General features: G+C 43.7%; 1 protein-coding gene across 4 annotated transcripts; it reads right to left on the bottom strand.

Annotated features, from left to right (window-relative positions):
• Nucleotides 1–37,913: 37,913 nt before the first annotated feature.
• SLC17A5 (solute carrier family 17 member 5) lies at nt 37,914–236,852 on the bottom strand. 4 transcript variants are annotated; one of them, XR_012243890.1, is made up of 12 exons: nt 162,285–162,637; nt 139,542–139,738; nt 117,366–117,599; nt 107,596–107,683; nt 74,997–75,083; nt 74,772–74,890; nt 65,468–65,626; nt 62,514–62,646; nt 48,672–48,819; nt 48,368–48,458; nt 40,541–42,656; nt 37,914–40,479 (listed from the first exon to the last, which is right to left on the bottom strand). XR_012243890.1 is itself a non-coding variant. In XM_073626804.1 (11 exons), coding segments are annotated over exons 1-11 (1,395 nt in total). In that variant the 5' UTR covers nt 236,708–236,852; the 3' UTR covers nt 37,914–42,518. The 4 variants fall into 4 exon arrangements, 3 of the variants coding, with proteins under 3 accessions (XP_073482905.1, XP_073482904.1, XP_073482906.1); XM_073626804.1 differs by lacking the exon at nt 162,285–162,637 and adding an exon at nt 236,707–236,852 and having other exon boundaries at nt 37,914–42,656; XM_073626803.1 differs by having other exon boundaries at nt 37,914–42,656.
• Between the last annotated feature and the right edge of the window lie 9,369 nt (nt 236,853–246,221).

Raw genomic sequence — 246,221 nt, forward strand, 5'->3', positions numbered from 1 at the left:
ATGGGTAGTGAGATACATCACCTCTTCTCCTACACTCCTTTATGGAATCATTGTTATTCAGTACAGATAATATTTTGACTAAAATTTTGAATTGTTATTATCTATCCATGTGTTACTATTGTAATGATTTTGTATCTTTTTAAATTCTGATTTGTATCATTAAATTGATTTTTTAATTTTCAATCTATATTTCATTGCCTTAAAAATCCCCTTAGAGGTTTCAAAAATTTCAAAAAATTCTTATATGGGATGACGGCAATGACACTTCCATACCACCGAGGTCATATGTATATACAATGGCTTTCTTCTTGCCACTTTTCCATAAAGGCCAGAGTTACCATGGGCCTCTTGGCTGCCTCTCTGAATAATGCTCTCCTTGCCTGGCCTGTCAGTTTAGGTGGACGGCCATGTCTTGGTAGGTTTGCAGATGTGCCATATGCTTTCCATTTTCGGATGATGGATTGAACAGTGCTCCGTAAAATGTTCAAAGCTTGGAATATTTTTGTATAACCTAATCCTGCTTTAAACTTCTCCACAACTTTATCCCTGACCTGTCTGGTGTGTTCCTTGGCCTTCATGATGCTGTTTGTTCACTAAGGTTCTCTAACAAACCTCTGATAGCTTCACAGAACAGCTGTATTTATACTGAGATTAAATTACACACAATTAGGTGACTTCTGAAGGCAATTGGTTCCACTAGATTTTAGTTACGAGTATCAGAGTAAAGGGGGCTGTGTACAAATGCACTTCACACTTTTCACATATTTGTAAAAAAAATTTGAAAACCATTTATTTTCCTTCCGCTTGACAATTATGTGCCACTTTGTGTTGGTCTGACTATCACATAAAATCCCAATAAAATACATTGTTGTTATTGGTTGTAACATGACAAAATGTAAAAAATTTTAAGGGGTATGAATACTTCTTTGTAGGTTCTGGAGGTTTGAATTTGTATGCAAGTTGGAACAGGTACATTTTTTAAGTGCAACTCCAGCCAAAAAAATAATTATGTCTTTTGGATAGCATAGGGAAGGGTGAACACCCCTGTAACATTTCTTTTCCTGTCTGTGCCCCTGGTCAGAAGATTTCACCTCACCTTCTGTCCCCGTGACAACTGAATTTTGAAAATTTTGTTGTGTACCTTTTTCCCATGATAACTCTTATGCCCTGTACACACGGTCGGACTTTGTTCGGACATTCCGACAACAAAGTCCATGGATTTTTTCCGACGGATGTTGGCTCAAACTTGTCTTGCATACACACGGTCACACAAAGTTGTCGGAAAATCCAATCGTTCTGAACGCGGTGACGTAAAACATGTACATCGAGACTATTAACGGGGCAGTAGCAAATAGCTTTCGTCTCTTAATTTATTCTGAGCATGCGTAGTACTTTGTGCGTCGGATTTGTGTACACACGATCGGAATTTAACCGATCGAATTTTGTTGTTGGAAAATTTTATAGCCTGCTCTCAAACTTTGTGTGTCAGAAATTCCGATGGAAAAAGTCCGATGGAGCCCACACACGTTCGGAATTTCCGACAACACAATCCGATCGCACTTTTTCCGGCGGGAAATCCGACCGTTGTGTACAGGACATTATGCCGCGTACACACGATCAGAAATTCCGTCAGAAAAAAACTTGGATGGTTTTTCTGACAGAATTCCACTCAAACTTGCCTTTCATACACACGGTCACACAAAAGTTTCGACCGTCAAGAACACGGTGACGTACAACACTACGACGAGCCGAGAAAATTAAGTTCATTGCTTCCAAGCATGTGTCGAATTTTTTCCGAGCATGCGTGATTTTTTGCACGTCCGAATTGCATACAGACGAATGCATTTTCAGGTAGCAACTTTTTCCGACAGAAAAATAGAGAACCTGCTCCCAATCTTTTGCTGGCTGGAATTCCGCCAGCAAAAGTATGATGGAGCATACACACGGTCGGAATTTCTGACCAAAAGCTCATATCCGACTTTTGCTGGCAGAATTTCTGATCGTGTGTATGGGGCATTAGAGAAGTGAATTTCCCTTCCTAGGGGTAGATTTCCTCTCACTTCTTGTTGTCTCCCTTTGTAAGTAGGAGTCGTATGTAAGTCAGATTTTTGTAACTCAGGGACTGCCTGTAAATATTTTAAAGAGCTACACATGCAAAAGGGGCCAGCCTGAAGTGATCTAGCAGGAATTTTCTGACTAAAGTTCCACTTTCATTTCTGTATTTGGCTACTTACTAGGAGCACTGAGAGATGGAGAGAAGGGAGCACCGGTTAACCGTTTGGCAATGAAAGCCGGCAGGTGACATCATGGCTCCCAGAATTCAACCCTGTTGTCGAGGGCTCCGTCACACAGGGGAGGAGGAGCTTTTGATTGCACCGGAGCAGACTGAAAAATGGTATTGATACATTTTTTTTAAACCAGCAGTATACAGCATAGGTAGGAGGAATGAGACAAGCAGAGTTTTTAGGCAGACTTGTATGTAGTCTTTCCTTCCACTTTAAAGCTGAACTCCAGCATCAGGAAATATTGTCTAAATACAAGAGTCCTGTGTATTCTTTCTTGAATTTAGGTGTGTTTTGTGCAATTCTTCCTGATCTGGGCAGTAATCCAGTGAGGAACTTTCCTCTATGTAGGAGCTTCATGTAATAAAGACCAGTCACTGCTGCTTTCAATCCTTCTGCAGAGTGACTGGTCTTGTCTCTGCCTCTCCTTGTATTTTTCTGCAAGGAGCGTCTATTGGATGGAGCCTGCTGGACTCCTCCCATAGCTCAACTCCCTGCACAGGTTATGTACAGCACAGTGATGAACGCACTGCTACTTTTACAAGGTGATATCTGGGTTTGCAAGGACATTTGGTGCACACAAAGTGGATTTATATCCTAAGTGGCAATTGAGGAATATATGTAAATGAAAATTCTTCTGCCTGGAGTTCAGCTCTAAGGCTTTTTCTCTTGGGATTGAATGTTAGGGAATGTTACATTCACCCGGCAAAAGGCAACAAATAGAAACTGACATAATCGCACACATTACAAATGTGGGTATTATTTGTGATTGATGGTCAGCTAGAACATGTTTCACAAAATATGCGTTGATGGAATTCCAACAGTATATAGTGTATGAGTTGCTAATTTTCAGGTACAGTAGCACCCTAGTGGCCTATCTGTTTTTTGCCTCTCTGCCTATGCCGACATTATAAGTAAGTTGTGAGTAGACTAATATATAACTTAAAGAACATTATTGAGTGCTTATAATCATGTGTTGCTATAGTAATTGTTCTTATTGCTTAGCAACTGTGAGGTGAGCATCAATGACTTGATCTTGTTTCTACAGTAGGTAAATATCTCAACTCTCTAAAAAAAAACTGCGGGACAGATGTAGACTATTGTAAGAAAATCTGATTACATTGGATGACATGTATTTGAAAGTGTATCAATCAAAAAATCCAGTACCTGTGTGTTATATTATTTCATCTGGATGATCTAGGCTCCTGGTGCCAAACCAGTGGCCACGGCTGCATGTGGCCCTTTCACACTTATTGTGTGGCCCTCATGGCCCCTGTAGACAGTAGTATGTGTTTTCTATATCGTACATCATGGGACACAGAGCCTAAGTAATAACTTAATGGGTATTTAGGCACCTTCAGGTGATGGACACTGGTATACCCAAGCCAGGAAGTTCACTCCCTATATAACCCCTCCTCCTATCATGAGTACCTACGTTTTTTTGCCAGTGTCTAAGGTGTTGGTCACGAGTGAAGATGTGCTTTGAGGAGCTCCAGGAGGGATCCATGCTGGATTTAAATAGCCTCCATAGACCGGATCCATCCAAAGTGCCTCTGAGCCAAAGTGAATGGTACCTGGGCCTTGTATACGAAGCACTAGGTTTTGCCTGTAATGCCTCTCTTTGAGAGCTGGACCCCCGGGACCCAGGGCTTTGGTCATGCTACATTACCTAAAAGCTTTTCCTGGCGGGGTGTTTTTACAGGTCCAAGGGAGTGGAACCCCGATAAAAAGGGACCCGGTCCTTGAAGGTTTGCTAAACGCAGCCCACCATGATGGGTGAAGGTTGGATTGACTGTTAATTCAGCAAATCCTGCGGCGGGGATAAGGTAAGGGAAGAAACTTAAGAACTAAAAAGTCCACTTATGCTTTCTTCTTTAAGGGAAAAAATGTTTTCATGCCTTAAATCTCCACTGAAGGGAGTGTATGCACATACCTTAATCTGTTGTCTTCACTTCAGCTCAGTGTCAGTCTGTGTGTGGCCGCAGCAACCTGTGCAGGGGATTCCTCTCAAGGTAAGAGATTTGCCAAATGCTTTTCTCCCCCCCTGAAGGGACCAGAAGGAATAAGGAAACAGCAGTGGTTGTAACCCCCTTGTAATACGGTGTGGAAGTCCCATTTTTCTGCCTCAAAAGTGGTTTTCCTCTGCCTGCTGTGTCATGGGCTCTTCCTTTCCCCCCCTCGTGTGGGGTCTGAGGACCTGAAAGCCGCCCGTGCGTGAGTGTGGGAATAATTTTCAAATGAAAAGGAGGGGGCGGGTTTACGAAGGTGGCAGAGCCTAGGCGCTGTGCCGTGCAAGTCCACGAGGACGCACGGAGGCTCAAGGATCAGCTGGAGCAGTCTCTCCTCGGCTGATAGCGAGGAGGAAGCAAGCAGCCTACACTGGGACACAGGAGCGGAGGGGCACGTAAGGGCTGCAACTGGCATTCCTGATACAGGTAGGACATTTTTCCCAGCACTAGGCTGAACTTAATAGTGCCATCATTCTGTCATAACTATGTTCAGCAATTAGTGCAATTTATTAGTACCTCTGCTTTTGTGCTTCGGTCTATGCGTACCAAAAAAGACACCACAAAGTCCAGAAAGGTACCAAAGGTTTCAACCCCAGGTGCTAGGAAATCCAGTCGTACCTCCACACTGTCATACTCGCCTGAAATACCAATTATGGCAAGCCAAGGTGAGCCATTGGAACAAATTGGTGGTGCTGCTGCTTCTCACATCCCAACCCCTGTATACGTGACTGAAGATGTTTTTTCCTCCACCCTGCAGGGTCTGGAAGGAATATTAGCGGCTTTAATCGCATCCTCCATCCAACAGGATAGGAAGCGTGTCAGCCCCCCCTCCCCCTACCTTAGACCCTTTATCAAGGGAACAGTGGGTACAGGATGAGGTATTACCCTCAGGCGATCAGGAGGAAAGACAAACCGATGATTCCTCTACGGAGGACACAGCGGTAGATGAACCTTTTTCAGCCTCTCAATCTGAGAAGTTGCTGATACAAACTCATACAGAGATGGTTCGCTCTACTTTCATGCTACCTCTAACGGACTCTGCTGAAAGTTCGATTTCTTCCTTGGGTTCCTTAAAACCCTCACAGCCTTTGCATGCGTTTCCTGTCCATGCATTACTAGAAAAGCTTATCTATGCTGATTGGGATCACCCGGATAAGCATTTTCTCCCTCCTAAGGGATTCTCAGTTCTCTATCCCATGGAGGAGAAATTCACCAAAAAATGGAAAGTACCAGCAGTTGACGCTGTGATTTCCAGTGTGAACAAAAGTCTAACTTGCCCAGTAGACAATGCACAACTGCTTAAGGATCCAACAGATAAAAGGTTGGAATCCCTGTTAAAGTCCTCTTTTCTTTGGCAGGTGCTGTTACTCAGCCTGCAGTTGCTGCAATAGGTATCTGTCACTCCCTAAAGGACCAATTTAGACAGGTCCTTAAAGAGGTTTCAGCACAACAAGCCTGGGATTTGGCGGAGCTACCAAAAGGATTATGTTTTGCCATAGACGCCATTAAAGATTCTATTCACCAGGCGTCTCGCCTTGCAATTATGCTAGTACACATGCGTAGAGTCCTGTGGTTGAAAAGTTGGTCAGCCGAAACACCTTGCAAAAAACTCCTGACTGGGTTCCCTTTTCATAGGGATCAACTATTTGGGGTTGATTTGGACAAATACATCCAAACAATTTCCAGTGAGAAAAGTACTCTTTTGCCAGTCACAACAAAATATAAACGCCATTCATTGAGGCTAGGTTCACACTGCTGCGAATTTTATTGCGAATTTGAGCCGCTGCGATCACTCAAATTCGCAAGTCATTTTAATAACATTGTTTTCCATGAGTGCTGTTCACATCAATGCGTTGCGAATTTAACCTGCGTAAAAAAAGGGTCCTGTCCGAGTTTGATCCGTGTGCAATGCGAATTCAGCTCCATAGATTGCAAAATTTGCAGTAGAATCGCAAGAACACACAAAGAATTCGCAATGCAAATTTGCAACGCAATCGGATCAAAATCGCGCTAAATTCGCACTGCAGCAGTGTGAACCTAGCCTTAAACAGGCTCTTTCTCCTACACCAGGGGCATCTGCCTCTAGGCAGTGGCGACGGCCTCCACCGTCAGACTATAGAGGAAAACCTCAGGGTCAGGCCCAGGCTCAAAAGACCTTCAAAACAGAATTCTAAGGCCTCATTATGAAGAGGCGGCGCCCCACCCCCCCTTGCTTTTGCAGTTCTCAGAAGTCTGGAAAGAGGAAATTCAGGACAGATGGGTCATCTCCATGGTAACTCTAGGGTACAAACCGGAATTTCGGAACTTTCCACCGTCTCGTTTTCTGAGATCAAACATTGCAAAAGATCCAGAGAAAAGACAATCTCTGTTTTGGGCGCAAGACCGATTAATATCTCAAGGGGTGATCATACAGATTCCCACAGAAGAGCAAGGTTTGGGGTTTTATTCAAACCTCTTTATGGTACCAAAACCAAATGGAGATGTCAGACCCATACTAGATCTAAAAAATCTAAATCAGTTCCTAAAGATCCACTCCTTTCGCATGGAGTCGATCAGGTTAGTGGTTTCTAGCCTACAGGGAGAAGAACTTCTGACATCTATCGACATCAGGGATGCTTATCTGTATGTCCCTATATTTCCTGCTCACCAAAGGTTTCTGCGGTTCGAGGTAGAACAGCAGCATTTCCAGTTCGTAGCACTGCCCTTCAGGCTAGCTACAGCACCCCGAGTGTTTACAAAAGTCCTGACCCCACCTCTAGCCAGGTTAAGGGCACAGGGCATAACGTCTTGGCGTACCTAGAGGATCTATTGCTAATAGACCAGTCAAAGTGTATGCATGGAGCAAAGTGTATGCATTACAACGGCTTACCTGAAAAGTCTAGGCTGGATTCTCAGCCTAGAGAAGTCTTCCTTAAAACCGCTAAAACAGCTGGAATACTTGGGTCAAGCATTAGACTTGCCAATGCGGCTGTCCCTAAGGGTGTCCCAAAGCCTCAGTTGGTGGTTACTAACCCAGAATCTGCTAAAAGGAAAATCCTTCAGACCAGTTATCTGGAAGGTGGTAACGACAGACGCCAGCCTTTCAGGCTGGGGAGCAGTACTAGAGAAGACAACTGTCCAAGGATAGTGGTCAAGAACCGAGAAAGCCTTGCCCATCAACATCCTAGAGATTTGGGCAGTGCGTCTGGCTCTAAGGGCCTGGACTTTCAGGCTATTAGATTTTCCTATCAGGATTCAATTCGACAATGCCACAGCTGTGGCCAATATCAATCACCAAGGGGGCACCAAGAGTCTCGCAGCGCAGACAGAGGTGAACCATATTCTAACTTGGGCAGAAAGGAATGTTCCATGCCTATCGGCAGTCTTCAATCCGGGAGTAGAAAATTGGCAGGCGGACTACCGAGTCGCCAGCAGTTATTCCCAGGGGAATGGTCTCTTCACCCCATTTTTTTGCGCTATTTACCAAAGATGGGGGACCCCAGACGTAGATCTTCTAGCGTCCAGATTCAACATGAAGTTAGTCAACTTTGTGTCCAGGACATGGGATCCACTCGCATGCGGATAAGATGCGTTGGTGACCCCCTGGGATCAGTTCTCACTGATTTATGCATTCCCCCCTATTCAGTTGCTGCCACTACTTCTTTTCAGGATCAAGCTGGAAAGAAATCCGATAATTCTGGTAGCGCCAGCAAGGCCCAGAAGGTCATGGTATGCACAAATCTTAAGGAATCCAGTGGAGGATCCATGGTCCCTTCTACTACGGCCAGACCTACTTTCACAGGGGCTGATATTCCTTCCTACCTTACAATCTCTAAATTTAACAGCTTGGCTATTGAAACCCACATTCTGAAGAAACGTGGGCTTTCCGGGTCAGTTATCTCTACCTTGATTAATGCAAGGAAGCCAGCTTCCAGAACTATATATTATAGGTTCTGGAGGGCTTATCTTTCCTGGTGTGAATCCAAGGGTTGGCACCCTCGGAGGTATATCATAGGCAGAATTCTTGCCTTCCTACAATTAGGGGTGATGCGGCTTAACCACTTCAGCCCCGGAAGGATTTACCCCCTTCCTGACCAGAGCACTTTTTACAATTTGGCACTGCGTCGCTTTAACTGCTAATTGCGCGGTCATGCAATGCTGTACCCAAACGAAATTTGCGTCCTTTTCTTCATACAAATAGAGCTTTATTTTGATGGTATTTGATCACCTCTGCCGTTTTTATTTTTTGCGCTATAAACGGAAAAAGACCGAAAATTTTGAAAAAAAATGATATTTTCTACTTTTTGTTATAAAAAAAATCCAATAAACTCAATTTTAGTCATACATTTAGGCCAAAATGTATTCGGCCACATGTCTTTGGTAAAAAAAAGTCAATAAGCGTATATTTATTGGTTTGCGTAAAAGTTATAGCGTCTACAAGCTAGGGTACATTTTCTGGAATTTACACAGCTTTTAGTTTATGACTGCCTATGTCATTTCTTGGGGTGCTAAAATGGCAGGGCAGTACAAAACCCCCCCAAATGACCCCATTTTGGAAAGTAGACACCCCAAGGAAATTGCTGAGAGGCATGTTGAGCCCATTGAATATTCATTTTTTTTGTCCCAAGTGATTGAATAATGACAAAAAAAAAAAAAAATTACAAAAAGTTGTTACTAAATGATGTATTGCTCACACAGGCCATGGGCATATGTGGAATTGCACCCTAAAATACATTCAGCTGCTTCTCCTGAGTACGGGGATACCACATGTGTGGGACTTTTTTGGGAGCCTAGCCGCATACAGGGCCCCGAAAACCAATCACCTCCTTCAGGATTTCTAAGGGCGTAAATTTTTGATTTCATTCCTCACTACCTATGACAGTTTTGAAGGCCATAAAATGCCCAGATGGCACAAACCCCCCCAAATGACCCCATTTTGGAAAGTAGACACCCCAAGCTATTTGCTGAGAGGCATGTTGAGTCCATGGAATATTTTATATTTTGACACAAGTTGCGGGAAAGTGACAAATTTTTTTTTTTTTGCACAAAGTTGTCACTAAATAATATATTGCTCACACAGGCCATGGGCATATGTGGAATTGCACCCCAAAATACATTTAGCTGTTTCTCCTGAGTATGGGGATACCACATGTGTGGGACTTTTTGGGAGCCTAGCCGCATACGGGGCCCCGAAAACCAATCACCGCCTTCAGGATTTCTAAGGGTGTAAATTTTTGATTTCACTCTTCACTGCCTTTCACAGTTTCGGAGGCCATGGAATGCCCAGGTGGCACAACCCCCCCCCCCCCAAATGACCCCATTTTGGAAAGTAGACACCCCAAGATATTTGCTGAGAGGCATGGTGAGTATTTTGCAGCTCTCATTTGTTTTTGAAAATGAAGAAAGACAAGAAAAAACATTTTTTTTTCTATTTTCAAAACTTTGACAAAAAGTGAGGTCTGCAAAATACTCACTATACCTCTCAGCAAATAGCTTGGGGTGTCTACTTTCCAAAATAGGGTAATTTGGGGGGGGGTTTGTGCCACCTGGGCATTCCATGGCCTCCGAAACTGTCATAGGCAGTGAAGAGTGAAATCAAAAATTTACGCCCTTAGAAAGCCTGAAGGCGGTGCTTGGTTTTCGGGGTCCCGTACGTGGCTAGGCTCCCAAAAAGTCTCACACATGTGGTATCCCTGTACTCAGGAGAAGCAACAGAATGTATTTTGGGGTGTAATTTCACATATTTCCATGGCATGTTTGAGCAATATATCATTTAGTGACAACTTTGTGCAAAAAAAAAAAAAAAAAAAATTTGTCTCTTTCCCGCAACTTGTGTCACAATATAAAATATTCCATGGACTCGACATGCCTCTCAGCAAATAGCTTGGGGTGTCTACTTTCCAAAATGGGTCATTTGGGGGGGGGGGTTTGAACTGTCCTGGCATTTTATGCACAACATTTAGAAGCTTATGTCACACATCACCCATTCTTCTAACCACTTGAAGACAAAGCCCTTTCTGACACTTTTTGTTTACATGAAAAAATTATTTTTTTTTGCAAGAAAATTACTTTGAATCCCCAAACATTATATATTTTTTTAAAGCAAATGCCCTACAGATTAAAATGGTGGGTGTTTCATTTTTTTTTTCACACAGTATTTGCGCAGCGATTTTTCAAACGCATTTTTGGGGGAAAAAACACACTTTTTAAAATTGTAATGCACTAAAACACACTATATTGCCCAAATGTTTGATGAAATAAAAAAGATGATCTTAGGCCGAGTACATGGATACCAAACATGACATGCTTTAAAATTGCGCACAAACGTGCAGTGGCAACAAAATAAATACATTTTTAAAAGCCTTTACAGGTTACCACTTTAGATTTACAGAGGAGGTCTACTGCTAAAATTACTGCCCTTGATCTGACCTTCACGGTGATACCCTACATGCATGGTGCAATTGCTGTTTACATTTGACGCCAGACCGACGCTTGCGTTCGCCTTAGCGCGAGAGCAGGGGGGACAGGGGTGCTTTTTTTTTTTCTTTATTATTTTTTTGCTTTTTTTATCTTATTTTTAAACTGTTCCTTTCATTTTTTTTTTTTTTTTAATCATTTTTATTGTTATCTCAGGGAATGTAAATATCCCCTATGATAGCAATAGGTAGTGACAGGTACTCTTTTTTTAAAAAATTGGGGTCTATTAGACCCTAGATCTCTCTTCTGCCCTCAAAGCATCTGACCACACCAAGATCGGTGTGATAAAATGCTTTCCCAATGGCGCTGTTTACATCCGGCGAAATCTAAGTCATGAAATGCTCGTACCTTCCGGTTTCTTAGGCCATAGAGATGTTTGGAGCCACTCTGGTCTCTGATCAGCTCTATGGTCAGCTGGCTGAATCACCGGTTGCATTCTCAGGTTCCCTGTTGAGACAGGAGAGCCAGAGAAAAACACGGAAGACGGTGGTGGGGGGGGGATTCCCTCCCACTGCTTGTAAAAGCAGTCTAGAGGCTAATTAGCTGCTAGGATTGCTTTTACATGAAAGCCGACCGCTGGCTGAAAAGAATGATACCAAGATGATACCTAAACCTGCAGGCATCATTCTGGTATAACCACTCAAAGTCGTGAATGGCGTACCTGAAGACAAAAAAAATGGTTAACAAAAAAACACAGTAAACAGTAAAGTATAAAAAATTGCGTACCTGAAAAGCAAACATGATAAAACATAATAACAATAAAACATTGCAGAATAGAGTACAGTAAAAAAAGAGCAGAACAATAGAGAGAGAATAGAGAGAGAGAGAGAACAATAAAACGACAACTATTTTTTTTTATTTTTTATATATATATATATATATATATATATATTTTTTTTTTTTTACACTTTTTTTTGTAACTAACTTTTAAAACTGTAATCGGTTCCAGGTTCGGGTCTCTCAAAATGCGATGGCATCTTGGGAGACCCTGTGAAAGTGTGCCTAGTCTATGCAATGCTGTACCCTACGCTGATACTCAACTAGTGAATGGTAGCGTTCAAAACATTCACCAATGCAAAGACCAGGATTGTCAGGACAGGAGGGAAAATAATAGCGGGTGTCACGCCTATATCCGCGCTTGCTGCAAACACAACATCTTTTTTGAGGGGGTTCGTTGGGTAGGGGTACTCGGTATGACATAAAGAAAATGCCTCTCATGCAGCCGACTGCATTTGGTTGGGGATGTGAATGGGGGAAGTACGGGTACTGCAGAAGTGGTGGGTTCCCAATTAGGATTGGCGAATGCAGCAGGAAGGGCATTATGGGCACGACGGGCCTGTGTTTGTCTTCTTCTTGGTGGCAGCGGGACACTACTTGTGCTTGCCGCCTCACCAGCTTGAACTGCACTTATGGGACTCGCCACGTCACCAAGTGTTACTGTAGTGCTGGTCGAATCGGGGGGTGTATTGTGTGCCTGGCATGTTCTACTGTGATGTGTTGTTGGTGCATTCACATTGCAGTCTTCTCTCCTCGGCGCCGGAACGGAAAATACAGAGCCGAGGAGAGATGACACAATTTCCTATGCCTCTGTGTACTATACAGAGGCAGGGGAATGATCTGATTGGCTGGGAGCGATCGCGAGGGGGGGGGGCACGAATGGATGGCCTCCCCCTCACCTCCGATCACTGGGGGAGATATGCCGACCGCCTCCGATAGGACCCCCCGCCCGCGGGAGGCAGATCACGTACAGGTACGTGATTCTGCCTGCCCGTGCCATTCTGCCGACGTACATCGTCGTGAGGCAGTCGGCAAGTGGTTAATCCGCCAGTCAAACCTCCTTTGAACCCTTGGGACTTGAACTTAGTTTTGTCAGTGTTACAAAAACAGCCATTTGAACCGATACAATATATTCCCTTAGTCCTTCTGACAAGGAAGTTGGTATTTTTGGTTGCTATGTCCTCAGCAAGGAGGGTTTTGGGAATTGGCTGCTCTTTCTTGTAAAGAGCCATATTTGATTATTCACGAGGACAGAGTGGCGTTACACCCTCGTCCAGATTTTTTGCCAAAAGTGGTCTCAGGTTTTCACCTGAACCAAGATATTTTCCTGCCATCGTTTTTTCCAAAACCATGTTCCAGGGAAGAAAAGTCACTACATTGTCTTGATGTGGTGAGAGCAGTGAAAGTCTATTTAAAGAAAACTGCTCAGATTCAGAAGACAGACGTCTTATTTATTCTACCAGAGGGTCCTAAGAAAAGACAGGCAGCGTTGAAATCCACTGTCGCTAAGTAGATTCGGCAAGTTATAATTCAGACTTATAATTAAAGGGGTAAGGTTCCCCCTTTCCAAGTCAAAGCACACTCTACCAGGGCGGTGCGTCAACAGGCCTCCATGGCTCAGATCTGTAAGGCCGCAACTTGGTCTTCAGTACATACATTCACCAAGTTTTATCAAGTGGATGTAAGGAGGTATGAGGATATCGCCTTTGGGCGCAGTGTGCTGCAGGCAGCAGTATAGGTCCTCAAGTCTGTGGGTACCCTGCGGGTTGTGTCTCCCTCCCCTCAAATAGCATTGCTATGGGACGTCCCATTAAGTTATTACTTAGGTTCTGTGTCCCATGATGTACGATAAAGAAAATAGGATTTTTATAACAGCTTACCTGTAAAATCCTTTTCTTGGAGTACATCATGGGACACAGAGGTCCCTCCTCTCTTTTGGGGTTTAAGTATATTGCTTTGATACAAAAACTGAGGTACTCCTGATAGGAGGAGGGGTTATATAGAGAGTGAACTTCCTGGATTGGGTATACCAGTGTCCATCACCTGAACGTGCCTATATATCCATTAAGTTATTACTTAGGCTCTGTGTCCCATGATGTACTCCAAGAAAAGGATTTTTACAGGTAAGCGGTTATAAAAATCCTATTTTTGTGCTTACTATGGAACTGTGATATATGGGGGGCTTTGATGTGAGAAGGGGGAGTTGTGATATGGGGGGGATGTAATCTAAGAGGGGGAGCTGTGATGTGAGAAAGGAAAGCTGTGATATGGGGGGCTGTGATGTGAGAAGAGGGAGCTGTGATATGGGGGGCTGTGATGTGAGAAGAGGGAGCTGTGATATGGGGGGCTGTGATGTGAGAAGGTGGAGCTGTGGTGTGAGAGGGAGAAGCTGTGATATGGGGGGGGGGCGCTGTGATATGCTGAGAAGGGGGAACTGTGATATGGGGGGCTGTGATGTGTAAAGGGTGAACTGTGATACGGGGGCCTTGACTTGAGAAGAGGGAGCTGTGATATGGGGGGCCGTGATGTGAGAAGGGGGAGCTGTGGTGTGAGAGGGAGACGCTGTGATATGGGGAGCCATGATGTGTGATGGAGTGAACTGTGATGTGAGAAGGGGGAGCTATGATATAGGGGCCTGTGATGTGAGAATGGGGGCTGTGATTTAAAAGAGGGGACTGAGGACACTGATGTAAAGAGTTATAGAACAAAAATGAGATTCAGACCTCTGTAGGAAGAAAATGTTACCAATAGGACCTCCATGAATTTTTTATTCAGTAGCCCTGCCATAAATGACTTGATTTTGTTTCCTTCCACCTTGTGTTCTGATGGTGGGGGAGCCTTGCCTATCGGCAGAAAACGATTACAGTTACTGGATATAGCCGCCGGCAGTAATAGCATGGAATCCGATGGGCTGGTTGTGAGTGGTTGACTGACTTGGGTACATTCAGCCTGCCCATATATCGATTGAATCTCAGCCGGTCCCTGCTGAATAATGAAATTTTGATCCATGTATTGCCAACTTTAGACCTAGCGCTCTCAGTAATTAGCACTCAGGAGGAGGCCTGGGCAGACACACCTCGCCTCCTCTCTTTCTGTGCAATACAAGTCTGTGGGATGTGATTGTTACTCAGCTCTTCCAGTATAAAGTACTGCAGTGTGAGAGCAGAAGGATTTTTCATGAAAACATCAGTTGCAAATCACGTGGGGTATTGAATTTTAAAGAGGTTAAACGGTATGAGACTTCAAATGGGCTTTAAGGGCTCATTCACACTTTGTCGGGGGGCGGTAAGGATGGGCAGTTAAGCTGCATTTTTACTGCCTCCTGACCATCCCCCTTAAGCCTTGTACACGGTACGATTGTTGGCCAACCAAGCGTCTGATTTTTGTCAAAAGGGCGTGTGCCAGGATCTTGTCTTGCAAGGGTACACGAACGTAGTGACATACTACGAGGAATTTCAGCTCTTGAGCGCCACCCTTTGGGTCCCCTTCTGATAATTGATTTCGAGCATGCGTGCTTGTACTTTCGACTTTTGTGTGACGGATTTGTGTACTGACCATACGAAAATCTGACGTCAAACCATTGTCCACCGAAATTTACTAGCCTGTCATCCAACATTAGTTGGCCAAAAGTTGGACAACAATTGGCAAAAGGAGCGTGCTGACGGTAAGATTTTAGGACAACAGTCTGTCAACAGACAACCCCCTGCCAAAATCATACCGTGTGTACGAGGCTTTAAGCTGCAACGGCAGCAAGACAGAGTTGTACACATGTCACAGCAAAAATGATACCCCATGTCATATATAGCGGGCAGTGTTGACACTAAACATGACCCATTAAATGAAGGGGGCCGTGCTGTAACTGCCATACAAATGCATGTAATGCATGCAGTTGTAGCAAGGCACGGTATTTACAGGGTTAGAACAGGGTGTCAAACGTCTCTGAAAAGTGATTGCTTTTCAGAGGGGCGGCAAGGGCTGCTGCACGTCTTAATTTGGCCTTAGATACTTTGAACCTGTATTTTACCTGTTAAAAGCTAAAATCTTTGGAGAACTAGCAATATCAGTTCAGGAAAACTGGAAGACTAATATACTGCAGCACAAAAGTTGATTTACGTAGAATGAAAGTACTTTAAGCAGACAGCTTGATCTCATTTATCTGTTGTAGTTGGTAAAACTGCTCTGTGGGCCTTCATTGTTCCAAAGCATGCAACAGCTCAGCACAGTGTATTCAGACATCCTAAATTGCTTTTGTTTCTCTGAGCTGTGGACAGCTGTTCTGATCCTGTCAGGGCTGCAATTTCTGTTCATCATTCAGAAATCTCCCATTTAAAAGGCAATGTAACCTTAACACAAGCCTGCCTTATGAAAGATATTGATATAAACATATTGATAATTTCAGAATTGAACACACTTTCAGCAAGTTTATTTTGCCATGTTATCTGTAGCCAGCTGCTATCTTTTCTTTGAAAAAAACAGACATTACACCAGTGGAGAAGCTGAGTGCAGGGTGGAAAAATGGCTTCTTCTTGAGTGGAAAATAGTGTATAATATGCATTTTTACAATATAAAATGACCAATTTATACTCTAAAACCTAAGTTCAAGGCAACTGAAGCTGAACTGAATCCGGTGTAAGCAACTAACAGTACACTAAATTGGCCAATCATCTGACTATCCTTTGCCAGTAATAAATGTCAGTATAAGAACGAGCAGCTGATTCATACAGTTTGGCTGCCAGAAAACATCATTTATCTTGTCACCTTTCAAATGTGCATTTTGATGGTTTATAAGAGGGCATAATACTTGAACTGCTGACAGGATTAGCAAGTGTTTATGTGGAAAGTCTTTAAAGAACATGTGCTATCACTAACTAATTTCATTATCCATCAGGGCCAATTTAACTTGGTGGCTATTGGAGCTGCAGATCCAGGCCCCTACCTTAATATAGGCCCAGCTGCCCAAAAAGAACAGACCGTGCACAGAAAGCAATGGGCCGACAGGGAGAGATTTTCCCTGACCAGCCCTGCATTTTGCACACACCGCCTGGTGCAGTGTTTTTCAACTAGGGGGCTGCGGCAACAATCCTGTGATAGAGGAGGGAGAGAGCATTGTTAACTCTTGCGTAAAGAGAAGGAAGAGGGTTCAGCCCTCACCTCCCCCTCGGCTCTCTCCTCCTCTTAATATTGTCAACAAAACAGAAAGCTGTGTGGGCCATCCGATGAGAGAAAGAGCTGGGTGCACAACGCTCAAAGCCACCTGTGAGGATCTGATGAGCTGCTGGAGAGATCCAGGTGCCTGCCTGGTCCGCAGCCAGAGAAATCCAGTGGAAACAAAGAAGAATGGCGGCACATCCGAAAGTAAAATCAAAAGAATTTATTGGAAGTCCATAAAATCAAGAGAACGTGACAAACATCAATCCAAAAAAGTGCTCAGTGGATGCGTTTCACGCAAACGTGCTTACTCATCACCTTTTTTGGGTTGATGTTTGTCATGTTCTCTTGATTTTACGGACTTCCTGGATGCGCCGCCATTCTTCTTTGTTGTGTGGGCCATCCGCCTGTGTCCTACCAACTGATGATGACATTGGTTGCTAAGGACATGTCGTGCGGCCTGCACAGATTTCTGTTGTGCCGGTAATAGTACAGAGAGGAGGAGATGGGGGCTGAGCTATCTGCCTCCTCTGTACACAGGACTTAACAGTGCTCTGTCCCTCCTCTATCACAGGAGTTAACATAGGTTCGCTCAACTCAAAATGTACAGGAGGAGGAGGGGGTAAGAGGAAGAGCACAGCCCACACCTTCTGGCTCCCTCCTCTTCTCTGCTGTTGTCATTACTCCTGTAGGAACAGAATTTGTGCTGGAAGGAAGGGGGGTTGTGGTGCTAGGAGGGTCAAAAAATGTAAAAAAATTAATTTTTAAAAAAAAAATTTTTTTTTTAAAATATTTTGTTATAAAAAATTTAAAACAGTTAATTTTTCTCCTTCAATGATGTACGCTGATGAGGCGGCAGTGATGGGCACTGATAGGTGGCAGTGATGGGCGGCAGTGATGGGCAGCACTGCCAGGTGGCACCGATTGGCACTACAGGTGGGCATTGATAGGCGGCACTTGTTGGCATTGATAGGTGGCACTTGTTGGCACTGATGAGGCAGATGTGCCTCTTCCACTTGGGGACCGATGTCCCTCACATCCGAGCCGGTGATCGGCTTTTTTTTCTACTCACGCTGTCAGCGTGAGTAAAAAAAAAAAACGATTACCGATCTTTTGTTTACATCATGTGATCAGCTGTCATTGGCTGACAGCTGATCACATGGTAAGGGGCCGGCCCCTTACTCGGATCGGTGATCAGCCGAGTCTCCGTGACTCGGTGATGACAGCGTGCTCGGTGCGCGCCCTGCAGGGCGTGCGCAGGGAGCGTGCACAGCGGAGGCCGTCATATGACGGCCTCCCAGGAATTCAGGTCCGCGCTGTGGCCGTCATTCGGCCATAGCGCGGATGTGTAGTGGTTAAAAATCATGCTGACACTTTTTTGCATGTTTTACACGCATAGAGCAGCTCATTAAAAAAAATGCAAAAAAATGCAACTTGCGGGGGTGTGCACGAGCCCTCCGACTGGAGTGTCTTGTGATTGTGAGCAATTCTAAAGGGTGACTTGACTTAAAAAGTTTGAAAAACACTGGCCTGCTGATTGATGATGAAGAGGTAGAAGGTTTGCTTGGCAGCACAGTGACACCCCAGCCACACACTTCTCCCCATCACACCACTGTATCAATGCAGCCCCAGGAGGGGGTGATCAGGTATTTTTAAAAAGATTTTTAATGGCTGTTAAAGTGATTATCATCACTGTAACAGCAATGCTTTGAACGGTCATGAATGGGTTTAAATCATAACAGCTGTTACTATTGTGATCTGTGATTGACTACAGCTAATTACATTGTACAGGGTGCTAGGATTGCCGCAAGTACCATGTGATAGCTGTGGGCCAATTACAGCACCCGCCAAGCGCCCCACAATCCACTGCACAGTGCATTCTAGGGCCCTAACTGGATGAAGCAACGTACCTGACTGCTGGTCAGGTGCAAGGCTTTGCCCAATCAGGGCACAGAGCACTGTCAGAGCCCTGACTGGATGAAATTATGATGACTTTGCCCAATCATGGCTCAGTGCTCACCCCATAGTATAAAAGGTTCCTTCCCACAGGAACCTTTTGCAGTGTGTTGTTGAAGTGGAGATAGAGCAGGACTCAGGTACCTACTAGCTAGTTAGCGTGTTATTGTGACTCACTGTAAAATGAGTATAGTGTAGAGTGGTAGTGTAGTGTGTGAGTATAGTATGTCAGTGTATTGGGGGAGTATAGTGTAGTGCAGTGTTTAACAGCATTACATTACATTTAAGGCTGTATACACATTCTTCTTTTGATTGCTGCGTCTTTTTTGGTCCCGTCTGCCCCCTTTTTTTTTAAAATTGTCAGCTGCAGTTTTTCTCACTGCGATGCTGGTGTTCCCCTTTTAAAAAAAAAAAAAAAAAAAAAAAAAATTATATATATATATATATATATATATATATATATATATATATATATATATATATAATATTTTTTTTTATAGTTTTTTCATTTTTGTCAGCGGCAGTCCTCCATTTAAAGTGCACCAAACACCACTTTTCACTCAAAGTGCATCCAATCACCCATTTCCTAGTATCTATTAAATTTGGGTAATAAGCCCCCAATCATGTGTCGGAGGCAAACAAAGAGAGGCAGACGTTCCCATGCCAGCATGACCACTATGAGGGGGCCAACAGCATACGTGTCCACAGGCAAAGGTGGACGTGATCCGTCCTCAGGCAGGGAACGGATGTCTCTGTTTAATGTTGCCTGTGCCATCCAGCCACAGCATGCAGAGGGTGGTGAACTGGCTTACTAAATCATCCTCAATCACTCAAGCTGACACTAGTTTGCAGTCCACTGCAGCTGCCATAGTGGCCTATTCTGCCTCCTTGTCCACAGCTACTCCTGCCATAGCCCACCATCACCGAGGAGTCAGCTGAATTATTTGAACACAGCGTTAGCCACTTGCTTCTTGAGGATGCACAGGCATTACTTGATACTAATGTTGTTCTGAGGTTGAGGAAGGGAGTAACATGAGCCTACAGAGAGGGGAGAACACGGATAATCAACAAATTGGCAGTCATGTCCCCCCCCCCCAGCCACAGTGTATTGCCAAGTTGGCTCCAGTGATGATGAGGATGGAGGGGACAAGGATGATGAGGTCACTGCCTCGACTTGGGTGCCTGACAAAGCAGAAGAGGAAAGTGAGAGGGAGGGGTCATGAAACAGAAGGAAGCAGGCATCCTATTCCATCAGATTGCAGAGCTCTTATCTCCTGGCCCACTTCCCACAGCTCAGCTGTGTGGGCCTTTAGCACATGTGCAGCCGATCGCACTGTTGCAATTTGCAATCTCTGCTGCAAGCAGATCAAGCGTGGCAAAAACACCAGGCATTTGGGTACCACATGCTTGCAAAGGCATTTAACTTCCCACCACTCAGCTCGTTGGCAAGAGCATCTGAAAGCCACACACTTGTTCTCCTCACCTTTCATCTCTACCCCCGCTATATCTCATGATCATGACCTCTCAGCAACCTCCACTGACAGGGATGATGGTATAAGAAAGGGTGTCACAGGTCCTTGCAACAAGTCTGCCAGCAGCACACCACCAGCTGTAGAGTATAGCAGGCAAATTTCTCTGCCCCAGCTGCTGCAGCGAAAATACACTCCCTGACACCCACATGCCCAGTGTCTAAATTCCAGCTTGACCAAATTGCTGGTTTTACAACTCCTGCCTTTTTGTCTGGTGGATTCTGTCCCTTCCATGAATTTGTAGAAAGTGCTGTACCACAATGGCAGGTTCCCAGTCGCCATTTCTTTGCATGTAAGGCCATTCCAGCTCTGTACCATCACGTGGAAGGCAATGTTTTGGTATCATTGGGCAAGGCAGTCAGCAGCAAGGTCCACATTACTGCTAACACGTTGTCCAGCAAGCATGGTCAGACACAATATAGTTAGTTCACAGCACACTGTGTAACTCTGCTTCCAACTAGGAAGGATGCATTACAGGGCTCAGTGCTGGAGCTTGTTTTGCTGCCACATCTCCATACAGCTGGTGGTGATGATGTGAGATCTGTCAGCTCCACCAATCCCTCCTCCTCAACGCCCTCATCTGCTGAATTGTCCTGAACCACCAGTACCCCCTAAGCCTTGAAGGGGCTATAAAACAAGTCAGGGTAAAGGATGCCATGCAGTGCTTCAGCTGGTCTGTCTAGGAAACAGGAGCCACACGGGAGCAGAGATTCTTTCAGCTCTGCAGTGGCAGGCCCAGAGGTGGTTCATGCCACACCAGCTTAAGCCAGGAATGGTGGTGTGTGATAATGGCAACTCCTGTCCGCCCTTCAAGAGGGAAAGTTGACACATGTGCCATGCCTGGCACATGTCCTCAATTTGGTGGTGCAGAAGTTTTTTAAACAAGTACCCAGGGTTGCAAGATCTTCTAAGAAGTGTCTGTAACCATTTCAGGCAGTCAAACGCAATCAGTATTCGGTTGGCTAAAATTCTGCAGGAACTCCACCTGCCTGTAAACAGCCTGATTTGTGACATGTCCACCAGGTGGAACTCAACTTTGGCAATGCTGCAGCAGCTGCATATACAGCAGGGGGCCATCAACGAGTACCTGTGTGAGTATCGCACAAGGACAGGCTCAGGGGGGCTCGGCTTTTTCCCCCACACCAATGGCTGCTGATAAAGGATGCATGCACTGTACTGTCACCATTTGAGGAGGCGACGAGGATGATGAGCTGTGACAATGCATGCATCAGTGACACTACCCCTTTTATGTTTCTGCAGGAGCATACTCTGCGTGGCATTATGGACAGGGCACTCGAGGCAGGGCAGCAGAAAGAAGAGGAGGACTTACTTTCCTCTCAAGGCCTGCTTTATGCAGACACCATTCTTGCGACGCCACAGAACACACAAGAGGAGAGGGCGGAGGATTCTGGCAGTTTTGGAGGCATTGAAATAGAGGGTGACATACATCAATCTTTAAGAAATGGTTTTAAGTCCCCAGAAACTTTGGGAGGAGTACATAACTGGGAGAAGGCAGTTCCGTTTTTTTTTTTTTTAATCCTCCGTGACCCAGAGGATTCTGCTTCTCATGCCTCTGCAAACTTGCGGTGCATGGGCTCCCTTATTCTTCAAAGCCTGCAAAAGGACCTGGGAATTCTTGGAATCAAGAAGGATCATTATTGGTTGGCAAATCTCCTTGACAACCACTACAATGGGAAAGGCTTGGAACTGATCCTGCCCTCGCAGAGGGAGTACAGGATGAAATATCTTGAGGACACCTTAAAGAGAAGTTTTTGTAACACCTTTCCAGACTCTGGTAGATTACAGTCTCAAGAAAAACGTATTTATTTTTGAGGCTTCTATTCGAAGGGGGTCGATCCCAACATTGTCAGAATCCCTGCAGAGCCTGGACCAGCCCTGTGATGTCAGCTAACAGCAGGCTTTAGCCCACTGTTGGCTGAATCTGGGTCATGGGAGTGTGGAACTAAGCCCCCACTCACATTGGTGGGACTTGTCATGCAATTTGACAGTTTTAAATCACATGACCTATCACACCCTATTGTCCACATTGGAAGTGGTCAAATTGGTGCGACTCAGGTGGAATCGCACCGATTTTGAAAGTAGTTCCTGCATTACTTTTTGCAAGTTCAGGTGCGACTTACATAGACATCTGTGCATGAAGTCGCACAGATGTCTTCAAAGTCGCACCTGAAGTAGCACTGAAATGCTTATTTGAAATCGTGCTACATCTGGTGAAGTAGCACGATTTCAATGTCGCGATCGGTGTGACCAGGGTGTAAGTAAACTGTGGCCCACAGGAGAAGTATGTCCAATAGAGCTTTGGCCGTCCTCCTGTAATACTGAAATAATTACCAATGACCGCACAATAACTGGACCAGCTGAATCTACCATGTTTCCACAGTCCAATACAGCAATAAAGACTAAGGCTAGGTTCACACTTGTGCGTTTCTATTTTTCTGATGTATTTGCTCCCAAGGAAAGGCTTACATCCTTTTCCATATTGCAAGCTCATTGCACAGGTGTAAACAGGCCCTATAGACAATAACTGGGTTCCTCTAGTTGTTCATTGTCATGCAAAGGCTGAAGAATGACAAGTCACACAGGTGTGAATGGGGATTAAATCATTTGGCAGTCGCCATGCAGTAAAGACAAAAGAACCTTGCTGTACTGCTTTTAACCCTAAATGCATTTAACACTGAAACATAGGCCTAGCGTTGGATGGCAAAACAAAAAAGATTGATATATTTTTGTAAAAAATGCTCACAGAAAATAAGCATTTCAAATTGTTTCTAATATTTTTAACCTGCGTATCTGTGACTTTATTTAACTACTCATGTACTGTAGTAAATAAATAAGGAAACCAAATAAGCCCTTATTATTTCAGAAAAGGAGTCTCTACATACAAGTCCCTACAAATCACCCCCTGCACATTATATTCACCATCATCTCCTGGAGTGGTGTGTTACAAAGAAGCCTAGTATTCACAAGCAGCAGGCTGGTGGTTTCTGAAGGGGGCTCTATTTTCAGGTTCTTTTTAGAGCACCCACTTGCTGTGCAGTAGTAGTATTATAACAGGGACAAATAATACCTGCTCATAGCCCAAGGCTCCATCCTGAATTCAGGGTGTGCTGGGATCTTGGGTGGTAGATGTATTTACACAAGCTGTGTCATAAATAAGCTGCTCATATATTTTTGCTAGCCGTTTAGATAAAATAGTGTTTAGCAGAGATAAGAATTTTGACATAAAGCATGAATTTACAGCTTATTACTGAAAAACCTTGTTCACCAAAACCCAAACTACATACTAGTCTCTCTGTTAGATGTAAACTAGGCAGTGAGGTCTTGTACATCCACTGCTCCTTTTTTTTAAAATACATGTAGAACTATACACACACCCATCTAAGAAACCCCCGGAGCCCAGTGGAATGTCATCAGGTTAATGGTGCACTGTGCATACACCATTACATACAAAACACTGCTGTCACTGTACTATGCACATGCAACAGGATGTAAGTGTACAGTGCTCAGCCCAGATTTTTGGTTTACACAGTAAAACATTTTTTCCACAATATATGGTCTAGTTAATTCCTGTGTTATCACATACATATCTCTACAGTTTCTAATGACCATATGTAATAAAAACGATGACAACAGAGAAATTTGATACCTATTCTTTTGTTGAATTGTCAGTTCCGAGATCCACAGCTGGGATAACAGATCACAGCTTGTGGTTCTCACTGGTTATAAAACTTTTTATATGGATTGTTTTGTGATGTATAACTGTTGTCTATTACCTTGGGCATGGCTCAAAATTTTTGGTCCTGAGTAAGGATGAGCTCCGGTGTGTTCGCATGCTGAACGTGCCGAGCCTGCCAGGAAGTCGGCACGGCGCAGCGCTAATCACAGGTAGGGAGACATTTCCCAATCTCTGCAGCCGCACATCGGGAAATGTCTCACTGATTGTGATTAGCGCTGCGCCGTGCCGACTTCCTGGCGGGCTTGGCACGTTCAGCATGCGAACACACCGGAGCTCATCCTTAGTCATGAGCTACTAGTAAGGCCTTAAGAGTTACTCGCCACCAGTCGCCCCACCCAACCCCTACCCTGCCCCGCCTCTAAACACACCCTTTTTAATGACACTTAAATGTTTTATGCAGAATTAATTTGTAACAATAAACATGAACAACAACTTTAACCACTTCAATACAGGGCACTTTTACCCCCTTTCTGCCCAGACCAATTTTTAGCTTTCAGTGCTCTTTGAATGACAATTACTCAGTCTCTACCCAAACAACATTTTCAAATAGAGCTTTCGTTTGGTGGTATTTAATCACCACTGGGGTTTTTTATTTTTTGCAATATAAGTGAAAAAAGGAAAAAAAAAAAAAAAAAAGTATAATTATATATTATTACATATTTATAATTTTGCAAATAAGTACCGTATTTAATCGGCATATAACACACTTTTCTCCCTGAAAATAGAGGGCAAATCATGTGTGTGTTATACGGCGATATTTTACCTGGACTGCCTCAGAGGGGAAGGGTGGTGAGAGCCGCCAGATTGCACAGGGCGGGGATCTCCCGTTTACTCAGCGGCTGCTGTAATACGAAGTCCTGCCTCCTGGACCGGCTCCTATGATAGACGTCACATGTCCTGCATTAGACCAGTGTTCTGTCTATCATAGGAGCCAGGACTTCATATTACAGTGGCTGCTGAGTAAACGGGAGATCCCCGCTTTGTGTAATCTGGTGTTTCTAATTTCCATGCACTGATCAGGCTGCAATGGTGAGGCTGCAGATGGGCACTGATCAGTCTGGATTGATGGGCAATGGTGGGGGCTGCAGATGGGCACTGATCAGTCTGCATTGATGGGCAATGGTGGGGGCTGCAGATGGGCACTGATCAGTCTGCATTGATGGGCAATGGTGGGGGCTGCAGATGGGCACTGATCAGGCTGCATTGATGGGCAATGGTGAGGCTGCACAGGGGCACTGATTAGTCCTCATTGATGGGCACTGATCAGGCTGCATTGATGGGCACTGACCCTTATTTTGCTTCAAAGTACTTTATTTAAAGTTTTTTCCCCTGAAACTTCCCTCTTAAAATTAAGGTGCGTGTTATACGCCGATAAATACAGTAACTTTTCTTCATAAATTTGGGACAAAATTTATACCGCTACATACAGAGCCATGAGAAGGAGAGGACGCTGGCGCTGTTTGTTCGCCGCTTCTCCAGCTCTTCACACACACATGCACAGGAGCCTGGAGAGACGAGAGGCGCCACACATAGGAGCAAGTTCCTGCCTGTGAGAGAGGTCAGGAGGTGGGCTCTCTGTGTGTGCACGGACGGAGCCAGCGTTAACGTCAGCCGTGGAAGCTGTCCCCCTCGCTCCCCCCCCCCTCCTACCTGTGAGAGAAGTCTGGGAGAAGGTAAGGAGGTGGCTGAGCTTGTTAATCCACCAGCGGAGGGCGGCAATTGGTGGTCAGAGCTACGGTGCCGGCCGGGAGACGGGACTAGGAGACGTAGTGAGGCAGTCAGCCCTACGGTAAACCCCCTGGAAGTTTGAAAGACCCACTGGAGATTCCCAGAGAAATTGAAGATAGCCCACGGACATTCCTAGCAGTGCAGACAGGACGATCGAAGACCGGGTAGGCACAAACTAAATAAAGTCTGTTTTAAAGTAAAGTGAATATTGAACAAAGAGTTTATTGGTTTTATCAGTTTTAAAGTGCCCTGGGACAGATTGGTGAACTTTTTGTTTGGATGCAGCAGTGGGACAATCTGTAAGGATTTGCATGAAAGAAATCGGCTCAGCAAGGGAGATAAATGGATGAAACAGCTTAAAGAGGAAGGTGTGATTTTACTGTTTAGTATCTTCAACTGATGCTTTATTCCACATTTTATCTCTGCTGACAAGATTGCTTTGTGGACTGTTCTTTAAAAACTTACATAACAATACAGAGTTGAGACATTTGGATGCAGTAGTTAGATGTTTAATAAGAACGTTTAGTTTAAAGCTATTATAAAAGCTGTTATTACTACTGCCTGTTTTGCTTTATCTTGCCCTCACCTGTCTGCAAAGTTTTGTTCTATGGATTAAATTCTATAGTCAATATAGACTTTTGCATACACATTAATACTGAGAGGACGCTGGCGCTGTTTGCTCGCTGCTTTCTCTAGCCAAGCTAAAACAACGATTAGTGCACTTTTTAATGCCATTGTCGGCATCACTACTATGTTGAGTTACTCCGTTAACCAGCTGATAAATCTCAGCAGTTTTGTCACTCCACCGTGCATTGCAATGATTAAACAACTAGGACTTTTCCGCCATCTACGCGACATCCATAGAAGTTCCCGCAGAAAGTTTGTCTGTTCACAGACAGGCCATACTATCCTGGTTCTCTGGTCAGCAACGCGAACTGTCGATACACACACGCGTCAGAGGGCTGTCTCCTATCGGGTATGTAGTTTGGACGTCTCCATGGTAACACCTCCCAGTGAGCCGAATGGGAAATGTGGAGTGAATTATAGTCTGCTACGGCCAGTGCAAAGATTTGTTGCATCATCTAGCAGCAAAATTGAACTTTAAATGCAGTGTCTATTACTAACAAATCCTGCCTCATTCATGACCATATTCTGGATAAAGGTTTGGACTATATGTGCATTACAGAGACCTGGCACCAACCAAATACCTTTTCTTCTTTAAATGAGAGTCTTCCCCAAGGATATAGCTACCTCCAAAAAGCTTGCAGCACAGGGCACGGTGGGGGCCTGTTAGTCATCTATCGTAGTGATCTGGAGCTATCTTTGAAGCCATTACCTGAACTGTCTTCTTTGAATGCCTTGTATTTAAATGTAAGTCCCTTTCCCCTGTGCTTTTTGTCCTTATTTAATTGACCACCAAAACTAAACCCATCATTTATCATTGAGATGTCAAATCTTCTTACAACTTTTTGTACATTCTTTGCCGATGTTATAATTTTGGGCGATATGAACATCCACGTTGACACCCCCTCTTGCCGTTTTGCAGCTGAATTTCTTCAACTACTGGATTGATTTATTCTAAAACAACTTGTTTATGTCCCCACACACACCAGGGGGCATACCTTGGATCTGGCCATTACAAACTCTGCTCTTCCTACCAACTTGCAGGTGAATGACTTAGGTGTGTCTGATCATAAGGCTATTTCCATGGATTTGCCATCCTCATCTAACCTTTGCAAGCCTAAGCGGAACATCAGTTTCAAGCATTTAAAAAACATAAATCAGGAACTCTTGGCAGTAGAATTTCAGCATCTTTCCACAATTTTTTCATCAGCTGACAAAGCAGTGGATTAATACAATAGTCAACTTTGCAGCCTTTTGAACCTTCATGCCCCTGTTAAATCTAGAACAGTCACCTTCACCCGCTCAGCTCTCTGGTTTACAGATGAGCTTCGTAAGATGAAGGCAGCAGGGAGGGTACTTGAGCGGCGCTTTAAAGCATCTGGCCTTACTGTCCATAAACAAATTTACTGGGAGCAACAACAAAAATATGCACAGTCCCTCAAAGAGGCAAGGTCACAGTTTTACACCAATGCCATCAGAAGTAGCCCAGGAAATTCTAAGCAGCTTTTTTCCACTTTAAACCACCTTCTTAAACCAAAATCCCCTCCACTTACTGCCCCTACAGAAAAGCAGTGCAATAAATTTATGGATTTTTTTACATCAAAAATTGCACATATTCGCTCTTCCCTTTCTGGCCCCCCACCGAAATTGACCCCCCAACAGATATCGTCTTCAAACCCTTAAACTGCCTTCCTGAGGTGTCATTAGAAGAGGTGCAGATCATCAGGAAGATGAAACCCTCTACCTGTCCCCTGGATCCTCTCCCAACCTCCCTGGTAAAAACTCATATCACTGTCCTAAGTCCCCTGGTCACCGCTGTCATAAATCATTCCCTTCAAATTAGTCACGTTCCTTCTGTTTTGAAAAATGCCATCATCAGACCATCGCTCGAAAAACCCACTCTTGATCCGGAAGTCCTGCTTAATTATAGGCCTATTTCCAATCTCCCCTTCATATCAAAAGTACTTGAGAAAGCCTTTGCCTTTCATCTTCAGGATCACCTCAAACATAACAACCTTTTTGAAAAATTCCAGTCAGGTTTCCGCTTTGCTCATAGTACAGGGACTGCCCTCGTCAGAGTTACAAACAATCTCCTTATATCATCTGATACTGGCTTTCCTTCCCATCTTATTCTCCTGGATCTTTCGGCTGAATTCGATACTGTTGATCATGGCATTCTTTTAAACTGGCTCTATTGCACCGTTGGACTCAATGACACAGCCCCCACAGTTGGTTCAAATCATACCTCACAAACAGGACAGAATACATCTCCCTGGGCCACTCCAAATCAAATCCGCATACAGTTACCTGCGGTGTCCCCCAGGGCTCAGTTCTTGGCCCCATTCTTTTTATCCTCTACCTTACTCCCCTTGGCCAAATTATTAGCCGCCACAAAATTAATTTCACTGTTATGCCGATGACACACAGCTATATGTAAATGCAACAGCTGAAACCCCATCTTCACAGTCAACCCTATCAGTACTCACCACCTGCCTGGAGGAGATAAAGGTATGGATGGAGCCAGGGGCGGATCCAGAGCCTAGTCTTGGGAGGGGCACTGCCAGAAAATATATTTTTTTTTGGAGTGAATCTATCGGGGAAATGGCTGGTGTTGGCGCTTCAATCATCACGGCACCATAGTTGTTATGGTGTCAGGATGATTGAAGTGCATTATTTCTATTATTACATTGTTATAACATTACATTGTTATAAAAAATTAAATAGTTTAACTCACCATAATGCATTATCAGTGGAGCCCTGAGTGTGTCACTTGCCACGTCACCTGTCACCAGATGCAGATTGTCACTTGCCACGTCACCTGCCACACGTTGCGGATTGTCACTTGCCACGTCGCCTGTCACCAGATGCAGATTGTCACTTGCCACGTCACTTGCCACGTCGCCTGTCAACAGATGCAGATTGTCACTTGCCACGTCACCTGCCACATGTTGCGGATTGTCACTTGCCACATCGCCTGCCACCAAATGCGGATTGTCACTTGCCACGTCGCCTGTCACCAGATGCGGATTGTCACTTGCCACGTCGCCTGCCACCAAATGCGGATTGTCACTTGCCACGTCACTTGCCACACCGCCTGTCACCAGATGCAGATTGTCACTTGCCACGTCGCCTGCCACCAAATGTGGATTGTCACTTGCCACGTCACTTGCCACACCGCCTGTCACCAGATGCAGATTGTCACTTGCCACGTCGCCTGCCACCAAATGCGGATTGTCACTTGCCATGTCGCCTGTCACCAGATGCAGATTGTCACTTGCCACGTCGCCTGTCACCAGATGCAGATTGTCACTTGCCACGTCGCCTGTCACCAGATGCAGATTGTCACTTGCCACATTGCCTGTCACCAGATGCAGATTGTCACGTCACCTGCCACACATTGCGGATTGACAGTCAACTGCTCTGTCACTTTCCTGCTAAGGTGGTCTCTTGTGTCCCAGAGTCAGGCAGCAGAATACCTCTCAGGCAGCAGAGAGATGATGTAATCTCTCTGCTGCCGTTGCTGCCTGCACAGTGTGGGGGGAACTGCAGGGATGCAGGGCAGGCGCCGGGCGGTGAGAGATGATGTCATCTCTCTGCTCCCCCACCCGCCGGCTCCCTGATTGGCCAGCAGCGCGCTCACACATCGAGCCGCACAGCTGCTCATCCGCGCTCACCTCTCATCGACCAGCCCGCTGTCTCTCTCACGCGAAGCCGCCCGGTGGCTCTCTCATCTGTGGAGCCACCCGCCGGCTCTCTCACCTACGGAGCCGCCCGCTGGCTCTCTCATCACCCTCATTCTCGGAGGGGGCAATTGCCGCGTTGCCCCCCCCTGGATCCGCCCCTGGATGGAGCACAACTTTCCTCAATTAACCACTTACCGACCGCCGCACGACGATGTACGTCCAAACTTTGAACTGGGATATCGTTGTTATGGCAGCAGCTAGCTGCCATAAACCCCGGTATCCCCGTTTTCGTGTGGTGGCCGGCTTTCAGATAAAAGTGGTCCCTGCAGCGGATTCGCCGCGAGATCACTTTTATCGGTGGCGGGAGAGGGGCTTCCCCCTCCCACCGCGATCCGGTGCCCTCCGCTGCTTACCGGAGCCGTCGGTAGCGGCGGAGGCGATCGCATCCGTCTCCGTCCTGTGCCTGGAGACGAGTGAGGCTAAGATGGCGCCCACTTGTCTCCATGACACTGCTGGACGCCTCTTAAAAGGCACATTTTTTCAAATGTCATTTTTTTAGATGACTTTTTTTTTTTTTATTGCATTTTAGTGTAAATATGAGATCTGAGGTCTTTTTGACCCCAGATCTCATATTTAAGAGGTCCTGTCATGCTTTTTTCTATCACAAGGGATGTTTACATTCCTTGTAATAGGAATAAAAGTAACACTTTTTTTTTTTTGTTTAAAAAACAGTGTAAAAATAAATAATGTAAAATAAATAATAAAAATAATTAAAAAAAAAAAAAAAAAAACCCCGTCCCGACGAGCTCGCACGCAGAAGCGAACGCATACGCGAGTTGCGCCCGCATATGAAAACGGTGGTCAAACCACACATGTGCGGTATCGCCGCGACCAGTAGAGCGAGGCAATAATCCTAGCCCTAGACCTCCTCTGTACCGCAAAATATGCAACCTGTAGAATTTTTTAAACGTCGCCTATGGAGATTTTTGAGGGTAAAAGTTTGACGCCATTCCACGAGCAGGCGCAATTTTGAAGTGTGACATGTTGGGTATCAATTTACTTGGCGTAACATTATATTTCACAATCTAAAAAAAATTGGGCTAAATTTACTGTTGTCTTATTTTTTTATTCAAAAAAGTGAATTTTTTCCAAAAAAAGTGCGCTTTTAAGACCACTGCACAAATACGGTGCAAAAAAAAGTATTGCAACGACCGCCATTTTATTCTCTAGGGTGTTAGAAGAAAAACCATATATAATGTTTGGGGGTTCTAAGTAATTTTCTAGCAAAAAAACTGTTTTAAACATGTAAACACCTAAAATCCAAAACGAGGCTGGTCCTTAAGTGGTTAAATAGTTCCAAAACTGAAGTTATCATGATTGGCACTCCAAATCATCATTCATTACCAGCATTACTTTTTCTGGTTCTAATATCCCTCTTTCATCAACAGTTACAAATCTAGGTGTAAAAATGGACTCCCAACTCACTTTTGAAGCCCATATAAATCATATAAGACCTCTTTTTACCACCTTCGTAATATTTCTAAACTCCGTCCCATTCTTTCCTTCACAGATGCTGAAAGCCTGGTTCATGCCTTTGTCTCTTCCAGACTGGACTACTGTAAAGCACTTCTCCTCGGGATTCCTAGAAAGAGTCTGCAGAGGCTTCAGTACATCCAAAACTCTGCAGCAAGGATCCTGATGGGAGTGCGGAAACATGAGCACGTTACTCCTATTCTCCATTCACGCCAATGTATACATGGACATGCCCCTTCTTACCTCAAAGAACTTCTTAAACCACAAAACTCATCACGTTCCCTCTGCTCCGTGCACTCGAACCTTCTTCAAACACCTTGAACTAGACTTAGGACAATGGGAGACAGGGCTTCCCCACGCATGTGGAATGCTCTACCTGACACTTTGAGGGCTCCTCAATCCATTGACTGTTTTAAAAAAAGGTCTTAAGACATTTCTTTTTAGCAAAGTTTTTTGCTCTTCTTAGATGTTTGTTTCTTTGTATAAATTGCTTTTTTTTAACCTGTAGCGCTTTGAGATCTTTTGATGTAAAGCGCATTATAAATAAAATGTATTATTATTACATACAGTAAATGACACATCTAATTTCCTGACTACCTATCACAGTTTTGAAGGCCATGTAGCACCAGGACAATGGAAACACCCACAAAATGACTCCATTTTGTAAAGCAAACACTCCAACATATATTCTATGAGGCACGATGAGTCTTTTGAACATTTTTTTCCACAAGTTTTTGGAAAATGTGGAAAAAAAATGAATTCTCTTTTTTTTTTTTTTTCACAAAATTGTCAATTTAGATGATATTACTAACACATAGCATGTACATAGCAACAATTACACCCCAAAATACATTCTGCTACTCCTCCTGAGTATGGTTTTACCACATGTGCAAGACTTTTACACAGCCTGGCCACTTACAGAGGCCCAACATCCAAGTAGCCACCTTCAGGCATTCTAGGAGCATAAATTACACATTTAATTTTCTAACTACCTATCACACTTTTGAAGGCCCTTCATATTTCTAACACATAGCATGTACATACCAATTACACCCCAAAATACATTCTGCTGAGCAAAGGGTAAACAAAAGATTACCTATGGTATTAGTAGTGCAGTGGTCCACAAAGGAGAGCATTGGTCCAGGCAGCAGGCAGTAGGGGTGCAACGGATCATTACCTATCCATGATCCGAATGGTTCAACCTGTTCAGATCGGCACACACGCGATCCGCGGAGTGCTCCACTGTTCCGGCCATCTTGGTACACCCGGCGGCGGCGGTGAGCTGCGCGCTGATGTCATCACCCCTCAACTCGTGGATCTGATCTGGCCGGCTTGGCGGCTTCTATTCTGTAAGGTAAGACTAAACAACACCAGTCTTCCTAACCTATACTCATAGTACTGTATACAGTGGGGAGTCTGTGGATATTACAGCAGTGGGGAGATTGTGGATATTACAGTGGGGGGGAGATTATGAATATATTACAGTGGGGGAGATTGTGGATATTACAGTGGGGGTTACGTTTATTTGTCTTTTTTTTTTTTTTTTGCTGATCCGAAAAATGATCCGATCCGTGACTCTGATCCGAAAAATGATCCGATCCGTGACTCTGATCCGAACCATGAGTTTTTTGATCCATTGCACCCCTAGCAGGCAGGGATGTGGTCAACCACAGCAAAAGGAATCGTCCAGGCAGCAATACTGTCTATAGCCAGTAGAGGCAGCAGGCAGAGATGACAGATCATCGATGGGCTGTGTGACAGATCCGCTGATGGCGGGACTGATGGGCTGTGTGACAGATCCGCTAATGGCGGGACTGATGGGCTGTGTGACAGATCTCTGTTGACAGGTTCTCTTTATTTTGGGGGGGGCATGTGGTGCACAGTAATGTGTAATAATAAAGTACAATGGCAATAACTAACTGTTCCCAAACTCTTCTCCTCACATGATTGGTGTGTGAGAAGCTGAGAACAGCTCGTAACCGCTCGTGTTTACAGTTGTGACCGGCTGTGATTAAACACAGCTGATCACATGGTAAACAGCCAATGTCATTGTCTATTTACCTTGATCGGGGTCCGAGGGCCACGCCTCATCCTCATCCACGATCGACGCGCTGCACCCCCCCCCTCCGATGCGCACACTAGTGGCACATCCTGAAGGATATCATGATGCCCGATCAGGATAACAGATGCACCACCCAGCCATTAATCTGCTATAGGTCGGCCGGGATCTGGTTAACAAAATAACATAAAGCATATTTCATTAATATGACTGTGATAAATAAAATATGATTGGCTACTATGGGAACGGTTTGCAGGATTGGGTATTATAGGGCGGTATAGTGGCAGGTTAGGGCTGTATGCTGTGACAATGTGCTCAGTCACTTACAGAATTGCTGGATACGGACACTCCCAGGGCTGCTGTGGTCTCTCCTCCTCAGCTTGAGTGAACAAGTCTTTGGGAGGAGTGTAGGAGGCATCCCCCGGCTCCACCCACCAACTCCAGCTACCTTGGAAGATATTGAAGATCCCAGAGGGACAGCCTAACTTGATTGGATGACAGGGGAGTGTTAAGGCCCGTACACACGATCTGACTTTTTGACAACAAACATGCAAATTAGCTGTTTTGGAGCAACACCCGACCGTGTGTACGCTCCATCGGACAACAAAAGTCCAAGGGAGCAAAGTCTGATCGTGTGTACAAAAAAGCATTGGACTTTTGTACAAACTACAGTACGCGGCCGCGAGAATGTTTCCAGCGCGAACCCATCGCGCTGGTTCTCGGCGACAGGGTACTGTGCATCTCGCACTGGCTGCAATAGGAAAAACAAATTTTCCTATTGCGGCGTTCGTGAGAGGGAATTCCCCTCTGGAGGCATACCAGGCCCTTAGATCTGGTATGGATTTTAAGGGGAACCCCCTACGCTGAAAAAACGGCATGGGGTCCCCCAAAATCCATACCAGACCCTTATCCGAGCGTGCAGCCCGGCCAGTTAGGAAAGGGGGTGGGGACGAGCGAGCGCCCCCCCCCCTCCTGAGCCGTACCAGGCTGCATGCCCTCAACATGGGGGGTGGGTGCTTTGGGGGAGGGAGCACCCTGCGCCCCCCCACCCCAAAGCACCTTGTCCCCATGTTGAAGAGGACAAGGGCCTCTTCCCAACAACCCTGGCCGTTGGTTGTCGGGCTCTGCGGGTGGGGGGGGAGCTTATCGGAATCTGGGAGCTCCCTTTAATAAGGGGGCCCCCAGATCCCGGCCCCCCCCACCCGATGTGAATGAGTATGGGGTACATCCTACCCCTATCCATGCACCTGGGGAAAAAAGTGTCAATAAAAAAAACTACACAGGTTTTAAAAGTAATTTATTAGGCAGCTGCGGGGGTCTTCTTCCGACTTCGGGGCTCTCTCAGGCCTATTCTCCCTCTCTCCGGTGTCGTCTCCGCGCTCTCTGGTTCTTCTCCGGTGCCTTCTTCCTTCTGCCGGGCTCCTCCGCTATCTTCTGCTCTTTTGCTAGCGGAGGAGCCCAGTCTTCAGAGACGTCTTCTTCCCTCTTCTCTTCCAGAGATGTTGACACGACGCTCTCTCCGACTGTAATGCTGTCTGGGCACTCTGCTATGACTTATATAGGCGGTGACCCCGCCCCTATGACATCACAGTCCTGGGGCATGCTGGGACTGTGAGGTCATAAGGGGGCGTGGTCATAGGAAAACTTTCAATCTGCATAAGTGTGACCCCAGCCTTAATCCTATGGAGCTCTTCACACCACTGCGCTGCGGGTGCAATGTGTTTGAAAAGTCCTGCAGGCTGCACCTTTTGGTGTGGTTTTGAAAACCGCAACAAATCTCATTTAAAATGGTCTGTTGCAAAGTGGAACACAGTTCTGTGGTCAGACAAATTGAAATTTAACATTCTTTTTGGCAACCATGGGTGTCGCATCCTCTGTACTAGAGAGAAAAGAGGGACCTTCCGGCTTATCAGCACTCTGATTGTACAGGGGCACATCAGTGCGTATGAAATTGGCAGCTTACACATCTGGCAGCGGTTCATCAATGCTAAAGATGAACCCAGGTTTTAGAGCAATGCTCAATTAAGAATAGAACAACATTCCTTTCCCAAAACTTCAGCAACTGGCTTCCTCAGTTCCCAGATGTTTACAAAGTATTGTTAAAAAAAAGGGAGGATGCTATACTGTGGTAAACATGGCCGTGTTCCAACTTTTTTTGGAATTGGGGCTGTACTTTGCCAGATTTTTGTTGCCCTGTCCCAACTTTTTCAAGGCATGTTGTTGCCATCAATTTCAACAACCTTAAATTTTTTTTTATAGTACATCATTTCTCAGTTTAAACATTTGATATGTTTTCTATTGTGAATAAAGTATGGGTTTATGAGATTTGCAAATCATTGTATTCTGTTTTTACACACCATCCCAACTTTTTTGTAATTTGGGTTGTAGCTGTCTTATATAAAAATACTTCAGGACCTTGTGGTAGCCACATATGTGACAGACACCTAAGCATTTAATCATGTGAACTCTGCTGAAGGCAAGATCAGAGTTCAGATTGCGCAATACTCTTGCACTAATGATTACATGACCAAATGCCTAAGGATTTTTTTTTCTTGACAAGGGCTTCCTTGTCTAGACCACACCAAATAAACTAGTATATACCAAATAAACCAAAGAAAGCCCTTGTCTAGAAAAAAAATCCTGGAAACACAACTTTTATTTTTCTGTTTTAGGTAAATTTTAAAACCATGCTACTGCCAGACTGAAAGCATTTAGGTAACTCATACGGACTTACCACTATTATCTTAACTAGGTGAACGACTTCACATTTGTGCTTACTGAAAACAATGCAATAAATGATGTAATTATAACAGGCTTGGATATTGGAACCAAGTTACACAGGTTACGTTTCCATACATGAGCAACATGAATAAAAAAAAAAAAAATGACCTGTAAGTTGAGAATCTTTAATACCCAAATCATGTGCAGATGAAATAAAGCAGAAATGTGCATCGCACATGACTGGATAATTGGATCATTGATGGACAGTTCATTATTCTCATGGTTCATGCCCTTTTCTATGCCCACAACTTTTTTTTTGTTTTAGATACAGTAGGAAAGCCTGTCAGGGTTTTTTTTTTTTTTTTTGCACCTACTGTGTAACTGGCCATACATGGCTCAGTTTTTTTTTTTGTTCAGCCAGCGGGCTGAAAAAAACGTAACCGATTCCCCCATCCACACATACAATACTGCACTATTGCATTCTGACAGCAGGAAGACTCTTCTGTCAGAATACACAGATAAGCACCACAGCTGCTGATCGAACGGCTTTTTATCAGTGCAACAGAAGCTGATTGATCAATCACATGGATTGAAATCGGCCCGACGGCCCCTGCTGAACGAAAATTTTGATCCGTACTTGGTCATCGTTCCAGAGATTTTGGCTCACTTTCTGTTCTGGGGTAACAATAAAAAATGGTGACAAGTGTTCTAGCATTCCCCCAACTTAACCAAAAAAATAAAAAATCAAAACATCCCTTCACTTTCTGCCTGGTAAAAACTGACAGGAGTTCTACCCCACTCTAAGCAAAAAAATAACGTTGGCTACACTTGAAAGCCCATGTCCAGGACACAAATAAACACCCTGCACTGGAGGGTAAACTCTGGAGGATGAAGAATAAGGTGTAACCTTACTCCTTGCTCTGGCAGGCTCCAGTGCTCTCCTTTGGCTTGTAGAGGGGCCCATTGGCGTACAATGCAGGGCTACTGGCCCTGTACTGTATTTGATGATACAATTGTGTAACCAAGGCCCAGAGTGCCTTATAGATAAGGCTTTGGGGTAAAGGTCACACAGGTAGAGGGAGCCTGCTATAGTGGGCAGTAAGGTTAGTATTACATTCTTTTCCTAATCCCCAGGTTTTTTTTTTGTAATTCCCGCAGTGGGGCTTCACAAATCTCTCAGGTGGTTTAAGCCTAAAGCTGGGTACACATGGATTGAAAATCTAATGGTCAAATTCCAATCTGTGTGTAGCCCTCCCATATTGACAGGTCCTGCGGAGAGGTCCTGATAAAAAAACCTTCTTTGATCAGCAGCTTGCAGCCAATCGACTACAGTGCCGATTAGTGTTATTCTGGCTTGAAGTACTCGCTGTCAGAATATAATAGCACAGCAGGGAGGATTCACGTGTCCACTTTGCTTGTGTGGATGCATAATATTGAGTTTTTTTTTTTCTTTTAGACCACTGCTTGAAAAACAAAAAAAACACACACATTGTGTACCCAGCATTACTGCTGTAAGAAACCTTGTGGTAATGTGTAGAAATACTACACTATACATTATTATTAAATCACTGTCTTTTTTGCCAGGTTTCTTAGCGATTGGTTCCAATTATTTTCAAATTCTTTTAAAACCCCATTAAAAATGAGTCAACCATTTATCTTAGAAATGTTTATTACATTTTAGTGTCATTCTGCATCTTTCTGCAAACATTCAAACAAAAACAATTTGCAACTGTACAAAATGAATCTGGAGATTTTTCGTGACCACAATTACACCATTATGGAGCATAACAGAAAGGTACACTAATCTACTGTATGATTACACTGCCACCTTGTGGCAGAATTGCAGACTATGGCTTGGGTACAATAATCAATCTATAGATAATTTAGCACTTGCCCATATTACTCCACTGAACAAGGCGCAAGCCCACAGTAAGTATTTAGTATTAGTTTAGTCAGAAAGGTATTATGCAGATAAATGTCATTTGACACACAGTAAAATGTACACTTTGGTTCACTCCTACAATAAAAATAGCATATTGTATTTTTAAACACATTGCACAAAATGCTAAATTTTTACTGGTGCATTATATTTTGTTCCATGTTATGGTATTAGTGTATGTTACCAAAGATTATATTTATATGATTAATTGCTATAAGCCAACAAATACTAAGACATTCTTCCGACGTGCCTTCACACAACAAATGTCAGTGGGAGCGACACATTCATGTGCCTGTTGTAGACTGGTGGACGAATCCGAGGTGGCATACACTATGTGCGGAGGGGCATTGGGACTGGAGTGTCCATACGGACACTCCAGGCCATGGGCAACTGCACTTTCTTCCCACTGCTGCAGCTGTCACGCGTAGAGTGCAGAGGCAGGGAGTTTTGTATCTGGAGGGGTGGAATGGGGACTCAGGAACACTAGTTCCCCATAAGGTCTGCTCATCCTGTGATTTACAGCAATCAGTGGGTGGATTCTTAGCCAATAAACAGCCTACTATTGGCTACATAATCCACCCATTGCCTGCCATCAATTACAAGGAGTGAAGAGCTGTGATGGGGATCTAGTGTCTCGGCTTCCCTGTCAGGCTCTGTCTACTGTAGCATTACTGGCTGTCTGATGTGAAGCTGAAAGAGTCCTAAACATATAAGTGCACCATATCAGGTTCCTGCAGACTGTCTGTGTCGTTGTCTACCCATACATTGAATGGGCAGGCAGTTACTGAATGGCAGGATGATTTAATGAACTACCTAGAGCGCCCATCAGCGCCCTGGTAGTTTACTAAGAACTACAAGCTGTCAGCCGCAATGACAGTTGTAGTTCTCCCATTCACAGAACAATTTTAAAATTGTGACAGTGGGTGGGGGAGAAGATCCCAGGCACCCTGTCACAACAGGGGCTTAGGGGTGAGAGGAGGCTGGTCTGTTAGTAACATGTTACATCCCAACTATGGGTGTAACATGTTATGAAAGGTGAACTTATTATTCAGTAACAGGGAGGGGGTAGCGACGGCATGTAATGTGTACAGGGACAGGCACTCTGCCAGTCTGTGAACACCTTCGTTTTTTATTATTTACAAACTGGAGGCAATTATGTTTGAATTTGATACATTAATAGCACAACTTTGTAAAAGTGACATAAGGAGCTACCGGAATCTGCCATGCCTCAGTAAAGTTACAGAAAAGGATTTTAATCTGGTGCAGGCCATTTTAAAGAGCTATTGAGCTAGAAAAGTGTTGGTAGGGATTTACTGAATTCTGTTGAATATATGGTTACAGCTAGCCTCCACCTCCTAAATAGAAAAAAAAAAAAAAAAAAAAAAGACACATTTAAAGCTAAAAACAAAAACAAAAACTTTACACCTGGCTTTCAGCATATGCTCGCCTAGGCAAGGGTGATGTCGTTAGGTATGTTTCTAGAAAGGCTGGGAATGCAACATCTGCCCATCATAGAAGTGCATGTACACAGTATTTGGGTTCCTCAGCCTTCTAAGTATCCCAGGAAAAAAAACAGTGATGTCCCCCTCACCTAGGAAAACATGCCAGACCAGGATGAGAGGTATTTTTTCCCCATTTTGTTTGCAAATAAAGCACCAAATAAATTTGACATCTTCACCAAGACTGAACACAACCCAAAAGGAGGGTCTGTTATTTTAGAGGTACTTCATATGCCTAACAGGGTATTTTCCCATAACCGTCATCGTCTGTTGTATGTATGATTAAAAAAGTGCGTTTCAAGTAATGTACATATAGTCTGTAAGGAAAAAAAAAATGATATCTGATATTATGTCCTGAAAGAAAACCATATAAAAATATTTGCAATGCTAGCTAGCATATAAATATATGGATGTAAACCAATGTGTGCATTTCCTCCTTACTTTGCCAATAACTTTTAGTCGCACACAATTATACAGCATGTGAAAAAGATAAAATCCTGTTTTAGCCATAGTTTGTCATGGTTGCTTTTATTGACACACAACAATGTCCACAAATGTGTGCAGATTATAAATAAAGTTTCAGCACATGAACTGTTGTGATATCAGGTTGCTTTTTATAGATGGTCATGGACTTTAACTACACAACTACAGATAACACATTCCCTTTACTCCACATTATAATGAATAATTCTAGAAGTCAGTCATACTGGATGGATTGCACTATGAAAAAAAGTCTCTAAAGGCACTTAAAGGGGTTGTAAACCCTTGTGTTTTTTCACCTTAATGCATCCTATGCATTAAGGTGAAAAAACACCTGGCAGTCACCGGCCCCCGTTTCACTTACCTGAGCCCCTTAATCTCCTCGACGGGGATGCGCTTTCCCTTCTCCATGGGGTCCTGGCTCTTGATTGGCTAGATTGATAGCAGCACAGCCATTGGCTCCCGCTGCTGTCAATCAAATCCAATGACGCGAGCTCCGGGTGGCGGGGCCGAGTCCAGCATTCGTGTCTGTGGATGTAAATGCTGGGCTCGGGAGCGTGCCCGCAAGGCAACTCCCTCGGGAGAGTGCTTCTCCTAGGGGATTATCTGATGTGGGGAGGAGCTGCGAGAGCCACCGGGGGACCCCAGAAGAGGATGTTTGGGGCCACTCTGTGCAAAATGAGCTGCACAGTGGAGGTAAGTATGATATGTTTGTTATTTTTTAAAAATAAAACAGTGATCCTTTACAAATCACAATAAGCAAGCATGGCATATTTGGAACTGCTGTGCTTTGTAACAGGAAACTGCACATTAACTTCCTGTACACATAAATATAAATGAAAATGCTGAGGAGGTCACAAAACACTAGAGCGGAATGCTGAAGTCCAACAGAAATAACACATATTCCCTTATCATAAGTGTTTCCACACCTTTCACTGAAACCTGGTCTTCCTGAGACAGTTGCATTGCACGTAGATTTATTAAAGGGAATGTATAGTAATTTCAAGGTTTTCCTAGATAAACATGTAGATTCTGATTATCATTGACTGGTAATTATGAATCAATCTACATTGTGAAAAGAGTAACTAAAGGCAAAACGTTTTTTTTTTTTTTTTTGATAGAGTGGAGAGTGATTAGAACACCTGTCAGTTTTTATTAATGTCTGTGTCCCCATTAAGGAGATTCACCTTCTATTTGTCCTGTTTACCATTATCAGTGACAGTAAAAGAAAATCCCACATTTTGGGTTGTCCCCAGAACAGAAAGAGAGGGGAAATCTTCCACTGGGGACACTAGTTCCGGTGACCTGGGGGGGGCCAGTGAATTCCCTTAATGTGCAGGGATTTCCTTTCACTTCCTGTGTGGCTATAGGACAGGAAGTGAAGGGAAACCTCCACAAATATATCCAAAATAGAAAAAAAAAGTTCTGCCTATAGTTCTACTTTAAGATTTATGTTTCTTTACATTATATAATTATATGTACATGAGACAGCCATATTTGCTTATGACATATACAGGTCCTGCTTTGCAGTGCTATATAATGGTTTCGCTTTACTGCTCCTTCTCATAAAGCAAAATATACGAGCCAATGCACTCATTGAAAATGCATTTTCTAGGGGGCCAACATCTTATCTCAAAAATTATAAAATCTATTACAGGTCTCTACATGTAATCCAGTAACCTGAATATACAAAAGCAACACCAAAGTCATAATGAAAAATTACTTTAAAGTGACACTAAAACATATCCTTATTTTTCAAAAAGAATCCATAAACATTCATGTAATCTATTTTTCATGAAATAGTTTCATACTGTGGTTTTTCTGTCTCCTTGTAACTTTCTCCATGAGCTCCTAAACCACTCCTTTTCCCTCCTTAACTTCCGTATGTTTGAAAGGAGCAGTGCACATTAGTTGCGGACATGTGCACTGCGCTATGCACACTATAAATCATATAGTTCAAGGTCCCTAGTCCATCTTGGGACAGAGAGGGTGGCTATGCTCTTACTTACAGTGGGAACATGGCCAGGAAGTCAGGTCACAGCAGCAAACAAAAGGCATTTGGAAGAGACAGAGCAACAGCAAGTAGCTTTTGGAATTAAGAATACATACTTGAACAGGATATACTTTTTTTTTTTTTTTTTTAAACCAGAGATTCAGATTTTAGTGTCACTGAAAGGTAAAACATGAGCTCACTGAAAATACACTATACCTTCCCTTTAACTCCATAAGGTTGCATCCTGAATTTCAAATGTAATACAAATTTTGAAAATAAAGTACTAATGTCTATATGAATGACATTTCAAGGCATCTTGTGTATGTAAAGTGTCAGTGCTTGTTTTCAGCTTCCCTGGGCTTTATTAGTCCTCACAGCCCAATCTTGTACCGTACCGCTGGCAAATGCTGCAAAGAACACGGCTCCAAATAGATCAATGGCAGCAGCAATGTAGAAGACGAGCTGCCACTGTTCCACAGTGTTCTGTAGAAGAAAGGGAAATGAGTGATTACATTCAAATAATACTACTAATGCTGACAACACACGCCCACACAACAGGTTACAGGCAATTTCAAGCAGCTTTAAATCACAAAAACCAAATGGGTCAAGGCGACCTGCCACAACTTTTTCAATGTGTTGATAGACTATTGGTAGTAGGTTGCATTTCTTCAGTTGTATAGAGTAGGTTTGGAAATGTAAATAACCACATCACGCTATGGTTTTTGGCCCCTTTCATGTCCTGTATCGTGTTTGCAGAAGGGATGATGCTGCATTGCACGTTACCTCCTACGTAATGCATGTAGAGATGCTGAGACTACATTTCCCAGCACTCCTTCCTCTCACCATATGCGGTATTTGCATAAAAGGGCATAAATGCAGGACAGCATTGCTATAGTCCGTGCAATAGAAATGAGATATAACTGTGCTCATATCCCAACAGATCTACATGCATATAATCCATCAGGTGCACACTGATATATACCCTTTCATGCAAACTTTGCAAAAAAAAAAAAAAAAAAGAAGAGGATTTTTGGTTCACCTACATCGCAATACATATTGAGGCTGGTAAAGTAATCCCTCAAAGGCCAGTCCATTTTTTGCAAAATCCAAATGCTCCATTTGATTAGGGGCCAATATGGGGCAGATAGACACAAGTTGTAGGAGAGCTACAAGGTTCAGGTCTGGCCACTGACCTTCAATGAAATAGAAAGATACACCTGTTCTCAAATCCCAATAGCTTAAACATGTATTACCATATATGTGAACCAAACGTCCTGTTTTTTTTTTTTTTTTTTTTTACAAAGTTTGCTAGAAAGGGTGTATAGCAGTGTGCAGAGGGTTCATCCAGAATCTCTAGTGATAACATGTGGTTACACCTTTTTAGCACCTGGTGGATTATATACATGTAGAAGCTATTGGGATTTGCAGATCATTTATAGATCTTCTATTAGAAGTAAAAACATGGGTAATAGAACTGTACATGTATGTCATGCCACCTTTTTGTGTGGCATATGTGCTTTAAACAGGCTATCCAGCTATTCACTTGTTTTGGCACTAACTGCAGGCTCCAGAAAGGAACTGTAAAGCTGCTTGTATAATATATAAGAGAATAGGTTTTAATTTGAGCACTGTTTGTGTTTTTTAATTATACATTTATTTGTGATTATGCAGACATAAAATGTCAGTTGCTATCTAAAGATAATTTATTATGAAAGGAGTGGCGTGGAATGATATTTATAGTCTCAATATAGTCCGATATAGTATAAGAAGCTATAGAGCGTTTATTCCAAAGTGCAACTGTACATGTATTGAAGATTTGATCTTATTATACAACCTAGAGATACTTGCCGTATATACTCGAGTATAGGTCGACCCGAATATAAGCCGAGGCACCTAATTTTATCACAAAAAACTGGGAAAACTTATTGACTCGAGTATAAGCCTAGGGTGAGAAATGCGCAGCTACTGTAAGTGGAAAAGAGGGTCAACAATGCCCATTTGCAGCCTCACTGTGCCCATTTGCAGCCATAGGTCCCCCGAACTTCAAACTCGGTAGTTAAGGGTTCCTAGATGCCCCCGAGCTGCAGCCAAAATTTGGGGTCTCTGGACCCAAAGGGTCCCGAAATGACATTGCTGCAGATGGACACAGTTGACCGACTTTGGGGCCTCGTATCTCGGGGCCACTTAGTGCTAGGAACACCAAATTTGGTGTACAAGCTGGGGTTCCTAGCACCAAGTGGCCCCAAGATACAGGGCCCCAAAAATCGGTTCAGAAAATGTCAAGCACTTTTCTGCAGCAGAGAATGACATTTTCCGAACAGATTTTGGGGCCCCATATCTCGGGGCCACTTAGTGCTAGGAACACCAGCTTTGGATATGTTATGGTACTAGGTCCACTGGGTTTGCACACCAAATTTGGGGTTTCTAGCACCAAGTGGCCCCGACATATGGGGCCTCAAAATCGGTTCAGAAAATGACATTTCTTGCTGCAGAAAAGTGCTTGACTCGAGTATAAGTTGAGGGGGGCACTTTCAGCACAAAAAATGTGCTGAAAAACTCGGCTTATACTAGAGTATATACGGTACCTCTGAAGTTTAATCTGCTTATATTTTGCCTTCACTGGTTCCTTTTTCAATACATCTCTGCTTTTCTATGCAATACAGGCAGATGTATGTACCATGGCTGATGGAGAGGGACCAGCTCTACCAGCTTCCTGAAAATATCACAGCACCCTACCTCAGTACTCCTCAAGAGCCCTTAGCCCTGATAAAGGCAGTGGACTGGTGCTTGGGAGGTGTTATTCAAATATTCCTTGAGAGGTGGATGTCAGTCTGGGCATTCCTAGGTAGAATACATTTGCATAGATGGCCTAGTAATGCTGAGACCCATTAGTGAAAGAAATGAAATTCAGTAAAAGTGATAGTACGAGGAGGCTGGGGAAGTAATGCCTAGATGATGCTAAATATTCCTTGAGAATGTGCAGTGTGTAGTGACATTAGAGTAAGCAATTTTAGTACAGGAGTGACAACACTGACACTTTGCTACAATGTAAAGTAGTGAGTGTACAGCTTGTATAACGGTGTAAATTTGCTGTCCCCTCAAAATAACTTACACAGCCATTAATGTCTAAACTGCTGGCAACAAAAGTGAGTACACCCCTAAGTGAAAATTTCCAAATTGGGCCCAATTAGCCATTTTCCCTCCCTGGTGTCATGTGACTCAGTGTTACAAGGTCTCAGGTGTAAATGGGGAGCAGGTGTGTTAAATTTGGTGTTATCGCTCTCATTCTCTCATACTGGTCACTGGAAGTTCAACATGGCACCTCATGGCAAAGAACTCTCTGAGGATCTGAAAAAAGAATTGTTGCTCTACATAAAGACGGCCTAGGCTATAAGAAGATTGCCAAGACCCTAAAACTGAGCTGCAGCATGGTGGCCAAGAACATACAGCGGTTTAAAAGGACGGGTTCCACTCAGAACAGGCCTCGCCATGGTTGAATAAAAGAAGTTGCTTGCACGTGCTCATCGTCATATCCAGAGGTTGTCTTTGGGAAATAGACGTATGAGTGCTGCCAGGTTGAAGGTCAGCACTCAGACCATACGCCGCATCAATTTGGTCTGCATGGCTATTGTCCCAGAAGGAAGCCTCTTCTAAAGATGATGTAGAAGAAAGCCCGCAAAACAGTTTGCTGAAGACAGACAGACTAAGGATGTGAATTACTGGAACCGTGTCCTGTGGTCTGATGAGACCAAGATAACTTATTTGGTTCAGATGTGTCAATCGTGTGTGGCAGCAACCAGGTGAGGAGTACAAAGACAAGTGTGTCTTGCCTGCAGTCAAGCATGGTGGTGGGAGTGTCATGGTCTGGGGCTGCATTAGTGTTGCCGGTACTGGGGAGCTACAGTTCATTGAGGGAACCATGAATGCCAAAATGTACTGTGACATACTGAAGCAGAGTATGATCCCCTCCCTTTGGAGACTGGGCCGCAGGGCAGTATTCCAACATGTTAATGACCCCAAACACACCTCCAAGACGACCACTGTCCTGCTAAAGATGCGGAGGGTAAAGGTGATGGACTGGCCAAGCATGCTTCCAGACCTAAACCCTATTGAGCATCTGTGGGGCATTCTCAAACAGAAGGTGGAGGAGCGCAAGGTCTTTAACATCCACCAGCTCCGTGATGTCATCATGGAGGAGTGGAAGAGGACCCCAGTGGCAACCTGTGAAGCTCTGGTGAACTCCATGCCCAAGAGGGTTAAGGCAGTGCTGGAAAATAATGTTGGCCATACAAAATATTGAGACTTTGGGCCCAATTTGGACATTTTCACTTAGGGGTGTACTCCCTTTTGTTGCCAGCGGTTTAGACATTAATGGATGTGTGTTGAGTTATTTTGAGGGGACAGCAAATTTACACTGTTATACAAGCTGTACACTCACTACTTTACATTGTAGCAAAGTGTAATTTCCTCAGTGTCGTCACATGAAAAGATATAATAAAATATTTACAAAAATGTGAGGGGTGTACTTTTGTGAGATTATATATATATATATATATATATATATTCTATTAGAATTGCATTATAAATAGTCTATATACAAGATCCTGCAAAGTCCTCCAACCCTGATTAAAACAGATGATTGCCTGTAAATATTGTTTATATGCTGCATAGTTTTTTTTTTTTTTAACTGGATTTGGCCAAAGTGTTTTTTTAACGAGAGAGATGACACAGTAACAGTAGAACATCTCACAAATGTGCTCTGGGAAAAGACTGAAGTCTCTACTGGCCATAGCAGAGATGTCTGTTCCAATACTGTAATGTAGTGTCTGTTGTAACTTGCATCGATGTGTCAGCAGGCTGTATTTAAATCCCCAGGCTTCTCTAGGCACATCTGAATAAAGACACCCTTTTATATAAGCTGTCTAAACAAGTGTCATTTCCTTATTATAGTGACAGCTAAAGCTAGAATGCACTATTGGCCGTTTGTTTCATATGAAGAGCTAACTTTCAAGAAGAGAAAGAATAATAGAAATTCCTTACTCATTCAGAGCTAGGTTCTTTTGCAGGATTTACCCATAAATATCCGCTTCAGCCCCGGAAGATTTTACCCCCTTCCTGACCAGAGCGTTTTTTGCGATTCGGCACGGCGTCGCTTTAACTGACAATTGCGCGGTCATGCGACGTGGCTCCCAAACAAAATTGGCGTCCTTTTTTTCCCACAAATAGAGCTTTCTTTTGGTGGTATTTGATCGCCTCTACAATTTTTATTTTTTGCGCTATAAACAAAATAAGAGCGACAATTTTGAAAAAAAAACGCATTATTTTTTACATTTTGCTATAATAAATATCCCCCAAAAATATATAAAAAAACATTTTTTTCCTCAGTTTAGGCCGCTCGTATTCTTCTACATATTTTTGGTAAAAAAAAAAAAAATCGCAATAAGCGTTTATTGATTGGTTTGCACAAAGGTTATAGCGTTTACTAAATAGGGGATAGTTTTATGGCATTTTTATTAATCTTTTTTTTTTACTAGTAATGGCGGAGATCAGCGATTTTTATTGTGACTGCGGCGTTATGGCGGACATGTCGCAGTTTTCCTACATAGAAAACTGGCGCAGATTCCTGCCAGGTATGTCCTGGCATACGGGATGTGTGCGGTTATCAGTCAGCTTGCAACCATCTATGCCTGTGCAATAATTACACTATATAAGCAGAGCCCGCAGGGACAATAACCCTGCTCTTTCCTCCCACTCTGAGCTGAAGTAGAGGGGGACAAGCAGACAGGGAAATCAGACCATGCAGCTACGGCTCTTCTGTTACATAGTTAGTCTGGTTAAAAAAAAAAAAAAAAAAAAAGGATAGACATAAGTCCATCTAGTTCAACCAGAATAAGGGAAAAAATACACAATCCTATACCCACAGTTGATCCAGAGGACTGCAAAAAACAAAACAAAAAAACAACCCAAGCCTGGGTTGAACCCTGAGAAACGCGGTGCTAAATCTGTCTTAGACACAGCAGAACAGAGAACCGATTGCCCCGAATTAACAAAGGGGCTTGTGCCCCTTTTGTTAATTAGGAGCGGGATCTGCTCCATTTTCCATGTTTAAAAGAGTGGTGCAAGCATTATGGTCGCACCACTCTTTGGTAACCCCCCCCCCTATTATCTACACAATATTTCCCAATGACACTTACTTCATGTGTTAAAATTTTGGCAACGACTGGCCCAACCATGCCAGGAATTGTGGCAAATGTGTTTGTGATTCCAAGTAGCAGTCCTGCAAATCTGTAACACAGGACATACATTAGGTCAAATAGATTCAGCTGAATAGATATTACATAACTGCATAAATTACCAATTAATATATCATAGTGCAAGCCATACAAGAGACGCCAAGGCAGCATCCATGGCTGTCCATATTCTGTAAAGTACTCATACTCGGCAGCAAGTTACGAAAGGAAATACATGCTTACAATAACATCAATTTCATATACTTACGAAGGTGCAATATCCAAATGATTTATATTGTATCCTGCAATACTCAGTCCCCCAAGTGTGGTTGATAGTGTAAGGAATACCACTGCCAGAGTGTAATTACACCCAGTGTAACCAGCTGCTAATAAAAAGCCTGCAGGTCCAATCATTCCTGGGAAACGAGAACAAATATATATATGTTATACACATATAAATGCATGTCTATACAGTAAATACAACCAAAAAGCTTATCCAAGAAGAAACTGTAAAAAAAAAAAAAATAGGGCGTAGGTGGGCAGAAGCCTAAGGGCTCATGCACACTGGGACTTCTGTCCCAAACTCAGAAGGTCCACGCTTGTGGCATCTGCCCCATACACATGCATCTCTGTACTCCTTGGAACACAGAGTATTTTGGCCTATCATTGATTTTATCGGGCTGCTTTGCACTGAATGCATACATAAATACACATGCAAAAGTTGTAAAAGTACAAAAAGATTCAACCACAATATCCGCACTAATGTGCACACCAAAAACGTTTACATATAGTACAAATGTAGACCAATAAATAAAGTCTCTAGAATAACACATAAATATACTGAAGTGCTTGTGTGAGACTCTCTGAGAGTGGACCAATTCATCTTCGATCACTGTCTCTTAAAATAAAATGTGCCACATGTGTAACTTCACTAATCAACTTGCTGTGAATTTCAACAACAGAAGTGAGACTTATCTAGGTGCCAAATCCTCCACCACCTCTGGATTTGAATCAAAGGCTTATCGGAGGGATGAGGCCCAGAGTATAGAAGTCAATATGCGCCCGAGTTTTTTCAGAATTCCCTTGTATTTGTGGCGTGTGAGATGACTTTGGCTTCCAGAAGCTCCTCACTCCAGAGAATGCTAGACACAAGAACCATCACAATTGAGGGAGTCCCCGTTCCTTCTGGTTGCAGACAAGGTTTGTATAAGCAGATTGGGGGTGTGAAGGGGTACCTTAGCAGAGACATTGTCTTTCTGCTTACGCAGGTCAAAGTGTCAATGTCTCTTTTAGGGCTTGTTTAGGCTTTTGGCTGGGGGTCGTTAACATGCAGTTGAGCTGCGTTTTTAGCACAGGCAGCGAATAGGGTGATCACATGTCACGGTTACAAGGCTTTGTTTCGTGCCCTCAGCAAAAATGATCACTACTGTTGCATTCTGTGGGCAGTACTACTGCTGAATGCAACCCTTTTAAGCAAATAAAGATGCGCCACAAACACCCAGCAACCGCGTGCATTGCAAGTGGATGCGGTGCATTGTTATGGCATTTATGGAGTAAAAATAGGTGGTAAGGAGACATCCTATCACCTACTCATCGCCTCTCAAACACAATCTGAACGTGTATCGCTTTTCAGAGGCACAACCCTTTAGGCGCAAGTCTAAACTTAGCCCCAAGGCAAATTTTTATAGGTAAACAAAAAAAGTAAACTACCGTGCTATATCTAAAAATAATAAAGGGGACAGCTGCTGCTAGAAATGAGATACACCAAATACAGAAAAAAGAAAACAATAGCAGCGCTAAGATTGAATTAAACTGAAAATCCCAAATAATAGGATTTTTTTTATAACAGCTTACCTGTAAAATCCTTTTCTTTCGATGGACATCATCGGACACAGAGCCTCAGTAATTACTGATGGGTTATATAGGTATCAATAGGCGATTGGACACTGGTCACACCCTAAGCAGGAAGTTCAACCCCCTATATAATCCCTCCCCTTGCAGGGATACCTCAGTTTTCAAGCCAGGCAATATAAGTGTATTGGAAGAGGGGCGGGACCTCTGTGTCCAGTGATGTCCATCGAAAGAAAAGGATTTTACAGGTAAGCGGTTATAAAAAATCCTATTTTCTTTCTCGAACATCACGGGACACAGAGCCTCAGTAATTACTGATGGGATATCCTCATGCCTACTCACATCCACCTGATAAAGTCTGGTGAATGTATGAACTGAAGACCAGGTTGCGGTCTTGCAGATTTGGGCCATAGAGGCCCAGTGATGCACTGTCCAAGAAGCACCCATAGCTCCTCTGGAATGTGCTTTGATCTGAAACGGAGTAATCTTCTGTTTCAAACCGTAAGCTTGAATAATCAATTGTCGAATCCATTTAGAAATGGTAGATCTTGACGCTGCCTGTCCTCTATTGGGACCCTCTGGTAGCACGAACAAAACATCCATTTTGCGAATTTGAGCAGTTGCTTCCAGATAGGCCTTGACTGCTCTTACTACTTCCAAAGGAATGTAGTGACCTTTCTTCCGAAGAACAGGGATCTGGAAAAAAGGAAGGCAGAACAATGTCTTGGTTTAGATGAAAATCTGAAACCGCCTTTGGTAAAAAACTATAGGATGAGGGCGCAGTACCACTCTATCCTTGTGCATAAACATAAACAAGTAAGGCTCTTTACAGAAAAGAGCTGCTAATTCTGATACTCTTCCAGCAGAAGAGATGGCTACCAGAAAAAATTAACTTCCTTGTCAGCAAGACCAAAGGAATCGGACGTATTGGTTCAAAAGGCTGTTTCTGTAAAACAGACAGAACCAAGTTCAAGTCCCAGGGGTTTAGGGGCGCCTTAACTGGAGGATTAAGACGCGTCACCCCCTGCATAAAGTTTCAGACCAAAGAATGCGAAGCAAGTGGCCGTTGAAACCATACTGATAAGGCCGAGACCTGGCCCATAGCCTCCCTGGCGGTATTCCCGAGTGTGGCTCGGGGTTAAAATTCAGTACCATTAGCGGTAACCCCGAGCCACACTCGGGATCGCATTGCAGGATCCTGGGGCAGCGTTACTTACCTTGTCCCCGGGATCCTGCGATGTCCCCCGCAGTGTCCGAGGGCTCCGTCCTCCTCCGAAGCCTCTCCGTGCCAGGCTCCGTTCCCTGCGAGCGGCGCGACGCACGGGGGCGGAGCCTGGCGGCAAATTCAAAAAAATGTCAAAATCATAACACATACAGTACTGTAATCTTACAGATTACAGTACTGTATGAAATGATTTCACATCCCTTTTGTCCCCAGTGCTCTGGCCCATGCCCTGCATGCAGTTTTACATGATATACACTGTTCTTTCTGCCTGGAAACTGGAGATTGTCCATAGCAACCAAAAAGTGTCCCTTTACGTCAAAAGTGGCTTTAGACCAGCTAGAAAACAGCGATAGTAAATTAGAACACTTGCAGAATTGAGCGATAGTGAATTGTGGGGAAATTTATTTTATTACTATTTTTTTTAATTTTTTTTAATTGTACTCGGAGTCAATCTGTGATAGTGTAACAAGGAACAAAGAGCAACAAGAACATAGACCTGAGTTGTGCCCTGGTCAAATGGTCAGTATGCCTGAAAGGGGGCATACCCAAGTATGAATTGAAATAAAATAAAAATAGAAAAGAAAAAGGGAATGGGTGGGTGGGACACGAGATCCTACGACCACAAGCAAGGAGAAGAAGGAGGGCAGGCTTTATGCAGCCTGACTCCTCCTACAATAACAGGCTGACCTGCGGTCAGCCTTACACTTGTACTCGGAGTCAATCTGTGATAGTGTAACAAGGAACAAAGAGCAACAAGAACATAGACCTGAGTTGTGCCCTGGTCAAATGGTCAGTATGCCTGAAAGGGGGCAAAAATGACCAGTAGGATGAATATGATGCCAAATTATAGCCTACTGAAAATTACGTATAAATTATCAAATAACAAACGCTTATGGTATCTCAAAAATGGCTCTGGGCCAAACCCAGAGAAACAAGACAACCTCCACCTACCCAACGGGCTGGGGTCCCTGGCACAAATACACCGAACCTGCTCCTATCACTTATGACCCAAACCCGGTATAAGCCTGCCCTGAGCACCTAGCTGGTACCCAACATGAAGGAGACCATGAGAATGTGATAGATACCACACGGAAAAATTTGACCCATGGTGAGAAGTCCGCTGATCACAGCAGGAGGGCTACTCTTCAAGAACCCTGAGGATTGCTAATAGAACGCGCAGCAAATAAAGAAAGTCTGTCGGGGTCTCCAACAACATGAAAAAGCTGAGCCCAACCAGAAACGCCCTGACAATGCCATGCCGATACGTGATAAAAGGGCCAAAAACCGAACCAAGTAGGAAGCCTACTGATCCTGACCTAGAGACTTGAGAAAATTCGGAATCCACTAACCCCCTGAGCCTGTAAAAGCTCCTGGAGCTGCCATGCTGACTTACCATAGTTCCATGCTTCCACCAATCCTAGCCAAAAGTAACTAGGAAATAAAAGGTCGTGTGCATACCAGAGGGAAAACCCAGTCCCCTGAGTAACCTACTCCGCGTAAGTGACATGCCACTGGGACAGCAACATGAACTACGAAAGAACGTGAGCATGCTGAGAACCTGTGTCGGGAGCGTAGCTGCATGAAAGAACGAAACACATGTATTATGCGAGCTACAAACCGTAAGCAGCCTAAGCACCGAAGCTGCAAGAAACCGCAAACTACATGAAAAAACCCCGGTAGCACGAGAACGTGAATTGATGAACAGCGTGAGAAACATGAGAACAAGAGTAACCTTGGGAAAACATGAGAAAACCTAGAAGAACGAGAGAAACATGAGTGAGATTATGATAGAAACAACAAATTGCAAAAAACACGTAAATAGCATGAGACACGTAGACTGCATGAGACACGTAGACTGCATGAGACACGTAGACTGCATGAGACACGTAAATTACATGACACACGTAAATTACATGACACACGTAAATTGCATAACACACGTAAATTGCATAACACACGTAAATTGCATGACACACGTAAATTGCATGACACACGTAAATTGCATGACACACGTAAATTGCATGACACACGTAAATTGCATAAGAGACGTGAGTTTGTATGAAATACATAAACAGCGTAAGAACAGATGAGGAGACTTGCCACCGAACAAGCCAATTAAAAACGATCACCTCAATCTGTCAACCCATAGACGTGATGGGTAATCTGCAGTGGTAGAACATGAACAACCCAGCTGTTTGACAGCAACCAAATAACATACATACAAGCAGCCCCAAGACATAATACCCCTGGTACCTGACAATGATGATGTGGGTGCAGGAATGGCAAGACCAATAGCGCAAGAATGTGAACCTAATGATGACACCCCCCTACTGTATGCAGTGAGTGAGCCCGAGCAACCTGCAGCGCCTGGACAGGAAATTTAAAAACGAACACTCAAGGCTAAGATACCCACAGACCGTGGTGGGTAAAAGTAAAAGTGTAATGGTGAACGTGCACGTATGACGTATGGAAACAGGCGAGAAGATTGTGGGACAACAATCAATTGAAAACGAAACCTCAGCCTGTACAGATCTGTAGACGTGACAGACCCTGAATGTGAGCACTAGCTAACAGAAATGCAGCGAACGAAAAACTGTGACAAACATATGACATGACATATGACATAAACATGAAATACATGGGAAACCGAGGGAAGCATGGAAAGCGAGAGAAGCCTGGGAAAACGAGAGAAGCCTGGGAAAACGAGAGAAGCCTGGGAAAACGAGAGAAGCCTGGGAAAACAAGAGAAGCCTGAGAAAACGAGAGAAGCCTGGGAAAACGAGAGAAGCCTGGGAAAACGAGAGAAGCCTGGGAAAACGAGAGAAGCCTGGGAAACGAGAGAAGCATGAGAAACGAGAGAAGCATGGGAAAACGAGAGAAGCATGGGAAAACGAGAGAAGCATGGGAAAACGAGAGAAGCATGGGAAAACGAGAGAAGCATGGGAAACGAGAGAAGCATTGGAAAACGAGAGAAACATGGGAAAACGAGAAGCATGGGAAACGAGAGAAGCATGGAAAACGAGAAAAGCATGGGAAAACGAGAATCAAAAGGAAAACGTGAGAATCAAGGAAACACGAGAGAAACAAACGTGAGCACCAAGGGAAAAACGTGAAAACATACGAAAAGTAAAACATGATAAATGTAAGAAACATGAAAAGGCATAAGAAGTGACACATAGCACGAGAAACCGTAAATGCATGAAAACACTGTAAAAATTGCATGAAACACTGTAAAAAATTGCATGAAAATATTGTAACAATTGCATGAAAACACTGTAAACTGCATGAAAACACCCGAAAGCAACATGGGAAAACAAGAGAATATGGGAAAACGTGAGAAACATGGGAAGACGTGAGAAACATGGGAAGACGTGAGAAACATGGGAAGACGTGAGAAACATGGGAAGACGTGAGAAACATGGGAAGACGTGAGAAACATGGGAAGACGTGAGAAACATGGGAAGACGTGAGAAACATGGGAAGACGTGAGAAACATGGGAAGACGTGAGAAACATGGGAAGACGTAAGCATGAACAAATGTGCGAGGCATGGAAAACGTGGGAAGCGTAAGAAACATGGAAAACGTGCGAACCAAGAAAACACGTGAGAACCATGTAAGGCGTGAGTAACATGGGAAACATGAGAAATGTAAGAAACATGAATAGGCAAGAGAAATGACAAATTGCATAAGAAAACGAACATTGCATGAGAACACCGTAAATTACATGAGAACGTAAATTACATGAGAAACGTAAATTGCATGATGAGAATCGTAAATAACATGAGAAACATAAATTGCATAAGAAAATGTAAATTGACCATAACAAAGCATGAGAGATTGAAAAATATGCATAAGAAACCATTATTTATAAACCGTGAAATGCCTTAAAACGTGTAAAATGCATGAGAAACCGTAAAATGCATAAAAACCGTAAAAACCTGAGAAACCGTAAAAAGCACAAGAAACCGTAAATTTTACTGAAACCGTAAAAAGCATGAAAACTGTAAAATGCATGAGAACCCATAAATTATATGAGAAACCATAACCCGCATAAGAAACCGTAAAATGCACGATAACCGTAAAATGCATGAGAATCGTAATTGTATGCGAAACTAAACATGCATGTGAATCGTAAATAGCATGGAACCGTAGAAATGAATAAGAAATCGTAAATCGCATGTAAATCGATAAATGCATGAGAAATCGTGCCTAAAAGAGAAATCGTAAATCGCATGAAACCATAAAATACATGAGAAACCGTAAATATAAATCGTAAAATGCATGAGAAACCCATGAGAACTGTGAATCGCATGAGAAACCAAAATTACATGAGAAATTGTAAATTACATACCCCAAAGGACCCTCACAGAAAATAATGAGAGGACAGGCAACGAGCAAGTGTCCTGCCAACCCCCCAGCCTGAATTATCCCCTGAACCCTGTGCTTACACATGCGTTACCGTAAATTCTCATGAAACCGTCCTGCATGAAACCATGAAAAAACATGAGAAACCGTAAATTGTATGAGAACCGTAAAATGCGTGAGAAACCGTAAAATACATGAGGAAACCGAAAAACGCATGGGAAAACCGCAAAATTCATGAGAAAACCGCAAAATGCATGAGCAAACCCGCAAAATGCACGAGAACCAAAAAAAAAAACACCTGCAAAACTGCAACATGCATAAGAAACCGCAAATTGAAAGAAAGCGCAAAAATGAAAGGGAAATCGCAAATAGCAAGAAACCATGAAATGCATACGAAACCGCAACCGATCAGTAGGAGGCATGATTCCACACTCCGCACCATCACCAGAACAAGGGTGAATGGGGAGCGCCAGCCCATGCAACCACCAGTGACCCCCTGCCGCAGACAGGAAGTGAAGAGAATCCCGTAGTAGGGGACACAAATGGTCAACAACAATCAAAGTTAGCTGGAGGTGATGATCTGGGGGGGGAGGGGAGGACGATCACGCGCCTGGACGACAGCGATGTGCAGCACACAGCACACACTGGCAGCCCCCCCCCCAGGAGGAACTGCAAAGCGAGGAACCCCAGACACCACCGACACAGAGCAGAGGAGGGGGCGAGGCCAGAGGCAGCCCCAGCAACAGGTCCCCGGCGAGGAGGAAGGGAGAGAGAGAGAGAGCGCCCCGAGAGCGACCAAGAGCCTCCCGCAGCGTACATACCGCCTCTCACCAGCCAGAGACAAGCCGCGCGAGGAGGACAGAGGCGAGCGTGCACGTGCGGACACCAGCACGGCCGCCCACGATGGAGGCCGGAACCCAGAGGGCTGCCCGCGCCGCTCCGAGTCTGCAGCGCCGCATGAGGGAGAGTGGTCACAGCGAGCGGTGGCCCCCTTCCCCAAACCTGTAACTCCGCCGCTGAAATAGGGAGATTCGCTCCTTGCAGCCGCACATCTTCCTGTTAAAACTGAAACCCGGAAGTGACGTCAGACGCACACGAGATCCTACGACCACAAGCAAGGAGAAGAAGGAGGGCAGGCTTTATGCAGCCTGACTCCTCCTACAATAACAGGCTGACCTGCGGTCAGCCTTACACTTATTTATTTTTATTTATTATATTATAATTTATGTTTTTGTGTTTCAAACTTTATCATACCCGGGATATCTACTAGACTCTGGTTTGGACAGATTTAAGTGTGTTATTGTTAAGATTTACAGACCTACAATATAAAACGCCAAATTTCCATGCAAAATAATTGTACCGCTTTCAGCACCTAAAATCCGAAAGAATCATACCGCCAGGGAGGTTAATGGTACTCAAGGCCAGCTTCATTTCTATTCCCAATTGTAGAAACCAAGAATTCTGAAGAATTACGCGGAGGCGTACGAAACGTCAACGCAGCCCCTGCAGGGCTTGTCAGCAGGCCTTCAACATGCTTCCTTTTCCAGCAATGTAAAAGGGTTTCCCTGTGATTTGCATACAGCACCATACTTCACAAGCTAATTCCGCATCAGCAATTGAATGCAAAGTTCCTGGTTCCTGGTCTCTTCCTAACCATGTGACCGGTCATGTGATCACACAGTCTGCAGTGTCTACTATTGAGGAGAATGGTGTGCTGTGACTACACACTGAATGTTGCTCTGAACTGACTGTGAGCCGCTCCATGCCAAACAGCAAGACAGCAGAGTCTGAGGACATCCCCAGTACTTGAAAGAGGTGAGAGCCCAATGGGCAGTTTCTCTTTCCCTCCTTACCTGCTTATCAATAGTCTTTGCATCTGTTTGCCATTCACCCTCCTGCATGGATTGACACACTTGAAACTGATGAACTGTGAAAATATCATCCTGGTCTAGATTGGAAAAGAGACTAAGCCCTTTCTTTGGAGTGGTTTGTCCTTTGCTCCTTTTATGCTGCATTGAGGAAATAGTGTTTGTGCACTGGACATACCTAGTAACAGGAACGCTGGTCTTTCCATTTCCAAAACAACTGGTGTAAACACACATTTAGTGCACTGAGGTTGGAAGCTGCTTGTGGAGGATTTCCTTCTAATAGAGGTTTTTTTTAAAAAACCCCACCTAATTCAGCTATGTAAGGTCCTGTCTATGTGGATATATGTGGGTTTTTTTTTTGTTTTTTTTTTTGTTTTTTTTTTTGTTTTTTTTCTCAGTACTGCTCAATCTGATGCACAGTTAATACTAGACCACATAAGACTTGATATCCCATCAGTAGCTTACTCCATGTAATGTTTGGTGCAATACTTTTTTCTTTGGATTCAAATGGACACTGCATGCGTTTTTGGCCTGCAGGCACGCTCTGCAGTTTTATTCATCAATGTTGCAGCATGGTTTTTAATTTTGGTTTAGTGTAGTGAGACGGACTGTGTTATTTAGATACATTGTTTATCCTACATATATTTGGAATTTTTTGTATATGTAAATACCCCCACCCCCCCTACCCTTAATAAAGCCTTTTTGCATTTTTGTACCATAAGCCGTAGTTGACCATTCCCCTTTTTTGCTTTCTGGGGACTCCCTTGTCTCCTCTTTCTGTTGTTGATATAGTGCCATTGCTTTTAGGGCAGGTATCCCGTCACATATTGACGAATCGGCTGGTACTCCATTTGCTGTTTGCTACTTTGGTGAGTGTGGATTCAAGGACTTTTTACCCCCCATTTTTTGCTAAACCAAGAATTCTACCTCATATTTTCTGGGATGCCAACCCCTGGATTCACACCAGGATACATAAGCTTTCCAGACTCTATGATAAATTACTCTGGAAGCTGGCTTCCTTGCATTGATCAAGGTAGATATCACCGGACTTCAGAACCTGGGTTTCCAATAGCCACACCGTCAATTTTAACGTTTGTAAAGCAGGATGGAATCCTGGGCCAAGCGGGGGCTACTAGAAGTACAGGCCTTCCTGCCTGATCCTGCGAAGGAATTGTGGCAGTAGTAGAATATGCGGGAATGCAGAAAACAGTGAGAACCGATGCCACAGAATCACCACCGCATCTGTCCCGTATACAAGAGGATCTTTGTCCCTGCCACAAATTTGATATAAGCCACTGCTGTGGCATTGTCGGACTGGATCCTGACTGGGCAACCCTGTAAGGTTTGAAACAGCAAAGTCTGGATGCCGCACACCGGATAAAGTTGAAAAATCTTCTTTATTGTAAAACTTGGATCATCAAAAATACAAAGACACTCAGGCAGATGGTACAGACGCAGCCGACGCGTTTCGCACTCTAATTTGAGTGCTTACTTAGCTATGAGTAAGCACTCAAATTAGAGTGTGAAACGCGTCAGATGCGTCTGTACCATCTGCCTGAGTGTCTTTGTATTTTTGATGATCCAAGTTTTACAATAAAGAAGATTTTTCAACTTTATCCGGTGTGCGGCATCCAGACTTTCCTGTTTCAAACCTTGCTTCAATTTGCATTTAGCCAGCACCTGGGACTCCCCTCCCCTGAAGGATTTACTAACACACACCTGGAAGCAGGTCTACCTGAGCGGTGAATCACTTTCCCTGTTTAGTCTGCATCAATGGGCAACCCTGTAGCCTGAGAGTCCAGGCCTTTAGGGCTAGATATGCCACACGGATCCTCATAAAGAGGCCTTAGAGTCCTGTCTAGCAGGCTTCTCCCCCCAGGACTTCTTTGTCTCTGGGGTTTGACTCTTGTTTCTTGACCCAGACGGAGAAGGCTGTCGCGACTGCCTAGAGGCTGATGTCCCTGGCACTGGGGGGAAAAGAGTCCGTTTGAAAGAGGGACGCATACTTCTCTTCTTAACAGGTAAGAGAGTGCTCTCCCACTAGAGAACCTTTGAATATAATTATCCAAGTCTTCTCCAAACAACCTTGCACCATGAAATGGAAATCCACAGGATCCCTGAGCCTCTGAGCATTGTCTACAGGACAAGTCAGACTAGAGAGGAAATGGCGGCAACAACGGCCGGTATCCCTCACATCTTTATAAACATTTCTTCCATAGGATAAGGTGTTGAAAACCCTTTTCCAGGCGGAAAAAACGTTTATCTGGGTGATCCCACTCAGAATAAATGAGCTTTTTCAAGTAAATTATGAACAGGAAAAGCATGTGCTGTTTGAGGAGGCTTCAGTGACCCCAAAGAAATAGAGGGTTCTTTAACTGATTCAGATACTTTAAATGTGGAGCGGACCAATCCAGCAAGGATCTGTACTCAGACTTTCTCATCCTGAGAAGCTGCAGAGGGCCCTTCTCCACTTGATTCCTCAGAGAAGGAATCATCCGTCCCATCCCGATCCTCTGAAAGGGATTCTTCTCCCCTATCCCAGAGCTCCTTCTCCTGAGGGTCCCGGGTAACAGGGGAAGACCTAGTGCGTTTTCTTCCACTGAGTGAAGATGCAATTACGGCCCTTAATCTTTCCTCTAAATCCTTAATGGTTTGAGGAAAAAAACCTCCTTAGTAATGTATACAAGGGCTGAAGTGCCAGGAGCAAGTGTAGCCCCTGACCCCAACTGCTCTCCCTGGCTATCCGTCCCTGGCCCCTAAGGGGGGGAAGGTGCCGCAGAAAGGGAGTCCTCAGAACCTGAACGAGATCCCCTAGAGTCTCTGGTTCTTGGGGTATTTGAACCTCTTCTACCCATAGTGCAAAGCAACAAGGTGGAGGTATCACAAAATGAACACTGACTGCTGAGCGATGTAGTCCGGCTAAAAGCCCTGCTACCAAATGCCCAGTCTGGTGTTTCTTTAGTAAATGCTGCCCAGGGGAATGCCTGTGTCCCACCTTACATGCGACTGTCATCTCTGTGTCCCCCCCAAGGCTTAGTGCACCTGTAAAGTGTGCCTTTACCAGCCATGCAGCCGGCCTGTGTGGGCGTCTGAGGACGCTGTGCTGACGCCCCGCCCCCCCTCTACCGCCCCCCCCCCTTCGTTTTTTGAAAAACGCGCGCTTCCAACGCTAGCGGTGCATAACCGCCTCACAGACCCCCTGCGGCCTCCCCCTAGTCTGGGGGGAGATATCCCTAAGGCGAGCCTCCCATCCCATCCTACCTAAGCCGGCCGGAGGAGCTTGTGCAGCATGGAAACACTGAGACCGACATCAGCCTGAGAAGGTATGTGCTCTTGGCAGCCCCCGGTGGCGACAATAGACATAGCATGCAATTACTTTAAAGGAGAAAACCTACTAGAATTAAAAAATTCTGTGGAATCTCCTCTTACCTTATCCAGCCGCAGGGTTCTGTTATACAGACCCAATCTTCACCTCTCACGGTGGGCTCCGTTTGAAAAAACCTTCAGAGACCGGGGCCCCCTACGAATAGGGGGATCCACAGTTCTGGCCTGTAAAGCACCCGGCCAGAAATAAGGATAGAAAACCATTTTCTGATATGCGGGGTCCAGCTCTCTAAAAAGAGAAGCGGTACAGGTAAAACCTCGTTTCTTTGGACACGAGGCCTGGGTACCATCCAATTCGGCCTAGAAATGGATCCGGTTCGCTTGGCTTGCCCAATATAGGATATAGGATAATCCCTTTGGAGCTCAGTACAGGACATCTTTACACGTCCATCACCTAAGACACTGGTGTAAGAACTGAGGTATCCCTGCAAGGGGAGGGATTATATAGGGGGTTGAACTTCCTGTTTAGGGTGTGACCAGTGTCCAATACCTAGTGATACCTATATAACCCATCAGTAATTACTGAGGCTCTGTGTTCCGTGATGTTCGAGAAAGAAATTGATGTTATATCATTACCATCACCATTAGACATTAATAAATACATCACTTCATCAAAATTAAACAAAAAACCTTGATTGTGAAAATATATACTGATAAAAAATTAGATAAAAAATACTGATAAAAAATATATAAATATATATTGAACAAGAAAGACTTAAAAAAAAAATATATAAATATCTACCAAATATTGAATAAAGTGTTCAATAAAAACTAATATTGTGGTTCAAAGATTATAAGTCAATAAATGGTCAAAAAATGTTGATAAATTGTGTAAGTTCATAAATATATTGAAATGATTCCTTGACAGACCACCGCCGTATCCAAAAAGTGACCACCATAAGAAGTGCAAGCTTCTATTTAATAGAAAATATAAAATATATTGCACTTACAATGAATTAAAAACAAAACAGCAATAGAAGCCGGACGGCTATGCAGGACGCCCGTCCAATAGAGACGCTAGTACGCGGTGACATGCAATATATTTTATATTTTCTATTAAATCTCTTTGATGGTATAACACTATGGCGAGTTTTTTCTATCTGGGTTTTTTTATGACTGCCTGTCGGAGGTCCTTGGCTCAGGAGAGTCTGGCGATTATCTGTCATCTGGTGAATGTTAAACTCCCCTGGGATACCTGCTCTGTCCTTATCACCAGCATTGGATTCAGAGCCATTTGCCTGTTTTTGGAATAGAGGCCCGGGCCGGGTTTGAGGTCACAAGCCTATCTTGCTTGCTGTTTGGTAAGCTTGCACTTAGTAACACAGTAAACAAGAAATTATATGAGGTGTGCTGTTAGATTAGTTTTTTCACCTCAAAAGGTTTAATAACACTTAAAAAAAAAAAAGTTCCTTTTACCTAATGTATTAAAAGTTTTTCGCACTGCTACAGTTGAAAAGTTCAACCTCTCTCTCATGAAGTCTGCAATATAACCGGTAAGGACCATACAAAGCCAACATCCAAAGTAAGGAAGTGCAGAGAGGAATCCATTCTGAAAATAGACATGTGTGTCATGGTTAGTGATAGCAATGTTGGGGTCATTTACATAGCAAGCACAACCAGAAAAATCCATGCATTGTATGTGTCACATTATATATTCTTGTGTGGGAGCAAAACTTCCTATACCTGATTATACATGCAAGTAACACTATTTACTATTCCCTTTAGTGTTTCATTGTAAATAAGTTAGGGGAGCTGCTTCAGCAATGCTTTTATGCTCATCTCATTACTGTGTTTCTACAGTATATATTGTAAGCCCCAAAGGGTAAAACGATCCTCAACACATACAGGTACAGCCACATTAAAAGCAAAGGGCCAGTAAAGCTGGGTACTCACACTTTTTTTTTTCATTCAATCCAGCAGGCTGAACGAAAAATAACAGACAGATGACCGTACCAACACAAGCGATGTTGGTGTGCCGATCTCCCCCACTGTGCTATTGTATTCTAACGGGGGGCACCAACCCCCCCCCCCCCGGAGAAGACACTGATCAGTGTTCAATGCCAGTAGCTGTAAATGTGGATTGGCTGCTGGCCGGATGCTGGTTTTCCAGCAAGACCGTTGGACAGAAGCTGGCTGTGAGACTGGCTTCTGTTGGACAGGCAGCTGTACACACTGTCTGAATGTCGGCCGATTCTTGCTGAACTGGTCAATATTTGGATTGTGCGTACTGACAGTGTATTAGACCTTCAAACCAGGACTTTACACAAAATGTACTCATCGGCCCTCATTATAAGTAAATCGGTAGATTTGGATGGAGACATCATTTAAAGCAGGGGTAGGCAACCTTAAAGAGGTGGAGATCTACCTAAACATGACGGGAGAAGTTAAAGATCATAGGGCACAGTGTCGCCTTCTCACATCTGATTTAATCCTCTAAAAGCAGCACTACTGTGTCGCAAATGCGTGCATTGCACGGCAATAATGGGTTTAATTCAGGTGGCAAGAAAGCAACATATCGCCTCCTCACCACCTATCAGCACACACTCAGATTGCTTTTTAGAGGAGCAGCATTTGTGCTGCAATTGTGAAAGAGCCCTTGCTTTCAGCAGCCGCACCCTTAGGGCTCATTCACACGTAAAGTTGGGGGGTGGTAAAACAGCAGGATATAATAGAAGTCTATTGCTAAGCATAGCAAACCCGCAGGACAGCTGCAGGTACACTACACTGCACCCTCAGTGTGGGTAAACCACAGCACATCAGTGTGAAAGCAGCCCTATACTAATATGCCCAGTGTATTGCTTCACACTGACCTGAAGATCTCTTCTTCCTGCTGCTGGCACCACTCTGGAGACCAATAGCCAGGATAAGAGGTGGAGTACAGCTGGTATCACTCCGCATGGGACAGGAGTCAGCACTACAGAGGAGGCATTGGCTAATGCGGCTCTTGCTTCCTTCAACAGCTCTAACTTTACAAGTAGTCCCTCTGTATTGCACTCTGTTTGATGCTCTGGAATGGCAGGCCAGCAAGCCCAGACCGCAATCTACCAGTCACCTGTCCACGATCTACTGGTAGATCGCGATCTAAAGGTTGCTGACCTCTGATTTAAAGCAACCTCTGTGCGATGAAATTCTAGAGAGTTAAAAACCCATATCTAGTAAAATTACCATTTCTGTTCATGCACCAACTCTTTTTCTTTCACTGTTTTTCTGCTTCCTTTGGGAAATATGCATGATAGTTCATGCAACACCATTTTTTTCTTTGTCTTATACTTCGATATCTTTGGAGTTATTCCTACTACTATTCAGTACATATGAATCTCTCTAGCCTTTGGAGACATTTTGTGTGAGTCTGTTCCGCATGCGGGTTTCACTACCTTAGCTCAGACAGACAATTCTAGCGGCCCCTGTGCTGCAATACCATGTCATTGAATTCTAGCCCCATACATGTTGATGTATCTGCTCCTAAGGAAGTGGATTTTAACCAATAAATGCGTAGAGAATTATAGGATGCAGCCATGTTTTTAATACATTATTGTTCGTACAGATTATTCCACAGATTTACCCATTATCCTTAACTCCATAACACAGAGCATTTAATATCCTACATTATCGTTAACTGGAATGTGCTGCTTCATCATCTATGTGTATATATATATATATATATATATATATATGAATATGAAATGTATTCATGCTGTGTGTGTGTGTGTGTGTGTGTGTGTGTATGTATGTGTGTATATATGTGTATGTGTATGTGTATATATATATATTTGAAATTTTTATTTTACATGTACCTACTGCAATGTGCTATGTTAACCGTTTATGACAATAAACACATTTATACATTTTTTACCCAATTGTCTGTCACTTGCCTCATATAAAGTCCCAAACTTCCCCACTTCAATTTCCTGATACAGAGATGGAGGCATGTCATTACATATGCTTCATTTAAAGTCCCACTTACCTTTTCCTTTTTTATACCTAGTAAAATAAGCCTCAAAATAATAAAAAAAAAAAAGATATTCTCTACGCTTTCTGCCCTCGCTACATTGTTAATAACCCCATTTCAAAATCAGACCCACAAACCTCTTACATAAACCAAATGAAATTATGCATAGGTAAAACAGCTGCTGAACTGACCTGAATAATCATTAATAAAAGTGTATTTGCGAAACACAACAACCATGCAGATTAGAATTGAAATCTGATGCCTAATAAAACTTTGTATACTTGGAAGCATTGCATATGAACAACACTGAATAGTGTTTGGCCATTTAGTATTCTGAGAACATTGGTTTATAAATAATAATGACTTTCAAATACATATTCTAAAAAGTTAAAGGTTATGTTGTAATAAAATATTCACTTACTTCCTGTGTATTAAAACGCAGAATCTCCTTCATATATGTAGGTAATAAAGTAAGCAAAGTGTAAAATGTCCAGTTATAAGAAAAATGAGCAACAATAATAGCCCACAGAGGTAATGATTTTAGCATTGCACAGACAGGAACATCTTTGTTCTTGGAAAGCTGGAAGGAAAACAAAAACCAGACGAGATTAATACAAGCAAAAACTGTGCATGTATGTGCACAGAAATTACTATGCCACTTTTCAAACTGACAGTATGCTCTGAAGTTAAGAATTCAGCAATAAGGGTGGTTTTAAATGTTCAGATGTCTCCCCAAAAGAAACAGGTGGTAAGACATATGCAAACAACCAAATAATCAAACACACAAATAAAAAGGAGCAAACTCGCAGAGAGATGTTTCAAGATGTTCTGATTTCTAAAATTACTCATCATCACAGCCTTTAGGATATGGTTCACCTCTCTGTGAGCTGAGAGACTCTTGGTGCTTCCTTAGTGATTGATATAGGCCAAAGCCATGGCATTGTCGGATTGAATCCGGACTGGACAATTCTTTAACCTGGAGGTCCAGGTTTTCAGAGCCAGATGCACGAATCTCTAGGATGTTGCTGGGCAGGGCTCTTTCGGGTTTTGACCACTGTCCCTGGACAGTTGTCTCCTCTAGTACCGCTCCCCAGCCTGAGAGGCTGGCATCTGTCGTTACTACTTTCCAGATTATTGGTCTGAAGGATTTCCCCTTCAGCAAATTCTGGCTTCGTAACCACCAACTGAGGCTTTGAGACACTCTTGGGGACTGCCGCATTGGCAAGTCCAAAGCTTGGATCGTCTTGTTCCAAGCAGAGAGGATTCTGTTTCGCAACAGTCTTGGATGGAACTGGGCATAGGGGACTGCTTCGAATGAAGCTACCATCTTTCCTAACAACCTCATGCAAAGGCGATTTGAAGGATTTGCTTTTGACCTGATCATCCGTACCAGCTCTTGTATGGAGCTGATCTTTGCTGGAGGCAAGAACACCCTTTTCTGGGCTGTATCTATGATCAGGCCTAAGTAATCCAGCCTTCTTACTGGTTTTAAGGAAGACTTCTCTAGGTTGAGGATCTAACCGAGACTTTCCAGGTAACTGGTTGTAATGCGTACGCTTTGCCTTAAGCGAGTCACTGACTGGTCTATTAACAATAGATCATCTAGGTACTCAAACACCTTTATCCCCTGTGCCCTCAACCTGGCTAGAGATGGGGCCAGTATTTTCGTGACTGTGGCTAGCCCGAAGGGTAAGGCTGCGAACTAAAAGTGCCGTTGTTCCACTTCGAATCGCAAAAACCTTTGGTGTGCGGGAAATATAGGGACATGCAGATATGCCTCCCTGATGTCGATGGACGCCAGAAGTTCTCCGCCTTGTAGGATGGAGACCACTGACCTGATCGACTCCATTCGAAATGAGCAAATTGTTTAGGAACCGATTTAGATTTTTTAGATCCAGAATGGGCCTGACATCTCCATTCGGTTTTGGTACCGTAAACAGGTTTGAATAGAAACCTAAACCTTGTTCTTTCTGTGGGGATCTGTAGGATTACCCCTTGAGTCAATAATCGGTCTAATGCTTGAAACAGGAATTGTCTTTTCCCTGGAACCTTGGGAACATTTGATCTCAGAAAGTGAGATGGTGGAAACTCCCGAAACTCTTTTTTTTAGTTTACATAATCTTTATTTATTTTCTTCATACTTATACAAAATACATTTTTATAAATATATATCACACAAACTATAATAAGACAATTTACTCAAAATTTACCGTTATCTCCTTTAACGCCTCAGTTAATTTTCTACTTTATCCCTCCCCCCTCCCACTCCCATACTTTATCCTAGTATGTTTTACATCACACTCACTTTGAGGATGGTAATTTCAATAGGGCCTTCCTCATTGCTCCTCTCTCTTTCCTTCCCCCTCCTTCTCTTCCTTTCGTACTTTACATGGGGTATCCCATCTTCTCCAGCCAAGGTTTCCACATTTTTTCGAATTCCTTAAGATTTCCTCTCCTTGTATACACTACCTTTTCCTTCCACACTGTTTCTGTCACTATTCTAGCCCAGTCACTCACCGAGGGAGGTTTCTCTGCTTGCCATCTCTGCGCTATTAATTTTCTTGCTTGAAATAGAAACCTCATCACTAACTTTAGTTATACTAGTCGCGCCACCTATTCCCTCCCCTGGCCTAAGATCTAAGATACATAGTCTAGGGTCCATTTCCAGCTTTATGGCGAATGTCATATTTATGGTATCTAGGATCCCTGACCAGTATCGGAACAGTTTTGGGCACTTCCAGATCATATGTACCAAATGTGTATCTGTGTGTATATGTGTATATGTATCCTGACATCTAGGGCACCTTGGCATCTACTCTCCACCCGAACTCAGTCTCTTAGGTGTATAATATATGTCCTATGTACCAACATCAAAAATGAGACCTGTGTGGATGAGACTGATATCAGATGTCCTCTCTCTAATATCCTCTTCCACTGCTCATCCGATATTGTGCCAAGATCCTCCTCCCATTTTCCCCTACTTTTAAGCCGGTCCAGGCCCTCAATACTTCCTCCACATATATGTGGGTAAATTTCTGCTATAAATCCTCCAGTCCTACCCAGACTACCTATTCTTTGGTAAATAGGTGAATTACTCCAAACCGGGCCCTGTTTCTCAAATTGAGTATTTAAAGTGTGTCTTATTTGTAAATACTTATAAAATGAGTGTTTAGGTATATCGTATTTCTCTCTCAGTGCTGTAAATGTTTTTAAAATACTTCCCTCGTACAGCTGGGCCAACCTGTCTATCCCCTTTATTTCCCATTCCTTTATCTTCCCTATCGTTTCCAGCTCCTGCAGGTTCCTGTTATTCCAGAGGGGGGTATATTTTGTCACACCACCCAGTCCACTTAGTGCCTTTACTGCCTTCCAAACCTTTAGGGCTAATCTTACTGTGGGGGTTCTATTAATGAAAGAATTTGCCTCCAATACCTCCACTACTGTTTTATGTGGTGCCCCTACTATTATTAATCCCCCACTTATACCTCCTCTTATGTTTTTACTCATTCCTAGATGCTGCAGTTGGGCTGCCAGGAAATAACTCCGTGGATGCGGCACCACAAGCCCCCCCTCCCTTGTTGGTAACTGTAGGGTTTGTAAACCTATCCTGGGCTGGCCTCCTTTCCATATAAGATCTCTAAACAATATATCAGTTTTTTAAACCATTTCTTATGTACCTATATCAGAGAGTTGTGCAACAAATAAAATAATTGGGCATCCACAACATTTTAATCAAGTTGCATCTCCCTGCAACCGATAATGGAAGACGCCTCCATAGTTCAAATTTTACTTTTGAATTTAGCTAAAAAGGGGAACTATGTTATTATTTATGTATTTATTTGGGTCTTTTGTTATGTATATACCTAGGTATTTAATTATCTCAACTGTTTCCAGCTGGGGAATCTCTGATAGTATTTGCTTCCCAATAGGGTCTACTGGCAAAAGAGCTGAATTCTCCCAATTTAGTCGGTCCCGAGAGTCTTCCAAATTCTGTGAAAATGTTCATCACCTGCCTGAGGGATTGCCCTGTATCCCCCAGGAATAGGAGATCATCATCTGCATATAATGCGATTCTCTCCTCACCAGTCCCTCTCCGGAACCCTTCCATATTTATATTTGATCTTATTGCAATGGCCAATGGCTCCATTGCAAGTGCAAAGAGCCGGGGTGACAGTGGACACCCCTGTCTTGTCCCCCTTTCTGGTTGGATCCTGCCCGAGTAATCATTGTTAACTCTAATTTTTGCACCCGGACCATTATACAATATTTTAATCCAGCTAATAAATGAGGGACCAAATCCGAATTCTCCCAACACTCGCCAGATATACCCCCACTCCAATCTATCGAAAGCTTTAACCACATCTAGGGACATAACAGCCCTTGTACCCATATTCTCCATTGGTGTCTGCACATTGAGAAATACCCTCCTAAATGTTCATACTGGTTGATCTGCTAGGGATGAAACCTGTTTGGTCTGGATGTACAAGTCTGGAAATAATTTTATTTAGCCTAGCTGCCAATATTTTTTACCAAGATTTTAGCATCTGAACAAAGTAGGGAAATGGGTCTGTAAGACTTAGCTTCCAATGGGTCTTTCCCCTCTTTATGCAGAACTATTATCGTTGCCTCGGTCATTGATGTAGGTAGTTTCCCCTCCTCTTTCGCCCAGTTAAAGAAGCTCTGGGAGCAGTACTTTCCCATAATATTTATAGGTTTCTACTGGGAGACCATCTGGTCCTGGGGATTTCTGAGTGGCCACTCCCAAAACTCGTTTGTATCCTAGAGTCACTGTGGAGAAAGCCCATCTGTCCTGAGTTTCCCTCTGCCAGACTTCTGCGAAATGCAGAAGTCTTCCCCCAACCTTGGTGAGGGGAGACGCCTCTTCATGAAGAGGTTTTAGTATTCTGCTTTGTAGTCTTGCGGCTCCAGGTCTTCCTTTGAGCCTGACCCTGTGATTTTCCTCTGGAAGCTGACGGTGGAAGCCGTCGCCACTGCTTAGACGCGGATGCGCTTGGCGCAGGAGAGAGAGTCCGTTTAAATGAAGGACGTTTATACTTTCTTTTGACTGGCAAAAGAGTACTTTTTCCACTGGAAATTATCTGGATATATTTATCCAAATCATCGCCAAATAGTCACTCCCCATGAAATGGGAAACTATGGTGAATAGAATCCATCTATGGCAAAACATAATGCTTTTGGCAAAATCGCCCAACTCACTGGCCTGTTATGCAGGGAGCTTGTTAGGGCCTCTGTGAACTGGTCTTTTAAGGACTGACAGATGCCTATAGCTGCAATTGCAGGCTGAGCAACAGTACCTGCTAAAGAAAAAGAGGATTTTAACAGGAATTCCAACTTTTTATCTGTTGGATCCTTTAGCATTTGTGCATTGTCCACTGGACAAGTTAAACTTTTATTCACACTGGAAATTGCAGCATCTACTGCTGGAACTTTCCTTTTTTTGGTGAATTTTTGCTCCATAGGCTAGAGAACTGAGAATCTCTTTGGAGGGAAAAAATGCTTATCCGGATGATCCCATTCGGCATAAATAAGCTTCTCTGGTAATGTGTGGACTGGAATCGCATGCACTGGTTGTGAAGGTTTCAAGGAACCCAAAGAAGAAACCAGACTTTCAGCTGACTCTGTTAGGGGTAGCATGAAAGTGGAGCGAACCATGTCCGTAAGGATTTGTACCTCAGATTGTGAAGCTGAAACTTCAACTGTTGTTTTCTCCGCAGAGGACTAATCGGTTTGTTTTTCCCGATCGTTTGAGGGCAATACCTCATCCTGTCCCCACTGTTACCCTGGTAAGGGGTTTGGAGTGGGAGAGAGGGATCTAGCCAGCTTCTTATCCCCTTTAATGGAGGATGTGATTAAAGCCGCTAATCTTAATTCTAAGCCCTGCAGGGCAGAGAAAAATGCATCTTCAGTCACATATACAGGGGCTGAAGTGTGAAAAGCAGTTGCACCACCAATTGCTTCCAATGACTCACCCTGGCTTGCCATGTCAGGTATCTCCAGAGAGGATGACAATGTGGAGGCATGTCTGGAGTTCCCAGCGCCTGGGGGTGGTTTTGGTGCCTTAGTAGTAAGCCTTGAAGCCATAGTGCAAAGCACAAAAATCAAAAGGTACTCTAAGAACTGTTCTATTTACTTGAACAATAGTAGGAAAAACAGTGGTGGCATAGAATGATCTAATGCTAAACAATACATTTTTTCCTGTACTGCAAATGCCTGTGTAAACCCCTCACGTGCACCAGCGCTTCTGTGTCCTGTGGCAGCCTTGCTTCAGCTACTCTGATAGACACTGTCTGTTTCATAGAGTATCAGCTTTAAGCTTTTTCAGGTGTGAGCCTGATTGTCTATGCGCCACACCCTTTCCTGTGCTTTAGCAAGAGTCACCTCAGAGGGGAGGCAGGGGAAGGGGATTTACACAGCCTTTTTATCAGCTTTTCAGATTTATGCTTGTTAAACATAACATGTATCCCTATCCACTCAGTTTCCCCATTTAAGGGGAGAGGAGACCCCCCTCCCTCCAGCTGCTGAGACACACGCTGTATTAGCAAAGATTTAAACAGGGTCTATACACTATTACTCCCTCTAGAGGAGGCATTTTACAATATAATTGAAAGAAAAAAGTCATAGGTGGACTTTGCAGTTCCTATGCTTTCCTCTTACCTTTTCCTTGCTGCAGGATACTGCTGTAAACAGACAGATCCAAACTTCACCCATCACGGCGGGCAGCGTGTTTAAACCTTTAGCCCGGGTTCACACTACAATGGGCTGCAGATCGCACAGGAGCGCTGTGCGTCCCTGTTCCCCTTTTCAGGGACGAATCAAGGCCGATTCTATGCCTGAATTCGGCCCTGAAACGGAGCCAAATACGCACAGCGTTTTTGTGCAGTGAGCTCCGCAGCCGCCCCGGAGATTTTTTTGAACCGGCTGCATAGGGAGCCGGTCACATTCTCCTGCTATGCGAATTAGATGTGCGGAAACGCACATCTAATTCGCATTGGTGTGAACCCGGGCTTAAAGACTGGGGCCATTTTAATAGGGGTTCCACTCCTTTGGACCATGTATAGCACCCCTCAGGACAGCTTTAGGTAATGTAGCAAGACCAAAAAGAGTCCTGGTTCCTAGGGTCCAGCCCTCAAAGAGGAGCGTTACAGGCAAAACCTTGTTCTTATATGTGGGGCCCGGGTACCATCCTGGAGCCGTAGTGGCGGGATGGATCCGGTTGTAGAGGCTTTTTAAATCCAGCATGGATCCCTCCTGGAGCTCCGCAGAGCACATCTTCAATCGTGCCAACACCTTTAGACACTGGCAAAAAAACTGAGGTACTCCTGGAAGGAGGAGTGGTTATATAGGGGACTCAACTTCCTGTATTGGGTGTGCCAGTGTCAACACCTGAAGGTAGCTATAACCCACTAAGTAAATACTTAAGGCTCTGTGTCCTATGATGTACGATAAAGAAAGATTAGAATTGTGTAGATGTCCCAATATTTATGGACCTGACTATATGGGTGAAATGGATTTCTCTTTACAATCCACAAAAACTGGATAGAAGAACAACTCTTTATTATATTTATTCCCCATTTCTGTTTTTGCTTGCATTGACCTGACCTGCATATAGAACATCTGCTTGCATTATGTTTAAATAGTGTCACATCTCTTGCCTGGTAGCATTAATACGACACTGGACCGAGTTTGTCAATTTCACTGTAAGCACTGGTAATAAAAGTTGTGTACGAGCTTGCCTTCTAAATTCAATGTACATTTCCATTTAGAATAAGGCTTCCTGTTCCCTAAAACAGGAAGTCCTGAGTTTATAATGTATTGACAGTCAAAGCAAGACCCTCAGAAATCTGAGAGCAAACACTGCTGACATTTCAGAAATGTTCACCTTTTCTGACAGGCGTGATAACAAAGTTTCTATAGTTGAGAGTGAAACTAAATTAAGCTTAGGTTCCAAAAACAGAGTTTTCCTAAATTACTCATTGTCTCCACTTTCAAGGAGTGAGTGACCTTGACAGGTAATCCTGTTAAAAAAAAGGGTTCCTGTACCATTTAGTTTTATACCCTTAATGAGCATGCTACATCTCCCCCTATGCTCTCCTCAGATTTCCACTCACCCCTATTTTCTCCTTTATAGAAGATCATCTCCTATCACCTGTTAGCACTACTAATCTCAGGACTCATGCATAACCTAACTTTTTTGCACCCCCTTAAACCCCTTCCTCTCCATCAGTAAATATGGGGAAGCTCGGGTGGCAGGAGGGGATAGCAGCACAACAAAATATTTAGCACTGGTGCCATTTAGAGAAGCTGGAAAACACATTCAAAATGCCTATTATAACAGTTTATTAAATTGTGGTAGTTCGTGCATTAGTGGAGGATAGCTTGCAGCATTTTTTGGCTAAAAAATGTTGTATTATGAGGATGGAACCACATTTAAAGTAAGTGGATAATAATACATTCTGATTCAACACATGGGGCGGGTGGGAGGTCTGGGAGTGTCTAACAATTTTAAACCTTTGCGCTTACACCTACTGAAGGTTTTGTTATGAGGTTCTTTGCTCTTCCTCTTCACCGTTTACTATAATGTGTTTTCTTAGCTTACCATGGCCCCCCCCCTACATTGTCAGGCCTGATAACAGGTATTACCTCAGAGAGGGACCCGCGGATCCCATGTGATCTGTTTTTGTCGTTATTTGTGTTTTCTTTGTATAATTTTTGGTTACTCAGGACAAACTGTTAGTGCTGTATGGTTTTCCATGATATGGAGCTCTATATGTCTATGATCATCTTTGTTTTGTATAAAATTATGTTTAAATAAAAGATTATAGAAAAAAAAAATGCAATGTGTCCTGTGGGCCGTGCTATGAAAAGAAATAGCCTGCACCATGTCCTTTTGTGTCGCAGAGCATTTTTTTGAATGGGCTTCATAACACAGCACTCATCAACGCATGTGTGCACTGCAGTGCAATTTATTCTGGAGTGAATGGGCCTGCAGTTAATCAATCCCACTGTCTTAACAGTATATGTACCATTCCACAAAAAGTGAAGGGTAAATATTTGAAACATGTTCAATTATGAATGGAGAAAGTACAAATTTAATTTACTTCTAAAGTGGTTGTAAAGTCAGAAGGTTTTTATATCTTAATGCATTCTATGCATTAAGATAAAAGCCATCTGTGTCCAGCAGCCCCCTAATAATTATCAGAGTCCCATCTCTAACCAGCGATGTCCACGAGACTCGGCGGTCCGGGACTCTCCCTCATGATTGGCTGAGACACAGCAGCAGTGCCATGGGCTCCCGCTGCTATCAAACTCAGTTAGCCAATCAGGGAAGAGAAGGGGCAGGGCCAAACCGTGGCTCCGTGTCCGAGTGGATAAACGGTGCTGCAGCTTGGCTCAGATGCCCCTATAGCAAGCTGCTTGCTGTGGGGGCACTTAACTGGAAGGAGGGGCCAGGAGCTCTAGCCAGGGAATCGAGAAGAAGAGGAACAGGGCTGCTCTGTGCAAAACCACTACACAGAGCAGGTAAGTATAGCATGTTTGTTATTGTAATAGAAAAAAAAAAAAAAACACGAGACTTTACAAAATCGCTTTAAGACGTTTAGTAGACATGTGAAGACGTTTTAATAAGAGTAAAATTCTATCTGTAATTCCCATGCACGCTATTACATAAAGGTTACGATTGTTGAATACACATATGTTATACATACTTCATTTTTGAGTGAAGAAAGGATATACTCCTTCTCGGGATCTGAGATCGAGCGATGTGTTTGTGGGTTATTGCTAACGAAAAGGTACCACAATATAAACCAAAAAACACCAAGTGTCCCTGCATGAAAAAAGTACCAAGCATAAACAAAAGCTTAAAAATCGTAGCAGAAATTGTCACTTTTAAAATTCAAATTTCCAACATATACAAAACACACAATACCTACCAAAAATATAGAACACATAAATCCAATCCAGATAGTAACAGATTAACCCAGAGAGGGGAAGAGAAACAACTGTCCCAAGCTGTGCCCCTGAAAGACAAATGCATCAAATATAATAAAAAACACCAGTACTGTGCATTATGATAATGCAGTTTAGAATGATAGGACGAGTCAACAAACATACTCTAGTCTAGATGTTCACAGGCATGACTGCTACAAACTTGGCAGCCGTTCTTCTACATATTTTTGGTAAAAAAAAAAAAACGTAATAAGCGATTATTGATCGGTTTGCGCAAAAGTTATAGCGTTTACAAAATAGGGGATAGTTTTATGGCATTTTTATTAATAGTTTTAATTTTTTTTTTAAATGGCGGCGATCAGCAATTTTTATTGTGACTGCGACATTATGGCGGACACATCGGACATTTTTGGGACCACTGTCATTTATACAGCAATCAGTGCTATACAAATGCACGGATTCCTGTGTAAATGACACTGGCAGTGTCTGAAGGGCCTGGGATGTCTGTGGGTGGTTGAGCGCCACAGGTAATGCTCAGTGCTCCTGTAGACTGGACGGTGATGAAAGGGGGCGGGAAGGATTAAATGACATTTCCCACCTGCAGTGATTGTAGGCAAGTATGTGTATGTGTGTGTGTGTATGGCTGTATTGGATTGTGAATGCAACTTTACTGTTTACAGCACTATGACTTATTGAAGTTGGACCCTGTGCGGTCCACGTTTCTCAACCTGCTATACTTCTAGTACATGTTTTCTCCTCCGTTGAGGAATTGGGATCCACTGACACCCGGTTGTTACTAATAAGCCCTGCTCGGCTAATGTTACGGAAGAACGTGACATAGGTACGAGATGTAGCCGTCTATATATTTCTGTTATGTACTATAACTTGTTTTTTCATGAACAAAATCAATAAATAAAAATGTTAAAAAAAAAATAAGATTGATGCAATTTGTGATGAGATCTAAACTGTACAGATATCTCCCCCACCTAACATTCCATGTCCACTTGAACACTCATACTTCCCTCTTTTAACCCTGTTACCATAGAGGTGGCTGCAAATTTTTTTCTCAATAACAATAATGGAAAATGTTTCTTGATCAGCCGATGGTCAGCGAGTATTGTTAGGGCCCTTTCACACTGGGGCGGTCTGCAGGTGCTATTGCGCTAATAATAGCCCCTGCAAACCGACCCGAAAGTGCCGCTGCTTTGTCTCCAGTGTGAAAGCCCCGAGGCAGGATGGGAAAAAAAGTCCTGCCAGCAGCATCTTTGGAGCGGGGAAGGAGTGGTGTATTCACCGCTCCTGCCCATTGAAATCAATGGGACAGCGCGGCTATCCCGCTGGCAAATCGCCTCTGCAGAGCTTTGCGGTGGTTTTTAACCCTTTCTTGGCTGCTAGCGGGGGGTAAAACCCCCCGCTAGCGGCCGAATACTGACGGTAAAGCGCCGCTAACAATAGCGGCGCTTTACCACCGACGCCGCCCCAGTGTGAAAGGGGCCTTACAGCGGAGATTCCTCTGTCAGAATACAATGCCTCAGCAGAGGGAATTCCTCCATCCACCTTGCTTGTGAGGATGGAGGAATCTTTTGCTGGCTGAAGGAAAAAAAAAAAAAAATTAACATTTTTAGGAGCCCCGTGGGGGGCTTTGGTGAAATATCAGGGGTATAAAAAGGCCGCTGATGTTTCACTTTTGAGACAGAGAAAGGAGATTGAAGACACAGCCTCAGCTGCACAGAATTAATTGACAGGCAAGCTCTGTACAGAGCTTGAAGCACAGTACACACAGTTTACTATGTTTCCATAATGAATAGACCACTGACTCCATTCAGAAAAGGCTTCATCCTGACAGGTTCCCTGCGGCAGCTGGCGGGAGAGGGGAAAATCCTGCAGAGCTGTGGGGACAAGGGGGGGGGGGGGGGGGGGTTGGGGCAGCAGAAAGAAGCTGGATAGGGGGCGGCTGCATATAAAAAGGAACTAATCTCTCCATTTCCCCCTGCTTCTCCTCCTCTCCCTCCCACAGGCATTTAGCGACTGCAGGAGGAAAATTCAAGTTAGACTTACCAGTAACTTGTTTTCCAGGAATCTTTCAGGACAGCACTTGAGAGAGTGACTCCTCCCCTTGCAAACAGGAAACACCTCTTCCACCAAACTTTAAAAGGAGGCTCCTTTCCACACATTGTCAGTAGTAGTAGAGAACCTACGGCCCCAAACTGGAACACATAATCGAGATATGATTAGTCACAGTGTGTATAATATATATATATATATATATATATATATATATATATATATATATATATATATATATATATATATATATATATATATACACATACACATACATACATACATACATACATACACATATATATATATATATATATATATATATATATACACACATACACACACACACAATAGGGCGGGATGCTGCTGGCCTGAAAGACTCCTGGAAAACAAGTTACCGGTAAGTCTAACTTGAATTTTCCCTAAACGTCTTTCAGGACAGCACTTGAGAGGATAACAGAGACTTACCCCCCTAGGGAGGGACCACAGCCTGCAGAACCTTTCTGCCAAAAGCCTGATCCCCTGCTGACAGGAGATTCAGTCTGTAATGACGGACAAACGTTAAGTAGCTTGACCACGTAGCCGCCTTACAAATCTGATCTGGGGTGGCACCAGCTCTTTCTGCCCATGTAGTGGCCTGGACTCTCGTTGAATGAGCCCTAATTCCCAGCGGGGAAGATAAACCCATTAGAGAATAGGCTACAGAAATAGCTGTCTTAAGCCATCTAGCCAATGATCCTTTTGATGCTTGTTGGCCTTTTTTGTTTCCAGAAAAAAGAACAAATAATGAATCTGAAGCTCTAAACCCTCCTGTTACTTCCAAATAATGTAATAGCATACGTCTTATGTTCAAGTTGTGAAACTGCTCTTCCTTTTCACCCGAAGGGTTAGCACAAAAGGTTGGTAGAGTAATCTCCTTAGACCTGTTACTAAAGCTTGCCACTTTTGGCAAAAACCCTGGATCTACTTTAAGGACAACTATCAGGAAAAACTGACAAAAAAGGCTCTTTTACTGATAGGGCATGCAGTTGGCTGATCCTTCTTGCTGAAGTAATTGCGACCAGAAAAATAGTTTTCAAAGTTAAATTCTTTAGGGATATAGCCTGTAAAGGCTCAAATGGTTCTTTTGCGAGAGCTTGCAGAACCACCGAGAGATCCCAATTTGGGAAATGCCTCACCGGGACCGGTCTAGGCCTGGAAAGTGCTTTGAAAAATCTCATGATCAGAGTTTCTGAAGATAAGGATCTCTCCAGATAAACTCCCAAAGCGGCCACCTGCACGTTAAGAGTCCTGACCGCAAGATTCTTGTCTGCACCTTTTTGCAAAAACTCCAGCACTGAAACTAGGTCTTTAACCTCCCTATGTTCTGAATGAGAGAAAGAAACAGACTTTCCATACTTTGGCGTAAATATCCCTGGTTACCTTTTTCCTTCTGGAAAGCAACGTAGTAGTTAAATGTTCTGAAAAGCCTTTGCTTTTCATTAATTGCTCCTCAGATACCAGGCAGTGAGTTTTAATCTGCCTACAACTAGATGATGCACTGGCCCCTGAATCAACAGATCCTGACTGAGTGGAAGATGCCAACATGGTTTGATTGCCAACTGAAGAATCATGGAAAACCAAGCTCTCTTTGGCCAATATGTAGTAATCAAAATTATTGATACTCTCTCCTTCAGTATTTTTCTCAACACTAATGGGATTAACCGGAATGGAGGAAAAGCGTACCCTAGTTGAAAATCCCACAGATGTGCCAGAGCATCTATCCCCTGAGAGCAATTGTCTCTCTGAAGGGAGAAAAAATTCGGGAGCTGCGTGTTTTGTTTTGAAGCAAACAGGTCTACCTGCGGAAGGCCCCAAGTACTGGTGATTAATGCAAATACCTCCCTGTTCAGACTCCACTCTGATTCCTGAACTTTCTGTCGGCTCAGATAATCCGCCACTTTGTTTAATGTGCCTTTGAGATGGACTGCGGATAGAGATAGTAAGTGGTTCTCCGCCCACTCCAGAATCTCTACTGACAGTAAGTGAAGAGCCCTGCTTCTTGTGCCTCCCTGTTTGTTCAGGTAGGCTATGGTAGTGGCATTGTCCGACAAAATCTGGACATGGCAACCTATGAGGTCTTGAGAGAAGAAAGCTAAAGCTAGGGCAACCGCTTTTAGCTCTCTCCAATTTGAGGATTTTTGGGCCTCGAACTGGGACCATGTTCCCTGTGCTAAGGCTTGACCCATGTGGGCCCCCTATCCTCGCAAACTGGCGTCTGTTGTGACCACTTTTCCGATTGGAAAAGACCAAAGAAGACCTCTTTGCAGTACCACCTGACTCTTCCACCACCAAAGTGAACGTTTGACTCTGGTGGGGATCTTTATTTTCGTATCCAAACTCTCTGTCCTGTGGTTCCATGTTCTTAGAAGGAACCTCTGGACAGCCCTGAAATGCAGCCTTGCATATTGGATGGCTGGCATAGAAGAGGTTAATGTCCCCAGAGCCGACATAACCTTTCGGACTGAAATCAGTTGATTTGTTTGTAGTGCCGTTATTACCCTCTGAACCTTGATCTTTTTCTCCTCTGGGAGAAAAATCTTTTGCTCCACCGAATTTATCAAGTAACCCAGAAACAGTACTTGCTGAGCTGGAATGAAATTCGATTTTTAAACATTCACTATCCACCCTAGTGACTCCAAATGACTGCGTGTTCAGATCCTCCTGAAACTTTTCCCTGGATGGGGCAAAAAAAAAGGAGGTTGTCCAGATATGGAATTACCGCAATCCCCCGGAGTCGAAGAGGGGCGAGAGCTTCCGCCATTATTTTCGTAAAAATACAAGGGGCGGGCGACAGTCCGAAGATAAGAATCCCTCAGATTGATTGATGCCATGAAACAATCTTTTGTCAGAATGTTCCTGACTGTGAAAATTGAGTCCATGCAAAACTTTCTGTATAGGACTGACTTGTTCAGGGGTTTTAGGTTGAGGATAAGACGGAAGTTTCCGGATGGTTTTCTTATCAGAAATGTGTGTGAATAGAAGCCCTGACCCTGTTCTTCTGGGGATACTGGTATCACTACCTTCTGGTGCCTCAGATCCTTTAAAAGGTTTTTCATGGCCAGGGCCTTTGTTAGATCCCTTGGTAAGTTTGTTACAAAGAATCTTTCTGGCGGGCGATCCGAAAACTATCCTGTAACCTTGGGACAGCATGTCTAAAATATATTGACTTTCTGTCATGCTGGCCCAAAGGGGGAGGAAACTTAGAAGCCTTCCCCCCCACTGGTATGCACAAGTCATTGCATTTTACTGGAGGCTGCAGGAGGATGGAAAAGGACATTTCCTTTTCCCTTTCCCTTCTGTGATGCCCAATTTTTTCTTTTCTCCTGGGGTTTGGTTTGTTCTTGAGCCCTTTGGGAACGAAAAAAAACGTTTAACTGGCTGTTTTTTTCTTTTTGATAGGGAAAGACTTCTTTTTATCAGCTGTTCTATCCAGAACTGCATCTAAGTCAGGACCAAAAAGCAAGTCTCCCAGAAACGGTATCCCACACAGCTTGTTTTTGGATGCCGTGTCCCCCGGCCAAGTTTTCAACCAAAGAGCCCTTCTGGCCAAGTTAGCTAAGGCAGCAGATCTAGCTGTCATTTTAATTGATTCTGCTGATGCATCAGAAATATATGCAACAGCGGCAGACAGAGTCGAGAATTGCTGAGACATGGGCCTTAAGTTGATCTAACCAGACCTCCATATTCCTGGATATCACCGTAGTTGCCAAAGCAGGTTTAAGATTTCCCATGATGGATTGCCATGCCCTTTTTAGTAGCTGGTCCATCCTTTTATCCATGGGATCTCTTAACACCCCCATTTCCTCGAAAGCCAAATCTGTTGACCTCAAGACTTGGGAAAACGCGGCATCTAGTTTGGGGCTTTTGTTCCAAACCGCCGCTGGATCTTCATCAAAAGGAAAACGCCTTTTTAAGGCTTTGGGAAAGAAAGGTTTTCTCTCTGGCTCTGTCCACTCTTTCTTAATAGTCTCAGAAATAACTGAGTGTACTGGGAAATTGCGATTTTTGTGCTCGCTGAGCCCTGCATACATTTTATCATGCAGAGATAACTCCTTTCTTTCCTCTTCCAGACCCAGTGTGGTATAGATTTCTTTTAACAGGCCATCTACCTGTCCTAAAGACAAAATTTAAATTTTGAAGGTAAATTTTCTCCTTCCTCCCCCTTCCTCCACCGTCGGGACTATAAGTGAGCCTTGAGAGGACTGTGAGCTGGTAGGCTGACTCAGGGATGGGTTTGCTAGCGAAGAGCGAAATGATTGGATAGTCGCATCAAGTTCTTTTTTAAGAGATGCAATCAAGTCGCTGCAAGCGGAAGAAGCTTCTTCTTTAACTAGCAAATCAATACAAGCTTGACATAACGTCTTCTTCCATCCTTCAGGTAGTTTGGATTTACATGAAGGGCATTTCCTTTTTGCCACTGGATCAGAGCTCTTGGCCTGCCATAAGACAAAAAAAAAAAAAAAAAAAAAAACCATCCCAGTGAGACAACCTGTCCTTTTTCTTGAAAGGATGCTCACCACAGGTGCACAGTAAAAACTAAACTGCCTCATGTGCCCAGACAGGCCCCTGCCACTGAGGGGGGGAGAGAGAGAGAGAGCCCACAGTACAAGGAGGAGGAGGACAGTATAACAACTGCCCCTTACCTGGGCCTTGCTGGTGCCTGTGCCTGTCCCACTCGCTGCCGCCATAACGATTCCATCGAGGAGCGCTTGCTGTGTTGTGTGGCTAAAAACGCTGGTTCCGGACTCCAATAGCGACAGTGTGCCGGACCGGAACCGCTAAATAAGCACCAGCCCCGTTCCTCCCCTTTCCCTCTGTGATTTCCGGCGGAAATGACGCCGTACGCCTGTTCCGTGGGCGCCGCCCCCTTCCCGGATGCCTCACTTCCGGCGGATGGAGCCCCGTTGCCATCCCCAAGATGGCGGCAGTGAAATAACCAACAGGCAGTGGACCAGAGAAAAAACCACAATAAACAGCCACCGCCTGCCTTACCGCCGCCTAGGATTGATGCCCACGACAGTCAGACTCAATTCCAATTTTGGTGGAAGAGGTGTTTCCTGTTTGCAAGGGGAGGAGTCACTCTGTCAAGTGCTGTCCTGAAAGACGTTTAGGGAAAATAGAGAGGTTGGTTCCTCTATGCCAGTGTTTCTCAATCTTTTTCCAGTCAGTGCACCCTTGAAGTATACCTCTAGGTGCATGGGGCTGCACTGCAACCACGCCGCAACTGTGTGCATTGCACGCAGTTGGAGCATAGTGATGATGCATTTAGGGGGTTAAAACAAGCGCTGAGGAGGCAACATATTGCCTCTTTACCGCCTGTCAAATGCCTCTGAAAAGCGATCTGAGCATGAATCGCTTTTCAGAGGAACCACATTTTCTTGCTGGTACTTTGAACAAGCGGTAAAAAAAGATCAGTTCTAATTGTACACATATGGGCGGTCACGATTAAAATGTGCATAAACGCATGTAAAGACACATACAGTACATAGATAGCCTTCTAAGAAGGCTATCTATGTACTGTGTACTTCCAATACCATTTATTTACTGACAATGCTGACAACACCCAAATCTATATTTCTTCCCCTCAACCCACCCCATCTCCTTGTGTATTACTAATTTACTAACTGACATATCAGTCTGGGCGTCACACCACTTCCTCAAACTCAATCTTTCCAAAACTGAGCTCATAATATTTCATCCCCCACGTGCCCCTTCCCCAGACTTTTCCATCAAAATAACTGGCACAACTATCAGTCCCTCCCCGCATGCCAGGGTGCTAGGTGTAATCCTGGATTCTGAGCTCCTTCTGCCCCACATTCATTCACTCTCTAAATCTTGCTGCCTTAACCTTGGTAACCACTCAAAAATACTGTATGACTCTTAGCCGTAGAGAAATACAGTGCGACCCTTACTGGATAAATACTCTAATATTTAATAAAATTTAAAGGATAAGTTCACCTTTTTGGGCAGAATTTCACTTTTCATAATAAATAGAAGCCTTTTGTAATATCATTTCTGGCCCAGCAATCCCAATGTTCTTATCTCTCACTTACCTCATCCAAAAAAGGGTTTAAAATGTAATGTTTCTGTTTGGAGTTTTAAAACATTCTTTCTGGTTGCATCACTTCCCGTAGATCATCTCCCATCATTCTCTGTGTTTTTGCATCACAGAAAAGGGTGTAAACGGGCATGTATCACCAGTCTGGACCACACCTCCCTCATTACAATACCACCACCTACTTCTTCCCTTAACTACTTCAGATCCGCGCTATAAGCCGAATGACGGCTACAGCGTGGATCTGCTTTGCCGGGAGGGAGTCTATTGACGTCCTCCCCTTTGTAGGCTCGCAGCTCACGCTGTGATCACCCAAGTCTCATTGACTCGGGTGATCACAGATCTGAGTAAGGGGCCGATCCCTGCCCTTTACCACATGATCTGCTGTCAGCCAATGACAGCTGATCACGTGATGTAAAACAGAAGATCGGTAATAGTTTTCTTTTTCATCTCATGCTGACAGCGAGGACAAAAAAAAGCCAATCACCGGCTTCTGTTTGAAGGGACATTGGTCCCGAAGAGGAAGAGCCTCGTATGTATCCACCAGTATTGCCTGCCAGTACCACGAATCAGTGCCCACAGTAAGTGCCAGCAGTCAGTGCCACCTAACAATGACCACCAGTGGTGCCAATCAGTGCCTCATCAGTGCCACCTAGAAGTGCTGCCTATCAGTGTCACCTACCAGTACCGATCAGTGCCCATCACTGCCAACCATCAGTGCCACCTATCAGTTCCCTTCAGTGCCCCCTATCAATGCCCTTCAGTGCCACCTCTCAGTGCCCACCAATGCCACCTCATCAGTGCCACCTTATCAGTGCCCATCAGTGCAGCCTCATCAGCGTACATCAATGAAGGAGAAAAATTACCTGTTTGCAAAATGTATTAACAAAATATAAAAACGGTTTTGTTAAAAAAAAAAAAAAAAAGTACAAAAAAAAATAAAAACGGTCTTTTTTAATTTTTTTTAAAAAACAATAAAAAAAAAAAAAAAAAAACGCAGAGGTGATCAAATACCACCAAAAGAAAGCTCTATTTGTGGGAAAAAGAAATTATAAAAATTTGGGTACAGTGTTGTATGATCGCGCAATTGTCATTCAAATAATGACAGTGCTAAAAGCTGAAAATTGGTCTGGGCAGGAGGGGGGTTTAGGTGCCCAGTCACATTACAATCTGATTGTGAAGTGTCCTTTAGATCACCCATCAGAGATGTAGTGCAAGGGCCTGCCTGATTTGATACAAATTGATAGATTGTTCAGGTGGGTCCTTCTGTTCCATAGTTCTAGTAAATCTAAAGGAAATTGTACAGTGCTTGTACAATCAGAATGCATAGTGTATGGCCATCTTTAACTACTTACAGACCGGAAGATTTGCCTGCTTAATGACCAGGCCATTTTTTGTGATACGGCACTGCTTCGCTATAACTGACAATTGCGCGGTCGTGCAACGTTGTACCTAAACAAAATTGAAGTCCTTTTTTTTCCCCACAAATAGAGCTTTCTTTTGGTGGCATTTGATCACCTCTGCAGTTTTTATTTTGTGCGCTATATACAAAAAAATTGTGACCATTTTGAAATAAAATCACAATAAGCGTATATTGATTGGTTTTTGCAAAAGTTATAGTGTCTACAAACTATGGGATAGATTTATGGCACTTTTATTATTTTTTTTTTTACTAGTAATGGCGGTGATCAGCGATTTTTAGCGGTACAGCGATATTGCAGCGGACAGTTCGGTCACTTTTGACACATTTTTGGGACCACTGACATTTATACAGCGATTACTGTATAAATGTCACTGGCAGGGAAGAGGTTAACACTAGGGGGCGATCAAGGGGTTAAAGGTATACAGAAAAAACAGCGCTGGCAACTGGCACAATATAAATATGAATGTAGCTACAAGTGGATAATATCACTATATATATATATATATATATATATATATATATATATATATATATATATATATATATATATATATATATATATATATATATATATAGACAAATTGCATTTAGTGAAAAAACAAATATGTGGTGAAAAATATTAAAAATAAAAAAAATGTAGTGTTTCTGTTTGGAAACAGAAACCATGAGCAATCAAAAAAAAAAAAAAAAAAAAATTATTATATATATATATATATATATATATATATATATATATATATATATATAACAATGTGAATAAGCATATTATAGGAAACCAATGTGAATAAATATTGAAATAAGTTCCGGATGAATATAAACGTTCCTTTAGACAAAAACCCAATAAGCAATGATGGCAGACTTCTAGCTCCTCATCCAAGGGATTGCATACAGTCATTTAAGAAAAGATCTATTCCTAGGGTAGTCTATAGAGTAGACGCTCCCGGGATAGAATAGACAGCTACTTGTGGTCAGTGGTCAGAAAGGGCACTGTACACAGTTATGTAAAAAAGTTTTGTATCAAATTTTATTATGGTGATATTCACCTAAATCATTAAATTTAAAAACATTATGTTGCTTCCCGTTGAGATAAATTGATTCAAGTCCTCTGACAACATGTCATAAAAAAGTGATACCTTAAATGTATAATCATACAGACAAGGTATCAATGTTACAAATGTCTAACATTCAGACAAACAATACTCACATATAACATTTAACAAATAACACATAATGCAGGCGCCTGAAGTGATCCATCCCTGTCTGGCAGTCCCGGTGGCTAAATGCCTCTGTATTAATGTTAGTGATATGTAATAATATCATAAATCAAACCTGATTAGGTGATCAATATCGGGAGTGCCAGGCAGAGGTGGTCCCCGGGGATATTGTTATTAAATATTAGCAATATCAATGGAGTCTAATTAAGGAGCGGGGGGCGGTAATTCGGGCAGTAAATGAGAAAAAAATGAATGAAGCTAAAGTGCCTAAGTTTGTGGGAAGTCCTCAGAGGTTAGTTGGAAAAGTCCTCTTTAAGCTTGTTCCGTTCTTAGTGGTGTGATACAGATATTTAAGTATAGGAATTTACATTGGATTCAAATCGCACATTTAGAATTGGATCAACCTGATAACCAATAAGGGCGCTAGCGTGCTTGTGAATGTTCCATGGTAGTGTTCAGTGATAGTATGGACACTATATCAGTATTCTCTTATTCCTCTGAACATTTGAAATGTTTTAAATAGCCCATGGATGGTGCAGGGTCTTTCTATGCATATCATTCAAGTCAGTGGAAGCGGGATACTGTGCATTAGATAAGACAATTATTGGTTATTACGTCACCGGCTTCCTTTCTTGTATGCGGTCTGGTAAAGTGAGTTCCTTGCCTTTCCCGGGTGTTAGCGTTTGAATTGTGAAGCGGCTGCTGGTAAGTGTTCAATCACCATGGTGAGACCAACGCTCATCCCGCTGCGCTGCACAACCAAGTGTCCACGATTAGATTGGATGATACTCCGGCATTTAATCGCTCATCTGTCACTCCTAGAGGCAGGATACTTCTGTCCTAGCACATACCTTTAGTGCAGCAACTGTTACCAGCTGTTGAGTCCCTGCAGCCAAATTACAACTAGCACCGCCGCGCTACACTGCCGATCACACACAAGATCGGGGGATCACCCGGCAGCTAGTCGCTCCTGATTTCCATAATACTTCCATTCTGTGTTAGTTCATACTAGGCTTGCTGTCAGCTCCACTCTCTGTCTAATGATACTTCGGGGATCACTTCACATAGGCAGCTCTGCATGTAGTTAACGTTGACGCGTTTCGCAACGAATAAGTTACGTAGCTTCAACTGGACGTTCAGGGGGCTGATCCCCACCTCTCCTTTGTAGTTAAACCAGATGTGATCGCTCCTCCTTCTCTTATTTTCTTTCAGAAATAATTAAGGACAAACTTAGGTGACAGCTTGGGTAATTGTCTTTCATTCATCTGTAACATTTCCATGTTTATTTTATATTTAATTAACATTATAGAATTTCTCCTTATTTATTTTTAATTGGCAACTCTTTTTTACTTTTTTGAACTCCATACATTTGCGATCTAGAGAACATTGGGATTTTTCTAAATCTTAGTTTCACTATTCATATACGTATTAGGGATTTGATGGAGAAACTTATGCAGATAGTGCTTTTTAAGTTATGGGAGACCATACGAACAAACAAAACAGTACATACAAAGAGACAACATAAAGAAAAATAGACCTTAGGATTGATCTAATCCCTTGATTTCAATTGTTATCATTTATTTATTTTGTTTTTATTTATATTTGGAGGGGGGAACTGATGGTAATCTATATAGACCCAGAGTTGATCTGGGGGTCCCTAGAAGGTGACCCTTCGCCAGAGTCGAATAGGCGGCTGAAAATATAAGTCATATATATTGTCTGAAAATATTATTTTGGTTTTATGCTACTTCATTGGTTTAAAAATGGCTGTAGATTTAACTCAGTGTTCATACCGAGGGGTGCTAAAGATTTTAAAGTATAGATCCACCATTTTTCTTTTTGTAAAAGAATACTGTCAAAATCCCCTCTTCTTTCAGGTAACTTCAAGACATATATACCTTTTACTTTCAGACCTTCTATTTCCCCATGGTGGTGTGCGAAGTGTTTGGCTACTGGACGTTCTTTTTTCTCCTTTGGTCCCCCCTTCAACATTCTTTCCCTTTCCTTTTTGATATCTCTCAGGTGTTCTCCTATTCTAACCTTGAGGGGCCTCTTGGTCTTCCCTATATATATTTTAGGGCACGGACAAGTGATCATGTATACCACTTTAGAGGTGGAACAGTTTATTAGCTCCCTAATTTCAAATTCTTTTTCACCTTTTGCATCTCTGAAGGTGTCTGTTCTTTCCACATATGGGCATATCTGACACTTTGTACATGGAAACATACCCCTACTACGTGGAAATTTGGATAACCATGTAGGGTTGTAGTGTTTAGTGAATTCTGAATGTATAAGTATGTCCCCTATACTTTTTGATCTCCGGGCTACCATCTTGGGTCTCTCCCCTACTATTTTTGCTATATTTTTGTTTTTTAGCAGGATATTCCAGTTTTTTTCCAATATTTTACTTACGGAGCCCCATTGTGCTCCATAAGTAGTGATGAGTCTAACAGGGCTGGATTCTGTTGTTTTTGATGGTATACGTTTTTGATTTATTGTTAATAGGCTTTCCCTAGTTTGTGTTGCCGCTTTTTGTTTTGCTCTACGGATCTGACGGTGGGAATACCCCCTTTCCCGGAATCTCTTATACAATTCTTTTGACTCCCTAATTAGATCTTTGGTGTCTGAACCGTTTCGCTTTATTCTTATGAACTGTCCTGTAGGGATTCCATTTTTAAGCCAGGGGGGGTGATGGCTGTCTGCTCTAAGTAGTGTGTTTGCTGCTGTCTGTTTACGGTAGGTGCAGGTGCTCACCCTACCTTCCTCAAGTCTGATGGTTAGGTCTAGAAAAGACAGTTTGTGCCGGTCGTAGGCGTAGATCAGCCGTATGTTACGCTGGTTGACATTGAGTTCTGCAACAAATTTATGCAGCGAGTCAATGTCCCCCACCCACACGACCAGCACATCATCAATTTACCTCAACCACGTATGCACGTGGTCGAGGTACAATGGATGGCCATACACCTCCTCTTCCTCCCAGTGTCCCAAGTGGAGGCAAGCGTAGGCTGGTGCCCACGCTGCCCCCATTGAGGTGCCTTTAATCTGTTGATAAAATTTTTTTGAGAATTGAAAAAAATTATGGTGTAGCGCGAATTCCAAGAGTTCAATAAGGAATTCATTTTGAGGCCCGAATTCTGGGAAACTTTTTTCCAAAAATCCTTTAACTGCTGCTATTCCCCAGTTGTGTGGTATCGATGTATATAATGACTCTACATCGATGCTTACCAACCATGCTTCCTCTGTAGTTCTTAGGTCTGCGACTTTGGCCAGTACGTGGCGTGTGTCCTGTACGAACGATTTTAATTAGTTTACCATAGTTTTTAATAATGAGTCTAGGTATTTTCCTACTCTATCTAGGGGTCCCCGAATGGCAGACACAATTGGTCTCCTTGGGGGTTTTTCCAGGGATTTATGAACTTTGGGGATGCAATAGAAGGTGGGGATATTATAATCATCTACTGTAAGATATTCACACTCTTTTTTCGTTAATAGACCCACCTCCCTTGCATCATCCAATTTACTGTTCAATTCTCGTACCACCCCTGGAAAAGGGTCGTGATCTAATTTTTGGTAGGTATTCAAGTCTCCCAAGAGACGCTTGGCTTCTCTTTCATAATCTTCGTCGTCCATAAGGACGATGTTACCGCCCTTATCACTCCTTTTTATTATGACTTGTTTTGCCTCTTTAAGTTCCTTTAATGCCTGCCGTTCTACTGGAGTGAGGTTATCCTGACCTATCTGTTTCCAAGGGATTTCTTCTAGATCTGCCTGGACCATTTCTAGGAACATGCTCAACCACTTATTTTTTCCAAGCGATGGCATTTTTGTGGATCTTATATTTAGGTTTGCTGATCTCCTAGTTGGGGAATTTGTTGTTTGTGGGTTTTCATTTTCCTCTAGTAAAGAGTTGAGGATGTCAATCGCATTTTGATCATCCTCGTCAAGATCACCATTGTTAAGCTCGATGGGTCCGTCTTGTTCATATAGTGATCTGAAGAATACCTTTCTCAGATATAGTACTACATCTTTATAGACGGTAAATTAGTCCATAGAGCTTACTGGTGAAAATGACATTCCATGTTGTAATAGCTGCATGTGTCTCTCAGCTAGAGGAAATGAGGATAGGTTAATGACAGTCCTGTCTTCTCCTGATATTCCATCATTAGGTATAGTTTTTAGCGGTTTTGGCTCCTTGTTCGTGAGCCGCCCCTTTGTTGCTTTGTGTTGTTCTCTCGCTGTTTTTTGCTTTCGTTTTGTTTCTTTTGGGATGAGTTGTTCATTGAGGGGGTGTTTATTACTTTTTCTCCCACCCCCTCCTCCTCTAAAAAAGTCACTGTTTTGTTATTACCATTTTCTTCAATTGTGGATGGAGATCCATCTCGTCTATTACGTGACTGAGATCTAGATCCCCTTCGGATTGAACCACTTCTCCTTCTTCTAATCGTTAAATCAAAGGCCTGATCTCTTTCAAAATCCTGGGTGTCTCTTTTATATTTTGATTGTTTAGTTGCCTTCAAATTTTGTTGTGCTTTTTCTATTTCTTTTTTTAATAAGTCATTTTGTTTTGAGAATTCCTCCTCTTCTTTAAATAGGTCTAACCCTTTGGCACTTTCTTCTATTTTATTTTTGAGTTCTGTCATTTGGATTTTTTCTTCTTCCACTATTAAGGTCATAACTGCTATACCATGATTGATACATAGTTCCTTCCATTTCGGAAGGAATCTATCATTATGTAAATGCTCAGCTGGGATGGTCTTGTCTTAGTCCTCGCGGGACTATTTTGTGTTAAATGTATGTTTCTAAAAATGAGACGTCCCATTTCCTATTCAGGTGCTTTATCAAAAGTTTTTTATGTTCCTTAAATCCTTCCCTAATTTCCTCAATGTTATTCGTGGGCTGTAATGTGTCCCTCTCAAAGGTTTCCTTTATTTCTCTATCAATATCGTCTCCCAAAACAAAAGCCATTTCTCAAATAAATTCTCTAGTTCTTGATATAGAGTTGATTGAAATTATTTAAACATAGATAAAATATGAGATGTGTCAAAGGTACACTTTACCTAGAGGTGAAAGATGGTCCGATTGGATCAACTAGGATCCCAAGGTAAACATTAACTAGAAACTGCAAAGCTGCTACGATGACCATGAAATCATTCACTCTCAATTAGTAGTTAGGTAACATAACAATTAGATTTCTGCCTCTCCTCCAATTTTGAGGTTCTGGCCGTAGCCTATTACATATATATTTAAGAAAAGATCTATTCCTAGGGTAGTCTATAGAGTAGACGCTCCCGGGATAGAATAGACAGCTACTTGTGGTCAGAAAGGGCACTGTACACAGTTATGTAAAAAAGTTTTGTATCAAATTTTATTATGGTGATATTCACCTAAATCATTAAATTTAAAAACATTATGTTGCTTCCCGTTGAGATAAATTGATTCAAGTCCTCTGACAACATGTCATAAAAAAGTGATACCTTAAATGTATAATCATACAGACAAGGTATCAATGTTACAAATGTCTAACATTCAGACAAACAATACTCACATATAACATTTAACAAATAACACATAATGCAGGCGCCTGAAGTGATCCATCCCTGTCTGGCAGTCCCGGTGGCTAAATGCCTCTGTATTAATGTTAGTGATATGTAATAATATCATAAATCAAACCTGATTAGGTGATCAATATCGGGAGTGCCAGGCAGAGGTGGTCCCCGGGGATATTGTTATTAAATATTAGCAATATCAATGGAGTCTAAGGAGCAGGGGGCGGCAATTCGGGCGGTAAATGAGAAAAAAAATGAATGAAGCTAAAGTGCCTAAGTTTGTGGGAAGTCCTCAGAGGTTAGTTGGAAAAGTCCTCTTTAAGCTTGTTCCGTTCTTTTTTTTTTTTTTTTTTTTTTTTCTTGCTACTTCAGTTTTTACAAAGAGAGGGTTTAAATCACCATATTTAGGTCATTTCTTCCCATTATAACATCACATCATGGTAGCAGATATAGTATTCTTGTTTTCCTTTTAAAAAAAAAACTTTATTTTGACATTCCAATATTATATGGGTGAACCCCAGCTATTCCTTAACCCAAATAGTATCTTAATACCCCTATCCCTCCTCCCCCCCACCCCCCGAATTCACCCCCCCGATTCTCCGCACCCTGGTCCCTCAGAAATACCTACTCTAATATGTGCGTCCTCATATGAACTTCTCCGCATACGTCCATGTTTTTTTAAAGGCTAACCATTTCGCCCATTTTGTTCCCTCCCGGACTTCCTCTGTCTCTACCGAAAGGTCTTCAACGTCACCGGCCTCTAAGATATAGATTCCATTGACCCTGATTAACCATTCACGAATACTTGGGCCTGCTTTCTCTTGCCATTTTTTTGGTATTAAGCTTTTGGCCACATTTAAAAGAGTGGGCGTCAAAGAGGCGTTGTACTTGCCCGTCCGACCCTCCGTCCCGTGAAACAGGCATACCCAAGGGTCTTCTCTGATCACGGTCCCCGTTATCTCTTGTATTGTCTTGAGTACTTCTTGCCAGAACCTTTTGATTATTGGACACTCCCACCAGAGGTGGGCCATTGATCCCCTGGCGGAACATCCCCTCCAGCAATTACCAGGGGATTCTCCTTGCATCTTGTTTACCCTGTCTGGCGTCATGTACCATCTGGCTAGGCATTTAAAATTTGATTCTATTGTACTCGCATCTACTGCCGACTTATGTGTTGCGTTAAAGATATTCTGCCATGTTACATCGCTTGGTAATGTACCTAGCTCAGACTCCCATTTATTGCAATATAACGGCTTTATGCCTACCCCCTCTTCCCGCACTATTTTATATAGTTCTTTTGTTTTCTTTGTGATTTTGTTTTTCAGAAACAATTTCTCCATAGGTCTAAGATTCTCCTTATCTCTAATTGGACCTGGTAAACTTTTAATAAAAGATGCCAACTGATTATACCTCCATATATCTATGTTCATTAGGTCATTGGGCAGTGACAACTCCTGAAAAGAAATAATTTTGCCGTTTCTTGTAATATCCAATAATTGTGTTTCGTGCTTCCTTATCCAATTCCCTCCCACTTCTCTTAACCCTGGTGGAAAAAACTTGTTATCCTTTAAATATATAAGTGGTGAATTGAATTCCCATGCCTTTTGTCTGTGTAATTGATCCCAAGTCCTTAAAGTGTGGCGTGTCATTATGTGTGTATTTGGACTTAATTCCCTAAAATGTGGTGGATTCCAAATTAATTGGCATATATTTGCCGTGCTCAGATCTCTTTCTAATTTCACCCATCTATTCCCTATTGATTCTTTACCCCATTCCAACATTCGTGAAAGTACTATTGCTCTATAATAATTCTTAAAATCTGGGAGGGCCAAACCACCCTGTGTTTTGTCCCTGCTCAAGACCCCAAAGGCGATCCGTGGCTTCTTGTTTTTCCAAACGAATTTGGAAATAATGTTGTTCAGGGCTCTGAAAAAAGACTGTGCTAACGGAATTGGCAGTAACTGCATTTTATATAGAATCTTCGGAGCTAGAGTCATTTTAACAATATTGACTCGACCAAGCCAAGAAATAGGGGAATACATGCTTTTCTTTGTTTCCTGCTTAATCTCCTCAAGGAGGGGTATAAAGTTTAACTGGTATAATTTCTTAAGGGATTTTGTTAGTACTATTCCTAGGTAATCTATTTTTTTCCGCCATGGAAATTGAAAATATTCGTTAAGTTTGGTTACCTCTTGTTTCTCAATGTTGATATTTAGGGCTGCTGATTTACCAAGGTTCACCTTATAGTTTGAAAGTTCCCCGTATCTCCTCAGCGTAGCCAGGAGGTTCGGGAGTGAGATCCTTGGATTCGCTATGTAGAACAATACGTCATCGGCGAACGTCGAGAGCTTGTGTTCGTCGCCTTCCACTATGCATCCGCGTATATCTGAGTTTTTCCTGATTACCGCCAGTAAGGGCTCTAAAGTCAGGGCAAACAGAAGAGGGGACAGGGGACATCCCTGTCTAGTTCCGTTTTCCATCCTGACTTCTCTCGAAAATACACCGTTTACTTTGACTAGTGCGGATGGGGCCTTATATAGTGCCTTGATCCAGTTTAACATAGTGTCGCCCAATCCGATTGCCCTCAGTGTCTTTATCATGAACCCCCAGTCCACTCTGTCGAAGGCTTTCTCTGCGTCCAATGACAGTAGTAGACTGGGGGCCCCCCTCACTATCATCGCCTTTATAACCAATAGTGACCTCACACCGTTATCCCTCCCCTCTCTGCCTGGGATAAAGCCCGTCTGATCAGGGTGTATCCAGTATGTCATTTTGTCCTTCAGCCTATTGGCTAATACCTTGGCGTATAATTTTGTATCGGTATTGAGTAAAGCGATCGGCCTATAGCTCGAACACAGTGAGCTATCTTTCGCCGCCTTAGGTATTAAGGCAATTGATGCCATCAAAGCTCCTTCACAGAATTCCTCCTGGCTCCCTATCTTGTTCCATATCTGACAGAGCTTGGGGGTCAGAATATTTTTAAATTTTTTATAGAAGTAGGTGGTGAAGCCATCTGGCCCTGGACTTTTTCCAGAGGGAGATGTCTTCAAAGCCCGCTCAATTTCTTCCACCGTAATGGGTTCTTCTAATTCTTTTGCCTCGTTGTCCGAGAGACTTGGTAAGCCTGCCTCTCTTAAAAATTCATCTATCGTTTCTTCCTTTCCCAGAGTATTAGCCCCACCTTGTTTGACTTTATATAAAGCTGTAAAATATTTTTGAAACTCTTCGGCTATATCGCTAGAAGTATATTTAAATATCCCATTTTTATTTTGGATCCTCTCTATGAAGTTCGTATCCCTTTTCTTTTTAACGACTGATGCCAGGTGTTTCCCTATTTTGTTACTCCACCTAAATCTGTCTTTTGCGTTTTTATACAGTATGCGTTTAGATTCCAGTTCCATTAGATCTTTTAGTTCTTCTCTTTTATGGATTAACTGCACTAGAAATAAGTTGTGGCCCCCATTGGCTGATTTATGTATTTGTTCCAACTGATATATTTCTTCAATTAGCTCTGCCTTTCTTTTTTTCCCCTCTTTTTTCTCTTTGGCTTCCAAAGAAATCAATATGCCCCTTAAATATGCTTTCATCGCCTCCCATAAGACTGAACCTGAGACCTCTCCGGTATCGTTTATCTTGAGGAAGCCCTCTATTTCCTCCTGTATCTTACTATAGATGATTGGGTTGTCTATTAATTTTTCGTCTAACTGCCATGAAAATGGTGATCTCCGGAATCCCGGCATCGCCACCCTCATCAAAACCGGCGCATGGTCGGATAGAGTGGCAACGCCTATTTCCGTTTCCTTGACACAATCAAGTAACCTATGGTCTACCAAAAAATAATCAAGACGAGAATAGGACCCATGTACCGAGGAAAAAAAAGTATAATCTTTACTTTTTGCGTGTTGTACCCTCCAAGCGTCTATCAAATGGCAGTTGTGCAATTTCTGGCCAACTTTTTTTTAATAGTCTCCCACTCATTCTCTGGTTACCAACTGTGCTATCCATCGCTGGGTCCAAGCAGAAATTCAGGTCACCTGCCACTATCACCTGTCCTGCCCTAAAATCTGCTAGCTTATTTAGGATGTGTAGCAAAAATTGTGCTGGGTTGTTGTTTGGACAGTAGATGTTCACCAGGGTAAAAACCCTTTCTCCCATTCTAATCTTCAAAAAAAGATAGCGACCGTCCCTATCCTCACATCTTTCTAATAGCGCAAACCTAGTCCTTCTTGAGAGCCCAATTGCGACCCCCTTAGCTCTCTTGATAGGTGAGTCGCTGTAGAACCAGTTGGGGAAGCACTTAGAGAATAATCTAATGTGTGAATCCTGTGAAAGGTGGGTCTCTTGAAGAAACACTACATCTGCCTTAAGTTGTTCTAATTCTCGCAAGATTTTGTGACGTTTAAGGGGGGAGTTCAGCCCTTAAGGCTCTGTTTCCACTAGTGCGACTTTTCATGCGACTTGGGACTGAAAAGTCGCATGACAAATTGTTTCCCATGATTTCCAATGAGTACCGTTCATATCTGTGCGACTTCAAGTCGCAGCGACTTCAAAGTAGTCCCTGCACTACTTTGGTCCCACTTTGATGCGACTTGAGGTCTATAGATACAGGCATTGCTTCAAATCGCGGTAAAAAGTCGCGGTAAAATCGCGGTAAAAAATCGCGGCAAAATCGCGCGACTTTGGGGACGCACTAGTGGAAACCTAGCCTTAACGTTGTAAGTAAAACATGAAAACTCTGTCATTTAGCTTTTGCATATTGCTGCTCGCTAGATTCACATCTTATGTTTTGCACTCTTTCCTTTGATACCTGCCGGACCTTTTCCACTCTCCTCCCCTCCCAGACCTCCCTCCACCCCAAACCCCACTCCCCCACCCTCCCCCCTTTCCCTACCTGCCTAGACCTGGCAGTATGTCCGCCGCCAAGAGGTATTGCTTCTCTCGGCATGCGACCGGCCAGACCAATGGGGTGTGACTCTAATGACGGATCGCCTCGGTCGCCATGCTCCCCCCCCCTAAATAGAAAAGGGGGGGAGGAACATCGCGAGCGGGCACCCATAAGGCCGCCTGTCCCCACACCGGGCGCCCCCCCCCTCCCACGCACCCCCCCCGCCCCCACCCCCCCCCCCCAAGGTTTCCAGGTGTCTGAACATCAACCGGGCTTTCCACCAATTATTTAAATACGGCTGGGACAGGGATGTCCAAATCATTACAAAAGTCTTGCATATTATCTATATATTTCAATCTGCATGTTCTGCCCGCTTTCACTACAATCAGTGAGGTTGGAAATCCCCAACTATATTTCATATTTGCCTTTCTCAGTTCTTCCAGGAGGGGTCGCAACTGCCTTCTCCAGGCCAGAGTCTCTGCCGAAATATCGGTAAAAAACTGGATTTCAACCCCCTCAAATTTTACTGGTTGAGCTTTCCTGAGGTTACTCCAGGCTCTTGCTTTATCTTCATAATGGTGGAACCTAATAATTATATCCCTGGGTTTATCCTCGCTGACATTTGGGGATTTCCTTAATCTATGAACCCTGTCAATCTTCAGTTCATCGTTTGGGTTTCGGTCTAGGATCGGGTTGAAGATGGCTTTCATTTTAGCATACAGATCTTCACCTCGTTGTTCTGGCAGGGCGCGCAGCCTCAAATTTTGTCTGCGACTCTGGTTTTCTTGCGCTTCTAATTTATAAAAGATGTCCCGTTGGGCTAGTTGTATGTCTTTTACCTGTTGTTTTAAGGTGACTATTTCTCTGCTCTGTTTATCTGAGGCCTCCTCTGCTGATTCTACTCGCTTCAGTAAGTGGCCCATGTCGGTTCTAACATTATGAATTTCTGTTTTAATTACCAGTTCCAGTTTGGCGAACATCTCTAGCAGCTCTATTTTGGTTAATGGTATTTCCATGCTGGTGTCTTCCATCATACTTGGGGTTCCGCCTTCTCCCCTAGTTGATCCCCCGTTAGCCCCTTGGCTCTTCACTATTTCTTTCTTCTTTTCTTTCCCACTTTGCTGTTTATTATCTTGAGCTGGGTTTTTTGGGCTTCCCTGGTTTGTCTCCTTCAGGTACTTCTGAATAGAGCTAGTGTTCAAGCTCTCTCTAGGTTGCTTCGCCTCCGCTCCCCTTTGAGGGCGCCCTCGCATGTTTATTATCTTCTATCTCCGCCTTGCCCTCCCCCCGCCTGCCTCCTCTAGTCCCTCTCTGTCCGCCCCCTCCTCTATGCTCTGTATCACCCCCCCGGCCTGGTCTTGATCTTACCAGACCTAGTGACTACCGTTGTATTTGGTCAGGGATAGGGCAGAGTGCTTGAACCCAAGCACTATCGTTACATTCTTAGCTGCTTAGCCACTTAACTATCCGATCTTATGCCTATTAGTTTCCTTGTACTCCTTCACTGTACACCTGCAGCAGGAGGGGCAAAGGGAGACGGAGGGTGAAACCGTCCCAAAGGGAAAGGAAATGGCCGGCCAGACAAGACCACCATAGACGGTAGTGCCGCCCGCCTGTCTGCTCCCTCCCCTTTCCCTTTTTTTTTTTTTTTTTTTTCCAGTCTTTTTAATTTTAAAACAGCAGTGGTCTACAGTTTATACAGTCTCTCCTGGGTTAGTACCTTTCTGCTGGTTTTAAACCTTTATTTACACCGGAGCCCATCAGACACTGTTATTGTATATGGTTCCACCATTACATGTTTGTAAGATTCCTTCCCGATCCACGGATTTCCACAGTATTGTTACATTTACTTGCCTGAATTCGCCGGGGTTCCCTCATAGGCTTACCGTCTCTACCTCAGGTTAGGCCCGGTGTCCCTGGAGATTGTGGGTATTTTCTCCTCTAGGTTGCTGTGTGTCCTTCAATCCCGCCGTGCTCGGCGCATAGGATCCGATCCTCATCCAGCCCTCCAGGGGTTTATGATGTATCACTGGGGGGGAAGGGTTGGGGTGCGGGGCCATCCGGAGACCCTCTAGGGAAGCCGGTGTGTTCCCCTCATCGATCGGAAGGGACTGGGGGAGCGTGGGGGTGAGCCACCCCGTGAGTCTCGGCGGCCCGTGGTGTACCGACCAACGCCGCCGCCGCTGCTCTGAATGCGGCACGCTGTCAGTTCCACTTCTCAGGCAGCTTCGTTCACCTGAGCTGCTCCGCCGCCCGCTTCCTCGGCTCCATCAGGCCCCTCCCCCACTACGTGTGCGTCACATCACGCACCTGACCCTCCTCTCTCTCCTCCACGCCATCCCTTTGACGTGGTTCTCTCAGCTTGTTCCGTTCTTAGTGGTGTGATACAGATATTTAAGTATAGGAATTTACATTGGATTCAAATCACACATTTAGAATTGGATCAACCTGATAACCAATAAGGGCGCTAGCGTGCTTGTGAATGTTCCATGGTAGTGTTCAGAATGGAAGTATTATGGAAATCAGGAGCGACTAGCTGCCGGGCGATCCCCCGATCTTGTGTGTGATCGGCAGTGTAGCGCGGCGGTGCTAGTTGTAATTTGGCTGCAGGGACTCAACAGCTGGTAACAGTTGCTGCACTAAAGGTCTGTGCTCGGACAGAAGTATCCTGCCTCTAGGAGTGACAGATGAGCGATTAAATGCCGGAGTATCATCCAATCTAATCGTGGACACTTGGTTGTGCAGCTCAGCGGGATGAGCGTTGGTCTCACCGTGGTGATTGAACACTTACCAGCAGCCGCTTCACAATTCAAACGCTAACACCCGGGAAAGGCAAGGAACTCACTTTACCAGAGCGCATACAAGAAAGGAAGCCGGTAACGTAATAACCAATAATTGTCTTATCTAATGCACAGTATCCCGCTTCCACTGACTTGAATGATATGCATAGAAAGACCCTGCACCATCCATGGGCTATTTAAAACATTTCAAATGTTCAGAGGAATAAGAGAATACTGATATAGTGTCCATACTATCACTGAACACTACCATGGAACATTCACAAGCACGCTAGCGCCCTTATTGGTTATCAGGTTGATCCAATTCTAAATGTGCGATTTGAATCCAATGTAAATTCCTATACTTAAATATCTGTATCACACCACTAAGAACGGAACAAGCTTAAAGAGGACTTTTCCAACTAACCTCTGAGGACTTCCCACAAACTTAGGCACTTTAGCTTCATTCATTTTTTTCTCATTTACCAACCCCCGCTCCTTAATTAGACTCCATTGATATTGCTAATATTTAATAACAATATCCCTGGGGACCACCTCTGCCTGGCACTCCCGATATTGATCACCTAATCAGGTTTGATTTATGATATTATTACATATCACTAACATTAATACAGAGGCATTTAGCCACCGGGACTGCCAGACAGGGATGGATCACTTCAGGCGCCTGCATTATGTGTTATTTGTTAAATGTTATATGTGAGTATTGTTTGTCTGAATGTTAGACATTTGTAACATTGATACCTTGTCTGTATGATTATACATTTAAGGTATCACTTTTTTATGACATGTTGTCAGAGGACTGGAATCAATTTATCTCAAACGGGAAGCAACATAATGTTTTTAAATTTAATGATTTAGGTGAATATCACCATAATAAAATTTGATACAAAACTTCTTTACATAACTGTGTAGAGTGCCCTTTCTGACCACAAGTAGTTGTCTATTCTATCCCGGGAGCGTCTACTCTATAGACTACCCTAGGAATAGATCTTTTCTTAAATATATATGTAATAGGCTATGGCCAGAACCTCAAAATTGGAGGAGAGGCAGAAATCTAATTGTTATGTTACCTAACTACTAATTGAGAGTGAATGATTTCATGGTCATCGTAGCAGCTTTGCAGTTTCTAGTTATTGCATACAGTCACCTGAAATGCTGCAGTAGATACAAGAGGATGGGGTGAAGCTTGGGCTGCTATCACTAGGATATAACCTTGGGAGCCGCAGGCATCATATTCCACCCAATGACGCCCTGGAGGAGGGGCGAAACGCGTCAACGCAATATCCGGCTCACATCTGCAACCAGTGACGCTGTTTCCTGTTGTCGGTGGAGCGCACGGTAACATAGCAGCGGTCACGGACCAACTCTGAATGCCTGTTTGCAATCTTCATTTTGTGAGTAGCGCTATAATGCGCATTTGATCCCTTACCCCACAGTATTACACCATATCCTATTTTGTTTTTTGGGTGGAATATGATGCCACGGCTCCCAAGGTTATATCCTAGTGATAGCAGCCCAAGCTTCACCCCATCCTCTTGTATCTACTGCAGCATTTCAGGTGACTGTATGCAATCCCTTGGATGAGGAGCTGGAAGTCTGCCATCATTGCTTATTGGGTTTTTGTCTAAAGGAACGTTTATATCCATCCGGAACTTATTTCAATATTTACTCACATTGGTTTCCTATAATATGCTTATTCACATTGTTATATGTTGAGGTATTTATATATATATATATTTTTTTCACTAAATGCAATTTGTCTAGTCACATATATATAGTGATATTATCCACTTGTAGCTACATTCATATTTATATTGTGCCAGTTGCCAGCGCTGTTTTTTCTGTATATCTATGTCAAGTTATAGCACTTGTATCCAGCAGCTGTAACAGGGTGTTTTGTTGCACTTATTTATATTGCGAGCGCTGCTTCAATATATATTTAAGGGGTTAAAGGTGTTCCCTTGTTTGTGTTTCTAACTGTGGGGGGATGGAACTGACTAGAGGGGGCAACATATCGCTGTTCCTAGCTAGTAGGAGCAAACGATCTGTCTCTCCTCTCCTCAGAACAGGAATTTGTGTGTTCACACACATCCCTGTTCTGGCTCTCGTGCCCGCGATTGCGTGTGGCTGGTAGTCGTCGCGCCCGATGGCCACGCGCATCGGTTCCCCTGCCGTGCAGCGGGCACGCACACCTGCTTTAGGCATTTAAAGGGCTGAAGTACAGCTACGACAGTTCATGGGATTATCTTGACCTGCCGCAGTATAATGATGACGGCTGGTCTGCAAGTGGTTAAACAAGTACACAGGTGGGAATGGATGGAGACGCTCAGCTGTCAGGCCCCGTTAACATCTTCACATAGCAGGAACTTTGGGGCCTTTTGAAGCGTTTCTGCTCATCAAGCATAGGGCAGCCTATTCACTTGAACGGGCTGTCCTATGTGCAACAATCGCCCAAAGAAGCTCCAGAACGTTTCCTTAGAGTGGAGCGTGGTGCGTTTAACATGCTTTTTTTGGTGCATTTGCAGCATGTTTCTGAAACAAACGGCAAAGAGCGCATTTTCTGTGTGGTTTGCCATGCGTTTGGAAACACACAGATGCGAATGGAGCCTCATTGTTTTTGTGTAAACACATCAATTTCACTTTCAGGCCCCATTCACACCTAGTGTAGTGGGAGCGCACATTTTTTGGCTCGTTTTTCTCGTGACACACATAGGGCAGCCCATTCATTTCAATGGACTGTCCTACACATGGCATGGAACATTTTGGCAAGGTGCGAGTTGCACTTTTTTTTAACTGTGCGATATGCTGCGTTTGTTACCCATTTTTTTCACTTGCCAAAATGTGTGTTTGTTTCTGTGTTTTGTGTGTCAATTAATGGCACTGAAAGCGCAACTAGTTCATTTTAGGTGTATAAAGGTGGCCATACACTATACCAAAACTATGGAATAGGAGGAGACACTATCTATCCAATCACTCTGTATCCAATCAGTCTTGTCTTTGCACTGCATCAGGGGCGTTCAACCCACATCCCCAGAGAATTTAGCATGCGGACATAGCAAACATAGCAGCTGTGGCAACCTACATTGACAAGCCAGGCAAACTCACGAGTAGAGGGATGCTGTACAAATATAGTTTATGGGTGAAGGGGGTGTGTGTGCTAATGAGGTCAGCTGGTAAACTCTTTCCTGTGCCTTACCGTTTTCTCCATCCCAAACCTATATACCAGGAAGTCACTGAGTCTAAGAAATATAGCCAGGGCTAAGTTAAGGCCTTGTTCTTAAAATCAAAGAAAGCTTGTATTTTTCTGCAACAGAGGTGCATTAATAGTAATTGGTACATAGGGGAGCTAAAATGTGTAAAAAAAAAAAAAAAAGTGAACTTATCCTTTAATGAAATGGACCTAATAAAATACATACTCAATAAAATACACATAATCCACACAATATAAAGTGCATAATCAATAAATCTGCAAATTCATCTGTATTCACCATTAATGTACAACACTATTCCAAGATAGAGCTGCACGATTCTGGATAAAATGAGAATCACAATTTTTTCTGCTTGGAAGATGATGGTTCTCTCACGATTCTCGGCATAGCACCTTTTACATTATACAAAAAATTGGGCTAACTTTACTGTTTAGTTTTTTTTTTCAATTCGTTGAAGTGTATTTTTCACCCAAAAAAATGCTTTTGAAAGACACCTGCGCAAATACAGTGTGACATAAAATATTGCAACGACTGCCATTTTATTCTCTAGGGTCTCTTCTAAAAAATATATATAATGTTTGGGGATTCTAAGTAATTTTCTAGCTAAAAATACTGATTGTAACTTGTAAGCATCAAACGTCAGAAAATGGCCTGGTCTTTAACCCCTTCCTGACCAGCCACCGCAGTTATGCTGCGGCAGGTTGGCACTGCTGCGCGAGCCGTTGTAGCAGTACGTTGCCTCTAAGACGCTGTAGGAGGCACACAGCGCTTCCCCGGAGCCGATGCGCGTGCCCGGTGGGGGCGATGACCGCGGGGCACCTGCGATCACTCGTGACAGAGCGAGAACTGGGATCTCTGTGTGTAAACACACAAATCCCGGTTCTGTCAGGGGAGAGGAGAGAGATTGTGTGTTCCTACCAAGTAGAAACAATGATCTCTCTCCTCCTCTAGTTAGCCACATTCCCCCCACAGTTAGAACACCCATAGGGAACACATTTAAACCCCTGATCACTCCCTAGTGTTAACCCCTTCCCTGCTAGTGACATTTATACACTAATGAGTGGCTATTTATAGCACTGATTGCTGTATAATTGTCACTGGTCCAAAAAAAAAAGTGTCAAAAGCGTCCGATTTGCCCGCCGCAATGTCTCAGTCCCGATAAAAAAAAAAAAAAAAAAAAATCTCGCAGATCACCACCATTACTAGTTAAAAAAAATAAAATAATAAAAAATGCCATAAATCTATCCCCCATTTTGTAGACGCTATAACTTTTGTACAAACCAAATCAATATAAGCTGGGGAAAAAAGGACATAACTTTTGTTTGGGTACAACGTCGCATGACTGCGCAATTGTCAGTTAAAGCGACGCAGTGCGGTCTCGCAAAAAATTGCCTGGTCATTAAGTGGTTAAGGAAGATTATATTTCTACTTTACAATTATTTTACCCACTTACTGCAAACGACTAACTTAGGACATTAAATGTTTTTCCACAATCTAGAAAATACCCAAATTATTCATATACTTAAAACAAACAAACATAGGGTTATTACCCGTTAATGCTCTTTTCCAGGAATCTTTCAGGACGGGGGAGAGAGGGAGAGACTCCTCCCACCTAGCACAGGAAACACATGATCCACATTATAAAAGACCGCCAATAGGCCATGGCTCCTCAGTATTAACAAATAACCAGAAGGCACAGATAAAATAATAAACTTAGCTTTACATAATTTTTCCTACGAAACGGGGGGGGGGGGGGGAGACTGACGCCGTCCTGGAAGATTCCTGGAAAAGAGCGTTAACAGGCAATAACCCTGTTTTTTTCCCCGGTCATCTTCCAGGACAGCTTACAGAGAGGACAAAATAGAACTACCTGATCAGGGCGGGACCACAGCCTGCAGCACTTTTCTGCCGAAGGACTGGTCTCGATTTGCTAGCACATCCAGCCTATAGTGCTTTACAAACATATGAAAGCTGGACCAGGTTGCCGCTTTGCATATCTATACGTATAAGTATGCGGGTGTGTTACAGGGGCGTGTGTAAATGCCCGGCTGCCCCTGCAACACACCCGCATACTTATTTACAGTCTATTATTATCTATTATCATCAGAGTATTGCTACAGGCATAATCTGTACTATTTGCATAAGCATCTACCACCTCCTATTACCCTTCTGTAGTTTATAGACGCCCAGCTGCCCCTGTAACACTTCTATATACTAATTCACAGTTGAGTAATACCTCTCACCATGAGATTATTGCTATAGGCATAATCTGCACAAATCGTACACTTTGTATAAGCATCCACTATTTTCCTCTACCTGTCTTCAGTGTATAGACGCCCGGCCGCCTTTGTAACAAACCTATACACTTATTCATAGACAAGTAATATTCAGCATTGTTACAGACATAATCAGTACAATTCACACAACATCCACTATATACCATCACTTATTCCCATTTTAAAAATCCCCTTTCAACAGATTACTTCATTTGCATGTGTATAGACGCATGGTTGCCCCTGTGACACGGCTGCATATTTATTCATTGCCAATTCAACATTAGACTTTTGACTTTATTTGCAAGTGTAAAAACGCCCGGCTGCCTTTGTAACACGTGCACATAGACGCCTGGCCGCCCCTGTAACACATGCGTATAACCGCCTGGCCGCCCTTGTAACACGGCTGTATATTTATTCATTGCCAACTCAACATTAGATTTACGACCCTATTTGCATGTGTGCAAATGCCCGGCCATCTTTGTAACACATGCATATAGACACCCGGCCGACCATGTAACACACCTGTATACTGATTCAATGTCAACCTTACGTTTGTATACTTATTTATTATTGTTAATTTAACCACTGCCATCTGTGCCCTGTACCCGTGTCAAATTCCTTCAGGACTTCATTGTATATAGCATTGATGGTAATGATCCAATTTGCGAGTGCACGGTGGTCTTGGCTGTCCTTGTAATACATCTGTCACTTCCTTTATCATTGTGTATTCAACATCTTCCCATACTCCTTCCGCTCACCATTCATAAGCCAGCTTAAGAAGTATGGGCGTAGGTCTGACGAAGGAGCTGCACATGCTCCGAAACGCGCTACCGCCCCCTTCTCTCCACTGACACCATCAGCCTTGTGTGTCCCGCAGTGAATACAGGCTTCCCTGCTGTCTCCTCTCTCCAACACGTATGAGAACACTTTACAGCTGCTGGACGGCTCTATACTGCTCTCTACCACCATGCTGAGGATGGACACATGCCACAGATGAGGACTCCTGATTTTATCATATCTTTTAACACTGATGGTCTTGTAAGTGCTTTGAACCCTTTGTGCACTTTATTAAATTTCTTTCTTTTCCTTTTTTTCTTTTCTCTGATCCTGCCTGTTTGCATAAGCTTTGTTCTGCCGCCGTCTTTCCCTTCTGCTGCCACTTGGCCCCTGAAAGGAACAAAAATTACATTTGTTGCTGATTTTGGGGATAAGAAAACCCTTTTTCCTGTCGGCTGACCTTTTGAGTACCGACTCCAACTCTTTCCTGAACAACAATTCGCCTGAAAAAGGGGAAAAAAAAAAAAGAACAGAGCTTAATTTTTGAGACTGTATCCCCTTCCCAGGATTTTAACCAGATAGCCCTCCAGGCCTCGTTACCTAAGGCTGTGGCCCTGGCTGTAAATCTCAGACTCTGTGGAGGAATCCTCTATACAAGCCACTGCCTTGTTTAAAGTTGGTAGTGCCTCCAGGATCTCCTCTTTAAGAGTATGTGACTCTAGAAGCGAGCAGAGCTGTTTAACCACACATCTAGAGTACGTGCTACGCAGGTAGTGGCAAGGGCAGGTTTAAAGTTAGCTGAACAGGCCTCCCATGCCTTTTTCAAGTAACCGTCGGCTTTTCTGTCCATTGGCTCTTTTAATGAGCCTGTATCTTCAAAAAGAGAGCTCCGATCCCTTCGAGCCTTTCGATAGGGAGGCGTCTAACTTGGTACACTTATACCATAGTCCCGTATCCTCTTCTTTTCAAGGGAATCTCCTTTTGAGGATTTTGGGGAGAAAGATTATTTTTTCTGGTACTTTCCATTCCTGCAACATGGTTTCTTTTAGTGAAGCATGAACCAGAAAGGTTCTGGCCTGCTTGGCTTGGAGACCTGCATACAACAGGTCATGCACAGACAGTTCTTTATCTTCTGGTTCATCCAACTCCAGGGTATCATATATGGCCTTTAATAAAACTCATCTGTCTCCTCTAGGTGAAACCGGAATCTTTGGGTTTTATTTGGCTTGTCCTCCTTAAACTCCCCTTCATCGGAATCCAAAGCCGACTCTGAGCTCTCCTCCAGCCCCTCCGGTATCCCCTCAGGGGTCACCTGCCTGAGAGAAGGGGTTAATCGGCATCACTCTGGTGCTTGCGCCGGATGTGCCGGGGACGGGATTTGCCCCACAATCCTGTGCACGGGGGTTTGAACTACTTCAGAGAATCTGCTTCATCTCCTTTTTCATTGAATCAATGAAGTTTTTGAATAGCAGGCTTGTTTCTTTCTTGACCAGGTTATCAATGCAATCACGACGTATGTCCTTTTTCCAACCAGCGGGCATTTTTCTAGTACAGACAGGGCATCTCTTCCTAGAAGCATCTGTCTTGCTTTCTTTGGACTCTCGATTTTGGTCCTGGAAATAAGCAAAAGACAAACCAAACCAGTGTTGCTTTAACTGAAGTACAAACTGATTGCAAAGAAAACACCCAGGTGGATAGCAGAAAGTCATGCCTTAGAATCTTTAAAAAACACTCACCACCAGGACCTGTGATGCTATATGTGACTCAACCCTACAACTAGAGGGAGGTTACACCTGTGCACCTACAAAAACACCCCCACACAGGAGGGTAAGAAAAGAAGATAGGAGCGCCCTAGCCCCCCCCCCCCCCTTTTCTTACCTTAGGGTCAAAGTCAAGTGATGGTGCCTCCACACCTGCATCAGCAGTCTCTGGCTCTTCCATGTTCACTGTCCAGGAAGTATCCCAGCGCCATCTTATGCCAGTGCCCTTTGTTTATATTGGTGTGGAGGACCCAAGACTTCACTGTGGATCCAGCGCCATCCTTGTGGGCCTTCTTTTATAATGTGGATCACGCGTTTCCTGTTCTAGGTGAGAGGAGCCTTTCTCTCTCTGTGCAAGCCATCCCGGAAGATGACTGGGGAAAAAAATGATCATGCACACGTACCTTGATTAGGTGGGCAAATGCAGTCATCTAGCTTTGGCCTTGCATTAACTTGGTCCCTCCCAGTTTTAGCAATAATCAGGACACTTGTGGTCATTAAGAAAAAAACATGGCTGAATCTTTATATACTGACCTGCATAAGAAAGACTTAACAATCTGCTGCGCTCAAGAGGTGGCGCCCAAGAGGCCCACATGGCATGCATGGCTGGGAAAGTCACACCCTGTGGAGACATTGGATTAAATCAACTGTTTACAAATAATTATATATAAAAACACTGCCACGCAGTATATGTAGAAACAATAAAAAAATTATACAAACGTCCATAATAATGTCAAACGTTCTTCAAACATGCTTTTGTATATCATTTTGGTTGGCACATACGGAAACACAGTGTGGGCAGCAGTATAGGAGCATATAACTATATGTGAATATTCCTTTTAAGGTTTAATAATTAATTACACACATTCTGTATACATTTTATATTTTGTGGGAGATTGTCACTTGTAGCAATTGCGCTTAAACACAGTGAGATTTCTGGCACATTTTCTTCAGATTTTGCTTTACTTTAAAGCTGAAAAATATAAGTCCTGCTGCAAAGATTAATTGCTCATTTACATCTAGGGAGTGTGGGTAAAGCAGTTTTATTACCTGATCCTTCACTCCCACAGGCTCCACCATGCTGCCTGACTGGTCCCCACGGCCTCTTCTCCACTGCACTCCGGCGGTTGGATGCCCCTGACCTCAAGATTGAGGTCATGGGCATGGCCCTGCACTGGATGCGAGGACAATCCAATCCAGGAGCATAAGAGAGTGCCTTTTGCTAAATGTTGGTTTGGGCAATTTAAAGTGTTTTTACATAAATATAGACATAAATGAGAAGTTAAACCTTCGCAGTGGGTTTTTTAAATTTCCTGGAGTTGGGCTTTACAAAGTACACAATTATGATTATTCCCTAATTCCCCAACACACACAAAGACATACATGAGTTTTACATGCAAAATGTTTTAGATCTCTTTGCATATAAAATAGGATTTTATATCAGATTACCTGTAAAATTCTTTTCTTGGAGTACATCATGGGACACAGAGCCTTAAGTAATAACTTAATGGGTATATAGGCACCTTCAGGTGATGGACACTGGTATACCCAATCCAGGAAGTTCACTTCCTATATAACGCCTCCTCCCCTATCAGGAGTACTTAAACCCCAAAGAGGGGAGGGAGCTCTGTGTCCCATGATGTACTCCAAGAAAAGGTTTTACAGGTAAGCAGTTATAAAAATCCTATTTTCTTTATCATGGGAAACAGAGCCTTAAGTAATAACTTAATGGGATGTCCCATAGCAATGCTATTTGAGGGGAGGGAGAGACAACCGTAGGGCACCCCCAGACTTGAGGACCTAAACTGCTGCCTGCAGCACACTGCTCCTGAAGGCAATATCCTCATACCTCCTTACATCCACGTGATAACATTTTGTGAATGTATGCACTGAAGACCAAATTGCGGCCTTACAGATCTGAGGCATGGAGGCCTGGTGACGCACTGCCCAAGAAGCACTAACTGCCCTGGTAGAGTGCGCTTTGACTTGGAAAGGGGGAATCTTGCCCCTTAAATTATAACTTGCTGAATCCACTTAGTGACAGTGGATTTAGACGCTGCCTGTCCTTTCTTAGGACCCTCTGGCAGAATAAATAAGACATCAGTCTTTCTAATCTGAGCAGTTGTCTTTAAATAGATTTTCACTGCTCTCACCACATCAAGACAATGTAGTGACTTCTCTTCCCTGGAACATGGTTTTGGAAAAAATTATGGCAGGACAATATCTTGGTTCAGGTGAAAACCTAAAACTACTTTTGGCAAAAAAGTCTGGACGAGGGCGTAACACCACTCTGTCTTCATGAATAATCAAGTATGGCTCTTTACAAGAAAGAGCAGCCAATTCCGAAAACCTTCTTGCTGAGGATATAGCAACCAAGAACACCAGCTTCCTTGTCAGAAGGACTAAGGGAATATGCTGTATCGGTTCAAATGGCTGTTTTTGTAACACTGACAAAACTAAGTTCAAGTCCCAAGGGTTCAAAGGAGGTTTGACTGGCGGATTAAGCCGCATCACCCCTTGAATAAAACCCTGGACTAAAGAATGTGTAGCAAGCAGTCTTTGAAATAAGACCGATAAAGCTGAGACTTGGCCCTTAATAGTACTGAAGGCCAACTTCATCTCTACCCCTAATTGTAGAAAGGCAAGAATTCTGCCTATGATGTGAATCCAAGGGTTGGCACCCTCGGAGATATACCAGGAAACATAAGCCTTCCAGACTCTATAATATAAAGTTCTGGCAGCTGGCTTCCTTGCATTAATCAGGGTAGAGATTAATTGAACTGACCCGAAAAGCCCACGTTTCTTCAGAATGTGGGTTTCAGTAGCCAAGCCGTTAAATTTAGAGACCATAAGGTAGGATGGAATATCGGCCCCTGTGAGAGTAGGTCTGGCCGTAGTTGGAGGGACCATGGATCCTCCACTGCCATCCTTACGATTTCTGCATACCATAACCTTCTGGGCCATGCTGGTGCTACCAGAATTACCGGCTTTCTTTCCAGCTTGATCCTGCAAAGAAGTAGAGGCAGCAACTGAATAGGAGGAAATGCATAGATCAGTGAGTCTAAAGTCTAAAGCTTGAATTGTTTTGTTCCAAGTAGACAGGATACTGTTTTGCAACAGCCTTGAATGGAACTGGGCATAGGGAACCGCTTCGAATGAAGCCACCATCTTTCCTAACAACCTCATGCAAAGGCGAATGGAGGGATCTCCTTTTGACCTGACCATCCTCACTAGCTCTTTTATGGAGTTGATCTTTGCCTGAGGCAAGAACACCTTTTTGTGGGCTGTGTCTATGATCAGACCCAAGCACTCCAGTCTTTTTATCAGTTTTAAGGGAGATTTCTCTAGGTTGAGAATCCAACCCAAACTTTCCAGGCAACTGGCTGTAATGCGCACGTTTTGCTCTAAACGAGCCACCGACTGGTCTATTAGCAATAGATCGTCTATGTACGCCAAGACTTTCATGCCCTGTGCCCTTAACCTGGCTAGAGGTGGGGCCAGGACTTTTGTAAACACCCAGGGTGCTGTAGCTAGCCCGAAGGGCAAGGCTACAAACTGGAAATGCTGCTGTTCTACTTTGAACCGCAGAAATCTTTGGTGAGCGGGAAATATAGGAACATGCAGATATGCATCCATGATATCGATAGATGCCAGAAGTTCTTCTCCTAGTAGGATAGAAACTACTGACCTGATCGTTTCCATGCGAAAGGATCGGATCTTCAGGAACTGATTTCGATTCTTTAGATCTAGAATGGGTCTGACATCTCCACTCGGTTTTGGTACTGTGAAGAGGTTTGATTAAAACCCCAAACCTTGCTCTTCTGTGGGGATCTGCATGATCACCCCCTGAGCCATTAATCGGTCTAGTGCCAGAAACAGAGATTGCCTTTTCTCTGGATCTTTGGGAACGTTTGACCTCAGGAAACGAGACGGTGGAAAGTCCCGAAATTCCAGCTTGTACCCCAGAGTTTCCGTGGAAATGACCCATCTGTCCTGAATTTACTCTTGCCAGACTTCTGAAAACTTCAGAAGTCTTCCCCCCACCCTGGGGAGGGCGGGTGCCTCTTCACGATGAGGCTTTAGGATTCTGCTTTGCGGGTTTCTGGCCCCAGGACTTCTTTTGAGTCTGGGCCTGACCCTGAGGTTTTCCTCTAGAGTCTGACGGCGGAGGCCATCACCACTGCCTAGAGGCGGAAGCCCTTGGCGCAGGAGAAAGAGCCCATTTAAATGAAGGGCGTTTATACTTTCTTTTGACTGGCAAAAGAGTACTTTTCCCACTAGAAATTGTTTGAATGCATTTGTCCAAATCATCCCCAAATAGCCGATCGCCATGAAAAGGGAACCCCGTCAGGAGCTTTTTACATGGTGCTTCAGCTGACCAATTTTTTAGCCACAGGATTCTACACATATGTACAAGCATAAGCGTAAGGCGGGACACCTGGTGAATATAATCTTTAATGGCATCTATGGCAAAGCATAATGCTTTTGGTAGTTCGGCCAATTCCCGGGCTTGTTGTGCGGGAACCTCTTTTAAGGACCTATCTAAATTGGTTCTTTAGGGATTGACAGATGCCTATTGCAGCAACTGCAGGCTGAGTAACAGCACCTGTGCATAAAAAAACCTATAAACCATGCGCTTACTCCAAAAAAGTCATAGATGTAAGCAGCTAACACAACAAATAGAAAATTTGTAATAAATCATATATAACCAAGTGTAGCGCTAAAAAATGAGAAAGAAAATATTGCTATACCACATATAATAGCAAAATGAATTGTGAAAAGATAGTGTTTTGTATACTTTGTGAACATTCATACATATAGAACACTTATGTTATAAAGCCTTAGGGTCACCAAAAGTGATAACAGGATGTAAAAATGGCAATAAAGTCCAAAACTGAATGTGCAGATACGGTGAACATAAATTTTGCAATGGTGATAAATTCCAAAACATATACTCGTGAGAGATTTCTGTATGTAATCCAACATGTGCTGACAGACCCTTGTGCGAAACCGCCACCTAGGATGACTGGAGGCTTACCAGAAAGTTGGGACCCACCTAGCATACGCTATATGGGTCAAACAGGCTTGGATTGCTCACTGGCAATGAAGGTAGGGAACCAAGGGCTGGTGAATGGTGAAGTTGTAACGTTGCTATCCCAAAGAGGTCTTCTTCATATGGAAGCTCGGACACCAACGGACATTACCCACATGTAATGAAGAAGGGGCTCATAGCGTAATTCCGTAAACCATAAAAAATTTATTAAAAAGGAAAAACACTTACATTTCAGAATAAAAAGCGCCTGCAAGTAAAATGGCGGCAGTGGAGTCCTCCCGACGCGTTTCGTCATACAAGAATGAATGTTCACAAAGTATACAAAACACTATCTTTTCACAATTCATTTTGCTATTATATGTGGTATAGCAATATTTTCTTTCTCATTTTTTAGCGCTACACTTGGTTATATATGAGTAACAGCACCTGCCAAGGAAAAAGCGGAGTTTAACAGGAATTCCACCCTTTATCTGTTGGATCCTTAAGCATTTGTGCATTGTCTACTGGACAAGTTAGACTTTTATTCACACTGGAAATCGCAGCGTCAACTGCTGGTACCTTCCATTTTTTGGTGAATTTCTCCTCCATGGGATAGAGAACTGAAAATCTCTTTGGAGGGAGAAAATGGTTATCTGGGTGATCACATTCAGCATAAATAAGCTGTTCTAGTAATGCATGCACAGGAAACGCATGCAAAGGCTGTGAAAGTTTTAAAGAACCCAAGGAAGAAACTGTGCTTTCAGGAGACTCCGCTAGGGGTAGCATGAAAGTAGAATGAACCATCTCCGTAAGAGATTGTATCAGCAACTTCTCAGATTGTGTGGCTGAAAAAGGTTCATCTACCGTTGTTTCCTCCACAGAGGAATCATCAGTTTGTATTTCCTCCTGATCGGCTGAGGGTAATACCTCATCCTGTGCCCACTAGGGGTGCAACGGATCAAAAATCTCACGGTTCGGATCGTACCTCGGATCAGAGATCACAGATCGGATCATTTTTGGATCAGCAAAAAAAAAAAAAAAAGACAAATAAACATAACCCCCACTGTAATATTCACAATCTCCCCCACTGCTGTAATATCCACAATCTCCCCCACTGCTGTAATATCCACAGACTCCCCACTGTATACATACCTTACAAAATAGAAGCCGGCCAGATCAGATCCACAAGTTGAGGGGTTGAGTTGAGGGGTGATGATGTCAGCGCGCAGCTCACCGACGCTTTATTGTCATATTCTGCTCCCCATCAAAGAATGCTCCCGAAGTGAAGTTGCGGCCAGAAACTTCGCACTATGCATCGCAGTTTGCTACGGAAGTGATGTTCCGTCGCCGCCATCTTGCTACACCCCACACTTGTCCACAGTAAGGATACACTAAGAAGGGGGAAAGCGGACATGTTGTTACACCCACCGGAGTTTTGCATTTTACACGTATTTATAACAGTAAAGTCAGTTTATATAGTGAAACAGTACTTACAACTCCCTCTGACTACTTAGATCTTGAATTTTAAAAGCAGCGGCAACCCTGCTCATCTCACAGGTTTGCTAATCTGACAGAAGTTCGCTGCTTTTAAAATATAACATCCAAGCAGTCTGACGAAGTTCAAAGTCCTGTATTTCACTATATAAACTGATTTTACTGTTATAAATACATGTAAAATGCAAAACTCCGGTGGGTGTAACATGTCCGCTTTCCCCCTTCTTAGTGTATCCTTACTGTGGACGAGTGTGGGGTGTAGCAAGATGGCGGCGACGGAATGTCACTTCCGGAGCATTCTATGATGGGGAGCGGAATATGACAATACACCGCCGCAGCCGGGTATACCAAGGTGGCCGCCGCTCCGGAGCTAGGCCAAAGCCACAGCCTTTCCTAAGGCTGAGGCAGCAGAGCGCTCCGCAGATCATGTGTGTGCCGATCCGAACAGGTTCAATCGCATAGTCCCAAGCACAAAAGCAGAGGCACTATTAAATTGCACTTAATCGCTGAACATAGTCATGACAGTAATGCCGCTATTAAGTTCAGCCTAGTGCTGGGAAAAAAGTCTTCCTGTATCAGGAATGCCACTTGCCACCCTTCCGTGCCCCACAGCTCCTGTGTCCCGTGTGCAGCTTGCTTGCTCCGCCTCGTCAGCCGAGGAGAGACTGCTCCAGCTGTATTTTTATTATCCTGCTTGCTTGCCTGCCGTGCGTCCTCATAGACGTTGCATGGCGTTGCTAGTATGCTAGTATGGAACTTGGAATAACCAACTATCCACCACAGGACATCCCCTCCTACTAGCCACTCCTTTCCACGTACACATGTCGGCCTACCGGCCCATACAGACTGTGCTCCTGTTCTCCTGGCTCTGATGAAGAGGTTACCCTCGAAACGCGTCAGCCCTTTTTAAATACTTGCCTCAACATGGGCATACCCCAATTTTAATTTTTTAGTGCCTATTTTGTTACCTGTTTTTATGCAATGTAGTATTTGTATGATTCAATATTTATATGTTTGCATTCCCTATACATGATTAAACCATACATGTTTTGATGTAAGCGTCTGATCATGCGCCTTCCATCCACCTCCTACCATACAGTCCTTTCCAGACCACCCCGGGTCAGTTAAGGCAGTGGGACACGCTCTATCATCTCCTCCAATCCTTCCACTTTCTACAATACTACTCGTTTAGTGCAGCAAATGGCCTCACAAGCGCAGGAGTATTTCTCACCATATCTTGCCTACATTTCGTATGTTGCATGGCGCTGTGCCTAGGCCCCGCCCCCTCCATAAACCCACCCCCCATTTTGTTTTGAAAACGTTCCCACGCTTGCTTGCGGGTGGCTTTCGGGCCTACAGATCCAACACGAGGAGGGGGAAGAGGCCGAGCCCCTGACACCAGCCGGCATAAGGACACAACAGATGGAACAAAATTAGGGACCTTCATACCCCCCCCCGCGGCGGGGGGGGGGTTGGGATTACAAGGGGGGTACACTGCTGGTGTTTCCCTAACCCTCTGTCCCTTCAGGGGGGAGAAAAGAAGCATTTTGGCAGATCTCTTACCTGAGAGGAATCCCGCTGCGGCCACACACAGACTGCCACTGAGCTTTGCAGTGAAGACAACAGATTAAGGTATGTGCATATACTCCCTCTAGTGGAGAATTAAGGCATGACAAAATTTTTTCTCCTTGAAGAAAGCATAGATGGACTTTTTAGTTCCTAAGTTTCTTCCCTTACATTATCCCCGCCGCAGGATTTTCTGAATTAACAGACAATCCAACCTTCACCCATCACGGTGGGCTGCGTTTAGCAAACCTTCAAGGATCGGGTCCCTTTTTATCGGGGTTCCACTCTCTTTGACCTGTAAAAAGCACCCCACCAGGAAAGCTTTAGGTAATGTAGCATGACCAAAGCCCTGGGTCCCGGGGTCCAGCCCTACAAAGAGAGGCCTTACAGTCAAAACCTCGTGCTTCAGATACGAGGCCCAGGTACCATCCACTTTGGCCTCATTGGCACTTTGGATGGATCTGGTCTATGGAGGCTATATAAATTCAGCATGGATCCCTCCTGGAGCTCCTCAGAGCACATCTTCACTTGTGACCAACACCTTAGACACTGACGAAAAAACTGAGGTACTCCTGATAGGAGGCGGGGTTATATAGGGAGTGAACTTCCTGGATTGAGTATACCAGTGTCCATCACCTGAAGGTGCCTATATACCCATTAAGTTATTACTTAAGGCTCTGTGTCCCACGATGTATGATAAAGAAATGTGGTTTGGTGTTTACTGACAGATACAAAATTTATGACCAAACAAAACTGCAATGCATATGCAGTCTTTGACAAACAACACAATGGGCCAAGCTACAACCAGCCTGATATTTCTAGCATAAAATCCAGGACCGAATAACTGTTCTACCACTATATAGTAAGCACGGGGTGGAAATTATTGTAGCAGACCACACCAGCTAATGCCTGATACACACGATGAGATTATCAGATAAATGATCGTGCGTTGTTTTTTTTTTGCATGCTTTATCTCAGATCAAACCTAAAGAGCCTACTAAAGTGACGAAAATTCTCATATGACAGAATTAAAATTCGGAAGTGATGTAATGTGTTGTAATGTATTTGTATTGCATTTTCGAACAACAACTGTACTGATTAAACGAAAATCATACGATCTGGCATCGTACGAAAAAATTTGTGCATATCCAATCGGATAATATCGGATGAACTGTCATGATCGGCTCTCGAAAGCTCTGTACGAACGATCCGATTATCGTACGATCACTGTATTATTTGTACGATATTCTGATCGTGTGTACGGGGCTTAAGCCTGCGGGAAAACTACAAGCCTATTTGCCATCCCTTCCTGTATTAACAAAGGGGTTCACTACGCTCATTTTCTGGCTTTCACAAGTGGGAAAATATTAAGTTTTCAGATTTTACCTGAAGCTTCATCGCTAGGAACATTTGATTCTGAGGTACAACCCTAAAATCCAAATGATACCACAAACCAATGCATAGTAAGGGCTTGTTAATACCAGCTCATGTTAGATTGCGTACATACTTGTGTTGTTTTCTTACAACAAAAAAAACACAGGATTACCTTTCTTTCCTAATTTTTGTTTTTAACCTTTTCAGTGTCACGCTATGATAAGGACACATATAAAACAAACTGGTATCTCTGTGCCCTTGCGTTGATCTATGCAGCTCAACAGAGAAGGAGTTACAAAAGAATTTCTGGAGATTAGGTCTCATTTGTGTTACTACAGGAAGACAGGGGATTTCATTAATGTAATGGGCCAAATTCATGAAGCATTTGCGACACCTTTGGTTCGGACAGCGACTCGTGCACCAAATTCAAGCAGTTCTAAAATGCAACACTTTTATATTGTGTCACTAAGATCAACTCACTTTAGGCATACAGAGAGTAAAACTGGCTCAGGCGGATTTGTTTGTGTCTCTCATGCATTCTATAAGGGCGCAGCATGAGCCAAGTACAAATTTTAGACAGGTAGATGAATTTGGCACATTCTTTACCAATTTTAGAATGCATGAGACACACTTTCACAAAATCTGCATATTTCAGTCTTTATGAATTCCAGGGACTAAATTCTCCCTAAATATAGGGACTAGTTTGCTTTCAACTCCAGCTATATTTTATAAACCTTCCAATATAAATAAGAGCATTTCAGACATTTGCATTTCTTCAGTGCTCATAAATGAAAGGCAACACTTGTTATCCTTCACATTAGGTACAATTCACACTTACCTCTCCCAGTCCTTCAAGGACTCGAACTGCTATAAGGTAACCTGCTCCCAAATTTGCAGCCACTGGTGTTAATAGAGTAAATACTGCAGTGCCTAGTATGCCGAATCCCATCAACAACTTGCCACCAAATTTTCCAGCTATGTATCCACCTGGGATCTGGGTAATGATGTAACCATAGAAGAAAGAGCCAAGTATCCAGCCTTGGGTCTCTGCATCCCAGTTATACGTCTTGCCCTTGAAAATGTAAAGAATAGACAAGTTATCAGCAAATCATTTATTTTATGGTATTCTGCAGACCTTCCCTATCAAATGTTATGCAGAACACTGGCATTCATGTCACACAATGTTTTAAAGTATATGCAAACCCTAAGAATTTCCCTTATTTGCTCCTTTTGGTCTGTTAAATCTACCATTGAAAGTGCCGCCACACAGGAACCAGATGTTGATGTAAGTGGATAAGCAGCTTTTTTTTTTTACTGGATAGACCGAACGTCTTGCATTTATTCGGGGTGATTGTTGAAGATGTATGTAGTTAAAGAGTTTTAATAAATTCTACACTATGATGCCTGTTGGCTGCATTGGCTGTGAGCTTTCCATGGTGACCAGTAAGCACCGCTGCCCCTAGTGGATGAGTGGAGAATCTTCATGTGCTGGTTAAGACCTGGAGTGAATGAGAAAGGGCCTAGCTTATATTGAACACTGTTTGCTGCTTAATCTTTGGCAGAATCTGGTTCTGGTGAGTTTGTACTTCTTCTGTTCACAGGAGGAGGATACACAGTTCTTGGTAGATAACTTCTTGCACGGTGGTGGAAGATTTTTGTGGACTGTTACATGGTATCATTTAGAGGATGGTCACCGATGATTACATTTAGTGGACTGTCAGTGGTGATTATACATATTGATAATATTTGAGCACCATTTATTGTCTTTTGTTATTTAATATCATGCTGCAATCAACACAGTACAGGTTCTCGAGAGAGAGAGAGAGAGAGAGAGAGATCTCGAGAGAGAGAGAGAGAGAGAGAGAGAGAGATCTCGAGAGAGAGAGAGAGAGAGATCTCTCTCTCTCTCTCTCTCTCGAGAGAGAGAGATCTCTCTCGAGAGAGAGAGAGATCTCGAGAGATCTCGAGAGAGATCTCGAGAGAGATCTCGAGAGAGAGAGAGAGATCTCGAGAGAGATCTCGAGAGAGATCTCGAGAGAGAGAGAGAGATCTCGAGAGAGAGAGAGAGAGAGAGAGAGAGAGATCTCGAGAGAGAGAGAGAGAGATCTCGAGAGAGAGAGAGAGAGATCTCGAGAGAGAGAGAGATCTCGAGAGAGAGAGAGATCTCGAGAGAGAGAGAGATCTCGAGAGAGATCTCGAGAGAGAGAGAGATCTCGAGAGAGAGAGAGAGATCTCGAGAGAGAGAGAGATCTCGAGAGAGAGAGAGAGAGAGATCGAGAGATCTCGAGAGATCTCGAGAGAGAGAGAGATCTCGAGAGAGAGAGAGATCTCGAGAGAGAGAGAGATCTCGAGAGAGAGAGAGAGAGAGAGAGAGAGAGAGAGAGAGAGGGGATCTCGAGAGAGAGAGAGAGATCTCGAGAGAGAGAGAGATCTCGAGAGAGAGAGAGATCTCGAGAGAGAGAGAGATCTCGAGAGAGAGAGAGATCTCGAGAGAGAGAGATCTCGAGAGAGATCTCGAGAGAGATCTCGAGAGAGAGAGATCTCGAGAGAGATCTCGAGAGAGAGAGATCTCGAGAGAGATCTCGAGAGAGAGAGAGAGAGAGAGAGAGAGAGAGAGAGATCTCGAGAGAGAGAGAGAGAGAGATCTCGAGAGAGAGAGAGAGAGAGAGAGAGAGAGAGATCTCGAGAGAGAGAGAGAGAGATCTCGAGAGAGAGAGAGAGAGAGAGAGAGATCTCGAGAGAGAGAGATCTCGAGAGAGAGAGATCTCGAGAGAGAGAGAGAGAGAGAGATCTCTCTCTCGAGAGAGAGAGATCTCGAGAGAGAGAGAGATCTCGAGAGAGAGAGAGATCTCTCTCTCTCTCGAGAGATCTCGAGAGAGAGAGAGAGAGATCTCGAGAGAGAGAGAGAGAGATCTCGAGATATCTCTCTCTCTCTCTCTCTCTCGAGATCTCTCTCTCGAGAGAGAGATCTCTCTCTCTCTCTCTCTCTCTCTCTCTCTCTCTCTCGAGAGAGAGAGAGAGAGATCTCGAGAGAGAGAGAGAGATCGAGAGAGAGAGAGATAAAGAGATCAGGTGATTGCCAGACCGTTGTTCCTAATTTTTACAGACAGTCTATTGACTGGAATGGTACCAGCTGATTGGAGAAAAGCCAATGTAGCACCAATATTTAAAAAGGTGCCCAAAAAACATCCCTGGGAATTACAGACCAGTTAGCCTAACATCAATAGTATGTAAACTCTTGGAGGGGATGATAAGGGACTATATACAAGATTTTAGTAATAAGAATGATATCATTAGCAGTAATCAGCATGGATTCATGAAGAATCGTTCTTGCCAAACCAATCTATTAACCTTCTATGAGGAGGTGAGTTGCCATCTAGATAAAGGAAGGCCCGTAGACGTGGTGTATCTGGATTTTGCAAAAGCATTTGACACAGTTCCCCATAAACGTTTACTGTACAAAATAAGGTGCGTTGGCATGGACCATAGGGTGAGTACATGGATTGAAAACTGGCTACAAGGGCGTGTTCAGAGGGTGGTGATAAATGGGGAGTACTCAGAATGGTCAGGGGTGGGTAGTGGGGTTCCCCAGGGTTCTGTGCTGGGACCAATCCTATTTAATTTGTTCATAAACGACCTGGAGGATGGGATAAACAGTTCAATCTCTGTATTTGCAGACGATACTAAGCTAAGCAGGGCAATAACTTCTCCGCAGGATGTGGAAATCTTGCAAAAAGACCTGAACAAATTAATGGGGTGGGCGACTACATGGCAAATGAGGTTCAATGTAGAAAAATGTAAAATAATGCATTTGGGTGGCAAAAATATGAATGCAATCTATACACTGGGGGGAGAACCTCTGGGGGAATCTAGGATGGAAAAGGACCTGGGGGTCCTAGTGGATGATAGGCTCAAGCTGCCAAGCTGCTGCTAATAAAGCAAACAGAATATTGGCATGCATTAAAAGGGGGATCAACTGCAGAGATAAAACGATAATTCTCCCGCTCTACAAGACTCTGGTCCGCCCGCACCTGGAGTATGCTGTCCAGTTCTGGGCACCAGTCCTCAGGAGGGACGTACTGGAAATGGAGCGAATACAAAGAAGGGCAACAAAGCTAATAAAGGGTCTGGAGGATCTTAGTTATGAGGAAAGGTTGCGAGCACTGAACTTATTCTCTCTGGAGAAGAGACGCTTGAGAGGGGATATGATTTCAATTTACAAATACTGTACTGGTGACCCCACAATAGGGATAAAACTTTTTCGCAGAAGAGAGTTTAATAAGACTCGTGGCCACTCATTACAATTAGAAGAAAAGAGGTTTAACCTTAAACTACGTAGAGGGTTCTTTACTGTAAGAGCAGCAAGGATGTGGAATTCCCTTCCACAGGCGGTGGTCTCAGCGGGGAGCATTGATAGCTTCAAGAAACTATTAGATAATCATCTGAATGACCGCAATATACAGGGATATGTAATGTAATACTGACACATAATCACACACATAGGTTGGACTTGATGGACTTGTGTCTTTTTTCAACCTCACCTACTATGTAACTAAGAGAGAGAGAGAGAGAGAGAGAGAGAGAGAGAGAGAGAGAGAGAGAGAGAGAGAGAGAGAGATCTCGAGAGAGAGAGAGAGAGAGAGATCTCGAGAGAGAGAGAGAGAGAGATCTCGAGAGAGAGAGAGAGAGAGAGAGAGAGAGAGAGAGAGAGAGATCTCGAGAGAGAGAGAGATCTCGAGAGAGAGAGAGATCTCGAGAGAGAGAGAGATCTCGAGAGAGAGAGAGATCTGGAGAGAGAGAGATCTGGAGAGAGAGAGATCTCGAGAGAGAGATCTCGAGAGAGAGAGAGAGAGATCTCGAGAGAGATCTCGAGAGAGAGAGAGAGAGATCTCGAGAGAGAGAGAGAGATCGATCTCGAGAGATCTCTCTCTCTCTCTCTCTCTCTCTCTCTCTCTCTCTCTCTCTCGAGAGAGAGAGAGAGAGAGAGAGAGAGAGAGAGAGAGAGAGATCTCGAGAGAGAGAGAGAGAGAGAGAGAGAGAGAGAGATCTCGAGAGAGAGAGAGATCTGGAGAGAGAGAGAGATCTGGAGAGAGAGAGAGATCTGGAGAGAGAGAGAGAGATCTGGAGAGAGAGAGATCTCGAGAGAGAGATCTCGAGAGAGAGAGAGAGAGATCTCGAGAGAGATCTCGAGAGAGAGAGAGAGAGAGAGAGAGAGCTCGAGAGAGAGAGAGAGAGCTCGAGAGAGAGAGAGAGAGAGCTCGAGAGAGAGAGAGAGAGAGCTCGAGAGAGAGAGAGAGCTCGAGAGAGAGCTCGAGAGAGAGCTCGAGATCGAGAGAGATCTCGAGATCGAGAGAGATCGAGAGAGAATTTACTGGCAGAAAAAAAAAAAAAGGTACTATCCAAAGTTAAAACAGCAAGGGCAGAAGATTTAATAGATGGAAAGTTGAAGAAAAATGACTGAAGGTCCACTTTGAGGCTCCATTCACACTTGTGCAACTTGTTATGCAACTTTGGACATCAAAGTCACATGACAAGTCATTCCCCATGTTTTCCAATGATAAAACATTCCCATCTGGGTGAACCATGTACAGTACAAGGATTTTAACAGCCCTTGTTGCAGATTCCTACCTTTTGTTATTCTGAAGAAATCCTTGTGTGCTTGTCTGTGCCCATATGCCGAGTGAGTCTAATGGAAGTGGTTTCATAATTATCAATCAGCTGCTGCACCTACAGGGCTCTAATGAGGAAAATTTCAGGGTCTGCGTTCCTTTAGACGTGAACTCCTATTGGGAGTATCTTACCAAAAAATAGGATTTTTTTATAACAACTTACCTGTAAAAACCTTTTCTTTCGATGGACATCACGGGACACAGAGCCTCAGTAATAACTGATGGGTTATATAGGTATCACTAGGTGATTGGACACTGGCACACCCTAACCAGGAAGTTTAACCCCCTATATAATCCCTCCCCTTACAGGGATACCTCAGTTTTGTAGCAAAGGAATATAAGTGTATTAGAAGAGGGGCGGGACCTCTGTGTCCCGTGATGTCCATCGAAAGAAAAGGATTTTACAGGTAAGCTGTTATAAAAAAATCCTATTTTCTTTCTCGAACATCACGGGACACAGAGCCTCAGTAATAACTGATAGCATTGCTCTGGGACATCCTATCTGAGGGGAGGGGAATCACAACCAAGTAGGGTGCAATCAGACCTGAGGACCATGTACCGCTGCCTGCGGCACACTACGCCCAAAGGCGATATCCTCATGCCTTCTCACATCCACCTGATAAAATCTGGTGACTGAAGACCAGGTTGCGGCCTTGCAGATTTGAGCCATAGAGGCCTGGTGATGCACTGCCCAAGAAGCACCAATAGCCCTTGTGGAATGTACCTTGATCTGAAACGGAGGAATCTTCTGTTTCAAACCGTAAGCTTGAATAATCAATTGTCGAATCCATTTAGAAATGGTAGCTTTTGACGCTGCCTGTCCTCTATTGGGACCCTCTGGCAGCACGAACAAAACATCTGTTTTGCGAATTTGAGCAGTTGCTTCCAGATAGGCCTTGACTGCTCTTACTACATCCAAAGAATGTAGTGACCTCTCTTCCGAAGAACAGGGGTCTGGAAAAAAGGAAGGTAAAACAATGTCTTGGTTTAGATGAAAATCTGAAACCACCTTTGGCAAAAAACTAGGATGAGGGCGCAATACCACTCTATCCTCGTGTACAATCAAATAAGGTTCTTTACAGGAAAGAGCTGCTAATTCTGGTACTCTTCTAGCAGAAGAAATGGCTACCAGAAAAATTAACTTCCTTGTCAACAAGACCAAAGGAATCTGACGTATTGGTTCAAAAGGCTGTTTCTGTAACACAGACAGAACCAAATTCAAGTCCCAGGGGTTTAGGGGCATCTTAACTGGAGGATTAAGACGCATCACCCCCCTACATAAAGTTTCGGACCAAAGAATGCGAAGCAAGTGGCCGCTGAAACAATACTGATAAGTCCGAGACCTGGCCCTTGATAGTACTCAAGGCCAGGTTCATCTCTAATCCCAATTGTAGAAAATCAAGAATTCTACCTATCACATATTTTCTGGGATGCCAACCCCTGGATTCACACCAGGATACATAAGCTTTCCAGACTCTATAATAAATCATTCTGGAAGCTGGCTTCCTTGCATTGATCAAGGTAGATATCACCGGACCTGAAAGCCCACGACTCTTCAGAACGTGGGTTTCAATAGCCAAACCGTCAAATTTAGCGTTTGTAAGGCAGGATGGAACACTGGACCTTGAGATAATAGGTCTGGGCGTACCGGTAGGGTCCACGGGGGATCCACCATCATCCTGACTATTTCTGCATACCAAGTCCTTCTGGGCCAAGTGGGGGCCCACCAGAAGTACTGGCTTCCTTTCCTGCCTGATCCTGCGAAGGAGTCATGGCAGTAGCAGAATTGGCGGGAATGCATAGATCAGTGAGAACCGATGCCACGGAATCACCAACACATCCGTCCCGCATGCAAGAGGATCCTTTGTCCTTGCCACAAATCTGTCTATCTTTTTGTTGAATCGGGATGTAAAGAGATGTACATCTGGAACCCCCCATCCTTGGCATATGGCCCAAAAGACGTCGGGATGCAGAGACCATTCCCCTGGGAGTAACTGCTGGTGACTTAAATAGTCTGCCTGCCAGTTCTCTATCCCTGGAATGAAAACTGCCGATATGCATGGCACATGCTTCTCTGCCCAGACTAAGATCTGGTTCACCTCTCTTTGAGCAGCTCGGCTCCTGGTGCCTCCCTGATTGACAAAAGCCACTGATGTGGCATTGTCGGACTGGATCCTGACCGGGCAACCCTGTAGCCTGATAGTCCAGGTCTTTAGGGCTAGATATACCGCACAGATCTCCAGAATGTTGATGGGTAAGGTCCTCTCGGTCTTGGACCATACCCCTTGAACCGCAGACTGTTCCAGAACTGCTCCCCAACCCGACAGACTGGAATCTGTTGTTACCACCGTCCAGGTAACCGGTAGAAAGGATTTCCCCTTCTGCAGGTTTTCGGGTATTAGCCACCAATTGAGGCTCTGACGCACCGCATGAGACAGGTGCATCGGAATTGCATTCTTGTTCCAGGCCGACAGAATACTGTGTTGCAGCAGTCTTGAATGAAACTGAGCATTGGGAACTGCTTCGAATGAAGACACCATCTTTCCTAGCAGCCTCATACAAAGGCGGACAGAAGGACCCTTCTTGGTCCTGACTGCCAGAATCAGCTCCCTTAAAGCAGTGATCTTTGCCTGAGGAAGAAATACTTTCTCCTGGCTTGTATCTATGATCAGATCCAAATACTCCAGTCTTCTTACTGGTTTTAGGAAAGATTTTTCTAGGTGGAGGATCCAACCTAGGTGTTCCAGATACTTGACTGTGGTCCTCAAGTTCCCGTTCAAGGAGGCTACCGACCGGTCTATCAAGAGCAGGTCGTCTAGGTATGCTATGACAGTTATACCTGGAGCCCTTAATCTGGCCAGAGGAGGAGCCAAGATCTTTGTGAACACCTGAGGTGCAGTGGCTATCCCGAAAGGCAGAGCCACAAACTGGAAATGGCGCCCTCCTATCTCGAAGCACAGAAACCTCTGATGAGCAGGAAAAATGGGCACATGCAGATATGCATCTCTGATGTCTATTGATGCCAGAAATTCTCCTCCCTGCAGGATGGAGACTACTGTCCGAATTGATTCCATGCGGAAGGACTGAATCCTTAGGAATAGATTCAGATCCCTTAAATCCAAAATGGGTCCGACATCCCCATTTGGTTTTTGGGCCGTAAAAAGGTTGGAATAGAAGCCCAATCCTTGATCCTTCGTGGGAACCACCATAATGACCTCCTGCGACAAAAGTCGCTCTAACGCTAGAAGGAGCGACTGCTTTTTCTCTTCATCTCTGGGGACACTTGATCTGACGAAACGAGGAGAGGGAAATTCTTGGAACTCCAGCTTGTACCCTAAGGTTACCGTGGAGATTACCCATCTGTCCTAGAAGTCCTCCTGCCGGAGCCTTGAGAACTGAAGCAGTCTTCCCCCCACTCGAGCGAGTGGGGGCACCCCTTCATAAGGAGGCCTTAGTGTTTTGCCTAGTAGGCTTCTTCCCCCAGGACTTCTTTTGTCCCTGGGATTGACTCTTGTTTCTTAACCCAGACGGAGGAGGCCGTCGAGACTGCCTGGAGGCTGATGCCCCTGGCGCTGGGGAAAGAGTCAGTTTGAAAGAGGGGCACTTACTCTTCTTCTGAACAGGTAAGAGAGTGCTTTTCCCACAGGAGATTCTCTTGATATAGTTATTAAAGTCTTCTCCAAACAACCTTGCACCACGAAATGGAAACCCAGCCAGCAGCTTCTTACATGGTGCTTCGGCTGACCAATTTTTCAACCATAGGATTCTACGTATATGCACCAACCAAGTGAAAGACGAGGGTTTGCATGATAGAATCTCTGATGGCGTCAACAACATAACATAAGACCGCTGGAAGGTTAGCCAACCCCTGGGCCTGCTGTTCAGGTAGAACTTTGATGACCTGCTTAACATGGTCTCTTAAGTATTGACAGACTCCAATCGCTGCTACTGCAGGTTGAGCCACTGAACCTGCTAAGGAAAAAACATCCTTCAATAGGGATTTCATCTTTTTATCCACAGGATCCCTGAGCATCTGTGCATTGTCTACAGGACAAGTCAGACTATTATTTACGGAAGAAATGGCCGCATCAATGGCCGGTATTCCCCACATTTTAATAAACTTTTCTTCCATAGGATAAAGTGTTGAAAACTTTTTCGGCGGAAAAAAAAACGTTTATCTGGGTGATCCCACTCAAAATAAAGGAGCTTTTCAAGTAAATTATGAACAGGAAAAGCATGTGCTGTTTGAGGAGGTTTCAGTGACCCTAAAGAAGAAGAGGGTTCCTTAACTGATTCAGATATGGGCAACTTAAATGTGGAGCGGACTAATCCAGCAAGGATCTGTACTAAGACTTTCTCCTCTTGGGAAGCCGAAGAGGGTCCCTCTCCAACTGATTCCTCCGAAGAGGAATCATCCGTCCCATTCTGATCCTCTGAAAGGGATTCTTCTCCTTTATCCCAGAGCTCCTCTGCCAGATGGTCTTGGGAAACAGAGGAAGGCCTAGTACGTTTTCTTCCACTGAGTGAAGATGTAATCACAGCCATTAATCTTTCCTCTAAACCATTAATGGCTGAGGAAAAAACCTCCTGTGTAATGTATACAGGGGCTGAAGTGCCAAAAGCAGGTGTAGCCCCTGACCCCAACGGCTCTCCCTGGCTAGCTGTCCCTGGCCCCTTAGGGGGGGGGGGGATGCTGCAGAAAGGGGGTCATCAGAACCTGAATGAGATCCCCTAGAGCCTCTGGTTCTTGGGGTATTTGAACCTCTTCTACCCATAGTGCAAAGCAACAAGGTGGGAGGTATCACAAAATGAACACTGACTGCTGAGCGATGTAGTCTGGCAAAAGACTTGCTACCAAATGCCTAGTCTGGTGCTACCTTAGTAAATGCTGCCTAGGAGAATGCCTGTGTCCCACCTTATATGCGACCGTCGCTGTGTCCCTCCGAAGGCTTTGTGCACCTGTAAAGTGTGCCTTTAATAGCCATGCAGCCGGCTACGTGGGCGTCTGAGCACGCTGGACGCTGTGCTGACTCCCCCCCCCCCCCTCCCGTTTTTCAAAAAAACGAGAGCTTCCCGCGCTAGCCGACCCTCCAGAACAAGCATGGAGGAAAGGCTGGGGGTGGGGGAGGAAGAAGAGAGGCCGGTAGTGATGGGGCCTGCACGTGGCAATGGCGGCGGTGGTGATAGTGCGGTGTACAACCACCTCACAGACCCTCTGCGGCCTCCCCCTAGCCTGGGGGGAATATCCAAAGGAGAAAACCCCCCCCATCCCATCCTACCTGGAGCCGGCCAGAGGAGCTTGTGCAGCGTGAGAACACTGAGACAGACATCAGCATGAGAAGGTATGTGCTCTTGGCAGCCCCCGGTGGCGACAATAGGCATAGCATGCATTTACCTTAAAGGAGAAAACCTACTAGAATTAAAAAATTCTGTGGAATCTCCCTTACCTTATCCAGCCGCAGGGTTCTGTTTATTTAGACCCAATCTTCACCTCTCACGGTGGGCTCCGTTTGGAAAAACCTTCAGAGACTGGGGCCACTTACGGATAGGGGGATCCACAGTTCTGGGCCTGTAAAGCACCCGGCCAGAAATTAGGCTAGAAAAAACATTTTCTGAAATGCGGGGTCCAGCTCTCTAAAAAGAGAAGCATTACAGGTAAAACCTCTAAGTACTGATCCAAAGCAGGACAAATGGTGATCATTGAAAAAATCATGGAGATTTTCACTTTTTTAGAACGTAGAGAGGTAAAGCCTTGTTTCTTCGGACACGAGGCCCGGGTACCATCCAATTCGGCCTAGAAAGAACACTTTGAAATGGATCCGGTTCGCCTGGCTTGCCCCAGTATAGGATATAGGATATTCCCTTTGGAGCTCAGCACAGGACATCTCTACACGTCCATCACCTAAGACACTGGCGTAAAAACTGAGGTATCCCTGTAAGGGGAGGGATTATATAGGGGGTTGAACTTCCTGGTTAGGGTGTGCCAGTGTCCAATCACCTAGTGATACCTATATAACCCATCAGTTATTACTGAGGCTCTGTGTCCCGTGATGTTCGAGAAAGAAATGCCATTTTTGTTGCAGGGGATGCCAAAAATCTGACTTGTATCTTAGTGTAGACCTCTGGGGAAATCAGTGAGCCAATCACATAAGCAGGAAATTATGATTCTGAGGGGGATGTTCTGATCACATTCTGTGTACAGAACACCTCCAGGTTGCCATATTGCATTAAAATTACAGAGCTACAGATTGAAAAGGAAAGGTAATTTTTAATAACATTCAACTACATTATGACTTGTGTCGCAACTGTATATGCTATATTTTTTTTATTTGCCATTTTCTTCCCCATGAAAGTGGAGTTACCCTTCAGCCCCAGAAGGTTTTACCCCGTTCCTGACCAGGATATTTTTTGCGATATGGCACTGCGTTGCTTTAATTGACAATTGCATGGTTGTGCGACGCTGTACCCAAAAAAAGTAATTCTATGTCCCACAAAGAACTTTCTTTTGGTGGTATTTGATCACCTCTGCAGTTTTTATTTTTTGTGCTATAAACAAAAAAAGGCCAACAATATTGAAAAAATCATTTTTTTTATTTTCTGCTATAAAACATATCCAATATAAAAAAAAAAAAAAAAAATCGAATTTCTTCATAAATCTAGGCCAATATGTATTCGGCTACACGTTAAAAAATCCCAATAAGCATATATTGGTTTGTGCAAAAGTTATAGCATCTACAAAACTATGGGATATTTATGGATTTTTTATATTTTTTACTAGTAATAGTGGGGATCAGCAATTTTTAGCGGGACTGCAACACTGGCGGACAAATCTGACACTTTTGAGGACCAATCACACCAATAGAGTGATCAGTGCTAATAAAAAATGCACTGTCACTGTAGACACTGGCAGGGAAGGGGTTAACATCAGGGGCAATCAAAGGGTTAAATGTGTTCCCTAGGAGTGCTTGCTAACTGTGTATGTGTGTATTAAAAAAAAAAAAAAAAAATCACGTACAGGTACGTGGTTTTGTGCTTAAGGGCTGCCCTGCTGCAGTATATGTACGTAAGGCAGTCCTTAAGTGGTTAAAGTTGCAGCGACTACAAAGTATTTCATACACTACTTTGGTCTGACTTTCATGCAACTTGAAGGCCATAGGCTTCAATGTTAACTCTAAAATGTTGCATGAAAGTAGTACCTGAATGTTATACAATGCAACAGTTGTCCATTATCACTGGTCAAAGCCTAAGTCGAATCCAAGTTGCACCCATCCAAAGTTGCGTCAAAGTTGCACTCCAAAGTCTGCGCAACTTCGGAGTCGTACAAGTGTGAATGGAGCCTTATAGACATTCATACATACTGTATAATGATGTATAAAAACAAGAAAGGCTGACAGTATCTCCACTCAGAACATTTTGTTGCTCATCAAGTCTCTTTACAATACCGTCGTGTTTCGAATTTCTTTGCTTCCTCAGGGGAGAAAAAGCTTAGTTCACACTTTAAAAAAATGCAAGAAAAAAACAAAACAAAGCCATGACTAAGCACCAGTGAGGGTGTGAAATGCGTTAACTACAGCTGTTCCTGCACTGTCTTTTATACCAATAAATTGCATTGTGTGAGTGTGGCTGGATTTTCTTCACTACATGACCACTGCATGTTGTTCGGCTTATCCCTAGCTGACACCCTACGGTCGCTCTGGAGTTGTAAGTTTAAAAATGTGATAGTCACATTATGTGGGTATAAATGTAGAATACAGCATGTTATAACTTTGTCATGTATCTTTTACAGTGTGAAGTCTATTCTCTGTTGAGGTAATAAAGAAATTTGAAAAACAACAGTATTGTAAAGAGACTTGATGTTCTGAGTGGAGATATTGTCAGCCTTTCTAGTTTTTATATACTGCATATCATATGTATACACATTTTTTTTTTACCCTGTGATATATAAAACTAGTCATTTATTTTAATATTATGTGTATGCACATTATGAATTACTATAAAGTCCCAGGTTAGTTTTTTTGTTTTTTTTGGTATAAGGTATAGAGATGCTGGCATTCCCCTTGGGGCGAAACCACTTCACAACCCATCTGTACCATGTGATTAGCTCTGGCCAATCACAGCTAACCAGAACAAAACAAATTGAACAAATCAATTTTATTCAGTCAAATGCTTGCATATAGCAATGAAATTCATTGCTATATGCAAACATAATGTGTAAAAAACAAAAAAACAAAAACACTGATCACCTCCCCAGAGTAATACAATGTTGCTATGGTAAAATTATATTGCTCTGGTCAAAGTGTGTTAAAAATATAATAATAATAAAAATAAATAAATGAGTGTTATATATTTTTTTGTACTGTCATCAGTGCCCCTGATCACCACCACATCTGTTATATGATGACGCTGTACTGCACTGGTGACAGTATGTAAAAAAATTATATATATCTATCTCATTTTTTTTTTTTTTTTAATTTCTTCATTTTCCAAAAACTTATGACGTATAAAAGACAACTTCAAAAAACTCGCCATGCCTCTTACTAAATACCTTGGACTGTCTACTTTCCAAAAAGGGGTCATTTGCGTGATATCTGTACTGTCCTGACATTTTTGGGCCTCAAGAATTGAGAAGAATTGGTCAGTACATCAAGATTGATCAATTTTCAGATACTGTATATACCATAGTTTGTGGACTCTATAACTTTACTACAGACTAAATATTATACACCGATTTGGGCTATTTTCACCAAAGAAATGTAGTAGAATACATTTCGGCCTAAATTCACAAAGAAAGATTTATTTGCAAAATTTTATAACAGAAACAAAAGAAAACATGTTTTTTTAATTGATTTTTTTTCATTTGGTAAAAAATAAAAAAAACCTAGTGGTGATTAAATACCACCAAAAGAAAGCTCTATTTGTGTGAGCAAAATGATAAGAAAATTTAGTTTGGGTACAATGTTGCATGCAATTGTCAAAGTGTGACAGCACTGAAAGCTGAAAATTGGCCTGGGCAGGAAGGGGGTCAAAGTGCCCGGTATTGAAAGGGTTAAAGAAAGTTAAATGATTTTGTTTATATGCTTTTACCCTAATAAAAGGCCGTAGCCTAATATTTTTTAAGATGGTTGTCACCTGTTGTTTCATTTAACCACTTAACCTCCGGAAGGTTTAACCCGCTTTTTGACCAGGGCATTTTTTTGCTATTCAGCACTGTGCTACTTTAACTGGCAATTGCACGGTCATGCGACACTGTACACAAATTAAATTTAGATAATTTTTCCCACACAAATAGAGCTTTCTTTTAATGGTATTTGATCACCATTGGGTTTTTATTTTTTGCTATATATAAAATGCAAAAAAGACTACAAATTAAAAAACAAACAAAAAATAATTCCAATATTTTCTACTTTCTATTCTATTCAAATCTAATTACTTCATACATTTAGGCCAAATGTATTCCGCTACATGGCTTTGATAAAAAAAATCCCAATATGTGTAGGTTAATTGCTTTGTGTGAACGTTATAGCATCTACAATCTATGGTATATATTTGAAAACTGATTAATCCTGATGTACTGATGGCTGATCTCATTTCTTAAGGCCCTAAAATGCCAGGACAGTACAGTACAAATACCCCCAAATTACCCCTTTTTGGAAAGTAGGCAGTCTGAGGTATTTAGTAACTAAACAAGTATCGTCTTGTTTTGTTGCCAACATGGACTCTCTTTTATTAGAACCAGGATACAGTCTTATATAGAGTAGAAGAGGAGGTTCCCCCTCCTGCTCATATTACTCTAACTATACACCTGTAACCAGAAACAGAATTAACATGAGTTAAATATCTAATCCTTTAGACAGCCTAGATGACTAAGAGACATGACCTTTAGGACAGACTTGCCGTCTTTTAGCTCAGAAGACACAATCAACATTATCATCAATTAACACAGAACTCCTTCATACAATAGCAAGGTTAATTAGAACAAACAACAATGGGTGAAAGACTCTTAGAAGCTGTGGCAAGCCAGACTAGACTCCTTTACATTATAGAAGACAACAGACAGGTGGCTGGAGTTGATGACATTAGCATCTAACAGTATGTGTCCCAACAGTATGAATCAGTCACTATTTGTAATATGGCATATACAGGGTTCCCAGAGTCTGTGTCTCTTGGGGGGATATGGACCTGAATCCAAAGTAACAACCACCTCAGGGGTCCCCAGGCTTACAGCTCACAAAGAGCACCTTTCTCCCAAATGCCAGGGCCCATGATCAAGTGTGTGTAGCGGCAACCAGGTGAGGAGTACAAAGACAAGTGTGTCTTGCCTACAGTCAAGCATGGTGATGGCAGTATCATGGTCTGGGGCTGCATGAGTGCTGCCAGCACTGGGGAGCTACAGTTCATTGAGGGAACCATGAATGCCAACATGTACTGTGACATACTGAAGCAGAGCATGATCCCCTCCCTTCGGAGACTGGGCCGCAGGGCAGTATTCCAACGATAACGACCACAAATACACCTCCAAGACGACCACCGCCTTACTAAAGAAGCGGAGGGTAAAGGTGATGGACTGGCCAAGCATGTCTCCAGACCTAAACCCTTTTGAGCATCTGTGGGGCATCCTCAAACGGAACGTGGAGGAGCGCAAGGTCTCTAACATCCACTAGCTCTGGGATGTCATCATGGAGGAGTGGAAGAGGACTCCAGTGGCAACCTGTGAAGCTCTGGTGAACTCCATGCCCAAGAGGGTTAAGGCAGTTCTGGAAAATAATGGTGGCCACACAAAATATTGACACTTTGGGCCCAATTTGGACATTTTCACTTAGGGGTGTACTCAGTTTTGTTTGTTTTGTTGCCAGCGGTTTAGACATTAATGGCTGCGTGTTGAGTTATTTTGAGGGGACAGCAAATTTACACTGTTATACAAGCTGTATAATGTATGTATGTATGTATGTATGTATGTATGTATGTATGTATGTATATATATATATATATATATATATACACATATATACATACACACACACACAAACATACATACATACATATACATTATTGCTTTAACAGTGAAGTTCACTGTTTTAAGCAATTGACTTAGCTGTCATGAATGGGTTTACATTCATGACAGCTTAGTTACTGTTGACATGCTGGGATTGGCTATAGCTAAATCACATGGTACAGACAGCCAGGTACCATGTGATAACTGTGAGCCAATCACAGCTTCACAAGACTAAGCAAGCAGTCATGAATGGAATCCATTTAAGACTGTTTTGTTTACATTGTAATCATGTGATTGCTATAACCAATCATGGTGATCACATGATACCCTGGCCACTCATGGTGGCTGGGTACTGATACCAGTAATACGCTGTGTCACAGCAGTCCGAGGAGCAGCACGCCTATGCACAGGCAATGTACATGTATGTGACTGCCTGTAACTGCCAGCAGGTGGTCAATTAACTTATCTATTTTATTTTCAAATTGTGGTTTTGTTATCATTTTCTTCGTGGGCCGTTTGTGAGGTCTGCAATCCCATGCTGTTACCATTCATTAAATGCCACGACTGTTATGTACAGTGCCTTGAAAAAGTATTCATACCCCTTGAAAATTTCCACATTTTGTCATGTTACAACCAAAAACATAAATGTATTTTATTGGAATTTTATGTGATAGACCAACACAAAGTGGCGCATAATTGTGAAGTGGAAGGAAAATGATAAAAGGTTTTTAAAATGTTTATAAATAAATATGTGAAAAGTGTTGCATGCATTTGTATTCAGCCCCCTTTACTCCGATTACGCCCAACTAAAAAAAATTGGAAAACCATTTATCATTTTCCTTCAACTTCACAATTATGTGCCACTTTGTGTTGGTCTATCTCTATCACATAAAATCCCAATAAAATAGGATTTTTATAACAGCTTACCTGTAAAATCCTTTTCTTGGAGTACATCACGGGACACAGAGCCACAGTAATAACTGTATGGGTTATATGGCACCTTTAGGTGATGGACACTGGCACACCCTAAACAGGAAATTCAGTTCCCCATATAACCCCTCCCCTTACTGGGAGTACCTCAGCTTTGTAGCAAAGCAATACACGTGTAAACAGAAAGAGGGGAGGGACCTCTGTGTCCCGTGATGTACTCCAAGAAAAGGATTTTACAGGTAAGCCGTTATAAAAATCCTATTTTCTTTATCATACATCACGAGACAAAGAGCCACAGTAATAACTGTATGGGATGTCCCAGAGCAATGCCACCTGAGGGGAGGGGACACAAACAAAAGTAGGGTGCAATCAGACCTGAGGACCTTTACTGCTGCCTGCAGCACACTGCACCCAAAGGCTATATCCTCATGCCTTCTTACATCCACCTGATAGAATCTGGTGAATGTATGGACTGAAGACCAAGTTGTGGCCTTGCAGATTTGAGCCATGGAGGCTGGTGATGGACTGCCTACGAAGCACTAACAGCCCTGGTGGAGTGCGCTTTGACCTGAAAAGGTGGAACCTTCAAGCCATAAGCTTGAATAATTACCTGCTGAATCCATTTGGCAATAGTGGATTTTGAAGCTACCTGCTACCTGTCCTTTCCTAGGACCTTCAGGCAACATGAACAAAACATCTGTTTTTCGCATCTGAGCAGTCGCCTTCAAATAGATCTTGACTACTCTCATTACATCCAAAGAGTGTAGTGACTTTCTTCCTTAGAACAGGGTTCTGGAAAAAAAATGAAGGTAGCACAATATCCTAATTTAGGTGAAAACCTGAAACCACCTTTTGACAGAAAGCTAGGATGAGGACGCAATACTACTCTATCCTTGTGAATGATTTACAAGAAAGAGCCGCCAACTCTGATACCCTTCTTGCAGAAGAAATGGCTACCAGAAAAACTAGCTTCCTTGTCAAAAGGACCAAAAGGAATATGTCGTATCGGCTTAAAAGGCTGTTTCTGTAATGCTGACTAAATTCAAGCCCCAAGGGTTCGGGGTGCCCTAACCGGTGGATTAAGCTGCGTTACCCCCTGTATAAAGCTTTGGATCAAAGAATGCGAAGCATGCGGACGCTGAAACAATACTGATAAGGCCGAGACCTGGCCCTTGATAGTACTCAAGGCCAGTTTCATCTCTAGTCCCATTTGCAGTAAGGCAAGAATTCTACCGATGACATACTTCCGAGGATGCCAACCCCTGGATTCACACCAACATATGCCTTCCAGACTCTATAATAAATGACTCTGGAAGCTGGCTTCCTTGCATTAATCAAGGTAGGCATCACTGAGCCTAAAAGCCCACAATTCCTTAGAATGTGGGTTTCAATCGCCAAACCGTTAAATTTAGCGTTTGTAAAGTAGGATGGAACACTGGTCCCTGCGATAGCAGGTCTGGACGTGGTGGTAGGGACCATGGGGCCCCTACCACCATCTTTACTATTTCTGCATACCAAGATCTTCTGGGCCACGCTGGGGCCACAAGAACTACCAAGTCACCCGGAGTGGCCGGAGACTGAGCGATACCAGGAAGTGATGTGAGAGCGGCGTTCAGACGCCTTAGCAACTGTATATGCTTATTTCTTTATTTATCATTGTAAGAGTCCATTTTTAACCTTTTAATAAAGCTTGTGTATTCTAACCTTACTACACTATTGGGGCTTTTTCTCTCTCTCCGACCCTTGTTCGCTGCCATCCCTCTTCCCCCCCCACTCTGCGGAGGATACGAGGTACAAGAAGACGTTTGATGTGCAGTGGTATCTGGGAGATTCGGTGGATGAAGTAGAGGACCCCCTGGTGGTAGAGATTATTACAGCGGATGATACTTTTATTTATGGTTATATGCTGACACTTCGGATAATTGCAATTTCATACATGCTGGCACGGAGGACCCCCTGGTGGTAGAAGTTGGAATAACGTCAGACAACGGACCTCAGGTCACTATTGTATGTGGTTTTAAATAGTTTATGAAGGTGAGGGCTCTGTGACCATAATTTGTGGGACTTTTAACCCCGTATAACCCCTCCTTGACCATCGTATCATACATTGAAATCCCTTTTTACAATTTTTGCCCCTTTAGTGCACAATGTTTCTTCTTTTTTGATAATGTGACCAAGAGACTAATAATACTCTAAATCATTTGCACTGGCTGTTTATGAATATATGAATTTTCTATTATGTACAATTCTTTACACTGTTTTCAACCATTTAATAAGTTTTGACACTCTATTGATCTACTTTATTGAGTGAATATTTTATATATTTTTTCTTATACACTGTAGCGCGGAATCACTTTTATAATTATCATTGAGAGTGGATTGTGATACACTTTAGGTTCTGCTGCAGGCAGCTATTGTTTAATTTTGTGACTGCACTTATATGCACTATAGGCACTTTAGGATTTGATCACGTTAAGATAAGAATTCACCATTTTAACTCATCCACTAATACATGATAGTAGCGCGAGGGCTTTTTATTTCCATTTTCAATAGTCCAGCAACTGCCGCTGCTATTAAGCTCAGCCTAATGCTTTAAGTAAATGTGCCTGGGAATGCCTGCGTCACCCACTCACATGCCACCCATCCGCTCTGTGTCCCTCCTAGCTGTATGCACCTGAAAAAGACACATTTTATAGCCATACAGCCCGCGTTGTGGGCGCTGAAGCGCGCCAAGTCAGCTAAGCCCCGCCCCCTTCCTCCTACCACCCACCGCGCCCCCCTCCCTCATCTAATTTTAAATTAGATTTTTTTTCTGCGCGAGCGGGCTCCGATCCTGACTGGACTGCATGGAGGGGGACTGGGGGAGGAGGAGAGCCGCCAAAGGGTACCGCTGTAATGGCGGCGGGAGCGGCGCGGCCAATCTCCGTCTAGTGCCATGCTCCCTCTGCCTGGAGGAAAGCTATCCAGGTGGGGGGGGGACATTCCTAGGAGAAGAAAACCCCTTTCCCACGACTTTACCTGGAGCATGGGCCGGAGGAAGCGTGCAGCTTGAGACACAGAGGCGAGACTGACAAACATGGACAGGTACGTGCTCTTGACAGCCCCCGGTGGTGACTATAGGCATAGCAACATTTACTTTAACCACTTAAGGACCGCCTCACGCCGATTTACGCCGGCAAGGCGGCACGGGCAGGCAGAATCACGTACATATACATACGATATATGTACGATCGGACCCCCCCGGTGCCCGAGGCAGTCCTCTGTTGTCCCCTGGCGATCGGAGGTGAGGGGAAGGCCATCCATTCGTGCCCCCCCCTCGCGATCGCTGCCGGCCAATCAGAACATTCCTTTGCTGCTGTATGCTAAACAGCAGCAAAGGAAATGATGTCATCTCTCCTCGGCTCGGTATTTTCCGTTCCAGCGCCAAGGAGAGAAGACATCAATGTGAGTGCACAAACACACACACAGTCAGTAGAACATGCCAGGCACACAAAACACCCCCGATCCCCCCCGTCACACTGACACCAAGCAGTTTTTTTTTTTTTTTTTTCTGATTACTGCATGGTGTCAGTTCGTGACAGTTACTGTGTTAGGACAGTTACTGTTAGCCCCCTTTAGGTCTAGGGTACCCCCCTAACCCCCCCTAATAAAGTTTTAACCCCTTGATCACCCCGTCACCAGTGTCGCTAAGCGATCATTTTTCTGATCGCTGTGATAGTGTCGCTGGAGACGCTAGTTAGGGACGTAAATATTTAGGTTCGGCGTCAGCGTTTTATAGCGACAGGGACCCCCATATACTACCTAATAAATGTTTTAACCCCTTGATTGCCCCCTAGTTAACCCTTTCACCACTGATCACCGTATAAGTGTTACGGGTGACGCTGGTTAGTTCGTTTATTTTTTATAGTGTCAGGGCACCCGCCGTTTATTACCGAATAAAGGTTTAGCCCCCTGATCGCCCGGTGGTGATATGCGTCGCCCCAGGCAGTGTCAGATTAGCGCTAACTCAGGAGAAGCAGCTGAATGTATTTTGGGGTGCAATTCTACATAGGCCCATGGCCTGTGTGAGCAATATATCATTTAGTGACAACATTTTGTAAATATATATATATTTTTTTGTCATTATTCAATCACTTGGGACAAAAAAAATAAATATTCAATGGGTTCAACATGCCTCTCAGCAATGTCCTTGGGGTGTCTACTTTCCAAAATGGGGTCATTTGGGGGGGGGGGGGGGTTTGTACTGCCCTGACATTTTAGCACCTCAAGAAATGACATAGGCAGTCATAAACTAAAAGCTGTGTAAATTCCAGAAAATGTACCCTAGCTTGTAGACGCTATAACTTTTGCGCAAACCATTAAATATACACTTATTGACATTTTTTTTACCAAAGACATGTGGCCGAATAAATGAATGACTAAAATTGAGTTTATTGGATTTTTTTATAACAAAAAGTAGAAAATATCATTTTTTTTCAAAATTTTCAGTCTTTTTCCGTTTATAGCGCAAAAAATAAAAACCGCAGAGGTGATCAAATACCATCAAAAGAAAGCTCTATTTGTGGGAAGAAAAGGACGGAAATTTCGTTTGGGTACAGCATTGCATGACCGCGCAATTAGCAGTTAAAGCGACGCAGTGCCAAATTGGAAAAAGACCTCTGGTCCTTAGGCAGCATAATGGTCCGGGGCTAAAGTGGTTAAAGGAGAAAACCCACAAGAATTAGAAAAATTCCTTAGGAATCTTTCTTACCTTATCCAGCTGCAAGGTCTGTGGTAACAGACCCAATCTTCACCTCTCACAGTGGGCTCCTTTAGAAAACCTTCAGGGACTGGAGCCCCCTTTTTAATCGGGAGATCCACAGCCCTGGTCCTGTAAAAAGCACCCCTCCAGGAATATGGCTGAAAGAACCAAATACTGGATCCCGGGGTCCAGCTCTCTAAAAAGAGAAGCGTTACAGGTAAAAACCTTGTTTCTTTGGAGACGAGGCCCGGGTACCATTCAATTCGGCCTGGAAAAGACACTTTGAATGCATCCGGTTGCATGGCTTGCCCCAGCAAGGAGTATTCCAGTGGGGCTCAGCACAGCACATCTTTATTCGTGACCAACACCTAAGACACTGGCGAAAAAACTGAGGTACTCCCGGTAAGGGGAGGGGTTATATGGGGAATCGAACTTCCTGTTTAGGATGTGCCAGTGTCCATCACCTGAAGGTGCTATATAACCCATACAGTTATTACTGTGGCTCTGTGTCCTGTGATGTACAAGAAAATAAATTTATGTTTTTGGTTGTAACCTGACAAAATGTGGAAAATTTCAAGGGATATGAATACTTTAAGGCACTGTACATACTGTAATAAAGCCTGCCCTACGATTCACTGCAGAAAAAAAAATTGGTGTAAGATACAGGTCTTTAAAGCTTACCGTAGAATTGTGAGGCACGCCTGGGTGAGCCGTGTGGTCGGGACAAACATTGGCACTCCTGTTTTCTTGTTCATGGGAAGTTGAATTTATCATGCCTACCAACGCCACACTCAAATTGACTCGTAGTGCATATACCATAAAGAATCCAAGTAATGCCAACACTGCTAAGTTGTAACGAGCAGAGCAACATGCGGGCACTGAAATACAGAGAGACATCTTTTATGTGCATTGTCCCCAGGAGACAAACAGGCTGAGCGTTATGAATACACAATGCAAGAAGAGTGTCACCTCTACCTCTGCCAGGCCTGACCTTTTTTGTTGTGTTTACTTAGTATACTGATTGCTTTTCATGTTTGTGTAGTCTCTACTCCTCTCTGCAGCAACAGGATGTAGCTGAACACTGTCACAGCTAAAAGGACTGCACTTGAGCCTAAGGCTTACCAATTAATTTAACCACTTGAAAACCAGGCCTTTTCTGACACTTTGTTTACAAGTAGAAACCAGTATTTTTTGCTAGAAAATCACTTAGCACCCCCAAACATTCTATATTTTTTTAGCAGAGGCCCTGAAGAATAACATTTTTTTTTTTTGCATTAAAATTAAAGGAAAACAATACATAACCCAATGTTTTGGTAAAATATCAAAGATGATGTTACGTCAGGTAAACAGATACCTAACATGTCATGCTTTAAAATTACACATGCTAGTGGAATGGCGACAATTTACGATACTTCATCTCCATAGGTGAATCATTAAACATTTTTTCAGGTGACCAGTTTAGAGTTACAGAGGAGGTCTAGAGCTAGAATTATTGCGCTCGCTATAACATTTGCAGCAATACCTCACATATGTGGTGCCCACACCTTTTACATATGCGTGCGTGACCTATGTATGAGTCCACCCCTGCGAACAAGCGTAGGAGCATTTTTTTTTTTTTATTAAACTTTTTTTTATTTTTACACTGTCCCCTTTTTTTATGGCTGTCACAAGAAATGTACACATCTCTTGTGATGGCAATAAAGCGTGATAAGTCCTTTTTTTAGGATGGCATCTCTCCTCTACCCTTGAAAGCATGAGATCGAAAAAACAAAAAACAAAATTGATCTCATGTTTTCCAAGAAAAAAAAAAAAATGGATGCGACGAAATGCTCGTCGCTTCCGGTCTGCTAGACCATAGACTTGATCTGGGACTTTCTGGTGCCCGATCAGCTGGTGGAACTACCAGTTTCAGTACACATACTGAAAAGAAACACACTAACAGGAGGAAAGAGCAGAGATATGATCTTATAGGTGTGGCTCTGCTCCTTCACTGCCCAGCCACTGGGTGGGGCAGGTCGTAGAATAGTCTGGTTTGTCAGCTACAGCATGGGCTGCAGAGGAGCCTCAACAAGTGCATGACCTAACTATGCTGTCATAAAGGGGTGTCTGGATCTCAAGACTGGCTAAATAGAATTAAAAAATATTTTGGCAGAAAAATCAGCTGGGAGATCATCATTTGTTTGGAGTTCACACTGCAACTTTCCACAAGAAATGGAAGCCGCTCTCCATATACAGTAAAAGGGACTAAAGACTTTCATATGAAGAGCAGCTTCCCTTTCTTGCTCGAGTCCCGTTCACACTAGAATGCAGTGCGGGAAAGCCGCGTTCCTGTGTGGCTTCCCGGACTGCATTTCAATCTGCAGCGGGTGTCGGTGAATGTTCTACTTTTTGGTGATATTTCAGCCCGTTCAAAATTAAATGGACGCCACAAAACTGCATATGAATTGCACAGGAACCACACAGCATTCCCGTGCAATTCCAAAGAAGTTACTAGTGTGAATGGGCCCTTAAGGTGGAGCAAAGTGCAGCCAGCAACTGCTGGGATCCTGCTCCCTGAGTCCGGAGATTAGCATTGAGTACTGCCTGTAGCAGAATATTGTACTGTAAATCAATTTGTAGTGCAATATTTACTATATGAAAAAAAAAAAAAAAAAAAAGGGGAATTTCAAAAAGTTTACATTTTTAATTTGATCCTTTATTTGAAAACAGCTCAAATAAATTATAGTTTCCCATATAGGTGTGTACTGTAATTATTTGATGCAAACAATAAATTGACTGTAGACAAGTCCAACAGATGACAACATTTCAGAGCTCAAATTATCAGGTGATGTAACAGGTTTAATAAAAATCCTATGTCAGGAACTGAACAGACATACACACAAAGAACATGTGCATGCCCAGATTCTTATTTCCATAGTTCATTAAACAAAAAAACTACATTCTGCATACATCCCAGACAAATCTGTGCATATCCACACACCAAGACAGATCAACATATGAATACCAACACAAAGAAACTGCCAAATCATTCTGTATATACTCAGAACAGCACATGCACAAACCACACTCAACAGAATGATATATCTGCTAACACATACAAAGGCATACCAACATACGAATGTACACATACAGTACATGCAAGGGAGGATAAAATCACTACTTGGTGAGGGTTACTGATATTACTGTAGATCGGTCCCTGATTTTTTTGGATTCTACCATATGGAATGGAAAACATAGTATTTTATGTTGTTATTCCAAAGTGGCATTGATACATCCAGTGTCAGCTCTTTTTCAGGCGAGTGCTGCAAGACTGTAGTCACAGGGAGAGGAACACAAAGGCGCTTCAGTTGCACACCTCAACTCTTCTGGCTATTCATTATTACCCTGAACATATAATGGGTTTACTAAGCTTCCAGGTTTTTTTTTTTTTTTGTGAAACCTTAATTGAACAAGCTGAAGTTAGAAAGCTGATTGGCTACCATGCAGAGATGCGCCAGATTTTGCACTCTCAAGTTTTAGTAAATCAATCCCATTGCATCCATTAAATTTGATATATTTTCATATAAAAAGGCATTTTATCATTCAGAGGAGCCGACAGTTTTTCTTTTACCATTATCCACAATATTTTTTTTGTTCATCAGTGGAATGGACTAGAGGAAGACCTCCATGATCTAGCAATCACTATCCTAGCAATATAAAGGAGATCAATTTTTGGTATGCATCAGGGCCCTCATCTATTTTTTATTTGGAAAGAACCTGCACTCTGAAATCCTTCCAAATTCTTTATTCTATAAATCACCAAGTACAAAGTAACTGCTAACATGTTTTGGCGAAGAGCTCTTCGTCGAAACATGTTAGCAGTTACTTTGTACATGGTGATAATCGAATAAAGAATTTGGACGGATTTCAGAGTGTGGGTTCTTTCCATATATCCAAATTCTGAGTTTGTGACAAGTGGGAGGTCGTCTGAACCTGACACCTGGAGAGAAGGTACCAGTAACCAACACGTATATTTGGAGGTTTTCACAGTTAGAGCGGTTTAAAAAAAATAGTACTGTATATAAAATTATATACTCAAATCCAGAATTCTCTTGACTCTTGGGCATGTCCACCATAAGTGATTTTCCATGCCCTTCTGTCCACATCCCTTGAACTTAGTGGAGGCACCTGGGACAGAAGACATTTTTCGAAGCACCATGTGCCATCTTAAAAGCATGTTATAAAAATAAAAAAAGAAGAGAGGCCAGAAGGGCCATTTGTTTCCACTCATTAGGATCTAAGGGCTCATGCACACTGCAGCTCTAAGAAGCTCAAAAAAGTGCCTCCTACAGGCTTGAGCTTTTTTAAGCTCTTATTTTTTCTGCCTGGAAACTCCCCTTCATGTTAGCCAGTGTGTCCATGCACACTATGGCTTTTTCTGGAGTTCACAGACATATGCTCCTACAGGCAGAAAAAACCCTCACCAACCTCGCATTTTTGAGAGGAGCTATCGAGCAGAAAAAAACACGCAAAAATGTGTGGAAAAAGCAAGATAGAGCATGAAAAAGCTCAAAAACACACACACAAAAATAAATAAGTTGAGGGGAGGGTTTGTGAAAAAAAAACGCTTATGCTCAAAAAAGCTCAAAAGGAGCTCAATAAAAATCTGCAAAAGAGCCCAAAAAGGTACAAGCTTCTTCAAGCTGAAATAAAAGCTCAAATGCCTGTAAAAGCAGCTTTTTTTTTTTTTTTTTTTTTTTAGCTGCAGTGTACATGAGCCCTATGTCTTAGCCTAAATCCGCCCCCACTTTACTATGCATGTTAGTTTATCACGTTTCAGAGTATATTTCAGAAATGTGGCCTGGAGACTTGTTGATGTTTTTGCATAAATGCTTCACAGACCATTTCAACTAAAATCTTTCCATAAGATTATATGTGCATTTAACATTTTATTCATGTTATTTACCTGTAAAAGCCTGCCTTGTTTAGACATTCAAAAGCCCTGAAACTGCTACTGAGAGCCACAATGTTAGAAGGGATGTCATTCAACTGACACCATAGTATTCCCCTTCACTCCTCCCCCCCTGCTGCAACAATAAAAGTTGTGTAAGGAAGTGAGGGGTGGAGGAGCTGGGCCAGCTCAGAAAGGAATTAAACACTCTCAACAGAGGAGAGGACTTTGACAAGCATTAAGTGGAGTTGTTTTGGGGAAACGCCTAGTCAAATTTTCTAGCAGTTCAAAAGACACACAGAGTGAAAAAAAAAACGATTTATTGAATGAAATGCTGCTAGTAAACATTTAAAATACTTGATTTTTTGTGCTTTATCAAAAATGTTCTAAGTTGGCGGCAGGTCGCTTTAATGTTTGAAAAGCCTGCTGGCAACATGAAAGACTGATACACAGAGAACAGCCTGCATACATGCACTCACAGTCAGACAACATAGGCATACACAATCCCCATATACACTGCCTCTACAAAGTTGAAGAGACCTTCATATGTATGCAAACATAAGGAGGCAAGATTAATATTCACCCAAACACAGACCAATATACTAAAACATGTTAAATTGTCCCAACCACACAAAATTTACCAGGCTGTGGATGTAAAATAACAGGATAACTTCAATATTAGATTGTAAGCTCTTCTGAGCAGGGCCCTCTTAATCCTCTTGTATTTTATTGTATTAGAACTGTATTGTTTCCCTTTTATATTGTAAAGTGCTGCGTAAACTGTTGCCGCTATATAAATCTGTATAATAATAATAATAATAATAATAATAATAATAAATACAAAGCCTATCATACAACTACTATAATAGCTGCCATTTACCACCATATTTATGCTGTCTCACCCATTAACCACTCCGTGTGCACACCATACTAGCCTAAAAATGAACATATTTAATTAGTACATACCATACCAGTCAAGTGACCACATAGTACCACACCAGTCTATGACCACACAATGTACAAGATGGTGAAATCATCAACCGCTGCTGCTGAAAAGACAGTCTGCACTGGAAGGTTTTATCTCTGATAGTTGCATAGTGTCAGTTAATGATAATACAATTATGGTGGGCTAGATAAAACAGCAAACAGGAAAAGGATACTAAATTAGATAGTAAGCAGCAGTCTTACTGAATAGCTATTTCTGGTTTATGTATTCCACAGCTAGGGAAAAAAAAAATGCTAATTTTCTGCCAGTTTAGATACAATTTTACATGCTTACAAAAGCACTGTGCTGCCGGTTATACCATATACAGAATGGAAATAATCTTCCCCATTATACGAGGATGTGGCAGGAACTGGCTCTCACTGTACACACATAAAATTATATATATATAAAATTATACACACACACACAAAATATATCAGCAGCTCATACTCAATTCTTCATTAAAAAAATAAAATGTTTCAGGGACTTAGGATCACTATTAATGTACAGTTCTGTGAAAGTGTACAATTAAAGATATTGTAGTTACCAAAAAAAGATATTGGCAAATAATATATATAGTTCTGTATAAAAGGTATTTTCCCCTTTCCTGATTTTTTTATTTTTTGCCTATTTGTCATACTTATATGAGTCAGATCAAACAAATTTTATTACACAAAGATTACCCGAGTAAATACAAAAAGCAGTTTTTTTAAAGCATGAGTTCATTTATTAAGGGAAAAAAGCTGTCCAAACCTACCTGACCCTGTGTGAAAAAGTAATTACCCCCTTGCTAAACCATGAATGAACTGTGATTAACCACATTTTTTGGAAAGCCGATTTCCACTTGCCAACCAGGCTGGATTACTGCCAGACCTTTTGAATCTAGAAATCACTTAAAATAGAAGCTATCTGACAAAGCGAAGCATGCTAAAAGATCTCAAAAAGAAACACAAAACACATCATACCAACCAAAGAAATTGACATGCATCAGTCTGGAAAGGGTTACAAGGCCATTTCTAAGGCATTGGGAGTCCAGCTAACCACAGTGAGAGCCATTATCCTCAAATAGAGAAAAATTGGAACGATGGTGAACCTTCCCAGGAATGGTCAGTTTACCAAAATTACTCCAAGAGCACAGCGATGACTCGTTCAGGTCATAAAAAGAACCCAGAACAACATCTAAAGAACTGCAGGCCTCACTTAAAGCAAAGTTCCACCCAAAAATGGAACTTCTGCTTTAAGGGAAGGTGACCCCCTGACATGCCACATTTGGCATGTCCTTTTTTCTTGTGGGGGGAGCGGAAACCCTCTTGTTAGAGGGTTCCAGTTCCCACTTCCTCCCGGGGCACCATGGCGCTGGAAGTTCACCTCTCCCCCTCCCTCTCTGCAATCATCTGGGACACGTCACAGGTCCCAGATGATTGCCCCGCCAGTCACAGCGCAGCTCACGCATGCGCAGTGCGTGCTTGGCTTTGAAGCCACAGTTGGGCGCCCAAAGTGACAATGCCGACGCCGAAGAGAGGAGGGGGAGACGAGCGGGGCTTCGTTATCCCGCATCGCTGGACCCTGGGACAGGTGAGTCTAATTATTAAAAGTCAGCAACTGCAGTATTTGTAGCTGCTGACTTTAAATTTTTTTTTTTTTTAGTCGGAACTCTGCTTTAAGATCAGTGTTCAAGATTCAACAATAAACAAGAGACTGGGCAAACATGGCATCCATGGGATAGTTCCAAGGCGAAAGCCACTGCTGACCAAAAAGAACACAAAGGCTCGTCTCACATTTGCCAAAAACACCTTGATTATCCCCAAGACTTTTGGACAAATAATCTGTGTACTAATGAGACACAAGTTTAACTTTTTGGAAGGCCTGCGTCCCATTACATCTGGCTTAAAACGAACACCGCTTTTTATAAAAAGAACATCATACCAACAGTCAAACATGGTGGTGGTAATGTGATGGTCTGGGGCAGCTTTGCACCTTCAGGACCTGAAAGACTTACCATAAATGATGATACCATGAATTCTGCACGCTACCAGAAAATCCTGAAGGAGAATGTCCACCCATCAGTTCGTGAACTCAAGTTCAAGCGCACTTGGGTTATGCAGAAGGACAATGAACCTAAACACACCAGCAAAACCACCTCTAAATGGCTCAAAAAAAAAAAACAAACAAAAATGAAAGTTTTGGAGTGGTCTAGTCAGTCTAATGCTGTGGCATTACCTTAAACAGGCCGTTCATGCTGGAAAACTCTCCAATGTGGCTGAATTACAACAATTCTGCAAAGAAGAGTGGGCCAAAATTCCACCACAGTGATGTGAAAGATTCATTGGCAGATATTGCTAACGCTTGATCGCAGTTGTTGCCGCCAAGAGTTACACAACCAGTTATTAGGTTTAGGGGGCAATTACTTTTTCACATAGGGCCAGGCAGGTTTGGACAGATTTTTTCCCTTTATAAATGAAATCATTTAAAAACTGAATTTTGTATTTACTCTGGTTATCTTTGTCTAATATTAAAATTAGTTTGATAAGCTGAGTCATTTAAGTGTGACAAAAAGGCAAAAAGAAAAAAAAAAAAAAAAAAGAAAAAAAAAAAACCTAAAATATCTTAAATTGTATCTCAAACCTAATACTTTTTTTCTTGTTTTAGATAGCGTGGGAAAGGATTAGAACGTCTGTAGGGTTTTTACTACTATCTGGTGCAACATGGTGCTAGGTTCACATCTAACATTTCATGTACTCGTATTTTTATGTGCTTTTTGGTGCTACACGCATAGGGCAGAACACTAATTTCAATGGGCTGTCCTACGCACACCAAAGTAGCTCATGTACCTTTTTTGGCATTGAACTTTGTGTGAGTTTAATGTGCGGCTGCTTGCTGCGTTTGGGGTGTCATTAACAATGAATGGCACGAAATTCTCAGGTGTAAATGCATTTTCTCTCACTTCTAGTTTTGCTAGCAACAGTTCCACCCTTTTAAAAGCAACATGATGCATTTTTGGTTCAATAGACTTCAATGGAGAAGCGGCAGAAATGTAGTGAGTTTTTGCCACGATTTGCATTTTTCAATCCACTCAACAACAAATTGGCCAAAAAAAAAAAAAAGCATCAAAAACGCATGTGCAAAAAGCAGAAACAGATCAAAAGCAAACTGCATAAGTGTGAACCAGGCCTTACAGAGTCCTAGAGTAAGTGAAAACCCAAAACATGTTCTAATCTTTTCTTAGTCTACCCAAAATGTGGATGTGGTGTATGCGGTTAGACTAATGCCCCGTACACACGGTCGGATTTTCCGAGGGAAAATGTGTGATAGGACCTTGTTGTCGGAAATTCCGACCGTGTGTGGGCTCCATCACACATTTTCCATCGGATTTTCCGACACACAAAGTTTGAGAGCAGGCTTTAAAATTTTCCGACAACAAAATCCGTTGTCGGAATTTCCGATCGTGTGTACACAAATCCGAAGCACAAAGTGCTCAGAATAAATAAAGAGATGAAAGCTATTGGCTACTGCCCCGTTTATAGTCCCGACGTACGTGTTTTACATCACCGCGTTCAGAATGATCGGATTTTCCGACAACTTTGTGTGACCGTGTGTATGCAAGACAAGTTTGAGCCAACATCCGTTGGAAAATATCCTAGGATTTTGTTGTCGGAATGTCCGATCAATGTCCAACCGTGTGTACAGGGCATTACAGTAAATCACAGCTGAGTGAATATATTAAAAGGAGAAAAAGAAAGAGACTTTCACATAAATATATAAAATACTTCCAGATTAATCCCATCATATAAAAATGTAAAACAATCACATACATTGCATAATACAGGGCTCGACAAACCCCGGGCGCCAGGTCGCATTTGCGACTAGAATTAGCGACCTGGCGCCTGGGGCGGCACAGCTGGGGGTATCCTGTCTGTGCGGACTCCGTCCCCCCCCCCCCCCCCAGTGCGATCGCATCGGGCCGCGCCGGCCGGTAATTGAGGCCGCGGCTTTGCGGCCTTCTTCGGTCCTTCTGGAATCTGGCCCCATCTTTGTGGCCGTCGGTATTACAACCAGCAATGCTAATGTGAAATACCTGCCTGTTTTCACTGCCCGCCCATCTCCTTCCCAAAGTGAAGAGAAGGAAGTGAATGTGGGGATAGCATTTTTTTTTTTCGTAATAGCTTTTATTTTTATTTATTTATATAAAAACTGTTTATTTTTTTCCTAATTAAAATGAATTTATTTGTTATCTCCCTGCTTGGCCCCTTTCACACGGGCTGTCTGATCAGGTTCGCCTGTCTGTTTTTCAGGCGGACCTGATCGGACCCTTAGAGCCATTTCACACCGAGCCGCGGCGGGCGGCAGCGGTAAAGCGGCGCTATTTTTAACGCTGCTTTACCGTCGTTTTAGTGACGCTATTCGGGCCTCTAGCGGGGCAGTCTGTGAAAATTTAAGATTACTTATTTTTTATATTGAAAATAAAGCTTTGTCGGTCATTTAAAAAAAACCTGGCTCCTAACTTTTTTAGCTGGCTCCTAGATTCCAAGCAAATTTGTCAAGCCCTGGCATAATACAATATTCTTTTTTTTAAACCGAGCGTTTCATTTCACAGGTAACAGATTGAGTCAACACATAGACCAGGGTTTCTCAACCTTAGGGTTCCTTCAGAGGTTGCTAGGGCTTCTATAAACAATTTCTGCCTCTTAGATAAGTTCTCACTGACATCACTGATCTTTTTATCTACCTGTAAAGGAGGTAATTCTTCCCAATGACCACAAGTGTAAGGACCATTTATCCCACGGACCATCACACTAACGCATCACGAGTTGTAGATATAGTCAGTTTTAGTAGGGGTTCCCTTAGACCGGAAAGTTATTTCAAAGGTTCCTCTGTGTTCAAAGGGTTGAGAAAGGCTGACAGACTGTAGACAATATGGGATTCTTTTAAAGTGGTAGAAGACTTTTTTTTAATCTTAATGCATTCTATGCATTAAGATAAAAAGCCTGTGTGCAGCAGCCTCCATCAACTCCCTCTAATACTTACCTGAGCTCCATTTAGATTCAGCGATGTTCCATGAGAGAGTCGGCTGTCCGGGACTCCCCTCCTCATTGGCTGAAACAACAGCATGGCGCCACTGGCTCCCGCTGCTGTCAAAGTCAGTGAGCCAATGAGAGAAAGGGGGCAGGCCCAGACCACATCTCCATGTCCGAATGGACACGGGGAGCTGTGGCTCAGCTCAGGTGCCCCCATAGCAAGCTGTGGGGGCACTCAACAGGAGGGAGGGGCCAGGAGCACAGGGACCCGAGAAGAGGAGAATCGGGGCTGCTCTGTGCAAAACTACTACACAGGACAGGGAAGTATAACATTTTTTTTTTTTCATTAAAAATAACAAACAACGAGACTTTAGTATCACTTTAAGCTTTTATATGACGTGAATAATAAATCTGGATTTTTTTAAAAAATGTATTGAATTTATGTCCTTAGGTGCCGTCCTATAAAATCCCTAGTTATTTTTCTGATTACCATTTGCTTGTTTGAGATGATGGCAATCCAAGTTTTAAGTCTAGTGTCATCCTGCTTCTCACCCCTTTTTTAAAAATCATTTTATGAAAAAAGTTTAATAGAAAAACAGACAACCTAATTTTATTCATGACGCACAAGCAAATGACCTCTCCACAGTATATCTGACAGTTCCTTAATGCAATTATCAACACACGCATGAACTGACTGGTAGTGGGAATACATAAAGGAGTATTTTAGTATTTCAAGGTCCATATACAGTCCTTTTATTACAACTCTTCTTTCATGGAAGGAATATAAATAAAACTGCCAGACAGTGGACTTTGTTCACAAAATAAATAAAAAATAAAACAGTTCAACAGATAACCACATCCTGACCAGGTCATTTTTTTTGCGATACAGCACTGCATTACTTTAACTGACAATTGAGTGGCTGTGCGGCGCTGTACCCAAATAAAATGCATGTCCTTTTTTTCCCATAAATAGAGCTTTCTTTTGGTGCATTTTATTTTTGAGCTATAAAAAAAAAAAAAAAAAAAAAAAAAAAAACGACCGACAATTTTTTTTTTCTCAAAAAACAATCTTTAATTTCTGCTCTAAAACACATCCAATAAAAATCAAATGTCTTCATCAATTTAGGCCAATATGTATTCTGATACATATTTTTGGTAAAAAATTCCCCATAAGCGTATATTGATTGGTTTGCGCAAAAGTTATAACAACAAACTATGGGATATTTTTATAGCAGGACTGCGATATTGCGGCAGACAAATCAGACACCTGACACTTTTTTGGGGACCATTATTACAGTGATTAGTGCTAAAAATATGCACGGTCACTGTACCAATGACACTGGCAAAGAAGGGGTTAACATCAGGGCGATCAGAGGGTTAACTGTGTGCCTAGGTTGCACTTACTCACTGTGGGGGAGGTGCTTTGACTAGGGGAAGACAAAGATCCATGTTCCTGCTTTGCAGAAACACAGGATCAATACGTTCTCTTCTGACAGAATGACAATCTGCCTTGTTTACATTACATTGTCGCTCTACCTGTGTAATCGGTGGGTGCCAGTGGACATCAAGTCTGCGGTACCTGCCGCTGGGCTCCCGCAGTGTGTGATCACAGTGGGAGCGGGTCACCGGGGACGCGTGCTCCTCAGGCCCGGAAGTGTCACATCATGTACTAGGTACATGATCTGGCACAGAGTGGCTGCTCAGCCACAGTAAGACCCCTTTCACACTGGGGCGCTTTGCAGGCGCTACAGCGCTATAAATAGCGCCTGCAAAGCGCCCTGAAAGAGCCGCTCCCGTTTCTCCAATGTGAAAGCCCGAGGGCTTTCACACTAGAGCAGTGCACTGGCAGAATGCTAAAAAAAGTCCTGCTATCAGCATCTTTGGAGCGGTGTGTATACCGCTCCTGCCCTTTGAAATCAGTGGGCAGCGCGGCTATATGCCAGCGCTTTGTGGGTGGTTTTAACCCTTTCTCTGGCGCTAGTGGGGGGGTAAAAGTGCCCCGCTAGTGGCCGAATAGCGCCGCAAAATTGACGGTAAAGCGCCGCTAAAGATAGCGGCGCTTTACCGCCAACGCACCCACCACCCCAGTGTGAAAGAGGCCTAACTGATTTATCTGTTTCTCAAAACAGTTACATCCAAGGCATGCCATGAATAACAAATGTCAAACCAAACTGTCAAGTCATCAAATGGTTGGTGTCATAACAAATTAAAATGTGCAACACCATGATAGTGATAGATCAAACAGAGGGCAAGATGGCAGCTTCCTTGGCTGTAAAGGATAGGAGAGTTTTAGTTCTACTTTATTAAAATCCAGCTCCAGACAAAATTCAATAGGGCAAAGGGTTTAAAACAAAGAAGCAGCTCTGGCTGCAATACTCACCTCCTCTCCGGTACTGTCCCCTCCAGTACTGTGCCCCTTTATGCCACTAAAAGTCCTTGGTCTTCCAGGCTGAACATCCCCCAGAAATATCTTGTGAGCACATGAACCTTCACTCCAAGAGGGGCATTATCCTGCTCTGCACCCACATACAAATACTGCAGAGTGGCGCTCGTGTCACTGTGTCAGCGCAGTACTCTGCACTTTTTAGGATCGCCCACAGCTTCACATTATGTGACCAGCCTGAAGTCATCTGGAAAAAAAAAAAAAAAAAGTATGAAATAAAAAAAAAAAAAATAAAAATAAAATAAAAGTAAAATCTTCCTAGGGTGGGGAAAGCACTGATTGGTTTGTTTCCTTTAGGATGAGGAAACAACCCTGGACAAAAGTTGTCTGCATTCACAGGTACACATCCATCTGCAGCCTCTCACTGATCTGAACAGGCAGTTGTACGCAAATATCTGTGCCCCCCCCTCCCAAGTCCTAGAGGGCTCTGGAGCACCTGCATAAATGCTTTGTGGGCCCCTGGATGGACCTTTTTTAATTATTATAATGTATGGCATGTGAATGCAATAAGAGAGGAGAGATGCTGTTGCATCATAACTAGAATTACAGCAAACTCAGCAAGAAAACTGCAGCACAATGTTCTTTTGTATAGGCAGACTTGATTTCCTTCAGTAAACAACATGAAAGAAATATTCGAGTTCCACAGAACAGGAAGTTGGCTAAAAAGGATACAGTTTCACCAGCAAAGGACATATATACTTAGAGTTGCGCGATTAATCGTTAAAAAATCGTGATCTCGATTCAACCCCCCTCACGATGCTAATCAGCTATTTCGGTGATTCTATGTAAAACAGTAGGGCTGGGCGATTTTCTAAAAAAAAAAAAAAAAAACAAAAAACCAAAAAAAAAAAAAAAAAAAACTCCTGCCCGCAGCTCCTCAGAACCGGCGCCGGTCCTGGGGTGCTGCAGGCAGGTGTTTTTAGGCTAGGCCGCGGCTTCGGCCTAGTCAATGGCATCCGGCCTTGTGGGCTAAGTTGAAGCCGCGGACTAGGCCGTAGCCGCGGCTCGCCTAAAAACTCCTGCCCGCTGCTCCTCAGGACCAGCGCGGTAAAAAAAAAAAAAAAAATCGAATTGCTTAAATTTTGAATCGATTTGACCTCTCAACTCGTTTCAAGATTTTAATCGATTTTTTCCCCAGCCCTAGTAAACAGTGCAGAGCCGAGCTGTCAAAAAAAAAAAAAAAAAAAAAAGTGACAAATTTATCATCATTTCTCAGTGCAGAAAGATAAAGAAGAGAAGAGATGCAATGGCAGAGATTTACTAAAGCTGGAGAACTCAGAATCTGGTGCAGTTGTGCATAGTAGCCAAAGAGCTTCTAACTTGAGCTCGTTCAATTAAACTTTGACAATAAAACCTGGAAGCCGATTGGTTTCTATGCAGAACTGCATCAGATTTTTGCACTCTCCAGTTTTAGTAAATCTAAAAAGGAATGAATTTCGGTCTGTAGGGCCCCTTTTACACCATCGGCCCGCAAAGATCCGCCTGTCCCTTTTTTTTTTTTAGGTGGGGCCACTCATTGACTTATATGGGCAGGCGATATCAGCGATGTGTCAGCTGACACCCACCTGCCATCTGATCCGACAAGATCTGCTCAAAGCAGACAGATGGCGATATGTTCACCATCCGTCCAGCGGTTCGAATTAAAACAGACATGCTGTCCGTTTTCATCCGATCTTCCCATAGAGAACAGCGGGGCTCTAACAGGTCCGTCCCTGCACAGTGAGTAGAGACCTGTCATCTGCCTGCTCAGCGGGGATCCACAAAGCGATCCCCCACTGAGCTAGCGGAATCCGACCGTGTGAAAGGACTAAAGACTAAACTTTTTTTGAGACTTGTTGCTTAAAAGTTAAAAATCAGCATTTTTTGCTAGAAAATTACTTAGAACCCCCAAACATATACACACACACACACACACACACACACACATATTATATATATATATATATACATACACACACACACATATATACACATACTGTATTTGCGCAGCGGTCTTTCAAACGCAATTTTTGGGGAAAAAATACACTTCAATGAATTAAAAAAAAAAAAACTAAACAGTAAAGTTAGCCCAATTTTTTTGTATAATGTGAAAGATGTTACGCCAAGAGAATCGTCATCTTTATTCTAAGCAAAAAAATTGTGATTCTCATTTTATCCAGAATTGTGCAGCTCTAATATACTGTGTACTAGAATATATAGAATTTTAATACGCAGGTTGGATGTTTCAAGAGGGGGGCCCAAACTATTATGCCGCGTACACACGACCAGACTTTAAGGCAGACTTGGTTCGGCGGACCGGAGTCCGTCGGACAATTCGATCGTGTGTGGGCTCCAGCGGACTTTTTTTTCCCCAAAAGTTTGACGGACCTAGAAATGAAACGTTTCAAATCTTTTTGACGGACTCGAGTCCGGTCGAAAAGTCCACTCGTCTGTATGCTAGTTCGACGGACAAAAACCGACGCTAGGGCAGCTATTGGCTACTGGCTATGAACTTCCTTGTTTTAGTCCGGTCGTACGTCATCACGTACGAATCCGTCGGACTTTGGTTGATCGTGTGTAGGCAAGTCCGTTCATTCGGAAAGTTCGTCGTAAAGTCAGCAGGACAAAGTCTGCCGTAAAGTCCGCTCGTGTGTACGCGGCATTATAGTAACTCCTAAAACATCAGCCAGACAATGGACTTTTTTATCCATTGGCCACGTAGAGGTGATGACAGTAACAGAAGACAGAATATCTGCATCTTACCTGTCCCAAGAGGGGTTTAGAATGTTCCTACTCTCTTCAACTGCTTGGGGCATATACACTGACACAAAAAAAAAAAAAAAAAACTGTATAAAGTTATACTCTCAGCACAGGGCATTTTAACCCTTGTTACAGCAAAAAATGAAATAAAAAAAAAAATGAAAGACGCCCCCCACATTTATTAATGTTTGTGTAGTCTGTATGCAATACAGTAATATAGGAAGCTTCAATTGGGTCTTAATTTGTTGAGAAATGCTGTAACAGTCATGCAAAAGCATTGAGAGAGTTCTTCATTAAAGCGGAGTTCCACACAAAAATGGAACTTCCGCTTTTCGGAACCCTCCCCCCCTCCAATGTCACATTTGGCACCTTTCAGGGGGGAGGGGGGGGTGCAGATACCTGTCTAAGACCGGTATTTGCACCCACTTCTGGCATAGACTCCCATGGGAGTCTATGCCTCTTCCTGTCCCTCCGCGCTGTCTCCTGGGAAACACACAGGTCCCAGGAGATAGCGGGGACCAGTTACGATGCGCAGCGCGACTCGCGCATGCGCAGTAGGGAACCGGGAAGTGAAGCCGCAACGCTTCACTTCCTGATTCCCTCACCTAGGATGGCGGCAGCAGCTGCCGAGAACCAAGCGGATTCTCGGCGTTGGCTGCCGACATCGCTGGACCCTGGGACAGGTAAGTGGCCATTTATTAAAAGTCAGCAGCTGCAGTATTTGTAGCTGCTGGCTTTTAATATTTTTTTTTTTTTTTTTTTTTTTTTTTTTTAGGCGGTTTAGGTGGACTCCCTCTTTAAGCATCTCTAATGCAGAAGAGGTCAGTTGCACATCTTTGATCTACTCCGAGAGGGAGACCCAATTTTTAGGCCCTCCTCTGAAAGACATACAGGCCAATATTAACCCATTAATGCCTGAAGGTAAAATAATTTTAAAGTGGATGTAAACCTTCTCCTATACCCAGTGAAATGAACAGCCTCAGATAATAAACAGAGATGAAAGAAATCCCACTACATAAGTTTCACATGTATATCTACTGTCTTCCCCTTTCTACATTCTTTAGAAAGTGCACATTGTGTTAGAAATCTTGTGTCCTCGTCCAGCAGTGGGCGTGGAGTCTAGAAATACACTGTGTGACAGCTGATTGGAGGAAAGGCACATACCACTCCCCTCCACATAGGCAGAGGAATGAAGAAACCTGCAGAGCTGTAGTCTGAATAGACAAGCTCTCTGCTTATCTATCTCTAAGTTCCCTCCCTGACACAAATTTCCAGCTGCTTTGATCTCCTGTGTCGGAGAGCTTGTCAGAAAAGACTCTGCTGATAACAGAGGAACGGAGCAGCAGAAAGACACAGCACTCAGATTCAGGTCAGATTTCATGAATGGGGTTTACATCCACTTTAATGCCTGAACCCAGTTTTGCAACGTTGGTAGTTCGGAAAACTGTACCATTGCAACTACTTTGTGTAGCCAAGTGAATTCTATTATTTTTTTCAGGAAATTGGGCGTTCTTTGAAAAATGGTAAGGATATCTCTACTTTTTTTTTTATTTGCAAAGAAAAAAACAGCCAAAATAGTCAAAAAAGAGGAAAAGATTTAGCTGTATATTTCATACAATTATCATGAGCCACCAAAAAAATGAAAAACATAAACAAAACGAAAGGCGCCTCTAAGTGTAGAAGAAAAGCTGTGTCTAATACCCCCACAGGGTTAAAAACACTTACAAAATGAAAGTAGTAATCAGGCACATCATAAGTACGGTGAACGGCTGCATTGGAAGGGGTCACGGTGGACGGAAGTCCTCAGGAGGATAGATATGACTGGTGGAAATCGTCACAGTCCACAGCAGGATGGAGCACTAAAGCGCTGTGAAGCCGGCGTCGTCAACGAGGAAAGGAGACGGACCCGGAAATGATGTCATCCACTGAGAGACTCTGTAACCAGCCTGGACCGCAGCGCAAAGCCAGAGGGGAGATGTGACGTCATCAAGAAGGGACGCGTTTCGGAACCATCAATCGTTCCTTTTTCAACCTATGGCTATACTAGTGACTAAATGTGGTATATATACTGGCGGTGGGCTGGCGCAGCAATACACAATAGGGAGTGGACAATAACAATAAGAACATTTCTGAAAATGATACAAAGTAATATATATATATACACATATATGTATATATATATATGTATGTATGTATGTATGTATGTATGTATGTATGTATGTATGTATGTATGTATGTATGTATGTATGTATATATATATATATATATATATATATATATATATATATATATATATATATATATATATATATATATATATATATATATATATATGAGAAAAGGAGACAATGGCAAACATTAATAATCAACTATAGAGAAATGAAAAGATTTAAAAACAGAGCTCAAAGCATGTGATGAAAACATGCACGGATGCGTTGTACAGGCTCATGGGTTGTATTCGAGCGTGCATACATATACCCTGTTTCCCCGAAAATAAGACCTAGTGTGATTGTCAGTGATGGCTGCAATATAAGCCCTACCCCCTAAATAAGCCCTACCCTGTTTCCCCGAAAATAAGCCCTACTCTGAAAATAAGACCTACAAGGACTTTAACTAGGGCTTATTTGGGGGGTAGGGCTTATATTGCAGCCAGCACCGACAATCACGCTAGGTCTTATTTTCGGGGAAACAGGGTATATGTAGCGAGCTGAATATGAAGGGATGTGGGATATATGTGTAGAAATTATTTTTGATATAAACTATGTTTATGCTAAACAAGCAAAAATAAGCACATACAATCATATATGCGTAGAGTGGTAACATGAGTAGAAGCATAGATGAGTGTCAGATATTAAAAAAAAAATATATATATATATTAAAATTAATAAAGAGATATAATATCAGAGTATAGCACTAACTTTGAAATCTTCATTTAACCCTCCAGGGGCTAAAACATTTAATAGAAAGATCCAATACATTTCTCTATGACACAATCTCCTGTAAAGTTTGGCTGAGGGAAGATCTCTAGGCATTGCCTCAATGACCCATACCTTAAGGCCATTCGTGGACTTATCAATGAATTGGAGGTAGTGTTTGGGAACACTGTGATTGTCTAATCCACCTGTGATAAAGCGGCGATGTTCGCCAAAGCGTTTACGCAATGGCCGGATGGTTCGTCCTACATAGAATAGGCCGCAGGGACATGTAAGGCAGTATACAACATAATCAGAGGAACAGGTATGAAAGCCTTTTATCTGATATGTTTTGCCTTTTACATAAAAGTCTTTCTGGCCATGCGCCACAAAGCCCCAAGTCTTGCAGAGAGGCTTGCGGCATTGGTGCATCCCAGAAATCGCTAAAAAAGTAGGTATATGGTAACCCGGAGGCAGAGGCATTGTCTTAAGTTTACTGGGCGCTACCTTACTTTTTATATTAGGTGCCTTTCTGTAGGCAAATTGGGGTCTATTTGGCAGGACAGGAAGAAGATGCTCATCTTGCAGCTTGCCCAGTTGTTTTTAGGTCTGTATTTACTAGACATACACACTGTGTTTTACTAAACACAGTAAACAATTCATACATGGCAAAGGATTTCGAGAACACCAAGGGTCAGCAAAAGAGATAGCACAACAAACACAGTCTGCATAGATGTCCATTTGTCAGTCCCACTGAAATTTTGGACTCAGATGTCCAATAAAGGATAAATTACAGTTTCAGCATAAGCTACTGAGGCCTGTAAAAACAGGCTTGTTCCCATAGGCTGTAAAAAGATAAAGGAAAACATGTTAAAAAGAAGTTGTGGACTCCACCTGCTAGCTAATAAAGTTAATCCAGGCCAAACAGGAAAAGCATTACATTCAAAAGACTGTTAACATAATATATTATATCAGCATAACTTTCAGTACTGTGCAAAAGTGACAGAAGGATTTGAGGCAGCCTACATCCACAAATCTGTGGTTAGTTCTCCAAGTTGTTAAGAACAACCTACCAGCCAAGTTCCTTCAAAAAAACTGTGCAAATTTATCTAGCAGAATTGATGCTGTTTTGAAGGCAAAAGGGGGGTCACATCAAATATTAATTTGATTTGGATTTAGCTTCTGTTCACTCACTTTCCATTTTATTCATTGATAAAAATAAACCAGTGAGCCCTGGTTCACACTGATGCGAAAAACGCACAAGATTCGGTGCATTTCCCTGCATCGCACTGCTTGGCAATCACACGGCGTCCATGTGATCTGCTGCAGGTGTCAATGTTAGATTAACAACACCCTGAAACAGATCACAAAACGCAGCACGATTATCAGAATTGCAATACATGGGTGTGAACACAACCATGTGATGCAGTTTAGGTGCGGAGAAAAAAAAAAAAGGGTCCTACACCATTTTGGTGTGAATGCGATGCAATTTGAGCCATACAAAATATATGGTTCAAATCACGCTGCACAGACATCGTATGTGATGAATCACATGTGGTGTTTTCCACGCACCAGTGTGAACACCTGACTTAGGCTGGGTTTACACTAGTGCGAATTGGATGCGGCCTTTTCTGCATCCAATTCGCATTACAGGAGATTGTGACTGGCTCTCTATGGAGCCAGTTCACACATCTCCGTGTTGGCTGCGGAGTGGCTTGCACAGGAATGCTGTGCGTCTCTGGCTCTGTTTCAGAGCCAAATTCAGGCAAAAATTCTGCCCCGATTCATACCTGAATTGGAGAACAGGGACGCACTAGACCCCTGCTGCAAGCTGCATCCGAATCAAGTGTGAACCCAGCCTAAAACCTGAGCAAATACTGTATATGCCAAAGCATCCCTTTAAGATATGTTTGAGCTGTCACTAAGCATAGCTATATTACTACAATGAGGATATTCAAAAGAGGCAACACAGGTTAAATGCAGTATTTCTTGTATCATCTCCTGCCCATTCCACAATGAAAAATACCATGTTTAAAGGGGTTGTAAAGCTTCCCATTTTTTCACCTTAATGCATCCTATGCGAAGGAGATACCCCTTCCTCATGTCCATGGCCGTGGAACACCACTGTTCATAAAGGGCAACGATTCCCGGGAAAGTATGGAATGTAGAAAGTGGGTTATCAGATGGAAGCAAAATTTTTCTGTGGCGGGCATGTCAAGTTTCGAGATGCATTGGGTCAGTTTAAGAGGGCCGCTTGAATTGACCTTTAGTGTCATTTTAAGGCATGCTCTACATACCATTCATTGTAGATTTGAAGTGCTCAGAAGGAATAGTCACAGTCTAAATTATGAACTGAAGCAGTGTCTGCGGGTATTCTTATCACACTGGTATAACATCCTTCTCTGTGAGCATGTGATATCACATCAGGGTTTTTTTTATATGTGACTTTATTTACTGATTTTTTTTTAACCTCCACTATGCAGCTAAAAGATGCTCACGTGTACTAGATGGCGCTGGGATCTAAGCCTGGTTGGGATTACCATACCTATGCTGAAGGAGTGATGGGCAACACACACCTTTGATGCTCGCCTACAGAGGGAAGACCACAAGTAACTGGTTGTCTAACCTGTGGGCACTGTCTGCTGGTACCTCAAACCTGTCATAAACCAGACTGGCCAGCTGTCATGAGTATAGGTACCATTACACGGAAACATAGGAGGACTAAAGTGGGAATTTACAGTTTCTAAACTCAAACGTTACTTTTTCTGTCACAGGTGGCTTGTACAAAGGAAATTCTCCACCAAACATTAAAGTGGTTGTAAAGGTTCAAGCTTTTTGCCTTCATACATTGTATACACGAAGGTAAAAAACCCTTCTGTGTGAAACAGCCCTCCCTATAATTTACCTAAGCCCCATCTTGAATCATCGATGTGCATGAGAGCCTCCGACCTCCTGGGTCTCTCTCTCTCCTCATTGGCTGAGACAGCAGTGATAGCCACTGGCTCTAGCTACTGTCAATCACAGCCAATGAGGAGAGAGTGTGGGTAGAGCCAAGCCACGCTGTGTGTGAATAGACACGCAGAGCAGTGGCTCGGGAGTGAGCCTGCTTAGGTGCCACCATAGCAAGCTGCTTGCTGTGGGGGCACTTGGCAGGAGGGAGAGGCCAGGAGTGCTGGTGGAGGGACCCAAGAATAGGAAGACTGGGGCTGCTCTGTGCAAAAACACTTCACAAAGCAGGTAAGTATAACATGTTACAAAAAAAAAAAAAAAAAAAAAAAAAAATCTACCTTTAAATAGAACACTGGGAAACTATATAAAAAGTGTGTGTGTGTATATATATATATATATATATATATACACACACACACACACACACACACATTAGGGATGAGCTCAGGTGTGTTTGGATCCTAGTCCAAGCCCACCAGGAAGATGTCACAGTACTGGGCCAGTCATTAAGGCCCCTTTCACACTGGGGGCGTCAGCGGTAAAACAGCGCTATTTTTAGCGCTGCTTTACCGTCGTTTTAGCGGCGGTATTCGCCCACTAGCAGTGCGGTTTTAACCCCTGCTGGTGGCCGAAAAAGGGTTAAAACCACTCGCATAGCGCCGCTATAGCCGTGGTATAGCTGCGCTGCCCCATTGATTTCAATGGAGAGGAGCGGTGAATACACCGCTCCAAAGATGCTGTTTGCAGGAGTTTTTTCTCTCTCCTGCCAGCGCACCGCTTCAGCGTGAAAGCCCTCGGGCTTTCACACTGAAAAAACAGCAGCGGCACTTTTAGGTCGGTTTGCAGGCGCTATTTTTAGCGCAATAACACCTGCAAACCGCCCCAGTGTGAAAGGGCTCTAACAGAGGAGGCATTCCTTGTCCTGCATGTTATACAAGTGGCTGTGGGGCTGGTAATGCCCCAGCCACAGATGATTGCCCCAGTACAATGACACCTTCCTCTCTCAGCTAGATTTGGACTAGGATCTGAACACACTCGCTCATCCCTAAAACAAATGTAGATTCCATACAGGACACTATCTACATGGAGTTTGTATGTTCTCCCAGTGCTTGTGTAGGTTTTCCTTCCACACTCCAAAGATATGCTGGTAGATTAGCTGGTTCATGCCTAAGTGTGTGTGTGTTAGAGGACTTTAGATTGCAAGCTCCTTGGGGGCTTACTGATGTGACCGTACACTACATATGTAAAGCACTGTGTAAAATGACAGCATTATAAACAGTAAGTGTCTGTAACAAACAGCCCAGTGAGAAGTGAGAGATCCTGGGGCTCTGATCTATGTGTAGTGCTTTGTGAGCGGTCACATGATCGCACAGTCGGCTCCTCCCCCTATGGCTGTATATACACTGCCGCCTGTAGTGTTGGGCACAGCTGTGTCTTCTATGGGTCGGTACCTTTATCAGGGGGGACATTCTGGATATTGCCCCGGACCGCTTCGTGTTCAGTCAGCAGGGGGCTTCGGTCCTCCTCCTCCTCGCTGTCACTTCCCCAGCTCCTCATGGTGGACTGTGAGCGCTGTGTACATTCGACAATTAGCCGGGTCCCGTGCTAGGAAGTCCCATCCCTGAGTCACACACCGCAGACTCCTCCCAGAGTGAGGGGAGCCCTTCCCTTCTCTCCTGTGTGCACCTCCTTCCGGTATACTTCCTCCTCACACGGCTTCATTCTACACTATGGGGACAGGGCAACGCCTACCAATACAACCGAGCTGCACAGCAAACCACCGCCGTGTATTCTCCGGAATCTAGACTGTTTCTTCTGTGCAACCAAACCTACTGACTACTTCTTCTATACAGACACGCCCTCTAGTGGAGACACTGCGCTAACACTACTTCTATACAGACACGCTCTCTAGTGGAGACACTGCGCTAACACTACTTCTATACAGACACGCCCTCTAGTGGAGACACTGCGCTAACACTACTTCTATACAGACACGCCCTCTAGTGGAGACACTGCGCTAACACTACTTCTATACAGACGCGCTCTCTAGTGGAGACACTGCACTAACACTACTTCTATACAGACGCGGCCCCTAGTGGAGACACTGAGCTAACACTACTTTTATACAGACGCGCCCTCTAGTGAAGTCACTGCGCTAACACTACTTCTATACAGACGCGCCCTCTAGTGGAGACTCTGAGCTAACACTACTTCTATACAGACGCGCCCTCTAGTGGAGACTCTGAGCTAACACTACTTCTATACAGAAGCGCCCTCTAATGGAGACTCTGAGCTAACACTACTTCTATACAGACTCGCCTTCTTAGTGGAGACTCTGAGCTAACACTACTTCTATACAGACTCGCCCTCTAGTGGTGACTCTGAGCTAACACTACTTCTATACAGACGCCCCTCTAGTACAACGTTTCTTAAAGACTCTGAGCTAACACTACTTCTATACAGACGCGCCCTCTAGTGGGGACTCTGAGCTAACACTACTTCTATACAGACGCGCCCTCTAGTGGAGACTCTGAGCTAACACTACTTCTATACAGACGCGCCCTCTAGTGGAGACTCTGAGCTAACACTACTTCTATACAGACGCGCCCTCTAGTGGAGACTGAGCTAACACTACTTCTTATACAGACTCGCCCTCTAGTGGAGACTCTGAGCTAACACTACTTCTATACAGACGCGCCCTTTAGTGGAGACCCTGAGCTAACACTACTTCTATACAGAGGCGCCCTCTAGTGGAGACTCTGAGCTAACACTACTTCTATACAGACGCGCCCTTTAGTGGAGACCCTGAGCTAACACTACTTCTATACAGACGCGCCCTCTAGTGGAGACTCTGAGCTAACACTACTTCTATACAGACGCGCCCTCTAGTGGAGACTGAGCTAACACTACTTCTTATACAGACTCGCCCTCTAGTGGAGACTCTGAGCTAACACTACTTCTATACAGAGGCGCCCTCTAGTGGAGACTCTGAGCTAACACTACTTCTATACAGACGCGCCCTCTAGTGGAGACTCTGAGCTAACACTACTTCTATACAGACGCGCCCTCTAGTGGAGACTGAGCTAACACTACTTCTTATACAGACTCGCCCTCTAGTGGAGACTCTGAGCTAACACTACTTCTATACAGACGCGCCCTTTAGTGGAGACTCTGAGCTAACACTACTTCCATACAGACGCGCCCTCTAGTGGAGACTCTGAGCTAACACTACTTCTATACAGACGCGCCCTTTAGTGGAGACTCTGAGCTAACACTACTTCTATACAGACGCGCCCTCTAGTGGAGACTCTGAGCTAACACTACTTCTATACAGACGCGCCCTCTAGTGGAGACTCTGAGCTAACACTACTTCTATACAGACGAGCCCTCTAGTGGAGACTCTGAGCTAACACTACTTCTATACAGACGCGCCCTCTAGTGGAGACTCTGAGCTAACACTACTTCTATACAGACGCGCCCTCTAGTGGAGACTGAGCTAACACTACTTCTTATACAGACTCGCCCTCTAGGGGAGACTCTGAGCTAACACTACTTCTATACAGACGCGCCCTTTAGTGGAGACTCTGAGCTAACACTACTTCTATATAGACGCCCCTCTAGTACAACGTTTCTTGAAGCGGGATGACTGCCTTGCCCAATGTTCTGGCATCGTTGGGCAAGGCAGTCAGCTGTCAAATCCACCTTACTGCTGACACATGGTCCAGCAAGCATGGGCAGGGACGATATATTTCATTCACAGAACACTGGGTAACGCTGCTTGCAACTAGAAAGGATGCAGGACAGGGCTCAGTGCTGAAGCTTGTTGTGCCCCCATGTCACCATACAGCTGTTGGTGATGATGCCAGACCTGTGAGCTCTACGCCCCCTCCTCCTCCTCCTCCATGCCCTCCTCTGCAGAATTGTCCTATGAACATCAGGTACCCCCTAAGCGCTCAAAGGGCTTTTCCCAGAGTCAGGCTAAAAGGTGCCATGCAGTGCTTCAGCTGGTTTGTTTAGGGGACAGGAACCACACCGGAGCAGAAATTCTTGCAGCTCTGCAAGGACAGGCCCAGAGGTGGTTCACACCACGCCAGCTGGAGCCAGGATTGGTGATGTCCGATAATGGCTCAAACCTCCTGTCTGCCCCTAGACAGGGAAAGTGCCTGGCACATGTCCTCAATTTGGTGGTGCAGCGTTTCCTAAGTATGTACCCAGGGTTGCAAGATGTACTAAAGCAGGCCAGAAGAGTCTGTAGCCATTTCAGGTGGTCATACACAACCAGTGCTCGGTTGGCTGAAATTCAGCAGAATTTCCACCTGCCCGTAAACCGCCTGATTTGTGATATGCCCACCAGGTGGAACTAAACTTTGGGAATGCTGCAGCAGCTATACATGCAGCAGAGGGCCGTCAACGAGTACTTGTGTCAGTACGGCACAACGACAGGCTCAGGCTGCCTCGGCTTTTTTTCCCCACGCCAATAGCTGATCATTAAGGATGCATGCACTGTATTGTCACCATTTGAGGAGGCCACAAGGATGGTGAGCAGTGACAGTGCATGCATCAATGACACAATCCCTGTTGTGTTCCCGCTGGAGCAGACTCTGTGTGGCATTATGGACAGAGCACTGGAGGCAGAGCAGCAGGAGGAAGAGGAGGACTTCCTTTCCTCTCAAGGCCCACTTTATGCAGACACCATCATTTCTATGTCACAGAACACACAGGAGGAGAGAGGGGAGGAGGACGAGGAGGAGGATTCTGGCACTTTCATAGGCTTTGAAGAAGAGGAAGACATGTGTCAATCATGTTAGCGATGGCTTTCCAACCCCAGGACCCTTGGGAGTATTACGTGGCTGGGAGGAGGAAGTTCCAGATGCTGTCATCCTGAGTGACCCCGAGGAGTCTGCTTCTCAAGCCTGCAAATTTGAGGCGCATGAGCAACCTCATGCTTCAAAGCCTGCGAAAGGACCCAAGAATACGTGGCATAAAGGAGAAGGATGATTACTGGTTGGCAACCCTCCTTGACCACAGTTATAAGGGGAAGGTCTCTGAACTCATCCTGTCCCCACAGAGAGTGCAGAGGATAAAATCTCTTGAGGACACATTAAAGAGGATTTTATTGAACGTTTTCCTGACTCTAGTAGGTTACAGTGTGGTGGAAAATGTCGTTTTGAGTCTTCCGTTGGTCAAGAAAGGAGCGTTGGAGAAGGCATCTGCCTAAGGGTCGGTTCACACTGAGGCAGCACAACTTACAGCGCGACTGCCTCAGGCGACCCAGGACACGACTCAGCGGCGACTTGCAAAACGACTTCTGTATAGAAGTCAATGCAAGTCGCCCCCAAAGTCGTACAGGAACCTTTTTCTAAGTCGGAGCGACTTGCGTCACTCCGATTAGAACGGTTCCATTGCACAGAACAGGACGCTACTTGTCAGGCGACTAGGTAGCCTGACAAGTCGCCCCAGTGTGAACCGAGGCTTAGGCCCCTTTAACACTTATACGACTTCAAAGTCGCGCGATTTTACCGCGATTTCGCGGCGGCTATTTTGCCGTGATTTTACCGTGATTTGCCGCGATTTTACTGCGATTTGGGAGCAGTACTTCTATATAAGTCCATTGCGGAGCGCTGAGAGAGCATTCCAGCCGGAGAGAGAGTCGTGTCAACATTGGAAGAAAAGAAGAAGGCAGAAGGCAGAAGTCCGGGCCACCGCTAGCAATTGAGCTGCAGAAGATAGCGGAGGAGACGGCAGAAGATCGGGACACCGGGAGGAGACGCCGGAGAGAGACCCCCGAAGTCGGAAGAAGACCCCGGAGCTGCCTAATAAATTACTTTAAAAACCTGTGTAGTGTGTTTTTTCGTTGACACTTTTTTCCCTAGGTGAATGGGTCGGGGTAAGATGTACCTCATACTCATTCACAAAGGGTGGGGGGCTGGGATCTGGGGGCCCCCTTATTAAAGGGGGCTCCCGGATTCCGATAAGCCCCCCGCCCGCAGACCCCGACAACCAACGGCCAGGGTTGTCGGGAAGAGGCCCTTGTCCTCATCAACATGGGGACTAGGTGCTTCGGGGTGGGGGGGCCCCGCAGGGCGCCCCCCATGTCCCAAAGCACCCACCCCCCCATGTTGAGGGCATGCGGCCTGGTACGGTCCAGGAGGGGGGGGGCGCTCGCTCGTCCCCAGCCCCATTCCTGACCGGCCGGGCTGCGTGCTTGGATAAGTGTCTGGTATGGATTTTGGGGGGGGACCCCACGCCGATTTTTCGGCGTAGGGGGTTCCCCTTAAGATCCATACCAGACCTAAGGGCCTTGTATGCCCCTGGGGGGAACCCACGCCGGTTTTTTCATTTAAAACTTGGCGCGGCGTTCCCCCTCATGATTCATACCAGACAGCTGTCAGCGCTGCCTGTCGCTCATCGCGAAAGGAAAAAAAAGTTTTCCTTTCCCGATCAGCGAGCCAGGCTTGTGCTTACAAAGTCATACTGAAATCGTGTCTATATTATTCAGGCATGATTTGCATACTACTTGAGGGTTTAACATTGAGGTCTATGGAGTACAACTCGCATAGAAGTTGGACCAAAGTAGTGCAGGGACTACTTTCAAGTCGGCACAACTTAAAGTCGTGCAAATATGAATGGTAGTCATTGAAAATCATGGAGAATGACTTGTCATACGATTTTGCAGTACAAATACGCGGGACAAGTCGTATAAGTGTGAAAGGGGCCTAAGGCCCCTTTCACACTTATACGACTTCAAAGTCGCGCGATTTTACCGCAATTTCGCGGCAGCTATTTTGCCGTGATTTTACAGTGATTTGCAGCAATTTTACCGCGATTTGGGAGCAGTACTTCTATATAAGTCCATTGCGGAGCGCTCAGAGAGCATTCCAGCCGGAGAGAGCATCATGTCAACATTGGAAGAAAAGAAGAAGGCAGAAGGCAGAAGTCCGGGCCACCGCTAGCAATAGAGCTGCAGAAGATAGCGGAGGAGCCGGCAGAAGATCAGGACACTGGGAGGAGACGCCGGAGAGACCCCAGAAGTCGGAAGAAGACCCCGGAGCTGCCTAATAAATTACTTTAAAAACCTGTGTAGTGTGTTTTTTCGTTGACACTTTTTTCCCTAGGTGAATGGGTCGGGGTAAGATGTACCTCATACTCATTCACAAAGGGTGGGGGGCTGGGATCTGGGGGCCCCCTTATTAAAGGGGGCTCCCGGATTCCGATAAGCCCCCTGCCCGCAGACCCTGACAACCAACGGCCAGGGTTGTCGGGAAGAGGCCCTTGTCCTCATCAACATGGGGACAAGGTGCTTTGGGGTGGGGGGGCCCCGCAGCGCGCCCCCCATGCCCCAAAGCACCCACCCCCCCATGTTGAGGGCATGTGGCCTGGTACGGTCCAGGAGGGGGTCGCTCATCCCCACCCCCATTCCTGACTGGCCGGGCTGCGTGCTCGAATAAGGGTCTGGTATGGATTTGGGGGGGGACCCCATGCCGATTTTTCGGCATGGGGGGGTTCCCCTTATGATCCATACCAGACCTAAGGGCCTGGTATGCCCCTGGGGGGAACCCACGCCATTTTTTTTCATTTAAAACTTGGCACGGCGTTCCCCCTCATGATTCATACCAGACAGCTGTCAGCACTGCCTGTCGCTCATTGCGAAAGGAAAAAAAGTTTTTCTTTCCTGATCAGCGAGCCAGGCTTGTGCTTACAAATTCGTACTGAAATCGTGTCTATATTATTCAGGCACGATTTGCATGTTACTTGAGGGTTTAACATTGAGGTCTATGGAGTACAACTCGCATAGAAGTTGGACCAAAGTAGTGCAGGGACTACTTTCAAGTCGGCACGACTTAAAGTCGTGCCAATATGAATGGTAGTCATTGAAAATCATGGAGAATGACTTGTTATACGATTTTGCAATACAAAATCGTGGGACAAGTCGTATAAGTGTGAAAGGGGCCTAAAAAAAAAAAAAAAAAAGAAAGAAAAACAGAGCCTGTTCCCTTAAAGCATGCTATACAGCACCGTGCCCCCCCCCCATATCACCTGAAATACCTGGCTGATCCTGCCTGGATATACCCCATGTAAACTGACCATGGTTTATCATGGCTGCTGAGCCCTGACACCAAGGTCAGTTTACGTGCCTCCGTCATCCAAAGCTCTGCTCTCTGCTCTCCTGTGTCCTCCTCTGTCCTCTTCCACCCTCCCCTCCCTGCCTGTCAACTAGTACCTGTGCCCCCCCTTCCTGCTGGTATCATAAGTTGTTGTTGTTACAATCCCCTCTGTTATAATAAATGCTGTGCCACACTGTATGTGCTTTGTAAAAAAATCCGCCAATGAATACCTTTTTTTATAGCACCGCTCGGCAGTCAGGTGACCAGCTGTCTCTCTCCTCCTCTCCTCTCCTCCTCCTGGCTGACGTCAGCGGGGGTTTCTCAGCTCTGCCCGCCTGGCTCTCAGACCCAGAGAGGAGAGAGACAGCCGGTCACATGAGCGCTGATTGGCGCTGTAAAATAAGGTATTTATCGGCGGATTTTTTTACAAAACACATACAATGGGGCACAGCATTTATTACAACAGAGGGGATTGTTGCAACAACACTAAGTGGCTTAACAACCACTTTAAATGTTACTGAAGATGGCCGCACACTGGTAGATTTCCACAGAAATGTTCAGACGAAAAATCTCTTCAGTACATTCAATCATGCCAAAAGAGACTTAAATGTCATTTGAAAGTGCTTCAAAATTGTGTTTTCTTTAACATTTGATTTTGGAATGAATGGAGTTTCCCAAATGAAAAATCACATACACTGTTAAATATTAGCTTGTTGGAGAAACATTTTGCCACTTGCTTCTTCAAATCTTCTCATCACTAGGGTACAAAATAATCATTGTTTTGATCATACTAACAATTAGAAAATCGAAAAAGAACGTTCCAAAAAGTGAGAATTTCACACAGGGTTATACTAGTGCAAGGCTAGCTTTGGGGATAACAATAAAGACACAGTATAAAAACAGAGTAAAAAACACTTTGGCCTAGATGATACAAACAATATTTAAATTAATAACTGGGAGGTGCTGTAATCAGTATCAGTGTCTGTTCTAAAACATAATAACCAGTACAGTTCCCAGTTATAAAACTGAATTTGGAATTCGCATATATACCTGGTCTCTGGAATAACCTTCCCCTCCAGCCACGATCCTAGAGAATTCGCCAACATATAATTATATTAATGCTTTCTCTCCTTCCAGTGATAAAATTGTAGAATCAAACATGTATGCAACCCACAATCAGTGTAGTATGACAAATCACTGTAGTAAGAGTAAACACCCTTCCCTTCTTTTTTATTTCTTGTTTTATTTCCTCTACGCTTCCTAATCTATCTCCTCCTCTAAGCCAACTTCAAATTTTTCTACCCCATCGTCTTGCTTGATAAAGTATTCATATGAACAAGTATGCTTATCTGATATGATATGATCATGTGTCTATGTCTAGTGTTCTTTTTATAAAGAAAGAATTTAAAAATACAGATTTTTTTTTATCTTAAGTTAGTAAAAAAAAATACTTAATATAAAGCTATTAATGTGCATGAGATGGCACAACGTTGTTTTTACTATGTAAAATAAAACGTACCTACTCACTTTCTCTTGATAAAATGTTACTGACTTTGTTAGAAGACAGTATACTGGGCTTTATAAAAATACATACATATGTAAGATGGAAATGACCACGCCAAGATAGTCTTTGTCATTCTGGAGGGGTTGTATTAGTACTGTTGAAGGCCACTGAGCCATGCACATGCTCCTGCTATAATAGTGTACTATCACATACCTGGTAGAAGAGCCTGAATGGACGAGCAAGGCCTCCCTTACCACTCTGACTTAGGGCCCCTGATAGAGCAAACAGAAGGCACCCAAGTACAGAGTCGCACGAGTGCCAGAAAGTCCCTGGTGGCAGCAGGGCGGCTGGTTCCCATCGTGCTGGAGAGGCACAGGGAAGCTTCCGCAGGAGACCAGCAGATGGCAGCAGGTGCAGATGACAAACGACAAGAAGCAAGGTCAGACAGGCAGGGTCATACACAGCAGATCAATTCGGTACTAGGTGCAGGCAGGATCGTAGTCAGGAACAAGCCGGGTCAAACCAGATCAGCAGTGCAGGTGCCAGGGAGAATACAGAAGATTGGTCACTGAACAAGCCGAGGTCGGTACAGGCAGAGTTCAAGGGAAGATTATGAGACAAGCCAGGAATCAGGATACAGGTTCACAGGGTGCAGGATACTCAGAAGCTGAAGACAAGGCAGCACCAGGCCAGGTACTAACTGGACTTAAATAGACTGTTTGGCTCCAACGTGGGCGCGCGCTAGTGCGTGCGCTGACGCACGCGGGTGCGCACAAGTGCTGATCGCGCACGAGGATGCGCAACGGTTACTGTTTGCGCTCCTGTTCGCGCATGCGCACATCTATGTGCCAAAGCCCGGTTTCTGTGTGCAACAGGAATGTGTCTTCTTCTGTGCCTTAGAAATCTTCGAGGCTGTCTGCTGATAGATGCATCCTGACATTGCCCCCCTCCAACGGGCAGCCTCCGGATGTCCAACTGAGCTAGTCTCTCCGGGTGGTTTTGACAGAACGCTTGGACAAGCCTGTTTGCATGAATATTGCCCTCTGGTTCCCATGAATTTTCCTCAGGTCCGTACCCTTTCCATTTGACCAAGTACTGGACCTGATTCTGTCTCTTCCTGCAATCCATGATCACCTCAACCTCGTACTCCTCTTCCCCATCTACCATTACAGGTGCAGGAGGACTACTACTCCATTCGGGAAATGGATCCGGACCAGCAGGCTTCAGTAGAGCTATATGGAAAACTGGGTGAATTCTGAAGGAATCCAGAAGTGCCAACTCATAAGCCACATTATTGATCCTTTTCTTCACTCTGAAGGGTCCCACAAACCTAGGGCCCAGTTTTCTAGATGGGCAGGCTAACTTCAGATTAGTCGTAGCTAACCATACCTGATCACCAGATTCCAAGATCAAATCTCCCCGCTTCTTCCGGTCAAAGGATCTTTTATAGTCTTCCTGGGCCTTGGTCATGGTCTTCTGTAACAAATGATTGTTGGATTTGAAAAAATTTATTGTGTCCTGAACTGCCGGAACAGGGCATTCTGGGGCGGAAGTAGTCAAAAATGAAGGGTGGAACCCATAGTTGGTGAAGAATGGGGCTTGTTTGATAGCAGAATGTTCTGAATTATTGTACGCAAACTCCGCCAGAGGTAATAGCGCCACCCAGTCATCCTGCGAGAAGGAAGAGAAACAGCGTTAGTATTGCTCTAATGTTTGGTTGGTTCTTTCAGTTTGACCATTGGTCTGTGGGTGGTAAGCTGAGGAAAAGGACAGTTCGATTTTAAAGGTTTTACACAAGGCTCTCCAGAATCTGGACGTGAACTGTACCCCGCGGTCAGACACAATATTGGCAGGAAGTCCATGCAGTCTCATAATCTCTTTAATGAAGACCTGCGCTGTTTCAGAAGCTGACGGGGTACCCTTCATGGGTAGGAAATGCGCCATCTTTGACAACCTGTCTATGACTACAAAGATGGTAGAGTAACCTTCGGAAGTAGGGAGTTCAACAATAAAATCCATTGAGATCATTTGCCAGGGTCTATCTGGAACTGGTAAGGGTCTCAATAATCCCCAGGATTTTGTCCTGCTAGATTTATTTCTGGCGCAGGTAGGGCAGGTTCCAATGTACTTCTTGCAGTCTTCTTTTAAACAAGGCCACCAAAAGGTACACTGTAAGAGTTCAGCTGTCTTGTGGACTCCAAAGTGTCCTGCAAGGGCATGGTCATGGCAGAGACCCAAGGCGGAGACTCGTAAACCTTCAGGCACAAAGATTTTATTGTTGTGCCATAAAAGGTCATCTTTAGCTTGTAGCGTCATCCCAGGGGACGGCGAGACATCAATAGTGGCTTGTCTTATCTGTGATAACAAATCTTCCTGTAGTAAAAGGAAACTTCCGGGAGGAAGAATGGTGTCTGGAGAAGCTGGTTCTTCTGTCATGCCAAACATCCGAGACAAAGCATCCGGCTTAATGTTCTTAGATCCTGGCCTGTAGTTGATATGAAAAACGAATCTCGTAAAAAAGAGTGCCCACCTGGCCTGCCGGGGTTTCAACCGCTTAGCGATTCACAGATACACTAAGTTCCGATGGTCGGTGTAGATCAGGATCGGATGAGCTGCACCTTCCAGCAGATATCTCCACTCTTCGAGAGCAGCCTTAATTGCCAGAAGCTCACGGTCTCCCACGTCGTAGTTCTTCTCTGCCGGGGACAACTTGCGAGAAAAGAATGCCACAGGATGCAGTAAGGACCTGGCCCCTTGGCGTTGAGACAGAACTGCCCCTACTGCCGTCTCTGAAGCGTCTACCTCTAGGACGAACGGCAGAGCAGGATCTGGATGCCGTAGTATAGGTGCAGCTGTGAAAAGACCCTTCAGGGTTTCAAATGCAGTTTGCGCCTCGGAAGACCACTGGAATCGCTGAGATTGTCTTGTCAGTTGAGTTATGGGACAAATTATTGCAGAAAATCCTTTAATAAACTTCCTATAGAAGTTTGCGAATCCTACGAACCGTTGCACCCCTTTCTTATCCGTAGGAGCCGGCCAATCCAGGATGGCAGAGACCTTCTGGGGATCCATCTTAATGCTGCCTGTGGAAAGGACAAGGCCCAGGAACTGGATGCTTTGGCATTCAAACTCGCACTTTTCTACTTTAGCAAACAAGCCGTGCTGTCTGAGTCGGACCAGGACCTTTCTGACGTGTTCTCGATGAGCTTCTAAAGAAAAGGAAAAAATCAAGATATAATCAAGATACACAATAACAAATAAGTCTAAATAGTCCCGGAAGACATCATTAATAAAGTGCTGGAATGTTGCTGGGGCGTTACAAAGCCCAAAGGGCATCACTAAGTATTCAAAATGTCCAAACCTGGTACGAAAGGCTATCTTCCATTCGTCACCTTCACGAATACGTACCAGGTTATATGCCCCTCGCAAGTCTAACTTTGTGAAGATGACAGCAGAACGGAGTCTTTGAAACAGCTCTGGTACTAGAGGCAAGGGGTATTGATTTTTAATCGTGATTTTATTTAGGTCCCGGTAATCCACACACGGGCGAAGGGAAAGATCTTTTTTTTCAACAAAGAAAATATCCAGCTCTGGCTGGGGACGTAGAGGGATGGATAAATCCCTTTCTCAGGCTGTCATCAATATAGACTTTCAAGGCGCCAAGTTCACGTTCAGTCAAGGGAAAGATTCGCCCGAAAGGTATCCCGGCCCCAGGGAGGAGCTCAATGGGGTAGTCGTATGGCCTATGTGGAGGTAGATTCTCAGCTCCCTTCTTACTAATCAAGTCTTGGTAGGGTGCAGGAATAGAAGAACGAATTTCATCATCTGAGGCCATACACAGCAGAGGGGATGGATGACAGAACGGTCTGGAGAAGCAATATTGCTGGCAGTAGAGAGAGGAAAACTTGATTTTTCCCGATATCCCAATGGATACAGGGATTATGCGCCTGGAGCCATGGCATACCCAAAATGATAGGGAACAGGGGTGAAGCTATGGCATCCAGGCGTAACAGTTCTCTGTGGTCACCGGAAATGGTAGCAGGTCACGGAACAGTCTCTTGGGTAACAGGACTTTAATATGTGACCCATCTGCCAGGTGGATAGAGAGTCCATGAGCTTTGGGCTGCAGGGGAATCTTATGTTGAAGAGCAAAAGTCAAATCAATGAAGCAACTGCAAGCCCCTGAGTCTACAATAGCAGGTACTTGGATCACTCCCTCTGAAAGTTGTAGTAGAATCTGTACGGCCAGGTGAGAAGACTTGGTAGGCCGAGATGACTGGCTGGCAGGGAAGAAGGTCAGGCATCTTTGAATCTTGGCAGGACAGGATCTCACATAATGGCCATCCTTCCCACAGTACAGACACAAGTGATTCTGGCGGCGGTACAGGTGTTTCTGGAGAGAGGGATGGATGGAACCTGCCGGATTAAGATGGACTAGGTGGACCAGGCTCTTGTGGTAACAACCCTAGAGGCTGGAATCGACCAGCTGACCTCTCGGCACTGCGTTCCCTCAAGCGTCTGTCAATTTGAATTGTCAGGTCAATAAGTGCTTCTAAGGATTCAGGTACTCCAACACGAGCCAGCTCATCCTTTAGGGGTTCGGATAATCCAAGTCGAAATTGGTAACGGAGAGCAGCACTGTTCCATTCAACATCTGCGCTCCAGTGTCTAAAGTCCGTTACATAGTCCTCAGCGGCTCGGTGGCCTTGCTGGAGCGCATACAGAGCAGACTCAGCCGTGGCAGCTCGCAGAGGGTCCTCGTAGAGTCGAGCCATGGTTGCAAAGAAAAAGGTCAGGCTTGACAGACAAGTATTGTCCTGTTCCAGTAAACGGTGAGCCCAGGACTGAGGCTCACCCTGCAGGAGGGAGATTACAAACCCCACTTTAGTGGTTTCTTGAGAGAAGGTCTGGGGCTGTAATGAAAAGTAAAGGACACAAGCATTCTGAAAAGTCCTGAACTTGCCACGGTTGCCTAAAAACTTCTCTGGAATAGGAACCCGGGCTTCGGGTGACTGCATTATTAAAGCAGGTGTCGGAGAAAGTTCATGAATCCGTTCGTCAAGCTGACTGTAGCTTTCTTGCAGACTCTTGATTGTTTGGGTAAATGTAGTGAGATGATGACACAGCTGCTCCACCGGGGAGGTTGCTCGTTCAGGCTCGGTCATGGCTGCCTTGTACTATCACGTACCTGGTAGAAGAGCCTGATTGGACGAGCAAGGCCTCTCTTACCACTCAGACTTATGGCCCCTGATAGAGCAAACAGAAGGCACCCAAGTACAGAGTCGCACGAGTGCCAGAAAGTCCTTGGTGGCAGCAGGGTGGCTGGTTCCGATCGTGCTGGAGAGGCACAGGGAAGCTTCCGCAGGAGACCAGCAGATGGTAGCAGGTGCAGATGACAAACGACAAGAAGCAAGGTCAGACAGGCAGGGTCATACACAGCAGATCAATTCGGTACTAGGTGCAGGCAGGATCGTAGTCAGGAACAAGCCGGGTCAAACCAGATCAGCAGTGCAGGTGCCAGGGAGAATACAGAAGATTGGTCACTGAACAAGCCGAGGTCGGTACAGGCAGAGTTCAAGGGAAGGTTACGAGACAAGCCAGGAATCAGGATACAGGTTCACAGGGTGCAGGATACTCAGAAGCTGAAGACAAGGCAGCACCAGGCCAGGTACTAACTGGACTTAAATAGACTGTTTGGCGCCAACATGGGAGCGCGCTAGTGTGCGCGCTGACGTGCAAGTGCCGATCGCGCACGAGGATGCGCGACGGCTACTGTTTGAGCTCCTGTTTGCGCATGCGCACATCTATGTGCCAAAGCCCGGTTTCTGTGTGCAACAGGAATGTGTCTTCTTCTGTGCCTTAGAAATCTTCGAGGCTGTCTGCTGATAGATGCATCCTGACATGTACCAACTATCCTGGATTTTCCTGGACAGTCCTGAATCTTGGAACCAAGTCCTGATAATGCTGTGTCCTGGGCATGCACATTAAGGCACTCATTTCAGTGATTGGGGCTGTGAGTGGGTGATCCCTATATAATTATTGATAGGTTTTAGGCAGGCAACTCAAGTAAATTGATGGGGTCTGAGTAGGACCACCTGGTTACTGGACGGGCCCGGGCAGACTGTGGCAGGGTTAACTGTGTCCCAGGGACCATGACTGAAATGTATATAATATATTTAGATAAAACTGAAAATAAATCTAAGGTTGTGTGGGCTCACATATGGTTCAATAAATTCATACAAACTGCACTAGGTTACATGAAATGGTGCTTGGACATTTGTTTTATTAGATCTGACTAGATTGTAGGGTTTAGCACACATTTTACAATCTATCCTTTCATTAGTTTTTCTTATGTTTTGGGTGTGATATACGGTACTGTATTTTAATATGAATTAGCCTAAACTTAGTAAATCATATGACCAGATGGTATTATGTTGGACCAGCTTCATGTGTAGTAGTACATTACAAGTTATTGATACAAGGTTTCACTTAACATGTTGCCTACCTCAAGTGTATAAGGACCTTAGCGGAAGAACCGTGAGGCTGTGCCAAAATAACCAGTATACAAGTCCTTTACATTTCTAAATAAATTCTGAAATATTCCTCCCAACAAAATGTATCACCCATGTATTCCTTATTAACTTGAAAGAACGGCTTTAACTTTTCAAAAGACCTTTACTTTACTGCAGCTGTTCTCAGTTTAATGCAGGCAGATGCATGCATGCAGATATACTTAAAGCGGAGTTCCACTCAAAAGTGGAACTTCCGCTTATCTGTCTCCTCCCCCCTCCGGTGCCATATTTGGCACCTTTCGGGGAGGGAGGGGGGGAGGGGGGAACAGGTACCTGTTTTTGACAGGTACCTGTCCACACTTTCGGGAGACGGGGCGGCAGCCCTGTCTCTCTGAAGTTCGGCCCCCTCCTCCTTCCTCCGCCGCCTGACCAATTAGAAAGTGCAGCTCAATGAACTGTCTATAGTGAAGAAAATTGTCAGTGCTTATTGTAACATTGTTAACTGTTGGCTGCACATCAGGAACTGCATGCTGTTTAACCAGTTAAGGACCGAGCCTCTTTTTGAGATTTTGTGTTTACAAGTTAAAATAATTTTTTTTTTTGCTAGAAAATTACTTAGAACCCCAAACATTATATATATTTTTTTCAGACACCCTAGAGAATAAAATGGCAGTTGTTGCAATACTTTATCTCACACCGTATTCACGGATCAGTCTCACAAGCGCAATTGTTTTGGAAAAAATACACTTTTTTGAATTAAAAAAATAAGACAACAGTAAAGTTAACCCAATTTTATTTTTTTATATTGTGAAAGATAATGCCAAGTAAATTTGATACCCAACATGTCACGCTTCAAAATTGCGCCCGCTCGTGGAATGGCGACAATCTTTGACCTTTAAAAATCTTCATAGGCGACGTTTAAAATTTTCTACAGGTTACCAGTTTTGGAGTTACAGAGGAGGTCTAGTGCTAGAATTATTGCACTCCCTCTAGCGATCGCAGTGATACCTCACATGTGTGGTTTGAACACAGTTCTCATATGCGGGAGCGACTTGCGTATGCTTTCGCTTATGCGAGTGTAGCGGGCACTTACTTTTAAGTATGTGACCTTTTTGTTAGATTATAGTAGCAGGGTAGACAAAGGCCAGGCTGTAGATTGGGGATCACTGCAGATTTTGCAAAAATATGGATTTATGGACAATCTTTTTGAATGGTCATCCCCTGAAGAGTTTGAGTCAAGTGATGAGGAAGAATGTTTCTTAGAAAGTACTACTTCAGTGGAGGCTTCCACAGGAGTGTCAGAAAAGTTATCTGGTACAGTTAAAACTCCAGTACCTCCGTTTAATGTTTCAAGTACTACCCTTCCTACCAGGGCAGCCACGTTTCAACAGTGGGTCAGCAGAGCTACTGACGCATGTGTTTTACCTGGCAGAGGAAAGGCTAAAGACTTGCCTAGACTCTCAAGGTTTCAGAGAGAGGTTCAAAGAAAAGTGGCTCAGGAGTGGGGCCTAGATTACCCCTATGTTCCGGAACACATTATGGAAGTTATTGAAAGTTCTCGGGAAGCATGGGAGAACGAACTTGTTTGGGACTATCTTCATATTCCTAAACCAAAAAGGACACCTGACAATGAGGTTTGGGTCTGATTTAAAGACATCCATCATGAATGGAGACTTGGAAGAGCTATTCACAAAGATAGAGTATTGGTGGTAAAGGCCGGACAAAATACCCGTAGCTACTCTATCTTGGTGAGAGGACCAGGGGACAGTCGGAAAAGGTTGCCTGACCCGAGGTATTATTTGTGAGCAGGATTGTTGAAAGTGCACTCACAAATGTATGTTACTACCCAGATTGACTGCAGGATGGCAGATGGGTTAGGGTGGGTTTTCCCCAAATACTTTGCCCAGCAGGAGACTCGCATTCATGGTGCCTAACAAGGACAAAGCTATGGACACTAGGGTGTGCTGTCTCTGCTAAGTCCCTTTGCTATACAAGTACTTCTACAAGGACTCTTGTTTAAGAGCCAAACAGAAAGTTTATTTGCTAACGGGCAAACGGATTGAATCGCTGAGCATGTCTGTTTGGGGTGTGCTCTGCAGGAGGACTGCTGGACTCCTTTTGAGGGAGCGATGATCCTAACAGAAACACACATGCCATAAAGAATTGTGCATATTTAATTGATTACCCAATAGAGGATGATAACCCCCTCTGTTTGGTAATGTGTGTAGTAGTTAGTAGTAGTTAGAAATGTTTTGTGTCTTCTTTTAGGAATATTGAAGATGTGACGGCTGTCCATTCTTACAGATGAAGGCCTGTGGTAAGCAGAGTATTCCTCCTGCGGGAGCAGTGCTTTGGTTCCGTTTGTATGAAATGTTAGCTGTAGGAATCTACAGTCAGGCCATGTAAATGTATAAGAAAATATGTTATGTTGCAATTGTGTACAGCGATATTGACGTTATTGTGTTTCAAGTTCATTTTCCTTTTCCCCATTTCCAATTGATGTAATGAGATGCTCTTTCCACCTTAAAATTAAGGAGGTACTCTAAATTCATTCCCCACAACTGGGGACAGTTGCGATTCAAGTGGGGGGTGTATGTAGCGGGCACTTACTTTTAAGTATGTGATCTTTTTGTTAGATTATAGTTTCAGGAAAATTTAGCCAGGCTTGTATTTTTACAGCAGGCCTGTTTTGTTCATTTGGAATTTGAGTGGCAGGTGGTTTGTAAGCGAGTCTTGGTCAATCATTAATTTGTTTGGTAATCACCGGGACTCTCATATAAAAGCCGGGTTACATGGTCAGTTAGAGAGTCTTGGAGTTTCCTGTTGGAGCTTGGAGAGGAGCCCAGCCTGGTTCCCGGAGGGGAGAGGTTTCCCCTCCGTGAGCCAACAAAGCCAACCGTGCCCCCTTTGCGAGAAGGGTTTGGAACCAGCCTCCAAGAGGAAGAGATGACACCGTACAGCATGTAGTCGCTGGTGTCAATGGCCGCGCCCTGCGGGGAAGGGAGCGTGCCTACAAAGCGGAAAGGGAGCAAAGAATCATTGCGGAAGAAGTAGCAACAAAGGGGAAGGAAACTGGGCGATTGATCGTTTATGAGTGGCACATGGACTATTGATCACGTGAGTGAAAGCCCAAGGGAAGGGTACTGCCAGAGGCTGAGGGATATTGGTACGCAAGTCAGTGAGACAGACGGTGATGGCCTGTGACTTTGGGTTCAGCAATGCCCCGGGATTCCAATCAGTCAAGCGGGAGGAGTTATTCAGAGTGACTTTCTTTAGCTCAACTTGGAAGTACCATGCAGATGGGAAGTAGTGGTAAAGAGGTAGCGGTAAAGCTGCAAGCACACATATTGAGATACAGACTGTTCTTGAGAAGTTCTGCAGATAAAGAAGTTATTCAGAGTGACTCTTTATCAATTATTCTCTATCAAATCTACTTCCATCTTCCCTGATTGAAGAAATCACACAAAGTGATTTCCTATTACCCGCAATGATTCTAGGTTCTTGCATGAGAGGCAAGAGAAAAGATGATAAAGCAACGAAAGAGCATCTCAAAAGAAACCCTTTTCCTATCCCAGTTCAAGTTTCTTAATAAAGCAAGAGAAAAATGCAATATGGACTGTGTTTTTGGATTTATGGGTTGCGATGGGTTAGGTGGTAAACGTGAATTACGGATATAACAATTAATCAGCCGCTCCCTCGGGGGTAAGCGCTACACGCGCAAGCTCGGCCGGACGGAGCACTTTCTTTTTTTTATTTCTTTTTTTATTATTTATTTTATTTTTTTACACTGTCTTTTTTTTAGAACAAATTTGGGTCACTTTTATTCCTATTACAAGGAATGTAAACATCCCTTGTAATAGAAAAAAAGCATGACAGGACCTCTTTAATGTGAGATCTGGGGTCAAAAAGACCTCATATCTTACATTTACACTAAAATGCAATAAAAAAAATAAAAAAATAAAAGTAATTTACAAAAAAAAATTCCCCTTTAAGACCATTTGGCGGAAGTGATGGTGTGGAGCTGAGTGGGGGGGAAAAGAGGGGGGATTTTGGGACTTTGAATGAGGCACATATTGAAATGTGCCTCCATCCCTAATGCGGAAATTACTGGAAATTTTTGGGACTTTAGATGAGGTCATGGACAAAGGGAAGGCAACTAGGGTAAAAGTACACGTTTATTGGAAAAAATGAGCTGAGTGGGAGCCATCTTTCCCTCACTCGGCATCCAGCCTGTGAAAGAAGAGGACCCGATCGTCTCCGCCGCTACCTACGGCTCCAGTAAGCGGCAGAGATGACCGGAGCGTTGCGGGAGGGGAAAGGCCCACTCCTGCCCCGATAAAATTGATCTTGTGGCGAATCTGTCACTAAGACCACTTTTATCTGAAAGCTGACTGCCCGCTCTTGAAGAGGATACAGGGGTTATGGCAGCTAGCTGCTGCCATAACAACGGTATTCCCCTTCAAACAGCTGCCGTATAATTACAGCGGGAGGGTGGCAAGGTTAAAGTGACACTAAAGGTTCATTATTTTTTTTTTTTAAATAACAAACATATACTTACCTCCACTGTGCAGCTCGTTTTGCACAAAGTGCCCCTGAACCTGCTCTTCTGGGGTCCCTCTGTGGCTCTCTCGGCTCCAGGGCCGATCCTAGGGTCACCGGCGCCTGGGTGCAGAAATATTTCTGGCGCCCCCACATGGGCGTGGTCATCTTACCAACTCCTCCCCTTTACAAATGTTTCTATGGCAATGACTCAAACACAGAGATGCTCTCCTAAGAACTCTTTGTTACCCTAGGCTCCTCCCATGATCTTTTAACAATAAAAAAAAATACAGGAAGAGCGTACACTAATGAGACCTGGAGGGGAGTCTTTCTGATGCACACAAAGAGGGCTTCTGTTAGAGAGTCTGTTAGAAAGAACCCCCAGACATAGTACAGTAGATGGTCAGAGACTGCAGACATAGTACAGGAGATGGTCAGAGACTGCAGACATAGTACAGGAGATGATCAGAGACTGGAGACATAGTACAGGAGATGATCAGAGACTGCAGACATAATACAGGAGATGATCAGAGACTGCAGACATAATACAGGAGATGATCAGAGACTGCAGACATACTACAGGAGATGATCAGAGACTGCAGACATAGTACAGGAGATGGTCAGAGACTGCAGACATAACACAAGAGATGGTCAGAGACAGCAGACATGATACAGGAGATGATCAGAGACTGCAGATATTGTACAGGAGATGATCAGAGACTGCAGACATAGTACAGGAGATGATCAGAGACTGCAGACATAGTACAGGAGATGGTCAGAGACTGCAGACATAATACAAGAGATGATCAGAGACTGCAGACATGATACAGGAGATGATCAGAGACTGCAGATATTGTACAGGAGATGATCAGAGACTGCAGATATTGTACAGGAGATGATCAGAGACTGCAGATATTGTACAGGAGATGATTAGAGACTGCAGACATAGTACAGGAGATGATCAGAGACTGCAGACATAGTACAGGAGATGGTCAGAGACTGCAGACATAATACAAGAGATGGTCAGAGACTGCAGACATGATACAGGAGATGATCAGAGACTGCAGATATTGTACAGGAGATGATCAGAGACTGCAGACATAGTACAGGAGATGATCAGAGACTGCAGACATAGTACAGGAGATGGTCAGAGACTGCAGACATAATACAGGAGATGATCAGAGACTGCAGACATAATACAAGAGATGATCAGAGACTGCAGACATAGTACAGGAGATGATCAGAGACTGCAGACATAATACAGGAGATGATCAGAGACTGCAGACATAATACAGGAGATGATCAGAGACTGCAGACATACTACAGGAGATGATCAGAGACTGCAGACATAGTACAGGAGATGGTCAGAGACTGCAGACATAACACAAGAGATGGTCAGAGACAGCAGACATGATACAGGAGATGATCAGAGACTGCAGATATTGTACAGGAGATGATCAGAGACTGCAGACATAGTACAGGAGATGATCAGAGACTGCAGACATAGTACAGGAGATGGTCAGAGACTGCAGACATAATACAAGAGATGATCAGAGACTGCAGACATGATACAGGAGATGATCAGAGACTGCAGATATTGTACAGGAGATGATCAGAGACTGCAGATATTGTACAGGAGATGATCAGAGACTGCAGACATAGTACAGGAGATGATCAGAGACTGCAGACATACTACAGGAGATGGTCAGAGACTGCAGACATAATACAAGAGATGGTCAGAGACTGCAGACATGATACAGGAGATGATCAGAGACTGCAGATATTGTACAGGAGATGATCAGAGACTGCAGACATAGTACAGGAGATGATCAGAGACTGCAGACATAGTACAGGAGATGGTCAGAGACTGCAGACATAATACAGGAGATGATCAGAGACTGCAGACATAATACAAGAGATGATCAGAGACTGCAGACATAGTACAGGAGATGATCAGAGACTGCAGACATAGTACAGGAGATGATCAGAGACTGCAGACATAATACAAGAGATGATCAGAGACTGCAGACATAGTACTGGAGATGATCAGAGATTGCAGACATAGTACAGGAGATGATCAGAGACTGCAGACATAGTACAGGAGATGATCAGAGACTGCAGACATAGTACAGGAGATGATCAGAGATTGCAGACATAGTACAGGAGATGATCAGAGACTGCAGACATAGTACAGGAGATGATCAGAGACTGCAGACATAATACAAGAGATGATCAGAGACTGCAGACATAGTACAGGAGATGATCAGAGATTGCAGACATAGTACAGGAGACGATCAGAGACTGCAGACATAGTACAGGAGATGATCAGAGACTGCAGACATACTACAGGAGATGGTCAGAGACTGCAGACATAATACAAGAGATGATCAGAGACTGCAGACATAGTACAGGAGATGATCAGAGACTGCAGACATAGTACAGGAGATGATCAGAGACTGCAGACATAGTACAGGAGATGATCAGAGATTGCAGACATAATACAGGAGATGATCAGAGACTGCAGACATACTACAGGAGATGGTCAGAGACTGCAGACATAATACAGGAGATGATCAGAGACTGCAGACATAGCACAGGAGATGATCAGAGACTGCAGACATAATACAGGAGATGATCAGAGACTGCAGACATAGTACATATTGGCCAATCGGCCCTCTCACCTGACCCAGCGATACAGCAACGGTTCCTCTGATCAGGAGTCAGCTCACTCTGAATTGCCCATGGTGACTCCGCTGTATTCCTGCAATGACTCCATTCCTTTCAATGCTAACGATGGCGCTAGGCTGTGTGGCTTTCCCTCTGGTGGTGCAGGGCAGCAGGGTTCTCTCTCTGATGGCGTTCTCTCAGCACTGTCCTCTCCCTCTGGAGTAATGGGTGTACTTCCCTGAAAACTTTCCCAGGCTCCTGTCTCTCTCTCTTTCCCATTCAGCTGAGCATGCTGTGTGGGCTGCAGTTTCCGTGTTACAGTGGGGCTGCCAGTTCTTGGGACTATATGTCCCACAATCCTCTTCTCTGCTCCTTTTTTCTTTTCCATTAGTACAGACCCCCCAGGACAGACCCCCCTCCATTAGTACAGACCCCCCAGGACAGACCCCCCCTCCATTAGTACAGACCCCCCCCATTAGTACAGACCCCCCTCCATTAGTAGAGACCCCCATATTAGTACAGACCCCACCATTAGTACAGATCCCCCCTTTATTAGTACAGACCCCATTAGTACAGACCCCCCCTCCATTAGTACAGACCCCACCTCCATTAGTACAGACCCCCTCATTAGTACAGACCCCCCCATTAGTACAGACCCCCAGGACAGACCCCCCTCCATTAGTAGAGACCCCCATATTAGTAAAGACCCCCCCTCCATTAGTACAGACCCCATTAGTACAGACCCCCCCTCCATTAGTACAGACCCCATTAGTACATACCCCCCTCCATTAGTACAGACCCCCCCTCCATTAGTACAGACCCCCCCTCCATTAGTACAGACCCCATTAGTACAGACCCCCTCTCCATTAGTACAGACCCCCCCAGAACAGACCCCCTCTCCATTAGTACAGACCCCCTCTCCATTAGTACAGACCCCCCTCCATTAGTACAGACCCCCCAGGACAGACCCCCCTCCATTAGTACAGACCCCTCAGGACAGACCCCCCTCCATTAGTACAGACCCCCAGGACAGACCCCCTCTCCATTAGTACAGACCCCCCAGGACAGACCCCCCCTCCATTAGTAGAGACCCCCATATTAGTACAGACCCCACTATTAGTACAGACCCCCCTCCATTAGTACAGACCCCATTAGTACAGACCCCATTAGTACAGACCCCCTCTCCATTAGTACAGACCCCATTAGTACAGACCCCCCCATTATTAGTACAGCCCCCTCCATTAGTACAGCCCCCCCTCCATTAGTACAGCGCCCCCTCCATTAGTACAGCCCCCCTCCATTAGTACAGCGCCCCCTCCATTAGTACAGCCCCCCTCCATTAGTACAGCCCCCCCTCCATTAGTACAGCCCCCCTTTATTAGTACAGCGCCCCCTCCATTAGTACAACCCCCCCTCCATTAGTACAGCCCCCCCTCCATTAGTACCACCCCACCCCTCCATTAGTACAGCCCCCCTCCATTAGTACAGCCCCCCCTCCATTAGTACAGCCCCCTCCATTAGTACAGCCCCCCCTCCATTAGTACAGCGTCCCCTCCATTAGTACAGCCCCCCTCCATTAGTACAGCCCCCCTCCATTAGTACAGCCCCCCCTCCATTAGTACAGCCCCACTCCATTAGTACAGCCCCCCCTCCATTTGTACAGCGTCCCCTCCATTAGTACAGCCCCCCCTCCATTAGTACAGCCCCCCCTCCATTAGTACAGCCCCCTCCTCCATTAGTACAGCGTCCCCTCCATTAGTACAGCCCCCCCTCCATTAGTACAGCATCCCCTCCATTAGTACAGCCCCCCCTCCATTAGTACAGCCCCCCTCCATTAGTACAGCATCCCCTCCATTAGTACAGCCCCCCCTCTATTAGTACAGCCCCCCTCCATTAGTACATCCCCCCCTCCATTAGTACAGCGTCCCCTCCATTAGTACAGCCCCCCCTCCATTAGTACAGCCCCCCCTCCATTAGTACAGCCCCCCCTCCATTAGTACAGCGTCCCCTCCATTAGTACAGCCCCCCTCCATTAGTACAGCGCCCCCTCCATTAGTACAGCCCCCCTCCATTAGTACAGCATCCCCTCCATTAGTACAGCCCCCCCTCCATTAGTACAGCCCCCCCTCCATTAGTACAGCCCCTCCATTAGTACAGCCCCCCCTCCATTAGTACAGCCCCCCCTCCATTAGTACAGCCCCCCTCCATTAGTACAGCCCCCCCCTCCATTAGTACAGCGTCCCCTCCATTAGTACAGCCCCCCCCCTCCATTAGGGTACATATATACACCCGGGCGGCAGCTGAAGAGGAGAGAACAGTGTGCAGCCAGCCGCGCCGCCCGGGTGAAGAGCAGAGGAGTTTAAAGTAGGCAGGAGTGGGAGACACAGAGCAGAATGTGTCGGGCACATACCGCTCCTCCGCTCCCCCGCGCGACATCACTGTACGGCTGGTCTCTCTCCACGCAGAGACCAGCCGCTCAGGAGGGGCTTGAGCAGCACACACAGCGGCGGCGGCGCCTTTCTTCTTTTAACACCGACGGAGAGCGCCGCCGCCGGACGCAATCAAGAGGAGGAGGAGGAGGGAAGGGAGCACTCCGGCGCTTCAGCACCCCCACCTCTCTGGCGCCTGGGTGCACTGCACCCCATGCACCCCGTCTAGGACCGGCCCTGCTCGGCTCCTCCCCGCATCAGATAACCCCCTAGGAAAAGTGCTCTCCCGGGGGGTTACCTTGCGGGCATGCTCCCGAGTCCAGCATTCAGCGTCCATAGACGCCGACCCCGCCCTCCTGCAGCCGCGTCATTGGATTTGATTGACGGCAGTGGGAGCCAATGGCTATGCTGCTATCAATCTATCCAATCAACAGCCGAGAACCCCCTAGCAGAGAGGCGGCGCATCGCCGTGGGACAAGTTTGAGGGTTCAGGTAAATAAAATGTGGGGTGGGGCTGGGGGCCGGTCACTGAAAGGTGTTTTTTTACCTTAATGCATAGGATGCATTAAGGTGAAAAAACACGAACCTTTACAACCCCTTTAAGGTGAGTGTCTGGACAGGAACAAAAATACTTGTCCAGCAATCTGATTGTCCACAAATGTTCATTTAACGAAGATGCTAGTGGGGCAGCCACTGCCTTTATAATTTATTGACTCAACAGAGATTGAACATAATTTATTGTACCTCAGTTACTTTTGAAATGCGTGGAATCCATGATCCCCAATGCAGACACCAAGCTAATACTATTTTTCTTATAAGGCTTTCCCTGCAGTTTACCTTTGAAATCCAACATCAGGTTCACTGTGCAGCCAGGATTTTTCTGTTTCAATCGTTTTTATTAAGTTTTCCTTTCCAAGATATAAGAAGAAATACAAAATATAGCAACAATAGTAATTTTCTAATGTTACATACACAGCAACATTGGTACGCATAAGGCAACAAGTAACAAAGTTGGATATAACAAAAACAACAGAAGATGTAACTAGTGCGCAAATGACCACACTCGCCAGTATAACAGAGGAAGCCGCCTACATAAACAAGTGTACTCACAAAACTCAAAAGCTAATTTAAATAAATGTATGTGGCGCTAACCCACCTAAAGGGCAGTAACTGGTAATCCTAAACGTGAATAATAGCTGGATATTAATGTAAACACTATAAATAGTAAGGTGAACACAATTGCTGGCACAGTGATCAAAAATACATTAATACGTGATGACGTGCAAAAAGGCAATGGAATAAATACAATCCTTAAAGTGCAATGTGCATACAAATAAGGGCCATAATAAACATCACTAAAAATAAAATATGAAACAATATATGTGAGCTAATAAATAGAGTATCTGAAAAAATGTATGAATAGCACAATGCAATCCACAAATACATGCAGTGCGACTCCTAGTGGTGACAACCAAATCTTCTCAAAATAATAGGTAAAGTGCAAGTGCAATGAAAAAAACAGTGTGCAAAAAATGAAGTGATTGTTATTTTGTGCATTGTTCTTCCAGAAGGGTTTCTTCCAATTGTTACCTTTCCACCTCTGTTTTTGATTAGGGGTATTGTATACATTATGATTCCCCTGTATCCTATTCATGGGCGGTATTCCTTCAATTTATCTTTCATTGACGTTATCATTCATCTTCACTTCCTTTACAGAAGAACTATTATTGGAATTGATGACCGTCTCTTCAGTTTTATTCTGCCATTTGAAGATCAGATTGTCATCAAAATCTTTTATATCTCTCTGGTATTTTTTTCTCTTTCTTGCAGCGACTTCTTTATCTTTTTGTTCCATATCTCAATTTAATTGTTTAGACAGTGCAATAAATTCCGGTAGTTCTTTAGAGGGTTCTAGAGTGGCCTTAATCTCTGCAATGGTTTCCAGTAATCTAATCTTTTTCTGTTTTCTTTTTATGAGAAAGTCAAGTAATTCTAGGCCTTTATCGTTGAAGAAATGAAACCATTTATCAGTAGATTCTTTGTCTACTAGGCCATCATTAATGGGTACATCCCATCGGAGTCTTCTAGGCACTAGTTTGTCTTTGATGTATTTTTCATGTGTTGCCATGTCCCACCAAGCATTAATTTTTTTCTCCATTAAATGGCCTATCTTTCTAAACCCATTCTCAATGTCTCCAAAAATGGTTAGTATTCTGTTTAGTAAAAATATCATCTAAATCTATGGTCCTATTGTCTAAAAACTGAAATACTTCCATGGTATGCAGCACTAGTGAAAGTGAGATATAACAAAAACAACAGAAGATGTAACTAGTGCGCAAATGACCATACTCGCCAATATAACAGAGGAAGCCGCCTACATAAACAAGTGTACTGACAAAACTCAAAAGACAATTTAAATAAATATATGTGGCGCTAACCCACCTAAAGGGCAGTAACTGGTAATCCTAAATGTGAATAATAGCTGGATATTAATGTAAACACTATAAATAGTAAGGTGAACACAATTGCTGGCACAGTGATCAAAAATACATTAATACGTGATGACGTGCAAAAAGGCAATGGAATAAATACAATCCTTAAAGTGTAATGTGCATACAAATAAGGGCCATAATAAACATCACTAAAAATAAAATATGAAACAATATATAGATTGTAAGCTCTAACGAGCAGGGCCCTCTGATTCCTCCTGTATTGAATTGTATTGTACTTGTACTGTCTGCCCTAATGTTGTAAAGCGCTGCGTAAACTGTCGGCGCTATATAAATCCTGTATAATAATAATAATAATATATGTGAACTAATATATAGAGTATCCGAAAAAAATGTATGAATAGCACAATGCAATCCACAAATACATGCAGTGCGACTCCTAGTGGTGACAACCAAATCTTCTCAAAATAATAGTTAAAGTGCAAGTGCAATGAAAAAACAGTGTGCAAAAAATGAAGTGAACTGATAATAACTGGCAAATAAATGTAGAAACAAACAGTTCAAAATTGCATAGAGGTACACTTCCCGATAGCAGCCCAATGAGATCTTCTTAAAGAAGGTGCAAAAGTGCGGGTGCAATAAATATTGTGATGACCAGTGTCTAATAGAGTATATCCGATCTTGTTTCGGAGTCCAGCAACAGTTTCCCCAGCTTCTCACCTGAGCTTACAATCTATATATTGTTTCATATTTTATTTTTAGTGATGTTTATTATGGCCCTTATTTGTATGCACATTGCACTTTAAGGATTGTATTTATTCCATTGCCTTTTTGCACGTCATCACGTATTAATGTATTTTTGATCACTGTGCCAGCAATTGTGTTCACCTTACTATTTATAGTGTTTACATTAATATCCAGCTATTATTCACATTTAGGATTACCAGTTACTGCCCTTTAGGTGGGTTAGCGCCACATATATTTATTTAAATTATCTTTTGAGTTTTGTCAGTACACTTGTTTATGTAGGCGGCTTCCTCTGTTATATTGGCGAGTGTGGTCATTTGCGCACTAGTTACATCTTCTGTTGTTTTTGTTATATCTCACTTTCACTAGTGCTGCATACCATGGAAGTATTTCAGTTTTTAGACAATAGGACCATAGATTTAGATGATATTTTTACTAAACAGAATACTAACCATTTAGGAGACATTGAGAATGGGTTTAGAAAGATAGGCCATTTAATGGAGAAAAAAATTAATGCTTGGTGGGACATGGCAACACATGAAAAATACATCAAAGACAAACTAGTGCCTAGAAGACTCCGATGGGATGTACCCATTAATGATGGCCTAGTAGACAAAGAATCTACTGATAAATGGTTTCATTTCTTCAACGATAAAGGCCTAGAATTACTTGACTTTCTCATAAAAAGAAAACAGAAAAAGATTAGATTACTGGATAAAACCATTGCAGAAATTAAGGCCACTCTAGAACCCTCTAAAGAACTACTGGAATTTATTGCACTGTCTAAACAATTAAATTGAGATATGGAACAAAAAGATAAAGAAGTCGCTGCAAGAAAGAGAAAAAAATACCAGAGAGATATAAAAGATTTTGATGACGATCTGATCTTCAAATGGCAGAATAAAATTGAAGAGACGGTCATCAATTCCAATAATAGTTCTCCTGTAAAGGAAGTGAGGATGAATGATAATGTCAACGAAAGAAAAATTGAAGGAATACTGCCCATGAATAGGATACAGGGGAATCATAATGTATACAATACCCCTAATCAAAAACAGAGGTGGAAAGGTAACAATTGGAAGACACCCTTCTGGAACAACAATGCACAAAATAACAATCAATATGCGAGACCCTATCACCAGTTCCCCCGTGATAGAAAATCCCCTCCTGTTTGGAGGGATTATGAGGGTAACGGAGAAAGAAATAACTACTATCCAGATAGAACAAGAAGAGATGAAAGACCAATCAGAGATGACAGATACTTTCAATATGATGATAGAAGAGGAGGTTCCCCCTCGTGGAACAATCATTATGCTGTTCCGATACAAAACAGATTTGAACAGCTACGAAAATATGATGAGGGGATTAGATCACCCTGGTACCCTAAACATACACAAGGTAGATTTGAACAGGAAAGAACACCACATCGTTTTTTAGAATCACGCCATCGAGATTCCCCGAGACGCCATTATCGAGAAGATCGTCCACGGAGGTACGACAGATACACTCCAGATCCCAGTCCAGACAGAAGAACAAAAAGAAGGGAAGAGAAGAAACAAGAAGGGCAGAGGGATCAAGACAGGGGGGAACACCAAAGGAATACCCCAAGAAGATCTCCAGAAAGAAGGAATGGAAAAAACGAAAAACGAGAAGAGGATGTCGAGCAGGAATCAAAAAACAAAAGAAAAAGGGAGTGAGAAGGAGAAGGAATTATTAATATCAGTGGGGTAGAATTAACACATGAAGAAATAAAAGTGCTGGATAAAGGTTTAAAATTCGCCCCAAAAAAGAATCTCAATAAATTCAGTACTTATGTAGATATTAATAAATTTATTAGAAGTCTTAATATTAAAAAATATATGCTCAGCAATCCGGGAGAAGGAAGAGGAAGAACCTTACCAGATAATAAAGGCATTTTATTCAGTGACCTTCGGAACAAATCACTTTTCAATCCACCAGTTGGAACGGACGGACATGTTGATGTCTTTAAGAAAATGATTCTGAATGACTTACAAAATTTAAAAATAAAAAAAGTGTTCAACCCAGGAATTATAAAGAGTGGCATTAAGAAATTGGAAGCAAGAAAAGATATCGTGATAAGACAAGCTGATAAGGGAGGGGCTACCGTCATTCAATCAAAAGCTGACTACAACGAAGAACTGAATTGCCAACTAAATGATATTGAAACCTATCAAATTTTACCACGTAACCTCACGATGAGATATAAAAAAAGAATTGGCTAAAGTTATACAGAAGGGATCTGAAAAGGGCCTACTAAATAAAAAAGAAATTACATACCTACAGCCTAAAACATGTAGAGTACCTGTGATTTATACGCTACCCAAGATCCATAAAGATAAGTTTGAACCCCCGGTTAGACCCATAGTAAATGGGATCAACTCAGTGGGTGCACGAATCGGGGAATACATTGATTGGTTTTTGCAACCAGTGGTAAAAGAGATGAGATTGTATCTGATAGATACGAAACACCTCATTCAACTCCTAAATGACATTTCTCTGATAGATGGACCTATATATTTGGCAACAGCCGATGTCGCATCCCTTTATACACTTATAAACCATGATGAGGCTATACAAGCGACTAAATGGGCCCTTAGAGGCCTAAGCAGTTTGAAATGCAAACAGAGGAGATTCCTTCTAGACTGTTTGGGATACAGTCTAGACTCCAATTATTTCTGGCATAATAACAACTATTATAAACAAATATGTGGAATCGCAATGGGCGCTAAGTATGCGCCGAGCGTTGCCAATCTTTATATGTCAGAATAGGAAGAGGAAGCACTTTACAAGAATACACCACATTAGCTGATTTTATACAAGCGATACATAGATGATATTATTTTAATTTGGAGTGGGAATAGAGAGTGCCTTATGGATTTTTGTTTTAATCTCAATACCAACAATAAAAATATAAAACTCACTTGGGAAATAAGTGATGAGAAAATTAATTTTCTATATTTAGAAATAAAAAAGGAAGGAAGTAAATTGATTACCCAGACTTATTTCAAAACCGTTGACAGGAACAGTTACCTACCCCTGGATAGCTGTCACCACTCTGTATGGCTAGACAATATACCTAAGGGTCAGCTGATCAGATTAAGGCGGAACTGCACCACAAAAGAAGCGTTTTTTGAACAAGCAAAAATGATTGGAGAGAGACTTGTACAAAAGGGATATCAGGCTGAATTAATCGAAGAAAAAATAGATGACGTTGCATTACTCGATAGAGACAAATTAATACAAGATAATACTAAAAATATAGCTCACCAAGATAATATACCCATCATCATGGATTTTAATGTTCAGCACAAACAAATTGACAGAATTTTTTAAAAGCACTGGGACATTATTAGGACAGATCGACATCTGGGCACCATTCACTCATCAAAACCCAAATTCGTGTACAGAAGAGCCCCCACTTTGAGGGACCGTTTAGCTAAAAATGTCTTGGATCCCCCCAATAAGAAAAAGTTCTCTTTCTTTGAAGGGAAGGGATACTATCCATGCAAAAACTGCTATGCATGTCGACATACAAAAGAAAACAAAAAAAAGAAATCAAGTTTTACTTCCATGGTGACGTTACAGAATTATCCAATAGAAGATTTTATATCTTGTCGAAGTGAAGGGGTTGTTTATTTATTAGAGTGCCCCTGTCAAATCCAATATATTGGTAGGACCAAGAGAGCACTTTGGAAGAGGCTGAGAGAACATGTGCAAAACATCAAAAAGAGTTTTGATAAGCATAGCTTATCAAGACATTATGCAAAATATCATAACAGCGATCCCTCTTCCCTTAAAATATGTGGAATAGAGAAATACAAACCACATTGGAGGGGAGACAATAAAGTTATCAAGATCAGTCAAGCCGAGTCAAGATGGATCTATGAATTACGTACTTTATCACCACTAGGAAACAACATAGAGTTTGACCTTAATTGTTTTATCTCTAATTTTTAATACATATTGATTATTTTTAGTTGTGGTCATTTTTGTTCCTTTTGGTGAATAGAGTACATCCGATCTTGTTCCCGAGTGCAGCAACAGTTTCCCCAGCCTTTCACCTGAAGTTGCGGCCCCCAAGTGGGCCGAATCGAGCGTTATACCAGCTAGTGATAGACTTAAATCCTGGTCTTTCTATAATTTTTAATACATATTGATTATTTTTACTTGTGGTCATTTTTGTTCCTTTTGGTGAAAGATATTTCGTATTATCCAGTGTCAACAGGAATCTCTTGCTTATAGTATATGGATCTGATATCAGTTTGATTAGTTCTTTCCGTCAGTATTGCACATATTTTTAATCATTCCCCTGGGTGCTACCATTTTATATGTCCACTGGTGGAGGTGTGAGTGTTCCCAGTGTATTTGAATAGTTTTCTCTATGTTAATTTCCCACTAGGTGTCACCAGTGAGGCAGAAATGTGGTGATATTTAAATTTCCCTTGATACCCATGTATTTCTACTCATTTTATGTTAATAATGAGCTGTATAGGCCAAAATGTATCTTCTCTTCATTTACCACTAGATGGCGTTTGGGATTTGCCCTTTCAATTTTTTTGAGAGGATACTTACGTCCACTGGTTCAAGTTTTTCCTTTTGTCAGCATTGCACATATTTTATTTACTCCCCCTTTGTTACTATTTTTAGGTCCATTTAATATCATTAGTGAAGCGGTGAGTGTCTTCTTTTGACTTGCCATTAGATGGCGTTCGTAACCTGCCTTTTATTCCCTTCAGAGGATAACTAGGTTATTCACCACTAGATGGAGCCTGTTAGTTAGGTTTACTAATGGTTGTGTTATGGTGTTTTTTTCTGTTTTAAATCCTTCAATGAAGAGTGTTAGAGTCCACGTTTATTACTTTTTAATAATATTTTGATGATTTTATACCATTTTGTGCTTTTTAAAGATGTCCTCTATTGTTTTTTATGTATATGTATTTTAAACTGGCTTAATTATCCGCTGCCGTTACGGCAACGGCCGCTGCTATTTATATCGGCTACCTGACACCTGACTCCTTTACCCTTTGATAAAGTCACGTGCGGTGTGACGCATCAGGGAGGAGTCAGGTGCCGCTGCTTCCGGGTACGGCCGAACCCGAAAGCTTCTCCTTTACTGTGGAACGCAGTATTCTTTTATGTAAGTCGCTACTTTTATTTTTAAATAAACTTCTGAATACTACACTATGGAGACATTTCTGCTTTCTTTATCATCCATCTGAGGACATCTGAGGACAACTTTGGAGGACTGGAAAGTGTCGGTTGTGGCTGGTGTACCTGTGTCCCCCGGGGGCTGTGACAACCATTGGAAGTTGATCCCCAGGATTTAAGTCTATCACTAGCTGGTATAACGCTCGATTCGGCCCACTTGGGGGCCGCAACTTCAGGTGAGAGGCTGGGGAAACTGTTGCTGGACTACGGAACAAGATCGGACATACTCTATTAGACACTGGTCGTCACAATATTTATTGCATCCGCTCTTTTGCACCTTCTTTAAGAAGATCTCATTGGGCTGCTATCGGGAAGTGTACCTTTATGCAATTTTGAACTGTTTGTTTGGACATTTATTTGCCAGTTATTATCAGTTCACTTCATTTTTTGCACACTGTTTTTTTCATTGCACTTGCACTTTAACTATTATTTTGAGAAGATTTGGTTGTCACCACTAGGAGTCACACTGCATGTATTTGTGGATTGCATTGTGCTATTCATACATTTTTTCGGATACTCTATTTATTAGTTCACATATATTGTTTCATATTTTATTTTTAGTGATGTTTATTATGGCCCTTATTTGTATGCACATTGCACTTTAAGGATTGTATTTATTCCATTGCCTTTTTGCACGTCATCACGTATTAATGTATTTTTGATCACTGTGCCAGCAATTGTGTTCACCTTACTATTTATAGTGTTTACATTAATATCCAGCTATTATTCACGTTTAGGATTACCAGTTACTGCCCTTTAGGTGGGTTAGCGCCACATATATTTATTTAAAGTAACAAAGTTGGACTGTCTATTATTTCGATAAAGAGTCCAGGTAGTTGGTGTAAGCCCACTTACACCAGTTCTGTGATGTGGAGGACCCTATCTGGGAGGGAAACATTGTGTTTCCAAGTAGAAAATATAAAAGCCATTAAAACCTAGGGCACCATTAGTACTGAACATCAGTGAAAATCTCCATATAACGGCAATACTTCCATCTTATAACCAGTAACGTCCTAGGGCCAGATCGTGCAGCCAGGTTTTTATTGCTACCCAGTATCTATGGCATAGGTGTGCGCAGCCTATTGCATTAGGGTGTGCACCCCAAAGCTCAAACACACATGCGTATATATATACACATATACACTGTATTACCAGAAGTATTGGAACGCCTGCCTTTACACACACATGAACTTTAATGGCATCCCAGTCTTATGCCCCGTACACACGGTCAGATTTTCCGACGGAAAATGTGTGATAGGACCTTGTTGTCGGAAATTCCGACCGTGTGTAGGCTCCATCACACATTTTCCATCGGATTTTCCGACACACAAAGTTTGAGAGCAGGCTATAAAATTTTCCGACAACAAAGTCCGTTGTCGGAATTTCCGATCGTGTGTACACAAATCCAACGCACAAAGTACCATGCATGCTCAGAATAAATAAAGAGATGAAAGCTATTGGCTACTGCCCCGTTTATAGTCCCGACGTACGTGTTTTACGTCACCGCGTTTAGAACGATCGGATTTTCTGACAACTTTGTGTGACCGTGTGTATGCAAGACAAGTTTAAGCCAACATCCGTCGGAAAAAATCCTAGGATTTTGTTGTCGGAATGTCCGATCAATGTCCGACCGTGTGTACGGGGCATTAGTCCGTAGGGTTCAATATTGAGTTGGCCCACCCTTTGTAGCTATAACAGCTTCAACTCTTCTGGAAAGACTGTCCACAAGGTTTAGGAGTGTCTATGGGAATGTTTGACCATTTTTCCAGGAGATGATTTGTGAGGCCAGGCACTGATGTTGGATGAGAAAGCCTGGTTTGCAGTCTCCACTTTAACCGGTTCCCGACCGGCGCACGCCGATGTACGTCAGCAGAATGGCACGGCTGGGCAAATGGGCGTACCTGTACGTCCATTTGAATTGCCCGCCGTGCCATTGCGTGCGCGCGCGCCGCCGGCCAGGAGCTCCGTGAGTCGGGTCGCGGGTCCCGCGGACTCGATCGCCGCGGGGATACTCCCCGTTCTGCCTAGTGACAAGTGTCACTCGATCTCTGCTCCCTGTCATCGGAGCAGAGATCAGTGACGTCACACATACAGCCCATCCCCCTACAGTTAGTAATTACTCCCTAGGACACACTTAACCCCTCCCCGCCCCCTAGTGGTTAACCCCTTCACTGCCAGTGCCATTTACACAGTAATCAGTGCATTTTTAATTGCACTGATCGCTGTATAAATGACAATGGTCCCAAAAATGTGTCAAAAATGTCCGACATGTCCGCCATAACGTCGCAGTCACAATAAAAATCGCTGATCACCGCCATTACTAGTAAAAAAAAAAATTATTAATAAAAATGCCATAAAACTATCCCCTATTTAGTAAACGCTATAACGTTTGCGCAAACCAATTATTAAACGCTTATTGCGATTTTTTTTTTTTTACCAAAAATATGTAGAAGAATACGATCGGCCTAAACTGAGGAAAAAAAATGTTTTTTTATATATTTTTGGGGGATATTTATTATAGCAAAATGTAAAAAATAATGCGTTTTTTTTCAAAATTGTCGCTCTTATTTTGTTTATAGCGCAAAAAATAAATATCGCAGAGGTGATCAAATACCACCAAAAGAAAGCTCTATTTGTGGGAAAAAAAGGACGTCAATTTTGTTTGGGAGCCACGTCGCACAACCGCGCAATTGTCAGTTAAAGCGACGCAGTGCCGAATCGCAAAAAACGCTCTGGTCAGGAAGGGGGTAAAATCTTCCGAGGCTGAAGTGGTTAATGTGAAGGCCAGTCAAGTTCCTCCACCCCAAACTCGCTCATCCATGTCTTTATGGACCTTGCTTTGTGCACTGGTCCAAATCATTTGGTGGAGGGGGGATTATGGTGTGGGGTTGTTTTTCCGGGGGTTGGGATTGGCCCCCTGGTTCCAGTGAAGGGAACTCTTAAAACATCAGCATACCAAGACATTTTGGACAATTTCATGCTCCCAACGTTGTGGGAACAGTTTGGGGATGGCCCCTTCCTGTTCTAACATGACTGCGCACCAGTGCACAAAGCAAGGTCCATAAAGACATGGATGAGCAAGGGTGGTGGAAAATTAACTTCAAGCGTAAAATTCACATTATAATAGTAACTAAAACATATAAAATTAAGTGTAACAATCTAAACAATAAAAATTCCAAAGTGCTATAATGGTGTGACCCTCCCAACTAAAAAGTTGTTGCACTTGAAGTTAATTTGTATTGCAATTATCTGTAGAGGGGTTTCCACCATCCCTGCAAAGTTAAAAAAAAAAAGATGTCTTATTATCATTTTGATGTGTATTACATGTGAAATCACATATCACTGGAATTATTGCACTTAAAGTTAATCTGTATTGCAAATATCTATAGGAGGGGTTTCCACCATCCCTGCTAAGTTTCATTTTTTATTTATTTTTTCAGTTTGATGTGTATTATATGTGAAGTTACACATCACCGGTATTGTGGTAATATTGACGTTTATTGAGATTTTCATACATTAGAGGGTTCCACAATTCTTGTTAAGTTATTGATTAGTAAGTTAGCGCTGCACTTTTTTTTTTTTGTGGTGTGGGAACACATAACAGTGCTTAGTGGCAGGCCTTTTACTGACACTTTTTAAATTTACCTCCAGTAGTTTATTGTAAATAGTAGTGTGGTGATTACGTATTATACTAAAGATCGGCATGTGGCATTAAAAACAGACGGATTTCAGATGTGCCCCAGCAGGCCAGCCCCCATAGAGAATGTGCCTAGCTGCTGAGTTCAACTGCCCATCCCTGCACTCAGTGCACTGTTGGGCACTGATTGGAGTCACTGATAGACAGCACTCATAGGCACTGATAGGCAGCACTGATAGCCAGCACTGATTGGCACTGATAGGTGACACTGACTGGCAGCACTCTTGGGCACTGATAGGCAGCACTGATTGGCAGCACTGATGGGCACTGATAGGCGGCGGTACTGGTTGGCAGCACTGATAGGCAATGCATGGTGGCACTGATAGGTGGCACTGATTGGCACTAATTGGCAGCACTGATTGGCACTAATAGGCAGCACTGATGGGCGGCACTGATATGCAGCACTGATAGGTGGCACTGATGGGCATTGATAGGCAGCACTGATGGGCACTGATAGGCTGCACCGATAGGCATCACTGATGGGCACTGATTGTCACTGATAGATTACACTGCTAGGCAACACTGATTGAAAGCACTGAAGGGCACTGATAGGTGGCACTGATTGGAAGCACTGATAGGCAGCACTGATTGGCACTGATTGGAAGCACTGATTGGCACTGATAGGCAGCACCAATATTGGCACTGATAGGCAGCACTGTTTGGCACTAATAGGTGGCATTGGTTGGCACTAATAGGCTTCACTGATTGGCAGCACAGGTGGGCACTGATAGGCAGCACTGATGGGCACTGATTTATGGCACTGATAGGTGGCACTGATAGGCAGCACTGAAGGGCACTCTTTGGCAGCACTGATGGGCACTGATTGGCACTGATAGGCAAAACTGATGGGTACTGATAGGCAGCACTGATGGGCACTGATAGACAGCACTGATGGGCACTGACAGGCAGCACTGATAGGTGGCACTGATTGGAAGCACTGTTGGGCACTGATTGGCACTGATAGGTGGCATTGGCTGGCACTGACTGGCAGCACTGATTGGCACTGACAGGTGGCATGGATTGTCTCTGATAGGTGGCATTGGTTTGTACTGACAGGTGGCACTGATGAGCTCTGGTGGGCACTGACAGGTGGCACTGATGGGCACTGATTGGCACTGACAGGTGGCACCGATGAGCAATGATTGGCACTGACAGGTGGCACTTTTGGGCACTGATGGGAACTGACATGTGGCACTGGTGGGCACTGACAGGTGGCACTGGTGGGCACTGATTGGCACTGACATGTGGCACTGATGGACACTGACAGGTGGCACTGATTGGCGGCACTGATAGGTGGCATTGGTTGGCAATGATAGGTGGCACTGATTGGCACTGATCTAGGAGAGGGAAAGTTTCTCATTGAGCAGTCAGCTAGGCATGAAAGAGCCGCTCAGTGCGTGAAACTGTAATGTAATGTCACTGCTTGCAGAGAGGAGCTGTCAGAGCTGTCAGAACTCGGGGCTGATGTCGGGGGTGGGTGGGACTCAAACACGCTGATGTCAGGGCTGGGCGGGCCGCTCCGTTTATGTGGCTCCGCCCCCTTTCTATCAGCTGTTAAACACCAGCCAATGATTGGGCTGCTTAAGAAAGGGGGCGGATGCAGCCTGCCCAGCCCCTATTCCTTTGGCTGGTGTTTGATCAAACACAAGCCAACGGGATAGGGGCTGGGCGGGCCACTCTGTGTATGTGGCTCCGCCCCTTTCTATCAGCTATCAAACACCACCCAAAAGAATAGGGGCTGGGCGGGATGCTCCGTGTATATGGCTCCGCCCCCTTTCTTAAGCAGCCCAATCATTGGCTGATGGCTGGTGTTTAATAACTGATAGAAAGGGGGCGGAGCCACATACACAGAGCGGCCCGCCAAGCCCTGACATCAGCGTGTTTGATAGGCTAGCTGTTTGGTCCCGCCCACCCCCGACATCAGCCCCGAGTTTTGACAGCTCCTATCTGCAAGCAGTGACATTACATTACAGTTTAAACCACTAAGCAGCTCTTACATGCCTCCCTGACTGCTCAATGGGAAACTGTCCCACAGGCAGCTACCTATACAGTCTCTTGCAGCATCTTACAGCAGATCGCTGGACACACATTAGGGTGTAAAAAATATAAAAACCCAAGAATCGCGCTTATTTATAAGTAATAACATATGAAACTAAGTGAGTAAATTGATAATCACTACAAAAAATTCTAATTAAAAACATAATTAAATGGGTGTAAAGTGCGAACATAAAAAGATAAGTCTCTGTGTATAATAATGGCAAATGTCATCCACCCGTGCAAAACAAAAAACGTCCACAAAAGACAATCTTCATCCACTGTGTGATATGATATGATCCACCACCGATATAGAAGGGGTTACTTCTTACCAAACAGACATGATCCCCCACTACAGAGGATCATGAAAAGCATAACAGCTGTGACTCTGAAAGTATCACCTGTGCTGATCTGCTGCTGGGTCGGTCCTCGGATCATCACCTTGTATGGACCGGCTCATAGGAAATGCATAGCATGTAACAGAGATATGGAAACTACAGCATGCAGTAGAGATCTCCATCTCTCCAGGGGGGAGTATGTAAAAATTTACACAGAAAAAGCAGTATTTGCACACATCTGAACACATGATGCGATTTCATGTCGGTTTCCATTGATGGCTATGGAGAGGAAAATCGCACTGCACAGCAGTAAACTCGCACAGGACCCTTTTTTTTTTTTTACATATGAACACCCATCATTGAAAACAATGTAAAAAGGAAAAGAAAGGCGCCTCTAAGTGCAGTATGTAGAATTTAATAGAGTGCACAAAGGGTTAAAAGCACTTACAAGATTGTTGAGTGTTAAAAAACATGATAAAATCAGGAGTCCTCATCTGTGGCATGTGTCCATCCTCTGCACGGTGGTAGAGAGCAGTGTAGAGCCGTCCAGCAGCTGTAAAGCGTTCTCATACGTGTTGGAAAGAGGAGGCAGTAGGGAAGCCTGTATTCACTGCGGGACACACAAGGCTGATGGTGTCAGTGTAGAGAAGGGGGCGGTAACGCGTTTTGGAGCATGTGCGGCTCCTTCGTCATTTAGTATGTGCCCACACTCCTCCCCTTGCTCCTCCCCCTCACCATTTATAAGCCAGCTTGAGGAGTATGGGCGTAGGTCTGACGAAGGAGCCGCACATGCGCCGAAACGCCTTACCACCCCCTTCTCTACACTGACACCATCAGCCTTGTGTGTCCCGCAGTGAATACAGGCTTCCCTGCTGCCTCCTCTTTCCAACACGTATGCGAACGCTTTACAGCTGCTGGACGGCTCTACACTGCTCTCTACCACCATGCTGAGGATGGACACATGCCACAGATGAGGACTCCTGATTTTATCATGTCTTTTAACACTCAACAATCTTGTAAGTGCTTTTAACCCTTTGTGCACTTTATTAAATTTTACATACTGCACTTAGAGGCGCCTTTCTTTTCCTTTTTTATATCTTCAGAGTTGCTTCTCCTCTAACCAAAGTGCTGCCAGAAGTGCCATCTCATCACTATCATCCCTCTGACCAGCTACCCACCTCCACCAGAGTGCCCTTATCTCCTCTCTATTGAAAACAATGTGGTTTTGGATGACATGCAAATCTAGGCTTTTTGTAACACATCAAATTCGTAACAAATTCGCATCAGTGTGATCCGGCACTAATACTGAATAGATGGACTGCCATCACTGCCACTGTCATAACTAGTTTCTTCTACTACCCTATCACCGATATGCTTGCCACAGGCTCCCACAGTATAACGCGATCCAAAATAAAGGAGACTGGTAAAAATTACTAATTTAGCAATATGTTTTGCTACTACATGGTGAATTGTAGCAATTATTATGATCTTCTGTGAACAAAAAAAAGTTACAGATTTACCTTCTGCTGGCTTTTAGGAGCGGTTTACACTGCTGTGATGCGGGAACCCTGCGAATCCACTGCGAGTTCCCACATTGCATGTTTCCCGGCAGCAGTTCACACTGCTCTATGGAAACTGCTGGGAGTGTCAGGTAAAAGTTAATGATACCCCCAAATCAGTTCACATATCGCAGTGTGATCTGCAAACTCGGACAGGAATCGGATTGCATAGGTGTGAACACCCATGCGATCCGATTCTGCTGTGGACAAAAAAAGGGTCCTGTGCGAGTTTGATGCAAATTCAGCCATACGATCTTTATGGCTGAAATCGCATTGCACAGAGATCGCATGTAATTTTCACTGCAGTGCAGTGCGAATCACATCCAATCTCTGACATCGCACCAGTGTGAACCAGCCCTTAGACCTCTTTCACACTCACAGCATGGCCGCGTTAGTTTACTGTCGTTTTTGGCCACTAGCGGGGCGCTTTTAACCCCCACTAGCAGAAGAAGGTTAAATGCGCCCGAAAAGCGCCGCTGCCGAAGCGCTTTGCAGACGATTCAGCAGGGGTGCCCATTCATTTCAATGTGCAGGGGCGGTGGAGAAGTGGTGTATACACCGCTCCTAAACCGCTCCAAAGATGATCCTTGCAGAAATTTTTCTAACGTCCTACAAGTGCACCACCCGAGTGTGAAAGCACTCAGGCTTTCACACCGGGGCTGCATGGGAGGCATTTTTCAGGTGCTTTACAGGCTCTATTTTTAGCCCTTTAGCGCCTGAAAAAAGCCTCAGTGTGAAAGGGGTCTTATGCCCTGTACGCACGAGCGGAATGTCCGACAGAAAAAGTCCGACGGAAGCTTTTCATCATCTTTTCCGATCCTGTGTAGACCTCATCAGACTTCTTTTTGCGAAAATTCTGACAGACCTAGAAATGAAACATTTTCTAAATATTTCCGACGGAACCGATTCCTATCGGGAAAACCGATCGTCTGTATCCTGTTCCAACGGACCAAAAACGATGCATGCTCTGAAGCAAGTACGAGACGGAAGCTATTGGCTACTGGCTATTGAACTTCCTTTTCATAGTCCCATCGTAAGTGTTGTACGTCGCCGTGTTCTTGACGGTCGGACTTTGGGTTGACTGTGTAGGCAAGACCGCTTGAATGGAATTTCGTCAGAGTTCCGTTGGAGAAACCTTCGGAGTTAATTCCAACAGCAAAACCGGTTGTGTGTACGCAGCATTACAGAGACAAAAAAAAAATCTCTGTAAGGCTAGGTTCACACTGCTGCGGTGCGGGAACGCAGCGAATTATCGCACCAACTCGCACGGCAGTTCACACTGCCATATGCGAACTGCTGGGGAGTGTCATACAATGTTAACGACACCCCCAGTTCAGCTCGCATATCGCACTGCGAACTGACAATTCGGACATATATCGGATCGCATAGGTGTGAACACCCATGTGATCCGATTCTGGTCCGAACAAAAAAAAGGGTCCTGTGCGAGTTTGGACCGAATGCGGTGCGATATCAGCCATACTATCTGTATGGCTGATATCGCACAGCACAGACATCGCATGTGATGTGAACAGCAGTGCGCTGCGAATCACATACGATGTCTGCCACCGCAGCAGTGTGAACCCAGCCTTAAAGTCAACAAAAGAAAAATCTGCAATTTACCATGTATAGCAAATTAGAAGTTAACTGACCTTTCTGATAACCTTCTAGTTGTTTCACACCCTAGATGTCTTTGTATTAAACCTAACAACATACACTGAGTGCAGGAGAAACTAGCTGTCACTTTAATGTTGCCGGCCACACACAGATCCAATTAAATCTCCAGACTGATCTGTCTCCTTATAAACCCACTTGTCAGTTATAGGGGCTGGTTTTTGACAAAGGATTGTTGAAAAGCTTTACCTTACCGCCCCCCTGCTCTGCCCTCTCCTTTCAGTATCATGTAGGGGTTGCCACAAGGCAGTGGATAGCACTGTAGGATGCTGGGCATTGGCGGCTTTTTGACAGCTGTCAAATCTGGTTCCCTATGTCGGCTTGGGCAGCAAAAGCTATCAATGCACATTAATAACAGCTTTGCGTTGTGCACATCCAATCCTTATGCTGAATGTCAAGAATCCTACCTGTGCATAGACACATACAGTGCGGCTTGACCACATCCCTGCTCCCTCTTCACAGGATTTGACTGACAACATCAGATGCCAATGGCTCTTGCTGCTGCCTGACTCTTCTGTGAGACCAAGAAATGAGGGGGAGAAGAGATGCATCCTTTCACGGGGCTCTATCGTGAATGGAGGCAGGTAAGTGTTTAGGGATTAGGGGGGTGGTGGTCCAAAAAGAATAGGGGGTGGGTGTTTTTACCTTTAATGCAGGGAATGCATTAAAGTGATTGTAAACCCTTACATATACCCAGTGAAGTGACTGGCCTCAGGTGATACACAGAGAATCCTCCTACATACGTTGTACCTGTTTATCTGCAGTCCTTTCTTCTCTACATTTGTCTAGAATTTAAACAGTTTGTCTGAGATGTCAGAAAAAAGGGGGTGGAGAGCTGAATTACACTCTGCAGAGCTGTTTGGAGGGAAGGGACGCACCCCCTTCACATAGGCACAGAGGTGAGGCTGTCAATCAGCTGGAGGTCCCTCCCCTGTCAACTTTTTTCTCTTGGTGTCAGGAAAACTTGTCAGAAGTGATTCATGCCGATAGCAGAGAAATGAAGCAGCAATTTGTCCCAAGCGCTGAACCCTGTGAGGATACACCCTGTACATCGCTCAAGAACCAATCAGATGCAGCTGTCAGGGAATGTCAACAGTAACATGGCCAAAAAACACAAGAAGGACAGCGCTCACCGTTCTGGTATGCTGTAAACAGGACCATCAATATATTCCAAGGTGAGCCAAGTGTGGAAGCTAAATAATCAATGGTTTTATTGTTGTTAAAAGATAAAAGTCATTAAAACCTGTACAATACCATGCCGTGTTGGTGGGCTAGCTTCGCTGGGTACCGTTCAACCCGTGACTTGACAAAATGCATGTGCATGAAACACATTGTCACGGCAACACATCCTGTTTGCACTCCATGCTGGTTTGAGTGGCGTCCATCCTTGGTTCCGGACTCCCACCTTTGTAGCCACGGTAACGTCATTCGAGAGTGCCAATGGATCCTGGACAGGCTCTCTTACAACTGTGTCCCTTGCACAGCATTACACCGTATCCCGCTACAAGACACCTTTCCATCCCCTGGCACCGCACCCAGCAGAGATTAGCCTATCCACACCCACCAACACCGGCATGGTATTGTACAGGTTTTTAATGACTTTTATCTTTTGACAAGAACAATAAATCCATTGATTATTTAGCTTCCACTCTTGGCCCACCTTGCCATGAACTGATGATCCTGTTTACAGCAGAGAAATGAAGCAGCTGACAGAAATTACACTTATTGCTCTGGATTGAGACAAGTACACACTATAGAGGGATATGCGTTGTTCAGATTTCATGTCTGAGGTTTACAACCACTTAAAGGTAAAAAAGATAGCCTTTAAAACCACTTTAACAACCTCTTCTTCATTAGGAATGTTTAAAAGCATTAGGGAACCAAGTACAAACCAGAACGATTTGTTTGTGTAAGTAATTTCAAGTTCCAATTATGTAGATGTTCTCTTCCTGTAAGTAATTTGGTAATTGTTAGATGTCATGACCTCATTAAAATGTTGTTTCTCACTCCACCCAAAAGAGTAGAACAATCAACTTTGTTCTTAGTGATTCAGGGATTCATCTGTGACTGATCCTAGTTATCATTCGACATGACTGAAACATGAATGCTGTCCGCTTTGGATATTATTTCATAACTACAGTTTAGGTGGATGATTCACTATAAAGTACAACAAAATAAAAACATAGAAACAAAAAAGGAACAAAGACAGTTTATCAGCTGTTACTTTTAAGTGAAACCATGCAGCTTATTAAAAAGAGGTTGTTTTTTACATAGACAGTCTGTGTCGAGGCCTAGATACTGGCTAACTGCATGCCAAATAATGCAGTTACACTAGAAAATAAAGCCCAAATTCCAGTTTGGGCTTTTAAACAAAAACTGGATCATTCAGGAGCATCTGAACACAAAAAAATTAATTCACCAAATCTCTGCCCCTGCCCTTCATCCCAGGTTCACACTGACAGCGGGAATTAAATTGTGTGAGTTCAGCTGAACTCGAACGATTTCATTCCCGCATGTCAGTCCCAACTTCGGGGGCGATTTCAGAGATATCTGTGTGGGTTGCTGCACAGATGTCTATGTAAATTGCACCCCGAAGTTGACAAAAGTAGTACAGTAGCTACGCACCAATTCAGACAGTGCCATTGCCGACATGTCAAATTGCATGCCAAATCGCTCCAATGTGAACCTAGGATCAAACTTACCGATCCTTTTCTTCCAGGTTGAAGGACGTGCATATCATATAAATCACTTTCTATGAGCTAAGGCCATTAAATCTTCACCCCCCCCCACCTTGTGTTACTGGCCGGATCACCAGGTGAAAACAAAGCCTTTAAAAATAATAGATCTACAGCTCATCCTACCTTCTGTTAGAACCAATTAATTTAAAGTGGAAGGACTCACTCACACGTGTTAAATATGAAGAACAAAGCAATAACGCTTCTATGGCATTTATGATGTGTTTATGAAGTGTAGATAATGCTTCAAGAATACTTAAATTCAGGGAAGTGATGTAGAAGAAATTATCTATTTTGAGGAGTGTTTAGGTTGTGATGTGATAGCAGACATTTTTGTGAATTCTCTGCAGTATGGATTTGTATACTTTGATCTCTTTGACGCTTGGCTTGGTCCAGCTCAACTTTGCTGAAACCAAAAGCTTTGCCCTGGCAATAATGCTCACGGTTGTAGGGATGAGGCTCTTGTCCCCATCAACAAGAGCCCCCTCTGCCCCAAAGCACCCACCCCCGCATATTGAGGGCATGTGGCCTGATGGTTCAGGAGGGGGCAGCACTCGCTCGTCCTCCCCTTTCCTGACCTGCCAGGCTGCATGCTCAGATAAGTGTCTGATATGAATTTTGGGGGGGACCGCACACATTTCTTTTAAAATTGTGGCACCCCCCAACCCCCAGGCAGTTTTCTGACAAATACCACATGTGATACCGTCAGTAAAACCCTGATGGTAATTATCACATGCTTTTTTACTCTCTGGTCCATTTGTGAATTAGACTTTTTATGCGATGTTTACCGGCACATTTTTTTTTTTGGTAAATCCCGCATAATCAATACTTTTTCGTGTGAATTGAACTTAGTTTACCGCAGGGCGATAATTTATGCAAATTAGTAACATGATACCCTTATCGCATGCAGTAAACTTTAGTGAATTGACCCCATAGTCCCTAATCACTGCCACCCACTCAGTGTCCCTGATCACTGCCACACCAGTCATATTGTCCCCAATCACTGCCACGCCAGTTAGTGTCCCTGATCACCCCCACACAAGTAATTTTGTCCCTTATCACCGCTATACCAGTTACAGGGTCCCTGATCACCTCCACACCATTTACAGTGTCACCACACCAGTGTAAGCCAGCAACGGTGTCCTTGATTGTCACCACACCAGTCCCAGTGTCACCAGACCAGTGTAAGCCAGCAACAGTGTTACTAATCACCACCACACCAGTGCAGTGTTGCCTCTGCCTGTCACCTGTACTAACACTGGTCTGTTTTTATGATCACGTTTCTGCCTGTTGCCTGGACTACTCCTTTGCCTGTTTGCTAACCATGTCTCTGCATGCTGCCTGAACTGACCCATCTGCACATCTGACTGACTATGCTCCTGTGAGACACTAGTCTCTGCCATCCCCTGCAGACAACTGCACTCCTGAAACTACAGGAACTTTTTTGTTCTGTCCTTCTTCAGCCTTTTGTACTTCCTGGCCACTGAACATGGCATTCCTGGGGGCAGCCATTTGCCAGTAGGCTAAGCTTGCTTGGCTTATAGGAACTGGGACTAGTATAGGTGATGCTACACTAAGCTATATTCCCTGAACACTCTAGAAGCGACCATTACAGTACATTGGTATTGAAACAATTGGTTGATTTGTGTGATGCACAAGATACAATGTCCAGTATATTATCAGTATAAATATTAAAGTCTCACACGTGTGGTATGTGTGTAATATCTTTTCGAATGCAATTCTAAGCTTAAATATTATGCGCGTGTCAAATATCAGATTTAATTTACAACTTTAAAAGCTTAAAAACCGTAAAAAAACTAAAAATAATTTTCTTTCTGTTTTTTCCAAAAACTTGTGGCAAAACAATGAAGTCTTTAAAAGACTCACCATGCCTCTTAAATATACCTTGGGGTGTTTGCTTTCCAAAATATGGTCATTTTTTGGTGTTTCCACTGTTCTGGATTTCAAGGGCCTCCAAAAATGTGATAGGTATTAGGTAGTCAGGAAATTAGATGCATAATAAATGCTCCTAAAATGCCTTAAGGTGCTCCTTGGATTTTGGGCCCATCTATGTGGCCAGGCTGTGAAAATATCTCACACATGTGGTGTCACTATTTTCAAGAGAAGTAGCAGAATGTGTTTTGGGGTGTATTAAGTATGTCTATGATGGGTGTTAGAAATATCTGTAAAAAAATACATTTTCATTTTCTTTCTTGCTTTTTCCAAAAACGTATGCCAAAAAATGCGTTGGAGTGTTTGCATTCCACAATGGAGTAATTTTATCGGTGTTTCCACTGTCCTACTGCTTCAAGGCCTCCAAAAATGTGATAGGTAGTTAGGAAATTAGATGTATAAGTTATGCTCCTTGAAAGCCCAAAGGTGCTCCATGGATCCTGGACCCCTATAGGAGGCATAGCAGATTGTGTTTTTGGGTGTAATTATAAGAATGCTTATGCTGTGTGTAAGAAATTCCTTGGTAAAATTCCAACGTTGTGAATAAAAGTAAATTTTATTTAATTTCTTCATTTTATAAAAAAAGTGATAAAAGAAATGACAACTTAAAAAAAAACGAAAAAAAAAATGATAAAACATTCATTAATTCATTCATTCGAGTACAATGTTGTGTGACCGAGTAATTTTCAAGCAAAATGTGACAGCACTGAAAACTGAAAAATGGCCTGGGCAGGAAGGGATGAAAGTGTCCGGTCTTGAGGTGGTTAAGATGGTTCCTTCTGTTCCTGGCCTTGACCTTCTCAAAGACCTCAGCCCTTCTGACACACCAAGCTGAATACACAAACCCAAAGTATTGCAAGAAATCACTGATAGCAGTACTGAGAAACCAACACAAATATGGTTTCAAAGCACACATGCACCAAGGCAGAAGAAACAAATTTAATATATTGCCATACGATAAAGTAAACAATGAGAGCATGCAAAGATAAAGAGATCAAATGAGTAATGACAGCAATTATACACTTGGGTATGCAAGATAATTAGCAAAAAGAAACAAAGAGTGGGATGAAACTTGCTGTTCAGATCAGCATAGAGTAGAGTAGATGCAGGTCAGAAACAGTGACAATTTAGTAGACCAGCAGTATAGGGTTAGTATAAGTGCCCTATAGGTCTGGTAGAGGTGCTGTGTAAGGCTAGTGTAGATCTCACATGTAAGAGGTGCAGTTGGTGTCCTGTTCTGCTAGACTCTGCTAGCAGTATAAGCAATGGACCCCTCAGACTCTCCCCGAGAATCCCGGTGGAAAGCAGTGTAAGTGAGTAGCAGGTAATGCAGCCGATACCGTGCTGTGCCAAGCGTCCTTGACCCCTTCAGGCACTGGGTTCAATTCCCTTTGGTCCGCCTCCTCATTATTCAGAACCTGGTCTGCAGTGGTCCTAACTCCTCTAGCTCTGGCACCCAAAAAACCCTGAACTTTCCTGGGCAGTGTTGTAAAAACTGTCCCTTAACTCCTTCTGGCTGATAGGGACCTGTAGTTCAATCCACACACTGCAGTAGTTTCCCAATAGACTACATGTCTCAGAGTGCAATGCGGCTGCTGTGTCCTCCTCCTGCCACCTATTGGCTCAAGTGGCACCACTGGATGGGGGTGGGGGGGTAGCAGGAGTGAGGGAGAGCGGGTTGGCACATTCACACATACAGCCAGCAGCTCTCAATCTCATCTCAATTGTTGGCCTTCACAATGGGTTCAGCATACAGCCTGCAAACTGAGCCTAGGCTGGTTTGCTCATCCCTAATCAAATTCTGCTGCGACAATATGCCAAAAAAATGGGGTTTATTAAAAAAAAAAAAAGAAAAGATAGTGAATAGCACTTCTGATGGGTTTAATTGATGATAGTCTCTATATTTCAGAACAGGTATCCTTTACAGATTTAATTGGTATTGCTGAATCTTGGCTTAATTATTCACATGACTGGGCTAATAGTATTCCTGGCTATGCTCTCTTTCAAAGAGACAAGGTAAAAAGGAAAGGTGGTGGTGTCTGTCTCTATGTGATAAGTGATCTTAAAGCGAATGTGAAAGAGGACCTAGTTGATGGAGAGTGTTATGAGGCTGAAGCATTATGGGTGGAACTGCACATGGGTGTGCATACTACAAAGGTAATAATTGGAGTTTGTTATAGGCCACCCAATGTTAATACTCAGATTCTTGAACAGATTGAAAGGGCTGCAAGGGCTGAGACGGTGATAATAATGGAGAACTTTAACTACACGGAAACTGACTGGAATAATGGCACTGCAGTTAAAGGGCAAAATGTATAAACCTATTACAAGACAATTTTATGGTATAGTTCATAGAGGCCCTGACTAGGAATGATGCTCTGGTGGACTCGGTAATCTCAAACCATGCAGAGTTTATTACTAGTTTTAGCTGTAAACAATAAGCACATACTGGAAAGATAAAAACACTTAACTTTTAGACAGCAAATTTTCCAAGGAGGGGGGCTGCTCTCCAAGACTTAGGCTGGGGGGGCTATTGGAATCGATGAACACAGAACAGAAATAGTAATTCTTCAAAAAGACTGTATGTGAACACATTGCAAAATATATTCCCATGGGCAATAAGTTTAAAAGGTTAAAAACAAAACCTATGTGGCTCACTGCCAAAGTTTAAAAAGCTATAAATAAGAAAAGAGCTTTTAAATGAGGGCCAGCCACCTACCTGTCCTGGAATCCAGCGATGTCAGCACCCCAGCCAATGTTTCCATCGGCTCTCGGGTGCTGCCACTGCTATTGCCTATAAAGTAAACGGTCAGTGAAGCCTTGCGGCTTCAAAGCTGGTTCCCTACGGCCCATGAGCAAAGCACGCTGCGCTTTGTGAATGGCCTGGTGGCGGGGGAAGGAGGAGGGGGGCCGAACTTCCTGGGGACCTCGCCGCATCTCGCCACAGCCGAGGTCTCCTGGAAGTAGAGAAAGGTTCCTGTCAAAACAGGTACCCCCCGAAAAGTGCCTAATTTCAGTCCCAATTCCTGTATCATCACATGTCAGATCACCCCAACTCCTGCACCTTCTCACCTCAGATCAGTCACAATTCCTGCAATTCCTCTAAATTAATAGTTCTCAATAGCTCAAGAGCAGACAGTTAGACGTGTGCAACTCAACAGCAGGACCGCATTCAGCCTGTCTGATGTGGGATGCAGTAAAAAAACGTCACTGGGGCACAGAATGGGAGCTTAGTAGAGCAGTGTACAGGCTTCAGCAGGGCAGAGAACAGGGGTCAGCAAAGTTGAAGACAGGGATCAGTAGGGCAGAGGATGGGTGTCAGCAGGGCATAGGGCGGGCATTAGCGGGGCAGAGTACTGGTATCAGAAGTGCATAGGACGGGCATCAGCAGGGCAAAGGACGGGCGTAAGCAGGGCAGAGGACACGTGTCAGCAGGGCAGAGAACATGTGTCAGCAGGGCAGAGGACGGGAGTCAACAGTATGGAGGATGGAATCACCACTGACAGGGCACTCAGCTGCACACAGCTAGTCTGATTCTTTCTCAGACACAACCTGGATTTGCACAGTGTATAGCTGGCTGTTGCAGCTGTGCTGCCTTTCTGACCTGAGGATTTTACAGGTCAGAACTGTGACCTTTGAAATCCTCCTGTGAGGTATGGACTGCAGAGAGAGAGAGATAATTTTGCCCCTGTACAAATCATTATTAAGACCTCATCTGGAATATGCAGTTTTTTTTTTTTTTTTTTTAGGGTAACAAGTATTTTGAGTGGTACACCGTTACACCATTGACAAAGCAGATACATTTAGTGAAACTGGAGAGGCTACTATTGCTAGCAATTATTTTACCCCTGTACAAATCATTAGTAAGACCTCATCTATAATATGCAGTTCAGTTTTGGGCACCAATTCACAAAAAGGATATCGGGTAGGAGATTGTGACCGGCTCTCTATGGAGCTGGTTCACACATCTCCGCTGTGGCTCTGGTGCGAATACTTTATTTTGAGATGAATACATACATATGTAGCCTGGTAATGGGCAGCCAGCTTCTCTCCTCCCCTCTCTGTCCTGCTGTGCCCTCACACTCCGTGCAGCTCCTTCCTCTGCCCACCCACACACACTCACAGCTCCTCTCCAATACATCCTTCTGTCAGAGTGAACAGTCCTGAGAGGGCTCCAGTAGCCGGAACTAGAAGCAAAGCATCAAAATAAAAATGTGGCCAGGAGGTTCTGTATCCCCCCACAGAGAGAAACAAGTCCCTTGTAATTAGGGCTGTTTCCATCCTGACAATTACAAATATGTGAACATCTGATACATGTTATGGAAGCAATATTCTAATTAAGCTTTTATGGGGTTTCTATGGGGGTGTTGGAAGAGTTTTTGGGGGTGCCCTGATGACTGGTGTCCGGGTATCAGGCAGTGAGAAACCCGGGCAGAGGATGTAAAAACCAGACTGTCTGGGTGAATCTCGAACAGGTGGCAACCCTACGTACGACAGAATTCAACGTCAGAAGTGACGTAATGAGTTGAATTGTTTTGTATGTGTTCTTTCGTTTGTGAGTATGCGTACTCTTGCTCTTACGAATTTTTTTTGGCCGAAAACCGTACTAATTAAATGAAAATTAAATGAAAATCGGACGTTGTGTTCACATCCGACATCCCCTTTTCCTGGCCTGTCGGGCTGCATGCTCGGATAAGGGCCCGGTATGGATTTTGGGTGGGACCCTATGCATTTTCTTTTGTTTTTTTGGCATGGGGTCCCCTTCAAAATAGATTCCAGACACAAAGGGCCTGGTATGGATTGGTGGGGACCCCCACGCTGTTTTTTTTTTCCAATGCTCTTTTGTTTACATTCAGCAGAGATGACTCATTGCTGTTAGGAAGCCGGCAGGAGTCGGCTCCTTAACCACCAATGACTAATCCCTGCTACTGACAGTGGGTGAGTGAGCCATTGGTTGTGAGGCCACAAATGGGCAGCACATAGGCTTAGTGGCTAGCACTTCCGCCTTGCAGCACTGGGGTCCTTGGTTCAAATCAAGTCCAGGACACTACCTACATGGAGTTTGCATGTTCTCCCTGTGCTTGTCTGGGTTTCCCCTTGGTACTCTGGTTGCCTCCTACTCTCCAAAGACATGCTGGTAGGTTATTTGGCTCCATTCTGTGCACCTACAATGGCTGCCTCACCTCCTAAGCACTGTGAGTGGAGATAACTGATTTACCGTGCTCAGAGGGGGTGGGCCTTGGAGAACATATGCTATATATGGGAAGCAGAGAGGATTAATGGTTAGCACTTCTGCCTTGCAGCACTGGGGTCACTGGTTCAAATCCTGACCAGGAACAACCTGCATGTCGATTGCAAGTTCTCCCTGTGTTTGTGTGGGTTTCCACCCATACTCCAAAGACACGATGATAGGTTACTTGGCTCAAGTCAGTGCATTGGTGGTGTAGTGGTGAGTACCTTCCAAGCAACTGACCAAGGTTTGATTCCCAGCCAATGCAATCTGCAAAATGGCTGCCTCACCTGCTAAGTGCTTGAAAGTGATACTAAAGTCTTGTTTTGTTGTTAAAAATAACAAACATGTCCTACTTGCCTGCTCTATACAATGGTTTTGCACAGAGCAGCCCCGATCCCCCTTTTCTTGGGTCTCAGGTTCTGTGCTCCTGGCCCCTCCCTCCTATTGAGTGCCTCCACAGCAAGCAGCTTGCTATCGGGCACCCAAACCAATCCACAGCTCCCTGTGTCCCCCATCACAAGCTGCCTTAATTGGTCACTTGTCATATTGAACAGCATTTACGGAAACAAAATCATTAGAAAGGTCCATAAATGGACACAAAGCTATGGCAAGACAGAGCTTGCAAAATCCTCATAAATATATTACAACATACCCAAGCAGTGCAGTTGTGCAATGTTTTCTAGAAAGTGAAGAAATAAATGTGTTTTTAAAGCAGGTGTTGAACAATGATGACACTTGTTTGCATAGTATGGGAGTATCTTTGTTGCTGCAACGCCAAGAAGTCTTACACATGAATTTGCATGTTCGTGCAGTATTGTAAATCATTTCTGTGGTGTACAGAATGTTAACATTGCCCACAAAACCAAACATATGATAGAAACCCCACACTGCTTACCATTCCAGAGTGTTTACTTACAAAAACAAGAAAGTAAGGATATGTGACCTATATCTCTCCTGTTAAGTATGTCCAGGCATTACCCAAATTCAACCCCAAATCTGCTTCTCTCTTTCTAGCTGCTAGGAGGTCAGTTCCTATTGACATAAGCTTGCCCCCAGAATTACATCTCCCAAAATACCTCTTCATACACTCAGTGTGTGGGCAGGCTCTTGTGAGTCAAGGCAGCAGCATGTGGAGTGGGACAGAAAGTGGTGGGGGATAGGCGGAATTAGTTCCAGTAGTTGAAGGCAGAATTATCTGTTGAAGGCTCCATTCACATTAGCGTGTCTCCAAAGTCACACGATTTCCAGCACGATTTTGATGTGACTTTTGGTGAGACTTTACATTCTCTGGACCAAAGTAGTGCAGGCACCTTTTCCTTGTCAAAAGAAGTTTATTGAGTATACAATGTTATAAAGATACATAAAGTAAGTTTACAAGGATCTATAAAGTAAGCTCATTGTTTTACAGTAGGGTTTATATAGGTAAATATCATGAAATTTCAAATATTAAACTTTGGGTTCACATAAACCTAAATTAAAGATATATATCATTTCCTTAGTTACTTTTGTAGGTATTTAAATGATTTATACCTACTATACATATTGTTTACAAGTAGAGTGTATATAGGTCAAATAAATTCTGATAATGAGCTTTAATTGTAAGGTGGAGAAAAGGAAAGAGAAAGAAGAAAAAGGGTTGAAAGGTAGAGGTATGGTCCACAAGGTTGTCCCGCTCGTCAGTTTATTATTCTTTTTAGTTCTCTTTGAAGCCTTAGAATGGGTGTCTCTGTAAGTCATTTAATCTGTTACCATGGCAACAGGACAGAGTCATTGAAGTTTGACAGGAACTGTTGTTTTATCCAAGGATGCCAAAGTTTTTCAAATTTTGGAATTTGATTTTGATCGATGGCTACCATCTTAGCATGGGACATTGTATTATTCATTCTGTGAATTGTTTCTGCTAGTACCAATGTAGGAGATTTCCATGCCTTGGCCACTGTTTGTTTTGCAGCCGTTATTAGTTGGATCATAAGTTTGAATTGAGAGAGTGTTAACCATTCCGGTTTTAGATTAAGTAAAGTTAAATATGGATCTGGTTGTATTATTTTTTTAAATATTTTAGATGCAATCACGAAGACTTCCTTCCAGAAGGTTTGGATTACTGGGCACGTCCACCATATGTGTAAATATGTGCCTATTTCTGGGCATCCTCGAAAACAAAGAGCTGAGGTATTAGGTGAATATTTTGCCACTCTAGCGGGTACAAGGTACCAGCGAGTTAGGACTTTATAATTTGTCTCCAGTGCTAAGATGTTGGGTGAAGATGACTTAGATGTGAGCCATATGTTAGACCAGTCCGTGTCTTCTAAAGTTCGTCCCAGGTCCTCCTCCCACCTCTGAACGTAAGAGGGTCTATTAAGATTTGCTACTCCATATAATTGATTATAAAGTGATGAAATTGTACCTTTAGCAAATGGATCTTTTGTACAGATTGATTCAAAAATGGATAATTGGGATAATGGTGTATCCCCCTTTAGGAATGGTGTATAGAAATTTTTGATTTGGAGATATCTAAATATCTCAGAGTTTGGTAGATCATATTTTTCTCTAAGCGATGGGAATGAAAGGAATGATTTAGATGCTATGAAGTCATTTAGTGTCTGAATGCCTGATGTTGTCCAAGCTTTAAAAGAATTTGGGTAGATCCATGCCGGATAAAAGGCCGGATTTCTGATAAAAGAAAGGAGAGGATTCTGTGGAGATTGTAACTGATATTTGGTTTTTAGTTTATCCCAGAGAGATAAGAAGTGTTTAGTTATGGGATTATGAATTTTAAAGCGGTCTTTAGGATCAAGCCATAATAAATTTGATATTAATAGAGGGTCATTTTCTGAAGCCTCTATAAATACCCATAATGGGATTTCCTGTTTTGCATGGTATTTGGACAGACTGGCCAAATGTGCTGCTCTGTAGTAGTTAGTAAAATTAGGGTATCCCAGGCCTCCTTTATTTTTGGGAAGATGTAGTGTGTGTATAGGTATACGTGGTTTAGAAGAGCCCCATATAAAGGAAGTTGCTCTTTTTTGTACTATTCTCAAAAAATAGGAAGGAATTGGAATAGGGAGGACTCTGAATAGATAAAGCAATTTGGGTAGAATAGTCATTTTGATTGCATTAATCTTACCTATCCAGGATAAAGGAAGTTGCGACCATTGTTTTATTAGATTTGTGATCTGTCTTAATACAGGAGGATAATTGGTTGAGAATAAGTCAGAATGAGATGCTGTTAAATGAATTCCAAGATATGGGATTGATTTTTCTGCCCATGTGAATGGGAGTGCAGCCCTAGCCGGGATCAATTCCATGTTTGTGAGTGAAATATTAAGCACTAGGCATTTCTTAGGATTAATCATAAGGCCGGATAGGGCATGCAGGCACCTTTTCAAAGTCGCTGCAACTTTAAGTGGCACAAATTTGAATGGGTGCCATTGAAAAGAATGGGCTGCGACTTGTCATGTGACTTTGATGTCCAAAGTCGCATGGCAAGTCGCACAAGTGTGAATGGAGCCTAACAGTGGCACAAGACAGCAATAAAAATCTGACAGAGATTTTAATGCTTCTCAACACTATACAAAACTAAAACAGTATTTAGGCTCAAGCTTTACTAACTATAAGAAAAATTTGCCAAGTGGCTTTGGTTGCAGAGGTGTACATAGTCGTGTTTTGATTCATATGAAAGGGTCATGGTACCTTTATTGACATTCTTGATAAAATACCAACAAGTTTCATGACTCCTGGTCACAAGATGTGTTACAAACCTTAAGGTGACTGACTTGGGATGCAGCTGCCAGCTACGAGAAGTACTGTATGTGGACTGACTGGAGATGGCCCTTCATAGAATCTCAGTACATGCCTGTCTGAATGGGACTGTGTAATTAAATCTCTTTAAAGTAATTTACAATTTTATGGAACTTTTTTTTATTTCACCAGGTTTAGATGATGACAAAGATTGGAAACCACATGGAAAAATGGATCTACAAGCAAAAAAAAAGTGGGTGATATAATTGAGCAATGGTTAAAGGGTTGTTGGGTTATATAAAAAAAAATCTCTGTCATACAATGTTCTGTCTTTCCAAATCAGTAAACTATTAAAAAAAAAATAGGGCTTTTTAGGAAGCTTTGCAATGAGATGGCTGGTGACTATGATGCTTCCTAGTAGAAGTTTGTTAGATTAAAAAAAGTAATTTTACACATGGGTTAGTATTCCATTGTTTTCCCCTAGTGCTTAGTCCTTAATTGGAATTGTTTTTATGGGAAAATCTTAACTTTTTTCTAAAGGGCAGTCAGGCATGGCATCAGTGCCATAGACTCCGGTCACCAATTTGAGAGAGCCTGTATTTGATTGGATGGCCAGCTTTGAGACAAAGAGGTTATATAAAGGTTGTATAAAGCCCCTGAATTGTCAATGTGGCACAGCCACAGCACAGTTTCAGGTAGGGTGCTGCTTGTGAGGAAGTGGTATGTCTAGCATTTGGAACAAGTTCCATGTTAAGTAGAGATAGTTTAGGGATACTCATGGATATCTGTGAAGTCGGCATGGCATACTGGGACAGGACACTAAGAGCATTTCCATTCTTCTAGTCTGATGCAATTCAGTACGTTGCACTGACTAGGACAGCACCTTTTTACGAAAGTCACCTCTATGAAGCCACACTGGTAGATGTTTAAGAAAGCAAGTGTCATGTGGTTCTTTGCCATGGAACTCCTCATGGGAGTTTAGACTGCAAGCTACCCCTAGGTCACCTCCCAGACTGAACTGTAGAAGACTGTACTATAGCGGCCTGGACTGTAGGACTGGACAGCAGCAGACTGGACAGGGCTTAAATGAAGTGACCTGTGGCAGGCTGAACCTAGGGCTAATAGCAGGCTGACTGGCAACAGGGGCTCGAGTTCTCAGGGACCAGTCCAGTGGCGGCCCGTCCATAGGGGGCGCCCCCCCCCCAGGCAGTCACAAAAAAAAAAAAAACGTTTGCGTTTAGGTGTTCATTAATTCCATTGGACAGAATATTAATTTGTTCTGGCCAATAAAAGGAATGATTGGTAAAGCATTAGATGCAATTACAGGCATTTAGGCGCATCTAACCTTTTTCTACTGAAACGCTCCTATCCTAAATGCTTTGATTTTTTTTTTTTATCTGCTTCTAAGCTCTCCTGCCTCTAAACTCCTCTAAACGCCTATGTGTGCAAGAACAGAGGAAGAAAAAAAGAAACGTGAAATGCCTCTAACAGCTGTATTTTTAATGTCCTTCGTGCCCGAGGCCTTAGTCTGTACAATTTTTTTGTACAGTACGATAATTGAACACTAACACAATGCTTGAGCGATGACATGAAATTACTTTTCTGCCGGTTTGATGTGCCATATGACACGTCACATGATGCGGCTGGGACACTCCAAGCAAAACCCAGGAATATTCAGGGCCACAGGAGATGAAGGAGGAGCCAGTGCTGGAATAGAGAAGGTAAGTGACTGTGACACTACCCCTAGGAAAATGGTGATGAAATTCTCATATAAGATGAGGAACAAATAAGAATACAGCCTGCCCCTGGAGATTTTTGTATTAAGGATTTGCTGAATTTCATATTCCAAGGAGGAAGAAGCTTGAGGAGTGATTTGTGAAGTTGCACAAGAGAATCTGTTTGGTACTAATAGAATCATAAGGGAGACCTGAAATAAATTTGGTGTGTAAAGATGGGGTAGAAGTAGAAGTTTGAAAGATACTGGTTGTCATCTCAAAAGATTTAAAATATGGAGGAGCAAACTTAGCTGAGGGCACTCTTACATAACATTGTTTCGCAGTGCAACTGCGGCGGCTGGTCGGCAAGTGGTTAATTGATGACATTGCCTGCATTTCAGGAATTGAAAGAGGGTAGGTTCTCCCATGTGTGTCAGGGCTGAGCTCAGCCCTTCCTTCCTCTGAGCTGGCCGCTCAGCTGTCGGCTAATTGCCAGCTCCTATCTCTCTACAGTGACTCACCTGTTGATTATATCCTGCTCGTTAGTCCTGCCTACTTAAGCCGTCCAGCCCAGACGATCTCTGCCTTGGTCAACATCACAGAGACTATCTCCTACGTTCCTGTTAAAGACTTGCTTGGCTGATATTCCATCTGGCTCCAGATCCTGCTTGCTGTTCCACTAAGCTGAGCTCTGGCTTCCTGACTTTCTGGCTTGTCTGACTATCTGTTCTGGTTACCGAACATTGGCTATGTTTTGACTACGTTTGTTCAATTTACTTTTATTATTAAACAAGAGTGATTTAACTGTACTTCTGTCTCAGTCTGATTCATGGTTTCTGACAATGTGGAAGAGAGGAGCCAGAGATTAAGTCAATGGCACAGTCAAAAGAGCAGTGAACTGTTAATGGTGATGTAAAAAGCAGGGCAGTGCAGCACTCAGAAGCAATTAATCAAGTCCCAGAGTGTAAAGTTACTGAAGCAGAGAAGTGTCAACAACTGACACACCAACAGGAAGAGAAGAAACTCCTTAGTGGTGAATAGGGTGCTTTGAAAACTATGATAACCATTGTGCATCCAATTCAGTGTATTCCACCACCAGAGGTGTAGGCCGCTCACCTTAATGAATGGACCTTCTGAGCTAACAGACAGGTCATTCATGCAGTCCCTTTATAAGGGTAATAATAAAGTTGAGAGGGCTGACTTCATGTAGGGTCCTCCAATCGGTCTCTACATTCATGCGATAACCCAATATCACACTCTTAGACATGCATTGATCACGTAAAATTCAAATGAAAAAAATATAGTGCTCTCCATTTGGTAAAAGTTACTAGTTTAATGAATAAAAATGTTACTCACAAAGACAGCACTGAGTCCCAGTGCTGGAATACAGGACATGTAATGATGCATAAAAAACCAGGTAGGTGGCTGTACTAACGTCACGTAGCCCCTCGCATCGCGTATCGTCCGTGGGTAAGGACTTCCTCAGCGAATAAGATTAGGGGCCCGTGTGTCAGTTCATTTATAAAATCTCTAATCCTGGTTAATGGGAAAAACAATCTAAAAGCCCTGCCCATCCTGCAGCCATAAACTAACTGTCTGGAGTTGCGCCATTGGTAGCTAGTGTGAATATGCCAAAAGTAACAGGCCACATAATTGGCCAATGAGGTATATACAGCACCTCCGCCACTTCTGGTTCTTGTAACACACCGTGATTGGCCAGCAGGACACCCCCACCGTACCGATCATTTCCGGGAGGTAAACCCCCTATATCCCCCTGCCACAGTGAGTGGAGAGCCTCGCACTGCCAGACGATCAGTCCCGCCCACGGCCCCTACGTCATCCGAAAAGCAGAGAGACATATCACGTGATCAAGCGGGACGATCAGTCCCGCCCACGGCACCTACGTCACATGAAGGGCAGAGAGACATATCACGTGGTCATGCGGGACGATCAGTCCTGCCCATGGCACCTACGTCACACGAAGGGCAGAGAGACATATCGATATGATGTCCTTAGGAACTATAGATTATGTGGTCATTGACACCTCTCTTTTTATCCAGTTGCATTGCTGAATTTTGGAAATGCTCTGCAAAAACTGGAACAAAAGTAGAACTTAGACCTAATCAGTCCAAATCTTTGCTTCATTTGAAACCTGATTGTAAACCCTTAGGGGTCTGTTAGAAAATTTGGAAAGGATCCCATGCCATTTTTTTGTGTGCGGGGTCCCCCTTGACATCCATATCAGAACCTCATCAAGGATAAGTGTCCAGTATATATTTTTAGGTTGAACTCCACATTTTCTTTTGTGGGGTACCCCATTGACATCTATACTAGACTCTCATCTCTCATAGACTGTCACCCGTGGTAACAGGAAAGAAATTCACACCGTGTATGGCCGGCCTTAGTCTGCGTCTGGCCAGCCCTGATTGGTGCTATTCACATGATTAAACAGTTTCCGAAGAGCAATTTAAATTAAATTATAAATATTGAAAAACTGTTTTATAGCTCCCTATAAATCTTTATTGAACCTCAAATGTGTATATTTTGTGCATTAATATGGTGTACGCAGAGTCAGAGATGATTGACACTAACAGCATCTGCATCCAAGGCTCTCTTTTTACTATACAGGTATTAGCAGTTACATTTGTTATATTTTATACTGATTTATATTAAAAGCTTTTTTTGTGAGTTTCTTAGTGAATGTAATCAATTAGCATACTATATCCCACCCCTATAGTGTTTAGCAGCAAGAAGACATGGAGGAGGAAGGAGGGAGGTAGGGTCATTTACCACTGTGCAAATTCCCACTCTATAGTCATGTGGGCTGCACAGATAAGAAAAGGAGGAAATGAATAGCTTAGATTAGAATGGAACTGAAATATGAGCATGCTCAGTAGAGGACACCAGCTCAATCTCAGCTTCTAATGGGGACACAGAGAAGATGGAAGATGGAAGGGACAGCTGAGTGCAGGACCAACCAGGTATATTTCACTCTACACAAAACAAATGCTTAAGTGGTTTTGTGAGTATGCCAACTCTGTTATATAGCATGTAATGAGAGTTTTTTTATGGGTTTAATGAACTTTTAATGTTGCCCTTTAAGTATTAAAATTGTGCTTCCGGCCAAATAATATTTCAAATTATTATTTTATTTATTTTTTACTTTGTTACACGTTCCCTAGGGCAGTGCCTGTCCCCTTATGTTATTTGCTTGACAATTATTTTCCTATTAGCCTATAAAATGGACAATTATTGTTTTTTTAACATTTGGTTCCTTTTTTTTTTCCTTTTTATTTATGGACAAAAGAAATGGTACAGATACCTCTCAGATGCAGCTAATTTTCAATGAATTATAACGTTTATATGACAGTTACAAGATGATAGCTTTACAACACAGACATCAAGAAAGAACTCTGTTAGATGATCTGGTTCAAAATGGTTGCACCTTGGAAAACAACTTGATATACCAAGCACCTTGCCTCATGTGCCAATGCAGTCTGTATTCTTTAATCAAGTAACAAAAATAGAAATTTGGGACTTAAAGCAGTAGTAAACTTAAAAAAAAAAAAATTCCCCCTGCAAGGTAAAGGCATAATGTGCTAGTATGCATCGCATACTAGCACATTGTTATATTATTATTATTATAAACGATTTATTAAGCGCCAACAGTTTGCGCAGTGCTTTACAATGTGGAGGGGGGACAGCACAATTACAATACAGTTCAATACAGAAGGGACAGGAGGGCCCTGCTCATGGAGCTTACATTCTAAAGGGAGGGGGGAGGTGGTACAAAAGGTAATAGCTGTGGAAGATGATTTGATGGGAGTGGCTCGGTTATACTTCTTAGGTGGGTGTGGGATAGGCTTCCCTGAATAGATGAGTTTTTCAGGGATCTCCTAAAGTTGGACAGGGTCAGGGAGTTCCAGAGGCTGGGAGAGGCTTTAGTGAAGTCCTGTAGGCGTGCGTGGGAAGAGGTAACAAGGGAGCTAGAAAGAAGGAGGTCCTGGGAGGAGCGGAGGGGATGATTTGGGCAATATCTGCAGACGATACTCACGCCCACAGCGACTAGCTAACCACGACGTGGTTCCGTGACTGGGGGTATATGGGAATAAGGGGGAACTCATACTGAGCAAGACTGGCTGTGACCTTTGGCCACCACTAGAGGGAGACTCCACTCCAATCCAGCTGGCTGACCACACACAGGCAGATACATATCTTACATACAATCTGGTGCACTCTTATGCCCTGTACACACGATCGGACATTGATCGGACATTCCGACAACAAAATCCATGGATTTTTTTCGTTGGATGTTGGCTCAAACTTGTCTTGCATACACACGGGAGCACAAAGTTGTCGGAAAATCCGATCGCTCCGAACGCGGTGACGTAAACTACGTATGTCGGGACTATAAACAGGGCAATAGCCAATAGCTTTCGTCTCTTAATTTATTCTGAGCATGTGTGGCACTTTGTCCGTCGGATTTGTCTACACACGATCGGAATTTAAAGGATCGGATTTTGTTGTCGGAAAATTTTATAGCCTGCTCTCAAACTTTGTGTGTCGGAAATTCCGATGGAAAAAGTCCGATGGAGCCCACACACGGTCGGAATTTCAGTCAACAAGCTCCGATCGCACATATTCCGTCGGAAAGTCAGACCGTGTGTACAGGGCATAAGGGTTGGGGAGCAGTCTAACAATTAGCACACACTTCTAGGGTTCCCCAGCTATTCTACAAGCTAGAACCCCAGTGTTAATCACTCTTCCCACTGTCCACACACCAGACACACAACAAATGATAGCCTGCCACCACCCAACAGTTTGTCCGCAGAAAATACAACAATCTCTACAGAGATATGAGTCCTAGCTTAGTACACAGAAGTCACTTATTAATTTTATCATTTATTATCCCAAAAGTGTGCAGTGCATAAAAGATATACAAAGAAAAAGGAGTTACCAAAAAAGATAAGAGAATACAAAAAAGACACACAATTGGCAATTGGCTATGAAAATAAAAAAAAACTTTACCGAAGTTTATCCTTTAGTAGAAGCAGGGCTTTTTTTCAGGGGGAACTTGGTGGAACTCAGTTCCACCACCTCTGGCTCAGACCCTTTGGTGCCTGCTCATCACAATCACTTGTAAACACAGAAGTCTGGTTTCTGTGTTTACAAGTGACAGCTCTGCACTCTGTATGTAATGCAATCCTGGTATTTAATGCCCCTTTAAGACCCTCCTACTGTTTTCGTGAAATTTGACTGAACGTACCCACTATTTGATGTGATTTGGAGGGTGTGTGTTGGGGGAGGGGTTTTGTGAGGCCGTGGTTAAGTTCCAGCACCTATTGTTTGAGAAAAAAACCCGTGAGTAGAAGCATACTAAAACATGTGGGAACTCCCCAGTTTTGAACTGGCTTTGTGGAAGCACATTAGGAAAGACTTACTGTGCAATGAAGCCCTCTGGCAGTGCACTGTCACGGATGCAGAGCAGTGTTGCAAACTTGCAAACCTACCAGACTGAAATTTACTGACACAACACCCAAAATGTACTGGCGCAGCCAAGTTTTTATTGGCATTTCCAAAAATTACAGTTTTAAGTGCATATTTCAGGATTTAGGCTACAAATAAGTACAATATGCAATTATCAATGCGATTTAACTCAGGAGGACTCAGGAGGGCAGGAAATTAGAATGGGAAGGCACACACATGTGAAATTTAGGCCCCGTGTACACGGGACGCTGTTAAACGTGCGTTCAGAGGCAGTTGGACGCTTTTTTCAACTGCCCCTGAACTCATTCAATGTTATCCTATGTGACCATGTACACAGTCTCCTTTATTGCCATTTTTTTGCAGTTGTGTTTAACAGCGTTTCTTTGGAAGCAAAAAAATGGGTTCAGACGCAGAAGATTTCCACGTTTCAGACGCCAAACGTGGCTAAACGCGGGTACCCGCGTTTAGACTCGTTTTCATTTATAAGCGTTTTTAAAGGTGCCCTATATTTTAGACCTGAAAAGACAAAAATATGATTGAAAACAATGAAAAAACATAAAAAAATATAGTTAAAAATATTTTAATTACTTGCAATGATTCATAGACCATATATAGCCATATATAGTACATATATAGACCATATATAGTCGTACTTTTTCAAGTAGAAGGTCAAATGTGGCAATGGACGTGCGTGTGAAATTAAAAAATTTGTCGGGGTAGGTACGCAGCTGTACGTACATGTTTACAAAATATCCTGCCAACATTTGCTGCGCAATCAAAGGATGGGTCCAATAGTGACGAACTCTGACTCTGGACCTCTCACGCAATTTTCTACATCGTTCTAGCCTCATCAAGAGCAATATCAGGAGCATTTCCTCACATATGCTCATTATGGGATCCATTGCAAAAAAAAAAAATAGAAATAGAGGCAAATACAAGTAGACAACTGCTCTCTCTGCTGCTGCTTCTCACTCTGGTCAAAATGGGTGAAATAGTTAACTATAACTACAATGTTTTTTGAGCTTGGGGAGGGTCTTAAATGAGGTAATCTTAATAAGTGCTTCTAGACGCAAACACGGTTAAACGCGGCTAAACGCAGCATGCAAACGCAGCTAAACGGGCGTTTTAAACGCAGCTTTCAAGGTGTCAAAAAATTTTGTTCAGACTTTGCCTCAGCGTCCCGTGTACATGGGGCCTAACTCACAGTGAGACTGACAGCAGTGTGCAGCAGCACAGACGATGATGACACCTCCCCAACATGACACATCCCCTCCTGATTCACAGTGACAGTCTCTATCCACACCAGGTGGTCTCTTCAGGCCACTCCAGTCCAAACAGCACTGACAATCCCTCTCCCAGCTTGCCTTGCTCACATCCCGCACACGAGGCTTCGGCCGCCTTGCTCGGCTCCCTTGCACCATGACATCGCACAACACACCCAGGCACTGTTTACACTAGACCTGCCCCCCACTGGCACCAACCAAGCACACTGTAACAGGAACTCGGATGTTTTAGCTGGCGAGTGTTTCAGCCATATCTGGCAAACTTTTCCTGTTATTGGCATTTACTGGCAGGAGAAAAGTGCCCGTTTTTTACTGGCTGACAGTATACTGTATATACTGACGGTTGGCAACAGTGCAACCCATTCATTTCAATGGGTTGCCCTACCCAGGAAAAACATAGCGAATTAGGTCCCCAACACTTTTTTGAAATTGCGCCATTCTGAATCACATGGGGGTTATGGCACCCTGTGCCTCTGCTAATGTGCAGCGCGTTTCTGAGGGTGGGGAATGTGAGAGAACTGCAGAGATGTATACCTAGATGCCACAAAGGTTTATCATTTTATTACAATGCTATATATCAGTGAATTGTACTGACCCTTCCTGCCTGTGTAATCTTCCAGAGAACTGTACACTGAGCCTGTCATTGGTACCCGTGCTATGTAGTATAGTGAAGGAGCTGTGTACAGGAGCAGACACCCAAATGTGGGCTCATCACACAGCAACCATACGTCGTCCTAATACATGGAGTGAAACAGGTTTTCCTGTCGCATCATGGCAGCATACATTTGGGTTGTGACTCAGCCCCTCACAACCTGATAGGACTGAATAGCTATAAATTGTAAGATAGGACCCACCTCAGTATTCTCCTTTTTTTCCTCACCTGTCCGGGACTGGATGGAATGCTCAGCACCGCTTACCGTTCTCGCCCCAGCCAGGTTCAAGCCTCTCCTGGGTGGAAGTCCTTGCCTGTACAGCCTCTAAACGAGCTAGGTGGAAGGAACCCCACTCTGATGGTCTCAGGGGTATGTTGCCTGGTACTTTACAAGCCTTAAATAGGCTTAGATTATTTGCAGTGGTCTCCATTTTTTCTTTATAAACAATTGTGGGGTTTCTCTGGGATCTGTAGTCCCATACAGCCATCCTGACATCCCTAAGATGGCGCCTGAGCGTCCAATCGCTTCTGCACATGTGCGAGTGGGAGTGACGCTGCCAGGGGCCTGTTTTGCCAGCATCTATCATGTTAATTGGCCCCTTGGCGCGCTATCGCGCATGCACGATCGTGACGTCATTCCGCCGTGACGGCGGTAATTTTAAACCTACAGCATTTCCTCTATCTCCTGTCACTGCAAGACACCAGGGATTCCTTTCAGGATTGCATTAGATGCAAACACTGCCTGCTAACCTCTCTATCCTTGCTCCTCCACTAAGGTAAGACTAACTTAGTCTCTACTATGGGTGACTGGTCTGCTTCTCTGTTTTCTCAAACTCTTCCTGCATACTCTAGATGGAAGCTTCTGTTCACCCCCTATGGAGACCACTGCCCAAGCAGACCATCCACAGCTTAATATGCAAGGGGATGAATTGGTGAGTAGTGAAGATTGAGAAAAAGAGAGCCTTGCCACTAATGCTGCCTTATTGGACAGCTCTATCAGGTCAGATCATCAAACTCAACACGCAGAAACAGCTCAGGTCACTGAAGAAGCCGCTCAAATAACCAAAGGAGCCGCTCAGGACACCAAAGAAGTTGCTCAACTCAAAGAAGCCGTTCAGGGCACCGAAGAAGTCGCTCAACTCAAAGAAGCCGCTCAGATCGCAGATGAAGTCGCTCTAAGTCACCCTCTTGACACCATCACTCATACCACAGATGGTCTTCTCTCCACAGCACATCTTCAACTAGCCATCGCTCCTGCCCAACCACAAATGCTTGCTGGGTCTGTGGCACCATAGCCCTTCCAGACAAATTGGCCTGTCGTTTGTGCTTCGATGAAGCTACTACAGAAAAAGAGACGGATGCCAGAGAGGTGACTGACATCATTAGAGATTCAGTAAGAGAGTCAATTCAACAAATATCAACACCTGAAGCAGATAAGCCTGCTCAGACTGCCTCAGAGGTTACACCCAGCACATCAAAAACAACAGATTATATGTGTTCATATGACACTGAAGAATTAGAAGCCTCAACAGGATTTGACTTTACGCTGATAGAGCCTTTTGTTAAGTCAATGAAAGAAGCAATCGGATGGGAGGAGCTTAAAAAGCCCCACGGAAAACAATTTTTTTTTTCCAAATCTGAAGAAGGATCCGGAATCATTCCCATTCATTGATGAATTGGAGGAACTGATCAAAGATGAGTGGCAAAAGCCAGAGAAAAAAAACAGTCGCAACAACAGACTGGCAAAACTCTACCCACTAAAAGAGCCTAACGTAAATCCATTAGTGTCAGCCTCGGTGGTAGACGCATCACTTTGGCCAGGCATGTAACACTACCTCTCGAGGATGCAGTGGCATTCAGGGATGTGTTAGATCGACCTCGATTTAAAAAGGGCCTATGCGGCAGCAGGCGGAGCTTGTAGGCCTGCTGTCACTTTAGCAGCGGTAGGAAGAGCCATCTTCAGCTGGACGTCTATTGTTGAGAAACTGATCCTGGACGGAGCAGAACAGGAGAGAGTGATCACAGCTCTTCAGGAACTCAGTCTCGCAGGGGACTTTGTGGCAGAGGCCTCGGTGGACACAATCAGGTCCTCCTCAAGGGCAATGCTGGCCTCCGTGATCGCCAGAAGAGCATTATGGCTTAAACCCTGGACAGCTGATGCTGCTTTAAAATCTAACTGGTGTAAGATCCCATACGACGGAACAAACCTTTTTGGAGAAAAGCTAGACACAGCCATATGCAAAGTTACCGGAGGAAAAATCGGGCCTTATTCCCTCAGACAGGAGACCAAAGCAACAGAAACCGCCACAATTCAGGCATAATCTCCCAGAAAGGTATAGAGCAGCCAAGTCATACAGATCCGGAAAGGAGTTTAGAAGAAATTGGAGGAATCCCCAGACCTCCTTCTTAAAATTCCAGAAAACAAAATCCTCCTCCACAGGAGAACAGCAAAAGTCGTTTTGATGGTGCGTCCGTCCAGCCTGCGGTGGTAGGAGCCAGGCTCAGGAAGTTCACGAAGGCTTGGACGGAGAACATAAGAGATCCCTGGACGGTGGCCACCGTTCAGTTTGGTCACAGGTGGAAATTCAAAAACCGAATTCCCAAGGACCAGTTTTATGCAACCAGACTTGGAAAGTCTTCAAACATTCCTTTGCGCGATAAATCTGGAGGACTGGATGCTATCTTCATGTCCCCATACACGCTACGTTCCAAAGATTCCTTTGATTCTCAGTAAAACATCAACACTTTCAGTTCCAGAGTCTACCCTTTGGAAATTTCCACCGCACCAGGACTTTCACAAAGGTCCTGCTACCAGTGATAGCCCTCCTGAGAGAGAGGGGTCTAAGATTCCATCACTACCTGGACAACATCCTCCTCCTATCAGACAGTCGGAAATCTCTCATTTTCCATCGGGAAACACTGCCACACTACAAGGTTTCGGATGGTTGATAAACTGGGAAAAGAGCAACCTTCAACCTACGCAGAAGATGAACTTTCTGGGAGCAGAACTAGACACTCGACTAAACAGAGTACAGCTTCCCCAATAGAAGACATCTCTCCTAATCCAGAAAATGAAAAGATTACTGGCAGCAGTATCGATTCCAGCCAGAGCATGCATCAGCACTCTAGGCTCAATGTCAGCAACCATACCAATGGTTCAGTGGGCCCAGTGGCACACAAAGACATTTCAGAATTAATTTCTGAGGCAGTGGAATGGAGTGTCGATGTCTCAACCAATCCTTATTTCCAATCACATCAAACAGTCCATATGGTGGTGGACCCACATACACAACCTCAGGAGGGTCAGGAACATACTTCCCCCTCCACAAGAAGTGGTTACTTCCGATGCCAGTATGGAGGGATGGGGAGCCCAATTTTGGGACCAGACAGCCCAGGGTCTCTGGCACTTCCAAACCCAGGAGATTGTTTCAAACATACTGGAGTTGAGAGCTGCCTTTCAAACCCTCTTAGCATTCTGTCCCCTCTTGAGAGGCAAAGGCATATTACGTATGGACAACAAAGTGGCAGTAGCTTATATCAACAGACAAGGGGGTACCAGGAGTCGCTCTCTTATGGAAGAAGTTCACCCCATCCACGAATGGGCACAAACGAACCTTAATGATCTGAAGGTGGTGTACGTCCTTGGGGCACAGAATCATCTAGCCGACAACCTAAGCAGAAACTTCTTATCCAACAACGAGTGGTCCCTGAGTCATCAGGCCTTCTCTCTCATAACCAAAACCTGGGGTATTCCAGACATAGACCCGGCAGCAACCTCAGAGAACACGAAATGCCGGAGATACCTTTCGAGGGCAGCTTGCCCATCGGCGGAAGGGATAGATTGCCTGCAACATCCATGGAACTCCCAGCTAGGCTATATTTTTCCTCCAACTCCTCTTATAGCGAGGTTCCTGTTCGACTCAAAAGATTAACATCAACAGTTATAACTGTGATTCCCTTCTGGCTGAGGAGGCCATGGTTTACAACGCTCATGCAGATGAACACAGAGAATCCTCTGCCTATTCCAGTCACCCCAGATTTACACTTCCAGGGCCAATTTCTTCACCTGTCACCAGAGAAACTACATATGACGGCATGGAGGCTGAAAGGTCCAGGTTCCTAGATCAGGGTTGTTACCAGAGAGTGGTAGAAACGCTACTTCAAGCCAGAAAAACCACTACCAACAACGCCTACAAGAGAATCTGGGAAAGATTTATTTCATTCTCACAACAACAATGTTAGGACACATCATCACTAGAGGTGGCACATATCCTCAAATTCCTCCAGTCTGGTCTGGAGAAAGGCCTACGCTCAAATACCTTAAAAGTTCAGGTCTCAGCACTATCGGCCATGACAGGAGTAAAGTGGGCCCAAGACCCTCTCGTCATGCAGTTTCAAAAAGCCTTAGAATAAGACCTCCCAGAAGACCTACTTTTCCGGCATGGGATCTATCAATTGTGTTGGAAGCACTGTCTCACAAACCTATCTTCCCTTCGGGAGCCATCTCCTTATTGGACTTAACACTTAAGGTCACATTCCTCATTGCCATAACCTCAGCAAAGAGGGTCTCAGAGATGCAAGTGCTACTTGCGAAGGAACCTTATTTAGTCTTCTATCCAGACAGAGTGGTCCTAAGGCCCTCGGGCCGATTCACCTCAAAAGTTGCCTCTTCGTTTCATTTTAATGAAGAGATAAGTCTCCCAGCACTTCTTACAATTCAAGGTGATCCACATCCACTGGATGTTAAAGGCAACATCTCGGCATACTTTACGGCAACTAGTACCTTTAGGAAGACAGATAACCTTCTAGTCATTCCTCATGGCTTCAAAAGGGGGCAGGCAGCCTCCTCACGGACCATCGCTTTATGGTTGGTGAAGATTATCAAAAAAACATATTCGCTACAGCAGATCCAAATACCTGAGAGCCCAAAAGCTCACTCCACTAGGGCAGTGGCGACTTCATGGGCAGAGTGTCCACAGAGACAATATGCAAAGCCGCAAACTGGTCTTCCAAAAACACCTTTATGATCCACTATAAAGTAGATTCCGCACAGTTGTTGACTGTGGATTTCGGGAAGGTTAATCATTCAAGTCAATGCATCAATTGCTTGTTAAATAAACTTAAGCCCACCCATCTGGCGAGTTATTTCCCAAATGTATGCTGCCCTGATGCGACAGGAAAAATAGAAAATTGTATACTCACCTTTCCGTAATTTTCCTTTCCTGCCGCATCTTCGTGACAGTATACAGATGCCCACCCTTCTAAGTTAGATAGATACAGAGAATACTGAGGTGGGTCCTATCTTACAATTTATAACTATTCAGTCCTATCAGGTTGTGAGGGGCGGAGTCACAAACCAAATGTATGCTGCCATGAACATGCGTCAGGAAAGGAAAATTACGGAAAGGTGAGTATACCATTTTACGTTTTCTATCCCCTGTAATTATCACTACAGCTGACTACACTCCACCACGTGGCTCCTCCGTTCCTCCTGTTCAGCTCCTGGTATTTTATAGGCTGGCGCTGCACAGCCACTGCCAGCAGCCAGATCTGCCTTCCCAGCACTGGGCCCTGCCGAATACACAGAATCGGATCGTCTGGGGCATTTCCGGAACTGCGCAACAACAGTTTGTATATGTGCCTCCCACTTATTAAGGGACCAAAAGTAATGGGACAATTGGCTGCTCAGCTGTTCCATGGCCAGGTGTGTGTTATTCCCTCATTATCCCATTTACAAGGAGCAGATAAAAGGTCCAGAGTTAATTTCAAGTGTGCTATTTGCATTTGGAATCTGTTGCTGTCAACTCTCAATATGAGATCCAAAGAGCTGTCACTATCAGTGAAGCAAGCCATCATTAGGCTGAAAAAACAAAACAAACCCATCAGAGAGATAGCAAAAACATTAGGCGTGGCCAAACAGGGCCGATCCTGGCCGGGGTGCAGTGCACCCAGGCGCCACAGAGATGGGGGCGCTGAAGCGCCAGAGTGCTCCCCTCCCTGCTCCTCTCCCTGTCCGTAGGCGGCTCTCTCCACCATTGACCGCCACTGCCGCCGCTGTGCCCACCATCCCCCCTCCCTCCTCCTGTCAGAGGAGGAGAGCGAGACAGCCAGAGACCGGAGCGGCAGTCTGTCTCTGTGTTCAGAGAGAGACCAGCCGCGGCCGTGCAGTGACATCACGGGGGGGGCTGTCCGAGCCCGAGCCCGACGTGTTCCACTTCTCTTGTGTGTAACTCTGAGTCCTGCCTGCTGCCCAAGCTTGACACTCTCTGTTCTCCACCCGGTGGCGCGGCTGCACACCGTCCTCTCCAGCTACCGCCCGGGTGTTTTTAATTAGCCTAATGGAGGGGGGTCTGTACTAATGTGGGGGGGTGGTTTGTCCTGGGGGGATTTGTACTAATGTGGGGGGGTGGTTTTTCCTGGGGGTCTGTACTAATGTAGGGGGGGTGATTTGTCCTGGGGGTCTGTACTAATGTAGGGGGGATGATTTGTCCTGGGGGGTCTGTACTAATGTGGGGGGTGGTTTGTCCTGGGGGGGCTGTACTAATGTAGGGGGGGTGATTTGTCCTGGGGGTCTGTACTAATGTAGAGGAGGTGGTTTGTCCTGGGGGGGTCTATACTAATGTAGGGGGGGTGATTTGTCCGGGGGGGTCTAAACTAATGTAGGGGCGGGGGTGATTTGCCCTGGGGGGTCTGTACTAATGTAAGGGGGGTGGTTTGCTCTGAGGGGTCTATACTAATGTTGAGGGGATGATTTGTCTTGGGGTATCTGTACTAATGTAGAGGAGGTGGTTTGTCCTGGGGGGTCTATACAGGCCAAAGCAACTGTTTGGAACATCCTTAAAAAGAGAACGCACCAGTGAGCTCAGCAACACCAAAAGACCCAGATCCCAGATCCAGACCACGGAAAACAACTGTGGTGGATGACCGAAGAATTCTTTCCCTGGTGAAGAAAACACCCTTCACAACAGTTGGCCAGATCAAGAACACTCTCCAGGAGGTATGTGTATGTGTGCCAAAGTCAACAATCAAGAGAAGACTTCACCAGAGTGAATACAGAGGGTTCACCACAATATGTAAACCATTGGTGAGCCTCAAAAACAGGAAGACCAGATTAGAGTTTGCCAAACAACATCTAAAAAAGCCTTCACAGTTCTGGAACAACATCCTATGGACAGATGAGACCAAGATCAACTTGTACCAGAGTGATGGGAAGAGAAGAGTATGGAGAAGGAAAGGAACTGCTCATGATCCAAAGCATACACCTCATCAGTGAAGCATTGTGGTGGTAGTGTCATAGAGTGGGCATGTATGGCTGCCAATGGAACTGGTTCTCTTGTATTTATTGATGATGTTACTGCTGACAAAAGCAGCTTCAGAACTAATTGGGCAGCGCTTCACAGTGCAGATGGAGAATGACCCGGAGCATACTGCGAAAGCAACCAAAGAGTTTTTTAAGGGAAAGAAGTGGAATGTTATGCAATGGCCAAGTCAATCACCTGACCTGAATCCGATTGAGCATGCATTTCACTTGCTGAAGACAAAACTGAAGGGAAAATACCCCAAGAATAAGCAGGAACTGAAGACAGTTGCAGTAGAGGCCTGGCAGAGCATCACTAGGGATGAAACCCAGCGTCTGGTGATGTCTATGCGTTCCAGACTTCAGACTGTAATTGACTGCAAAGGTTTTGCAACCAGGTATTAAAAAGTGAAAAGTTTGATGGATGATTGTTAATCTGTCCCATTACTTTTGGTCCCTTAAAAAGTGGGAGGCACATATACAAACTGTTGTAATTCCTACACCGTTCACCTGATTTGGATGTAAATACTAGGGTTGTCCCGATACCGATACTAGTATCGGTATCGGCACCGATACCGAGCATTTGCCCAAGTACTTGTACTCGGGCAAATGCTCCCGATGCTTCCCCGATACCTAAAAGTCATCTGTGATCGGCGCATGGGGGAGACACAAGCTTCTCCCCCAGCGGCTTTCAGCTGCTTTAGTGACACAGCGGTGATCGCTCACCGCTGACTGTCACTGCATTATCCTCCATGCCCCCTCCTTTCCTCTGTGCCTCTCCGCTGTCCCCCTCCGTTCTTCTCTCCTTTTCTGTCCCCCTCCGCTGTCCCCTCCGTTCCTCTTTCCTCCTCTGTGCCTCTCCGCTGTCCCCTCCGTTCCTCTTTCCTCCTCTGTGCCTCTCCGCTGTCCCCCTCCGTTCCTCTTTCCTCCTCTGTGCCTCTCCGCTGTCCCCCTCCGTTCCTCTTTCCTTCCCTGTGCCTCTCCGCTGTCCCCTCCGTTCCCCCCTCCTTCTCTGTCCCCCTCCGTTCTCCCCCTCCGTTCCGCCGTCCTCCTCCTCCTTCCTTTGTGAATAGACAGAGTCAGCTGACTCTGTCCATTCACATAACTGAAACATTGTAATCTCTTGTGATTACTATGTGTCAGTTTATGAATGGAGAGGAGCCGCTGTCTTCTCTCCATTCATTCTCAGTGCAGCTGAGGCTGCAGAGAAAGGGACTGGGGAATCTCTATCCTCTGTCTCTTTCTCTGTCTCAAGGGGGAGATATCAGAGGTCTGTTAAGACCCCTGATATCTCACCAAAGCCCCCCAACAGGGCTGATTAAAACAAAAACAAAAAAAACACATATTGCAATAAAGAATAAAAAAAAAATTATTGTAAAAAATAAAAATTGTAAATTAAAAAAACAAAACAAAACACACACACACACACACATACACCGTTCACCCCCCCCCCCCCAAAAAAAAAAAAAAAAAACACTGTCACGTGACATACAAAAAAAGTATCGGTATTCGGTATCGGCGAGTACTTGAAAAAAAGTATCGGTACTTGTACTCGGTCCTGAAAAAGTGGTATCGGGACAACCCTAGTAAATACCCTCAAATTAAAGTTAAAAGTCTGCAGTTAAAGCACATCTTGTTTGTTTCATTTCAAATTCATTGTGGTGGTGTATAGAGCCAAAAAGATTAGAATTGTGTCGATGTCCCAATATTTATGGACCTGACTGTATGCTGAACCTGTCTTTAACCGAACCCAGGTATTTTCAGTTCAGCTATAGTAACGAGCACTTCTATAGGCGCGCTCACAGCGTGTGCCAGGTGTGCCTGGGTACACCTTAATCAGTGTTACCCCATGCACATACCTCCCAACCTCACTGGATTGTGCAGGACTGTCCCGAGATTTTGATGAAATCCTGGTGTCCCACCAATCCAGGCGGAATCCCAAAGCCCACTTTCCGGCACTTGGCTCCCATAATTAGCCTGAAGGGGTAAAACACTGTCCCTCTCTGTGTCTCCCTTGCAGCTGTGTTTGTCACAGGCAACTACAGAAGAAATACACAGTTTTTTATTCCAGGGAGGGGGCGGGTACTAAAAGCAAGCACAGGGAGCAGGGAGGCGGGACTATTATTGACTGTGATTGGCTTTAGAATGGGAAGGGGGCAGGGCTATAAGCCAATCACAGTGAATCATTGCCCTGCCCATTAGCCTGTGCCATTCTTTAGTTCCTGCCCCCTCCCGGGCAATATATAACTCCCTAATAATATCTTCCTCTGTAGCTGATACAGAAAGAAAATGGGCTTACTTCTGTTCTTCACCCTGGGACTCTTCACAGTACTCGGGGTACTGCAGCTCCGGCTCTTCCCCACTTTCTCCTATTCCCTTGTCCAGTAGGCAGAGCTATAAGTAGCTGTAATTTACAAAGAAGACCAAAAGCATATTCTATGAGTACAAGAAGGCTTTTGTTTTATTTAACCACTCCTTTGTAAACCCCTCCCACTGTAGACACAATTTGGCCACACCCATTGTGCTGGCTTTGAGCTTTGGTGTGCACACCCTAATGCAATAGGTTGTGCACACCTATGAGCTCTTCTAAAGACTACAAGTACTTATTGTGCTCAATGATTTTCTTATTTTTGGAAGGTTTGACAGGACATGAGAAATTTGCTTGTACAAAAGTCACTGACCACCACTGCCTACTTCTGAATCTGAACACAGTGGGTCCAGGCATTAGTAGCAAGTGGGGTCAGAAGCCATTGTTTTCAGTTAGATATGTCTGCCTTCAACAGATATACTGTGTGCAGACCTAAAAGTAAAATGGAACATTCAAACTACATTAGTATATGTAACACAAATACTGTAGCTCTAGTGTTTAATGTTAAAATATAAAAAAGCCAGAAAGAAAGAAATGTATTATTATTATTATACACGATTTATATGGGTTAAACTATATGAGGGATTTAATTTCATGCTATTGAGCAATAAATCTTCCTGTCAGCGCACCTATTTAGTAGAACATTCATTTAGGATATTGTTTAATTCTCAAAGCTACACGGGGAGGTGGCTCATGATCTAAGGGCTCATGAACACAGGATGTTTGTACAGCTGCTGTTAAGGGCATTTGATGTTTTTTTTTTAACTGCCTCTAAAAGCCCCTTCAAGTTAACCTATGTGTCCATACACACATAAACTGTCACAGGCGTTTTGGAGGCATAAGCATTTAGTGGCAGTAAAAAAAAAAAACAACCAGCCTGCACTTCCAATTAAAAAGAGCCGTAAAAACGAAAAAATTGCAAAAAATGTGGCTAAACGCGTCAAGCTGCAATTGACGTTTTTAGGCGTTTTTACATTATAGAGAGTGTTTTAAATAAAAACCGCCCAAAAACGCTAATGTAAGAACGCGGTTAAATGAACATTTGTAGCGCTGGTGTTTTTAAAACGTCCTGTGTGCATGAGCCCTTACAGGTCCAATAAGGGGGGCATCGCCGCTGAGAGGAGTAGCGGCAGCCGCATCACTACTCTTGTCACTGACAGGTTGTCAGTCTAATGCTGGTAGCAGGACCGGAAAGGAGGGGGGGGGGGCAATTGGGAGCAGGCAGGAGCAGCGCCAGATGGGTACTTTAACACCCCCAGAATTTCTCCTACCACCCTCATCTGCAGCCCATGAATGACAAGTAAAGTGATGCTGGAGAGTGTGGAGCAGCCATAGCATTTTTTACTGAAAGCTGTGCAAATGTGGAATAGACTCCCTCCAGAGGTGGTTCTGCTTAGCTCAGTAGCTTGCTGTAAAAAACGCCTGGATTCTTTCCTAAATGTACATAATATAACTGGGTACTAACGTTTACAGGTAAAGTTGATCCCAGGAACATCCAATTGCCTCCGGGGGGATTCAGGAAGGAATTTCCTAGATCAACTGTGGGTATAGTATTGTATATATGGAGAATTTATATATTATTTTTTTTCTATGTTGGTTGAGCTGGATGGACTTGTATGAATGAATGAGTGACTTGTATAGCGCTACCTATGCAAACTGAATTGCCTCAGGGCGCTTTTTGCCACCGGTGTCCATCTGCGGTATAGCGCAGTCCTTTACCCCATGGGGTCTCGACATGCTTACAAACACATACACATATTTGGCCAATTTTTTTCGACAGGATCTAATTAACCTACCAGCATGTCTTTGGAGTGTGGGAGGAAACCGGAGTACCCGGAGGAAACCCACACAGGCACAGGGAGAACATGCAAACTCCAGGCAGATAGTGTCCTGGTCAGGATTTGAACCAGAGACCCTATTGCTGCTAGGTGAAAGTGCCAACCACTACACCACTGTGCTGCCTGTGTATCTTACCAATGTTAACAATGTAACTATTGGGGTAGGACTTTGTGGCAATATTGCACTGCTACAGTTACCCCTCCTGTATGCAGCCACCATAGTGCTAAAGCCTCTTAGCCCCTATCACTGTGGTCAGCTTCGGAATTTGAAGATTCTGAAGCACCCTATAGGAAGGGAGAAAAAACAAAAGGAGAGGAGCGCCTTTGAGTAAACAGGTTTTATTCCAATTGACAAATTAAAAATATCCACTTACATGTAAAAACAATATTCTAGGCAGGATGATACATGTCAGAGGAGAGTGGAGGGACGATCACCTGTTCCCAGGAATGCCCCAAACCTATGCCGCAATCCGGCGGGGAGCCGGGACGGAACACGGCCTGTCTTAGCAGAGGAGCGGAGCCGCAAACCGAGGAAGCGGCCTGTGACGTCAGTGGCTGGAAACAACACAACGCGTTTCTGAGCGTGCGCAAGGTCCGTACGGCGCATGCGCGCTCCTTTTTTTTTTGGGGGGGGCATTCCTGGGAACCGGTGATCGTCCCTCCACTCTCCTCTGACATGTATCATCCTGCCTAGAATATCGCTTTTACATGTAAGTGGATATTTTTAATTTGTCAATTGGAATAAAACCTGTTTACTTAGAGGCGCTCCTCTCCTTTTGTTTTTTCTCTTGATGGATCTGAGCTGACTTCACTCCAGAGAAGAGCTGGCCTTTGTGAATAGCCGGATATTGCGCCTTACAAGACAATTCCTTTATCCAGTGTCCCCCCATATATTGCTTTTATGGACTTCCCTTGAACTATGGACTGCTTTTTAGCATTTTAAACTTCTTAATATTCTCCATGCTATATATGGATTATTTCAATATATGACTTTCTGATTTATTTATAGTCATTTTTGCTTCAGTATCTCCGAGCGCCAGTGCATTTTTATTTTTTATAGGAAGGGAGAGGAAGGGGGATCTGACACTAACAATGGGAATTACTTTAGTGACAGTAATGATGGGATTTTAGTTGCTGATGGCAAACAGGGCCATCTTTAAAGCAGGGCCAAAGGGGCAGCTGCCCAGGGCCCCATCATTGTTGTGGGGCCAAAAGCAGCTGCCTCATACTTGCCAAATATCCCAGTTTAAATTCCCTTGTCTCTTGAAGTTTTAGTCCCATGCTGTGTCCCGATATCACAGTGTGAAGTGCTGCTACTATTGCTGCCCAACTCTGCCCTATTGTTGTGTACAGATGACTCACCTGCAGACCCTGTGTTTACATATAAATAACCTGCATTGATATGTAAATAGCTGCCTCATTCATATGTAAATAGCCGCAGATCAGCGGCATTCATATGTAAATAGAGGCAGCATCATATGTATATCATGCCTCCCTGAGGTCATATCCACCATCACCTATACTGAATGCTGCCCACTGGGGAGATAAAGGGGCATGCTTGAAAGTCCTGCCTGCAACTGTGTTCAATTGGCAAAGATGGACATCTTTTACTCCGACAGCAGCCACCTGGTCTACTGTAGATGCCAACAAGCTGCAAAAGTCAACAAGCTATAATGCAAGTATTTTAAGCTCACAGGTTATAATTTAGGATGACCATACACTACACAGTCTGAGTGTACAATCTGTTTTAGATCTACCAAGAACTATATAGTGTAAGGGCCTTGCTTATTTTATACAAATGCAATGCATTGTTTAGATGTGTCCTCATATTACATTGCTTTTATAAAATCTAAAGGAGATTGTAAAATCAGATTGTGTAGTGCATGGCTACCTTAAGTCTCTGTTGGGGAGGAAAACATTGAAGGAGTAGGCTCTGTATGTGAATGAACACGCAGATCAGGAGCGAGCCTGCTTGGGTGCCCCCAATTCAAGCTGCTTGCTGTGAATGCAATTGGCAGGAGGGAGGGGCCAGGAGCACCAGCGAGGGACCCGAGAAGAGGAGGATCCTGGCTGCTCTATGCAAAAGCACTACACAGAGCAGATAAGTATGACACGAGACTTTAAAGCTGTTGTATGCCCTGCTTTGTGATTTTTACCTGCAGGTAAGCCTATAATAAAAGCTTACAATTAGGTAAAATGAATATCTCCTAAACGTACACTGTTTAGGAGATATTCATCTTGCATGCAGCCATTGACGTCAGTGGCGCATGCGCTCATGAAGGTCCGGCGTATTGTGCCGGAACTTCAGAGCTTCTTGCCAAAATTGAGGGCTCCCACGCGCATGCGCGGGAGTGACGCCATCACGGCTCCAGCCACTCACATCGCTGGAGCCTGTAAACCCAGAAGAAACCCAGAAGAAATATGTCAGCTTCCTCAGCGGTGACTGGGCGCTGCGGCAGGGTTTCATTCTAAGGTAAGTATTTCATAATGTGCTAGTATGCGATGCATACTAGCACATTATGCCATTATCTTGCAAGGTTTTTTTTTTCCACAGGGTTTACTACCGCTTTAAATGTCATGTTGTGCTGCCCTGCCTCCTCGCATGGTGTGGTGGTCCATAGTATTGGTGTGTAGTATTGGTGTCTTGGTGTGTAGTATTGGTGGGCTGAAGTATTGGTGTGGTGAGCATGACCAGTGTAGATCAGATGTCCCCAACCTTCTTTGATGTCTGCAAAAATAAAAATAAATCTTGTGAGCCACACTGGTCCTGTGCCCAACACATACTACCTCCAGCTGCGTGCGCTGATCACCTTTCATATGTCGTGCAAAGATGTAATTGGAAAATATGCGCTGCACTTGAGTAACCCAAAAAATATAAATAAATAAACTCAACTATGTGCGTGTAAATCAAACTGTACAGTAGTATAGTATTATACATAAAGTTCAATTGCTAGATGAGAGTATGAAAATTAATATTAAACTAAACAGTAAAGTGCATAGATAAACAAGTGCTTATTGCTCCATAAAATACATCTTAAGTGCCCTAATAAAATCCAAAAAGTGCTTAGTGCTCCATATAAGGCATCTTGCCTGCCATGATAAATTATTAAAAAAGACAAGTGAAAAAAGTTCTATATAGCTCTCCAAATCAGTGCGTGAAAGTGATGTCCAACTGTGATATCAAATCAGTGCGTGCAGGTGATGTCCAGCTGTGATATCAATCATCATGCCGAAATATCCTGAGTGTTGCAAACCATGCTCCGGTGCACCTCCGTGGCCCCCTTAAGCTAATATGCTCACCTCAGAGCGTGTGACCCAGCTGCTACCCTGAGTCAAAGCACGCTCTGGAGCCACCCCCCCCCCCCCCCCCCCCGGCTAAGTCTTAGTATCAGATATATTCCTCCAGCTGGAAACAATGTGGCTCCATATATATACATGAAAGAGAAACTATATAGTGTAATATAGTCAAGTAATTTATTATATAAAAACACTCCCCACACTGGGGTACTCACATAGTACTGGTGCGTCAGTGCACCATTCTATAACAGCCTCCAAATGTCAAAATAAAAGTTCGCTGGACGTATGGTGCAGTATGCTGTGATGGAAAAATGCTGTGTGTGGTCCGTGTTGCTCTCCCCGTCCTGACCCCTCCCCACATGCAGCAGAGGACCATCAACAAGTACCGGTGTGAGTATGGCACAAGGACAGGCTCAGGGAACCTCTGCTTTTTTTTCAGCACGCCAATGGCTGCTGATAAAGGATGCATGCACTTTACTAATCACCATTTGAGGAGGCGACAAGGATGGTATGCCGTGACAAGTATTAGTGACACGATCCCTCTTGTGGTACTGCTGGAGCAGACTCTGTGTGGCATTATGGACAGGGCACTCGAGGTAGAGCAGCGGGAGGAAGAAGTGGACTTCCTTTTCTCTAAAGGCCCACCTTATGCAGACACCATTCTTGCGATGCCACAGAGTACACAAGTGGAGAGGGAGGAGGAGGATTGTGGCAGTTTTGGAGGAATTGAAGTAGAGGAAGAAATACGTCAAACCTTAAGAGATGGTTTGCAGTCCCCAGAAACATTGGGAGTAGTACGTGGCTGGGAGGAGGCAGTTCCAGATACTGTAATCCTTAGTGACCCTAAGGACTCTGCTTCTCATGACTCCGCAAACTTGTGGTGCATGGGCTCCCTTATTCTTCAAAGCCTGCGAAAGAACCAGAGAATTTGTGGCATCGAGGATAAGGATCATTATTGGTTGGAAACCCTCTTTGACCACTGTTACAAGGGGAAAGTCTCGGAACTCATCCCGTCCTCACAGAAAGGAGGAAATATCTTGAGAACAGCTTAACCATTTAAGGACCGGAAGGATTTGCCCCCTTAATGGCCATGCCATTTTTTTTGATGAGCACTGCGTCGCTTTAACTGACAATTGCGCGGTCGTGCAACGCTGTACCCAAACAAAATTGACATTCTTTATTTCCCACAAATAGAGCTTTCTTTTGGTGGTATTTGATCACTTCTGCGGTTTTTATTTTTTTCGCTTTAAACAAACAAATAAAGACAATTTTGAAAAAAAACTTTTTTTTTAACTTTTTGCTATAATACATATCCAAATATATATAGATAGATATCTATATATATATATATATATAGATATCTATCTATATATATATATATATATATAGATAGATATCTATATATAAATAGATATATATATAGATATCTATCTATCTATATATATATATATAAAAAATGTATTCATCAGTTTAGGCCGATATATTCTTCTACATATTTTTGGTAAAAAAAAAAAAAAAAGTCTCAATAAGCATAAATTGATTGGTTTGCGCAAAAGTTATCATGTCTACAAACTATGGGATAGATTTAGCGGGACCGCGACGAATCACTTTTTGGGGACCAGTGACATTATTACATTGATCAGTGCTATAAAAAATGCATGGATCAAAATGACACCAGCAGGGAAGGGGTTAACACTAAGGGATTAACTGTGTTCCCTAGATGTGTTCTAACTGTAGGGGGGATGGGCTGCCTGGGACATGACAGAGATTACTGTTCTCGATGACTGGGAACAGTAGATCTCTGTCATGTCATCTGTCAGAATGGGGATCCATCTTGTTTACAAAGGCAGATCCCATTCCTGCTTTGTACTAGGCGATCGAGGGTCACCGGCAGGCATCGAGGCCGCCCAACACGTGGGCACTCTCGCCACCTGCCTGCAACTGCGTCTGTGCGAGCCGACGTAAAATGATGGTGATTCGTGCAGGGGAGCCAACCTGCCGCAGTACAACTTAAGTGGTTAAAAAGGAGTTTATGTAACGCCTTTCCAGACTGTGGTAGGTTACATTCTCGTGGAAAAGCTACTTTTGAGGCTTCTGTTGGTCAAAGGAAGAGTGGTGGAGAAGGGGGCAGCCTCACTGATGCATTTTAACATTTTTTTAGTCCTCGATGTCCAGGGCTGTCAGCTTTAACATCCCATTGGCAGCATCTGTATCAAATGGTGGACGATTATCTAGGGACGAAAACAGACATGATGAGCTTTTCAGTAGACCATTCACTGGGTTTCTGGGTCATAAGAATAGACCACTGGCCAGAACTTTCCCAGTATGCAATTGAGCTGCTGGGCTGCCCTGCATCCAACGTGCTTTCTGAAAGAGTGGGTCTGTCGACAGACTCTGTTAACTGGCTGACATTTGTAAAAATGAATCAGTCCTGGATTAGCCAAAGCTATTAAGACCTTGATACCGATGTCGCTGATTAATTATTGGGATCGCAAATCTCTGCAAGACTGTCTAGGCTGCCTAGCTTTGTGGGTGTTGATTTTATCTTTAAGTCATTTTTTGGTATAGGTTTCTTGGGTACAATTAACACCCAAGGACAAATTTTTCCGCACCTGTGCGACAGGTGCATCAAATTTCAAATTTTTACAACAAAGCCAATTCTTGCTTTCATCAAGGCTACCTCTAGAAGGTTGCTGGGTGAAGGCACCAACAACACCCAAAGACCACTTTTTCCGCAACTGTTTGACAGGGGCATCAAATCAAAATTTTTTACAGCAAGGCCAATTCTTGCTTTCATTAAGACTACCTCTAGAAGGTTACAGGGTGAAGGCACCAACAACACCCAAAAACTATTTTTCCACAACTGTTTGACAGGAGCGTCAAGTAAATTTTTTTACAGCAAGGCCAATTTTTGCTTTTATCAAGACTACCTCTAGAAGGTTACGGGGTGTGGCACCAACAATACCCAAAGACCAATTTTTCCGCAGCTGTGTGACAGGGGCGTCAATTTATTTTTTTTTACAGCAAGACCAATTGTTCCTTTTTCAAGACTACCTCTATAGGGTTACGGTATGAAGGCACTACCAACACCCAAAGCCCAATTTTTCCGCACCTGTTATTGCTATCCAAAGTCTGTGAAAGAGACATCAGACTTTATCTAAAAAAAAAGTTAATCTTGGCCTGAAGATACTTTCATTTGGCTTCTTCACATAAGGCTTGGTCACTGTGGTGCAAAACTTTGTTATTTCCATCCAAAGTCTGCCAAAGAGACACCAGAATGTATCCAAAAAATCTGCACTAAAATGTGGCCTTATCATAAAGACTGGCTCCCCTACCATTGTTTACTAAATAAAGAAAGCTTGCAGGGAAAATCAATTTAAATGTCATTTTTTTTCTTTATAAATGTCAGTTTTGCTGCAGCAGGTTCTATACACAGTACAGATGTGCCACTTTACAGGCAGACTAAGGGGAACCACCAGGCACCATGTTTAAAATAAATGTTCAAGAGTTCTGGCGTGAACTTAACTGAGGGGTGTTCGGCACATCTCTACCCACAAAACAAAGAACTTGTTTGATGCATGCTGACTAAATAAACATGTATTATACAATACTGACTCTAGTGACCTGTAAATTACCCCTCAACCTCCCTTACCAGCAGGTAAGTAGAACATATTTGTTGGAGGCTCGCCCACAGCACAGCACTGGAACAGATGCACGTGGCCGGCGGCGATCGCTCTACAGAGAGACAGAACGAGGATCTACCAGTGTAAACAAAGCAGATCCCCATTCTATTAGGGGAGTACAGTGTAATCGTCTGTTCCTAGTGATTAGTAACAGCGATCTCTCTGTACTCCCAGTAAGTCCACTCTCCCCACAGTTAGAAACACCTCCCTAGGACACACTTAACCCCTTGATTGCCCCCTAGTGATAACCCCTTCCCTGCCAGTGTCATATATACTGTAATCAGTACATTTTATAGCCGTATAATTGTCACTGGTTCCAAAAAAGTGTCAAAAGTGTCTGATCTGTCTGCAATGTTGTAGTCCTGCTAAAAATCACAGATCGCCGCTATTACTAGTATTACACCCACCACATCTAAGAATTGGTAAGCTGCAATATAATACATTTTTGCTTTTGGGTTTAATACTGCTTGAAATCACAAAACTGGCTTAAGAGAATTACTACTGAGAATTACTGATCAGTTGACATGTATGTACATCTGTGTAATTCAACTTTGTATTTAGCAATTAGCCTGTCAAAATATATCAAAAGTATACTTCCATCTGTTAAATTAATCTTTCCATTTTTGTG

This window comes from Aquarana catesbeiana, linkage group LG04 (assembly GCF_042186555.1).
Source record: "Aquarana catesbeiana isolate 2022-GZ linkage group LG04, ASM4218655v1, whole genome shotgun sequence".
In the NCBI taxonomy this organism is placed as follows: Eukaryota; Metazoa; Chordata; class Amphibia; order Anura; family Ranidae; genus Aquarana; species Aquarana catesbeiana.

Excerpts from the sequence above, each read along its gene's own strand:
- SLC17A5 (XM_073626803.1), bottom strand. The coding sequence starts at position 162,390 with ATGAGGAGCTGGGGAAGTGACAGCGAGGAGGAGGAGGACCGAAGCCCC. Across the intron at positions 117,600-139,541 it reads GCGTGCCTCACAATTCTACG|GGCAAGACGTATAACTGGGA; the intron begins GTAAGCTTTAAA and ends TACATTTTCAAG. Across the intron at positions 62,647-65,467 it reads TGCGTTTTAATACACAGGAA|AATGGATTCCTCTCTGCACT; the intron begins GTAAGTGAATAT and ends GTCTATTTTCAG.